This window comes from Microcaecilia unicolor, chromosome 1, assembly GCF_901765095.1.
Source record: "Microcaecilia unicolor chromosome 1, aMicUni1.1, whole genome shotgun sequence".
NCBI classification, from domain to species: Eukaryota; Metazoa; Chordata; class Amphibia; order Gymnophiona; family Siphonopidae; genus Microcaecilia; species Microcaecilia unicolor.
The window spans coordinates 134,522,001-134,810,358 of NC_044031.1; the positions used below are offsets into that span (position 1 = coordinate 134,522,001).

General features: G+C 43.8%; 2 protein-coding genes across 3 annotated transcripts; one reads left to right on the forward strand and one right to left on the reverse strand.

Annotated features, from left to right (window-relative positions):
• The first annotated feature begins 2,298 nt into the window (after positions 1-2,298).
• LOC115468677 (probable acyl-CoA dehydrogenase 6) lies at positions 2,299-230,830 on the forward strand. Of its 2 annotated transcripts, none has more exons than XM_030200584.1 (9): positions 2,299-2,511; positions 79,224-79,344; positions 157,542-157,671; positions 175,467-175,573; positions 185,662-185,829; positions 192,241-192,414; positions 209,205-209,366; positions 217,407-217,557; positions 217,795-217,867. In XM_030200584.1, exons 1-9 carry the CDS (start codon positions 2,344-2,346, stop codon positions 217,844-217,846), a joined length of 1,233 nt encoding a protein of 410 aa, XP_030056444.1. In that variant the 5' UTR covers positions 2,299-2,343; the 3' UTR covers positions 217,847-217,867. The 2 variants fall into 2 exon arrangements, with proteins under 2 accessions (XP_030056444.1, XP_030056434.1); XM_030200574.1 differs by lacking the exon at positions 217,795-217,867 and adding an exon at positions 230,535-230,830 and having other exon boundaries at positions 2,300-2,511.
• A 28,860-nt stretch (positions 230,831-259,690) lies between these two features.
• Positions 259,691-282,692, reverse strand: BET1 (Bet1 golgi vesicular membrane trafficking protein). Its single transcript, XM_030200596.1, has 3 exons — positions 282,411-282,692; positions 272,672-272,728; positions 259,691-261,997 (listed from the first exon to the last, which is right to left on the reverse strand). Exons 1-3 carry the CDS (start codon positions 282,531-282,533, stop codon positions 261,842-261,844), a joined length of 336 nt encoding a protein of 111 aa, XP_030056456.1. The 5' UTR covers positions 282,534-282,692; the 3' UTR covers positions 259,691-261,841.
• Between the last annotated feature and the right edge of the window lie 5,666 nt (positions 282,693-288,358).

Below are 288,358 nucleotides of genomic sequence, written 5' to 3' on the forward strand. Positions count from 1 at the left end.
CCAAACAAATCCCAGTAATCTGTGACTTACCCAGAAAGCCCATCATCTGCAAACAACCAAGACCCATTAACAGACACCTTTTAGAGAGCTCCGACACCTGTTCTCAGAGCTTAATGCCCTCAACTATCCATAGGCCGCACACCAAACCCAATACTCGACCCAAAACACGATCTCTTCTAACCTTGACCAAACAACTCTCATGACCAGACCACTTGACCCATCCTACTCCTACACCAGCAATCTAAATCAATGCAAGATCCGTGATGAACAAGGCCTTATTAATAAGAGATTTATTAGAATCGTCTGATCTAGGTTCTCATAAAAGTTGATTCTATTTTTATGCGATGCTGATTACTGCACGCTTAACCAAATAAGAGATAGCTGGCCATATAAACCCAGATATTCAGTACTGATGCCCGGACATGGCAGCACAATGAATATCTGGGAATAATGCTGGCGTTGGCTAAAAAAATGCTTAGTGCTGCGGGCTGAATACCCCTCAATTACTGTATGTTCCTCTTCCAAGTGTGATATTCTATTGAATGGTGTTATTATACTTTAATTTTTTCAAGTAAACCGATAGCTGCAGCATTCAGATGGCCATTCACAACTGATTATATTTCAAAGTCACATTTGAATCAACCCTGTCATGTCAACAGTAATCTGGATCCTGCTTATTCATTTCTGATTTGGGCATGGTCATGCCTGAACCATCTTTCAGATGGGCCCATCTACCATATCCACCTGTGAATATGGTGCTCCTCTAGAGTGCAAACTCATGGGGGTAATATTCAGTCTGCAGTAGTCATCATTTTTCAAAAGTTGGCCGCTACCAGTTTACACAGGTGTCAGGTTAAACCCAGATACTGGTGATAAATAATCCAAGCATACAGTGGCTGCTGGCACTTATCTGGGCTATCAATGATATTCAGACTGGTATGCAAATAACATACCCGGATAAAGTTTGGCCAGCATTTTGTTCTAAATAAACATCTGGAGCTACCAGTTACTGGACCGAATAGGGATTAACTCCTGGTCTTGCCTTAGGGCCACGGCGGTCAGTAGTAATTTTCAGAGGCATTATCTGGCCCCAGTAAGTAAGCCACTCCCACCTAGATAAGTGCTGCTGAATACTGACCTCCATATTATTACAAAATACTGCCCTTGCAATCTAATCGTACTCAATGTCCAATTTCAAGTTTCTATTTTGTTCTGTTCCTTTAGGGACAGCTCTACCTATTGACCAAGTGAGGCACTGGCGAAAAAGGGTGCCGCCGCCAAAATCTCAGTTCAGCCTCTCTCCCTCTTTTCTCCTCCCTGGATCGCAGGTGGGGCAGGGGGTGCGACAATGCAAAATTTGGCTCAGGGTGCTACAGACCCTTGAGCTAGCTCTGTGTTCCTTGTAAAATGACCCTGTTTTCTTTATTTTGTTTATTACTGCTGCAAAAGCTAACCCAGAAACAAAACTATTTCCTGAAGGATTGGTTAAATGTTAAAATTCTCTATATAAAAAGCATATGCAAATCCTGCTGTTGCTTTTCTAATTCTTGAAACAAAAGAAGGAGAAACATCAAACCGCACGGATGCAGGTAAAGCCAACAACCAAGGGCGAGGGGACATTATTACAGTACTTTGAAAGCAATTAAGTCTTAAATCATTTGATCTACCTTTGGCTTCCTCTTTTGTCCCCTCACCCTTGAGTGTTCTAACCTTTAACATCTCCGGCTCAGCCGTCATAAAATACCTGCACCACAAGAACATCCAAGCAGTAACTAGGGGATGGCAATGGCCACCAAATAAATAATTAATTTAGGCCCAAAGTCAGAGAAGGGAGATAGAGATGCAAATAGAAACGACTAAACAACAAAAACCAAGCAACCTGATAAACCTAACAATACTACTGTGCACATAAGAGCCAAGTTTTCAAAATTATTGGGGGTGCTAAGCCCAGTGGAAATAACCCCTCACTGGACATATACATGGAATTTTCTCAATATTGGGGGTGCTCAAGCACTCACAGCGTCGGCTCCTATGACTGTGCACTAGCTTGAACGTTTTGTATAGATCCTATTGCAACAAGTCCAAGAAACAGAATAACAAATATGTGTAAAAATTCATAATGTGACAAAGGTGACGTCCAACTGCAGCTGGCCAAGAACTGACAGGAACTGTGCTAAACTGCGGAACCATCTCTCGAACAACATTCACATGGCAGTCCGGGACTTCTTACTCTTTGAACCTGTCGGCCTTGCTCCCAGGCCCTCTAGGCAACTGGCCAGACGCAGCTCAGAGGCGCGCGTGCGCTGTAACACTACACTACCCAGGAAAAACAAAACCCGAATCATGGCAGTGTGGTGCGCTGTGCGCGCCGGGCTCCGGCCCTGGTCCTCGCGCCTGAGAAGATTTTCGCAAATTTCGTCCGCTAAGAGCAGAGACCTTCAGGCGCCCCTGGAGCCCGATTCGCTGCTCTTCAGCCAGGAGCACAAGGACCTGAAAGAGTCCCTGAGGAAGGTAAGGGAGGGTTGCACGCCTCTCTCCCCTGCAACTGGCCTCTTTCATAGGTTTCTAAATGGCTGTCTGACGATGCAGCAGCGTAGCGAGCGTCCTCTTTTTCTGTAGACCCTAAAGAGAAGAAACCAGAGAGTTATTTATGTGGGCAGTGAGTAAGCAGGCTGCTTATTGGCTGAAGTTTCAGGCTGTAAGAATGTGCCTTGAACGAGATGAGAACTCTTCCTGGAGTGGAGATGATCTGAATGTTTGTAAAGAAAGTGGTTCATAATAGAGGTCTGTAATTACAGATTGTGCCAGATTTGGTATGTGCTGCACACAATTTTAATTGTGTTTCAGAAGAGCACAATATTTAAAAACTAAAATAAGTGACCATTGAAAGTAACAAAATCTTAAGGATGTGCCAAACCTCAGAGAATTAGGAGCCAGCAATGTCAAATTATGCAGAGGGACGATGCAGAAAGCACTTTTGCTAAACTAAACCACAGTGATACAGTAAGCAATGAGCATGCACATTTCTGCTGCATTAAAAACGCAATATAATCCGTAGCTCATTGCCAAAATGCCACCCCCCCCCCCGGCCCCTTCCTGTCAGTATGTGTGTGGTGATTGGCTCACACATTGGACAGGAAGGGAGATTTAAAAAAAAAAGTTGATAGGTCTGTATCAACCGGTTTAAGAATCCCTGGTAATCTGGCAGATCTTCAATTTGACCCAATCTCTCACAAAAAATTCCAGTACTCCAATCCTCGCACCCCTCCCCCTCCCCATGAAATGACCTACACACCCTTCCATCCCATCATAAAATATATAGGTCTCTCACCTCCTGAACAAATATCCTTTGTGTTTAGCGGCACCTACCACCACATACCTTCAACATGCAGGAATGTCGCCTACTCATCCTGTTTCCATTGCTTCTTGAAAAATGGCAGAGTCTGACCCTGTATCTTGGGACACACTGTGTGGGTTCAGTCTGCCAAATAAGGGACTTTTTCCCTTATTTGGTAGAATCCGTTCACACTCCAAATAAGAAAAAAATTCCCTTATGTGGCAGAATGACCCCACATAGTGTGTGGCAGAATGACCCCACATAGTGTATCCCAGAATGCACAACGTGGGTCAGGCGTCACCATTTTTCAAGTTGGTGAACAGGCAGGAGGAGCAAGTAGGTATTGCTCCTGTCTCTTGAAGGTACAAGATGGAGGGCAGGTTTTGGGGGACCAGGGGGGTTATGGGGGGTGGGTGGGATGTGTTCTTTCTAGAAACTAGGGATGTTTGTTTGCGGTATATTATTTTTAGGGTGGGTGGAGGGGGTCATGTGGGGCTGGGGGGATTTGGGTGTTTTCAGGTGAAGTATAGTCTCGGAGATGAGAATGGGGTGCTGACAGTTTTGGGGGCTGGGTAGGGGGGCTATTAACTTTTCTGCCCTAGAAGGGCGAGCTAATGCTTCAATGTCATCTCAGATCTGGTGGCAAAATTCACATGTTATGCTTGCATTAAAATCATGGGGGAGGAATAGCTAATAGTTGATTTTAATATGCTCTGCGCTGTCTGCTGTGCGAGCTGACTCCTGTGTTGAACCTGGTTCTGCATTTTGTGACCTGTAACATGCACAGATACCTCACTTGAACTGTGTGCTTCTGCCCATGGTTGCTGTCCGCATCAGACTTCAGGTGTTGTAGTTCCCCCTCCACCAGGCATACTTCCGCTCCTCTTTTCTCCATATCCCACCACTTTCTCCCCCTCATGGCACCTTTTGGTTCCCTCCAGGATCTCTCCTTCTTTTCCCTTCCTCTCCCAGGAAGTCCAGCATCTCTCCCTCCCCTTTCCTCACCTCTATGTTCTACTACTACTACTACTTATCACTTCTATAGCGCCACAAGGCATATGCAGCGCTGTACATCAAACACGAAAAGAGAGTCCCTGCTCAATGAGCTCACAATCTAAATAAGACAGGTAAACAGATAGAACAACTAAGAGGTGAGGGAATTAAAGAGGTGGGGTACAGGGCAAGTGAGTAGAGGTTAGGAGTCAAAAGCAGTGTCAAAGAGGTGGGCTTTTAGCCTGGACTTTAAAACGACCAACGACGGAGCTAGACGAACAGGCTCAGGAAGTTTATTCCAGGCGTGAGGTGCAGCGAGATAAAAGGAACGGAGTCTGGAATTAGCAGTAGAGAAGAAGGGGACAGACAAGAGAGATTTATCTACAGAGCGGAGTATCCGAGGGGGGGGCTTAGGGAGAGACGAGTGGAGGGGTATTGGGGAGCGGCAGAGTGAGTGCACTTATAGGTCAGTAAGAAGTTTGAATTGAATGCGAAAACGGATAGGGAGCCAGTGAAGTGACTTGAGGAGAGGGCTAATATGAGCATAGTGACTTTGGCGGAAAATGAGTCACGCAGCAGAGTTTTGGACTGATTGAAGAGGAAGAGATGGCTAAGTGGGAGGCTGTTGAGAAGTGGGTTGTAGTAATCTAGGTGAGAGGTAATAAGAGTGTGGATAAGGGTTCTGGTAGAGTGCTCAGAGGTGAAGGGATGGATTTTGCTGATGTTATAGAGAAAGAAATGACAGGTTTGGGCAATCTGCTGAATGTGAGCAGAGAAGGAGAGAGAGAGGAGTCAAAGATGACCCCAAGGTTACGAGCTGAAGAGACAGGGAGAATGAGAGTGCTATCAACAGAAATAGAGAAAGGGGGGCGAGGAGAGGTGGGCTTAGGGGGAAAGATGAGAAGCTCGGTCTTGGCCATGTTAAGTTTCAGATGACGTTGAGACATCCAGGTAGCGATGTCAGACAGGCAGGCTGAAACCTTGGTCTGAATGCTGGTTGAGATTTTGGGGTTAGAGAGGTAGATCTGGGAGTCGTCAGCATAGAGATGGTATCGAAAGCCATGGGATGATATCAGAGAGCCAAGGGAAGAAGTGTAGATGGAGAACAGGAGAGGACCGAGAACAGAACCTTGAGGCACACCGATAGGCAGTGGGATAGAAGTGGAAGAGGATCCACCAGAGTGTACACTAAATGTGCGAAACAAGAGGTAGGAGGAGAACCAGGAAAGAACAGAGCCCTGGAATCCAAGTGAAGACAGAGTATCAAGGAGTAGGCTGTGATCAACGGTGTCAAAAGCGGCGGATAGATCGAGAAGGATGAGGATAGAATAGAGACCATTGGATTTGGCCAGAAACAGGTCATTGGTAACTTTTGTAAGTGCAGTTTCAGTTGAATGAAGAGGGCGAAAGCCAGATTGTTCTTCATCTCTCCTTTGGCTTCCACCCCACCAGATCCCAGCATCTCTCTCCCTCCTTGTCCTTCCTCACCAGGTCCAGCATCTCTTTCTCTTTCCCCCTCCAACCCAACACCCAACAGGTCCAGCATATCTTTCTCCTTCCTCCCCCCTCCAGGTCCAGCATCTTCCCTTCCCTCCATGTTCATCATTTCTCTTTCCTTCGGCTTCCATTCCGCCTGATCCAGCATCTCTCTCTCACTTCTTCTCCACTAGTTCCAGCATCTCACTCTCTCTTCTTTCTCCCTACCAGGTCCAGCATCTTTCTCCCCCCCCCCCCCCAACAAGTCCAGCATCTTTCTCCCTTTCCTTCCCTCCCCCCAGTAGGTCTAGCATCTTTCTCTCTTTCTTCACCTCCTGTTCCCCCTCTAAATCCAGCATCTTTCCTTCTCTCTTCCCTTCCATTCCTTCAGCTCCATATTCATCATCTCTTTCCTCTGGCTTCTACCCCACCTGATCCAGCATCTCTCTCACTTCCTCTCCTTCCTTCCCACTAAGTCCAGCATCTCTCTCACTCTCCTTTCTCCCCACCAGGTCCAGCATCTTCTTTTTCTCTCTCCTCTCCCCCTACAAAGTGCAGGATCTTTCTTTCCCTTCCTCCTTCCCCTTCCCCATCCAGGCCCTTCATTCCCTCTCTTTCCTCTCCTTCTGTCTATTAAGTTCAGCATCCCTCTCTTCCTCCCCATCACCCCACCAGGTTCATCATATTTTTCTCCTTCCCATTCTCTTTCCCATTCATCTACCAGGTTAGGTACAACATCTCTCTGCCCCCCCCCCTCTCCCCCACCAAGTCCAGCAACTTTCTTCCTCCCCGGCCCTGTCTGGACTTCCTGGCTCCCCACCAACCTCAAAATGATGGCTATAGAAGCAGGAGTGATTGGGTATCACTTCCACCTATAGAACAAAGAGCTGATGACTGTTCCTGGGGGAATAATTACACCTCTCCCTATCCCTGGGCTCACTCTATCTGCTGGCATTAAGAAAACTAAGATGACCATTTCAATGCTGCGTTTGTTACATCAATAAGTCACTATTTACAACTATAGGGAAGTAAGTACTGTTTCTCAGTAGTTATTCCATTACAAAATAGTATCTTCTTTCAAGTAAATAGGTTTTGTCTTAGATAAACAAATACCAAAGTTCCAAATTCTGAATCACACTTCTCAGACTGAAGGAACCTTAGCTATCTAACCCTGCACTGAGGAGGCTAAATTAGGCCACCATACAACCATACAACTTTTTGTGTCACAGTCTCTGGAAGGCTTTTGCACAGGGTAGCCGACCAATTCTGAGTTTTGTCCCAGGAAGCAGCAACTATTCCTTGGTGAGCCATTTATTCTTCTAAAACCCGCTCAAGCCTCCACGTGGTGAGCAGTATGTATGAATCCTAGCACAGGGCCACAGAAACAAAGGGTAGTTAATCAGGAAAATATAATGTCCTGGAAACATAAGAGTGGAAGGACACTGAGTACCAGGATGATGGCGGTTTAAATAGAGCATTACGAACAATGTTTTCAACATTAGTGCCACTCTGTTGCTTGTGAAGAATTTATAAGAAGAATCAGCAGTTTTCTCCTGATGAAGTCTGTTAAGCCGAAACATGGCCAGCGTTGAGGACACCTAGCTGGGACTGTGTCCTATCTGCCTTTAGATGTGGATGGAGCAGGTTGGGAAATCTGGGCAGGGTTAGAGGGTGTACTAAGGGGTTGGGGGGTTGTATGGTGGGAGGGCAGGAGTTTGGGCAGGGTCAGAAGGAGCTCTGGGGGGAGTTGGTTCTAGGGACACCGCGAGCCAGGGGTTGGAAGGTGTTCCAAGGGGTATAGGGGTGTCCGAGGGGTTTGGGGAAGTGCCTGGGGAAGTTTGGGGAGCTGAGAGATATCATGGGGGATGCTGGGCAGGGTATGGTAGTGTCTGGGGATGTGTGGTGGAGTTTAAAAAGGGGCTAGACGGTTTCCTAGGGGTTAGACGGTTTCCTAAAGGACAAGTCCATAAACCGCTACTAAATGGACTTGGGAAAAATCCACAATTCCAGGAATAACATGTATATAATGTTTGTACGTTCGGGAAGCTTGCCAGGTGCCTTTGGCCTGGATTGGCCGCTGTCGTGGACAGGATGCTGGGCTCGATGGACCCTTGGTCTTTTCCCAGTGTGGCATTACTTATATACAGTTATGTACACACATCAATTTTGCACACAGTTCACACAGGTGTGCATAATCATGTAATTCCTTATGGTACAATGTGTATTAATTCCTTTCATCCTTTGGAAAATAAGTAGTGTCACCATTTTGAAGTGATTGATATATTGAATCCATTCTTGACACTAATGCTGTAGTTTATACGCTGCATGTTCTAAAGTAGAAGCGGTGGTACCATTGGACGCCACTATATGTGGGGATCACGGATTAAAAGACGATTCAGAAGTGGACCACCAATTCACAAGCTAAGTGCCCATATTGTTTTAGAATTAATTATATTGATCTCCATCAATTAATTGTGCTATGGAAATACAGCATATCAATTGTTCAGAAGATTGGAGAAAGGAATAAATAACTACACGAGAGAAAATCTCCACAATATATGTTAGCTGTTCGTGTAGGTGCTATACATTGGACGGAGTGAATGAGAGAATTGATCTAGATATTTTAAAGCACGCCAGTCTATATTATTGTCGTTCTCTCATTTACTCCTTCCCTGTTAGACCCTGGTTCATTTTACCTTGTAGTTTACTAAGCAGCAGTTGTGGCTCTCCTTGCACTGGAGCATGGACAGTTCCTAGTGCTGTTTCTTAAACAGACCCTAAAAGTAATATTGGGCAGTTTGCATTGTTTTTTTTTGTTTGCTTGTTTTGGTTTTAAATCTTAGATTGTCTGTAAATGTTTTTGCTCTCTCTCTCAGTTGTATATCTTGCCTTGCAAGAACTAACTGCATTATAATTCTCCAAAGTATATTATAGTGGTGTGAAGATGACTAGAAGGATCTGATTCACCATCCAATATTCTTTTTCTCAGTGGCGTTCTGTGGTTCACTGCCACCCGGGGTGGATCGCTGCTGCGCGCACCCCCCCTCCCGGCTGCAGGGCAACACGGCACCCACCCCCCCCCCCCCCCCGTCGTAACACGGCACCCCCCGACCCAGCTCTGTTTACCTGGCGCCTCGCGCGACTCTGCACTGCTGTAAATGAAGAAAATCGCCTCATTGGCCCTTCCCGCACTGTGTCCCGCCCTCTGATGTAACGTCCTATTTCCTCGAGGGTGGGACAGAGTGAGGGAAGGGCCGACGAGGTGATTTTTACAGCAGCGCAGACGCAAGGCGCCGCACCACACAGCTGCTGGGTGGATGCAGCTGGTAGGGACTCGCCAGCAGAGCACCCTCCCCCACCTGTTGACACCCGGGGCGGACTACCCCACCGCCTCGCTCTTGATACACCACTGCTTTTTCTAAACTTTCCCTGGGAACTTTCTGTCTTGAACAGTTGGCAACTTTAGTAGCATCATATTGTAACCCTAAGGGGTTATAATGGAATTTGTTTTTAAATAAATAAAATTGCCTGAGTTGTCTCAGAGTTCCGTTGTGGCCAGCAGTGCAGTCCTTAGAATTTGCTGAGAGCTGAGACTCCATTGTCTGGGAAACGGCTTGCTGGTCAGCAGAGGAGAAGGGAGAAGCAGTTGAAGCAGAAGAGGGAGAGGTTTTGTGCTGCAGTGCGGCTGAGACTGACTGGCCCTTGTAAGGAGTATTTAAGTCACTAACTGACAGTAAGAGGAATTTGGAGTGAGCAAAAGGGGTTGTGATGAGTGTGAGTTGCAGTTCTCTGAGGGTTTGGGGTTATTATTTTTGTTTGGATTGAGAATTAGTAATATTAAGTTCTGCATGTCTGAGGAATGACAGAATAAGCATAATAGGAGGAATTGAATGTAAATTGGTGGGTAATTACCTTTATAACCCCTCTCCTCAAGTCACTTCACTGGCTTCCGATTAGGTACCGCATATAGTTCATGCTTCTCCTACTAACCTACAAATGCACTCAATCTGCAGCCCCTCCTTACCTCTCTACCCTCATCTCCCCTTACGTCCCTACCCGTAACCTCCGCTCCCAAGACAAATCCCTCCTTTCAGTACCCTTCTCCACCACCGCCAACTCCAGGCTCCGCCCTTTCTGCTTCGCCTCACTCCATGCTTGGAATAAACTCCCTGAGCCCATTCCCCAGGCCCCCTCCCTGCCCATCTTCAAATCCTTGCTCAAAGCCCACCTCTTCAATGTTGCCTTCGGCACCTAACCTCCATTCTATTCAGGAAATCTGAACTGCCCCTACTTGACGTTTCGCCCATTAGATTGTAAGCTCCTTGGAGCAGGGACTGTCCTTTTTTGTTAATCTGTACAGCGCTGCGTAACCCTAGTAGCGCTCTAGAAATGTTAAATAGTAGTAGTAGTGTATAGACCTAAAACTGGTCTCAGGTGTATTTAAAGGTTACACCAGGGCTGCTGTGTCTGTGCATGGGAAAAGTAGTGGGGACTGTTATAGAATGTTATGGGAGCAGGAATGTAGAGAGTGAATGCTGCAACAGAAAAAGCGTGAATGCGCTTCAGACCTGCTTCTGTAAGAACAGGGAAACAAAGTGAGATTAGGATCTATAAGCAAGGGTACTTAAATTGAAGTTCATTTTGATTAGCAAGTGGCCACAGTCTTGATAGAATAAAATTTAAAGTCACGCAATGAAGGACATTAACAAAAGGTTAGGGAGAGAGGGTATTGCCTCCCATTTATTTTATTAAGGGAAGGTTTAGGGAGAAGGATCCGAAGGAGCTGGCGGTTGAAGACAGTCTGGGCCCCCATGCAAGAAAGTTTTCTACTTACACCGACTGAGAGACTGAGTTCTTCACAGCTAAGTGACATCTGCCTCACCATTAAAGAGAAAAGAAAAAGAAGAAATACTTACCTGATATTTAACTGATATGTTAATAGTCACAGTGTTTATTCTGGAAAAGGTTAAGAGTTGTTAATAGAAACAAAATTGCATTAAGAAATGGAAACATAGTAGCTTAAGTGACTTTTACAATTTTAAGTATAGAGAACAAGTAGTGAAATACCATTTAGTGTATATGTTATAAATTATTGAAATGTTGGGTTAATAATTGTTCTAAATAATAAAAAAAAAACCCTTAAAATCAGCTCCATTTCTCTAGTTTTATTTGTATCTTCTCTCCCCTTCTGGGTAAGGTGTTCGTGGTACTCGGTCCCGACTACTTCAAACAAACTGAACCACAACACATTGGTACGTTCAGCTTAACCCAGGAGCGGGGGAGGGGCTTACAATATGATTTTTTTTTCCCCCTTGCCTGATTACACATACATATAGGACAATCCCAGCAGGATCCTGTAGCAACTGCTTGCATGAAATTTTCACACAGGAAAGGACAGAGCAGTTGATGTACCCTAAGGGCTAGGTCTAAGGGAAGGTGGTGCTTTGTGCAGGGGGGTGGGGGTCCCCTCTGAAGATGTCATCATGATCAGATTACCTGCTTCATTCAAACAGATTTCATTCCAGTGCAGCATTCAGCTATGCAGAGCATTGTGCTGGATTAGGCAAAGGTCACCTTCCTGTAGCTCTGGTCCTGAAGTACTGTGCTGCATACTGGAGTTTAAAAGAAGCTGGTAAAGTGTTTTGAATGGAAAAAAAATCGCATTAAAATAATGGGTTTTGGATTCATTTTTAAACACTGTGCAAACTGGCTTAGATTGAAAAGCTAATACAAGGAATACAGTAATGCGGGTGAAAATCTATGAACTTTATTAATAGCAATTTATAAAATGTGAAGAGCTCTGCATTAAGTTGCCATAATTTCGTGCTATTTAGAAAGTTTACTGCTCCTCTGACCACTGCAATGCAAATTATTCCAGCTTGATTTTAGTACTAATTTAATCAGCGCAATAAATAATGTCTGTGGCAAAATGGTGAATTTTCCAGCATGAGAATTATAAGAATATTTCATGAAGTGTATTTGTTTAGCTCCCCCTCCTCACCTTACCAGGAAGGTGCAATATTCAGAAGGCCAGTGAAGGCTAAATCTTCGGGGTGCTTCTCCCTGGATTACTTTATCCTGTGTCACAGGAAAAGATTAACTCCTCTTTTAGAAAGGAAAGATATAGTAATAAATTTAAAAATAGAAAGACCACCAATGTATTCTGCAAGGCAACAGCCAAATGTATTAATCAATAGATTGTAACACAGAAAGAGCACTAAATTCGCCAAACAAAAATGTTTTTAAAGCAGAAATACAGGAAGTTGTAAAAGCAATCAGCTGCAAGATGCTAGTCAGTCTGCCTCACAAGTTCATACCACCCAACTATTCTCTCCTACCTTTATACTCTACTAGTAAAAAAGGCCAGTTTCTCATACAAGTTCCGTCTGCTTCCCGCCACCCTGCTGGTTACGATGGCATTTGAGCAGCGCAAGAGTCTGGACATCAGCGGCCAGTTGTGGCGCGAGTTCCTGCCTCGCGGCCATTCTGAGTTTGACACGGCGCTCATTAACGCGTACGGTGTACGAGCTCTTGAGTTCCATACCCCCTCCCCTCCGAATTCCAGGGCCCCCTCTCCTTCCCTCCGAGTTGCAGGCCCCCCTCTCCTCTGAGTTCCATGCCCCCTCCCACCTCTCCTCCCCTCCCCTCTGAGTTCCAGGCCCCCCTCTCCTCTGAGTTCCAGGACCCCGCTTCCCTCCCTCTGTCTCTCTCCCTCTCCTCCGAGTGGCAGCCCAACCTGTGCTGCCTGCTCTCTTCTCCCAGTCCTCCGCCTGCCCCTCGCCTTTCTGCGTGCCGCCCAGAATTTAAAAGTTCTTACCTCGGGGTCCGGCGGCAGCAGTGAAAGGTGAGCAGGCTCGGCGCTTCAGCCTGCCTTCCCTTCTCTCTCAGCTCTGCCTCTTGTCCCGCCCTTGCGGAAACAGGAAATGAGGGCGGGACCACGCAGGAAGGTGAGGAGCAGGCAAAGGACTGGGAGAAGAGGTCGGGCTGGCTGGGAACTTCCGTTCCGGGACATCGGGCGGGTCAAATATTGGGGGTGCTGGAGCACCCACAACACCCATGGAGTCGGCACCTATGCCTCCATGGCCAGCAATTCTTCCCTCCCCTCCATGTCCAGCGATTCTCCTCTTCCCTGCCCTGCCATCCGTGTCCCGCGATTCCCTCCTCTACTGTCCTCCCTTCCCTCGTGATTCTCTCCTCCCCTCGATTTGTACCTGAACGTTCTCTGGCTGGCTGGCGCTGGCTTCCCTTCCTTCTCACTGTTCCACCCTCTGACGTCATTATGTTTTGACGCGAGGGCGGGGCAATGAGTGGTTATGGATGTTACGAACCCAGGCATCCAGATGTAGAACGTTGGAGGTGCAAATTATTATATAGGATATGGATATTCTGTCCTGTTTACGGGCAGAATCCTATAGCTGTATTGCTTCTAATTTACTCTTCTGCTTCTCACTTCTTGCTTTTCTCTTTTCCTGCTCTTAAATCCCCTTCCAAACTTTCAAGGCTAGCCATCTGTTTCCTGTATGCTTCTTTCACTACGCAACCCAGAATACCCCTGTGAAATTTATGCTTCTCTACAGAACACTCTGTGTTTGTGTTTTTTTCTGCTCTGCTCTCCCTATCAGGTTGCGCAATGCCCTAGAGACCTTTCTACTTGGTTCCATCTTCACTCTCTGTATTGTATCACAGTGGAATCCATTTTAGGACTCTCTGTTAGTGTACACTAAGCATTAAAATGGCCAGTTTCAGTGGCTAGTGTAACACCCAGTTTTCTACATACTTCTCTAATTTGGCCAGCAGGTGGTGCATGTTTATGTTTAAAGCTGTCACAGAAAATATGACTGTTCCTTCTTTAGTTTAACATCAAGAGGAAGTAACCTGCAGTGATGTGGCCAGCTACTTTTAAAAAAATGTTGTTCTGGGTTCTGATTGGCCCAGGAGCTCAAATTCAGTCAGGATGTACTGACTTTTTCCTCAGTCTCAGTTTGGAAGTAGAGAGAGAAAGATGTCTTTACTGAGACCCTGAGGGCATTTATATTCTGTAACCTGTGAGCAGTTATATTTCCTGTACTTCCCAGACACTGTCCAGGTAGAGATAAAATGTTTAGATAATTTTATAATTGATCCTTATTCAGTTACCTGTTATTTGCCTGCTATTTTCCATCTGTTTTTATAATTCACTGTTCAATATTTCTATGAAAATAAACATAATTGTTTATTGGCTTTGCTTGTCTGGACTGACTACGAATCCTGGTGGTTTGTGTGTTGGCTCTGTGAGTGCTTTCTAGGAACTGTGCGACCACTGAGAGTGTGGCCCCCAGTAACCTAGAAATCACTGGGGATAATTTGAGAGTGGGAAACTTGCCCAGAGGCGGTTGGGACCCAGTCGGTGGGAGGAGGGTGCTAGTGTAGAGCACAAGTGGGAGGTACACAAGGACCTGAGCTGTGCTGGGGATAGACCCTCTAAGTGGCCGCAGGGGTAGCCCCAGGTGGGTGCTTGCCGTTTTGTGACAATGTCTAATGGGATGTTTATTGCCATAGTTGAGTAACTGCTAGGGCTGTTTTGTCCTGTATATTAGTGCAGTACTTGATGTAACTCCTATACCAGGAGAAAGATCAAAGCTCTTAGAGACATTGTGTGCTCTATGAAAGGAGTCACATATCTTCCAAGGACCTTGTGGAGTTGGAATGTTTTGATAGGGAGAAGCTGAAGTAACTTGAGTGTATTTAAATGGAAAGCAGGCAAATATTCCAACTTATCCGAACCAGTTGCTCATAATAAAGTGTGTTGCAAGGGGGGAGCAAAAATAGATTTAGGCATCTATATGCAAATGCCAGAAGTCTAAAAGTCAGGATACAAGAGTTACTATGTATGAATCTAGTGACTGATATTTTTTTAAAGCTTGGTTCCTCATTCTGTACTTATAAGGGGAAATGCCTAGTAAGTCAGGACAGGATAACAAGGCACCAAATTATTGAAATCAGAGCAGATCTAACTGGTGGGGAGAGGTATGGGAATGGAAACTTTTCTCAGTACCTTGGCCAGAACCAAAATTCTGGGTGGGCCAGTGATGAATATGAGTAGCACTGCAGACATCTGACTTCTCTTCCTTCTCTCTCCCTGCACCCCCCCCCCCAATTAAAATTTACAGTACTTTGGTGGAGATCCCCAAGCCCCACCAGCTCTAGAAATCTAGAACCTCCCTGATCACTTAAAGGGCGGCTTTCAGTGGTTCCAAGTTCTACCACTGAGGATGGCACTATGAACATGCTTGTGCACGTACTGAGCATGCTCATTGTGCTAGAATCAGCACTAAGTCGCTGACAGCTGCACTTTAAGTGGTTGAGGGGGCTCTGGATTTCTTCAGCTAGTAGGGCTTAGGGATCCCTGTCAGCTACATAATTGGTACCTCCAGCTGCTGGGTGGGCCTGAGGCAAAAGTGGATGAGCTCAGGCCAGTTGAAGTCCACCTGTGCTATGCCCTTGCTTTTTCTACAAAAATCTTTTGTAAGGATCATTTCAAGACCCTCACTAGCCTACTGTGTTCCTGCATTCAGGACCATACCAAGTCAGAATAAAGAGGATGTGTACCTCATTTGGTTACAGCACCCCCCACATTGAGTGCCTGCTCTTAATGTAAGCCAGAAACTCCTAGAGCAGTGGTCTTCACTCAGGGCCCTGTTTACTAAGATGCGCTGTAGGCGCACAAACTTTTTATTGGAATATAATGGGTGTCTCTATCGTTAGTGCGCACTAAAAAGTTTGCTCGCCTACAGTGCAGCTTAGTAAACAGGACCCTAAATGTTAAGTTGGGGCCATTTTGGATCCAAATCAGTTTAAGGAGAGCCACCAAACATCTTCCCATGCATGGCTGTGACATGACATTCATCCCCACCAGCCTGCCTTAAAATATTTTATTGGAGGTATCCTCAAGAAGATGAGCATTTCTAATTGTCTTCCCCCTTTCTGTTTGTGAGCTTGAGTAGACAAGTGGAGAGCAGGAAAAAGAAAGAGGAAAAAGGATTGGGGCCACCTCAGAGGTCTCCAGGGGCCATGATTGACCCTTGGGCCTTACATTGAAGAACAGTGTCCTAGAGAGTATGTGATGGAATTGTGTGGATTTATTGAGAGAAGCACTGCGTGTTCACTGCACAGCTTTTGGACCTGTTTAATTTGTATCCAGTGTGAAGCCTCCTTTGATTTTTCAGGTTGTGTCTGGTGTGAAGTGAGTGTGAAAGACATAGGTTTTAATCACTCCTTTGCCTGTGTTTAACTGAGTGGAGCAACAGCTTGACCCTTAAGCTGATTGGACAAGTGGAGAGAGAAAGCCCTACCCGTGAGTTGGACTACCACAGGAAGTACTGTGCCCAAGATTATTCCCATTGGGAAGAATCTGAGTGGAGATGGATCTGAGAAAGCAAAGGAAATGTTTTCCTTGGTACACAGGAGACCCTTTATCCAAAAGGCTAATGATTATTGAAAGGGATCACAGTCAGATAAAGAAAGAGTGTGGAGCATAACAGCTTTTCTTCAATGCTGTTCTGCCCCAGGACAGAAAGACTACTTCAAGGCAGTATTATTTTGTATGTATCTTACTCCTTGGTGAATTCTTCAAAACGTTTTGAAAATTCGGTGCACAGTATTTTTAAAAGCGATTCAAAATTATGTAGTGTTTTTGCACAGAATTTCCACATCATAAGGCCTGAAATCCCCTCATGCCTTTTCCCTCCTGAGCTTCATCCTCCCTAGTTCCATCTGTCACTCCAACTGCAGTTGTCTCTTCCTCTATCAACCAGCAAGACCCCTAATTATGTCTGCCCCCAAAGTCTTCTCCCCCATGCAATACCCCCACCTCTCATTCTCCCCCCCCCCCCAGACATACACCTCTACCTCTTATTTTTTCTTCTCCCAGCTACGTCCACCCCACCTATCAATATTTTTCCTTCTCTCCCCAGTAATCATTACATCTCTCTGCCCTGTACTAGGCTGCACTATTTGGTTTGCTATTCGCTAAAACACAAATTCTATAAAATATTATAGAAAAAAATTACCCACCAGCACAGCATCAGACATCAGTTTCAAGTTATAACAAACTTATAAAATCTAACATCAGTACCTCTGGTAATTATAAGTAATTAGACTAATTATATGAAGAAGAGAGAAAAGTTTGTTCCTCATACAAAGGTCACAGAACAGAGAGAAAACAGAGAGAAGGCAGAGAAAGAAAGAATGAATGAAAGTTTAGAATAAAGGAAAGAAAGATTCTTAGATATAGAAAATTAGATTCTACGGGGGGGGGGGGGGGGGGGGGGAGCAAAACCCCTTTGGGAAAAACCATAGGCCATTGGAAAGATCTGAAACTCTCTCCAAGCCTAGTTTTTCAGAGTTCCTTTGTCTGCAGCATGGTTTTATATGCTGTGGTGAGCATCCACCTCTCCTCTACCCTGGACCAATTATAGGTGCTGCATATGTGCTGGAGACTTGTAATTGGGACTTTCATATGTGGTGGAAGCTTGCAATTGGTCCTTGCCATACCTTTTCTCCATAAATTATTTTCGTAACAGGATATACCAGGTATCTGAGTTGCCTTAGCAGTATGAGGCTCCATCAGAGCATGTGACCAGCCAGAAATTCCTTCATGTGGCTGATAGGAAAAGAGAGATGGGGGGATTGGAAATAGTGCAGTATTCCTGAAGTAAAACTTTATAGGACAGCCCACACCCACACCCACACCATAGCACAATCTCAGCTTTCTCTGTTGCTCCTAAACCCCATGAACATAAGAACATAAAAATAGCTATACTGGGTCAGATCAATGGTCCATCTAGCCCAGTATCCTGTTTCCAACGGTGGCCAATCCAGATCACAAGTACCTGGCAAAAACCCAAATACAGTAGAAGTGCAAAAGATTTTGACTACTCGGGGATTGGGCCAGTTTGGATTTTCTGGATTCTCAGGCAGACACATTTTAGTGTTTTTCCTCCCCATGTCTGTGTCTCCCTTCGCCTTCCGAGGTCTCTCCTCACAATGCAGCTTCTATGCTCCCCTTCCAGCGCTGTTCAAGCATCTCCAGTGTCCAAAGGAGGGCCCCCCATTGCTACGCCTCCCCGTCATTCCCCCCCCCCCCCCCCCCGCACAGTCAGGCATCTTTTTCCTGGCACCTGGCCCTGCCTGCTTGCTCTCAGAGGTCCCCCTCTGGTGACTTTGCCTCCTTCCTTCCTTCCCTGCTCGGTCAGGCATTTTTTCCTCACCCATCTCTGCCCGCTTGCTCTCACGCTAGGGTTACCATATTGCTCCAGAAAAAGGAGGACACATTGATCCAGTCCGGGTTTTGCTTCCATTGAAAGCAATGGAAGTAAAACCCAGACTGGCTCAATCTGTCCTCCTTTTTCTGGAGTCAAAAATGCCTGTACCCTCTGACCCATCCCTCGCCCTTCTGATGCAACGTTGTGGTTGTGACGTTTGGGTCTTGTACTCTTGTCTTCTCTTTGTTTGTTGGGGGATTATAGCTATCATTTCTACACACCACTGAAACAGTCAGTGTGCTCCTTATTATGATGTGTGAGTAATAATTTTGATTTTGTCACCATCCAGGTTCACATGAATTTTCATCTACTAAAGTGAGGTAGTCATCCCCAATCATACCATCTTATTTTCTATTTCTTTGACTTGCATAATTGTAATGGCTGTGTATTCTGCCTTTTCACGTTTTCTTTGAATGTATTTTTGTTTTACTCGAAAATAGAAATGTATATAAATGTGTGTGTGTGTGTGTGCGCGTGCGCGTGCGTGCGTGCGCCAGTTGCAGTGCTTGTTTGATTAGGGCAGCTGCGATACTGTTGGCTTCTGCCCTGGTGGAATCTGCTGCTTCAGACTAGGACAGCTTGTACTTTTCAGTATGAATCTGTTCATTACTGACAGGTACCATTGCTCCCCATGTCTCCTGTTTAATGATAATAGTGTACAATGTCAGATTTTGCCAGCTGTTGATCCCAAGCAGCTTTGAATATGCACTGTGTTGTAAAGACATTTGTGGCACTTGTACGCTTGTCAAGCATTAAGTATTTAATTAAGTCATGTCAACTCAGTTATAAAGCAAGATTGGTTCTGTGCACTGAAAACCTAATTTTTCTTGCTGGATGATTTTGACATTACTTGGTGCAGTCAGTTCCCTTAAATGTCAGTCAGCCAGCTGGATATTTGGTTGTGGGAAGAAATGTAAAACAAAAAAATAAAAAAAAGTATTCCAAATCACATTTCTAGTCCCAAGAATAGTTGAATCTGCTTAGTTCATCATACAATACTGCATCAAACCTCTATTAAAGACGCAAATCGAGTTGAGTCTGTTCTCTAAAAAATATGGTTGAAAGCTCCATACAATCCACAAAGGAGGCAGTACAATCAAAATATTTTATTTTCCAAAAGTGTTCCCCTCCCCACAAGCTCTAGCATACCAGCTATGATTTGATGTTTTAAACTGTATCTTGTGTCCTTTTCCTGTAATTTTCAGCATATTCTTTTCAGGATATCTTAAGCACAGGTCTCCTGGTAGTACTTTAATTGTCAATACTATTCAATAGGGACACATTAAAATTGCTGGAGATAACCAATATGTTAATTTCAAACTCACTCCAGCTTATTGTAACAACTATCTTTATTAAGAAAATGTGCTCTTGTTCTAAGCACTTATAATATTTAAAAACAATGATGACAATAATGCTACCCACTCACTCATTCCCCATTCATTCGTAATACCTGTCTACCAGCACTCCACATTTTCTTGTTGATGTGTACTGATAATGTTAATATATACAAATAATCATGTTACACTTAATTATGATATACTGAATTATTGTATTCTACCACAGCATCAGAGTACTACTAGTATCCTCTTAAATTTCTTATCCCGGCTTTCCACACGGGTACTTTATACATTACAACTCCAAAGTTCTCCCCAGGAAGTTGGTATAATAGTCTCTAACACAGTTCTCCGTTTAGGTAGAAAATCCTTCAATCATCCACAGGTACTCGATAAAGGAATGAGTTAATCACTCCTAGATTTGACGTCAGCTTGTTCCTTATGCAAATGTCGGTTCCCCAATGCAAGACCGCATTTCGCTCACTTCATCAGGAGGAACCACCGCATCATTTTAATCAATTCAGACCGGCTGCATGCCAGACTGGGACTAATGCAGGACCGCATTTCGCTCACTTCATCAGGAGGAACCACCGCATCATTTTAATCAATTCAGACCGGCTGCATGCCAGACTGGGACTTCTCAGCTCGGGAGCCAACTGCCGTATCACTGAGTACTTTAATTGTGACAGAGATGAAAAGACCTGTATTAGTAGTCTGCTCCACTCTTTATAGTCTTGGCCCCTTCTCTTTTTCCCTTCTGTGAGTAGTGCTAAGGATGAACCATTGTATTTAGATAACTTAGTAGTGGTCATATCAATTCATTTATAAGTAGAGGCAACAAGTAGCTTTCTGGGCTTGGGAAATATGGAGGGCAGTGTCTCTCAAGCCCCCAACTAGTTGTCAGGGCCCTGTCACAAGTTTCTTTTCCAGATGTCCTTAATGAATACTTCCATGGCGTCCCACAGATCAATCCAGAGACTTGTGGGTTGTGTCCTTTTACCAGCAGGTGGAGATAGAGAGAACCTCCGAGGTTTGCTATATGTGGACCTCAGTATTCTATCTAGCAGGTGGAGGGACATCTCTGTGCAGCTCTGGTCTGATCTGGCTACTGGTGTCCTTTGAGCCTAGTTTAGCACAGACAGGGGTTGAGTGCCTGTTTGCAGCTTGTGGTGTACACCTGGTGGTGCCAGGTCCTTCCCGGTCTCCCGCTACCTTTCCTCCGTCGCCCGGGGCTGTTGGCCTGATCCTGTGTTTCCTTTCTCTCCTGACTTAAAAAAAAAAAAAGGTATGAGACTTTGTTTTTGTTTAATCATACGGAGGAACTAGACATTCTGCCGAGTCAGTTTTGGGGCAGGCGTTTGTGGAGCATGTCAGTGCCTTCTGAGGTGAGTAAGCGCTGCTCCCGGTGTGGGGGCCGGAGAGCAGCATCGGGGGAGTTTGAGTCCTGCTGCCGTCAGCCCGCAACGGGGGTTCCCCTTAGGCGTCCAATGAGTCGGAAGCGCAGGGGATAGTTTTGGCGATTTTCTTGGGGCAGTTAGTGCATCGCGCATTGGCGGGCGCCATTTTTTCCTCTCAGGCGCAACCCACTCTGCACGTGGCGGTTGATAGACAAGAGGCACAGCTTCTGTGGTACAGGCTCTGATGGAGGGAAGCGATGTACAGGGAGCAGGGGAGTCCCTTGCAGTTCCTTTTTCCCCGGATTTTGTTTTATTAATGCACAATGCCTTTCTTTTGAAGAAGTCAGGAGCTTCTCTTCAGGCAGCCCTGTCTCTTCCTCGGCAAACTTCAGTTGCTGCAGCCTCTCAGTCTTTCCTGCCAAAACATCCCCAGGTGACACAGATGGCCCGGTTTTGTCTCCGGGCTCTCCCTCAGAATCTTTGGATTTGAGAGATGATGTCACCCTGCCCTCTGAGGAAGGGGATGATCCGACGGCTGCCTGCCTTTTTTTCGCAGGGAAGAGCTTTTTGGCCATTTCCCCCCTGAATTGTCAGGGTGAACAGGTTCGGTGCCCTATATTATGTCTGGCACCAAATGCCCACCTTGATCCTTTCATGTGCATGAGGCCATGAAGATTCTTATTTCAGCGCAGTGGGATACGTCGGACAGTGGGCCTTAGGCAGTGCTTTTTTTGTGCCGGTACGCAACGGTACGGCGTACCGGCACCTTTTTCTCTTCCTCCCCTCCCCTCCCATTATTTCCAGCGATTCTCCGCCTCTCTCCTGCCCTCCCATCGACGTGCAGCGATTTTTCCGTCCCTCCCCTGCCCTCACCTCTCCCATATCCAGCGATTCTTCGTCCCCCAGCGTCCTCCTTCACCGCCTGCCAGCCAGCGTCGGAGTCAGAAGCGAACGGTGCAGGCAGCGAAGCGATTGGCTGGCAGCGTCGTAGCTTCCCTCTGCAAGTCCCGCCTATGCGTAAACAGGAAGTTGTAGGCGGGACTTGCAGAGGGAAGCTACGACGCTGCCAGCCAATCGCTGCCTGCACCGTTCACTTAGGCATCCGACGCTGGCTGGCAGGCGGTGAAGGAGGACGCTGGGGGACGAAGAATCGCTGGATATGGGAGAGGTGAGGGCAGGGGAGGGACGGAAAAATCGCACGTCGATGGGAGGGCAGGGGAGAGGCAGAGAATCGCTGGAAATAATGGGAGGGAAGGGCAGGGGAGAGAGAATTGCTGGACATGGGATGAGAGGGAAGGGCAAGGGAGAGAGAATTGCTGGACATGGGAAGGGCAGGGGAGAGAGAATTGCTGGACATGGGATGGGAGGGAAGGGCAAGGGAGAGAGAAGTGCTGGACATGGGAAGGGCAGGGGAGAGAGAATTGCTGGACATGGGATGGGAGGGAAGGGCAAGGGAGAGAGAATTGCTGGACATGGGATGGGAGGGGAGGGAAGGGCAGGGGAGAGAGAATTGCTGGACATGGGATGGGATGGGAGGGAAGGGCAAGGGAGAGAGAATTGCTGGACATGGGAAGGGCAAGGGAGAGAGAATTGCTGGACATGGGATGAGAGGGAAGGGCAAGGGAGAGAGAATTGCTGGACATGGGAAGGGCAGGGGAGAGAGAATTGCTGGACATGGGATGGGAGGGAAGGGCAAGGGAGAGAGAAGTGCTGGACATGGGAAGGGCAGGGAGAGAGAATTGCTGGACATGGGATGGGAGGGAAGGGCAAGGGAGAGAGAATTGCTGGACATGGGATGGGAGGGGAGGGAAGGGCAGGGGAGAGAGAATTGCTGGACATGGGATGGGATGGGAGGGAAGGGCAAGGGAGAGAGAATTGCTGGACATGGGAAGGGCAAGGGAGAGAGAATTGCTGGACATGGGATGGGAGGGAAGGGCAAGGGAGAGAGAATTGCTGGACATGGGTTGGGAGGGAAGGGCAGGGGAGAGAGAATTGCTGGACATGGGATGGGATGGGAGGGAAGGGCAAGGGAGAGAGAATTGCTGGACATGGGAAGGGCAGGGGAGAGAGAATTGCTGGACATGGGAGGGAAGGGCAGGGGAGAGAGAATTGCTGGACATGGGAAGGGCAGGGGAGAGAGAATTGCTGGACATGGGATGGGAGGGAAGGGCAGGGGAGAGAGAATTGATGGGATGGGAGGGAAGGGCAAGAGAGAGAGAATTGCTGGACATGGGAGGGAAGGGCAGGGGAGAGAGAATTGCTGGACATGGGAAGGGCAGGGGAGAGAGAATTGCTGGACATGGGATGGGAGGGAAGGGCAAGGGAGAGAGAATTGCTGGACATGGGAGGGAAGGGCAGGGGAGAGAGAATTGCTGGACATGGGATGGGAGGGCAGGGAAGAGAGAATTGCTGGACATGGAGGGGAGAGAGGAGAATCGCTGGATGGGGAGGGGAGGACAGGGAAGAGAGAATTGCTGGACATGGAGGGGAGAGAGGAGAATCGCTGGACAGGGAGGGGAGGACAGGGAAGAGAGAATTGCTGGACATGGATGAGACGGGAGAGAGGAGAAATGCTAGAAATGGATGGAGAGCAGAGCAGGAGATAGAGGAGAATTGCTGGACATGGATGGATGGAGGAGTTGGCTAGGAGAGAGGAGAAATGCTGACTTGGATGGAGGAGAGGGGAGAGAGAATTATTGCTTTATATGGATACAGAGGAGGGAAGAGAGATGAGAAATGCTGGACATGGATAGAGGGGCGGAGAGAGAAGTGCTGGACATGGATGGATGGAGGAGTTGGCTAGGAGAGAGGAGAAATGCTGACTTGGATGGAGGAGAGGGGAGAGAGAATTATTGCTTTATATGGATACAGAGGAGGGAAGAGAGATGAGAAATGCTGGACATGGATAGAGGGGCGGAGAGAGGAGAAGTGCTGGACATGAATGGAGGGGAGGAAAGAAAAAAGAAGATGGACATGGATGGAGATGAGGGAAAGGGAAGAGGAGAAAAACTGCACATGGATGGAGAAAATAGGCAAAAGCTGGATCCATGTTATACCTCCTCCAGTCAATTCCATGGAGGAGGACCCAGCTTTTACTTATGGATGCAGGGCAACAAAAGAAGAAGAAAGGAAGAAAGTAAAGAAATAAATGGAAAGGAAGCCCTGGAAATGGAGTTAAGAGAACAGATAGCAGCAGAATCAGAGACTGGGACCAATATGGATAGAAAAACAAAGTCACCAGACAACAAAGGTAGAAAAAATCATTTTATTTTCATTTTAGTGTTTGGAATTTGTCTTATTTTGCATTGGGTATACTGGAGCTGTAACAGCTTACAGAAATTATTTATAATGAAAAGAAATCACATTTTTTCTCCTATACTAGTTTAATATTTTCAATGATGTCTGTTTATATGCGCCATGGCTGGTATAAGGGGTGTGACTAATGTGGGTGTGGCTATAATAGGGGCGGTGCCATGTGTGGTGACCCCGCCCACAATGAGTACCGGCACCTTTTTTTCTACAAAAAAAGCACTGGCCTTAGGTTGCTTAGAGCTATGTCGCGTCTTTACGCGCTACCTGCTCCTGACTTAGACTTGCTGAAGGTCTCTATGGTGGATTCCTTAATCACAGCGGTCACTAAGAAAACCATTCTTCCTGTGGAGGGGGACATGGCGCTCAAGGACCCTCAGGATCGTAAGTTGGAGACTTTCTTGAAGCTGTCCTTTGAAGTAGTGTCCCTTTCCCTGCAGGCCTCAGTTTGTGGCTCCTATGCGGCGTGGGCATGCTTATCGTGGGTACAGAAAGCCTCCTCTCCGGAAGATCTCGTGGCTGTTTTGCCAGCCTTGGAGTCCAGTTTAGCCTTCCTTGTGGATCTTCTTTATGATCTTTTGAGGGCTTCGGCGAAGGAGGTTTCCCTAGCGGTCATCGCACGTCGCTGGCTGTGGTTGCGGCATTGGGCTGCAGACGTGGCCTCTAGGTCACGTTTAGCAAGTCTTCCTTTTAGGGGAAAGCTTTTGTTTGGGACAGACTTAGAACAGATTGTGAAGGACCTCAGTGACTCTAAGGGCCAGCGCCTCCCGGAGGACAGGTCCAAGTTTGTACGACCGGTGGGACCTAGATCTAAGTTTAGGGATACACGGAGTTACCGTCCAGGTCACGGGGCCTCTTTTCAGAGAGCAAGGTCTTCTCAGAGGCCTCAGCCCTTTCGAGGTGACAGGCAGGCCTTCCTTTCCAGTAACAGAAACCAGCCCGCAGCCAGGTCCGCCCAATGATGGGGCCCTGGTCCATATCTAGCCAGTTATTGGGGGCAGACTGGCCCTATTCCTGGTGGAGTGGACCAGGGTAACATCTGACGAATGGGTATTGGAGGTTATCAGAGATGGCTACAAGTTAGAATTGGCTCGTCCGATTGTAGACTCTTTTCTGAAATCTCCTTGCAAATGTCCCACCAAGGTACGTGTTCGACACACCCTCCTCAAACAGCTGGGTGCTGTCCAGCCTGTACCCCCAGCAGAAAGAGGGTGCGGTCGATACTCCATTTATTTTGTGGTGCCAAAAAAGGGTGGTTCTTGGCGACCCGTCTTAGATCTCAAATGCGTCAACAGGTCCTTATGGGTTCGGCATTTCCGCACGGAAACCCTCCGATCGCAGCGGTACAGCCAGGGGAGTTTTTCACCTCTCTCGATCTCAAAGAGGCCTATTTACACATTCCATTCTGGCCTCCCCACAGGCGCTTCCTTTGCTTTGCAGTGATCAGTCGTAATTTTCAATTCAAAGCGATGTCACAGCGCCTCAGACCTTTTCCAAGGTCCTGGTAGTAGTGGCGGACTATCTCAGGAAGGAAGGTATTCAGGTTCATCCCTATCTAGACGACTGGCTTGTGCGGGCGTCTTCTTTCAAGGAGAGTCGGCAGGCAACCGACAAAGTGGTCGGGTTGCTTCAGTCGATTGGTTGGGTGATCAACTTCCCGAAATGCAGCCTAACGCCCTCCCAAACGCTGGAATACTTGGGGGATGTGCTTTGATACCCGAACAGAGATAGTTTCTCTTCCTTCAGTTCGAACACAGCAGTTACAAGCGCTGTTTCAAACTCCGAACCTGTGGCCTCCACCTTGGATGTGGTAAAGTGGGCGAGAGCTCACATGCGCCCCCTCCAGTGGCACCTTCTGAGCCGTTGGTCTCCGCTCTCGGAGGATTACAAGCCTCTCTCCTTACATCGAGAAGGTAAATCTTATCCCAGTTGTGCATGCCATGGTAACATCAAGACTGGATTACTGCAATGCACTATACAATGGTCTGATTACAAAGGGCCTGTACCAGCTCCAGTTGATTCAGAATGCAGCAGCAAGACTCGTAGAAGGTTGCAAGTGACGTGACCATATCACACCATTTTTGCAAAAACTTCATTGGCTACCAGTACGATACAGGGCTAAATTTAAAACTCTATGCCTGATCTTCAAGGCCCTGAAAGGAAATGGCCCCGAGTATCTGAGGAATAGGATGATCCTCCACACACCGCCAAGGACACTAAGGTCCTCCCAAGGACTTTCACTAACTACACCCTCTCCAAAAGACATTACACGATGTGATACCCGCAAGCGAACCTTCTCCAAGAGTAGCCCCCACACTCTGGAATGTATTGCCTGAAAGGCTCCGCTTAACACAAGACTACCTCTACTTCAGGAAGCAGGTGAAAGCTTGGCTCTTCAACCAAGCCTTTAATGGAAGAAGTAACTAACTTGTTAGTCTCACTCACGCACACTAAGATTGACTCGGGCTGCACATACTGCAGCGAGACATGTTTATCCACTCCTACCCTAGCTGAGATAATATTTAACCATCTCTCTGACCTCATGTGCAACTTTCTTCAAATCAATTACCTTACTTTCTAATTCTTCCTACTTTCTTACTCATCTATATGTTACAACTTTGCCTTACCCCTCACTACCAATTATAATGTTCTAGTACATATTATGTTGTCATTGCAAGTAGTATACCATGCCATACTTTGTATTGTTGTTCGAATATTTTTACTGCTCTAATTGCGTACTGCTCATGTTTGATCTATTCTTACTGTACACCACCTTGAGTGAATTCCTTCAAAAAGGTGGTAAATAAATTTTAATAAATAAAATAAATAAATAAATAAATAAATAAATAAATAAATAAATAAATAAATGTTCAGCCCGTCTTCACACAATCATGCACTGGTGGTTCATTCAAAAGAATCTGGTGTTGGGCATTTCTCTGGCAACCCCGGACTGGAAGATAGTGACCATGGATGTGTCACTGTCTGGCTGGGGGGCTCATTGCCTGCAACAGATGGCCCAGGGCGTTTGGACGTCGACAAAGGCGTCATGGTCCATCAACCACTTGGAGTTATGGGCGATTCATCTGGCCCTTCGAGAGTCTCTGTCTCTTCTCCGCGGTTGCCCAGTTGAAGTTCTTTCAGACAATGTGACGGCGGTCGCTCATGTAAACTGTCAGGGGAGCACCAGGAGTGCACCCCTAGCGCGCGAGGCAGCTCTGATCTGCCGTTGGGTAGAGACTCATCTCTCGTTCTTGACAGAGGCTCATATAGCGGGGTGACAGAATGTGCAAGCGGACTTTCTCAGTCGCCACCAGTTGGAGCTGGGGGAGTGGACACTCTCCCCTCTGGCCTTCAGTCAGATAACTGCCCGTTGGGGGATGCCAGAGATGGACTTAATGGCCACCGCATTCAATGCGAAGGTTCCCAGTTTCTTCAGCAGGGGAAGAGAGCTGGGCTCAGAAGGCATCGATGCCCTTCTTCAACCTTGGCCCAGGGGCCTGCTCTATGCCTTTCCCCCGTGGCCAGTGGTGGGCAGGTTACTGACTCGCACTGCCAGTCATCCCGGTCGAGTGATACTAGTGGCCCCGGATTGGCCTAGACGACCCTGGTACGCAGATGTGATCAGGCTTCTGTTCGAGCGCCCTTTTCTGCTACCGGCGCAGGATGGTCTCCTGCTGCAGGGGCCAGTCACAATGGAGGATCCTTCCCTCTTGGTTTTACGGCCTGGCCCTTGAAAGGGCGAGGTTGAGAAGAAAAGGGTATCCAGACGCGGTTATTGCTATGATGCTGTAGGCTTGGAAAAGATCCACCTCGATAGCTTATGCTAGGGTGTGGCGTACCTTCGATTCGTGGTGTGCGAGTTCGGGATTGTCAGCGGCTTCGGCTTCAGTATCGGTTATCCTCGTGTTTCTTCAGGAGGCTGTACAAAAATCACTCTCGATGAGTTCTCTTAAGGTGCAGGTGGCAGCTCTGGCATGTTTTAGAGGCCGGCTTCAGGGGCGTCCATCATCTCCCACCCAGATGTGGTTCGTTTCTTGAGGGGCGTAAATCGTTTGTGCCCGCCTCACATGACAGTTCTGCCATCCTGGAACCTTAATCTAGTTCTCAAAACGCTTTAGCGTCCTCCTTTCAAACCCTTATCGGGGATTATGATTAAGGATCTCACATTGATGGCGATTTTCCTAGTAGCCATTACTTCCGTTTGGAGAATTTCAGAGTTCCAGGCCCTTTCTTGCAGAGACCCCTTCCTGCGTTTTACGGAGGCGGGAGTATCGATTAGGACAGTTCCTTTATTTTTGCCCAAGGTGGTTTCTCATTTCCACTTGGGGCAGCCCCTGCATTTGCCGGCCTTCTGCCAGGAAGATTACCCTGAACGACTCCGGCCTCTTCGCTGCCTTGACATGACATGGGCTCTTGTCAGGTATAAATAAATATAGAAGTGGTGGAAGTATGTTGGGCAATTGTTCTGACAATGTCAGGAGAGTTTTCTATTGTTTCCATTCCACTGCTTTGGTATCATTCATACTGAGGTTCAGTTGGCTGCACAGGTCCACATATAGCAAACCTCGGAGGTTCTCTCTATCTCCACCTGCTGGTAGAGGGACACAACCCACAAGTCTCTGGATTGATCTATTGGGACTAATGGAAAGAAAATTATCAGGTAAGAATTAATTTTTCCTCATGATGTATATTTGCATAAATCAACACGCTCTTAGATCTGTGAGCATAATTTTATAATGCATCTTATGCATGTAGAGCATATTTTACACTCAAAGTGTTTTTATTAAATTGTGCAGCTGAATACGCATGTATAATTTGCCAACAGTATGATTTTAGGCATTCTTGGGGGCATAGTTTTGGTGGAGCAGGGAAGGAGTTGCAGTGCATGCATGTTTTATAAAATACACAAGGGGTTTGACTCCTACTGATCGGTCTGTGAACCTTTATTTTTATGGTGCCAGGAGGGAGCTGCTTTGCAGATTCTAGGCCTGGTGGGCCAAGTCTTTCGTGGTGGTGTGGTGTGGTGCTTCAAGTACATTACCAGGTGTGGTGGGTAGGGGCCCTTATGGTCTTACTTTTTTCCCTCTGTTCCATTCCTCTTCCTCCCCCTCTTCCCCTTTTTTTTTGTTTAGTTCCATTGCGCCTCCTGTGGCGTTCCTTTATTCTTTGAATCTGGCTGGGGTAAATTTTTTTTAATGATTTTTTTTTTTTTTTTTACAAAAGAGGAGGAACTGGTTGCAAGAGGTGGTTTGCAGCAGCAACCAGTTGAACCAGGCAGTTCTAGGGGAATCACTGGGAACAGCTGAGTAGGGATTCTGTTGGCTTTGGAGTGATTGTTGGAGAGGTACACATTGTGTCTGACCATGTTGGCTGGGTTCTGTTTTAATAAATTGTGGTTTTATATAACTACATTTTATCTGCTTTCATATTATTACACTGATTTTAAGTTCTGTCATGCAGGGACTGTCTCGTAATGTGTTTGGGTACAATGCTGCATATGTCTAGTAGTGCTATGGAAATGTTTAGTAGTAGTAATAATAATTTCCTTTCCTTGAATATTTCAAGCCTAGTCCAGGACCCACCCTCTGGGAAGAGAAAAACTCTTCAGGGATTCAGGCATATTGTTTTCCAATCATGTAGATGTTCTTTCCATGCATATTTGTTCTTAGATTTGAATCTATCAAGTTCTTCTTTGTCAATAGTATACTGTTAAGTTCCAGGGCTGTAGTCTCCTTATACTGTCGATGATATCACTGGAAATCAGTTTCCTCTGCCTCCCTTTGCTGGTTGGGAAGCACCAACCACTTGTCTGGGCTGGTCTAGCAGCATTCAAGAAAAGGAAATTAACAGGTAAGATAAATTTCACCTCGGTTCGCTATTGGTCATCAATTTATAAAGGTACATGGAGGGGCATTTTTGAAAGGGATGTCCAAGTTTTGATGAGGATGTCCTCGCAAAATGTCCCCATCCATGGGCGGAGAAACACGTATTTTCAAAATGAGATAGACGTCCATCTTTCGTTTCAATAATACGGTCAGGGATGCCCAAATCCTGAAATTTGGTCGTCCTTAGAGATGGTCGTCCCTAGACTTGATCGTTTCTGATTTTTGGCAATAATCGAAACCAAGGATGTCCATCTCAGAAACTACCAAATGCAAGCCATTTGGTCGTGGGAGAAGCCAGCATTTGTAGTGCACTGACATGCCAGGACAGCAACTGGGCACCCTAGGGGACACTGCAGTGGACTTCATAAATTGCTTCCAGGTACATAGCTCCCTTACCTTGTGTGCTGAGCCCCCCAACCCTCCCCCCTAAAACCCACTATCCACTACTGTACTCCACTACCATAGCTCTTACAGGTGAAGGGGGGGCACCTAGATGTGGGTACAGTGGGTTTGTGGTAGGTTTTGGAGGGCTCGCTTTTTCCTCCACAAACGTAACAGGTAGGGGGGGGTGGGCCTGGGTCTGCCTGCCTGAAGTGCACTGCACCCACTAAAACTGCTCCAGGACCTGCATACTGCTGTGATGGATCTGAGTATGACATCTGAGGCTGGCATAGAGGCTGGCAATCAATATTTTTAAAGATGTTTTTTTGAGGGTGGGAGGGGTTTAGTGACCACTGGGGGAGTAAGGGGAGGTCATCCCTGATTCTCTCCGGTGGTCATCTGGTCATTTCAGGCACGTTTTTGTGCCTTGGTCGTAAGAAAAACACAACCAGGTAAAGTTGTCCAAGTGTTTGTCAGGGATGTCCTTGTTTCTTTTGATTATGGGTCGAGGACGTCCTAGTGTTAGGCACGCCCAAGTCCCGCCTCCGATACGCCCCCTTGAACTTTGGCTGTCCCTGCGACGGAAAGCAGTTGAGGACGTCCAAAATCGGCTTTCGATTATACCGATTTGGACGACCCTGTGAGAAGGACGCCCATCTTCCGATTTATGTCGAAAGATGGTCGTCTTTCTCTTTCGAAAGTGAGCCCAATACTCATCACTTATCATTAAGGATAGCATGAAGATAGATTGGCTAAGAGGATTATAGGATTTGGTTTTGATAGCCACTGATTGAAGTGGAATCTGTGTTTGATGATACTTGTCTATTTAGGATATTCATGCTCACTTTAGCTATCTCTGTCTTAGGAAGAGCTGGCTGCTTTCTGTATGAAGTGTATGTCTGTTTTTACCACCACCACCACAGGTAAAATAATGATTGCAGCAGCAGGAATCAGATTGAAATCTGTTTTTCAATCCATCTCTATACATAACTGAACTAAGCAGAAATTCTAGTGCAACAAATATAAAGCCTTACTCCCCCCCCCCCCCCCCCCCCCCAACTAATATTTGTATTAGAAATGGAAAATTTCTGGTCACAAGGTTGGTAAAGATGACAGAAAATTCAAACTTGGAAAATAATTTACTGGTCCTGGTAATGCTGCTCCAATGTGAAATTTGTTATGAAAGTAGCAGGAAATGCTTCTCTCCATCATTGCTGTTCCCACGTTTTCCTTTATCCTTTTGGTCAGGAAAAGCATGCTGACAAATCAGTTAGCTCTGCAGGAAGACCGGTGCAGCAGTGTTTGCCTGAAATGTTTTTGCCTTCTTGTTATGCTTGTTTACAGTGGTTTGCACTATGACATTCTTCTCCTAATTTTTTGGTTAGTACATTTGAACCTATTTCTTGTCTTGAAAATGTGAATATTCTTGTTTAATTTTTTATGATTTTACAGGTGTATGTAAAAGACATCCATGGTCAAATCCTTAGGTGAGCGTAACATAGTAAATGACGGTAGATAAAGACCTGTACGATCCATCCAGTCTGCCATACAAGATAAATTCATTTTACATGGTATATGTTAGTAACATAGTAAATGACGGCAGAAAAAGACCTGCATGGTCCATCCAGTCTGCCCAACAAGACAAACTCATATGTGCTACTTTTTGTGTATACCCTACTTTGATTTGTACCTGTCCTCTTCAGGGCACAGACCGTATAAGTCTGTCCAGCACTATCCCCGCCTCCCAACCACCAGCCCCGCCTCCCACCACTGGCTCTGGCACAGACCGTATAAGTCTGCCCAGCATTATCCTCGCCTTCCACCACCGGCTGCTCTGCCACCCAATCTCGGCTAAGCTCCTTAGGATCCATTCCTTCTGAATAGGATTCCTTTATGTTTATCCCACGCGTGTTTGAATTCTGTTACCGTTTTCATTTCCACCACCTCCCGCGGGAGGGCATTCCAAGCATCCACTACTCTCTCCGTGAAAAAATACTTCCTGACATTTTTCTTGAGTCTGCCCCCTTCAATCTCATTTCATGTCCTCTGGTTCTACTGCCTTCGCACCTCCGGAAAAGGTTCGTTTGCGGATTAATACTTTTCAAATATTTGAACGTCTGTATCATATCACCCCTGTTTCTCCTTTCTTCCAGAGTATACATGTTCAGGTCATCAAGTCTCTCCTCATACGTCTTGTAACGCAAATCCCTTACCATTCTCGTAGCTTTTCTTTGCACCGCTTCAATTCTTTTTACATCCTTCGCAAGGTACGGCCTCCAAAACTGAACACAATACTCTAGGTGGGGCCTCACCAATGACTTATACAGGGGCATCAACACCTCCTTTCTTCTGCTGGTCACACCTCTCTCTATACAGCCTAACAACCTTCTAGCTACGGCCACCGCCTTGTCACACTGTTTCATCGCCTTCAGATCCTCAGATACTATCACCCCAAGATCCCTCTCCCCGTCCGTACCTATCAGATTCTCCCCGCCTAACACATACATCTCCCGAGGGTTTCTATTCCCTAAGTGCATCACTTTGCATTTCTTCGCATTGAATTTTAATTGCCAAACCTTAGACCATTCTTCTAGCTTCCTCAGATCCTTTTTCATGTTTTCCACTCCCTCGCGGGTGTCCACTCTGTTGCAGATCTTAGTATCATCCGCAAATAGTTTATATGTATACCCGAGTTTGATTTGTCCTTGCCATTTTTAGGACACAGACCGTAGAAGTCTGCCCAGCACTGTTCTTGTACTAAAAGTTCTGAAGCTAATGTCGAAGCCGCTTAAAATTTACACTCCAGCCCATCATATCTATTTAGTCATGATCAGGGCACAAACCGTAGAAGTCTGCCCAGCACTGGTTTTGCTTCCCAATTACCGGTGTTGCCATCCAATCTCTGCTAAGATTCCGTGGATCCATTCCTTCTAAACAGGATTCCTTTGTGTTTATCCCATGCATATTTGATTTCCATTACTGTTTTCATCTCCACCACCTCCTTCTGGAGGGCATTCCATGTATTCACCACCCTCTCCATGAAAAAATACATCCTGCCATTACTCCTGAGTCTGCCATCCCTTCAACCTCAATTCATGCCCTCTAGTTCTACCTCCTTCCCGTCTCCGGAAAAGGTTTGTTTGCGGATTAATACCTTTCAAATATCTGAATTGTCTGTATCATGTCATCCTTGTTTCTCCTTTTCTCCAAGGTATACATGTTCAGGTCGGCAAGTCTCTCATATGGTTTCCAACGGAAATCCCATACCATTTTTGTAGCTTTTCTTTGCACCGCTTCCAGTCTTTTTACATCTTTAGCAAGATACAGCCTGCAAAACTGAACACAATATTCCAGAAGCAGACATGTCAAGTTAATTGCAAGCTGGAGATTTTGGAACCTTCATGGATTTCTGACCACTCCATCCTGCAGTCTTATGGGGCTTCCAGAACTGATTTCAGTGGGCAGATTGGGTACTACAAATCCCACACTGCTTTGGGATGTAAGGTCAAAACCAGGATTGGCAAAAAAGTCTCTAGCCTGGAACTTGGCAACTTGGCATCTCTGATATGATAAAAAGCTAAACACAATATGAGGGCATTTCTATAAAGGGCCCTATTTGGATTGTATTTTATAAAGGAAAACAGGCACCTATTTTTAAAAATAGAACACTAGTGTAGCAAGGCAAATACATATCTGTATTTTAAGGTGTGACCACTACTCAGTCCATAGAGCTGATGTAAATGCCCATTCCTAGATTGATAAAAATATAGGCATAAATTATAGTATTCTATAATGTATAAGCATGAATGTATGACCTGACCACATTCTACCCAGACTCCATCCTTCTGTATGCTCACCTTCACATTATGTGCCATTTACAAGAATAGTGTGGTCAGAATATTGGCATTTACACACTCATGTGTGCACATATATACACTGGTATTCTGGTAATTTACGCACGTTCTTGATGTTTAAATGTTAGCGCCCTCCTTATAGAACTGCCCCAATGAGGGTAATATTGGGCCTATCATCAGCATTTTTTTAAATGCTGGCCACGGAGGGTTTTTAATACCTTGATATTTATTTCTGGTATCTGGATACAGGCTGGTGCTGAATATGCCAAGTATTGGTTGGCCATGACTACTTATCTGGGTATTGGCAATATTCGGACTGAATTCTTACTAGATAACCATATAAAATTAGGACAACTTTTTTTTTCTATCCTAACATTATCCTGGGAGTTACCAGTTTAGTAACTGAATACTATATCATTGCTAGCTGAGTAGTTCTGGTTCTGCCCCCAACCTGCATAGGCAGTACCTGGAATGTGCCAAAGTGGTCTGATAGGATATTCAGCAGCACTATCTATCTACCTGTTTATCTACTTATCATTTCTATAGCGCTACAAGGCATATGCAGCGCTGTACACCATACATAGAAGACAGTCCCTGCTCAAAGAGCTTACAATCTAGATAAGACAGGTAAACAGACAGAACAATTTAGGGGGTAAGGGAATAAAGAGGTGAGGATAAAGGACAGGGTAAGTGAGTTAGGTGTCAAAAGCAGATGGTAAAGAGGTGGGTTTTGAGTTTGGACTTGAAAACAGCTAAAGATGGGGCTAGACTTACAGGCTCGAGAAGTCTATTCCAGGCTTGAGGTGCAGCGAGACAAAAGGAACGGAGTCTTGAATTAGCAGTATAGGAGAAAGGGACGGATAAGAGAGATTTATCTACAGAACGGAGTACTCGAGGGGGAACGTAGGGGGAGACAAGAGTGGAGAGGTACTGGGGAGCGGCAGAGTGAATGCTCTTATAGGTCAATAGGAGATGTTTGAACTGAATACGGAAACGGATAGGGAGCCAGTGAAGTGACTTAAGGAGAGGGCTAATGTGGGCATAACGACTTTGGTGGAAAATGAGTCGCGCAGCAGATTTTTGGATTGATTGAAGAGGAGAGAGGTGGCTAAGAGGGAGGCCAGTGAGTAGTAGGTTACAATAATCAAGACGAGAGGTGATAAGAATGTGGATAAGGGTTTTGGTAGAGTGCTCAGAGATGAAGGGACGGATTTTGCTGATGTTATAGAGTAACGTAGGGTAAGGCTGCTGAAACTCTATTTGTGGACCCAGTAAGAATAATTTATCGAGGTGAGAGCTGTTCTTACACAGTTAAGTGCTGCTGAATATTGACTCCAGTATCTTTCAGCAGATTTTAATGCATGAAAGCTATTTCTTTGCAGCTTTTACAGATTAAAAATAAGAAAAAAATGACTATGGCATTTGCAAACATTTGGACACCACTCAGGCTATTACTTTTCAGTACCTCCTTTGACAGAAATAACAGCATGTAGATGTTTCCAGTAGCCACCTAAAAGTCCACCTATTCATGCTTTTGGTATTGTTTCCCACTGTTCCTTTTTGAACTCTTAGCTCAGAAATATTCTTGGATCTCCTTGCATGTGCTGGATATTTGAGGTCTCCCTACAGATTTTCAATAATAACCAAAGCTGGGGACTGTTAAAGCTCTTCCAAAACATTCATCTTTCTTTTCTTTCATTACTTCATGGTTGATTTCAAGATATGTTTTCGGACCATTGTCTTGCTGAAATATATATAACTTGCAGACAAAAACTGAGCTCTTCACTTTCATGTCTACGACAGTCTCCTTCCCCTCTACTGTTCATATTAGGGAGGAGAGTGGCTCCTGCTCTGCTCTTTCCAATCTAGCTTTCCCCTACATGTCTGACAGGGGAGTAGCTGGAGAAAGAAACAGAGGACTGTTCTTTGCAGTCTGAAATTTGGGGCACTGGTCAAAAGTGTGGGATGCAAATGTATGCTCATGCAACGGGCCCTGCTATATAGTGTCTAGAACAACTGTCTCATTCTGCCTATAGGTATAAGCAAATCCAAATGACCAGCCCAAAACACAGTGGACTGCATCAATGTAGTATATTTGTACCTCCTGACCATAGCTCCATTCTTAAATGCCTTTTTGACTCCTGAGGAAGGCTTTTAGCCGAAACATGGACCATGTAAGGTCCTAATAAACTTTGTTTTTGGTGCTCTTACTACTGTGTTTTGGGCTGGTCATTTGGATTTGGTTCACCTCCACCCCTGTGCACTTTGCTTTTGCTTTTTTTGTGGAAGATTTGGACCCACTTCTTGTGCTTTTATAGGTACAAGCAACCATATACACTGGTTGCATGACCCTGTTTACAGCCTATCCCCTCTACTGAAGATTGTACATCCCTTTCTCTTGTCCTGAGGATTCACAAATGCTTTAACCTAAAGCCAGTTAACCTGGCACATCCTTTCCCTCCACATTCCAGTATTTCCCTCTAGATTAGACACTAATAGATAAGGTCCCTGGCATCCAAAGCCTCTATTATAGCGTTAAAACTAGAACATTGGACCCAACTAACAGATAAACATTTCCACTCCATAGCAGCCTTTAACAAATCCAGTTTGATCAAGGTGAACAATCAGTATGTAAGACTCAATTCTGAACTAAAAAGATCTTAGTGACTTGTTTTGTAACCAACATTTAATAGGGAATTAGGCCTCTAACTAGTACATAACATGGCATCTTTCTGCTCATTAGGTATTGCTGAAATAATCACATTGTAAAACAAGGTTGGCAATTTACCAGTAATTAAAACATCATTAAAACCCTGGGGCAAAACAACTTATAGATTTATAAAGTTCCACTGGAAGAGGTTCTGCACTAACTGCCTTATAATTGTTTAGGTTTTAAAAAAGCTATATACTGTTTAACTTTTTGTACTTCCATTAAAGTGAAAGGTCGCCATATCTTTAAAAAAGATATAGCGGAATTAGAAAAGGTTCAAAGAAGAGTGACCAAAATGATAAAGGGGATGGAACTCCTGCCATATGAGGAAAGGCTAACTCTTCAGCTTGGAAAAGAGATGGCTGAGGTGGGATATGATTGAGGTCTACAAAATCCTGAGTGGTGTAGAACAAGTAAAAGTGAATTGATTTTTTCATTGTTTCAGAAAGTACAAAGACCAGAGAGGACACTCAATGAAATTATGTGGAAATACTTTTAAAACAGATGGGAGTATTGCGTTCAATTCTTGTCGCTGTATCTCAAGATATAGTGGAATAAGAAAAAGTTCAAAGAAGAGTGACCAAAAATGATAAAGGGGATGGAACTCCTTCCATATGAGAAATGGCTAAAGAGGTTAGGGCTCCTCAGCTTGGAAAATAGACAGCTGAGGGGGGGATATGATTGATGTCTGCAAAATCCTGAGTGGTATAGAACACGTTAAAGTGAATCAATATTTTACTCTTTCAAAAAGTACAAAGACCAAGGGACACTCAATGAAATTACATGGAAATACTTTAAAAATAAATAGGAGGAAACATTTTTTCACTCAAAGAATAGTTAAGCTCTGGATCTTGTTACCAGAGGATGTGGTATCAGCGGTTAGCGTATTTGGTTTTAAAAAAGATTATAAGCTAAAAATTGCTTCCACGTGATGAAAATGCAACTAAATACACTCTTTTATAAACTAGTGCATCTATCAAAGGAAAAAAGCCCTCACAGAGCTCCTACAATCTAATAGAGTTTAAACGGATTTTAAATAATCCTCTGTTCATCATTGGCCAGAAAAACCTTTGATCTTAATGTCTAGTTGCTGCTGTATCCTTCGGTGCTACGCAATTCTAATTGCTGCTGCTGCTGCATCAAATATTTCAACAACTATGTCTACGAAAAAATTAATTACTCAAAACTGAAAGGAAACTTATCTTTCAGTCGCACTTGCTACCGGCACTTATAACTTCTTTTGCTGGAGCTAGTTTCTTCTCCCCCTCACCACTAGCCGACGATGACCAGCGTTTCGTGCTACTGCTTCAGGGTCTTAGTGGCAGGGCTGCTTCTGCGAATGGAGAATAAAGGTGAAGTCACTCTCACGTAATAACGCGGTAGCAACCAATATCAAACAATCTGTGAACAACAGTACTTGGAACTGGCTCTAGTTGCTTCTTCCGTGCCTCTCTAAGCAAAAAAGTGATTTAACCATGGCCTCGTATATATACGGTTAGTGATGTAAGACGCTCTCATTATTGGATGAAAATTAAGGATGCCTGTAAGAATCTACGTCTTAGAAAAAATGGCACCATTTGCTCAGTGAATTCAGTCCATTCGGTTCCAGCCGAAGTGGATTTTCCAGTCAGAAAATCCACTTCTGTTCCTGCTGTAGAAGTGCCCTGCAATCATCTCCTCCTCTACTAGACCGGTGGACAGATTGTAAAATTATGCACTTAAAGTCATCAAAACTGTGGCGCTGTTGTTTACAATGCGCCACTAAAGGTGACCCAATCTTGTCCACATGTAGGGCACTCTTATGTTCAGTTAGACGGGTCATCAACTGTCTAGATGTATGACCAACATATATTTTATTGCAAGGGCATCTTAAACTGTAGATAACATGGTCCGAAGCACAAGTGGAATGGGTCTACAGTGTATACTTTCTATGGTCCACGGAGTTAATGAACTCAGATGTCTCTTCCATAATATGGCAGAACGTCACACACTCTTGACAGAGAGATTGTTGCAGCGGCACATTCGATGTGACACCTGTTTGACAAATTGACCGTGAGCTATTTGTTTTACCATTGGTTTGCACTAAAGGTCTATAGACCCCTGAGGCAGGCCCTTGTGGCCGAAACACGATTCGTGTTGGGTCATTTTATTTATTCTAATAAAGACCTTGTTTGGGAAACACCATTTGTGCGAGGACCCCTTTTGTTTTGGTTCCACTTGTTGTACATTTGACAGAAGGTACAGTTACCACATTTAAAGTGCCCTGGATTGATCTCTTGTTGGCTGAATGCTGTATCGCATACCATGGCGGGGCTTAAATGCTCTTTGAGATTTTTATTCTTACTATATGCAACCCGCATCTGTGAGTCTTTCAAAGCGGGAATAGTTTGAATCAACTCCCAGTGTTTTCTAATAATTTTAGTTACCTTTGATGAGCTTGAGTTTTATTGCATAACATAGGTTAATATATTGCTGTCAGCTTGTCTATCGATGTCTCTCGGTGATAGCAAAAGTTCACGATGGTTAAATTTTACCCACTGAAAGCTGTGCGTACCACATGTTTAGGGTATCCATGCCTTAATAACTTAGTCGATAGTTCTTTAGATTGACATTTAAAATCTTCATCTCTTGAACATATATGGTGGCGTCTTAAAAATTGAAAAAATGGCAGACTATTCTTTAAAGCAACGGGATGGCAACTGTTTTAGGATAGAAATGTATTTCTATCTGTGCTTTTATGGTAGACAGTTGTTATAAAGCCTGTTCCTGCATTTTCAATTAGTACATCTAAGAAAGAAATTTTATTTGGATCCGAATGTAAAACAAATTGAATCCGTGGGTGACACTTATTAAGGTCCCTCATGAACTGCTTCAAAGTTAAATCATCACCAGTCCACAGCAAAAAAAATATCATCAATATAGTGAACCCAGAGGCTTATTTTACAGTAAAAAGTGGATGTGTACACAAATTTCTGCTCAAATGCCCTCATATACAGATTGGCAATCGAGGGAGCCATCGTCGCTCCCATTGCTACACCTGAGATTTGCTTAGACAAGTTCCTGGAGGAAAAGTCCATAGTCTTCTATTGAGACAGACATGGGGAAGCCACTGCTTGCCCTGGGACTGGTAGCATGGAATGTTGCTACTAATTGGGTTTCTGCCAGGTATTTGTGACCTGGATTGGCTACTGTTGGAAACAGATACTGGGCTAGATGGACCATTGGTCTGACCCAGTATGGCTATTCTTATGTTCTTAAAAGGTCTGTCAATAATTGACTGGGCATCCTTGTGCAACTATTAACTACGAGAGAATATCCTGGGATGCTGAAAGCTGTAAAGTATATAGACCTAACAGTCAAATAATAGACTTTGTGAGAGCTCTCCAGTATATTAATTTCTCCTCTTAGCTTTATTAACTTGCAAAGGGTTTCGTCCGTTTTATAACACTTGCATTTCATCTCTAAGTGCACTGATTGGACTCTTAATAAAGCAAGTCTTTCTCCTGTCTTTGCTTTTTAAAGGCAGCAGAGAGAGAGAGGTAAACTGTCCCTGAAGAACTGCCTTGGCAGTGTCCCAAAATGTGAATAAACTGACCTCCTTGCCAAAAATTGAATTCACATATTCTTTCCAAGTGTCAGTAAGCTTGGCAATAAAATTGGGATCATTTAACAAATGCCTGTTCATTGACAATTGCTTAGGAGGGGAGTCATCTGACAATCCAGCCAGCAATAAGGTAACCTGAGCATGATCCAAGATCAGGATTGAGCTGATATCACAGTCAGTTCAAATAACAGCTCTGAGAAAGAAACAAACAAAACAAAAAAATCAAAAGGAGAATATGAATTATGCACAGTAGAGAAAAAAATAGTCCTGTGCCTCAGTATGTTTCTCAGCCATCAAGAAAATTAAATTCCCAAACTATGTTCTAAGAAGCTTAGTGACCCTTATATCCCCTTGTGAAATTTCAGATTGGTCTATGAGTGAAAACATATAACTGAAATCCTTGGCCAAGCAATTGGGCTTTTTATCGTGGAACCTCAATTTTTGAGGTGGGAAAAGGTCTAAATAACTCTGAAGGATTCAAGTTAGGAGCATACACATTTGCCAGAGTGAGAATTTGACCATTAATCTCCTCCATCAGGGTCATATATTTTTCATCTTTATCCAGAATTTACTTCTTAACTACCAAAGCACACTATTTTGAAACTCAGATTGCAACTCCTTTCTTTGTAAAGATATAGGAAATTGAGATTACCTGATTCACCCAAATTTTCCACAATTTCATGTGCTCTGATAGGGAAAGATTGGTTTCCTCCAGGGTCAGACCTCGATGTGTGTGTGTGTGTGTGTGGGGGGGGGGGGGGGGGGGGGGGGTCCAGAGCCCAAAGTGAGGGGGCTCATTTTGGCTTGCCTCCTTGCCGGTCCCCCCGGCAATGCCACATATTTTGGCTGGTGGGGTCCCCAGGCCCTGCCAGCTGAAGAGTTTCTCCAGCGATGCTCTCCTCACATTGCCTGCCCTGCTTCCCCTCATGTTGCACATGCTCGATTTTAATGACATTGAGCATGCACGAATTGTCGCACGTGCTCAGTTTCATTAAAACCAAAATTGCATGCGATGAGAGGGGAAGCAGGGCAGGCAATGTAAGGAGAGTAGTGCTGGAGAAATGCTTAAGCTGGCGGTAGGTGGGGACCCCCGCCAGCCAAACCAGGGGCCCTGGATCCATATTGGGGGGGGGGGCCAGGCCCCCTTGGCCCCCCCATAGCTATGCCACTGGTTTCCTCTAAGAAGGCAATCACAGCCTTGACTTTCTGTAAGAAGCAGAGAATCCTAGATGTATAAGGCGTGAAATGGAACAAATTTATCAATTGTAAAATCAATTCAAGTTGCAACCCAAACATCTGGAAGAGAATATTCACTGAGGATTTGCAGCAGGTGAACCAGTATAGTTTAGGAACATGTGGTCCATTTGGGAACCCCAGAACCAACCACACCCAACCCCAAAACGCAACAAAATAAAAAGGCAGGAGAACAAGCTCCGTACCAAAAAATGGATGCCAATGTATTGGAATCCATGGAGGACTCAGGCAATCACAAATTCTCCTCTGTTTATCAGTAGCAGTGCAAAAAAAAGAGAAAACAAGGGGCACCAACATGGCATTGTGAACAGAGAAAAAGAAGGGGGAGAGAGAAAGGGAGCAGAAAGAAAAATTGGAGGGGTGGGGGGCGGGGGAAACAGAATGTATAAAAGGTCCATAAGAGAATCTAGAAATCACTATTGAGATGAAGGTTCCATATCTTGTACTTGGTTTTTGGAAGTTGGTATAGTCAGTAGTTTATGACTTCTGGACATTTGGGGGTCACTGTCTATCATTCTGATTCTTGAGGAGAAAATTGCTCTTGCTTTGGCATTGTTTTGGAGATAAACTCTTGAGACAACTCTGTACAGGTCTCTTCTGTAATATGGTAATGCTCTCCATTATAAACAAGAAAAGAGTCCAAAGAGGAGTCCCCATCTGTATTGAACTTTTGTTGTTCCACAAAAATGGGTAAGAAGTTGAAAAGCTTTCTTTTTCTGCAGTGTAGCCTGGGATAGGTCAGGATAGATTTTGACCTCATCACCCTTAAAGAGGAGATGACCTTTGTTTATGTTCTGTTTGTTTATTTAAAATTTGCTGGGCCGCTATTTCTGATGCTCAGATTAAAGCAGTATACAAATAAAATCAATTAAAATAATGGAAAAGAACGTCATTAAATGATAGGAAAGTTTTCATTCATACAAAGAGAATAAAGAAGAGAGTTACAAAGTTCTGCTTATCTTGAAATTAGTGAAAACACATTATGATGATGCAGCTTCTCAGGGAACTGGGTCCAAAATGACTTTTCGGGGTCCTGTTACTAAGGCCGACTAATTAGCACACACTAAATGATAAGACGTCCATTATATTCCTATGGGAGGCTTATCATTTAGCGCACACTAGTCGTTAGTGCACCTTAGTAAAAGGACCCCTTAGTAACAATCGGATCCAAGTTTCCAAGTTTTATTCATATTTGATATACTGCACCAATGGAAAACCTGGGCAGTTTACAATATTTAAAATTTGAGTGCATGAGAAAGGAAATACAATATTAAATAGGACAGCCTAGGAAGAAGAGGATAGGGGGGAAACAGGTAATTGCAATTGCAAACTGGTCCCTTACCTTTAATGAATTTTTCTGTTATCTTTATTTTATTAATAAATAAAATACAACTGCAACATAATATGGGGGTCAAAGCTTGCAATATAGCCTGCAGGAAAACTGCTGTTGACAAGTTTACTTCTTTGTTACAGCAAAGTTCATGGACTCTATTATCTTTTATTATCTCTGTTGTTTTATACATTGCATATACAATTACTATCTTATTATTACATTGTTTAATTGTATTTTACTGAACTGTAGCCTGCACTACGGTATTGTGTAAGCCACATTGAGCCTACAACTAGTGGGAAAATGTGGGGTATAAATGTGTTAAATAAATAAATACTGTCCATTTGGGATGTTTCTCTTCTTTCTTGTGACTCAAATGGCTTGTAGGAAGCATAATGATCTAGCAGTAGTCAAGAAAATCTGATGCTCTCTGTCGAACCTTCTCTCTGTTAGCATATTCAGGCATTAGATTTTTTCATAGGTTGAAAAATATTGAGTGGAGGAGTAGCCTAGTGGTTAGTGCAGTGGACTTTGATCCTGGGGAACTGGGTTTGATTCACACTGTAGCTCCTTGTGACTCTGAGCAAGTCCCTTTGCCCTCCATTGCCCCAGGTAATAAGTACCTGTATATGCTATATAAACCGCTTTGAATGTAGTTGAAAAAAACACAGAAAGGCGGTATATAAAATCCCATTCCCTTTCTCTTTCTGATGCTTCCTTTCAGGGATCTACAGAAAGTGTACTTTATTTCAGCATTGTCTGTTCTCTAGATCTTCCTGTTAATTTCAATTTCTTTATTTTCTAATTTAAAGTCTTAATTCTCTTCTGAAAAACAAAATCATTCAGTTCCCTTATATTTCATTTTGGGCGACCAAAGCATGCAGGAACTTGAGTTCTTACTTGAACTCATTCACTGCTGAAGTCATATTCTTGCAAAGCATCTTGATTTGAGATGTGGAGGAAGATTTTAGACAGACTGTAGAAATTGGAATGGAGATGTCCAGGGCTAGGGCATGTCAAATTTCATTAGTATTTTAGAAAAGGCTCTGTTAATGTAGAGCATTTTTTCTAAAATAAATGCTGGAATGAACATGTGTGCAGGCTCTGTGCAGTGGAAGCAGCCAATTTAAAACCATCAAAAACATCAATACAGGCAGTACAGCAACATACCCATATAAGTGACAGCACTTAGACACATGTTTGTATTTCAGAACATAGGACTAGATTCTATATAGCATAGTAACATAGTAGATGACGGCAGAAAAAAGACCTGCATGGTCCATCCAGTCTGCTCAACAAGATAAAGTCACATGTGCCATTTTTTGTGTATACCTTACCTTGATTTGTACCTGTCTTTTTCAGGGCACAGACCGTATAAGTCTGCCCAGTACTATCCCCGCCCCCCAACCACCCGCCCCGCCTCCCACCACCGGCTGTGGCACAGACCGTATAAGTCTGCTCAGCACTATCCCCGCCTCCCAACCACCCGCCCCGCCTCCCACCACCGGCTCTGGCACAGACCGTATAAGTCTGCCCAGCACTATCCCCGCCTTCCAACCACCCGCCCCGCCTCCCACCACCGGCTCTGGCACAGACCGTATACGTCTGCCCACCACTATCCCCGCCTCCCAACCACCCGCCCCGCCTCTCACCACCGGCTCTGGCACAGACCGTATAAGTCAGCCCAGCACTATTCCCACCTCCCAACCACCAGCCCTGCCTCCCACCACCGGCTAAGCTTCTGGGGATCCCTTCCTTCTGAGCAGGATTCTTTTATGTTTATCCCACGCATGTTTGAATTCCGTTACCGTTTTCCTCTCCACCACCTCCCGCGGGAGGGCATTCCAAGCATCCACCACTCTCTCCGTGAAAAAATACTTCCTGACATTTTTCTTGAGTCTGCCCCCCTTCAATCTCATTTCATGTCCTCTAGTTCTACCGCCTTCCCATCTCCGGAAAAGGTTCTTTTGCGAATTAATACCTTTCAAATATTTGAACGTCTGTATCATATCACCCCTGTTTCTCCTTTCCTCCAGGGTATACATGTTCAGGTCAACAAGTCTCTCCTCATACGTTTTGCAACGCAAATCCCATACCATTCTTGTAGCTTTTCTTTGCACCGCTTCCATTTTTTTAACATCCTTCGCAAGATACGGCCTCCAAAATTGAACACAATACTCCTGGTGGGGCCTCACCAACGTCTTATACAGGGGCATTAAAACCTCTTTTCTTCTGCTGGTCTCACCTCTCTCTATACAGCCTAGCAATCTTCTAGCTACGGCCACTGCCTTGTTACACTGTTTCGTCGCCTTCAGGTCCTCAGATACTATCACCCCAAGATCCCTCTCCCCGTCCGTACCTATCAGACTCTCACCGCCTAACACATATGTCTCCCGTGGATTTCTACTCCCTAAGTGCATCACTTTGCATTTCTTCGCATTGAATTTTAATTGCCAAACCTTAGACCATTTTTCTAGCTTCCGCAGATCTTTTTTCATGCTTTCCACTCCCTCCGGGGTGTCCACTCTGTTGCAAATCTTGGTGTGATCCGCAAAAAGGCAAACTTTACCTTGTAAGCCTTTGGCAATGTCACTCACAAATATATTGAATAGAATCGGCCCCAGCACCGATCCCTGAGGCACTCCACTACTCACCTTTCCCTCCTCCGAGCGAACTCCATTTACCACCACCCTCTGGCGTCTGCCCGTCAACCAGTTCACCACTTCGGGTCCTATCTTCAGCCCGTCTAGTTTATTCAAGAGCCTCCTGTGGGGAACTGTGTCAAAAGCTTTGCTGAAATCTAAGTAGATTACGTCCATAGCACGTCCTTGATTTAATTCTCCGGTCACCCAGTCAAAGAATTCATTGAGATTCGTTTGGCACGATTTCCCTTTGGTAAAACCATGTTGTCTCGGATCTTGCAACTTATTGGCTTCCAGGAAATTCACTATCCTTTCCTTCAGCATGGCTTCCATTACTTTTCCAATAATTGAAGTGAGGCTTACCGGCCTGTAGTTTCCGGCTTCTTTCCTATCACCACTTTTGTGAAGAGGGACCACATCCGCCGTTCTCCAATCCCACGGAACCTCTCCCGTCTCCAAGGATTTATTAAACAAATCTTTAAGAGGACCTGCAAATTCAGTGCCAAAATGAAATTCGCCTAAGCGCATTCTATAAAGTATGACTTAATTTAGGCATACTTTATAGAATAGAATATGCCGAGCGCCAATCCGTACGACTAAATTTAGTTGTGAGCAGTTACGCCAAGTAAAACTGGTGTAAATGCCGATGCCTAAATTAGGCGTGGACCAGGCATATTCTATAACAGCATGCATAGATTTAGAAGTGCCCATGACCTGCCCATTCCACGCCCATGGCCACACCCCCTTTTCAACTATGCAACTTAAAATTTATGTGCAGCACATTATAGAATACCTAGACTTCTGTGTGTAAATTCTAATCAATGCCAATTTGGTGTTAATTGGCAATTATCAATGCTGATTGGTTTGTTATCCAATTAGGTTATGCGCATTATTATGGAATATGCTTTGATTTCCAAGCAGAAATCTCGGCACAATATGTAGAATCTGACAGATAACGTGTAAGTGCCGACAAATAAATGTTCATTCCTGCCTTTTTATAAATCTGCATATTTGATAGTGACTGACTAAACAAATACAAAACCTGTAATTATGTAGCACAAGCAATAATGAGGGGCAAAAAAAGCACTGGGGAATGAAGGGGGTGCCCTCACTTAATCTCTCTAGTAGAGCACTGCCCAAAACGAACACTTTTCCAAATTCTAGATGTTCCAGGGGGCATCTGTACATCTTGATACTGATCTTAGGGAGCATAGATGAACATTCTCCTTCTAGAAATGGGGAAAGGAGAATACACATGTATTTTTTGTCCATGCCCTAGCCTTGCCCAAAATATGTCCAGTCACACCCTTGCCATATACACATTTTGGCTTTTTAAAATTGTGTTTTCTACATGTATCTATGATAGATATATAATTGCCTGTATTTACACACACAAATTGCAAATAGGGCTTCTAAAATAACTACCATAGGGGCCCTTTTACTAAAGCTTAGTGTACATTGAGGCCATTAGTGCATGCTAAATGCTGCATGTCCTATTTTATACCTATGGGCCACATGACACGTAGCACACACTAATGTTTGTTAGCGAGTTGAGCTTTGGAAGAGGGGCCCTGTAGTCTCTTAAAGCTGATTTCTAAAATGTAAATTACAGTTGTCACTACTATTTCAGACTCTGAGACAGCTACCATGTTGGCAGTTGGGTAGAAGATGGATGCCTGCCAAATTTTGCCAGTACAGTGAAATAGTAGATTAAAAAACTCTATATAGGACCCAGAAAAGAAGAAAAAAGAAGAAAGCCCCCTTTCTCCTACTTAGAGCCAAATATTTTGCCCTGAAAGATCCAGGGAAGTGAAGGATGAGAAGTGAAAGGTGACTTGGACATGAGATGTTCTTTAGGAGCGCAGATAACCTTCAAAGACACAGAACACAGTTCAGCTTTTGAGCTTCAGAATAAACTGTTCTCAGGACATGTATTTTCACTTCAGTAAGATAATGGTAGGGCACCCAAGAAGACCACGTTAGGAGAAGCCCAGTACGTAACACAGGAAAAACAGATTCCACTAGGATGCTAAAATAGTATGCTAAGAAAATAATATGAGGTTAGGTACTGTGCCATCAGATTAAATTCAAAAAGCCAGCACTACTCAGAGCGTTTTGGTTAGCAATAAAATAAAGGCCTCTCAATTATTAATCAGAGCTTTCAAATAGATCACTCCCAACAGAATGCTACAGTATCTATTGTTTTAATGCATGCTTATTCTAACTTGGACATAGTAGCCCTATTGTAACTGGAGCAAAGACCCATAAGACTTTCAGGGCTAAGGATTCATGGAGACCTTGTACAAATCCATCAAATGTTGAGTAGACCACCAATCCCAATGGGCTTCTGGGACAAGAGTTGCACTGATGCAGCTTATGCAGTAGGGATACTGGGAGTAGCATCGGTTCTGCATGGCTCTGAGACTTAGCATCTAATGCAGTCTTCCTCCTGGCAAGGCTGCAATGACTGCTGCTGGGGACAGGGCACAGTTGTACCGCTTCTGATCCTGTAGCAAGAGAGTTGGCCATTAAAAAAAAAAAGTTTAAACTTGCAGCACAAGAGAGATTATGTAGAGGTAGGAAACCATTTCTCCTGATGGCTCTCTAGAGCCCCTGCACTCTGAGGATGTTTAAAAATGATTAATTAGCAAGGATGCATATGCGTATATTTTTGATAGTTTCACGGTAGTTCTACTATTAGGTTTCAATTTACTATTTTAAGTTTACCTCATTTATTGTATGTATGTTTATTCTTGGTTATTTTACTATTATGCTGTTAACAGAACAGTACCTGCTGTACACCACCTTGGGTGAATCTCTTCATAAAGGCAGTTAATAAAGCCCAATAAATAAATAAAAATAAGTAGTTATACTCTATTATTTTTGTTAGATCTTTCTCTGTTTGCAATGATATACACTAATTTATTTTTATTTTATTTTTGTTACATTTGTACCCCGTGCTTTCCCACTCATGGCAGGCTCAATGCGGCTTACATGGGGCAACGGAGGGTTAAGTGACTTGCCCAGAGTCACAAGGAGCTACCTGTGCCTGAAGTGGGAATCGAACTCAGTTCCTCAGTTCCCCAGGACCAAAGTCCACCACCCTAATGTATGCTTCTTCTGTATTTAATGTCATATTGTGTAAGGTTTTATAATCCACTAAACATTTTTCTTGTTGATCAGTGATTTTCCAGTTATGAACAGGATGAGGCTCCAGCAGCTTCGGGAAGCTATTTTTAGTAGTTGTATTGAAAGTCTGATGTGAGCTTCATTTTGAGCTGTTTCCTTTCTAACGTTTTAATGAGCCACCCTTCCTCTAGGAAATTTCAGAGAAGCTGAATCAAACAATGAACCTCTGCATGAAGCATAAACTCCACTATGTGAAGATTCTGCTCATTTCTGATGATTCTGTATCATTTTTGTGTTGGGTAGTGAAAGAAGAAAGCCAAACTATATTGGTACAAAAAAAAAATTCTTTTAAGTAAAATCTAAGTTTTTTCCCCCTTGTGAGTACTTTCATCTGGTTTATAGCATTAGTTCCTGAGTCTTGAAGGCAAAATGCAGAGCATTGCTAAATTTAAGGTTTCTGTAGGGGTATTCGCTGTTTGTTGGGAATATTCCTTCAGAACAGCAGTGCCAACACTAATTTCTAATCAAATATTTTCCCTTTTATTTTTTAAGTACAATTCATGGCATATGTTTATGAGAAATATAAAGGGTCAATATTGAGAGAACTACACAACATAAAGATAAAAAAAGACACTTATCCAGGGCTGTTGGGGGTCACATGAGTGGTGCTGACCGAGGACGTGCTGTTGTCCTTGGGGCTGCTAGAGTCTCATTTTGTGGCTGCTGGTGGGGGCCAAGAGCAGCAAAAGCCAATGTAAAGGAGTACCAGTATTGAAGAGAGGCAAAGTCGCGCTTTAGTTCTAAATCTGGAAGTGCTTATAGCTGTGGCAGTCTGGGTCCGTGGAAGAATCGGGCATGACTAACATGATTCGGATAGGTGCCCCAGGATATGTGGCCTGACACTCATTGGTACTGTAGGCAGGTGGGTCGGGTTGCAGGCAGCTGTTGAGCATTCAGGTGTGCTTAGCCATGAGTGGGAGAGAGCTGAACAGCAGAACAGCGCAGACAGCTCACAGCTTTGTACGGAGATCCTGACATGTTACAGAGAGGGCTGGGGGGATCTACTACTACTACTACTACTACTTAACATTTCTAAAGCGCTACTAGGGTTACGCAGCGCTGTACAATTTAACATAGAGGGACGGTCCCTGCTTAAGGAGCTTACAATCTAAGAGACAAGTGAACGGACAGTCCGATAGGGGCGATCAAATTGGGGCAGTCTGGATTTACTGAACGGTAAGAGTTAGGTGCCGAATGCAGCATTGAAGAGGTGGGTTTTAAGCAAAGACTTGAAGATGGGCAGGGAGGGGGCTTGGCGTAAGGGCTCAGGAAGGTTGTTCCAAGCATAGGGTGAGGCGAGGCAGAATGGGCGGAGCCTGGAGTTGGCGGTGTTGGAGAAGGGTACAGAGAGGAGGGATTTGTCCTGTGAACGGAGGTTACGGGCGGGAACATAAGGGGAGATGAGGGTAGAGAGGTAGTGAGGGGCAGCAGACTGAGTGCATTTGTAGGTAAGAAGGAGAAGCTTGAATTGAATGCGGTATCTGATTGGAAGCCAGTGAAGTGACCTGAGGAGAGGGGTGATATGAGTATATCGGTTCTGGCGGAATATGAGACGTGCAGCAGAGTTCTGAACAGATTGAAGGGGGGATAGATGGCTAAGTGGGAGGCCAGTGAGGAGTAAGTTGCAGTAGTCAAGGCGAGAGGTAATGAGAGCATGGACGAGAGTTCGGGTAGTGTGTTCAGAGAGGAAGGGGCGAATTTTGCTGATGTTAAAGAGGAAGAAGCGGCAGGTCTTGGCAATCTGCTGGATATGCGCAGAGAAGGAGAGGGAGGAGTCAAAGGTGACTCAGAGGTTGCGGGCAGATGAGACGGGGAGGATGAGGGTGTTATCAACTGAGATAGAAAATGGAGGAAGAGGAGACGTGGGTTTTGGTGGAAAGACGATGAGCTCTGTAAAAGCTGCAAGGAACAGCCAGACAGCAAAGTAGAATCAGGACCCTAGACTTCAAAGCCCTGGACGCAAGTCTGGGGTTTGTTTGGAAAAAGGTGAGAGGTGTTGGACAGTGCTGGGATCAGGTTTTGATGGTAGGCTGACTTTGGGCAGAATGGTGGCCGGTGCTGAGGAATGAGTGCATTATTGGGTTTGCCTTAAAGGGAGCATGAGCCAACAGTGGAACTTGTGCTATCATGGAAAGGCTGGGGATTGTGGCTGTAGGGAGAGTAGGGACAGTTAGAAGACGTTCCATTGTTGTCAGTTGGGATGGGAAGCTGAGGAGAGTAGATATGTGGTTGGGTGTGAGTGATGGGAGAATGAAATGTGAGAGACACTGTGGGGAAAAGTGGATTTAATGTATGTATAAGGCAATTTAGTTTAATAGTGAGAAATTATCTGAGAGCTTGGTTGAGACAGAGTAGAGAAACATGAGCCAATGCAGGTTTAATGACTCAAAATTATTGAAGTGAAAAAGGTGTATTTTAATGTTGTAATTCATGCTTTGTGGAAGTGTTTGGCAATGTTTTGGATTAGACAGTAGACGCTGACCACATCCTATATAATAATTCTCACCTCCAACGTTCTATGCGTCTTGCTGCCTGTGTCCGTGGCTTCTTCGGAGTTGGTCTGCTAGGCTCCGTAGCTCAGGCTGACGTCACCGTAGCCATTGTGGCCACACCCCTGGGGGTGGGGCTGTCCTGGGAATGGGTGGGGTGTGTGATGTGTCCTGTGTCCAGCCGGCTCGGTGCTCTGTGCAGCCTGGGAAACAGCAGGGCGGGTGGCAGCAGCCAGGCCGCGGTGATCAGGAGCAGGAGCCCCACCCCTCGGCGCATCAACCCCCCCATCTCGGCGCATCACCCAAGCCCCCCCATCTTGGCGCATCACCCAAGCCCCCCCCCCGAGTGCATTCTTGCCTGCCATGTGCACGCAGCTGGGGGGTGTCGGTTCCGCTGGTTCCCTGCTCCCTCTGCCCCGGAACAGGAAGTAACCTGTTCTAGGGCAGAGAGAGCAGGGAACCAGCAGAGCCAACACCCCCCCAGTGGCGGGAGATGCAGGTGTGTTAGAATTAGAAGGGCGGCGGGGAGGGAAGGAAGAAAGAAGGTGAGATGCTGGGCTTGCGAGGTGGCGGCGAGAGGGAGAGAGAGAGAGAGACATCAGGCCCCTCGGTGAGGGAGAGATGACGGGCTCGCAGGTGAGCCGGGGAAGAGAGATACTGCGCTCGCCCCTAAATCTGAGAGGGAGCACACCCTTTTTCTGCTAGCTATGATCCTACGACCCTGACACTCGGAGGGAGGGAGGGGACGAGACCCTGGAACTGGGAGGGAGGGAGGGGGGCCCTACCCTGGAACTGGGAGGGGGGCCCGTGGCACACACTATCATTCTCACTCTCACACACACTCTCTCTCTCTCTCTCTCTCTCACATACACACACTCACACCCAGTCTCACTCTCTCTGTCACACACGCACACACTCGTACATTCACTCTCTCTCTCTCTCACACAGTCACTCTCACACACACTCTCACAAACATACACAGTCCGAGGAAAACCTTGCTAGCGCCCATTTCATTTGTGTCAGAAACGGGCCTTTTTTACTAGTACATAAATATATGTGAGATAAGAGGTCAGTTGCTTAGTGTTGAGTCTGTGTGACTATTTGAATCTGAAATTGAGCAAGAGTTAAAATGATCTTGCTTTGAAAACTCTGAATCTTTACTGACTACCAGAGGAGTGCTTGGCAAGGGAATACTACTACTACTACTTATCATTTCTATAGCATTGAAAAGGTCAGTTAAGGGAGCAAATATAATTATTAAGATGTAATGAAACAAGACTGAGAAAAACATCAAAAATGGAGTGTAGATTATGAGGACAGAAGTAAATATATTGAGAAAAAAAACATTGAAAGCTCTGCTGATTTGGTCAGTTAATTGTGACCTTTTTCTGATTTCATATACATTTGAATCGAAAAAATTATTGGTATTTTGCAGTGCACTGTGACAGAATGTGGGGTGGTTTACTTAGGGTATGATAATTATTTTATGGGATAGATAGAACAGAAGTAGAAGTGTAAAGAAAGAATACACACATGTAGGAGATGCATTAGAAAGAGAGGTTCTCTTATTTATTAAAATTAGGTTAGTAGGTATAGAAGAAAGAAGAACCAAGAAGATTTACTTACCCAAGGAATCTTGGAGGTTGATGCTACCCAATGTAAGAGAGATTCTGAAAGAAAAGAGATAAGTGACTAAGGGCCCTGTTTACTAAGCTGCGCTGTAGGCATGCAAACTTTTTAGTTCATGCTAAAAATTAGCACGCGCTGATAGAGACACCCATTATATTCCTATGGGTGTCTCTCTAGCTTTAGCGTGCGCTAAAAGGTTTGCATGCCTACAGCGTGGCTTAGTAAACAGGGGCCTAAGGGATCCTTTTACAGAACTGTAGTAGAAAGTGGCCTTTGCATGCTCTTATATGGGTCTACTGCAGCTGGAGAATGGCCAACTTTCCATTTTCCAAATTAATGGACATGTGCTAATGTTAACTTGTTAACATGGCCATTAACAAAAATTAGTAACATACATTGTAACATAGTAGATGACGGCAGAAAAAGACCTGCATGGTCCATCCAGTCTGCCCAACAAGATAAACTCATATGTGTATACCTTACCTTGATGTGTACCTGCCTTTTTCAGGGCACAGACCGTACAAATCTGCCCAGCAGTATTTCCCGCCTCCCATCCATCAGTCCTGCCTCCCATCACTGGCTCTGGCAGACCGTATAAGTCTGCCCTCCACTATCCTCGCCTCCCAACCACCAACCCCTCTTCCCCCATCTGCTCCGCCACCCAATTTCGGCTAAGCTTCTGAGGATCCATTCCTACTACCCATTTTATAGGAATAAAGGCTAGAATCTATATATAACGCCAAAAAAGTCAGTGCCAAAAAAGCACTATTAATATGGTCATTTTCGAAACTGCAAAACGTCTATCTCTTTCTTTTTGAAAATAACATTTATAAAGGTGAGAGGTGTTGAACAGTGCTGGGATCAGTGCTCTGTTAGTTTATTTTTTCAGGCCGTTTTTGAAAAAAAAAATGTACAAGTGAAAAACATAGAAAATCAAGCCATTGGGATATAGGAGGGGCCAGAATTTTTAGCAGACTAGGCCCCCAGACATCCAAGGAGAGCAGTGGAGCACCCTATGAGACACTGCTGTGGACTTCATATAAATGCTCCCAGGTACACGTCTCACCGTTGCTCCCTTAGTATGCTGAGCCCTCCAAAACCCACTATCCTCACCTGTATACCACTACAACAGCCCTTATGGGTGAAGTGGACACCAATATGTGGATACAGAAGGTTTCTGGTGAGTTTTGGAGGGCTCACAGTTTCACCACAAGTGTAATAGGTAGGGGAAGGTATGGGATTGGGTCCTTCTGTCTACAGTGCACTGCACCTACTACTATTCCAGGGACCTGCATGCTGCTCTAATGGACTTGGCTATAGCATCTGAGGCTGTCATAGAGGCTGATGAGTACTGTTTTTATTTATATTTTTGGAGGGTGGGAGGGGGGTCACTGACCACTGGGGGTGAAAGGAGGGGTCATCCCTGAATCTCTCTAGTGGTTATCTGGTAATTTAGGGCACCTTTTTGTGTCTTATTCATTAGAAATAAGATGTTTTGGTTTTGTTCCATTATGGCTGTAAAATGTCCAAATGTTAGGCACACCCTAAGCCCGCCTTCAAAACACCCCAAACACACTCCCTTGTGATTTGGATGCATTGCAGATGAAATTCATAGATACACGTCTGTAAAATAGGTTTTCTAAATACCAATTTGGATGTTTTCAGAAGAAATCTGTCCAAATAATGCTTTATGACACTTTTTGGATGTTTTCTCTTTTGAAAATGAGCCCCATTGAAACGAATAAGAAAGAAAATAAAATAAAGGGATAGCGAAATACTAGCATTCTTTGTGTGTGCGTCTCTGGGCTTTGTGTGTGTGCTGGGTATATGTTGTGTTTGTGGGAGAGGCAGCTTGTGTTGGGTGGGTCACTTGTTTGAGGGGGAGGGGGTAGTTTGTACCATTTGGGGTAGTTGCAGAGGACTAGTTGTTTTGGGAGTGGAGCAATTTGGGTAGTGGCAGGACATTTGCAGTGGGGTTCTTTTGTGAGGTTGGGGCAGTTTGTGAGGTGTTTTGTCTGTACAAGTTGGGATAGTTTTGGGGTGTGGGGCAATTTAAGGAGGTAATATTTTAAGGTTGGGCAGTTTGCAGGGTGCAGAAGTAGTAGGGGATACATTTTTGGGGTGGGGTGTTTTTAATGGGTGCGGGGGCTGTTGGAGGTAATTGTTTGGAGTGGGGCAGTTTGCAGGAGGTAGTTTTAGAGGGTGGAGCAGTTTAGGGGTGGAGTGGTAGTTGTAGAGGATATTTATGGGGTGTTAGAGCAGTATAGGGGGTGGGGTGGCAGTTCCAGGGAGCAAGTTTTGGGGTTAAAGCAGTTTACAGGGTGATGGGGTAGTTGTTGGTACTTTTGGAATTGGACAGTTTGTGGAGTGCTGTGGCAGATATGAAGGAGTATTTTCTTGGGCTGTTGGGGTAGTGTGCGTGTGTGTGTTTGTGGGGGGGGGGGGGGGGTGGGGGGAGAGAATTTGAAAGAATAGGAAGTTCCACTTTTCCCTGCCTTGCCCTATTCTCTATCTGCTACATTTCACTCTATGTAAGTTGTTATGCTGTCGAAGCTGGAACTCTTTTTGCCATAGAAATGCATTAATAAATATTTTAGGGGGCTTCTTTTCTCTGGATCCCATTTTGCAGTTGGACCCATTTCTGAACATATTATTTCTTTTTTCTGCTTTTTCCCACGTGCCAAGTTTTATTCCATTCTGTTAATTACACTTTGCTATAGAAGCTGGAATTGCATCTTCCATAGAAATGCATAGGGTTATTTTGGTGAGGATTTATATGTCTGGAAACACCAGTCTATTTGGTCTATTTTTGAACTAATTCAGGCATATTTTCAAAGCACAGACTTACAAAGTTCCATAGTAACTTATGGAACTTTGTAAGTTTAATCGAAACAAGATGGGTGGCCATCTTTCGTTTCGATAATACGGTCGGGGACACCCAAATATCAACACTTAGGTTGACCTTAGAGAGAGTCGTTTTCGGCGATAATGGAAACCGAGGACGCCCATCTCAGAAACGACCAAATCCAAGTCCTTTGGTTGTGGGAGGAGCCAGCATTCGTAGTGCACTAGTCCCCCTGACATGCCAGGACACCAACCGGGCACCCTAGGGGGCACTGCAGTGAACTTCATAAATTTCTCCCAGGTGCATAGCTCCCTTACCTTGGGTGCTGAGCCCCCCAAAACCCACTACCCACAAATGTACACCACTACCATAGCCCTTACGAGTGAAGGGGGGCACCTACATGTGGGTACAGTGAGTTTCTGGTGGGTTTTGAAGGGCTCACATTTACCACCACAAGTGTAACAGATAGGGGGGATGGGCCTGGGTCCGCCTGCCTGAAGTGCACTGCACCCACTAAAACTGCTCCAGGGACCTGCATACTGCTGTCAGGGAGCTGGGTATGACATTTGAGGCTGGCAAAAAATATTTTTAAAGTTTTTTTTTTTTTTTAGGGTGGGAGGGGGTTAGTGACCACTGGGGGGGTAAGGGGAGGTCATCCCCGATTCCCTCCGGTGGTCATCAGGTATAATTCTTCCAAACTTTTATTGGGTTCGAAGAAAAGCTCTCTATACACAGTTTGTATCCATTTCTAAAACAAAAGACACCTATAATCTGATGCTTTCTCTTTGTCCTGTGATTCTTTTAGGACTCTAGTAAGGTACAGGCTGTCAAAGGGACCTACCTACCCCTTGGATTCCTTCTCCTTTTCTGAAATCTTATTTCACCTGGTAAGGGGGATGTAGTAGTTCAGTGTAATATCTTCTGTAGTAAAGTGTCCTCTGGGAAATTCAAAATCTCCTGTACATAACAACTAAACATACAGTATGTATACTGTAGATGACATTCTCCTAACTTGAGGAATTCAGAGAAGGTAAATATGTCAGACTTATGGAGCAATGATTTATCCTTAGAAAATCCTAATATTTTGGTCTTAGAATCTATTTTCCTTCTAAGACATTAATTTAAGTCTGTCAAAATCTTCATGGGCCTTAACTTTGGTTTCAACCACCATAACAGTTATATCAAAATTGCAGTGGAATATACATGTATTTCCCATTCATGCACAAAATATGCTCCTTTTAAATCTGCATCACGTGGAGGGGCATAATCGAAAGGGACGCCCAAGTTTTGCTCAGGACGGTGGAGGGGCGGGGAAACTTGTATTATCTAAACAAGATGGGCGTCTATCTTTTGTTTCGATAATACGGTCGGGGACGCCCAAATCTTGACATTTAGGTCGTCCTTAGAGATGGTCATCCCTAGACTTGGTCGATTCTGATTTTTGGTTATAATGGAAACTAAGGACACCCATTTTAGAAACGACCAAATCCAAGCCTTTTGGCCATGGGAGAAGCCAGCATTTGTAGTGCACTGGTCCCCCTGACATGCCAGGAGGACACCAACCGGGCACCCTAGGGGGCACTGCAGTGGACTTCAGAAATTGCTCCCAGGAATATAGTTCCCTTACCTTGTGTGCTGAGCCCCCCCCAAAAAAAAACCCACTATACACCACTGTACACCACTACCATAGCCCTTACGGGTGAAGGGGGGTACCTAGATGTGGGTACGGTGGGTTTTGGAGGGCTCACATTTACCACTTCTTCTGGCCAGTTCATGGGTCCTTGCTTCAGCCAGTCCCGCGTCCTCTGATTTTACTTCCTGTTTGAGATGGGCAGGACTGGAGGGAAGGCCCCATGGACTGGACTGAAGGGAGCCTGTTATGAGTGCGGACTCGGGAGGAAAGAGAAGGAATGACGGGACCGGTGGGAGAAAGAGGAAGAAGGATAGATACAGCACCTGCGGGAGGAGGAGGGGAAGGAGAGGGATTGGAAATGACAGTGAGAGGTGCATGGGAAGGAGCAAGAGGGAGAGATACTGGTCCTGTGGGAGGAGGAGGAAATGATGCCAGGACCTGTGGGGGAAGGAGGAAGAGGGAGAGTTACAGGTTCCTTTGGGAGTTTGGGGGGGGGGGGCAGGAGAGAGAAGGAAGATGGATACTTGTTGAATTCCCAGGGAGGGGGGCAGGAGGAAGAGAGGAGATACTGAACACTTGTGGGGGGGTATAGAGGGACAATGCTGGACATGTGGGGGGACAGAGATACAGAGGAGCAATGCTGAACATGTGGGGAATAGAGGTGGAGAGAGGCAATGCTGGACATGGGGGGAGGGATAGAGAGAGACAATGTTGGATACTTGGAGGGAGGGTTTAGATATACTGAATGGCAATGCTGGACACACGAGAAAGGAGATAGAGATACAGAGGGACCATGCTGGACACATGGGGGGAGGCATGGAGATACAGAGGAGGAATGCTGGAACACATGGGGACTAGAGATGCAGAGAGGTAATGCTGGACATGGGAGGATAGAGATAGACAATGCTGGAAACGTGGGGGGGGGGGGGGGGGGGATAGAGATACAGATGGGCAATGCTGGACACATGGGAGGAGGATAAACACAGAAGGATGATGCTGGATAGGGCAAGAATAGGGACATGGAGAAGGAGGATGCTCAACATGATGGGGAGAATAGGAGCAGGGGCACAGAGGAAATAGTGGACATGGTGATAGTGACAATTAGGGAAAATGGAGAGAGAAGAAATACCAAATGGGCAAAGAAACCCTGACAAGAGAGTTAAGAGAAGACAATAAAGCAAAAACCAGAGACTCGGACCAACGTGATTATAAAAATAAAATGACCAGACGACAAAGATAGAAAAAGGAATTGTTATTTTCTGTTTATTGATTATAGCATGTCAAGTTTTGGAATTACAACTGCCAGAATTGGTTCTAGACATTGCTGTGGTCCATGAGAAAAATTTCCAGCCATCTCCAGCATAGTGGTGGTTAATCTTTAATTTTGGGTTAGACCACCTTTTGGCATCTTTGCAGGTGGTGGGAGACAGAAGAGAAGGGAAGCCACGCTCCAAATTGGAAAAGCAGTTCTAACACCTGCAGCATACAAGGACTGATTCACAGTAAAATATCAAATAATGAAATGCATCTTTCAAACTGTCATCCCCTCTCTCATCTCATTTCCTGGTTACAGACACACAGAAAACCAACACAGATGGCAATACACACACACACACACTAATGTGCCTACTCAAACACATGCAAGCATACGTACGAACACATACAAATAAGTGGAGGAGTGGCCTAGTGGTTAGGGTGGTTGACTTTGGTCCTGGGGAACTGGGGAACTGAGTTCGATTCCCACTTCAGGCACAGGCAGCTCCTTGTGACTCTGGGCAAGTCACTTAGCCCTCTATTGCCCCAGGTACAAATAAGTACCTGTATATGTAAGCCGCATTGAGCCTGCCATGAGTGGGAAAGCGCGGGGTACAAATGTAACAAAAATAAATAAATAAAATATACTAACCCTCAAGCATAGACACACAAACACACATACAAAATACAGATACACATACAACCTAAATAAAAATAATATACATACAGGTTAAAGAATAAATAGAGATATAAACACACATGCCAAGGAGTTGGAAAGAATTCCATAACCATGCCCTGCATTCTTTCTGCACTTGTTTTAACTAACTGTTGAATGCCTGGTGACATTAGGTGTGGCGTCCTTTGAGTTTTCAAAAGATTTTTGAGCAAGAAGTACTTATAATGTTAAAAAAGGACAGAGGGAGCTGTAAGCATACTTAATACCCTACATCTGTTTTATTTTCCACCGTGCTGTGTGAGTCTTTGTATTGTCCCTTTGTTCGTAGAAAACCTGGCGGGATCTTCCTGCTAATCTAAGATTCAGGTCAGAGAGATTAAGCAGATTTGTAGTGTTTGGTCATCAAATTTTCCAGTAGACTTTATGGATTAAAGTTATCAGTATCGATTAAGCATAGGGGAGCATAGGTAATCAAGAGTTAGCAACAGCTCTGGAATTCAAGACTGGCCTTTTATATGAAGATAAATGCAAGAAGCACAGCAGGGAGGCCAGAGATGCAAATACAGAACATTGTTTTAAAAACATACCCATGTGTAAATAGCAACCTTAACCCCACATGTGAAAATCAGGAAAAAAAAAGACCTCTTACATAGTTTCAAAATACTTTGCGATTGTTTAAACATTTAATATGACATTTGAAAATACATTAGTATAATTTGTTTTCTTAAATTATATAATTTGAGTTCAAAGTGCCCTCCTCCAATCTTGACACATTCACAAAGTATTCAATGCCACTGAACTGTTGGCTCATTGAATTCTGGGGTTTCATTAATTTCTCCATGAACAAGCAGGATGAGTCAGCCTGTGAAGGTGACATCATCCTATGGTGCCATGGATGGACAATTGCTCTCTAGAGCTCAGGGAAACCTTTAGAAAATATTCTCCTGAGCATATGTGAGTCACTTCCTGCTTCAGTTCGTTCTATCCGCCAGACCCACTGGATGGCCTCTTCACCTCTCACACTTCTGAACATTGGAGAGGAATAGAAATGTCCATTTTAGCATGCATTTGCATTCTATTGGCATTCTGAGCCGGCATGCACATTGTTACATGTGCTCGCTGGCTCTGATGCAGGGGCACAGGAAAACGTGGACACTAGTCCTGTGCTAATGGCCTCTAGTGTCCACGATTGCTTTTGATTATTTGGGCCAAAGATTCTACTAGCTGTGTAGGATCACAAAAAGGGTAATTAATCCCACCAAAGATGACAAAGAGGCACATTTTCAAAGCACTTTGGGAGGCTAAGTTCTATAGGTTTCTATGGAACTTTGGGAGGCTAAGTGCTTTGAAAATGAGCCCGATAGCATCTGTATATACATTTTTTTGTTTTATTTTTAAACAAAAACATTACTTCCAGCAGAAGAATCCCTTGATTAAAAGATCAAATTCCTGGCTGGGATCAGTGTAAACATCTGCGAGGCTAATCTTTATGATGAGGAAATATGAGTTATGCCACTTCTGTGCCTGTTAACATAAGAACATAAGTGTTGCCATACCGGGACAGACTGAAGATTCATAAGGCCCTGCATCCTGTTCCCAACAGTGGCCAAGCCAGGTCACCAGTACCTGGCAAGATTCCAAAAGAGTAAAACAGATTTTATGCTGCTTATCCCAGGAATACTGTCAAAAAATCATTGGCAATATTCCACCTCTATATTGTAAATGGTACACAACTCACAGGTGATGGAATCTATCGTATTAAGTGCTGTCGGTTAGTGAAGGGGTCGTCTCATGCAGTCATTTAGGCAGTTTTTACCACCAAACCGGTGAGCCTGTATTTCATGACCATTTATAATCATCGACTGCATCCAGCCTCCCGTAGTGCACAATTAACAAACGAAAAGTGTTCAGTGCTATACCTTCAATCCAATAAATCTCTTTATCTTTTATATTTCAATTAATCACTTTTTTAATATTTTCTGTGTTTAATTTATCTCTACGGGTGATTTATCTCTAGCACTTATACTTAAATCTTATTCAATTGCAGGAACATTCCATGTCTTCAATTAGTATACCGCTACAGTCCTCACAGTATCAGGCGCATCTCCTTCAATCCTTTGCCTTACAGCAACTGCCTGACTTCTGGCTAAGTTAAATGGTGATAAGCATTGATAGTGGCCTTGAGAAATATTTAAAATTTAGCGAATGACAAATGATTTTTTTCCTCAGGCTTTTCATTTGAATTAAGGTTCCCAATTAAGAATGATGTTCCTGACAGGCCATAGTGATCTATGCAGCTAATTGTGTATTTTGTTTAAGAATTTGAAATTCTTATTTTTGTGTATTCTGCAATGTAAAAAAAAACAGGTTTATCTATCTTATTTGTATTGTTCATTATTATAGTTTTACAATTTTAGTATGTAATGTTGCATTAATTGAGGGCCCTAGAGTTGTATAGAAAAGTATTTTTTAATGTAAACTGCTACGATATCTTTGGGAACAGCACTATCAAATTAATAAAAGGAAAAGGAAATGGAAGCATTGATTAAATGACAAATGCACGAGCTACATATTCATCATTATACTCATATTAGAACTGTATGCCATAACCTCAGTCAACATGAGCCAGCCTCAGGCAGTGCATGAGGTATTTGACTGAGCTTGTGTCACTGGATGAGAAAGAATTGTTTAACTCTTTATGGTGCAAACATAAAAATCCTACTGATTAGTCACTAAGAATGCATAACAGACTTGGCACAGTTCATTCTGATTAAATTTGTTGTATTTTGAGCCACTCACGTTGCCATACCAGAAAACATGTTGCCACTCACAGAAAACAACATCATCCCCATACTACTCTATCCCCAAAGACTGACCAGGCAGACCTCGCCTCACCAAACCGATAACAACCAAAACAAAGGAACAACATCAACATTGCGGACAGGGCCGGTCTTAGCAAGTGCGGGGCCCTATGCAGACCAATTTGATGGGGCCCCACCCTAGCCCCGCCCCCTAGCTCCGCCCCTTCCCTAGCTCCAGGGCCGGCCACCCTTCCCTCCAAGCTCCCAGACTGCTCCCTCCGAGCTCCAAGGCCCCCAGCTCCAGGGCCTCCCTCCCTCCCAGCTCCAAGGCCCCCCTCCCTCCCTCCCAGTCATTTTTTAACATCCCCCTCCAAAATCCAGTACTAGGTATGCCGAGAATACAAAACACTCAGGACCTATAGAACAATTCTACCATACCATAAGCAGTCATTTCTACTAAATCACACAAAGAAAAGGAAAACATCTTAAAACACTACAGTGAGCACTAGAGCATCAATTCACCTATTGTAAAATGAAACCAGACAGAATAGTACAGATCGTCGTCGATCCTACACAGCCAATGCCAAGTGAAAGCCATGTCTTTTCACAAACACAGATACACCCTAATCCACGATAGAATAAGTAGTAATATTAAAACTTTCTATTTAGACAAAAATTAAACTGAACCCCCAAGATGCCAGACTCTGCATACAATGCAACACCACAGAAACAGAAAATGTCCCCTAGTACTGTGCAAAATATAAAGACAGCAGATGTAAATTTGAAAACAAAAAACTAACAAATACCAATCACCACTTTACAAATTAACAAATAGAAATAAAACAAATATAAAAAATAAAATAATACCATTTTATTGGACTAATAGATTTAGCTTTCAGAGGCCAAAACATCCTTCCTCAGGTCAATATAGTATAGTACTGTTACAGTATCCTATCCTGACCTGAGGAAGGGGGTTTTGTTCTCCGAAAGTTAGACAAAATGTATTAAAATGTATTAAAATTAGTCCAATCAAAAGATTACCTTGTTTACATGTTCTATATTATAAACATTTATTAACACATCTACAATACTACTTTATCCTAAAGCAAAAAAATAAAAAATATATATTTTATTTACAGTTTGTTGTCTCAGGTTTCTCCTTTCCTCATCTTCTTTTCACTGTCTTCCTTCCATCCAGCATCTGTCTTCGGTCTCTCTCTGCCATCCAGTGTCTGCCCTCTCTGCTGTCACCTCCATCCAATGTCTGCCCTCTCTCCCTGCCCCTTCCGTCCACATCTGCCCTCTATCTCTGCCCCTTCCATGATCCATTCACCATCTGCCCCTGTCTGCCCTCTCTCTCTCCCCCATCCATTCACTGTCTGCCCTTTCTATCCCTTCCATCCACTGTCTGCCCTTTCTCTCTGCTCCTTCAATCCACAATTTGCCCTCCCTCTGCCATCCATCCAGGGTTTGCCCTCCCTCTCGCTCCCCATCCAGGATATGCCCCTCTCTCCGCCCCTTTTTTTTCATCCCCCAGTTCCAGCCCCACTATCCCACCAGTCCCGAGCTTCAGCCCCCCAGCCACTTCTCCCTGTCTCCTTTTCAGCCCCCAGTTTCAGCCTCCAGTCCCAGTACTAGCCCCCTTATCCCACCTACCCTCCTTTTCAGCCCCCAGTTCCAGCCCCCTTCATCCACATGTCTTGTATTAGGGCCCCCTTTTCAGAACCATTCTCCCACCTGATCCACGCATGCCCCATTTTCCCACCAGCCCCAGGCCCCATATGGCCCCTTCTCAGACCCCAGTGACAGTCCCCTTCTCCCATCCAAGAAACCCAGTCCCCTCCCACCCGTCCCCTTCAACCATCCAAGAACCCCCTCCCTGCCCACTTCTCCCATCCCCATCCCCAGTCTCCTTCAACCATACAAGAACCCCCTCTCCACCCGTGAATACCCCTCCCACCTCAGTCCCCTTATCCCATCCAAGAACCCCAGTCCCCTCCCCACCCATCCCCTTCTCCCATCCGTGACCCCCTCCCCAACCCCAGTCCCCTTCAACCATCCAATAACCCCCTCCCCACCCCCCTTCTCCCATCCGTGAATACCCCTCCCACCTCAGTCCCCTTCTCCCATTCAAGAACCCCAGTCCCCTCCCCACCTGTCCCCTTCAACCATCCAATAACCCCCTCCCCACCCCCTTCTCCCATCCGTGAATACCCCTCCCACCTCAGTCCCCTTATCCCATTCAAGAACCCCAGTCCCCTCCCCACCTGTCCCCTTCAACCATCCAAGAACCCCCTCCCCACCCCTTCTCCCATCCTTGAACCCCCCTCTCCACCTCCCCATTTGAGAACCCCCACCCTACCCTTCCCCCACCTGAGAACACCCACCCCCACCCTTCTCCCATCTGAGTTCCTCCCCCTCCCGACCCACCTACAATCTGAGCTCCATTCTGCCGCCCACCACCCTCACTGCCTTTAAAAAAACAATTTGGAAGCATCGAAGAGACAGTGGCAGGCAGCGCCTCGCGTCTGCCCTGCTACTAAAAATCTCTTCGATGTTGTTCGGGCCTTCCCCACATTTAGTCCCGCCCGCCCTCGCGGTAATTGGAAGTTACCTCAGAGGAGGGCGGGACTCAATGTGGGAAGGCCCAATAACGTCGAACAGATTTTTGTAGCAGGGCGGGCAGACGCGAGGCGCTGCCTGTCACTGTCTTCGGCGCTTCCAAATTGCATTTTTAAAGGCAGGAGACAGGAGCAGCGACTCGGAGCACCCCCCCCCACACCCGCTGACATCGGGGGGGGCGGACCGCCCCCACCACGCCGCCGTCGCGCATCAGATTCGTTGGGAGGGAGGACGGAAGGACGGACTGGAGCTCGGGCAGGCGGGGCGACCTGAGGCGCGCGCGGGGCCCCACTGAGCGCGGGGCCCTATGCGGCCGCCTCGGTCGCCTCGCCTTAAGACCGGCCCTGATTGCGGACAACCCCATCAAAAGGGAAAGAACCCTCACAATAAACCCACAACAACAAAGAATCGACAACTAACAAAAATCCACATAACACCAAACATAACTGATCCATACCAAACAATTCAAATGGGCTGCATCAACGCCAGATCTGTAGTAAGCAAAACGACACTTATAACAGACTGGATCACGTCAGAAAACCTTGATCTACTCTTCATTAATGAAACCTGGATCCGTGACCAAAAGGACCCCATAATCCTAGATCTAAGCCCCCCAGGATATAAAATAGTTCAGTGGATCAGAAAGGAAAAGAGAGGCGGAGGCATAGCATTAATCTATCGATCCAAGTTTACCATCGAAACCATTGCCGAGTCCATAACACCCCTACTTGAAATTGCCTCAATCAGAATCCACAGCAAAACCCTGCTTGATCACCTGAACTCTGTCCTTTTTTTATAGACCACCAGGAAATTGGAACGAAGGCCAGACCTTCTTCACTGACTTCATTTCAAACACTTGTGTGACTAACTCCAACATACTAATACTAGAAGACATCAACCTTCACCTAGAAGACCCAAACTCCACCAACGTACAAGAATGAAAGGAATTCCTCCATTTATGGAGCCTCACATGGCCACAAATGCCGGCAACCCACCTCAAAGGGCATACACTGGACCTCATCTCACACAAACTTCCAACAGACCAGAACCTAATAATAAAAGAAATCAAATGGACAGAAACACCATGGACCGATCATTACAAACTAAACCTATCACTAAAATGGCGGAAGAAATGTTCACACCGCACACAAGATCTCACAACCTACAGCACCAGAGGCCAAATAGACCCGGAAACCTTCTGGGTACAAATATACAATAACGAATGGACAGCACAAACGGATTCCACACATTTTCTCACAGAATGGGACAAGAGATGCAGAAGCATACTAGACGAAATAGCACCCCTATGAACAAGAACCTCATGTAGGCATAACTCTATACCATGGTTCAACGATGATCTGAAAAATCTAAAAACACAATCCAGGAAACTTGAACGAGCATGGTAAAAAAATAAAAGATGAACACATACTTAATGCATGGAAACAGATACACAGAAAATACAAATATGCAATAAGACAAACCAAAAGGACATACTATAAAACTAAAATAGGTCCTGACTTCAAAGACACGAAGAAACTATACCAACTTGTGAGCAAATTACTAGACACTACAGCGGTCACTGCAATCAATACAGACATTCCATCTGCAGACAAACTCGCTAAATACTTCAATGAAAAAATCACAAACTTACGCAAAACACTACCTCAGGACAATGCTGATACCGAAAACTTCATCAATAGCTTGGACTCAAACCCTGGAGAATACCCAGCTGACCGAACTTGGTCAAACTTCATGCTCCTCACTGTCGAAACAGTCGCCCAGGCGATCAAAAGGTTCTCCAGCACCCATTGCAAACTGGATACCTGCCCCAGCCACCTGCTAAAATTCGCCCCTGACTGCTTCATAACAGACCTTACATCCCACCTAAACTACTTGCTCCAACAAGGCCTTTTCCCTGAGGAATATGGCAACATTCTCCTCACCCCAATCTCACAAGATCCCAAGAAAAAAAACAACCGAACTCGCCAACTACCGCCCAGTCGTATCTATCCCACTAGCAGTCAAACTGATGGAGAGCAAGGTGACCAAACAGATTACTGACTACATGAACAAGTTCTCATTATTACATGAATCACAATCGGGATTTCGCCCTCTCCATAGTACCAAAACTGTGTTAATCACTCTCATGGCCAAATTCAAGCAGGAAATAGCTACAGGCAAGAGCATACTTCTCCTCCAATTCGATATGTCGAGCGCATTCGACATGGTAAACCACAACATACTACTAAGACTCTTAGAGTACTTTGGGATTGGTGGAAATATACTTAGCTGGATCAAGGGCTTTTTTTGCCACCAGAACATACTGAGTGAAATCAAAATTAAACATATCACCTCCTTGGAAAGCAGACTGAGGAGTACCTCAAGGATCACCACTATCACCAACACTCTTCAACATAATGATGATGATCCCACTGGCCAAGGCCTTATCAAAGCAAGGCCTCAACCTGTTTATCTATGCAGATTATGTCACAATATACAGTGGTGGAAATAAGTATTTGATCCCTTGCTGATTTTGTAAGTTTGCCCACTGACAAAGACATGAGCAGCCCATAATTGAAGGGTAGGTTATTGGTAACAGTGAGAGATAGCACATCACAAATTAAATCCGGAAAATCACATTGTGGAAAGTATATGAATTTATTTGCATTCTGCAGAGGGAAATAAGTATTTGATCCCCCACCAACCAGTAAGAGATCTGGCCCCTACAGACCAGGTAGATGCTCCAAATCAACTCGTTACCTGCATGACAGACAGCTGTCGGCAATGGTCACCTGTATGAAAGACACCTGTCCACAGACTCAGTGAATCAGTCAGACTCTAACCTCTACAAAATGGCCAAGAGCAAGGAGCTGTCTAAGGATGTCAGGGACAAGATCATACACCTGCACAAGGCTGGAATGGGCTACAAAACCATCAGTAAGACGCTGGGCGAGAAGGAGACAACTGTTGGTGCCATAGTAAGAAAATGGAAGAAGTACAAAATGACTGTCAATCGACAAAGATCTGGGGCTCCACGCAAAATCTCACCTCGTGGGGTATCCTTGATCATGAGGAAGGTTAGAAATCAGCCTACAACTACAAGGGGGGAACCTGTCAATGATCTCAAGGCAGCTGGGACCACTGTCACCACGAAAACCATTGGTAACACATTACGACATAACGGATTGCAATCCTGCAGTGCCCGCAAGGTCCCCCTGCTCCGGAAGGCACATGTGACGGCCCGTCTGAAGTTTGCCAGTGAACACCTGGATGATGCCGAGAGTGATTGGGAGAAGGTGCTGTGGTCAGATGAGACAAAAATTGAGCTCTTTGGCATGAACTCAACTCGCCGTGTTTGGAGGAAGAGAAATGCTGCCTATGACCCAAAGAACACCGTCCCCACTGTCAAGCATGGAGGTGGAAATGTTATGTTTTGGGGGTGTTTCTCTGCTAAGGGCACAGGACTACTTCACCGCATCAATGGGAGAATGGATGGGGCCATGTACCGTACAATTCTGAGTGACAACCTCCTTCCCTCCGCCAGGGCCTTAAAAATGGGTCGTGGCTGGGTCTTCCAGCACGACAATGACCCAAAACATACAGCCAAGGCAACAAAGGAGTGGCTCAGGAAGAAGCACATTAGGGTCATGGAGTGGCCTAGCCAGTCACCAGACCTTAATCCCATTGAAAACTTATGGAGGGAGCTGAAGCTGCGAGTTGCCAAGCGACAGCCCAGAACTCTTAATGATTTAGAGATGATCTGCAAAGAGGAGTGGACCAAAATTCCTCCTGACATGTGTGCAAACCTCATCATCAACTACAGAAGACGTCTGACCGCTGTGCTTGCCAACAAGGGTTTTGCCACCAAGTATTAGGTCTTGTTTGCCAGAGGGATTAAATACTTATTTCCCTCTGCAGAATGCAAATAAATTCATATACTTTCCACAATGTGATTTTCCGGATTTAATTTGTGATGTGCTATCTCTCACTGTTACCAATAACCTACCCTTCAATTATGGGCTGCTCATGTCTTTGTCAGTGGGCAAACTTACAAAATCAGCAAGGGATCAAATACTTATTTCCACCACTGTACATTCCCTTCAGACATGACCTAACAGAAATCACCAATGAAATCAAACTCGGTTTGAACACCATGGGCTCCTGGGCAAATTCTTTTCAACTCAAACTGAACACTGAAAAAACACACTGTCTCATCCTCTCATCTCAACACAATACATACAAACCCACTACCTTAATCACCCAAGACCAAACCCTCCCTATATCAGACAGTCTGAAAATATTCAGCGTTACTATTGACCGCAACCTCACATTCGAGAGCCAAGTGAACTTTACAACTAAGAAAATGTTCCACTCAATGTGGAAACTCAAACGCATAAAGCCTTTCTTCCCGAGGGAAATATTTTGCACCTTGTACAATCATTGGTACTAAGCCATGCAGACTACTGCAATGGAATCTATGCGGGATGCAAAGAACAACTTACAAAGAAACTCCAGACCGCTCAAAACACAGCAGCTAGGCTGATAATTGTTAAACCACGATTCGAAAGTGCCAAACCCCTTCGAGAAAAAATGCACTGGCTTCCAATCAAAGAACGTATCACCTTCAAAATCTGCACCTTGGGCCATAAAATTATCTTCGGCCAAGTCCCAGGATGCATGACAAACCTTATCGACCTACCAATCAGAAACATAACCAATACATCTCAAAAATACCTAAACCTCCACTATCCAAGCTGCAAAGGACTCAAATACAAAGCAACCTACGCATCCAGCTTCTCCTATATAAGCACACAACTATGGAACGCATTGCCAAAAGTGGTGAAAACAACCTATGACCACCTAAACTTCAGGAAATCACTAAACCCCTATCTATTCAAACAGGCATACCCCACCGACCCTACATAAATACCTACACTTTGCAACACAGCAAAACCAAAGATCGAAATGGACACTATCCGCCTTATTTTTGAAAGAGAAAGACGCCCATATTTCGACCCAAATCGGGAGATGGGCGTCCGTTTCCTGTGGGCGCCCAAATCGGTATAATCGAAACCCAATTTTTTGGCGTCCTCAACTGCAGTCCGTCACGGAGATGAACAAAGATCAAGGGGGCGTGTCGGAGTCGTGGCGAAGGCGGGACTGGGGCGTGGTTATCAGCCGAGGAGAGATGGGCGTCTTTAGCTGATAATCGAAACAAGAAGGGCGTTTTTTACGAGAATTTGGTCCGCTTTATTTGGACCCTTTTTTTCAGGTCCAAGTCCCAAAAAAGTGCCCCAACTGACCAGATGACCACCGGAGGGAATCGGGGATGACCTCCCCTGACTTCCCCAGTGGTCACTAACCCCCTCCCACCCAAAAAAACCCCACTTTACAAACATTTTTTCCCAGCCTGTATGCCAGCCTCAAATGCCGTTCCCACCTCCATGACAGCAGAATGTGTTCTATCCTCTGACAGCCTTTCCCTGGTTCTGATGTGGCAATGCATTGTGGTGGGTGTAAGGTATTGGGCTCCGTGATTCCACTAGCTTGTGTTAAATGCTCACGATGTTGGTAGTTGGTAGGCTCTACTCCCATGGTGCTTTTCCCTCTGCTTACTGGGTCAGAGTGTGCCCTGTTTTGTTTCCGGTAGTCCATGAGGTAGTGGCCATTTGTGTAAGACACTTTTAGATCCCTTTCATGTGTTAGCCACGTTACAGCACTTAGTTCTTACCTTGAATGTTGGTGAAAGAGGGCATTGTACACCATTCTGCCAGCTCGGACCTACTGCTAATCTCAGTACCAGCGAGACTCGTTGCCAGTGGGGCACAATCTCTGATCTGCAGTTAACTGTGAGTAAAGGTGCTTATTCAAATAAAGGACGTTTTCAGCGAGATTAGTCTTCAGGTGTGAACTGCTGTGCCAAGGTTATACACCAGCAACAAGTCCTGTCCCTGGAGCACTTTTAGTGGGTACTGCAGTGCACTTCAGGCAGGCAGACCCAGGCCCATCCCCCCCCCCACCCGTAACACTTGTGGTGGTAAATGGGAGGCATCTAAAACCCACTGTACCCACATGTAGTTGCCCCCTTCACCCCTAGGAGCTATGGTAGTGTTGTACATTTGTCCCTCCCATGACCAAATGGCTTCGATTAGGACGTTTCTGAGCTGGGCGTTTTTAGTTTCCATTATTGCAAAAAAAAAAAAATGCCCATCTCAGAAGGGACCAAATCCATGGCATTTGGTCCGTCCAAACCGTATTTTCGAAACGAAAGATGGACGCCCATCTTTTTTGATAATACGGTCTGTCCCGCCTCTTCACAAACCCGTTTTCGGACATAGACACCCATGGAGATGGGCGTTCGCGTTCGATTGTGCCCCTCCACATAACCTTTCTTCCCCTCAACCCCCATTGTACCTGACACACATATACCTTGTTCAACCACAGTATCACCTTGTATTTGTTTCTGTTCCAGACTTGGTGAATGCCTAATTCGACCACAATATCACCTTGTATTTGTTTCTCTACCGGACTTGGCGAATGCCTTTACGGTACTATGTAAGCCACATTGAGCCTGCAAATATGTGGGAAAATGTGGAATACAAATGCAACAAATAAATAAATAACAGCTTCTTTTTATTTGCAAGAGAAATGTGTCCTGAAAAAAGGAAATGGTCATTCTAAAGAGTTGTAATGTGAGGGTCCCAATGAATGTTCGGAATAGGCACATACAGTGTGGAGAAGTTTATGAAGCCCCTAGGAGTGTCTACTTTAGCACAATTTATACTCAAACCATGATTAGATTCTAACGTAAACTCTGCTAAGAAAGATAACTACATATGTTTTGACTTCTTGTTGAACCTTTTTATTGAATACATTTCTTTGCATATAAAAGTATGTGTGTCCTTTATTCAATTCCTAGTAACACCTCGTTGAGCAGCAATAACTGAAACCAAACATTTCTTGTAACTGTTGATCATTTCTCACATCGCCCTTGAGAAATGTTGACCCATTTTTTCCCCCTACAGAACCGTTTCAATTGTGTGACATTTGAGACCTACCTTGGATGAACAGCACACTTCAGATTTTGCTACAGCACTTCAATGGGGTTTAGGTCAGAATTTTCATGTGGGCAGTACAAAACACAGATTGTTATCTTCAGCCAATAATTGGCAGGTACATACGTAAGCACTAGGCGCTATTATAAAGTCTACCAGATATTCAGCACTACTTTAACTGGTCAGGAGTTGTTCCTGGCTGGATAAATAGCCTTAAGGCAGCTAAGCACTAATATTAAAACGGCTATCTTGGCTTAATATTAGCGCTTACCCCTGGATTCCATAGAGTGCGCATAGATTTAGGCACCAAAATTGGTGTAGATTTTATAACCTCGTGTGTAACTTAATTGGCTTAACAAGCAATAATGAGCACTAATTGGCACTGATTAGGCGCACAACTCGCTAAGCTTATTCTGTAACAATGTGCGCCAAACTTCTAACGTGCAGAGACAAGAATGGGTGTGGTTATGGGCGGGGAAATGGGAGTTTCATGTGCGTTTCAAAAATTTAGGTGCCTAGTTATAGAATATGGTCCAGTGCACCTAAATCTATGCGCTGAGATTTACTCCAGGTTTTCATTAGCGTAAATGGATGTACGCAGATATCAGTGCTAAATAAGTAAGCATATTCTATAACTGGTTCCTAAATCTAGGTGCCGATTATAGAATACGCTTAGTCGGCACTGATTTCAGCACCGATTTTTTAGGCGCCATATATAGAATCTCCTTAGTGGCTAGCCCAGTCACTGGTTATGTCATGCGACATAGCTGGTTAGCGCCAATATTCATCAGCTGACCTGCTAAATTTAGCAGCCAGGTAGAGCTGCGTAAATAGCAGATCTTTGACTGCTATAACTTACCCGGTCAGCTGATGAATATCGGCTTGATCGGCTATGTGTATAGTGGTCCCCCAAAAAACAGAAATTCAATGCTGGTTGATGAATACGGCCCGGTATTGAATTTCCGGGTTCACTGCCGACAGTGGGAGGCAGCCTGGACAACTCTCACGGTCTGAATATCGGCCCCAGTGCACCTAGATTGGTTAGTGTGCAGCTGTTGGGGTGCGTACACATGGGTAGAGCATGGGCCTGTCATGAACGTGTTCCCAAATGACATGCACATCATAGAATACTGTCAGTTGTACGCATTGCATGGCACAGGTAGGCAGGGCCACTTACTCCAGCCATTGACCTAAGTGGGCGCACCTGCCTTTTGGTGCGCCGATGTTGCTTTCTACCTAACATTTATAGAATTGCCAGCACTCAGCTGTGGTGCTTTAGTGACTTATTGGCTGTACCTAAGCATTTGAATTCAGGAGGCAATATGACATCCTTTTTAAAGATCTACCTTTTAAGTCTTTTCTCCTATTTGGGGGATAATTACATAAGTACATAAGTAGTGCCATACTGGGAAAGACCAAAGGTCCATCTAGCCCAGCATCCTGTCACCGACAGTGGCCAATCCAGGTCAAGGGCACCTGGCACGCTCCCCAAACGTAAAAACATTCCAGACAAGTTATACCTAAAAATGCGGAATTTTTCCAAGTCCATTTAATAGCGGTCTATGGACTTGTCCTTTAGGAATCTATCTAACCCCTTTTTAAACTCCGTCAAGCTAACCGCCCGTGCCACGTTCTCCGGCAACGAATTCCAGAGTCTAATTACACGTTGGGTGAAGAAAAATTTTCTCCGATTCGTTTTAAATTTACCACACTGTAGCTTCAACTCATGCCCTCTAGTCCTAGTATTTTTGGATAGCGTGAACAGTCGCTTCACATCCACCCGATCCATTCCACTCATTATTTTATACACTTCTATCATATCTCCCCTCAGCCGTCTCTTCTCCAAGCTAAAAAGCCCTAGCCTTCTCAGCCTCTCTTCATAGGAAAGTCGTCCCATCCCCACTATCATTTTTGTCGCCCTTCGCTGTACCTTTTCCAATTCTACTATATCTTTTTTGAGATACGGAGACCAGTACTGAACACAATACTCCAGGTGCGGTCGCACCATGGAGCGATACAACGGCATTATAACATCCGCACACCTGGACTCCATACCCTTCCTAATAACACCCAACATTCTATTCGCTTTCCTAGCCGCAGCAGCACACTGAGCAGAAGGTTTCAGCGTATCATCGACGACGACACCCAGATCCCTTTCTTGATCCGTAACTCCTAACGCGGAACCTTGCAAGACGTAGCTATAATTCGGGTTCCTCTTACCCACATGCATCACTTTGCACTTGTCAACATTGAACTTCATCTGCCACTTGCACGCCCAATCTCCCAGTCTCGCAAGGTCCTCCTGTAATCGTTCACATTCCTCCTGCGACTTGACGACCCTGAATAATTTTGTGTCATCGGCGAATTTAATTACCTCACTAGTTATTCCCATCTCTAGGTCATTTATAAATACATTAAAAAGCAACGGACCCAGCACAGACCCCTGCGGGACCCCACTAACTACCCTCCTCCACTGAGAATACTGGCCACGCAATCCTACTCTCTGCTTCCTATCTTTCAACCAGTTCTTAATCCAAAATAATACCCTACCTCCGATTCCATGACTCTGCAGGTCTGTCAGGAATGTGTGTAAACAGTGGTTTTCTAGTCAGTTTTATGCATTAAGCAATCTCTTAATGGCACCTCAAAACATGGCACATACTATTCTGCTACTGACTAGCAGAATAGTATGTGCCATGTTTTGATGGTGTGCGCTTTGCCGGTGGGCATATAAATAGGTGGAGTTTGGATGCAGTGTGCAGATACGGGTATGTTATAGAATACTGTAATTTACATGCGTTCTGGCTAATGTCTAGGTGCAGGCATTTACACTAGCTGTTCTACGTGATTGCACCTTACATGTAAAAGCATATTTTCTGCCACTTGTGATAGTATTTTATAAAGTAGGTACCTACAGTTCTTTATAGAATAGGCTTGAAGTAGGCTGCTTACCCTCTTATTCTAGGCATTCTGTTTAGAATTAGTCTCCATGTGACTCTGGGGAAAAATATGAAATTTAGTATATCGTGCACTCAGGGCCCAAGTCAGAAAATGTCGCACGGGATGAGCGCTCTTAGCGTCGGACGCTGAATTTTGTGCCCGACTTTGAGTGCAAGGACTTAAAACCAAAGGAAAACAGGTGGAAGTTGGGGGCACATTCACAGTATTCTATAATACTGCATGCAATTTTCAGGGAAGCCCCTGACCTGCCTGTGCTCCTCCCATGGGAATGCCCCCTGTGTAGTTGCGTGCAGATACACTTAGGTGTAGCTGCTATCCTGTAACTGGACATGTAAATGTATTTCCAAACTGATTTGCCATTTCAACCCTGTTTCAGCAACTTGCATCTGTTAGAACGTGTTTCCTTGACAAAATTTGAACACGGAAATAACACCTAAATTTAGGCACCGTTTATAGAATTCCCTGGTTAGGGGGTAATTTTATAAGGTGGCACCTAGTTTTGGGCATGAACAACATGCACAAGTGGCGGTATCCTAATAATTTGAATGGATATGTGGCCTCTTATGTGTGGTATGCACTGTCACCGTGGATGTGCAAATTGAGCAAAGTTTAGGCAGAACATATTATCTATCACTTTTGTGCATTTGTGCTAATATCTAGGTGTGGGCATTTACCCCACAGCTAGGGCTGTTAAAACATTTTGTCTTATGAATAGGACTGTTTTACAGTTGTGCTAATCTGTTTTGACCTACTTTGTACATTTCTGATTGGTTCTGGCATATCCACTTTGTTATTTGTTGTAACTAGGGCTGCATGTTAATTGCAATTAATGTGTTAATTATGAATTGCAATTAAAACATTTAATCGTGATTAATGATAAACTGGCCTCCCTCCCATGGCCACATGCATGCATGCACAGTTGGCCTGGCATCTCTCCCTCCCTCCCTTCCTGAACTTCCTGCAGCTTTCTCTTCTCCCCTCCCTATATACTTTTTTTTTCTAGTAAATCTTCACCCTGCAGTGGTATTGAAACGCTGCCTGAGCCTGCACTGGACCTTTCCCTCTGACCCATCCTGCCCCCTTCTGATGCATCTTCCTGTTTTCAGAAGGTGTGGGATGGAAAGGCTCAGTGCAGGCCGAGGCAGTGTTTCAATACCACTATTGCTGCAGGGAGAAGATTTACTGAAAAAAAAAAGGTAACTGGGAGGTTAGGGAGAGAAGGCGGACCAACAGTTCAGGTGGGTGGGGGGAGGGTTTTGAGAGAGAACCATAGGAGGGAAGAGGAGGCACGGCACATGGGTGAAGGCACAGGAGATGGAGAGAATGAGTGAAGGCACAGGGGGCACATGAGACGGAGAGAGAGAATGGTTGAAGGCATAGGGGGAAATACGAGACGGAGAGAGAGAATGGGTGAAGGCACAGGGGGGCATACGAGATAGAGAGAATGGGTGAAGGCACAAGGGGATACACGAGACAGAGAGAGAGAATGGGTGAAGACACAGGAGAGCACAAGGAGGAAGGGGACTGCTTTGGCAGTGGATTTCTTCGACTTGCGGGACTTCGACGCGCCCAACAGCAAAGGTTTGATATCTAATGTGGGGGTGGGGAGGGAGAGGAAATGCATGCCTCTCCGTCCTCCATGGACTTCTGGCTATGTCCCTTCTTTAATCGCAGGATAAAATTTGTAATTGTGCGATTGATTGCGATTAAAAATGTTAATCGAGATGCAGTCCTAGTCCTAACTGCTGTTTTATTTGTACATAGAAAGGAAGTGGAACTGTGGAGAATGGGATCAGTGATGGGTGTGAATTCTCTCTTCAAACTCACATAAGGCACAAACACATTTCTATCAGCGCCCCCTCCCCCCCAAATTCCTGGTTATCCTCAAGGTCTCCCCTCCTGTATTCATTAATTTCTCCTGCCTGGAAGCTTTTACCAGCTTACCCTCCCCAAACAATTCTCCTCTGTTTCCTCCTTGGTCACTAAGGCACAGGTCTCCTTTGCGACTCTTTGTAAGTCTCCTTTGACCCACTTTTGAGACCCAGCTCACATTTTTTATTTTTCAAACAAGGGATTGATTCCTGTCATTTTGGTTGGGGTCCAGAAAACTGAGTAGTCCCCTTCTGGTCTATGTGGCAGTCTCTTCCAGGAGTAAGCCACCATGTTGTGTAACATCGCAGCTAGAAAATCACGTTGAGCTAATGATTCGGGTACTCCATGCAATCTGAGCTAAAAGCAAATTTGTAATTAATTTGAAAATTGTGCTCTGTGATTTAACCCAGTGCTTCTGTTCTGAACTGGGAATGCTTCGATCCCTGTTGACAAGATAACAATAGCCATACTGGGTCAGACCAATGGTCCATGCAGGCCAGGATCTTGTTTCCAACAGTGGCCAATTGAGGTCACAAGTATCTGGCAGAAACCGAAATAGCAGCAAGATTCATACTGCTGATCCCAGGGCAAGCAGTGGCTTCCCTCATGTCCATCTCAATAATAGACTATGGACTTTTCCTTCAGGAACTTGTCCAAACCTTTTTTTAAGCCCAGATACACTAACCACTGTAACAAGTTCCAGGGGTTAATTATTCATTGAGTGAAAAAAAATAGTTCCTCCTATTTGTTTTAAAAGTATTCCCTGGGCCCCATTTCTCCAGCACAAACATTCTTAGGGGCATATTTACTAAAATGTGTTAACAGCTAATGTACAGATTAGTACAGGTTAATGATGGTAACTGTTACCTTGCTGCAGGCATGACAGCGCGTGCTAATTTGTTTGTTAATTGCATGCTGTGTTAGGGGGCAGAGAATGGGCATGGACTTCATATTGCAGTTACTTAAAGTAGTTACCACGGGCTTTCACTTGTGCAGTGAATGTGGGTGCACTTACCACCTACTCGAGAGAAAAATCTGTGTTAATTGTGAATAGTCATAACTTTATTTTGTGTGGTAACAGCAGTTACTGCACAGCCTTTTCACATACTGCATGGTAAATTTTGCTGTTATGGTGTAAAGTACCCCTTATTTTTCATTAATGGAATTAAGAGCATTTAAGGCGCCCCTAAATGATGTCACCAGTTGCATGACAGTGTTTACAGAATACTGGCACTTATGTGTGGGATTGGCACCCTTAATTGCCAAATATGTGTGAATGGGTAAAGTGGTAGGAACTATTTTTTCCCCCTGCTAATCCTCTCGTACGTCTTTCCTGTTATAAACTGTAACTTCTTTTCATTTAAGTAATGCTATGAGTTTAAGTTGTTTTTAATATTTCCTTATTATTTTTTTAATACTACTACGTGATAGTTAACTTGTAGGTGGTATATGACATAAAATCAAAACATGAAACTTAAAACATGTTGTACATGTGGATTAGTGCGCAAATGCAAGTAGACTGTATGTGTGGGTGGAACGTGGGCATGCCATGGGTGTTCTGCCAGGTGACGCATGCAACTTATAGAACACTCTCTGCCCAATATTCAGCGCTATTTAACCGGCTTGGAATGGCTCCTGGCCAGTTAAATAGCCTTAAGCTGGCTAAGTACTAATACTTAGAGCGAGATAGCTTGTTATCTTGGCTGAATATTAGCGCTTAGGGGAGGATATGGCCCTAGAAAATCCGCATGGAAAATATTTCACGGCCTAAACCTCTCCTGATGTAAGGAAGTCGGCAGCATGCTTTCTAACCACTGACGCCGGCACTCCTCGCACATGCTCAGTTCATGCATGCAAACTGAGCATGCGCAAAGTTCCAGCATCTGCTGCTAGAAAGCATACTGCCAACTTACATCAGGGGAGGTTCAGGCTTCGGAGCTATTTGGCTGGCAGGGCTTGGGTATCCCTGCTATCCATTTAAGGTTCTACAGTTGGGCCAGCCCGAGCTCAGTGGAGGAGCCAGGCCCCCCCCATGCCACTGGGTCAGCTTGGCCCCCTTTAATGTTGGGCCAGGAGAATCTTGCCCCCTCCCCTCTTGGCAGACCTGTAGCACAGAGTGCCAGCTTCGGAACTATTTGGCTGGCGGGGCATGGGTATCCACGCTAGCCATTTAAGGTTCTGCAGTTGGGCTGGCCCAAGCCCAAAGTGGAGGGGCCCAGGTCCCCCGTGTCACTGGGTCAGCTGTGCCCCTCTTTGATGCCAGGCCTGGGGAATCTTGCCCCCCCCCCCCCCCCCCGGCAGGCCTGTAGCTGGCCTGTTAGTACTGGAAGTGCTTCAATTTGTATTCCATAATTCTAAAGGTCTTTTCTTCTTTTTGCTTTTTAAACAGATCATTGACAAGGAGATTAACCCTTATATTGACAAATGGGAGGAAGATGAACAATTTCCAGCACATAAAATATTTAAAATCCTTGGGCAGGCTGGCTTCCTTGGAGTGGATAAACCAACAGGTTGGTGAACTGGTGTTAGTAAATCTCAGTATTCACATTCTGGAGGAAATGTTTTCATTACTGTTACAATGGAGAAACAAATTCAAGATTCTTTATTTCAGCCACTTCACTTGTCTCTACAGGCATTGTTAGTCATCCTATATCCTACCGAAGTCATTGTACTGCTTTCTATGGTTTTATCCTTAGCCTAATTTAAGTAGAGTCCTAGTTTTTGCCAGGCATTCTATTAATGCTTACTCTGATTTTATTTCAATAAACTGTAGGACTCCTGTGGATAGGCTGCAGCTTTTTGGATATCATATGAGTCAGTATTATATATTACATAACTGAGATATTTCTTGGGGTGGGGGAGAATGGATTGAGTATTGAGATCCAATCTAATACATAAGAATGAGGATAACAGATTTCTAAACTAATTGCATTTAGGCATGTTTTTTCATTTGATGCTTGAAAACCAATCTTTTTTCTTTATTATGTACAAGAATGAATGCAAATGGAACTAAAATCTAGAAAAAACTGTTGAAAATCTGCATGATGCTGTAATGAATCTTTGAAAATTAAAATCTGTCAAACGTCTTGCTGTAACTCTAGTTCATGCCGACAGAGCAAAGTCAGGAAGGTATTAATTATCAGATCTGAAAAGTGCAGGCTTGCTCTGCCTGTCCTCAGCCTTGGCCACAGTAATTCAGTGTACAGTTTAAGTCCTCATTGGTCTCTAGAAAAACATACATTGAGGACTCAGTGGATTCCTTCTTGATTTGAGGTTTATCTATCTATCTATCTTGCACTGTAGCAGAACTTGCTTATCCACTCCTAATCTAGCTGAAATCTTTTTCCTGCACCTTTATGACTTTGTGCAACTTTTTTAAAGTAGTCCCCTTTTTTTCTAACTCCTATTAACTCAATCTTGTCTGTCTATGTGCTCGACCTCCATTTAACACCCTATGCCATCTGTTAAAATGTTTTACTTAGTAAAATAGTAACATAGTAGATGACAGCAGAAAAAGACCTGCACAGTCCATTCAGTCTGCCCAACATGATAAACTCATATGTGCTATTTTTTGTGTATACCCTACCTTGATTTGTACCTGTCCTCTTCAGGGCACAGACCGTATAAGTCTGCCCAGCACTATCCCTGCCTCCCAACCACCAGCCCCGCCTCCCACCACCGGCTCTGGCACAGACCGTATAAGTCTGCCCAGCACTATCCCCACCTCCCAATCACCAGCCCCGCCTCCCACACCGGCTCTGCCACCCAATCTCGGCTAAGCTCCTGAGGATCCATTCCTTCTGAACAGGATTCCTTTATGTTTATCCCACGCATGTTTGAATTCCGTTACCGTTTTCATTTCCACCACCTCCCATGGGAGGGCATTCCAAGCATCCACCACTCTCTCCATGAAGAAATACTTCCTGACATTTTTCTTGAGTCTGCCCCCCTTCAATCTCATTTCATGTCCTCTCGTTCTACCACCTTTCCCTCTCCGGAAAAGGTTCATTTGCGGATTAATACCTTTCAAATATTTGAACGTCTGTATCATATCACCCCTGTTTCTCCTTTCCTCCAGGGTATACATGTTCAGGTCAACAAGTCTCTCCTCATACGTCTTGTAACGCAAATCCCATACCATTCTTGTAGCGTTTCTTTGCACCGCTTCCATTTTTTAAACATCCTTAGCAAGGTATGGCCTCCAAAACTGAACACAATACTCCAGGTGGGGCCTCACCAACGTCTTATACAGGGGTATTAAAACCTCTTTTCTTCTGCTGGTCACACCTCTCTCTATACAGCCTAGCAATCTTCTAGCTATGGCCACCGCTTTGTCACACTGTTTTGTCGCCTTCAGATCCTCAGATACTATCACCCCAAGATCCCTCTCCCCGTCTGTACATATCAGACTCTCACCGCCTAACATATACGTCTCCTGTGGATTTCTACTCCCTAAGTGCATCACTTTGCATTTCTTCGCATTGAATTTTAATTGCCAAATGTTAAACCATTCTTCTAACTTCCACAGATCTTTTTTCATGTTTTCCACTCGCTCCCGGGTGTCCACTCTGTTGCAAATCTTGGTGTCATCCGCAAAAAGGCAAACTTTACCTTGTAACCATTCGGCAATGCCACTCACAAATATATTGAATAGAATCGGCCCCAGCACCGATCCCTGAGGCACTCCACTACTCACCTTTCCCTCCTCCGAGCGAACTCCATTTACCACCACCCTCTGGCGTCTGCCCATTAACCAGTTCCTAATCCAGTTCACCACTTCGGGTCCTATCTTTAGCCTGTCTAGTTTATTCAAGAGCCTCCTGTGGGGAACCGTGTCAAAAGCTTTGCTGAAATCTAAGTAGATTACGTCCATAGCATGTCCTTGATTTAATTCTCCGGTCACCCAGTCAAAGAATTTAATGAGATTCGTTTGGCACGATTTCCCTTTGGTAAAACCATGTTGTCTCGGATCTTGCAACTTATTGGCTTCTAGGAAATTCACTATCCTTTCCTTCAGCATTGCTTCCATTACTTTTCCAATAATCAAAGTGAGGCTTACTGGCCTGTAGTTTCCGGCTTCTTCCCTATCACCACTTTTGTGAAGAGGGACCACCTCCGCCGTTCTCCAATCCCACGGAACCTGTCCTGTCTCCAAGGATTTATTAAACAAATCTTTAAGAGGACCCGCCAGAACCCTTCTGAGCTCCCTCAATATCCTGGGGTGGATCCCATATGGTCCCACTGATTTGTCCACCTTTAGATTTTTAAGTTGTTCATACACACTCTCTTCCGTGAACGGTGCTATATCCACTCCATTCTCACATGTACTTTTGCCAGTCCATCGCGGTCCTGCTCCAGGATTTTCTTCTGTGAAAGCAGAACAAAAGTATCTATGTAGCAAATGTGCTTTTTCTTCATCATTATCTACATAGCGGTTTGCAGCATCTTTCAGTCTCACAATTCCCTTTTTAGTCTTTCTCCTTTCACTAATATACCTGAAGAAATTTTTGTCACCCCTCCTTACATTTCTAGCCATTTGTTCTTCCGCATGCGCTTTCGCCAGACGTATCTCTCTCTTGGCTTCTTTCAGTTTCATCCGGTATTCCTCCCCGTGTTTCTCTTCTTGAGTTTTTCTGTATTTCAGGAACGCCAACTCTTTAGCCTTTATTTTCCCAGCCACTTGTTTGGAGAACCATATCGGCTTCCTTTTTCTCTTGCTTTTATTTACTCTCCTTACATAAAAGTTCGTGGCCCTATTTATAGCTTCTTTCAGCTTGGACCACTGTCCTTCCACTTCTCGTTCATCCTCCCATCCCATCAGCTCCTTCCTCAGGTATTCCCCCATTTTACTAAAGTCAGAATGCTTGAAATCCAGGACTTTGATTTTTGAGTGGCCGCCCTCCACTTTAGCCGTCATATCAAGCCAAACCGTTTGATGGTCACTGTCGCCCAGGTGGGAACCCACTCGGACATTTGACACACTATCCCCATTTGTGAGCACCAGATCCAGCGTCGCTCCCTCCCTCGTGGGTTCCATCACCATTTATCTGAGCAGAGCACTTTGAAAAGCATCCACGATCTCTCTACTTCTTTCCGATTCCGCAGACGGAACTTTCCAATCTACATCCGGCAGATTGAAATCTCCCAGCAACAGCACCTCTCTCTTCTTTCCCAACTTATGGATATCTGTGACCAGATCTTTATGTAGATCATCCAATTGTGTCGGAGGTCTGTAGACAACACCCACGTGTACAGAGGTTTTATCATCTCTTTTTAAGGTGATTCATATCGCTTCTTCCTTTCCCTAGGTCCCTGACATTTCAATTGCCTCGATGTCATTTCTCACATAAAGAGCTACTCCTCCACCTTTTCGACCCTCTCTATCCTTCCTAAATAGATTATAGCCCGGTATATTTGCATCCCGTTCATGGGAACCATTTAGCCATGTCTCCGTGATTGCAACAACGTCTAAGTCTGCCTCCAACATCAGGGCTTGTTATGCATTATGGAGTGGAGGAGTGGCCAAGTGGTTAGAGCACCGGTCTTGCAATCCAGAGGTGGCTGGTTCAAATCCCACTGCTGTTTCTTATGATCTTGGGCAAGTCACTTAACCCTCCATTGCCTCAGGTACAAACTTAGATTGTGAGCCCTCCTGGGATAGAGAAATATCCAGTGTACCTGAATGTAACTCACCTTGAGCTACTACTGAAAAAGGTGTGAGCAAAATCTAAATAAATAAATAGATAATGTCGACATTGTAAGTAGCAAACTATGGTATAACTAGTAAAAAAGGCCCTTTTCTGACACAAATAAAACGGGCGCTAGCAAGGTTTTCCTCGGAGTGTGTATGTTTGAGAGAGTGTGTGTGAGAGTGACTTTGTGACAGAGAGAGAGTGAGACTGGGTGCAAGTGTGTCTGTGAGAGAGAGAGTGTGTGTGATTCTCCTCTCTCCCCTGCCCCCCCCTCCAGCCACCCAGCGATTCTTCTCTCTCCCCTGCCCCCCCTCCAGCCACCCAGCGATTCTCACCCAGCGATTCTTTTCACTCCCGTGATTACCTCCGTCAAAGCGGCTGCATCATTGAAAGCCTTGCCCGTCTCTAGCCTTCCCTTCCAGTTCGTTCCCTCAGAGTCCCGCCCTCGCGGAAAGAGGAAATGATGTCAGAAGGCGAGACTCTGAGGGAACGAACTCGAAGGAAAGGCTGGAGATGGGCAGGGCTTTCAATGACGCGGCCGCTTCAATGGAGGTAATCAGGGGAGTGAGGAGAATCGCTGGGTGGCTGGAGGGGGGGCAGGGGAGGGAGGAGAATCGCTGGGTGGCTGGAGGGGGCAGCAGGGGAGAGAGGAGAATCACTGAGTGGCTCAGGAGAGACCTTTGACGTGACGCATGCGCAGCGTTTCCCGCCTCCCTGCTTCGAATAGGAACATCACCAGACGTCAAGCAAGCAGGCTTCTACTGTGCAAGAGTGACCTCAGGAGATGGTTATGAACGCAGGCAGAGAGATTGGAACATTGCAAATTATTATATTACATATGTACTGTTTGAATATTTTTTTCTGTTGAAATTGTTCTTTTGCCTGTGTCTAGTTTTGGCTATACACTGTCTTGGTGAATTTCTTCAAAAAAGATAGTAAAAATCCTATTAAAAAAATGAATGTGGAAATACTGACTCCAATGTACTTTCCAAAGGCGACAAAATTTCATTGTTGAACAGCATAGACAGAAAAGCCCACATAGTAAATTTGAGCGAACATGGAGACATAGTTATAATAACAATGGCAAGTAGAATTTCTAAAAGTATAGCTCTGTTAAAAACACTTGTGTGTTTCTTTGCGAGTTATACGATTGCCCTGACATGTCTTTTCACATTCTCACTATAATAAACTTGGGTTCAAAATAATTTATCTATTTTATATATGCACTTTAAAATGCTATAAATATTATGAAGTGTTTCAAATGTGCTCAGACCATACCATTTACACCCATTATATCCCCAAGAGGAATATGTGGTGGTGTCACAGTGGAACCATCATTGCACATACGATGTTCCGCCTCCTAATATTTGTGTATGTACATACAGCTGAGCCCAAGTAGATCTTTATCACCAGCGTATGCATATATCTATAATAAATATGTATAGGTCATAAACTACTCACATTAAATACTGTTAGGCTTGAGCTCAAACCTCCGCCCATACATTATGGTGAATTCCATATTACCATCCGATACATTAACCATTATTTAACTGGATAGACCTACATATCTCCACCTCTTGCTTCTTAGAGGGAGCAACACAGAATAGACATTCATCTTTGGGCTCCGACTGATACTTTCAAGTAAATTCCTTTGGCCACTGTCAGACAGGAATTTGGGCTTGATAGACTATTTACACATATTACCACAACTACTTCTTACGATTTCTATAGTGCTACCAGATGTACACAGAACACATAAGAGACAGTCTCTGCTTGACAGATAGACAAAGAGGACAAATAAGGGATTAGAGAGTTATTTATTGTGGGAATGATTAATGTTCTTATGTCTCCTTGTGTACAGTTTATGTGCCTTGCAGTAAGAAACCTGTACTGTAACCAGCACAAAATTCTTTGGAATTTGGTAAACAGTGTTCCAGGGGGAAAAAGATTCTAATCTTTAGATGTAGAACTGTCTGGCCTACACTGTGAAATTGCCATTACCATAGTGTAGGAGTTTTCAGTGTGTTTATGCAGTTGACAAATGTTAAGCCTGACAAATCCCTTTTGGGTCCTCATGTCCTTTTGCTACAGTGTCATAAACCACTGAGAGGACTAAGAATAATAAGGATTAACATTCAAGGACAAATAGGATTACAGTGAAGGAGATGAATTACATGATAAATGAGGGTGTTTTTTTGTGTAGACCTTCAATCCCTGTCAAACAAATTTCTGAGCAGGGTTTCTATAAAGCACAGTGTCTTAATAGCTTTTAAGACAGTATGTATCATATTTGCTAGTATGCTCAGGCACAATCTTCCTGCATTTTACCCTATGATCAGAGATACTAGCATGCTTAAATTTGCATGCTATTATCTCTGATCATAGGGGCGATAAAGCCCGCGCTGTTCCAGCGCTATTTTTAGAACGCTGTTTGGAACAGTGTGGGGTTTTCGATCTCTGCCCATTAATCAACAAGGGAGGAGCAGTTTGCTAACTTGAGGTGCAAAATTCAATTTAGCAGCTGGCAGGCAGTACCTGACAAAGAGTTTTTTTGCAGCCTTTTGAGAGCTGGGATCTCTCCGCTAATAAGTCACCTAAAACCTATAACTTTCTGATACACTTTTATTTGTGGGAAAACTCCACAGTGTATGTACATCATTGTACTCTCATCCTCGCATCTCTTCAAACACCTGTCCATAACCATAGCAAAGCCATTGGAAAGGCTACTAGGTATCATGTATCACCTTATATTTATTCTAGAACAACCTATATAATAATTTGCACCTCCAACGTTCTACGTCTGGATGCCTGGGTTCGTAACACAATTCCCATTGGTCCGCCCTCACATCAGAACGTGATGACGTCAGAGGGCGGATCAATGAGAGGAAAGGGAAACCAGCACCAGCCATCAAAAGAACGTTGAAGGGGAGGATTCAGTAGACGGAGAATCGCCCCCCTCCCTACCCCCTGTCCTCCGAGTTCCAGGCCAGCTCCCTCCTTCCCCTGCGAGTTCCATGCCCCCTGTCTTCGGAGTTCCAGACCCCCACGCATCCCTCCCTCTCTCTCAGTGCCAGCCCGACCTGCGTTGGCCGCCCTCTTCTCGCAGTCCTGCGCCTGCCCCTCGCCTTCCTGCGTGCCGGCTGTAATTTAAAAGTTCATACCTCAGTGTATGCAGGCAGCAGTGAAAGTAGAGCAGGCACAGCGCTTCAGCCTGCCTTCCCTTCTGTCTCAGTTCTGCCTCTGGTCCCGCCCTTCCGGAAACAGGAAATGAGGACAGGACCAGAGGCACAGCTGAGACAGAAGGGAAGGCAGGCTGGAGCGCCGTGCCTGCTCGACTTACACTGCTGCCACCAGACCACGAGGTAACAACTTTTAAATTACAGCTGGCACGCAGGAAGGCGAGGGGTAGGCACAGGACTGTGAGAAGAGGGCGGCCAACACAGGTCGGGCTGCTACTGAGAGAGAGGGAGGGAGGGAGGTGCGGGGGGTCTGGAACTCCGAAGACAGGGGGGCATGGAACTCACAGGGAAGGGGGGCCTAGAACTCGGAGGGGAGGGAGGGAAGGAGGAGGGGGGCCTGGAACTCTGAGGGGAGGGAGGGAGGGTCATAGAACTCGGAGCCCGTACGTGATAATGAGCGCTAAGTCAAACTGAGAATGGCGCGAGGCAGCAACTCGCGCCACAACTATCCGTTGACGTTCCGAATACTGTGCCGCTCAAAATACATCGGGCAAGTGCTGATCTCGCAAGACAACTCGCTGCTGACGTCCCGATACAGCTGGCAGGGTTTACAAGACTAATATTGAACAGATGTCGACAGGCTGCAGTCATGTTCTGATATAGTTTCTCAGACTCTATCAACTGAAAAATAGGGGTCTCTCTCTCTCTCTCTCACACACACACACACACATACACACACTCTTTGTGTCACACATACACTCTCTCTCACAAACTTTCTCTATCAAACATACACACTCTCTAAAACATACACACTCTGTCTCTCACACTCTCTCTGTGTCTCACTGTACACACACACTCTATCTATAACACACTATCACACACACTCACTCTCTGTCTCTCACATACACTCTCTCTGACACACTCTCTCTCTGTCACACATACACTCTCTCTCTCACACACACACTATCTCTCACACAAACTTTTCCCTGTCAAACACACACTCTCTCACATACACACTCTCTAAAACATACACACTCTGTCTCTCACACTCTCTCTGTATCTCACTGTACACACACACTCTCTCTATATAACACACAGTGTCTCTCTCACACACACACACTCTCTTTCTCTCTCTCTGTCTCACACACACTCTCTCTGTCACAGACACACTATCACACACACTCACTCTCTGTCTCTCACATACACTCTCTCTGACACACTCTCTCTCTCTATCACACTCTATCTCTCTGTCACACATACACTCTCTCTCCCACACACACACACACTATCTCTCACACAAACTTTCTCTATCAAACACACACACTCTCTCTCACACTCTTTCTCTCACACTCTCTCTGTATCTCATCGTACACACACTCTCTCTAGCTATAACAAACACTGTCTCTCTCTCACACACTCTCTCTCTCTCTGTCTCACACTCTCTCTGTCATAGACACACTCTATCACACCCACTCACTATCTGTCTCTCACATACACTCTCTTTGACACACTCTCTATCACACTGTCTCTCTCTCTCACACACACACACACACACACAGTCTCCTATCTCTATCTCTCTCAGTCTCACACATACTCTCACTCTCACACATACATACATACACTCTGTCTCACACACTCTCTCTCACACAAACACACACACACTGTCTCTCTCTCACTCATTCTCTCTTTCACACACACACACTTCATGTCTCACACACATACGCTCTCTCTCTCTCAAACATACACACTCCGAGGAAAACCTTGCTAGCGTCTGTTTCATTTGTATGAGAAATGGGCCTTTTTTACTAGAAAGAAAATAAAAGTAGCTATTCTGGGTCAGACCAATGGTCCATCTAGCCAAGTATCCTGTTTTCCAAACAGTGGCCAAGCCAGGTCACAAGTAGCTGGCAGAAACCCAAATCGTGGCAACACTCCATACTACAAATCCCAGGGTAAGAAGTTGCTTCCCATTTCTGTCTCAATAGCAGACTATGGAATTTTCCTCCAGGAATTTGTCCAAACTTTTTTTTAAACCCAAATACACTAACCGCTGTTACCACATCCTCCATTTGTTCCCACTGCTTGTCCACATACAGGACCCCCAGTTCCTTTTCCCATTGGAGGCAGTTCATTCTCTGCAGGGTGCACCTCTCCCTCTGATACCTGTATAGGGAAGCTATTAACCCTTTATAGATCTGTTTGTTGAACAGAAGAACATAAGCATCACCATACTGGGACAGACTGAATGTCTATCAAGCCCAGTATCCTGTTTCCAACAGTGGTCAATCCAAGTCATAAGTACCTGGCAAGATCTCAGATTTTATGCTGCTTATCCTAGAAATAAGCAGTGGATTTTCTCAAGTCCATTTTAATGGATTATAGACTTTCCTTTCGGAAATTATCCAAACCGGTTTTAAACCCTGCTAAGCTAACTGCCGTTACCAGATTCTCTGGCAACAAATTCTAGAGCTTAATTACACATTGAATAAATATTTTCTCCATTTGTTTTAAATTTACTAGTAATTCACGTCTACCCATTCCACTCCTCTCAGTATTTTATAGACCTCTATCATGTCTCCCCTCAGCTGTCTCGTCTCCAAGCTGAAGAGCCCTAGACGCTTCAGCCTTTTTTCATAGGAAAGTCGTCCCATCACATTTATCATAAATTCCCCAGGGCTGTTTTCTCTATACCCTAGCCAAATGCACCAATTACATATATGTGCAGTAATGACTTGCTGACAGCTGGTATTTATTTTTAAGTAATTGAAAGGACCAAAGCCTCCCGACTTCATACATTTGACCCACATGCATCAAGCATGTGGGCACTTTCTTACCTGCATGTAACACCTTTGTCGCTATCTGGGGTTTGTTTTTGAAGGTAAAAATCATCATTGAAGTGCTACTATAACTCTCTTGGGGATTTCCACAGGAAGCACTTGAAACAGGTAGAGTAGCATAGGAAGGATATTCATTTTCAGTACTGCTATTCTACCTTGGCATAGGATTATCAAATTGGCCCACACCTGTAAGTCATGTTTTATCTGCCAGAGCATGGCTGGGAAATGTGCTGCATTCATACATAAGTACATAAGCATTGCCATGCTGGGACAGACCAAGGGTCAATCGAGCCCAGCACCCTGTCACCGACAGCGGCCAAAAGATCAAGCAATTTGTCCCGCCCATCCTAGAAATACTGGGGAGCTAGTCGGATTCACCCCAAAGTATCTCATCATTTAACAGTCCATTTAAATAAAAATCTTAACCTGAAGGCACTCACACAGTGCCTGTGGCTGGTTACATTGGGTGGTGGATATGTGGAATGCCCTCCCGCAGGAAGTGGTGGAGATGAAAATGGTAATGGAATTCAAACATGCGTGGGATAAACACAAAGGAATCCTGTTTAGAAGGAATGGTTCTGCGGAATCTTAGCGGAGATTGGGTGGCGCCGCCGGTAATTGGGAAACAAAATGGGTGCTGGGCAGACTTCTACGGTCTATGCCCTGATTGTGACTGAATAGATAGGGATGGGCTGGAGTGTAAATTTTAAGGGGCTTTGACATCAACTCCAGAACTTAGTACAAGAACAGTGCTGGGCAGACTTCTACGGTCTGTGCCCTGAGAAAGGCAAGGACAAATCAAACTCAGGTATACATATAAAGTATCTTGTTGGGCAGACTGGATGGACCGTACAGTTCTTTATCTGCCACCATTTACTATAATTATTTACATTAATCTTGAACCCTGAGACAGCCCCACATTAATCACAACTTTAAGAAGGTTTGGGAGAAATGTTAGGGGAAATGGTAGGGTCAATCGCACATTGGAGCGGAGCGGAGGAGCGGAGGAGTGGCCTAGTGGTTAGGGTGGTGGACTTTGGTCCTGGGGAACTGAGGAACTGAGTTCGATTCCCGGCACAGGCTGCTCCTTGTGACTCTGGGCAAGTCACTTAACCCTCCATTGCCCGCCGCATAGAGCCTGCCATGAGTGGGAAAGCGCGGGGTACAAATGTAACAAAAAAAAAAATTGTGTACAAATAGTGCTATCTTATGTTCACCTCCTGGTGACGTTACCCCCTTAATATTTGGATCCCCCTGCACCTTGTGAGCCAAAGGCTCCATCAGTAGGATGAAAAAAGGGGCCTTGGGATTTTCCTTCCAGTGGTGGTGCTGTTTTATTCTCCAGTGATGATTTGGGTTCTTCCTCTCAATATGGTTTGGGTTAGAAAGTGGTAAAAGGGAAGCTGCAAAGGTTAAATCAGGCGTTTAATATTACCTTCTGGGAAGCCAAGTGTAGATATATTCCATGTATTGAAAAAGGTGGAAGGAAGGAAGGCCAAGTGACAGTTGGCAAGGTTAAAAGCAAAGGGGAAAGAGGCTATTAGACCAAAAAGAACACCTTTCAAAAAAATGGTAGAAGGATCCTGCAGAAAACAGGAAGCAGAAATAAGCACTATCAAGTTAGTTGCAAAACATTTATAAAGAAGGCTAAAAGAGAATTTGAAAAGACATGGGGCAAAAGTTCATAGTAAAAACCTTTCAAGTACATTAAAAGCAGAAAGACTGTGAAGCCCGGATACTCAGAAGTAGATGTGGGTGCTAGAGGCCACTAGCGCTGGATTAGCGCTTGCATTTACCTGCACAGCATGCTTGGAAGCCCTCCGTACAGGAAACAGCACATTTCTTTTTAATAGAGTGCAAATTGTGTTCTAAGGCCTGCTACTCTTTTATAGGTAGGGTTGTTGCTATTTGAGTCCTGGGAACTTGTGCTCATTTGGTATGGAAAATTTGCTTTATAGGTTCTGAGTAACTTTTTTTTTTGCATGCTTTTTTCCTGCATTACAGAGTGCCTTAACAGTGGAAGGAACTTGTAGTACATTCAGAGGGACATAATTGGATGAGAACGACCATCTCTAAGGACGTCCTGTCGAAGGGGCGGGGAAACTTTCGTTTCGATAATACGGTCGGGGACGCCCAAATCTCAACATTTAGGTAGGTCAACCTTAGAGATGGTCGACCTAAATGTTGAGATGGTCGTCCCCGGTTTTTGGCGATAATGGAAACCGAGGACGCCTAGCTCAAAAACGACCAAATCTAAGGCATTTGGTCATGGGAGGAGCCAGCATTCGTAGTACACTGGTCCCCCTCACATGCCAGGACACCAACTGGGCACCCTAGGGGACACTGCAGTGGACTTCACAAATTGCTCCCAGGTGCATAGCTCCCTTACCTTGTGTGCTGAGCCCCCCCAAAACCCACTCCCCACAACTATACACCACTACCATAGCCCTTATGGGTGAAGGGGGGGCACCTAAATGTGGGTACAGTGGGTTTCGGGTGGGTTTTGAAGGGCTCACATTTACCACCACAAGTGTAAAGTGGGGGGGATGGGCCTAGGTCCGCCTGCCTGAAGTGCACTGCACCCCTAAAACTGCTCCAGGGACCTGCATACTGCTGTCATGGAGCTGGGTATGACATTTGAGGCTGGAAAAAAAAATAATTTTTTTTTTAGGGTGAGATGGGGTTGGTGACCACTGGGGGAGTAAGGGGCGGTCATCTCCGATTCCCTCCGGTGGTCATCTGCTCAGTTTGGGCACCTTTTTGAGGCTTGGTCGTGAAAACAAAATGGACCAAGTAAAGTCTACTACTACTACTACTACTATTTAGCATTTCTATAGCGCTACAAGGCGTATGCAGCGCTGCACAAACATAGAAGAGCTTAAAATCGACCAAATGCTCGCCAGGGACGCCCTTCTTTTTTCCATTATTGGCCAAGGACGCCCATCTCTTAAGCACGCCCCAGTCCCACCTTCACTACGCCTCCGCCATGCCCCCATGAACTTTGGTCATCCCCATGACGGACTGCAGTTGAGGGCGCCCAAAATCGGCTTTCAATTATGCCGATTTGGGCGACCCAGAGAGAAGGATGCCCATCTCTAGATTTGTGTCGGAACATGGGCGCCCTTCTCTTTTGTAAATGCCCCTGTCAGGGAAATGGCACCAAAGTTGAACATTTTGTTTTCTATGATCAGTTGGCACCCCATTGTTGCACTTTATGTGGATACAGGATGTGCTTACTAAACTTGACGCTCAGGGTTTATACTCCATGATACAAGATCCCACAATTCATTTCTAATATGTTCAGGGGAAAGTGAATATGGGGTATATGTGATGGCAGTGGCTAGGGGCAGCAAAAACCTAAAATTGTCATTGAGAGAGGGGTAGTAGGAAAGATTTCTGAAGGTAACACAAGTGAAGCTCTTATTTTTCTTTCGGGGGGGGGGGGGGGGGGGGGACAGTTATCCTGGAACTGGCCATGGGAATAAAAATGAAATGTTAACCACAGATGTTACTGCTGATAGGCTAAGCATGCTGTGCTGTTAGAGGATCACTGTTTGTTATTTTACCATAAAATTTGTACTAAAGTGAGAAATATTGGTAAAGCATTGAGGTTATGTTTCCACGTTCTTGGGAACCATTTGACTTTCAGATTTTTTTTCCATTAATGACTAGGTTTTTTTTTTTTTAAATGCCTTCTGAAAACAATAGCTTGTAGGTCATGCAGTAAGGTGAAAGATTTTAGGTTTACTTTGAAATTAAACTGAATTTTCCACTCTGCAGGGCTTTATTGCCATGTTGTCTGAATAGCGTTCAACAGAATGTCCAGGTTTACTGCCAAATTGCAATCTTTTCAAAAAGGAAAGAAAGGACAGATAATAACTTGCCATGCCTGGAAGTACAAGTCTATATTTCATATATGTATGATTTCGGATCAACCTTTTGTAGAGCAAAACCACAAAATACACTCATATACAGTGGGCAGTAATCAAACTGCCAGGGGAGCTTGCAGATCCACAGGTACTGCACTTTGTTACCCACTGAACTGCAAACTCAGTAGAATATTCCTTCCATTTAACCTTTGAAATGGTGATGATTTGCACTCTGTAGGTACAGAGTAGCCTTGGATTTTGCACTTGCTTTGAAGTAGATCAACATATTTCAGACTGTCACTGAAATACTTTGATGTTTCACTTATATATATGTTGTTACTTATCAAAATTTGCTTATTTCTGATCTGACGAAGAAGGGCTACCTAATTTAGCTAATCTAAAAATGTATTAAGTTAGTCCAATAAAAAAGGTATCATTTATTTTATTCTATTTCTGTTGATTACTTGTAATATCATGTATCTTGGCTGTCCCTCACTTTCGTATAAAAAAAACTTCAAACACTTGAGAACACTGCCATGAGACTTTTATGTCATGTCTGTCATTCTGACCATGTTTCGCCTCTTCTGCAAAGTCATCACTGTCTTCCGATGGAGCAATGTATGGTTTATATTGACGATGCTCACAGGTGGACAGTGGAATTAGGGCTCCCTCTTATGAGGGCTCAGTTACAAGACTTTGTAAAGGAGTATGGTAGCCGTGTTAGTCCACTCTTAAGGTTATCAATAGAAATCAAACAAAATAAAACATGGAAAAGAAAATAAGATGATACCTTTTTTATTGGACATAACTTAATACATTTCTTGATTAGCTTTCGAAGGTTGCCCTTCTTCGTCAGATCGGAAATAAGCAAATGTGCTAGCTGACAGTGTATATAAGTGAAAACATTCAAGCATTACTATGACAGTTTGACAGGGTGGGAGGATGGGGGTGGGTAGGAGGTATGCATGGGGACAACAAAGCATATTTTAACACCCAACAGAAAGGACTTAACAAGGATCTGGGGTTCCTAGCCCATTATAAACCATAAAGCTGTATGTCTCTGTTGATCACCCCACCCCTCACCTATCCACACCCATCCTGTTAGAATATCAATGATATGCTTTGATGTCCCCATGCATACCTCCTTCCCACCCCCATCCTCCCACTCTGTCAGACTGTCATAGTAATGCTTGAATGTTTTCACTTATATATACTGTCAGCTAGCACATTTGCTTATTTCCGATCTGACGAAGAAGGGCAACCTTCGAAAGCTAATCAAGAAATGTATTAAGTTATGTCCAATAAAAAAGGTATCATCTTATTTTCTTTTCCACGTTTTATTTTGTTTGATTTCTATTGATAAGACTTTGTAATAAATAGCGGGGCCTACTCTGACTGTGTGCTTCATACAGAAACTCTATGCGTTACGTTTGTACATATCACTGCATAGAGTGCACAGGGTTGGCTTTGCTTCTAAAGGACACTGTCCTAAGTGTTGGGGCCCCCAAAGCACACCTTGGGCATATGTTTTGGTCATGCCCTGTTATACAAGATTCTTGTGCAGCCTACTCAAGTACTTTATCAAGGTGTGGTCTTCTTTAGTGGCGTGTACCCCTCTGTTACTATTTGGAGCCTATTCACTGGGTTCTCCATCATGACAGGGGAGTCATCGTTTTGTTCGGAGATTGGTGTTTGTTTGCTGTTAAGTCCATTCTACGGACTTGGCGCTTGGAGGTGGATCTGACAGTGCAACAGTGGTGCATTTTGATGCTAAGAGATCTGCAGGTGGAGCGCCTTCAAATTAAGGATATTTCACAGGAACCTGGACCACTTTTTCAGGCCACTTGGGTCTCTTTTCTGGGATACTTTACCCCTGCGAGCGAGAAGCCGTTTGCTTAATTTGTGAAACTTCTTAGAGGTATTGTTTTCATTCTGACCCTGTTGCGGGGATGGAGTTGTTTTTTTTTTTTTTTTGGGGGGGGGGGAGGGTTTAGGGAGCTGTGGGGTTCTAAGGATGGTGTAAACATAAACCGGGGTAATTGGGGAGGGAAGGGAAGCTATTTTGGGGTACTGGGATTTTCTGTTCAAGAAAGTTGTATTACTTGTATTGTCATTTTGTGGTTTCCACTCAATAATCTTTTTGTTATGGTTCTTTTTTTCATGTTTTAAATACCAATAAAAATGATTTAAACATAAAACACTACTCCTCACTTTTAAGGCATTTCAGATAGGCTTACACGAATACTTATCTTCTTTAACGATCCCCCTATTCCCGTCTTTTGTTCCTCAGTCCCTAAATGATCATCGCCTGGTTCTCCCAGGCCCAAAACAGGCTACTCTGGAATCCACCAGGCTCACAGCTTTCTTTTTCGCTTCACCATTCCTGTTGAATACAGTTCCTCAAGCTTTACATGCAAAATCTTCACTGAGACAATTTAAAATTGCTTTGAAGACCTGTCTCTTTTACCCTTGCTTTAAGCTCTGCGTAGAGGGGTAGCATCCATCTGTCAGGGTTTGCTCTTTTCCCCTTGTTCCCCTTCTATTCCTTTCCTTTTCCTTGCATGACGACCTACTTACCTACCTACCTCCCTTTTTCCTCTTAGCTTGACTTTGACCGAGTGTGTGAGATTTCTTTCCTATCCAGAATTGTAGTTCTTTTAATATTGTTTATTTGTCTGCCAGTTAGGAAAGGTGGTATAGTAAGTGAAATAAATGAAATGAGATAGCGTGCATACTTTTATCTGTAGTAATGGAGGCAACATTCACCCCATATTTCCTTATCCTGCTAGAACAATCCAGACAAGTGGGCCTGTGTAGGCAGAGAACACTGACTTTCAGAGATACTACCTTAGTAAAAGGGTTGATGCAGCCTTGGAACCTGTGGACATACTCTGCCTTGTGCAGATGTTTGCAGTGTAGATTGGTGTAGTGGGATTTCTGTATGGCCTGGCTTCCTGAGGTGCAGGTTACAACCTGTGGCCTCAGCGGTGAGCTTCTGTGCCTTCACCTGGGCTCTTAAAGATCAGTTTATGGACTTTTACCCTAAATGAACTGGTGGAAAGCCCTGGTGCCAGGTTCCGATCCATGGGTTTCACTCTTGTGGGGCCAATTGAGCGAGTTGGTCTTGGCCCTATGGGAGCCACTGCCTAGGGTAATGGTAAGTAGGAGCTGGTGTATGTGGTTCCCAGTCATCCCTGCCCTTTCCTCATCATCCTCTTGTGTTTATATTGTTTCCCTGCCTAATCTGCGGTGTCCTGTATTAAGTCTTGTCTTGTCATAAAATTGTTAGGAAAAAAAAAGGAAAACTGAGTGTCAACAAAGAGACTGGAGAAAATGGAGAGTCTCGGACCCAGTGAAAGCAGTAGGCTACAGGAAGGCAGTGGGGATTCCATCACAGCAGGGCTGATGCCTAACAGAGTTTCCTGCACAGTATGCATGATGGAAAAGGTATGGGGCGCGTGTGACAGTGTGCCAATTTTATAGAATAGCACCTAGCACAGTCTTGCGTAAATGCTAGTTGGTGACATCATTCATTCACATAAGTGTGCCTGTTCTGTAAATTAGTGTGCCCAATTAGCATCTATATTTAGACATCCTTATTGTGCTATAGCTGTCACAGCCTATCTTTAAGTTCTTGAACCGATCTCCAGGTACCCTAAGCTAAAAATGAGCAAGCACATTCATCTGATTAGCTTTTATAAAATACTAGTAAACAAAGGCCCGTTTCTGAGAGCAATGAAACGGGCGCTAGCAAGAGTTTCATGGTAGTGTGTATGTTTGGGAGAGTGTGTGAGTGAGTGACTGTGTGTGAGAGAGAGAGAGACAGAGTGAATGCGGTAGTGTGTGTGGTTGTTTGACATAGCGTGAGTCTGTGTGTGTGTGAGAATGAGAGTGTGTGGCAGGGTTCCCCCTCCTTCCTTTTCCCCCCTGTGTTCCCTCCCCACCCCCGTCATCCCCCCCTTTCCTCCCCTCCCCCCTTCCCTGCCTGAGGGTGGTGAGTCCCATTCCCTCAGCCTTTCAGGGTCATCCGTCGCATTGTGTTGTTCAATCTGGCTCCCTCGCTGCTGCGACTGCCAGCATGATGCATGTGGCTCCCTCCCTTCTTCCCTTGCACCACGTTGAGGCTGGCTGGCTGGCTGGCTGGCTCCCTCAGAAGTTGAGGCTGGCTGCCTGCTTGCCTGCCTCCCTCCGACCTTTTGGATGTGTCCATTTCAGGGGGAAGATGTGTTTGTTTTTTGCAGGAGCGGGGTCATGTTGTTTGTGAGTGTCGTGTGTGGCAGGGGGAGGGGGCAGGACCGTCATCCGCGCCGCTGTTGTTCCTTGGGGGGGGGCCCGACTTGGTTCTGGCGGCGGGTGGCTCATTTCTTGTGAGGAGCAGGAGCAACACGGTTTGTTAGGCCTGCATGGCTCATCGCGGTTTTACCTGGTTCGTGCGCCGGTTGTTTCCGTTGTCGTAGCTCTGTGTGGGTGGCGGTTTTCGTGCCCCGCCCTCGACGTCATCGTGTTTTGACGCGAGGGCGGAGCAGAGCTACAGTGTGTGTGTGAGAAATTCGGAGTTTGTGGCCTGAGTAGAATGTTGGAGGTGAGAATCTGCTCCGCCCTCAACGTCATAACGTTTGACACGAGGGCGGGGCCCAGAGACTGTGATTTTCGTGGCTTCAGAGCTTCAAACTTACGAGCCTTGGCTTCAGTGACGTCAGACAATAGAACGTTGAGGGTGAGTTTTATATATATAGATAAGCTATACATCATATATTAACGAATGACTGCATACAGTGATGTGAAAGTGTTCCACCCCTCCTGATTTCTCCTATTATTGTATATATGTCACATTGAATAGTTTCTGATCTTTAAACAAAATGTAATATTAGACAAAGGGAACCTGAGTAAACACATAACACAGTTTATACATTAAAAGTCCAAAATAAAAAGTCCTTGTTCAGTCTTTAGATGTTGAAAAAAACATCCCTTTAGGTACAATCGTGAGCTAGACAACCCAGACTCCTTTCAGAAGACTCCATAAGATACACTCAAAGAGTACCACTCTTCCAGAGATGGGTTTGTTACTTTTTAAAAGTACTTAAGTAAAAAGTAAAAGTACTGGTTTCAAAAGTAGTGTAGTAAAAGTAGAAAGTCTTATCCAAAAATAAGAACTCAAGTAAAAGTAATAAAGTACAGCCCTCAAAACTACTTTTTTACTACAAAGTAAAAAACATTCTTAACAAGTTGGACCACAGAATCTAGTATGTTTACAATGTAACCAGGTGGTTATTTTTTTAATTGTACCTGGGGTCCGGGGTCCTTTCCCTGGATCCGGGGATCTCCTGGCCCAGGCGGGGTCATTGGTGGCCGGTTCCGGGGCTCTGGTGCCCTTCGAGGTCTCCTGGGGGGAGTTGTGCAGTTTGCGACCTTCCCTGATGCTGCCTAGCCAAAATGTGAGCTCTCCCGGCCAGGCACAAGTAGAAAAATGGCCAGTGTCTAGGCTCTGGGCATTTGCTTCTTTTCGCGCAGGCGTGCCAGCACTCCAGAATGGCACTAGGCCCGAAATAAAGCTGGGGCTTCTATTTTTGAGGTGCCCCGGCAGCAGTTCCACAGCATTTCAGGGGTTAATTTTTGAGGGATTCTAATGGTAGCTTTGGGTCCCTGAGAACCTCTTTAAGTGGCCTAGTGTTAAAAATAGCCCCCAGATAGCCTGAGAACCTATACAAAGGTAGGACTCATAAAATCAGATTGATGAACCAAAGCGTAATTAAGCACTATATTATTCAAAAATCAAAATTCATCCTTGCAAGAATGAGGTGTGTTCCAGCAGCTCTGAACTGGGAGCTTGCTCACATACACACAGATTTATATAAGATTCCACAGATTTTATAGTTACATTTAAGTGTCTGCCCCTAAGTTTTTCTCATTGAACAATGGGTCACCTGCCTGTCAGTGTTCTGCTTAACAGCTAGTAGGCGCAGCTGAGACTACTCACTCTCTTCCCCCCTAACTTCCCCGTCCCTTTTGCTTTCTTTGTTTCACTGTTATGTCAGGCCTAGTGTGGCCTTGAGCTGGTAAGCTTGTCTGCCAGCAGTGTGGGGGCTTCTTGCCCCTCCTCTCTCTCCCAGCATTTTTATCACTTTGCACACATTACTTTAAACCAGGAGCGTAGCCAGACTTCGGCGGGAGGGGGGTCCAGAGCCTAAGGTGAGGGGGCACATTTTAGCCCCCCCCGGCGCCGCCGACCCCCTCGCCATTGCCGACCCCCCCCCCCCCCCGCTGTCGCCGACCCTCTCGACCCCCCTCCCGCCGCCAACCCGCCGTCGCCTACCTTTGCTGGGGGGGGGGGGACCCCAACCCCGCACAAGGCTTCGTTCTAGACTGACGTCCTGCTTTTGCAGCTGCCTGCTTGTGTTGCCTTCCTCTTCCAACAGCTCCAGAGCAGCCATAAAATTAGCTCATTAGAGCTAGGCGCTCTGGAGCTGTGCATCGCCCAGAATGCTCATTAAAATACTAATGAGCTCATTTGCATCGGGTTCTCGATGGCTGCTAATTGCACACATTAGAGCCACAGAAAACCCCTTTGAACATTGCTCACTAAATAACGTTTGCTTTAGACTGAGTAGAACTAGTCTAAATCAAATGTTAATAGCTTGGTAAGCTTGATACATTGGGCCCCCAGTCTGGCAATTCTTATGTTCTTTTTTGAGTGAGAATAACTTGAAAAGGGCTTTGGCATTCTTAAATTGCATAATAAGTCATATTTCAATCTAACTTGGGGGTCTTTTAACTAAAGCTTAGTGTGGACTAATTGACATTAGTATGTGACAAGTGCCAAGTGGCCCATAAGTTTAAAATAGGACGTGCAGCATTTATCCAGTTCTAAGCTTTAGTAAAAGGGCCCCTTAGCAATTAATATAAAATTGCTTATTTTTTCTTTTTAAGAAAGTTTGTATCTGGACATCATTAGAAGTAAACATACATAGTTCAGTAGTTGACTGGTTCGTGCCCTTGTCAGAACACATTATTACTTTTGGTTTGGCTTAGTTAGACACTAGGAAACATCTGTTTGAGCACTGACAGTGAGATAGTTATCTAATGGAAAGTTGCTTCCTTTAAAAACACATGCTATCAGTTTAGAACAATAAGCTTTTACAATAAGACAATGAAACGATATGAGTGAATATAACAGGTTATACTTTTTGTATATATTAAATGTACACAAAAATTAAATGTTAATGGTATTTTCATATTTAATTCTCCTTATTAAATTTTTCATTTTACATTCACATATTCTGAAAATGTCAGAAAACTTACATATTATTTTACAATTTTCAAAAACAAAATGGGAAATTGTCTAATTTTTAACCACATTATTGTTGGATCCAAGAACAAGGTAATGTTTACATAAGATAATATAAAATTAAGGAGACCAATAATACGTTTCCCTTAGGAGCCCGGTTGGTGTCCTGGCATGCCAGGTGGATCAGTGCATTACGAATGCTGTTCCTCCCATGACCAAATGAGTTGGATTTGGTTGTTTTTGAGATGGGCATCCTCGGTTTCCATTATTGCTGAAAACCAGGAACGACCATCTCTAAGGTCGACCTAAATGTGGAGATTTGGGCGTCCCCGACTGTATTTTCGAAACGAAAGATGAACACCCATCTTGTTTTCATAATACGGGGTTCCCCGCCCCTTTGCGTGGACGTCCTGCGAGGACGCCCTCAGAAAAACTTGGGTGCCCCGTTCGATTATGCCCCTCTAGGTGTCCCTATCTGTCAGTTTTCAGTGGCACTATCCAGTCAGTGCTACTGAAAATTATTACAAACTGCCTGGTAGAATCCAGATAACGCTAGGATGGAATGAAGGTAGGGTGTGTGCATTCAGCCTAGCTATATGGAGAACAATAATGCTATGCTATGAATGTCTTATATACTGCAGTATCTTCCAATAGAATTCATCATGGCTTACATTATAAGAAACAGCCACATACAGGTGGAATTACAAGTATGCCAAAACTGATAATTCTTCTTTCCCAAAACAGTGGAGATATAAAGTTCAACCTTTCATACAAATGTCAAAATATTTTTAAAAAGGAGGAAAAAGCAACAAGCTCCCATTCAGATCTGTAAAAATAATATCTAGGAACTTATTTTGTCATCATCGGCACAAAAAATCTCCTTTAATTAAACCACACAGTAAAAAAATAAAGAAAAGCACTTAACTGATGCTGTATTGATGGCCAGCATTTCACTATGCTGCTTCAGGGCATGTGGGCAACACTGTAAAATTAGAAACAGAGAGAAGAGTCAAAGCACAAATAACTACTAAAAAAATATGTTAAAACAAAACTTTGCAAATACCCACTGAAGGGGGTTCCTGCTCTATAGTTGCTCCTTCACTGGCACTACACAGTCTCAAAATGGCTCCCTCTTATATAAGCTGACATCAGATGCTGAAGATTTAATCAACCAATCAGAGAACTGAAGCTCCCAGTTTACTGTAAACTTAATAAAAACAGCTCCATTTCAATTCTGGAATTCAAACCTAAAGGCTGTAGCATTCTTTATAGAAAAATCAATTTCTGGAGCTTCCCATGACAATCTCCTCCCCTCTGGGACTCTATAACCCACTGTAATGTCATACATCACAGTGATTCAAAGGCAAGCCCAGCTTCAACACAATATTTTGTGCAATTTGACAAATTGAAGAGTAGCAAAATGCCTGGACCAGATGGTATTCATCCCAGACTACTGATAGAATTGGAAAATGAACTTGCAGAACTATTGTTAGTAATATGTAATTTATCTTTAAAATCAAGCATGGTACCAGGAGATTGGAGGGTGGCCATTGTAATGCTGATTTTTAAAAAAAGGTTCCCGAGGTGATCTGGGAAATTATAGACCGGTGAGCCTGACGTCAGTGCTGGGCAAAATGGTAGAAACTATTATAAAGAACAAAATTACAGAGCATATTTAAAAGCATGGATTAATGAGACAAAGCCAACACAGATTTAGTGATGGGAAATCTTGCCTCATCAATCTATTACATTTCTTTGAAGGGGTGAACAAACATGTGGGTAAAGGTGAGCTGGTCAATACTGTGTGTCTGGATTTTCAAAAGGCATTTGACAAAGTACTTCCTGAAAGACTCCAGAGAAAATTTGAGTGTCCTGGGTTAGGAGTTAGTGTTTTATTGTGGATTAAAAACTGGTTAAAAGATAGAAAAGAAAACAGAGAGTAGGGTTAAATGGTCAGTATTCTCAATGGAGAAGGGTAGATAGTAGGGTGTAAATAAGGACATCCTTATTTTTAGACATGGACGTTTCTTCACTTTTGTTAATTGCTGTTGGACGTCCAGATTTCAGGCCCAGAGCACACATATATGCTATTTAGATACACTACCATGTTGGACATCCCTGTTCTGCCTTTGCAAAATTGGAATTTGGGCATTTGAAACACATGGCTATCTATTTCAACCTTTTGAGACATCCATATGTTTCGAAAATGAGCGCCTTAAGTGCTTAACTGTCAGTTAATGGCGCCTTTGACGTGCCTAAGTGGCACATACCTCTAGGCGCTAGCTTACAGAATTGGCCTGTTTTTACTCCTCCTTTATTGTTTGTCTTAATGAGATTAAAAACCTCATATTGTTGAATTGTATTTACCATACTGTCTGAAATGTCCATCATAAATGTAGTTACTGCACTCTTGACTCTGCCTTCCTGCTGCTGGACTCTCACTGTGAGTTGCTGTGGCTATCAGTATGGCTCCCGCTTCCCCCACAGTCCCCTGGCTCAATGCTATTCTTCCAGCAGTGCTTTATGCAACCGAAACATCATGATTTAAGTTGCTTTCAAGACCCAACACAGACCGGATCACTTCCGCCCACTAACACCAAGGGCTCCCCCCCCCCCCCCCAAGTACTATCAGCGCTATCCTGGGGCCTTTTCAGAGTTGGACCCTAGTGGCAAAGGCTTCTGAGGCGGTGTGTGGCCTCTAGTGCTGTGAAGGCCTGACTCAGAAAACAAAAGTTATTGGTGTCCACCATAGGCGTAGTTTGACTGTTTCATTTGGGGGGGGCAAAGAATGGGCGGAGCATATTAGCATATCATTTGCATATATACATATGCAAATGAATATGCTAATATGGAGGAAGGAAATGAAATTTACAGGCAAAATATCACAGATGCACATTTCAAAAAGCTGACACATTTCAATTAATAAATTATGAATAAAATACTTTTATTTACCTTTATTGTCTGATCATTTAGTTTTTCTATTCGCTTTGATCCCAGTATCTTCTGTTTTATGCAGTGTCTTCTTTCCAGTAGGCTTCCCTCTGCTCCCCACCCCTCCCAGTCCCATCCATCTTCTGTTCCTTCCCTCTGCTCACCATCCCTCCGTCCCATCCATCTTCTGCTCCTTCCCTCTGCTGTGCCTGACCTCTCCCAATCCCATCCATCTCCTGGTCCATCCCTCTGCTCCCCACCCCTCGCAGTCCCATCCATCTCTTGCTCCTTCCCTCTGCTCCCCACCCCTCCCAGTCCCAACCATCTCTTGCTCCTTCCCTCTGCTCCCCACCCCTCCCAGTCCCATCCATCTTCTGTTCCTTCCCTCTGCTCACCATCCCTCCGTCCCATCCATCTTCCCTCTGCTCCCCACCCCCCCGCGAGGTCCAAGATGGTGACTCCGTTTACCCCCTCTCTTCCTCCCTCCCTCCGGCGCAGGCAGCAGTCTTTTCCAGCGTTCCTGGCAGCGGTAGCGATGTACACGCTGCCTTCGGTCTGCCCTGGAAGCCTTCTCTTCAAGTTCCTGTTCCCACCTATGCGGGAACAGGAACTTGAAGAGAAGGCTTCGGGGCAGAGCCAAAGGCAGCGTGTACAACGCTACCGCTGCCAGGAACGCTGGAAAAGACTGCTGCCTGCACCGGAGGGAGGGAGGAAGAGAGAGGGGTAGACGGACACGCTCCTCTCCGTCCGCTTGGCTTCCCTGCCCTCTCTGTCTGCGTCCTGCCCGAAAGGAAATGACGTCAGAGGAAGGCGGGACGCAGATAGAGAGGGCAGGGAAGCCAAGCGGATGGAGAGTAGTGCGTGCCTGCATGTGTTTTTTTTTTTTTAAACTAATGGCGCGGCAGCGCCTCGCGTCGTTTGGGGGGGCATTGCCCCCCCCAGTCTACGCCTATGGTGTCCACATAGGGAGTATTAGAGTTTGAGCGGGTGGTGCTGTGGGAAGCTATGATCTATGAATTGAGTAACACCACAGCTCAGTGATGGGCAGGACTACGATTTTATTCTCTTAAATCTGCGCCTGCTAGGGAGGCAGAGCTAGCATTATGTCATGCTGTGGGGCAGGGGGGACTCCATGCTATTTTTAAGGAAAAGTGTATGGCAGAGAGAAATTGGCTTTTACTGTATAGGATTCATATGAGCAAGCTTTCAAGGATTCATAAATGTTCATCATGGCATTTAATAATGGAAGACATTAATTCTTGTGTTAGTGTTCATTCAAGTCTGAGTTTGTAAATCTCATTTGCAAGGGAGTGTTTTGTAGTAGTGGAAATAATTTCTGAGAAGGAGCCTGGCATTCTGACATTTAAGTATGTCAAAATTCAAGGTCAAGTAAACAGCAGACTGAAATCTTCAGCAAGGTGCCAATAAACAAGGCATTTTTAGGGGAGCTCATTTTCAAAGGGTACTATGTAACTTTGTATGTCTAAGTGCTTTGAAAATACGGTCATTACTTGATCTCAGAGAGGCAGATACCGAGTCTTACTGTTGAAAATGAGGCGTTAACATGATTACTATTTATTTATTTAGATTTTGTTTACACCTTTTTCAGTAGGAGCTCAAGGTGAGTTACATTCAGGTACACTGGATATTTCTCTGTCCCAGGAGGGCTCACAATCCTGAGGCAATGGAGGGTTAAGTGACTTGCCCAAGATCACAAGGAGCTGCAGTGGGATTTGAACTGGCCACCTCTGGATTGCAAGGCCACTCCTCCACACCTGCTTAGAATAATGGAACAGCTGTTTGAAAACTGTGGCTTGTCTTTGTAAAGACAGATATAGATAATGCATTTTCTTTCTGTATATCACAGTACCAGGTTATTATGGCTTTTGTTTAGTTTAAAATATTTTATTTTAAAGTTGCACATAACGAAAGCCTAATGTGGTGGGTTCATTATAAATATACTAAATAAATAGGCGGTATGTTTATTAGAGGGTATCAGGATTTGGACTTACCATGGATTTTTAGCGTGTGTTAGCTGCAAATCTAATGCTTTTCTTTTTGAAGGTGTACTTTAGTAGATTGTGTGCTAATGTAGTAATTAGCTCACAGTAACCACTAGGATTTAATGCTGGATCACGTGGAGGGGTATAATCGAAAGGGGCGCCCAAGTTTTCCTGAAGACATCCTCGCAGGACGTCCTGGCGAAGGGGCAGGGAAACACGTATTATCAAAACAAGATGGGCATCCATCTTTCATTTCGATAATACAGTCAGGGACGCCCAAATCGTGAAATTTAGGTCGACCTTAGAGATGGTGGTCCCCAATTTTCGGCAATAATGGAAACCGAGGACGCCCATCTCAGAAACGACCAAATGCAAGCCCTTTGGTCATGGGAGGAGCCAGCATTTGTAGTGCACTGGTCCCCCTGACATGCCAGGACACCAACTGGGCACCCTAGGGGGCACTGCAGTGGACTTCACAAATTGCTCCCAGATGCATAGCTCCCTTACGTTTTGTGCTGAGCCCCCCAAAACCCACTCCCCACAACTGTCCACCACTACCATAGCCCTTACTGGTAAGGGGGGCACCTACATGTGGGTACAGTGGGTTTCTGGTGGGTTTTGAAGGGCTCACATTTACCACCACAAGTGTAACAGGTAGGGGGGGATGGGCCTGGGTCCGCCTGCCTGAAGTGCACTGCACCCACTAAAACTGCTCCAGGGACCTGCATACTGCTGTCATGGAGCTGGGTATGACATTTGAGGCTGGCAAAAAATATTTAAAAAGTTTTTTTTTAGGGTGGGAGGGGGTTGGTGACCACTGGGGGAATAAGGGGAGGTCATCCCCAATTCCCTCCGGTGGTCATCTGGTCAATTTAGGCACTTTTTTGTGCCTTGGTCGTAACAAGAAATAGACCAAGTAAAGTCGCCCAAGTGCTCGTCAGGGACGCCCTTCTTTTTTCCATTATTGGTCGAGGACGCCCATGTGTTAGGCATGTCCCAGTCCCGCCTTCACTACACTTCCAACACTCCCCCGTGAACTTTGGTCATCCCCGCGACGGAAAGCAGTTGAGGATGCCCAAAATCGGCTTTTGATTATGCCGATTTGGGTGACCCTGGGAGAAGAATGCCCATCTCCTGATTTGTGTCAAAAGATGGGCGCCCTTCTCTTTCGAAAATAAGCCTGTTAGTGACTCCTATGTTGGAGGCACTAAGTGATCCAGGGTTATCTCAGATGTTATCCAGTTAGCTATCAGGATAATGTTTCCGTTTCCATGCCATGCCTTCTCCCAGAAAAATTCCCTAATGCGCACATTAACAGGTATATTTCTGCAGAAAGCTTTAGCGCCATCATGTGTTACTCCTGTAAGTGCCCGTTAAGGGCTGAGCACCCTTTCGTAAACATACTCTTATGTAAGGTAATATCTTTTTATTGGACTAATATATTTATTGACTAGCTTTCAAGACTTCTGTACTCCATCAGTTCAAAGTAAAATGAGCCTCAAGTAGAACAAAAATATTAAACTTTGATTAATGACTTATATGTAGACTAAGGGTTCAAATTAATGTTTGTTTTAGTGTGCAAATAATCAAAATGCTAATTATTTCAAATATTTATATTTTTTGGGGGGTAAAATCCACATTGATCCGTATTCATACAGACATGTTTTTCTAAATTCAGCAATGGTAGAAAATTCCTATGGCTAACAGCTTTCATTCCATGCAAAGAAACCATTGATGTGACTTGTACATTGCTAAGTCCAGGCTGAAAGTGTGTGTGTATATTTATGGGAGGGGGCAGCATGGGGCACCATAAGGTTACACCGGGCAGTTCTTGCATCCTGCCAGCAGGAGCCACTGTGAGCCTCCAGGACTAGCTGTTAGTCTCTCTAAATTGACCCATACTTTACTGGCAGCTACCTTGCTTCCTGCCTGGTCAAGTCAATGCTGTAGCACCGGTGGGGCAGTACCTGTGTAAGCTCTGTCGAGCAGGGACTGTCTCTTCACGTTCAAGTGTACAGCGCTGTGTACGTCTAGTAGCGCTATAGAAATGATAAGTAGTAGTAGTACTGGTCAAGGCAAGGGTGTCTGTAGTAAGTCTCTTCCAATACAGTCTGTACTATGTAGCTGCAGTAAAATTATCCACGCAGAGGTGAAGCTGTCGTGCTTCAGTTGCAATTTACCTGTGCCAGGTCTTTCTTGCAGCACCTTTTGCAACCTTCCAGCCAAGTGGTTGGCACCATTTGAATAACTGTTTTGGTAATTGTAATGCCTCCATTCTTCAGATACATCTAAACAAGTAGAGGTGCGATTGTCTTTTCTTTTTTTCCACTGTAGGTTTTGTGCAAATTTTTCACATGGTTTCATTGCTCTAGTAGTTGAGCAATGAGATGCTGAGAATTGTATGCATTTCATCTGGAACTCTTCCAGGTTGCACAAGAACTCATCTAGCAATGTCTATTCGTCTGCTTGGCATGACTGCAGTATTAAAAATTCTCATCTTGGCTGCATGTGGGACAGGGGCAAGATGGCAGCACATTATGAAGCACAGTTTCAAGCTCCGCTTAGTGTTTAACATTTTCTAGCCAGTTTTGCTCAGAAAATCGCTTGCCTCATGCCCAAAACAAAGGTGAAGATTTCGGTGTCTGCACACCTGACTCGTGCACCCTCTACTTGCCAACTTGCCCGACTTCATGCAGGGTGCTCCACATGGCGTTCTGACTGGCTAAAGCATGTGGAAAGCTGGAACCTCGGAGACAATGTTTTGCATAGCTCCACGGGCCCAAATGTTCTTCCAAGCCAACAGGGAGCAATGGCAGTTGGGTTGCATACTGTTAAGCAAACAGCATTGGGGAATGCAGCCATAGGTGGTCTTCTGCCACCAACTTCCCTGGCTGAAGAAGAGAGTATCATGGCACAGTTGTTAACTGCATTGCTGTTGAAGACACGAAAAGAAGACCAAGGAGGGGAAGTTAGTTAAATCTGCACAAGTGTCCTTGACTGTATATGGCAGGCTTTGGAGTCCCTATATAGAGTGTATTCTGAAATAGTTTCTACTATGCAGAAGAATTAATCTAGATTGCAAACTTTGGAAGAAGGCATTACAGCGACAAATGTGAAAACAGAAGACCTGGGACCTCAAGTTCAATAAGTGAAGCAACTCTGCTCCTCTTTCTTCCAAGAGAAGATGATATTTCACAGAAAGCCAGAAAACTTTGATGACTTCATCAGGCAATTGAACTTGAGGCTTTTAAATTTTCCTCAGATATTAAACTGTGTCACCTAAGGATTTATTTTATAGATTTTTAAAGAAATAATTCATTTTTTCTGATGCTGCTTTCCCTCCCCTTCAAAAGATTTATTTTATTCCTATTGTTGCTATGTCACAGCCAGATGCTTCAGGTGACACTTCAGCTGCAGATATTTCATCAGATCCCTTGAACGTGACTGAAATATTAGAATGTTCAGTTGATGAAGTAATGACCAGAACTACTCTTAGTATCATTTTTTTTTCAAGACAGAGATTTCCTGTTCTGTTTATTTTTTCGTATGAAGGAATGTAACTTTTTGAGAGGAAAGATATATTTTTCTAATTTTCTTGATGTTTCGAGATCTACTCAAGTCAGAAGAAAGAAGTTTCTTTCTTTTCATCAACAATTACATACTATGGGAGCTAAGTTTCAACTTCGATAGGCATGTAAATGTATTGTTTCCTTTGAGGGTAATTCTTATGTGTTGTATGATCCATCCCAGCTACAAGCCTTTATTCAGGGTAAAGGGGTCTCCATTAGGGCCATTGGAGTGATGATTTGTTATTTTGTCATTATTTAAGCCTTTTGATTGAATTAGCTTGCACTGTTATTTCTTTTTTTCTTTACCTTTCTATTCCATTTTCCTATGGAATTATCCCTTGCTCCCTCTCTCAATAATGTGGACTAAAAAAGTGGATTTGGAATTTATTCTCATTTCCTTTTATATTTGTAACTTTTTTTCTTTCTGTACTTCAAGTTTAATCTTTGATAGCAATTTGAAGTCATTATAAATAAACAAAAAATTCTCATCTTGATCCGCAGCGTAACACTGTTCTTCTTCCATTTTAGACTAGTAAAGGCTGCTTGAGTTCCACGAATTCTGACTGCAATTTCAGCAACTTTTGACACTGTAATCACTGATCCTAGATCAGGGATGTAGAAGTTCAGACCTTAAGTGCCACAAACAGGCCAGGTTTTCAGGATATACATAATGAATATACATGAGATAGATCTCCATGGATACCATTGAATCTCTATCATATGTAAATCTGTCTCATGCATATTCATTAGAGATCCTGAAAACGTGGCCTATTTGCTGCACCTGAGACCTGAACTCCCACAACCCTATCCTAAATATTTAAATTCTTTTACCTGGTCTGTTGGCTTGCCACAGACTAGGAGACCTACTTTCAAATCATCTGATGTCATGCACTTGTTTTTGTCTGTATGGGACCCTGGGTGAGGGTTTTGGGGTAGCCATGGGAATAACTCAGCCAGACAAGGTATATAACTGTGGAAAAATATATGTTTTATTGACCTGTGCCCTGAGACCTGTTACTTCACAGGCCAGGAACCTCAGATGCAACAATTTCTCTGGTTTAGTAACAGTCTCGAATAGGCCTCTGGCTAGCAAGCCAAGCAGTCTGTGACTGGTGGGGCTGCCCTGTCCCAAACACAACCATAAGTTCTCAGGTCTGGCTCCAGCCAGTCCTCAGCAAAGCTTGCAGGTCTTAACAGAAAGCAAAGTTGGCTTATCTCAGCCAAGTCAGAGCAGCTAGACGTATTCAGTAAGGGTATAAACTTGGGTTTCAAATCTTCCTTCCCTTGGCCTCTAACCTGAGCTTGGCCATGTCTTTTATTTCAATTCTAAAACGTATCCTGGCTTGATTCTCCCAACTATACAGCGCTCTATCTCACTGATGCACACAAACTCCGCCCCTCCTGGCTCACTTCCTCCCAAGGCAGGACCAGTGCTCTTAAGGTGGCCCAAGTTAGAGAGGGACTTTTCTTAAGGGCGAGGGGCAGTGTTTTGTAAACCTCCTCACAGATCTGTGACCCCATCTCTCATATTCTTTCTGTGATTATATTTAGCAGCTCTTGGGCCTTGCATTCTGGTTCTTCCATGAAAACAATATCAGCGACGAATCTGTATTGGTAAATATTAGGCCATCTCAATCATATTCCATGCCCACATTCCCAGCCAAGCTTTGCTTCATGACCTAATTAATAACCACATTGAATAGCAGTGGCAGCAAAATACAGTCTTGTCTTACACCCATTTGGTTAAGGAAGTAGTTGGATTTTTTTGCCATGTGCCTTTACTCTGCAGAGTGTACTATCAAAGAAGGCAGAAATAATTCAGACTAATTTCTGTGGGACTTCAGTCACCTGAGGTGCTTTCCACACAGATGTCATATGGACACTCTTGACGGTGCTTTTAAAGAAAATGAATATTGCAATGATTCTTATGTGCAGTAGTTCTTTTTCTACATCTTATTTTCTATGAAAAGATTTGTTTAATAGAAAAGATTTCATCTGTACAGCCCCCAGCCTGATCTGAAACCACATTTTTCCTCTTGGGTGATGACTTCTCATATTGTCTGTAGGCGGTCTTTGATTTTTTTTCAGTACGCACTTTCCCAATAACTGATAGGAGGCCGATTCTCCTATGTTTCTCACACTTGGTCTTATTGCCTTGTTTAAGGATGAGTACTATATTAGCGAGTTTCCAGGGGAAACATGTTCTATAATCCATACATCAGAGAATAGTCTTCGTAGGTTGTCAACAACTATACTGCCTCCTGCTTTTAAAGCTTCCACACAGACTTGACCTGGCCCAGCTGCTTTGCCATTTTTGAACTAGGCACCACAAGGTAGATGCCTAGATGCAGTACAATGAGTGCTAATTCTATAACAGTATTCGAGCGCCAAGATTCAGTCGTAGAATACCAGAGTAAGTCGGCATCTACACACTTAGGTATGCCACTTATATAAATAGTAAAAAAAATGCCCACAATTTAGTATATATTTTTTAACAGCAATTAATAAAGCTTAAAGCTCACACTAAAGATCTACTGCTGCTATACTGAATCAAAACGTCATTCACAGACGAATGTATCTACGGACCATCAGAGGCGATACTCCACTACAGTAGTAATTTCCACCTTTTCTCATCATCGGTCCATTTTTTTTAAAGAAACATATTTGACAGCACTTCAGAAATTCTTGAAATTCCAAGATATATGTACTTATCTTAAACAGTGGTTTCAGGGGACTTAAAATCCACATTCACTTCTTATGGGACAATACAGTGACACGTGTTTCGCTTCTGCTTTTTCAAGGCAAGCCCCTTTTAATCTCAAAACAGAGTACTTAGTTCTTCACCCTTTACACCAACATCATGTATACATGGGGCAGTTTAGCACATAACATGCAGTATTCTTTAAGTTACACATGTAAATGTCCTTTCCATGCTCCTTCCCTGTGGACACCTCCCTTGCATTATGTGCTAAGCAAGTTGTGCACATCATTGATAGAATAACGCTGAGCACTCATCTAGCACTTGCACACGTAAGTGTACTCTTACCCACATAAGTGCTGCTTGTCTATAATTTAAGTGCTCAAATGGCATTTAAATTTAGGTGCTAGCTTATAGAATGAGGAGGTTGAAGGGTTGAGCAATCTAGGTTTTAGTTGGTTTCTCATCGTTCACATTACCAGGGGTGGCTTCCTCATTTTCTAGATCATTGTCAAGTGTAATAGACAGGTCACAATTTAGCAGTGATTCAAAGTGCCTCTCCCAGCACTGGAGTGCTTCAGCAGTCGTTTTAGTAATTCTTCTTCTTGTGTTGCATATGGGTGCTTTTAGCATCAAAAAATGTTCTTTGGTCACCTTATCCAGCAGCAGCTTTCATATCTCTGACAACTTTCTTCCTAAAATCTTCCTTGTCACTTTTCAACTTCTTTCTCATTTCTTTTGTTAATTCTTTTGTTTTTGTTGGATTCATAAATTTTGTGGCATACTCTGTTCTACGAGTAATGGTCTTCACTGAAATCCATTTCTGTTGCTGCTTTTTCTAAGTCTTGGGGCAGACTGCAATCATGGTCTCAGTTAATATATTTTTAGCTCTTGCTCATTGTTCCTGAATATCATCAAAAATTTGGAAGGTCTCAAAGTGATTGCGGAGTTCAATTTGGAATTGCTTGTATGATGAACAAAGTGATAGAATAAGATACAAACCAGAGTACTAACTTGAAGAGAAATATGAGGAGACTGACTTAGAAGAATATAAACCAAGTGTCCAAAATGTGGATCTTTAAGAAAAAAAAATTTTGTAATTGAAGGAGAGATTCTCAGAGTGTTAACTCACCCAGATGGAGCAGCACCAAAAGGAAATATCTGCTCCTAAGTGTGGACAAGTTTCTTGATCATCGAATGTCTCCAAAATTTTTTAAATATAATGTGAGCAAACAAAACCAGTGCTCCCAAATTCGTCATGATAAAAAAAAAAATCATCTAAATAAATTTTTCACAATGTTAACTTCAAAGTCTATCCACTCATATTACTACTACTACTACTATTTAGCATTTCTATAGCGCTACAAGGCATACGCAGCGCTGCACAAACATAGAAGAAAGACAGTCCCTGCTCAAAGAGCTTACAATCTAATAGACAAAAAATAAATAAAGTAAGCAAATCAAATCAATTAATGTGAACGGGAAGGAAGAGAGGAGGGTAGGTGGAGGCGAGTGGTTACAAGTGGTTACGAGTCAAAAGCAATGTTAAAGAGGTGGGCTTTCAGTCTAGATTTAAAGGTGGCCAAGGATGGGGCAAGACGTAGGGGCTCAGGAAGTTTATTCCAGGCGTAGGGTGCAGCGAGACAGAAGGCGCGAAGTCTGGAGTTGGCAGTAGTGGAGAAGGGAACAGATAAGAAGGATTTATCCATGGAGCGGAGTGCACGGGAAGGGGTGTAGGGAAGGACGAGTGTGGAGAGATACTGGGGAGCAGCAGAGGTTTATAGGTTTATATTCTCAATAAACCTTATTCTCAATACTCACGGGGATATATCCCCTCTAACATTTATCACTCACGTCCTATCAGAAGTTCTAGAAGTATATTTCAAAATTAAATTCTCCACTGTGCTTGAAAGTCAGCCTTCCGCTGTGCTAAAACTGTTATTTTTTATATATTTATGCACGTATACACAGTGATATGATAGTTGTTTCTGTGTACTAGTATGTATCAGTTGTACACCTCTCTATGTACATCTATAAACCTTCATAAACACGTGTACATTCTTATCTTCATACAGATAAATTTCCTCAAAGATTTATCACATAGATATGCACTAATTCCATAATATGATATACTTTCCCAAACTGTGATATAACATTCTAAATGTTCTTAATAAACATTACTTGAAGTAATAAAGGCGCACTTACCTCAATGCCGCCAGGTGTGTGCACCGCACCCAGCAGCTTGAACTTCTCTCAGCGTCTCTCAATTTTTCAGTAATGGTCTGTAATCACCAGCTATCCCAAACTCTCCTTTATAGCTGGTTTCATAACGAGTTCTACACTGCAGAGTTTCAAAGAATCTTCATCAGGAACTCGAAATGCAATGTTCTGAAAGCCAAAATACAAAAAAGCGCCACGATTCTGATGATAAATGGCTCACTAAAGCCAAAGGTTTTTAATGCTCTCTAGGCAGGAAATGAGGAAGCTTCGCTGGAGTCAAGGGTGGAGCTTGCATCTCGATGCCATTCCAGACAGGGATCAAGTTCCTCATACTTGAGGCAGGTTCGTCTCAGCCGTCCCGTGAAGAGTTCTTTGACACCGATATGGAGCACTAATGAAGATCCAAGGTACTTCTCAGAGGAGGAGTCCTATGGTATCTCATCAGACCCCTCTCCACCAGAGGAGAGACAGAAGTCTGCACCCGAGAGCCTCTCCTTCCCAGCTTTTGTGAGAGAAATGGTGGTGCCGTTTTCATTCATTTGGAGACGGAAGACGAACCCAGGGCTGAAATATTCGAGATCATAGACTATGACTGATCTCCTCCTATAGAGGCCGTGACTGTCCCGCTTCACAAGATCTTCATGGTGATCAGGTGAAGAACTGGGAGTCTCCTCTGTCAGTTCCTGTCCTCCCTAAGAAAATTGATACCGTGTATCAGATCCAGAGTTCCCCTGGGTTTGATAAGCAGCAGTTACCTCATCATTCCCCTGGTGGTTGAATCCACGCTCAAACAAACCAGAAGTTCCAGAGATTTGCTTTGGTGCCCCCAGGCAGGGAAGCTGAAACTCTGGACTCCTTTGGGTGCAAGATGTATTCAATTCTCTTTTCCCTTATACAGTCATATCAGCTCTACATGAGCCTCTACTCACGGAACCTGTTGAGCAGTATGACTGGTTTGGTGGATTTTCTCCCTCCGGAGCAGAACAAATCACTTCGCCAGCTGGCCAAACAGCAGAAAGCATGTCATAAATTTGTGACCAGGGCACTTATGATACTTTTGATGTGACATTCAGGATTTCTGCCCAGAGTATAGCAATGTGTAGACTCTCATGGCTGCGTGTGGCTTCCAGGAAAGATTCCACCAAGAGGTGTAATTTTTTCAAATGGAGGAGGTTTGCCATCTGGTGTGAGAGCATGGCCCTAGATCCTCTTTCTTGCCCTACACAGACCCTGCTCAAATACCTTCTACACCCTTCTGAGTCTGGTCTTAAGACAAACTGCAGTAAGCATTAGTGCTTAGATAGCAACTCTGCAGTAAGTGTTGCTTAGATGGCAATTCTGGCTACATCAACTAAGGCTGTTGCTGGGCTGGCTTGTATAGTCTGAGTCCCATATATATAGTAATCCGGCTTAGGATGGGCTGTAGAGAGCTTCGACAGAAACTCCAGTAATTTGGAACGTGAGGATAGTGCCAGGCAGATTTTTACGGTCTATGTCCTGCAAATGACGAGATGGATTCGAATAGGCTTTGATGGCAGCTCCTGTAGTTGGAACAAAAGAATAGAGCTGGACGGACTTCTACGGTCTATTTCCCTGAAACAACAAAGAAAGACCATGATCAACTATATAATATCACTTTCATTGTTGATTCAGTCTAGAATTGAGAATGAATGAGACTGTTGGGCAAACTGGATGGATCGTTCAGATCTTTATCTGCCGTCACTTACTGTGTTCCTATGATTGAATGAGAGGAACCAGACCATCTTTAGAAATATTAATCCAGGAAAGAGGGATTGCATCTAAACACCAATGAGTCTTTCGAAGAGATGAAATAGTTTTGGTGATCTTAGCATCGAAGGGAGATTAAACTATGACCAGGACGAAGTTAGAACCACATTCGAGGCAGGTGGACAAGAAGAAAGGACTGAAAAGAGAAAACCAGTAGCAGAGAGAGGATGGTATGGGAGAGAAAGCTGTGTTATCAGAAGAACAAGAGGGAAGAGATGTGCAAATAGCTATTTTTAGCACGTGGGTTTCCTGCAAATTGAGGCCACTATTAATGCAACTGTAAAATGGCCGAAATTTTTGTTTTTCCATTAATGGCCACATGCTAATTTCCCATTTACTGCGTGGCCATTACCACCACATATTTTGTAGGCAGTAAGGGCTCACATGCTAATCAGCAGCACACAGTGATTAGCGCAAGGCATGCCTACTTTCTGCCCCCAAACATGCCCCCTGCACTAATGCATGTTCACCACATGCTAAAAGGCACTAGTGCGGGACATGCTCAGGTGTTCCATGTTAGTCCTTGGATTTTTTACACGGGATTGGTGCGTGCTGATCCCAGAACTAACACAGAATGCTTGAGCATGTCCCACAGTAGTGCCTTTTAGCGTGTAGTAAGCACGCATTAGTGCTTACTTCCACGTAATGAAAGGGCCCCATAGTTTCTTAGCCATGTGCTGACCAATGGTGCTGACAGTCACTTTGCTTGCGGACACTATGTTTCCAGCTGGCCTCTACTCCAGATGCTAGAGACATCTAGGTTGGCCCAGCAAGTATTGCTCCTGAAGTTGAATGCTTTGATAACATGGCCCTGCAATGTTAATAATCTCCATCCTTTGGGATGCAACTGGCATGTTGGCACATGATCAGTTGTGGATCTCTGTAACTGTAGAGGAGCCAGGCCTTGAATAGCCTTGAACAATAAAGTGAAAACTTGCACAAAATGTACTGTTGAGTAGGCAGCCCTTATAAAAGGTATCAAGAGAAATATGGTAAAAATGCTGGCACCCTGTCGAAGTATGTGCCACTAAAGTGCTCTAATTCTAGATCCCAGTAGACCCAGCTACAAGGGGAAAGGGAAATGGGACTTGATATACCACCTTTCTGTGGTATTTTGCAACTACATTCAAAGCGGTTTACATATATACAGGTACTTATTTTGTACCTGGGGCAATGGAGGGTTAAGAGGCATATTTTCAAAGCACTTTGGGAGGCTAAGTTCCATAGGTTTCTATGGAATTTTGGGAGGCTAAGTGCTTTGAAAATGAGCTTGTAAGTGACTTGCCCACAGTCACAAGGAGCTGCAGTGGGAATCGAACCCAGTTCCCCATGAATCAAAGTCCGCTGCACTAACCACTAGGCTAGAAGGCATTACAAGATGTGCTAAATGAAAACACAGAGGGCCCTGTTTACTAAGCTGTGCTGTAGGCGCGCAAACTTTTTAGGGCATGTTAATGCTAGAGACACCTATAGGAATATGTGGGTGTCTCTAGCATTAGCGTGCGCTAAAAAGTTAGCACACCTACAATGAAGTTTAGTAAACAGGGCCCGTGGTGGTTTTCTAGAAAAGTGGATGCTTTTTTCATGGTAGACTCACAGAAATATTTGTTGAAGTTCCACGGATTTCTGCTTTAAGGAAAAATCAGTGAACATAATTCAATTTTACAGTTTTATATTTTCTTGCTTTTCTTCACAACTTTTTTGATCCTTATGTTTGGTTTGATATTCATGAAATATAAAAAGCATACATTAAAAAAATATATACATGTTTGTTGTACTGCAGTGTTATTTGTAGGTATGTGTGTGTTTTTTTTTTTTTTTTAATTATATTGGGCTGCTGACTTCCAGGGATTGTGTCATATAGGAAGAGGGATTTGTATAATCTTTTGTTTTACAATGTCTGTGCTGGTGACTTTAGTATTACAGGATCCTGAAAAAATATGAAAGGAAAATCTAATCTGCAGCCAAGTATTAGCTGGTCCTTTCTTCATTTTACTCATGTTTTTCATGCTCTAAATGTTTTTGAAAGCACTCTCACCTAGATAGCCTTCTCTGTTGTAATAATGTTTTGTTTTTCTGATTCTGATAACATGGGTAGGACTTAAAATGTTTCATTATCTTATCTTTGTCTTCATGTCCTGTTGAATTTATTCTGTTCAAATGATGCATTGTGAGAACTATTATTTTTTTCTAACTGAATTATTAGTATACTACATGAAGCTATATTCTGAATACAACATGTAGAAGTTTGCAAGGTACTAAAACACTTTGACTATTGAGTGTAAATCCCTTTATTATTTTCTGTATATAAGTGAAAGGAGCTCCCAAACAGTCATTGCAAAACAAAATAAAACAGAGTTTAATCCCTTCTGCCTGATTGTCAGTGGTAAGAGGAGACACTCATTTGGAGGGAAACTAAGGAACTATAAATACGAAACTTAAGAGTAGCTTTGGCTTTTTGTTCCCCTGTATGTGCTCACATACATATTGCACAAAGTGGGCTCTATTTTTTTTTTTCTTTGAGGTGACTGGTGTTTTTCTAACCTTGATGTTACTTGATCTGGGGAAAATGGGAAAGCAGAGTCTAAGAGCCACTTAGCTTCATCAGTAATCCAAGGTGACAACTGATGATTTTGCGCTCTGTTATTAACATTTTCGTAGGCCATCTCAATGTTGGATTTAGTGAGGAAGCAGCCACTCCACTGGACTGCTAGGTTTCCGTCGGCCCACCATGCCAATCAGTATGCAGAACTGTTTATTGGATGGATTGTCATTGAGTACTGATGATAATCTAGTCTAGTATTACCTCTCTGAATCTGTAGCCTATATTATACCTCCATAATACAGCAAACATTGCTAAAAGAACCCATGTTATGTGGCAGCGTTGGCTACCGCAACTATTGAAGAGCCTAGATTGCTGGTGATAGGAGATGTAGTACACAAAGAGCGATATAACAAATGTATTGAAAATAAAAAAATTGTAAAAAAATAAATGGTAATGTTGTGGAATCAGGTAGCGGCAACAACTCTTGGAAAAACGTTTTCAGATACAGTGGTAGCAGAAAACCTGTGAGGGAGTCAATGAGACTGTTAAATCATCAAGGAGTAAAAGGAGCACTCGGGGAGGAGAAGGCCATATTGGAAAGATTAAATTAATTCTTTGCTTTGGTCTTTACTGAAGAAGACGTAAGGGAGCTAGCTGCCTGTATCAGAAATGTGATGATATGGAAGAATTGAAAGAAATTTCAGTGAACCAAAAAGTGTAATAAGCCAATTTGACACGTTGAAGACTAGCAAATCTCCTGGACCAGGTGGTATACACCCCAGGGTACTGAATTTGCTCAAAAATGAAATTGCGGGTCTCCTATTGGTAATCTGTAACTTGTCAATAAAATCGTCCATAGTACCTGATTTTTAAGGTAGTGTATTATACTGTCAGTACTTATTTTTGGGAAAGCTAGGTCAAGAAGGCTTGGCTTGTCTTTTTGATAAGCAAGGCCTGAATAAAAGAAATCAAATTGACTGTCTGACCCTAAAAAGGAGAAGTTTCTGTGACACTTGTTTTTGACAGTTGACAGCTAGCTGGCAGATGCCGAAATCAAACTCTAACGAAAATAACTTAAATAAACAGCAGGTGCAAGTTAAAATGAGAACTTTGTGGTTACGTGACCGGTAAGAGCATCGGGAAGTCCAGGTGTAAAAAAGCAGAAGGGGCGAGGGGCGTTACAAGATGGCTGCCTGAGCACTGCCAGAGGGAACGAATGGTCGCTGAAAATTTTTTCCTTCAACAATATGCCACATACCAAGAGAAAAGGGGCGATGAAAAGCGTGATGCCGAAGGCTATGGCGTCGACCCCAGTGCAGCAATCGCTCGATAGACTCTGGCAGAATGTTCCACCAGTGACCGGCATGGCGAGCCCGCTGTTGAGCCCTGACGGAGGAGCATCGGCGTTCCTGGGCTGCGAGGTTTCTCTCACGCCGCCGGAGTTGGTCCCGCCTCCTTGCCCTGTTTCGTCTCGAGGGCCTGAAACCCCGCTGGATGCAGAAGGCGCTGCTGGTGGGATTTCGGTCGGCAAGGCACCTCGAAGATTGGACAGGGAGGACTTAGGGTCCCAGGAAGAACTAGGAGAGATTACCCTGATGGCGGTCTGGAAGGCAGTACAGGCACTGACGTTAGCTGTTTCAAACTCAACAAAAGAGTTTGCTGCAATAGTGAGTAAAATTGAAAAATTTGATCAATCTTTGGAAAAAATTAAGAACGATGTGGATGCCCAAACACAAAAGACACATGAGGAAATGACCGGTTTAAAATCCTCAGTGACGGCTTTAATTAAGGACAAACAAATAATTCATAGGAAAATTGAGTCAATGGAGAATTATAATAGACGTTTGAATTTGAGACTTTTGAACTTTCCCATTTCTTCTTTATTGAAAGCGAGTGAGCTATTTTCAATGTATTTGAAGGATATCCTGCAGTTACCAGATTCAACTTTACCTCCTTATACAAAAATATATTATTTACCCCAAAAGAAAGTTTCATCTGTGGACTCTGTAGGATTGTTACAAGGGGAGGCTCAGAAACCTCAAAATTGAACTGCATTTCTTGAGGACTCAAACTTTGAGATTACAGACCGAGGAACATTGTTAGTTCAATTTGTATTTGAGAAAGATTTGAATCATGTGTTTAAGTTATATTTCTAGAATTCTGTTAAATTGTTTTATGGACAAAAAATCTGGATCTACCCTGATGTTGCGAAGGCAACTCAGGAGAGAAGGAGACAATTCTTGGATTTAAGAAAGAATGTTAAAGCTTTGGGAGCATCGTTCTTGTTAGCTTATCCCTGTAAGTGCAGAGTTAACTTCCAGGGAAATAAGTATGTTTTTTCTGAACCATATCAGCTAAAAGTTTTTGTGGAAGCTAAGAAGATTCAGACCCCCACGGTATAACAACATCAGACCAATTAAGATAGTATGTGGAATAAAGGCTAGCCGATTTATTCAACTAATAGTTATGTTTAAAAAAATTGCTCCTCAACGTTTCTTAACTGCCCCTCTCTCCCACATTTGAGGTCTAAGGAAGAATGAAAATTGTCATATTTTAGACAAGGAAATGTATTGTAATTGATTCTTGAAATTATTGCCTTCTGTGTTTCCTATGCAAGTTTGTTGTACTTGTGAATTTGAACATCAATAAAGAAATTTAAATATAAAAAAAAAAGCAGAAGGGGCTTTTTTGGGGCGGGTTGGTGCAAATCTGCGGTTTTGGGATGTAACAAAGGTCAGTAACGGTCAAATTAGATGGAAATAATGTTGGCCAAAAAGAATATTTAAGAACTGACGGCTCATATGCAAACAGAGACCATCATGGATGTATCAGGCCTCCCGGCCACTCCGGCCGATGAACTCCCATAAGAATATGGCTATATTCTTATAATTGACTGCTTGCTTTGGGTGAGTTAATAAACTATTCATATTTAACCTATCTCTTGTTCTCTTCTCTCATTTTTTATATTGAGAATTGTCTGCATTCTATACCAGTGGTGAAAAGTGCACTTCTCCACTGTATGGAGTCAGTAAGGTAATAGTAAAGCAGCCTTAGGACTTTCCTGTATTCGGAATACCTTCAGCTGGTCTGAGGTGTCTTGAAGAGTGGAAATAACCCAGAATTTTATACAGTAGCCAACATAATGCCAGTTTTTAAAAAGGGCTCCAGGGGTGCTCCAGAAAATTACAGAAAGGTAAGCCTGATTCTAGTGCCGGGCTAAATGTTGGAAGCTATTATAAAGAACAAAGTTACTGAATACATAGACAAACGTGGTTTAATGCGAGAGAGTCAACATGGATTCAGTCAAGGGAAATCACCAATTTGCTACATTTTTTTGAAGACATGAATAAACGTGGATAAAAAGTAGCTGATTGATGTAGTGCATCTAGTTTTTCAGAAAGCTTTTGATGAAGTCCTTTATGAGAGACTCCTGAGAAAATTAAAAAGCCATGGGATAGGAGTTGGTGTTCTGTTGTGGGTTAGGAACTAGCTAAAAGAGAGAAAATAAAGTAGGGTTAAATGGCCAGTTCTCGCAATGGAGGAAGGTGGCTAGTGGAGTTCCACAAGGATCTGTACTGGGGCTGGTGCTTTTTACATATTTATAAATGACCAGGAAATGGAAACGACTAGTGAGGTGATCAAATTTGTAGATGACACAAAACTATTCAAAGTTGTGAAATTGCAGGAGGATCATGGGAGGCTACAAAACTAGGCATCCAAATGGTAGATTAAATTTGATGTGGACAAGTGCAAAGTGTTGCATATAGGGAAATATAACCCAAATTATAGCTACATGATGCTAGGTTCCACATTAGGAGTCACCACTAAGAAGAAGAATTTAGGGGTTATCGTAGACAATGTGTTTAAAATCTTCTTTTCTGTATGCAGCGGCAGCCAAAAAAAGCAAACAGAATGCTAGGTATCGTTAGGAAAGGAATAGAGAATAAATCAAAGAATATCATAATGCCTGTGTGTTGCTCAATGGTGAGGTTACACTTTTGAGTATTGAGTGCAATTTGGTCACCACATCTCAAAAAAGATATAGTGGAATTGGAAAAGGTACAGAAAGGGTGACCAACTTGATTAAGGGGATGGAAGGACTCTCATATCAGGAAAGGCTAATGAGGTTAGGGCTCTTCAGCTTGGAGAAGAGACAGCTGAGGGGAGATATGATAGATATCTGTAAAATCCAGTGTAGAAAGGAACAGGTAAACATGAATCAATTGTTTACTCTTTCAAAAGTGCAAACACTAGGGGCACTCCATGAAGTTACGTGAAGGGGCATAATCGAACGGGGCGCCCAAGTTTTCCTGGGGCCATCCTCGCAGGACGGCTCCATAAAGGGGTGGGGAAACCCGTATTATCGAAACAAGATGGGCGTCCATCTTTCGTTTCAATAATACGGTCGGGGATGCCCAAATCTCAACATTTAGGTCGACCTTAGAGATGGTCGTCCTTAGAGATGGTCGTCCCGGGTTTTCGGCGATAATGGAAACCGAGGACACCCGTCCCAGAAATGACCAAATCCAAGCCATTTGGTTGTGGGAGAAGCCAGCATTCGTAGTGCACTGGTCCCCCTCACATGCCAGGACACCAACCGGGCACCCTAGGGGGCACTGCAGTGGACTTCACAAATTGCTCCCAGGTGCATAGCTCCCTTACCTTGTGTGCTGAGACCCACAAACCCCCCAGAAACCCACTCCCCACAACTGTACACCCACTACCATAGCCCTAAGGGGTGAAGGGGGGCACCTACATGTGGGTACAGTGGGTTTCTGGTGGGTTTTGAAGGGCTCACATTTACCACCACAATTGTAACAGGTAGGGGGGGATGGGCCTGGGTCCGCCTGCCTGAAGTGCACTGCAGTACCCACTAAAACTCCTCCAGGGACCTGCATACTGCTGTGATGGAGCTGGGTATGACATTTGAGGCTGGCATAGAGGCTGGCAAAAAAAAAATAAGTTTTTTTAGGGGGGGGGGGGGTTAGTGACCACTGGGGGAGAGTAAGGGAAGGTCATCCCCAATTCCCTCTGGTGGTCATCTGGTCAGTTCGGGCACCTTTTGAGGCTTGGTCGCAAGAAAAAATGGACCAAGTAAAGTTGGCCAAGTGCTCGTCAGGGATGCCTTTATTTTTTCCATTATCGGCCGAGGATGCCCATCTCTTAAACACTCCCCAGTCCTGCCTTCGCTACGCTGCTGACACCCCCCCGTGAACTTTTTGTCGTCCCCGCGACGGAAAGCAGTTGAGGGCACCCAAAATCGGCTTTCAATTATGCCGATTTGGGCGACCCTGAGAGAAGGGCGCCCATCTCCCAATTTGTGTCGGAAGATGGGCGCCCTTCTCTTTCGAAAATAAGCCTGATAGTGGCACATTTAAAACAAATAAGAGAAAATATTTTTTCACTCAGTGTAGTTTTAAGGTCTTGAACTCTTTGTTGGAGCAAGTGGTAAAAGCAATTAATGTAGCTGGGTTTAAAAAAGGTTTGAAAAAATTCATTGAGGTATTATCCAGTGTTTGAGACTTGCTTCTATTTTTTGATATATTGTTGGAAAAGTCCATAAATCATTATTAAGTTAGACCTGGGGAAACCCTACTACTACTACTACTACTACTACTACTACTACTATTTAGCATTTCTATAGTGCTACAAGGCGTACGCAGCGCTGCACAAACATAGAAGAAAGACAGTCCCTGCTCAAAGAGCTTACAATCTAATAGACAAAAAATAAATAAAGTAAGCAAATCAAATCAATTAATGTGAACGGGAAGGAAGAGAGGAGGGTAGGTGGAGGCAAGTGGTTACGAGTCAAAAGCAATGTTAAAGAGGTGGGCTTTCAGTCTAGATTTAAAGGTGGCCAAGGATGGGGCAAGACGTAGGGGCTCAGGAAGTTTATTCCAGGCGTAGGGTGCAGCGAGACAGAAGGCGCGAAGTCTGGAGTTGGCAGTAGTGGAGAAGGGAACAGATAAGAAGGATTTATCCATGGAGCGGAGTGCACGGGAAGGGGTGTAGGGAAGGACGAGTGTGGAGAGATACTGGGGAGCAGCAGAGTGAGTACATTTATAGGTTAGTAGAAGAAGTTTGAACAGGATGCGAAAACGGATAGGGAGCCAGTGAAGAGTCTTGAGGAGAGGGGTAGTATGAGTAAAGCGACCCTGGCGGAAGACGAGACGGGCAGCAGAGTTTTGAACCGACTGGAGAGGGGAGAGGTGACTAAGTGGGAGGCCCACTGCTTATCCTTGGGATTAAGTTGCATGGAATCTTGCTACTTTTGGGGATTCTGCCAGGTGTTTGTAACTTGGACTGGCCACTGTGAAATCGGGGTACTGGGCTAGATGACCTGACCCTGTAGGACAACTCTTAGGTTCTGTTATGCTTGTTATTGCTTTGCCACACCACTTCCCAACTAATTACTCCCAAACCTTCCTAAGCACAGTAGGTTCCCAATATTTGTGTGCTCAAAAGATTTGTAGTTTTCCACATTCGCAGACATATATATGTAACCAACCAATCGCCTATCATGCTGCATTCCTGGCTATTCACAGACATGTGCATCTTAAAGCAAGTTCTTTCTTTTGTTTTTCCTTTTCCTTTTGCTTTGCTCGCGTGTATACCAGAATTGAAAGGAGTGGAGTAACTGGTGGCACTAGTTTGCTGGGAAGTGGTCATCCTTGCTACTGGCATATATATATCAGAACTGAAAATGGTACCTAAATGTCCTGCCAAGTGAGTCTCAAGTTAGCTTTCATAAGCACAAGAAATCTGTGATGTGCCTTTGTGATGAAATACGTGTGTTAGATAAGCTTCATTCTGGCATGTCTGTTACTGCTGTTGCAAACAAAAGCAGATCAATCAAGGTATGGTATACAACTTTATTCTAAAAAAAATGCCTGACACAGGCTGTGTTTCGCCCACTAGGGCTGCGTCAGGGGCTTGAAAACGAAAGCAGGTTCACAACGAAGCAAAAAAAAAAAAAAAAACCCAGCAAAATGCGTTCCTCCAAAGCTAACTCAATCCATGCACCCGGTGAATTGATGTGGTCACATGGTGCCCGTTCACCGGGTGCATGGATTGAGTTAGCTTTGGAGGAACGCATTTTGATGTTTTTTTTATTTATTTTTTTTTTTTTGCTTCGTTGTGAACCTGCTTTCGTTTTCAAGCCCCTGATGCAGCCCTAGTGGGCGAAACACAGCCTGTGTCGGGTGTTTTTTTTAGAATAAAGTTGTATACCATACCTTGATTGATCTGCTTTTGTTTGCTTCCACGTTGGATTTTGCGGATCGTCTGCCTTCTTGTTTTCTTGTTACTGCTGTTGGCCATGAGTTTAGTGTTAACGACAGGGGCATAGCTAGGTGGGGGCATGGGCCCCCACAGATTTAGTCCTGGCCCCCTCTACTTTTGATTTCCCCCCCTGCTGCTGCCGCCACCGCAAGGTACCTTTGTTGGCAGAGGTCCCCAACCCCTGCCAGCCTTAGTCTTCTTCAGCGCCGGTTTCCGGTGTGTTCACTGATCTTTGCTGTGAGTCCTGACGTCCAGCACATCCTGCACGTTCCTTTAACTGAAACTGAGCATGCTCAGTCTCATTAACGGAATGTGCAGGATGTCAGGACTCAGCACAGATCAGCGAACGCGCCGGAGACCAGCGCTGAAGAAGACTTCAGCTGGCGGGGGTTGGGGACCCTTGCCAGCAATGGTACTTTGCGGCTGCGATGGTCAAAAGTGGAGGGGAGGGTTGGCGGCGGGGAGGGGGCTCAAATGTACTCCCCCCACCTTGGGCTCTGGACCCCCCTCCCGCCGAGGTCTGGCTACGGCCATGGTTAATGAATCAACAATTCGATACATCGCCTTGTAGCGCTATAGAAATGCTAAATAGTAGTAGTAGTAGTAATCTAGCTAAATGATGACGACGAAGAGGAAGATCGGACTCTTACAGTGGCAAAAATTGCAGAGTGGGTGTCAACGTTGGATACAATATTCAGCGAAATGGAGGAATATGATCACATGCTGTTATTGAGATCAACATGGGGGAAGCCACTGCTTGCCCTGGGATTGGTAGCATGGAATGGTGCTACTAATTGGGTTTTCTGCCATGTACTTGTGACTTAGATTGGCCACTGCTGGAAGCAGTATAGTGGGCTAGATGAACTATTGGTCTGATCCAGTATGTCAAAAACATTTAATGCTAAAGCGCAGTCTAAAATTTTAAGCGTCTTGCAAACTCTGCATTTTTCCCTTACACTGAGATGCTTAAGGACTTGAGGAGGAAAGCCAAACAGACCAGGCTTGCACAGTTCTTCCAGTCAGCGAGTCGCGAGAGCCAGGCTATAGAGCAGTGGCGTAGCTATGTGGGGCCTGAGAGGGCCTGGCCCCCGTAGATTTGGCCCTGGCCCCCTCCCGACGAGCCCCTTGAACCCCCCTCCCACCACCAACCCTCCCCCGCCGTCCGCCCCGCCGCTTCAAATACCTTGTTGTTTGCTGACCCCACCAGCCGAGAATCTAGTTCTTCGGCACCGGAGTGGCGCCTTCATTCAATGCAGTTCCTGGCGTGATCAGCTGTTTCTGACGCTGTATGTCACGTACGGCATCAGAAACAGCTGATCACGCCAGGAACTGCATTGAATGAAGGTGCTACTCCGGCGCCGAAGAACTAGATTCTCGGCTGGCGGGGCCAGCAAACAACAAGGTATTTGAAGCGGCGGGGCGGGTGGCGACGGCGGGGGAGGATTTGTGGCGGGAGGGGGGGTCAAGGGGATCGTTGGGGGGGGGGTTAATGTGGCGGCGGCAGGAGGGGGGGCTAAACAGTGCCCCTCCACCTAGGGCTGTGGCCCCCGCTCCCAGCGAGGTCTGGCTACACCTCTGCTATAGAGGTTGATCTGCCAGCTTCGCCATCTTCACTGTCTCTTTCTTTGCAGGAGGCGCAATCCTCTCCCTCTTATGCAGTTGTTGATGTATAATACTGTTTTCTGTGCATGTTTCTTTTAGTACTGTAGTTCTTACTTCTTTAATGTTACTATGCAGGAGGTGCAAACCTCTCCCTTTCCTGTAGTTGTTGATGTATCATATTGTTTTATTTTCCTGCACTATTTTCTGTGCATGTTTCTTTTAGTACTGTAACTGCTTTAATATTACGGCAAATAAATAATTTGTATTCAGTATACAGTATTTGGCTCAGTATGCAGTTTTTTGGTTTTTAATTGCTTGACAAAAAATGCAAGCTGGACCCTAACCCTGAATTTCCTATAGTAGCAGTGCTTCACTTTTCATGTATTTGCAAAACCAGAGATTGTCAGGAACCTAACCTTGTATTTCCCATAGGAACAATGCATCGCTTTTTGTGGTTTTGCAGTTCGCGCAGTTTTTTGGAACCATATCTGCGAGAATCCACTGTAGAAATTTTAAATCTCTGCCCTGAGGGGCCCTTTTACTAAGCTGCATAGGTGCTTATGCATGCCCAACGCGCACAGATTTGGAGTTACCACCCAGCTACTGCGTAGCCCTTGTGGTAATTTTATTTTTGACACGTGTCCGCTACACATGTCTGAAAAATAATTTTTATTTTCTGACGCACGTCGAGTGACATTGTACGCGCATAGGTCATTACTGCCCGGTTAATGCGTGAGACCTTATTGCAAAGTCAATGGCTGGCGGTAAGGTCTCACCCAAAATGGAGGCGCACCAATTTTGATTTTGCCGCACATCCACTTTCGGCAAAAAGTTTTAAAAATGCATTTTTTACGGGCAGGCTGAAAAATGGATCTGCGTGCGCCCAGAACCCGCGCCTACACTGCCGCAGGCCATTTTTCAGAGCACCTTAGTGAAAGAACCCTTCAGTCTCTTCTTTCCCCCAAATTTTATATTACTACATTCAGCCATTTGCAAGTTAAAAAAGGGAGAGACACCCTGAAACCGGAAACACAACACACAAAGATATTGATATGATCTCAGTAACCTCTCTTTGGATAAAACTAAGGTTTTAAAAAATCACATTATTGCTCTGGAAAGCCACAAGGTCATTATGTATAAGTATGCCAGCTGAAAGGGAATTACAAATACTCTGTGAAGATTGCTATGGAATTAAAATATCTTCATGTTAGTCATTTTCTTCTTTCTTCTAAATTATTTTTCTAGGGTGATAATTGTTTTTCTTTTCCACAGTCTAGCAAGTGCCTGCCATTTGGCTTTCACCATTTTCCTGTCAAAGCACAGCCTTCTTTTCAAGGGCATATTGAAATTCATTTTCCCACCCTTTTTGAGGAGCTTGCCCCTGGTGGGTTAGTGAATTCATGCACACACACACACACACTTCTCAGCCTGACATCTCACCCTCTTGCTCATATATTACATAAGCATATATCTCTAGAGTTTGCAGTGTTTTGAAATGTTGAGTGTTGACTTCCATGATGTGCTTGTGTGTTTCAGCTGAGTCATGATCACATGAACTGCTTCTCTTTTTCTCCCATTGTAGCAATTCAGGGTGTGAAGAGGTCATCCCAGTATAGTAGAAAAAAAAGTGATTCATGGATGGTTTCCTTTGGAAAGGAGGATCACTACCTGATGTAATACAGAGAATATAGTCACAGGGTTACAACCACAAGAATAAATGTATTAGGAATTGTCTGCACCATGTACCACTTATCACAACCCTCCCCCCCCCCCCCCCCCAAAAAAAAAAAAAGTTTTAACTTTTCTATCTCAAATAATTACAAATATATTTTAAAGTTATTGGCCCTGATGCTCACCTGAGCAACCACTGTGTAAAGTGCAACTAGAAAAGGTTCAGAGAAGGGTGGAAAACTTGAGAAAATGGATGGAACACCTCCCTTATGAAGAGCGGTCGAACAGGTTAGGGCTTTTCACCTTGGAGAAAATAGTCTGGGAGAGGATATGATAGTTTATAAAATTAGGAGTGAATGGCTGTTTTACAGATAACACAAAATCAAGAGGACACTCCATGAATCTAATGGCCTGCATATTGAAAGCAAATTGTTGAAAGATTTTTTATCACTCAACATGAAAATAAGCTGTGGAATCTGTTGCTGGAGAATGTAGTCAGTGAGCAACTTAGCAGGATTGAAAAGAGGATTTGAGAAGGTCCTGGCTGGAAAGTCCATAAAAAACATAGTTAACCAGGTAGACTTAGGAGAACTATTGTTCATCCCTGAAAATTAACTATGCAACCATAACAAGGGTGAAATTACTTTACAAATAGTCTCATATATATCAATATTCAAAACATGCAGGACTATTAGTATCATCAATCTACTTCATTACTTAATACAATATACACAGCATCTCATAAATGCCAGTTATTTGAATATTTATTATTTACCACAACATACACAACAAACATTCAAAACTGGGGGTCAGCATTGAAATCAGACAGTTTCACAAAACAATTGAACATGAGTAATGAATTATTCTTATCTTTCAAAGTGTAGACCTCTTGACTCTGTCCACAAAAAAGGTCAACAACACAATGATCATTCAATCTGTTCATTCAATGTTCAGTTGAAACTCCAATCGTGAATTTTATTAGCCACAGTATCAATCCTTAATCACTTTAACTGATTAGAAAACCAATATCCAGAAGTTGAAGGTGTTGAAATTTTTCCACGATATTAATACTTAATCACTCTAACTACTTAGAGAGATTCGGATATCCCAAAGTTGACATGTGTAACGTTGAAATCCTTCGTCTACGTCATCAATTATATATGGCAAAAGAAACCAAATCTTCATTCAGTGAACCTCCAACTAAAACATGTCCACTTGTACCACTTTCATTCAAAAATCAAACAGGTCTCTACACAGGCCGTGTTTCTTATTACTTCGTCAGGAGACCTTACAAAAACAATACAAAGAATGTTTTAAACTTACATACACACACTTCTATATTTTAATTATGATAGTTATTTTGAATACTACCTTAGCAGCCACATTAGAGCACTGGGCACACCCTGGTCTATCGCAGCTTCCAACTTGATGACATCACGGTAGGCTTGAATGATTCCTCCTTATACACGCCACTATTTTATACTGACATCAGCAATGGCCAATCTCTTTATTGAGACCGTATGGTTGCACAGTTCCCCAATTAAATATCAATCGCTGTTGTCAACGAATTAGTTCACGATCAACATTTCCCTCACCTCCTTGCATACTTATTAAAACCACAAACTTGAGATCATCTACTGAATGTCGCAACTGTAACCAGTGACTAACTAAAGGGGTTTCAACCTTATACAGTCTAATATTACTCAAATGTTGAGCAATCCGCATTTTAACCCTACGCGTTATTTCTCCTATGTACCAAAGTTGGCACGAACAACATATAGCATATACCACATTCTGCGTGTTACAGTTGGTCATAGATCTTAAATAATAATATTTATTAATGGAATTAACCCAAATATGGTCTGTGCACAGTACATTCTAGTACACACATGCATCATACTTTGTGTGACCAGATAATTCTGGACAATCTATCTGTGCATGCAATCTTTTTCGGGAAAGAATTTCCTCCATATTCTTATCTCTAATACAGGAGAAACGAGGTCGATCATTTAACCCTTGATGTAGTGACAAAAGTGACCAATGCTTGAGTATGATATCTTGTATATTTTATTTATTTTATTGCATTTGTATCCCACATTTTCCCACCTCTTTGCAGGCTCAATGTGGCTTACAATACATCATGAATGGTTGAAGTGTGTAGAGAATTGACATATGGTATTACAGAAGGATCTTGGGTTACATGATAATGATAAAACATGATAGTAACATAACAAATAAACATTGTAAGACATGATAGTTGTATAGCAAGTAAACATTGTAAGACAGTTCTGGTTACACGTGGGAGGAGTTCACATGTGTTGATCTTTGTGGAATGTCTTGTTAAAGAGATGGGTCTTCAATAATTTCCGGAAGTTAGTTAGTTCATATATCGTTTTTAAGTTGCGCGGAATTGCATTCCAGAAATGTGTGCTCAGGTAGGAAAAGGTTGACGCGTGCATTAGTTTGTATTTTAGACCTTTACAGTTGGGGAAGTGAAGATTAAGGAATGTGCGAGATGATTATTTAGCACTCCTGGGTGGTAAGTCTATCAGGTCTGTCATGTAGGCTGGGGCATCACCATGAATGATTTTGTGAACTAGGGTACATATTTTGAACGTGATGCGTTCTTTGAGTGGGAGCCAATGTAGCTTTTCTCATAGAGGTTTAGCACGTTCATATTTTGATTTTCCGAATATGAGTCTAGTTGCAGTGTTCTGGGCTGTCTGAAGTTTTTTGATTATTTGCTCTTTGCAGCCAGCGTAGAGTGCATTACAATAGTCTAGATGACTGAGTACCATTGATTGTACCAGGTTACGGAAGACGGTTCTTGGGAAGAATGGTCTTACTCTTTTTAATTTCCACATTGAGTGGAACATTTTTTTGGTTGTGTTTTTCACATGACTCTCAAGTGTTAGGTGTCGGTCAATGGTATCTCCGAGGATTTTTAGGGTGTCCGAGATTGGTAGGTTCAGTTTAGGTGTGTTGATGGTGGTGAATTTGTTCGTGTTATGTTGAGAGGTGAGTATTAGGCATTGGGTTTTTTCTGCATTAAGTTTCAGCTGGAACGCATCTGCCCACGTATGCATGATATGTAGACTCTGGTTGATGTCATTGGAGATTTCCTTTAAATCTTGTTTAAATGGGATGTAGATCGTTACGTCGTATGTGTATGGGTTGAGGTTTTGATTTGATAGTAGTTTAGCCAAGGGTATCATCATTAAGTTGAATAAAGTCGGTGAGAGGGGAGATCCCTGTGGAACTCCGCATTCAGGTGTCCATGTGGCTGATGTAGTCAAATTAGATGTCACTTGGTATGAGCGTGTGGTTAGGAACCCCTTGAACCAGTTGAGAACGTTGCCTCCAATTCCGAAGTACTCGAGGATATGTAGTAGAATTCCATGATCGACCATGTCAAAGGCGCTAGACATGTCAAATTGTAGAAGTAGTATGTTCTTGCCGGTTGCAATCATTTGTTTGAATTTAGTCATAAGAGTAACTAGTACTGTTTCAGTACTGTGGTTAGACCTAATTTCCTGATTGGGAGTCTTGTAGTATTGAGAACTTGTTTAAGTAGTTTGTGAGTTGTTTAGTTACCATCCATTCCGTAAGTTTGGTTATTAAAGTGCAGTGACTTCCCAAATTAATAGTAACATAGTAAATGACGGCAGATAAAGGCCTCATGGTCCATCCAGTCTGCCAACATTTTTTTTTTGTTACATTTGTACCCCGCGCTTTCCCACTCATGGCAGGCTCAATGCGGCAGGCAATGGAGGGTTAAGTGACTTGCCCAGAGTCACAAGGAGCTGCCTGTGCCGGGAATCAAACTCAGTTCCTCAGTTCCCCAGGACCAAAGTCCACCACCCTAACCACTAGGCCACTCCTCCAACAATATTATTAACATTTTACTTGCTAAGTTCCACTTTATTTATTTATTTATTTATTGCATTTGTATCCCACATTTTCCAACCTAGTGGAAGGTTCAATATGTCTTACATTTAACTTAAGAGAAAGAACCAGGCACACCCATTAAAAGGGGGCCGACCACAACCGGGCTGAAGGCCAGCGAAGACAGAAGTGTGGGGGAGGGTACAGGGAGGGCCAGCTAGAGAGCAGAGGTAGTAGTGAGAGGGAAACAAGGGGTAGCAAGGGGAGGGGGCAGGAAAGAAGGGGAGGAGCAAGGGAGGAGGAGAGAGGAATTTGAACTGCACAGGAAGTCCTTTTGAATTTGTAGGCAGGAGAAGAGCAACCCTAGGCAGCAGCTCCTGAAATTTTTACAGGCACATGTTTTGTGTCTGCCCTGGGCAGAGCTTGGGCAGAGTACAGCCAAAGAAGCTCTTACAGCAGAGCACGATATTCCAGCGAATTGAGAACAATTTTTACGGTATGTGGACATTTAAAACTTTGTGTGGCTGCAAGGCATTTTAGCTTTCTTCTGCCGACCCCCGTTTAGCTTTTCCAGGATGGCCGGCCATCTGGTGTTAGCTGCCTATCTCACGGGATTACGTGCACTAGGCTAGAGTCCCACATACACTGCCCATAGCGCATGGCAGATGGGTTTGCCACAGCGCGGTTGCTGTTTTTGGCCGGCCACGCACTGCTCACAATCCGCAGTGCATAGCACGGCACTGAGGCACGACTCGGAAGACCTTGTGCACAGCACTGAACCGAGGCACAAACGATCTCAGGGAGACGAAAACACCTTTAATGGTACGTCATTTTTGCTCTTCTCCTGCCTCAGCGGCACACCGCACGTTAAGATGCGGTGATGGCCGGCCAATAATACTTGGCCGACAGTTACGCGCTATACAGCAACGGACCTTCGAGCCCCATTGTGGCCGGCCACGCCGTGTTATCTAATTCGGAAAATTAATGCGTTATAAGCTGTCCATGCCAATATGGCGATGGACCTTAAAACCCGTTATGACCGTTGATTGTTCTACAGGCACACGTGTCTAGGCCCATTTCGGTTGATCTGGCAGACCTAGTGCATAGCACGGCACTGAGGCATGACTCGGAAGACCTTGTGCACTGCACTGAACCGAAACGCAAACAATCTCAGGGAGACGAAAACACCTTTAACGGTACATCATTTTTGCTCTTCTCCTGCCTCAGCGGCACACCGCATGTTAAGATGCGGTGATGGCCGGCCAATAATACTTGGCCGACAGTTACGCGCCATACGGCAACGGACCTTTGAGCCCCGTTGTGGCTGGCCACACCGTGTTATCAAATTCGATAAATTAATGCGGTATAAGCCGTCCATGCCATTATGGCGATGGACCTTAAGCCCCGTTATGGCCGGCCACATCGGATTTTCGATGTAATGCGGCAAAAATGAGTGCGGTATAAGTCGCCCATGCTGTATAAGCCGCCCAGGCCACGCAGAGCTATACAAGCCTCATTGTGGTCGGCCACGCCATGTTATCTAATTCGGTAAAATTTAGTGCAGTATAAGTCGCCCTTGTTGTATAAGCCGCCCATGTCACGCAGCACTATGGCCATTCCATGTTTTCTACTCTGTCGACTACGCTTCATCCTAAACGTTACTTACCGGTGCCATGTCTGTATGATTGGCCTGCCATGCGAATTTTGAGATGCGGGTTTTTGCAGAAACATCCACATTGCGATCCTCGCTAGTCAGGTTCTTCTCTTGCGGGCCACTTAGGGGGAGTCCCAAATTGGCAGGACATGCACTTCGCTACACGTTGAAATTGCCCGCCCATACAGTCGGCCATTAACCTAAAGAGGCACATATGGCAGTGGTAAATTTCGATAAGGCGGCCATTTGCATGAGTGCCGATTGTAAAAACGGCGGCCACTTTCAATACACCGCCCATTTCGACTAGCAGTAAAACTTGGAAAAGGCGGCCAGTTTTATGGCGCTAAAATTCACTAGAACGGACATTCCAAATACAAATTTAACTGCAGCGGCCACCTTGGATATCGCACGCATGTGTCTTTGACACACTGCATAGGCCGTAACAATTGATATCATATCGTTGGTGCCAGCATAGCGGGACACAGTACTTAGGGGCATCGGACAAACATATCGGTTACAGTATGCTACTCTCAGCTGCCGTTAGGACCAGGTCCACGGGGGGAAGGGTTGGTACAACAGTGTTAGTCCTAGAGGGCCATGTCCTCTTAGCGGCCATTTTGACTAGAGCAGCCACGTGGACTAAAGCAGCTAATTTGAAAACGGTGGCCATTTTGATATAAGGACCACCGGTCTTACTGATTTATCTGCTGGGTTTACAGGGGCCCGGCCATTTTAATTTTAGCAGCCCATTTTGCATACGGCGGCCGTTTTGACTACCAGGCCAAATTTGAATGTAACGGCCATCGCCCGTGGGGCTTTAGGCCAGCCATTTAAGGAAGGGCGCACTGCGCAGACAGCACGCAGCCGGATATGTAGCTGTGAGCAAGGAGGGTACAGTTTACACAGGCGCCATAGGATGCACGCAGCGATTGGGGAAGCCGGCGTCACCACAATCAGTTATTATGAGGTCATTTTGCTATAAATTGTCTATTCTTTTAGTCTCTCCATTGCAGTAATATCATTGTAGTGTGCGAAGGAGACATATGCACCAGCAAAGCCAGCTAAGCGGCCCAACAAAACTCCGCCAGCTAAGACGCGGAGTACTGCGGCCCCAGACCTTAGAAGTCACAGTGGACCTACACCACAAGCACAGACGGTGCGGGGGCCTTGCAAGGGAGGTAGCAGCACCGCAGACTCCACCTCCATAGTTGCGGGGCTACCGCCAATACTGGCAAGGGGTAAGTCTAATGACAGCACCACACTCCTTCCAGCGCAGACGCATGACATAACTAGATATGCAGTACGGGATGATGAGAATGGGTAACGGAGCCCAATATGGCAGGACAGAATGCGGTTGTGGCACCAGTCGGTGCAAGGGGAACCAGTCAGGTTATGGGAGTACTTAATCACAGGAGTGATGCATTAGGTACCGTTCTCACAATACAGGTGGATCGATATCTTCTCCCTCCTTGTGTGGGAGTTGCATGAGGAGGGTACCGTAGGCAGGGATAGCGTAACAGATAAGAAGCCCAAAATATTCGGGTCCTTCATGGACAGGTCGTAGGCTGTTCACATACTCAGGACACTCAGCTGTTCACATACTCAGGACACTCACTATAGTGAAGGAAACGGAAAGGGGCCCGGACTTGGTGTGGGATATGGAATATAATTTTAAAAGCGCATGAGATATTTAGGGGACGGGCATGGCTTAACTAAGATATTAAATTTACAAGAAAGCAGTGCAGACAATCCATTCATATCGGGTCAGCACCAGTGGTAGTCCGTTCAGGCAATGCCGTCAGGACAAAGGCAGGACGGAGGCAGCGGACATTGCACCTAGCACCCGTCACGCCCGCGCGGGCAGGCATGCTGCAGGGCAAGGCAGGCTTCCCAGAGACAGGGAACAGCAATCTAGTAACAAGGGACAGGGTACTGAGGGAGCTAGCGCTCCCCCCATCAAGCTTAAGAGACAGGAGACAGCAACCTATTAACTCAGGACAGGGTCCGGAAGCCATCAAGCTTCAAGGTTAGTTCGTTACCCTGACAGAATGGGTGCATCACCACAGGTTTCCAATCAGGTTGCATGATTCCATATTAGAGGCCAACACCACAGTGACAACACTACCCCAACAATGCATCCTCGATTCACATGCATACCCCAATAATGCATCCTCGACTCACAGGCATCGACAGATAGCTGCAGGCAAGATTACCAAAGAACTATTGCTAGGCTGCATAGCGGGGCTGTTTGAGGACCCGCCCTTCAAGGCAACAACAGTGTGTGCGCTAGGCATAATACCAAGGAAGAAGCTGGGGAAAGATAGGCCCAGTCGTAACTTGTCCCGCCACATAGGAACATCAGTAAATGACTACATTGATCATAGCAACTGTACAGTACAATATGCATCGGTAGACAACGCCATTCAAATAATTCGGCAGCAAGGCAACTAGGCACATTGGATAAGGTGGACGGAGATTCAGCTTTTCGCCCCTTGCCTTTACACCCACAGCCCTTTCCCTTGTTAGGTGTCAGGTTCCAGGAGAGGTTTTATTGCGATAAATGTGTGGCCACATCTAGTGCGCATACTTCAAACAGCTTAGCATGTTTGTGCAAGGGGTAGTGGAGCAATTAGCCCCCGCTAGGTCTCTGGTCCTCTATCTGGAGGACTTCCTGTTCAAAGGCCGGGAATCACAAGAGTGGACGGACGTGTTACAGGTCTTTATCCACTTGGCACAGAAATTGGACATCCCATTAGCCGTCGAAAAAACAGTAGGCCCAAGGCGAATCCTTACGTTGTAGGTATTGAATTGGAACTAGATGTTCCAGACTGCCAGCTGACAAAATTGATAAGCTTGCCAGAGCGGCGAATACGAGGTGGCACTGTAAAAAAGCAAGGCTGAAGCAGGTACAGGAACTCCTGGGTCCAGTAGGCTTTGCAATAAGGGTGATTCCCAATAGCTTTAGCAACATCGGGACCAAACAAAGCGCATTTTCTTCTCAGACGTACACAGGACATCAAGCGAGATTTAGCAGGTTCTTGGCCCATGGGATTTCATTCTGGCACGATTCACCCACTCTCACGGAAGCCCTGCATTTTCTTTACAGATGAGGCAGATTTACTTCCCGGGAGCGTGGTGCGCAGCAAGCTCGGGTTCCAGCAGGGACCACGTAGGATATCATGTTTCCTGGGGGGACCTGGCATATCTAACAAGTCAATTGTAATTCCCTCAGACAATATGGCAGTAGTTGTCCGCCATGCACTTCCCACAAGTTATGTGCGCAGACAGATAGTTCCGCAGTGATTACAGCTAAACATATACCAGGCAGGGAGAATGGTTATAGTGGATGCTCTTTCTTGTTTTTAGAGCGTAGACCCGGAAATGGGACCTGATGCTGCGATAGTTAACAGACACCTCGCGGACAAGATACACAACCGCACATATAGTCAACACTTAGAAGAGAAGGGTGGTACTGATATATTCCCGGCCCCCGGCATGTATGAAGGGAATTAGCAGAAACCAGGTCTCAATCATGTTCGCAGCCATCAGTTTTCTCGCCAAAGCGGTGGCTGTCCAAAATCCATCTAGGTCATTTGTTGTCACGAGTCTGATGAGAGGATGGGGCAGGCCGGGAGTACCCTACCCAGGTAAAAGAAAACCTAGTACCGGCAGGGAAATGGGCCGTCTCTTCGCATCATTAGAGGAGATAAGTGACACTGAGTTTGAGGGCCGTCGAGTCAAATGCGCATTCTCATTAGCTTTGCCTGGTGCTCTGCGAGTCAGTGAGTTGGTGGCTACGTACAAGCATGCCCACCAGGGCATGTCCCTCTTAATACGTGACGTGGCCATTACAGCCGCGGCAACTGACCTACTTATTCGCAAATCAAAAATGGATCAGAACGGACATGCCCTGTCCTGAACCTTCAAGCCGACTTAAAACAAAAACCAGCCTGCTGATTCATACACTATGTACAGTACCCACTCATTTAGGATTGGGGCAGCTACGGCAGTGGCAGCGCTAGGAGTGTCCATAGAGGCCATCAAAAGACTGGGCCGATGGCGACCTAATGTATACAAGCGCTACATCAGACCCGTCTAGTGTATACAAGCGGTACATTGGACCCATTAAGGCATCCACAGCAAGGTGATAATGGTTGCTTGCACTGTGCTAACATGTCGCTTCCCATTATATTCTATTACAGGTATCCATATCCAGAATGAGCTGCAGCAGATTTGGATATGCGGTCACTCATCACTCGTATGTACATTGGGCACAGGGAAAGGCGGTGGGTGCATAGAAGGGCAGCAGTGAGACCGAACAGTGAGAGCCTGGGTTGCCAGGGCGATAGAGGAGCCAGGGTGATAGAGTAGCCATAACAGGGTACAGGTAAGGGAGGGATGCTTCAGGCATTCATGTGTACATTAAAAGCCATACGATCCCACATGACTTGCGAATAGATACAAGCCATAGTGTTAGGGCATGACCGCAGCCAGGAGGGGTGGGGGACCACGGCAAACGAGGTGTCGTTGCCGTGGCCTGTGGCATTAGACTACAATGTTTACGCACAGCCAGCAATGGGTACACAGCAGCTTGACACATAACAGTTACAAGTTTGGGGTAACTACTGCTGCAGAAAGAGTTGTGTGGAAAGTTATCAAGTTGATGCAAATGGTAGGCTTGCATGTGAGCAGCCTTGTTATAAGGAAACAACGTGTATACAGCTTGTCTCCTGGCTTCGACAGCCGGGAGGCCTAGAACGTCATTTTGTAAATGTGGTAGGTGCCTCCTTCAACGGGAAACAACGTGTATACAGCTTGTCTCCTGGCTTCGGCGGCCGGGAGGCCTAGAACGTCATTTTGTAAATGTGGTAGGTGCCTCTTTCAACGGGAGACACCAAGTGACGTCGGGTGCTTGGAAAACAGCACAGGGGGCCACAGGGGCTTGGTACGGCTTAGCCTGTGGCCCAGAATATGCAACTCCGTGTAGAAGCTGTGTACCCGGGTAGAAATGCATGCTGGCATAATGATTATTAGAAGATGTAATGTAATTTGTTTAAGTTGTAACAATTTTGATGTTCCTGGCTGCGGCCAAAATAAATCCAATTCTATCGAAGATACGGCTTGTAGTGTGGTATTGAAGGGGGCGGGGGTTGATACGTCTGAGTGTGTGCCGAATGCCCGAGTTGAACAGGTTACATATTAAAAGCCATGTGGTGCGACAGTATTAGGTTTGGAACAATTCAAGTTAAGATCAGTCTTTAAGATGTCTTCCCCTCCCCTACTGAGATATACAGGACCTGCACTCATAGCACATGATATGAATGTGGTATAAAATCTGCATATTTGATCCTGATCCATCCTTGCCATTTTCAGTACACTCCTCTCATAAGGTCCATCAAGCCCAGCATCCTGTTTCTAACAGTGACCAACGCAGGTGACAAATACCTGGCAAGATCCCCAAAAAGTACAAAATAATTTATTCTGCTTATCCCAGAAATAAGCAGTGAATTTTCCCTCTCCCCTTGTCTACTTCCTCCTCTTCCAGCTTACCAAAGCATGTGGTCAACAGTAGTGGCAACAGTAGCAGCAGTCAGCACAGGGTCATCCTGTGTGTCAGTGTATATTCTTTGATTACAATGCTCTGTGTGGATTTCCAGTCTAAGAGGAAGCCCATACAGAGGAAGGGGCAGGGCTTGCGAATGTTCACGGATTTACAGATTACATGCTGACTGCCTCTACTGGGCATCACAGTGGAGCTCCAGAAGGTGGAAGGCAGCCACTTTCTCTGACCCCGTCCACAGTTTGGGGAGCCACTGTGGTTGTGGCTTACCACTATTGCTCTGGCAGTATCTTGTTGTCAGAGCATCAATAGATACCAGGAGCACACAAGCTTAGAATCCTCCTGGTGGGATCTATAATTACTCTGTCAGCAACACCTGACAAATTGTTGCTGGATCCCAGGTAAACCTCTACCATCTCCACTTTCTCTTTGAAGTTTATTGCAGGTTTGGTTGGGGGAGAGGGGTGTCAGAGACTGGATGAGAGTGAGTTGCAGAAGGTGGCCTGAAGTCACTTGTTTTTTTTTTTAGATATCATGAAGGGGAGGGGGAAGGAGATCTGGAGACAATACCTTGGGAGAATTTTTTTCACAAGTCTGATTGGGGAGGAAGGAAATAGCACTTCTCTTTAGTTAGCCCTAAGACAAGAAGGTGTGCTGGAGGCTATCAGCTTTCTCATTCCCCATGTAAACTTTTTTATGTTTGCAGCAGTATGGGCACTCTTGTGGAGGAACCTGCACATCAGATTTAGGACTGTCTTTTATGAAAATCATTGCATAAGAGGCTTGAATGCTGTAAACCAGGGCTTCCCAAATCTATCCAGCCAGTAAGGTTTTCAGGATATCTGCAAGCCATAAACCCTGTGATCATTTCTGTACATTAGAGATCTAGCATGTTCAAATTGATCTTGTGCTTATTTATTGTAGGAAACCCTGCTGTAGGGCCCTACAATGCTTTTTACATTGCATTAATGCATTATGAAACAGTTTTCAAATGTTATGTTTGGGGTTTTTTTTACCCATATTAGGACCAAGTTCAATAAATGATGCTGAAAAAGCACTAAGCACATATAGAGGCATATTTTCAAAGCATTTAGCCTTCCAAAGTTCCATAGAAACCTATGGAACTTTGGAAGGCTAAGTGCTTTGAAAATATGCCTCATAGTAACATAGTAGATGACGGCAGAAAAAGACCTGCACGGTCCATCCAGTCTGCCCAACAAGATAAACTCACATGTGCTACTTTTTGTGTATACCTTACCTTGATTTGTACCTGTCCTTTTCAGGGCACAGACCATATAAGTCTGCCCAGCACTATCCCCGCCTCCCAACCACCAGTCCCGCCTCCCACCACCGGCTCTGGCACAGACCGTATAAGTCTGCCCAGCACCATCCCCGCCACCGCTCTGCCACCCAATCTCGGCTAAGCTCCTTAGGATCCATTCCTTCTGAACAGGATTCCTTTATGTTTATCCCCCACATGTTTGAATTCACTAAGCACTATTCTATAAATGGTGCTCAAAGTTAGGCTACGTTTATAGCACTGTTCCTTCTGAGCTATATCCAATGCTTGTTAATAATCTGTTTTCTTTTATTATGTATGTTGATTTGTGATCCTCCTGGTTGAAGGCGGACTAGAAATTTTTAAAATAAGTAAAATAAAATATGCTGAGCAGGAGTCCTCCACCTATAATATTGCCAGTAGCGGGAGCTGTTTCTCTATCGCATTTTCAATAGTGAGAGACTGGCAAGCTCTGCAGGACTCCAGGGAGCCTGCCCGTCCCTAGTGATGGAAGACACAATATTGAAGCACTGCCCCCCACTGGCAGCAATGCAGTTGAAGGACTCCCGTCCAGCATAGAGGGAATAGTGGTTTATAGAATAGCCCTTAGCGCCGGGATTTACGACTAAACTGTAGCTGCGAGAATTTACACCACCTGAACACTGGTCTAAATTCTCATGCGTAAATTAAGCGTGGATCCCCCTTATTCTGCAACAGCGCGCATAGATTGCAGGAATGCCCCTGATCCGTCCATGAAGCTCCCATGGCTTCGCCCCCTTTCTGGGATCCTGATGCGTAAATAAGCACACATAAATTAATTCCAGTTAGCACCAATAATTGATTATTCGGGCCCAGCTATTGGTGCTAATTTGCTCATTCAATTAAATTGTGCATTCAAATTGGGCACGTGCCCAAATTTGAGTACACAATTCTGAGCATCATATATAGAATTCAGGGATAATGCCTATTTGACATGCAGAAAAACACTGTTATAAATCTGCAGTCTTATACACATTTAAAAAATACATGCACAGAAAATACTAGCACTTGCGTTACATGATTGGTGCCAATGATAGCAAGTTACGTGCCTAAATGCTAGACGCTATTCTATAACCATCATTTGTATATCACTTAGGGGCCCTTCTACCAAGCTGCGGGAAAAATTGACCTTAGCGCACTCTTCTGTGGATTTTCCCACACGCTAAGGCCAGTTTCCACACAGCTGGAAAATGACCAAGTTTCTTTTTTCCCAATTAATTGCCGTAGGCTAATGTTGCCATTAACTCATGGCCATTAACAGAAATTAGTGCATGAGCCCTAGGTAAGGGCTCACGTGCTAGTCCTGTGCTAATCAGCACAGATTGGGAATTTACCACAGGACACCTCGGTGCATCCCATGTTAAGCTCTTTTAAGCAAATTTACACATGTAAAATTGCACACTGTCCTGTCATGCGCACACAACTAAATTGACTAACGAATCAATTAGCACAAATAATTGGATGCTAAGAATCAATTGTTGGTATTGGCAACAATTTGGATTTCTATGCGCATCTTGCTAAACACCATTCTATAAAGATTCACACGCATATCTTATAGTACGCAACTCAAAAGGCCAGGGGAAGGGCACAGGCAGGTCAGTGGCATTCTCTAAAGATGCATGCAGTATTACTGAATACCAGGGAACCATTCCTAACTTACACTCCAGGATTTACAGCAGGTTTCAGTTGGTGTTAATCCTCACACCCAAAGTTTCGTGTGAAAATCAGCTGTAAGTGCTCTTCTATAAACAGCATGTATCAATATGCATGTTGCATGGCGCACGTAGGCATGTCATAAGTGGGGGCCTAACTTTAGCAGCTTTGAGCTAGTATTCTATAATGGCTTAATGTGCCCAGTAGCCGCTAAGGAGGAGATTCTGTATATGGCGCCTAAAAAAAATCAGCGTTGAAATCAGTGCCGACTATAGTATTCTATAATTGGCATCTAGATTTAGGTGCCGATTATAGAATGCGCTTAGTTGATATTTCAGCGTCTAAATCTGCGCGCATCCAATCATATTAACTAAAACGTGGCGTATATCCCAGCACATAGATTTAGGTACACTGGGCCATATTCTATAAGTAGGTGCCTAAATTTCAGAATGCCCATGAAATGCCCATTTCCCCACCCACAACCATTCCCCTTTTTGCCTGCACGCATTAGAAGTTCGGCACACATCGTTAAAGAATATGCTTAGCAAGTTGTGTGCCTAAATTCTACTCTGTGCCATTTAGAGGGGCATAATCGAAAGGGACACCCAAGTTTTGCTGAGGATGTCCTTGCAAAACGTCCCGATGGAGCGGCGGGGAAACCCGTATTATCAAAACAAGATGGACGTCCACCTTTCGTTTCAATAATACAGTCAAGGGACGCCCAAATCTTGAAATTTAGGTCGTCCTTAGAGATGGTCGTCCCTAGACTTGGTCGTTTCTGATTTTCGGCGATAATGGAAATGCAAGCCCTTTGGTCGTGGGAGGAGCCAGCATTTGTAGTGCACTGGTCCCCCTGACATGCCAGGACACCAACCGGGCACCCTAGGTGGCCCTGCAGTGGACTTCATGAATTGCTCCCTTACCTTGTGTGCTGAACCCCTCAAACCCCACCTAAAACCCACTACCCACAACTGTACACCACTACCATAGCCCTTACGGGTGAAGGGGGCACCTAGAAGTGGGTACAGTGGGTTTTGGAGGGCTCACATTTACCACCACAAGTGTAAGAGGTATGGGGTGATGGGCCTGGGTCCGCCTACTTGAAGTGCACTGCACCCACTAAAACTGCTCCAGGGACCTGCATACTGCTGTGATGGACCCGAGTATGACATTTGAGGCTGGCACAAAATATTTTTAAAGATTTTTTTTGAGGGTGGGAGGTGGTTAGTGACCACTGGGGGATTAAGGGGAGGTCATCCCCGATTCTCTCAGGTGGTCATCTGGTCAGTTTGGGCACCTTTTTGTGCCTTGGTCATAAGGAAAACAGGACCAGATAAAGTCGTCCAAGTGCTCGTCAGGGACACCCTTTTTTTTCCATTATGGGTCGAGGACGTCCATGTGTTAGGCATACCCAAGTCCCGCCTTCAGTACGCCTCCGACACGCCCCCATGAACTTTGGCTGTCCCTGCGACGGAAAGCAGTTGTGGACGTCCAAAATTGGCTTTTGATTATACCGATTTGGACAACCCTGTGAGAAGGACGCCCATCTTCCGATTTGTGTCGAAAGATGGGCGTCCTTCTCTTTCGAAAATGAGCCCATTAGTGTTCATTATTGCTTGTTAAGTGCTGATATAGAAACCGTGCCGATTTTGGCACCTAAATCAAAGCACACTATATAGAATCCGGTGGTAAGCGCACTCCATTGTGACGCCTAACTCTTGGCATCAATGTATAGAATTACCCCCAAAGTGTGCATCTGCTTTAATGGGATCTGTATTTAGGCTTAGGAAGTTTGTTACTGAATGTGCCTACTGTTTTAATTCTGTTAGTTGTAAACTGTTGTGATTGACTTTTACTCAAATTCATAATATAGGCATTTTAATAAATTAAATTAAATATTGTATAAAATCATATAGATGCTCATATTGTCTTCATCAATATGATTAAAATAGCCACCTTTGTGTACTTCTCACATAGGTATCCTATTATAAAATTTCCTCCTTAAAAATCATGCCAAGTCATTTGAAGCAACATGTTCCAAATGACAGTTCAGTACTTAATTATAAACACCAAACTTGTGGTTAGGTTTATCTCTTCTTAATGACAAAGCTACAAATTTAATGGAATCCTTGTTGGTAAGGAATGTAAAATAATTGCTTACAAGTCAAAGACTGTTTATTGCAATTTGTTATAATGGCTTTGCTTGAAAGATGTCACTCTTCTGAACTCCTTTTTTCTTTTATTTCATGTGAAAGCTTTCATGTCTCAGTTGGTTTGCTTTCATATTTTCAAAGCACTTAGCCTTCCAAAGTTCCATAGAAACCTATAGAACTTTGGAAGGCTAAATGCTTTGAAAATATGCCTATTTATGTTTCTTGAATAGTATACTTTGATATTATTGGAAGGACAGCTTTAAAACATCCAAGGAGCAGCAACAAGATTTGTTTTTAAAGAGAAAACTGTAAGAGTGGGATAATTTATAACTGTGCTTTTTATATTTTAATTAAGAAACCACAGTGCCTTCTGTTAACATTCATTATAGACTATCTTTATGGCAGATTGACAAGACATGAGTGTTTCATCTAAAATCTATTTTTAAATCTTGTGTTTTAGAAACAAATGAATATATCCCATAAAAAATGTTCCTTTCTTCTTAAACAAAACAACTAGATATGAAAGGATGTTTTGTTCTTCTTAATTATCCTATCCCACAATCCTCCCCACTTTAATGGAGAATGGTGTAAATTGAATCATGACAAGACTAAATATAGCAACATAGTAGATGATGGTAGATAAAGACCTATACAGTCCATCCAGCCTGTCCAACAAGATAAACTCATAGCCTATGGTATTAATAAGAAAATAAATTTTTCCTTTCATCACAATAGCACCATGACTAAGATTTTTTCTTTCATTATTCATTGATATTTAAATTCAATGCGAAGAAATGCAAAGTGATGCACTTAGGGAGTAGAAATCCATGGGAGACATATGTGTTAGGCACTGAGAGTCTGATATGTACGGACGGGGAGAGGGATCTTGGGGTGATAGTATCTGAGATCTGAAGGTGACGAAACAGTGTGACAAGGCGGTGGCCATAGCTAGAAGGTTGCTAGGCTGTATAGAGAGAGGTGTGACCAGAAAAAAAGAGGTTTTAATGCCCCGTATAAGTCCTTGGTGAGGCCCCACCTGGAATATTGTGTTCAGTTTTAGAGGCCGTATCTTGCTAAGGATGTAAAAAGAATTGAAGTGGTGCAAAGAAAAGCTACAAGAATGGTATGAGATTTGCGTTACAAGACGTACGAGGAGAGACTTGCTGACCTGAACATCTAAACCCTGGAGGAAAGGAGAAACAGGGGTGATATGATACAGACGTTCAAATATTTGAAAGGTATTAATCCGCAAACGAACCTTTTCCATAGATGGGAAGGCGATAGAACTAGAGGACATGAAATGAGATTGAAGGGGGGCAGACTCAAGAAAAATGTCAGGAAGTATTTTTTCACGGAGAGAGTGGTGGATACTTGGAATGCCCTGCCGCGGGAAGTGGTGGAAATTAAAACGGTAACGGAATTCAAAATGCGTGGGATAAACATAAAGGAATCCTGTTCAGAAGGAATGGATCCTCAGAAGCTTAGCCGAGATTGGGTAGCAGAGCCGGTGTTGGGAGGCGGGGCTAGTGCTGGGCAAACTGCTACCGTCTGTGCCCTGAAAATGGCAGATACAAATCAAGGTCAGGTATACACAAAAAGTAGCACATATGAGTTTATCTTGTTGGGCAGACTGGATGGATCATGCAGGTCTTTTTCTGCCGTCATCTATTATGTTACTATCCTGCTTATTTTCGAAGGAGATCGCCGGCCATCTTCCAACACAAATCAGGAGATGGCTAGCCATCTCCTGAACCCGGCCAAATCTGTATAATCGAAAGCCGATTTGGCCGGCGCCAACTGCTTTCCTTCGCAGGACCCGCCAAACTTCAAGGGGGCGTTTCCGCAGGGTACAGAAGGCGGGATGGGGGTGTGGTTACGAGAAGGCCGGCTTCGCCCAATAATGGAAAAAACAAAGCTGGCTCTGACGAGCATTTTGCCAGCTTCACTTGGTCCCTTTTTTTTCAGGACCAAGCTTCATAAAGGTGCCCCAATTGACCAGATGACCACTGGAGGGAATCGGGGATCACCTCCCCTTACTCCCCCAGTGGTCACCAACCCCCTCTCATCCAAAAAAAAAAAAAATTAAAAAAATATTTTTTTGCCAGCCTCTATGCCAGCCTGAAATGTCATACCCAGCTCCCTGACAGCAGTATGCAGGACCCTGGAGCAGTTTTTTGTGGGTGCAGTGCACTTCAGGCAGGTGGCCCCAGGCCCATCCCCCCCTAACTGTTACACTTGTGGTGGTAAATGGGAGCCCTGCAACCCCCCCCCCCAAAACCCACTGTACCCACATCTAGGTGCCCCCCTTCACCCCTTACGGCTATGGTAGTAGTGTAGAGTTGTGGAGAGTGGGTTTTGGGGGGGGATTTGGGGGGCTCAGCACCCAAGGTAAGGGAGCTATGCACCTGGGAGCAATTTTTGAAGTCCACTACAGTGCCCCCTAGGGTGCCCGGTTGGTGTCCTGGCATGTCAGGGGGACCAGTGCACTACAAATGCTGGCTCCTCCCTTGGATTTGGCCGGGTTTGAGATCGCCGGCATTAGTTTCCATTATCACCGGAAACCAATGCTGGCCATCTCTAAAGCCGGCCCAAATGCTGAGATTTGGCCAGTTCCAACCGTATTATGGAAACGAAAGATAGCTGGCTATCTTATTTCGATAATACGGTTTGGGTGCTGCTTTATGGCGCCGTTCGATTATGCCCCTCCGCATTACAATTAAATTTACTCATTGTTTTTACTTGACAATTCAGAAACATGTACATAATTATTGTTTCCCTTATTCACAAGAAGTGCATTAATGTTAAATCCTGGTATGTGGAATATATGTTGTAGAAAAAAATTCTTTGACTGATACTTTTGTAGAATGAAGAAAGGCCTTCAGAAAATGGAAGAAAGAACCGACTGAAAATAATAAGAAACAGTATAAGAAATGGCAAGTCAAATGCAAAGTGCTGATAAGGAAGACCAAGAGGGACTTTGAAAAAAAATTGCGTTGGAGGCAAAAACACATAGTAAAAACTTTTTTAGGTATATTAAAAGCAAGAAGCCGACAAAAGAATCAGTTGGACTACCAGATGGCCGAGGGGTAAAAGGGGTACTCTGAGAAGACAAAGCCTTAGTGGAGAGATTAAATTAATTCTTTGCTTTAGTCTTCACCGAGGAAGATTTGGGAGAGATACCAGTGCCAGAAATGGTATTCAAAGCTGATAAGTCAGAGAAACTGAATGAAATCTCAATAAACCTGGAAGATGTAATGGGCAATTTGACAAACTGAAGAGTAGCAAATCACCTGGACTGGATGGTATTCATCCCAGAGTATTGATAGAATTGAAAAATTAACTTGCAGAACTTTTATTAGTAATATATAATTTAGCTTTAAAATCAAGCATGGTACCAGAAGATTGGAGGGTGGCCAATGTAACTCGGATTTTTAAAAAGAGTTCCAGAGGTGATCCGGAAAATTATAGACTGATGAGCCTGATGTTGGTGCCAGGCAAAATGGTAGAGACTATTATAAAGAACAAAATTACAGAGCATATTCAGAAGCATGGATTAATGAGACAAAGCCAACATGGAAAGGAAATCTTGCCTCACTAATCTACTACATTACTTTGAAGGGGTAAACCAACATGTGAATAAAGGTGAACCAGTTGATATTGTGTATCTGGATTTTCAAAAGGCATTTGACAAAGTACCTCATGAAAGACTCCAGAGGAAATTGAAGAGTCATGGGATAGGAGGTAGTGTTCTATTGTGGATTAAATACTGGTTAAAAGATAGAAAACAGAGAGTAGGGTTAAATGGTCAGTATTCTCAATGGAGAAGGGTGGATAGTGGGGTTCTCCAGGGGTCTGTGCTAGGACTGCTGCTTTTCAACATATTTATAAATGATCTAGAGATGGGAGTAATTAGTGAGGTAATTAAATTTGCTGACGATACAAAGTTATTTAAAGTTGTTAAATCATAAGAGGATTGTGAACAATTACAAAAGGAACTTATGAGACTGGGAGACTGAGCATCCAAATGACAGATGACGTTTAATGTGAGCAAGTGCAAAGTGATGCATGTGGGAAAGAGGAACCTGAACTATAGTTACGTGATGCAAGGTTCCACATTATGAGACACCGACAGGGAAAGGGATATAGGTGCTATCGCTGATGATACATTGAAACCCTCTGCTCAGTATGCGGTGGCGGCTAAGAAGCAAATAGAATGTTAGGTATTATTAGGAATGGAAAACAAAAATTAGGACATTATAATGCCTTTGTATCGCTCAGTGATGCAACCGTACCTTGAATACTGTGTGCAATTCTGGTCTCTGCATCTCAAAAAAGATATAGTGGAACTAGAAAAGGTACAGAGAAGAGCAACGAAAATGATAAATGGGATGGGACGACTTCCCTTTGAGGAAAGGATAAAGCAGCTAGGGCTCTTCAGCTTGGAGAAAAGATGGCTGAGAGGTGATATGACTGAGGTATATAAAATAATGAGTGGACTGGAACGGGTAGACATGAATCACTTGTTTACTGTTTCCAAAAATACTAGGACTGGGGGCATGCAATGAAGCTACAAAGTAGTAGATTTAAAACAAATTTGAGAAAATATTTCTTCACTCAACATGTAATTAAACTCTGGAATTCGTTGCCAGATAATGTGGTAAAAGCAGTTAGCTTAGCGGGGTTTTAAAAAGGTTTGGATAGCGTCGTAAAAGAAAAGTCCATAAGCCATTATTAAGATGGACTTGGGGAGAATCCACTGCTTTATTTCTAGGATAAGCAACATAAAATGTATTGTACTGTTTTGGGATCTTGCCAGGTAGTTGTAGCCTTGTTTGCTAGGGTGGTTACTCCGATGTTAAATAAATCTTGCCGACTGGACCCTGACGCAGTTTTTATGAAACGCTGGCCACCGTTGGCCCAGGGGCAAGTTTACAACATTGTTTGACCCCATTGAAGTAGCGTTCAAGTTAAGTGGTTTTTTGTATGCTATATTACGCACATTTTTAAACACTTTCAATACTGTATTTATGCACTTCATTAGGTGTATTGGAAGGTTTTTTGCCTATGATGAGGTCAAGTTTATATTGATACACTTCGCTCTTTACAACTGTCAAAGGTTAGAGCTACTTTGAGGCTTTTTTCCTTCCTTTTCATATATGCACTTCTTTATGGGCTTATAAATTTCTCCTGTGGATTATTTTTGTGTTGCTGTAGCGTTGGCCACTGTTGAAAACAGGATGCTGGGCACGATGGACCTTCAGTCTGTCCCAATATGATAGCACTTATGTACTTGTGTGTTTTTTACTGTGTGATATTGGCCATTTTGGCGTTTGTCTTGGATTTTGCTTTAGAATTTCTGTAGTGTTTGTTGTTATATTTTCGGGGGGAGGGGGGTATTGACAGTTAATAGGTTTTCTTTTTTAGGGGGTTATGTTGTGGGTAGATATTATTCTTACTTCCAATGTATGGTTGTTGTGCTATTGTGTGTTCACTTCTGTACAAAAGTTATAAAAATAAAGTTAAAAAACTATACTAAGCATTCTGTTTAGTTCTCTAAACACTCTATTTAATTCTCCACCATTATAGATTAAAAATGTTAAATTCTTGCTCAAAATTCCTCCATTAAGAGGGCTGGCTTCTTCCCCCAAGGCATGAAATGTCCCTACCGCCACCACCGCAGCAGTCTCCCTGGTCAGGTTCCACCTTCCCCATTTCTCTTTTAGCTTGTCTCCTCCCCTCCCCTTCCTTCTACTATCCTGGTAAGTTCAGCCCCCAGGTGAATACCTCCCATTTTCTCCCTCTCCCTACCCTTTTGTGTTCACCTATTCTCTGCCCTCTAGTTCTTCTCTCTTCCCACCCCTGAGCCTTCTCTGTGTTTTCTATTCTCTGTCTCCAGCCCCATGACATATACCTCGTCCCCTTTCTCCAGCTTTCCTCATGGCATACCCCAACCTCTCCACCATTTTCAGCCCCCCCCCCTTCCGTCATTGCAGACACCTACCTCTTTTACTTTTCTCCAGCCTTCTGTGGCACACACCACACCATCCACTTTTCTTCTGTCACTCTCCCCCTCCCCAATGACAGCTCTTGAAGAGCTGCACAGCTGCATATTGGGCCTCTTCCTTTGCTGTCCTGGTTCCTACTATTCTTTTGAGCCACGTGGGACTCCATACATAGCCATGCAGCTTAAAGGAACAGTTGGGACCAAGGTGACAGAGGAGGAGGAAGCAGCCAATATGCAGCCCTGCATCTCCTTCTCTTGATCTTGGCAGCAAATGAAGCTGAGTTGTGCCACACCACCAAGCTGTTGGAGCTGTCTGCACAGAATTCTGCGTGGGAAATGTGGAATTCTCCCCAGGAGTAATAGATTAAGCTGATTGGACTGTCGTTTCACTTACTGCTTCTTTTATAGTGAAGGACTACAACTTTTCATCTCCAGTTACATACAACTATTCCTGTCTCATGTATCATTCAAAATGCTTTTCAATGGTGTATTACATTCTCTCTTTCTCTAAGCCAAACTTCATATGCAGGGTGCATTCCAACCTGCCCCATCAATTTCTCTAAGTTTTGTTACTTCTACCCAGACTTCTTGTTCTGTAAATGAACTGGGATCCACCTGCTTTCTGTTTATGTTCCATTGTTAAGTACATCAGTTTTTTTTATCGTCCTATTCACTGATCCTTGGACAGCCTTATCCTTTTATCCCAGTTCTGTATTTTCACTTTTCACTAAAGGGGACCATACAAGCATTCACCTTGGAACTTCGGACAGAATTCTATAGATCTGCAAATTCTGCTGCACAGTTTATTACTGTATAATGTGACACAACTATGGGTCTCTGTCAGGGATGGCACTAACTGTTATTATCAACAATTGAAGTTGATAATACAGGAAGAAAAAAATAATCTTTCACTTCCCAAATATCTCCTGGTGACTCTGTAGCCAGTTGGGTTTCCTGGATAGCTGCAATGAATATGCATGAGTTAAACGTGCATACATTGAAAACAAAGAGGGGCATTTTCGATATGACGTCCAAATGGCAAAATAAAACTTTATCAGAAAACGTTTAAGTGCCTAATGGAAGAAAAACATTTTCCGATATTCAAAAATACACTAAAAAATGTTTTAAAATAGGACACACGGAAAATTTCCTAGCTGTCCAGAAATAAACATTTCTGTCAATTGAAAATACACCACGCAAAACATGCAACGGCGGTATTGATCCTCACGTCCCAAAAAAATGTCCATGTGAACAGCAGGACGTTCTCTCCACATGCAAAACGTACATATGTACCTCTTCACTTGGAGGAACGTTCCTTAGAGTGCCCAGCTATGTCTCTGCGAAGGGAACCACATTTCTCTGTAGAGGAGACAGAGCTACTGGTCCTCTTGTGCCTCAGGCACAGGAGGCAGATACTCAAGCACCACCACCACCTCCAACCCCACAATGGGGTTGGAGGTGATGAGGGCATGGAGATCTATATGGAGCAGGCCAGAAAGATGAGTGTGAAGCAGTGTCCCTCAGGATCACAGCACCACTCATGTGCAAGCTATACATAGGCAGGGCCACATAAACTGAGGTCCCATTGTTGTTGCAATACATGTTATTGCTTTTTCATAAGAAAGAAAATAAAACCATTGCTGAAATCAGAGTGTACAGAATATCCTATGACAACTAATTATGAGGGCCCCCCTCCTCTTACCATGCAATGCTAAAATGAGGGGCGGCACATATCTGGACCCCCCCCCCCCCAACCTTCCCCCTTGCTTCCTGGCCCAAACCTACATTCTGATGGGAACGTTGGCAGCAGCTCACTAAAGTACATTAAGCCGCTTAAGCACACCCACTGCCCCATCCCCACCTCCTACCAACAGTGTAAATGCTCCACAGAAAGGCCACCATGCCACCCTCTGTCCTCATGGCTATCTCAGCTCACACAGCACCTGTGCTTGTATAATGCATACCCACCCTCTCAGCCCTCCCTCCGATCTGCCTGTTGCCATCAGTTACAGGTTATGTGAGAAGCATTGCACAGCATGTTGTCAAAAATAAGAATGTATGTGATGCCAACAAGGCCCATCACTTGAACCCTGTCTACACCAACTTCTGTTTTGCAGATGCTGTGGAATTCACCAGACTCTTGAGTCGCTCTGGCGCCAGTACTAGCACATCCGGCACATGTGAGAGTGTGGGAGGGGCCTAATCACAATTACCTGGCCCCAGGTAGAGAGCGGGCAATGAGGGAAGGTAAAAAGATGACAGAAAGTAGAAATTTAGCACTCTGGAATGGGTGGATCACCAACCTCCCTCTTACAGATCCAAATTCTTAGTCCACGATAACACTGAAAGAATAGGACACAAGGCTCAGATATTATAAGAAAAATAGAAACGCTGGTTTATTAGAAAAATTGGCAGCAGTAAGCTTCTTATCTTGCAGCAGTAAAACAGTGTCAGTCAGAGACAGTGCACTTATGCAGAACTACCCAAAATGATGGTAATGCACTGAGTTTTAAGTACCTGACAAGGTGGAGTAAAGATAACACACACTTGCACCTCCTGAGTTATTAGGACACCCAGCCTAGGCACTATAAAACAAAAAAGGAAAGTGCAAACCCAGTAATGGAAAAGGCTCCCCCACACTCACGAACTTTGGAACTGAAGTCAGTCAGGGAGTTAATGAAGGAAGCAGGCAGCAAAGCTGGGATGGCAGACACTCTCTCCGGATGGTTGGTCAGCAGCAGGTGGTCCTAGTCGGTCAGCAGTAAGCTGGCCCAACCGAGCAAGAGCATGCAAGCAGGTGATGCCACAGATTAACAAATCTTCATCATGTGGCTGGCTCGGACCAGCTGATAGCAGCTCTCATTTGAACTGTCCAAGATAACAGTCAGCTAGCTATTATGCATATGGAAGAGGTTCTTATACCCTTTCCTCTGGTTTGGTGCCAAGCTGACTAGAATAACAAAGTCTGATGTTTTCCAGTATTGTGTCTTTGGGGACCAAACAACTGTTTTCTTCTGACCATGAAGTCCCCCAGCTTTGTAAACAGGGTTGTTATTGAAAGTTACTTTGCCTTGCTCAGGCCTTGGTGTGTCAGCAATGTGCCTGAGGTCTACGAACAAACCTTTGCATAGGAACTGACACTGTCCTAAGCCTCTTACAAGAAAGTCAGGTTTATAGTACTACATGCAGGACCTGTTTTGTCCCTACAGGAGCAACTCAAGGCCCGACATAAGTACCACAGTCATAGCATCCCTTTAACAGCTCTGTCTCTGATCAAGGCCTGAGTGTGCAGCTACCCTCCTTACAGTGTGCCCACAACCTCCATATCTACTAGAATGAGTTGCAGCCCTTGTGAGATGACATGGAAATGAAGGGGGGAAGGAAGCCCTTTGGATAGCATCCTCCAGTGACCAATATAAAAGTGCCCAGTGTGTCACACGCACACCTACATAGCGCATTGCAGCCACCATGGCAGGGGAAATAAATCAGTAACCCTAAACACCCGCACTGGGAGTCAAACCCACATCCCCTACATTCAGGACACACAGTCCTAACCCCTATGCCAAACACATATCTGACAAAGGAGCGTTCAAGAGGGCAGTACACTGACCACAGAGGACCATCACACCATCGGTTGCTCCCCCAAATGGATGTTCTCTCATGCCTCTTAACCCACACTCATTGGATCTACTATCGTCTGCTCCAAAGGTCCAAAGGTTCTACTATGGAACTTAGTAAGTCTAAGTGCTTTGACATTATACCTCATAGTCTATCATCAGGAGGATCAGGAAATGTGAGACACAGCCTTGCCATACACCCGATATGACATCAAAGAATTCTGTAATGCTGTCCACTATTCTAATACAGCATTGGGATCTGTCATACATATTTTTGAAGATACTTATGCAACACCATGGGATGCCATATATCAATATTTTCCACATTGATTCTCGGTGGACACTGTCAAATGCCTTCTTGAAATCAACAAAATTTATTAACACTGGTGTTTGGAATTCTATGCTTTGTTTAACGGTATTAAACAGTGTGAAGATTTATTCAATACCTGATAATCCTTTGTGGAACCTAGCTTGTTCTTCCTGCAGAATTTCATCAACTTCATCTGTCTGGTGATGGACTAATATTGTGCCAAAAACTTTCCCTGGGACAGATAAAAAGCACAGTGCCCCTCCAGTTATTGCATTCAGCGGTGTCTCCCTTTTATGACAGTCTAATTATCTCCATGTTTCCAGTCTTTGGGGACACATTCCTTTTCCCAGCAGATGTTTAACAATGATGATGTTAGTTGCTGCACCATGTCATCACCACCATATTTCAACTTTCAGCTTTATTTTTTTTAGAGTTGTTATTGCCTGTGTGACTTCCTCTTCTGTGATATTGCTATGGTTTATTTCTAAGTTTTTGATATGGGTGGAAGAATTGAGATCAAGGTTCCCGGTCAGGCTTGACTGGTTTAGTGTTTCCTTAAAATGTTCAGTCAAGAAATATCAAGACAACTATCATCCAGATATTTGCACCAACTGAAGATGCAGAAGAAACCATGAAAGATCTTTTCAATGAACAATTATAGGACATCATTCATGAGGTGCCTAAGCATACATGCAAACTACCAAACAGTATAGGCATCATGAGGGAATATTTTATGGTTTATTTTTTGTAGCTGCTACATGAGATTTTTATGTAGCAGTGATTCAAAAACAAATTTGAGTACAAGAGAATGAAACAGCATTTTTTTTCTAACTTTTTTGTCTTTTTATTTCTGTTCCTTCTCTTTTTATATTTTCTTGTTAAACTACTGATTTTTTTTCTTTGTTTTATTCTCTCTCTCGCACTCCTTTTACTCTACTTTTCATAAACTATCACTTCCTTCTGTTCGTAATTCTCTTCCTTCTGTTCACTAGTCTTTTCCTTCTGTTCTTTTCTCTCCAGTCTTCTCACCCTTGCTTCCTTCAATACTTCTAGCACAATGCTCACTCCATGTCTGTCTCCACTTCTGCCCTTTTCCTCTCCCTCTAACCCTCACACATCTCTCTCTCTCTCTCTCTCTCTCTCTCTCTCTCTCTGCCTCCTTTTTTCTTCCTTCCCCTGCCTATCCCAGTTTCCTCCTCTTTCTCTCCCACCACATCCCTCCACCCTTCTCTCATGTCTCCATGTGCTGTTTTAGAAGTCTACCTGACAAGGCCAGCTCTACCAGTTCTGTCATCCCTGCTTTTGGAGCCATGTTTTCCCACTTACTGCTGGATTCTATATATCACACCTTGTGTTCGGCGCTAAGCATATTCCATATCAACATGTGTAACTTTATTGGCTTGACAAGCTAATCAGCATTTATAACAGCACCTAGCAAACAATAATGAGCAATAATTGGCAATAATTAGAATTAACGCGCATAACTTGCTAAACATATTCTGTAACGAACTGTGTCTAAATTCTAATGTGCACAGTTCAAAAGGGGTATGGTTATAGGCGGGTATGTTTCTTGTGCGTAGTTATAGAATATGGCCCAGTGCATGTAAATCTACATGCAGGGATTTGCGCCACATTTTCGTTGGTGTAAATGGAAGCGCATAGATTTAGGTGCTGAGGTAACAACTAAGCTTATTCTATATACCGCACCTAAATCTAGGTGCCACTTATAGAATACGCTTAGCTGGAAATGTTTACCGCATGGATTTTCTAGGCACCTTATATAGACTCTTTCCCTTAATGCCTCAGTTCCTGTTTCTGTTGCTGTGCCCTTCACACTGGCTGCAGCACCTGTTCCATATCACTGTTCAGGCCCTGCTCTTCTTTTCTGTCTCTGGACAAATTTCAGATAGCAAGATGTAATTTATATGTAGCAATAGCCACTTATACAGTGATATACCTGAAATTTGTCCAGATCTGTATATAACTTCAGAACATCTCACTTCTATAATTTTGACCATTTTTGTGCCATTTTGTAGATCTTGTTGTTTACATTTAAGTAACACTTTGTTTCATTGTAACATTTATTTGAGGGTGTTTGAGAATTTGTCCAGGAAGGCTCCAGCTAGATAGATAGATAGATCTGGTATAATGCACTTCTGAAGCATCTGAACCCCTCTATCATGGAGAATGTTTTATGCAAGGTTATTCCAGGTCATGAATTTGACTATCTTCATATCTTAATGGGAAAGGGCCAACATATACAGTATTTAAAAAGAGCTTAGTAGATATATGAAAAGTTATTCTTTCTGAACTGTTTAATATTCAAATCAATGTAGAAGGCAAAAATTAAATGCAATATTAATCACATTTTTTATGTTATTAGAATATGGAGGAATGGGCTTGGATTTCTCATACAGCATTGTAGTAGCAGAAGAACTTGGAAATATTAATGCAGGGGGGGTTCCCATGGCCATTGGAGTTCAGTCAAACATGGCTACACCAGCTCTATGCAGGTACCTCTTTCATGATTGTTTTTGTCATCATTCTGTGATCATGTTTTTCTGATTAAGCTATTTCCTGATATTATAGAACAACAATGGATTTTAATACTGTGTGAACTTGCAACAGATGAGCAAAGCACTATTACTGATATTTCATGAGTGATGATTAAGTGTCATTTTACAAATAATCACTTCAATCATCAGACAAGCTCTATGAATGAGAATAATTGCTTAGTTCTGGAAGATTCTTTTTTGCGGGGGTTATCCGTCTTTTTCTTTGACATATAAACAGCATTCTTCCATGAAATGTAGATTGATATGAAATGCTTCTTTTCTTTCCATTGTTTTTGATTTCTCACTTTTATACTCTTTATCTAAGGTCGACCTAAATGTTGAGATTTGGGCGTCCACGACCGTATTTTAGATAGTGCTAGGGAGGAGTCTGCTGTCTTGGTACATGTGGGTACCAATGACATAGGAAAATGTGGGAGAGAGGTTCTGGAAGCCAAATTTAGGCTCTTAGGTAGAAAGCTCAAATCCAGATCCTCTAGGGTAGCATTTTCTGAAATGCTACCTGTTCCACGTGCAGGGCCCAAGAGACAGGCAGAGCTCCAGAGTCTCAATGCGTGGATGAGACGATGGTGCAGGGAGGAGGGTTTTAGATTTGTTAGGAACTGGGCAACATTCTAGGGAAGGGGGAGCCTATTCCGAAAGGATGGGCTCCACCTTAACCAGGGTGGGACCAGGCTGCTGGCGTCGGCATTTAAAAAGGAGATAGAGCAGCTTTTAAACTAGAAATGGGGGGAAGGCCGACAGTCGCTCAGAAGCGCATGGTTCGGGAAAAGGTATCTTGCAAAGATACCTCACAAACATGGAAGATAGGGTTTCTGGATAGTGAGGTTGCACAACAGACCGTGGTAGGCCAGGTGCCCTTAAATACAACTAAAGATCAGACAAAAGATGTCAAATCAATAGTGTCAGGTACTAAGCATCATGCAAATAAGAACAACAAACATACTCTGAAATGTCTATATGCAAATGCTAGGAGTCTAAGAAATAAGATGGGAGAGTTGGAATATATTGCACTAAATGAAAAATTGGATATAATAGGCATTACTGAGACCTGGTGGAAGGAGGATAACCAGTGGGACACTGTCATACCGGGGTACAAAGTATATCGTAGTGATAGGGTGGACCGGACTGGTGGAGGGGTAGCATTGTATATTAACGAGAGCCTTGACTCAGATAGATTACAAATTCAGCAGGACACAAATCACACCTTTGAATCACTGTGGGTTGAAATTCCATGTATAAAAGGGAAAAAAATGGTGATAGGAGTGTACTACCGTCCGCCTCGCCAGGATGAGCAGGTAGACACAGAAATGATAAAAGAAATCAGAGACGCAAACAAAATGGGCAATGTGATAATAATGGGTGACTTCAATTATCCAAATATAGACTGGGTAAATGTAACATCGGGACACGCTACAGAGATACAATTCCTTGATGAAATCAAGGACAGCTTTATGGAGCAACTGGTGCAGGAGCCGACGAGAGAAGGAAAAATTCTAGACTTGGTCCTTAGTGGAGCGCATGATCTGGTGAGGGACGTTATGGAACTGGGGCCGCTTGATAACAGTGACCATAATATGATCAGTTTTGACATCGACCTTGAAGTAACTGTACACAGAAAGTCAAATACGTTAGCGTTTAACTTTAAAAAACGAGACTATGATAAAATGAGAAGAACGGTAAAAAAAAAACTTAGGGGGGCAACTGAGAGAGTAAAAACTGTACAACAGGCGTGGACGCTGTTCAAAAATACCATCCTGGAGGCACAGGCCATACATATTCCGCGAATTAGAAAAGAAAGACGGAAGTCCAAAAGACACCCGGCCTGGTTGAAAAGTGAGGTGAAGGAAGCTATTAGGGCTAAAAGAAACGCCTTCAGAAAATGGAAGAAGGAACCGTCTGAAAATAACAAGAAAGAGCATAAGGAGTGTCAAAGCAAATGCAAGGCGCAGATTAAGAAGGCCAAGAGGGAGTATGAAAAAAAGATAGCATTAGAGGCAAGAAAACATAGTAAAAAAAAATTTCGGTATATTAAAAGCAGGAAGCCGGCAAAAGAATCGGTTGGGCCGCTGGATGACCGAGGGGTAAAAGGGGTGATCAAGGAAGACAAAGACGTAGCGGAGAGATTGAATGAATTCTTTGCTTCGGTCTTCACCGAGGAAGATTTGGGTGGGATACCGGTGTCGGAAATGGTATTTCAAGCGGACGAGTCGGAGAAACTTACTGACTTCACGGTAAACCTGGAGGACGTAATGGGGCAGTTCGGCAAACTGAAGAGTAGCAAATCTCCTGGACCGGATGGTATTCATCCTAGAGTACTGATAGAACTGAAAAACGAGCTTGCGGAGCTACTGCTAGTGATATGCAACTTATCCTTAAAATCGAGCGTGGTACCGGAAGATTGGAGGGTGGCCAATGTAACGCCCATTTTTAAAAAAGGCTCCAGGGGAGATCCGGGAAATTATAGACCGGTGAGTCTGACGTCGGTGCCTGGGAAAATGGTAGAGGCTATTATTAAAAACAAAATTACAGAACACATCCGAGGACATGGATTACTGAGACCAAGTCAGCATGGCTTTTGTGTGGGGAAATCTTGCCTGACCAATTTACTTCAATTCTTTGAAGGAGTGAACAAACATGTGGACAAAGGGGAGTCGGTTGATATTGTGTATCTGGATTTTCAAAAGGCGTTTGACAAGGTACCTCATGAAAGGCTACAGAGAAAATTGGAGGGTCATGGGATAGGAGGAAATGTCCTATTGTGGATTAAAAACTGGTTGAAGGAGAGGAAACAGAGAGTGGGGTTAAATGGGCAGTATTCACAATGGAGAAGGGTAGTTAGTGGGGTTCCTCAGGGGTCCATGCTAGGACCGCTGCTTTTTAATATATTTATAAATGATTTAGAGATGGGAGTAACTAGCGAGGTAATTAAATTTGCTGATGACACAAAGTTATTCAAAGTCGTTAGATCGCGACAGGATTGTGAAAAATTACAAGAGGACCTTACGAGACTGGGAGACTGGGCGGCTAAATGGCAGATGATGTTTAATGTGAGCAAGTGCAAGGTGATGCATGTGGGAAAAAAGAACCCGAATTATAGCTACGTCATGCAAGGTTCCACGTTAGGAGTTACGGACCAAGAAAGGGATCTGGGTGTCGTCGTCGATAACACACTGAAACCTTCTGCTCAGTGTGCTGCTGCGGCTAAGAAAGCAAATAGAATGTTGGGTATTATTAGGAAAGGTATGGAAAACAGGTGTGAGGATGTTATAATGCCGTTGTATCGCTCCATGGTGCGACAGCACCTTGAGTATTGTGTTCAATTCTGGTCGCCGCATCTCAAGAAAGATATAGTAGAATTGGAAAAGGTGCAGCGAAGGGCGACTAAAATGATAGCGGGGATGGGACGACTTCCCTATGAAGAAAGACTAAGGAGGCTAGGGCTATACAGCTTGGAGAAGAGACGGCTGAGGGGAGACATGATAGAGGTATATAAAATAATGAGTGGAGTGGAACAGGTGGATGTGAAGCGTCTGTTCACGCTTTCCAAAAATACTAGGACTAGGGGGCATGCGATGAAACTACAGTGTAGTAAATTTAAAACAAATCGGAGAAAATCTTTCTTCACCCAACGTGTAATTAAACTCTGGAATTCGTTGCCAGAGAAAGTGGTGAAGGCGGTTAGCTTAGCAGAGTTTAAAAAGGGGTTGGGTGGTTTCCTAAAGGACAAGTCCATAAACCGCTACTAAACGGACTTGGAAAAATCCAAAATTCCAGGAATAACATGTATAGAATGTTTGTACGTTTGGGAAGCTTGCCAGGTGCCCTTGGCCTGGATTGGCCGCTGTCGTGGACAGGATGCTGGGCTCGATGGACCCTTGGTCTTTTCCCAGTATGGCATTACTTATCTACTTATATGTACTTATATCGAAACGAAAGATGGACGCCCATCTTGTTTCGATAATATGGGTTTCCCCGTCCTGCGAGGACGCCCTCATGAAAACTTGGGTGCCCCGTTCAATTATGCCCCTCTTGGTGGAAGCAAAGATCTGCACTAGATGGGTCAAAGAAAAGGGGGGTGGCTATATTGCTCCATTCTTCACTACAGTTTCAGGTGGTGAGAGTAAAGCGGGACAGGGAAGGGTGATTTTTGCTATTAAGTGTGCTATTGGGTGAGGTGGCGGTAACACTGGCCTCGATTTATGGTCCAAATGAAGCACAGAAGGGATTCCTGACCAAGTTAGCGGGATATTTACTCACCTATCCACAGGGGAAATTTATAGTGGTGGAGGGGGGGGGGGGGGAACTTTAATGCTACAATGCATCCGGCGTTGGATAGGTCCGGTTTGCCCCATGCAGTGGATGTTTTGCTTTCCCAATCCCTAAGTTTAGAGACCTTGGTATAACTGATGTGTGGAGGGTTTCTCACCCGGGGGTTCGGGATTACTCGTTTTATTCCCACTCCCATGATACTTATTCCTGTATTGATTATATTTTTGTAGATGTACCTTTGACACTTACGGGATGGTCATCAGATATGGGAACTCCGACCTTGTCGGATCATGCACCGATTTGGGTTGGTCTTCCTTCGCTTGGTGGGGAGGAAAGGGAGATAAGATGGTCCTTAAATACTACTTTACTAAAAGAGGAAGAAATCTTAGCAGGGTACAGAAAGGTTCTTAAAGAGTACTTAGAGCTCAATGTCGACTCAGGACCCTCATTGGGGGTTGTCTGGGATGCACTAAAGGCAGTATCGAGGGGTTTCTTCCTTCAAAAAGCTAGTTTTAGGGCTAGGAAGCAAAGGGCTGAGGTTGCTCAGTGTTTAACACAATTGAATCTCTTATCAGAAAAACCATAAATCTACTCATTCTGTCTCGCAGTTGAAGGAAATGCAGGCGCTTTGTTTGAAGTTAGACCAGATCTGTTCTGACCAGTTGAAGTTCCTTCAAGAGCAGCAGAGATATTCACACTTTGTTTTCAGTAACAAACCGAATAGGGCCTTGGCTGTTAAATTGAAGCAGGTTAGGGTTGATAGGACTATTCTTAAATTAAGAGATGGGAAGGATGGGTTGGTTACTAGTTCAAAGAAGATACGGGAGAAGTTTCAGTCTTTTTACCAGTCTCTATATACTTCGGATATCCACTCTGATCCAGAAGCAACATCTCAATTTCTGTCGGCATGCTCTTTCCCTGCTCTCACAACGGCCCAGAGAGAAGCGTTAGAGGGGCCTGTAACAGTGGAAGAGGTTGTGGGGGTGATTAAGGCCCTCCCAATTGGGAAGTCACCGGGTTTGGATGGGTTACCTAATGACTTTTATAAGACATTTCGGGGGGAATTGGCTCCCATTTTGGCAGAGATTATTAACGAGATCTTAGGGGGAGGTGAGTTCTCTTCTTCCATGATGGAAGCTTGGATAGCAGTTGTACCCAAACCAGGTAAGGATACGACTGAATGTGCATCTTATCGTCCCATTTCGATATTAAATTCAGATATTAAAATTTTGGCAAAGGTTTTGACTAATGGTCTCGCAAAAGTTATGCCTCAGTTGATACATCCAGACCAGACGGGTTTTATTCCTCATAGGCAAGCGATGGACAACATTCGCCAAATGGTTAACTTGATTCATATTTCAAAGAAATGGAACCTGCCAGTTTGTCTACTGGGATTAGATGCTGAAAAGGCATTTGACAGAGTTCATTGGCCTTTTATGTTTCAAGTGTTGGATCGTTTTGGAATTGGATTGGGTTTTTGTAAATGGATAAAGGCTGTATATACAGCACCAAGGGCCTGTGTTCGGGTAAATGTGAGTAATTCAGCGATGTTTTCTCTGTCCCAAGACACTCGACAGGGTTGCCCTTTATCGCCTTTGTTGTTTGCCTTGGTTATGGAGCCTCTTGCAATGTACATTAGGTCGGATCCGGACATAACAGGAATTCAGGTTGGTAACAGGGAATATAAGCTAGCGCTTTTTGCGGATGATGTGCTTCTATCTTTGACAAAGTCATTAATTTCATTACCTAACCTGATGAAAGGCCTGTCGTTATACTCAGCAATCTCAGGTTTCAATTTGAATGGTAGTAAGTCAGAGGCTCTAGCGATTGGCATTACCCGCCCGGTCTTGGATTCACTTCTATCTTTCTCTTTTAAATGGGTAACGAAGGGCATAGCCTATTTAGGGGTCACAATTACCCATAATATTTCTGAGTTGTTTTTAGCTAATTATCCACCACTTCTGAGGGCTATCTATAGGGATTTAGAGAAGTGGGATATGGCTGACTTGTCTTGGTTGGGTAGAATTGCGGTTTTGAGGATGAATGTAATGCCGTGTTTGATGTATCTCTTTCAAGTTCTGCCAGTAAGAGTATCTAGGGGCTTCCTGAAGGGTGTGCAAGATAAATTGGTTCGATTTGTCAGGGCTAATAAGAGTCCTAGGTTGCCAAGAGCTTTACTATATAAGGACAGGAGGAAGGGGGGGGGGTCTTGGGTTTCCGAATGTTGTGTGGTACTATAGGGCGGCCCAAGCGCGGGTGGCTTTTGAGTGATATCATGATCTTCCGCATAAGTTATGGGTGAAGTTGGAGCAAGCTGTGGTCGGCTATTGTCTACTTTGGGCTAGGATGTGGCTTCCACCTAAGCATAGGTCGTTGGATGTGGGTTTGTGTTCGTCAATCTATTCTACATTTTTCTATTGGGATGGGCTGTTTGATAGGCCGGAGGCGGTGTTATCTAAGTTGTTGCCGATAGCAAACAATCCCCTCTTTCTTCCAGGTGCCTCCCTGGGGCCTTTCTATCAGTGGGAGTCTTTGGGCTTGGTTTCTTGGGGTCAACTGTTCGACGAGGGTCGCATGATCTCATTCGATTCATTGCAGGAACAATTTCCTATATTGTCTAATGAGTTGTTTGCATACTCTGTTGAGGCACTTTCTTACCTCAAGGGAGATTAGGGCTACTATGTTGCGGGAGAATATGTTCCTGGAAGATTTGTGTGAAGATTCCAAAATTACCAAGGGTCTTGTAACATGTTTGTATTCCTTTTTGCGTGGCCAATTGGGTCCTAATCATGAACATAGAGACAGGTGGCACCAAGAACTGGGGGTGGTTATTGATGAGGGGGATTGGTCCCTTTTTGAGAACAATTGGTCTAAGATCTCTATTTTTGTTCCTTTTCAGGAGAATGTGATAAAAGTGCTGTACCGGTGGTATTTGACTCCGGTTAGGCTTCATCATATGTTCCCTGGAGTTTCACCAATATGTTGGCATGGATGTGGTCGAAGGGGTACGATAGAGCACATTTGGTGGGTCTGCATTAAAATCAGGGCATTTTGGAAAGCAATACAATGTAGGTTGCAACACTGGATCCAACAACCTATTAAGTGGTCCCCTGAGTTTTTTATATTTACTAAGAAACCTCCAGGCCTTACTGAGTCGCAGGAGTTGCTAGTCAGGCAAGCAATGGTGGCGGCGAGAGTTGTGATTGCTGGGCATTGGAAATCCAGGGAGGTCCCTCCTTTGACGAAATGGCTCAATAAACTCTGGTTCATCTGTGAAATGGAGAAGCTTCGGGTCGTTCGAGGCCACACGGAGGCGAAATGGGAAGCAATATGGGAGCCCTTCCTGAAACACTGCACATGCTGGGAGAGGGAAGGTTAGGGGAGGTAGTTTGGGTAGGGGGAGCGGGGGAGATGGGCATTGGTTTCACAAAATCTTACAAAGTTGGGGTCGAGCCTTGAGCTCTCATTGGAATCTTAATTCCTGTTGTTACGGTGTTTAGATGTACTTACATGGAGTATGTGCAGAGGCTTTTTTGTTAGATTTCTTATGCAAACAGTATGCTGTTATTGAACGAGTAGTATCTTTTGTACAGGAGTTTTCTTGTGACTAATAAAGACTTCATATAAATTTAAAAAAAAACATAAAGTAACTACTATTTTCTTCAACACCACGCCAGAGGACCAAGGGTTCTTGGACCAGCTTAACCAGGATAATGTAGAGCCCAGTAACGACTGAGCCTCCTAGGTACAGAACATTGCCTTGCACAGTCTGCAGAACTTTTGACGGGGACACAAACATTTTGGTTAGCCTTTTGCTTGTAGGGGACAGTGTGTGTATGACAGTCTTTTAATTATATACAGTGCACTCCATTTAATTGCACGTCGAATAAGCGCATGCTCTGTTTAACTGCATGCCATTCTTCGGTCCCGTTTTTGGCGCCATCAATTTCTATGGGGACAAACTTCAGTTTAGCGCACCACAGCGGAGAGATTAAGTAAATTCTTTGCTTCAGTCTTCACCGAGGAAGATTTGGGTGAGATACCAGTGCCAGAAATGGTATTCGAAGCTGACGAGTCAGAGAAACTGAATGAATTCTATATAAACCTGGAGAATGTAATGGGGCAGTTCTACAAATTGAGTAGCAAATCTCCTGGACCAGATGGTATTCATCCCAGAGTACTGATAGAACTGAAAAATGAACTTAAGGAGCTATTGTTAGTAATATGTAATTTACCCTTAAAATCGAGAGTGGTACCAGAAGATTGGAGGGTGGCCAATGTAACGCCGATTTTTTAAAAAGGTTCCAGAGGAGATCTGGGAAATTATAGACCGGTGAGTCTTACGTCAGTGCTGGGCAAAATGGTAGAGACTATTATAAAGAACAAAATTACAGAACATATTCAAAAGCATGGATTAATAAGACAAAGTCAACATGGATTTAGTGAAGGGAAATCTTGCCTCACCAATCTACTACATTTCTTTGAAGGGGTGAATAAACATGTGGATAAAGGTGACCCGGTTGATGTGGAGGGGCATAATCGAACGAAAACGTCTATCTCCATGGGCGTTTATCTCCGAGAACGGGTCCATGAAGGGGCGGACCGAACCGTATTTTTTTCGAAAAAAATAGACGTCTATGTTTTATTCGACAATTTGTGAGCTGGGCGTTTTTGTTTTTCAGTGATAATGGAAAATGAAAGCGCCCAGCTCAAAAACGAATAAATCCAAGGCATTTGTTCGTGGGAGGGGCCAGGAGTCGTAGTGCACTGGTCCCCCTCACATGCCAGGACACCAACCGGGCACCCTAGGGGGCACTTTTACAAACACCAAAAAAAAAAGATAAAAGAGCTCCCAGGTGCATAGCACCCTTCCCTTGTGTGTTGAGCCCCCCAAATCCCCCTCAAAACCCACTGCCCACAAGTCTACACCATTACTGTAGCCCTGAGGGGTGAAGGGGGGCACCTACATGTGGGTACAGTGGATTTGGGGGGGTTGGACGACTAAGCGTTAAGCAGCACAATTGTAACAGGTGGGGGGGGTTGGGCCTGGGTCCACCTGCCTGAAGTCCACTGCACCCCCTAACAACTGCTCCAGGGAGGTGGGTATGACATTTGAGGGTGAAAATAAAAAGTTGTGAAACATCATGTTTTGTGGTGGGAGGGGGTTAGTGATCACTGGGGGAGTCAGGGGAGGTCATCCCCGATTCCCTCTGGTGGTAATCTGGTCATTTAGGGCACTTTTTGGGGCCTTATTCGTGAAAAAACAGGGTCCAGGAAAAGTGCCCTAAATTCTAGCTACAAACGTATACTTTTTTTCCATTATCGGCGAAAGGCGCCCATCTCTCCTCGGCCGATAACCACGCCCCAGTTCCACCTTCGCCACGCCTCCGACACGCCTCCGTCAACTTTGTACGCTTCCGCGATGGAGTGCAGTTGAAAACGTCCAAAATCGGCTTTCCATTATACCGATTTATTCGTTTTTGTGAGATAAACGTCTATCTCCCGATTTGGGTCGAAATCTAGGCGTTTTTCTCTTTCAATTATAAGGTGGATAGTGTATCTGGATTTTCAGAAGGTGTTTGACAAAGTACCTCATGAAAGACTCCAGAGGAAATTGGAGAGTCATGGGATAGGAGGTAGTGTTCTATTGTGGATTAAAAACTGATTAAAAGATAGAAAACTGAGAGTAGGGTTAAATGGTCAGTATTCTCAGTGGAGAAGAGTAGTTAGTGGGGTTCCCCAGGGGTCTGTGCTGGGACAGCTGCTTTTTAACATATTTATAAATGACCTAGAGATGGGAGTAACTAGTGAGGTAATTAAATTTGCTAATTACCCAGAGTGGAGGAGTGGCCTAGTGGTTAGGGTGGTGGACTTTGGTCCTGGGGAACTGAGGAACTGAGTTCGATTTCCGGCACAGGCAGCTCCTTGTGACTCTGGGCAAGTCACTTAACCCTCCATTGCCCCATGTAAGCCACATTGAGCCTGCCATGAGTGGGAAAGCGCGGGGTACAAATGTAACAAAAAAAAGTCATTAAATCACGGGAGGATTGTGAACAATTACAAGAGGACCTTACGAGACTGGAAGACTAGGCGTCTAAATGGCAGATGACGTTTAATGTGAGCAAGTGCAAAGTGATGCATGTGGGAAAGAGGAACCTGAAATTTAGCTACGTCATGCAAGGTTCCACGTTAGGAGTCACAGACCAAGAAAGGGATCTAGGTGTCGTCGTTGATGATACATTGAAACCTTCTGCGCAGTGTGCTGTTGCGGCTAAGAAAGCAAATAGAATGTTAGGTATTATTAAGAAAGGAATGGAAAACAAAAATGAGGACATTATAATGCCTTTGTATAGCTCCATGGTGCGACCACACCTCAAATATTGTGTTCAATTCCAGTTGCCACATCTCAAAAAAGATATAGTGGAATTAGAAAACGTGTAGAGAAGGGCGACAAAAATGATAAAGGGGATGGGACGACTTCCCTATGAGGAAAGGCTAAAGCGGCTAGGGCTCTTCAGCTTGGAGAAAAGGCGGCTGAGGGGAGATATGATACAGGTCTATAAAATAATGAGTGGAGTTGAATGGATAGATATGAAGCGTCTGTTTATGCTTTCCAAAAATACTAGGACTAGGGGGCATGTGATGAAGCTACAATGTAGTATATCTAAAATGAATCAGAGAAAATATTTCTTCACTCTACGTGTAATTAAACTCTGGAATTTGTTGCCAGAGAATGTGATAAAGGCGGTTAGCTTAGCGGAGTTTAAAAAAGGTGTGGACAGCTTCCTAAACGAAAAGACCATAGACCCTTATTAAATGGACTTGGGGAAAATCCACTATATCTGGGATAAGCAGTATAAAATGTTTTGTACTTTTTGGGGATCTTGCCAGGTATTTGTGACCTGGATTGGCCACTGTTGGAAACAGGATGATGGGCTTGATGGACCTTTGGTCTGTCCCAGTATGGCAATAGTTATGTACTTATGAGGACTCTTACCAGCTCAATGCTCTAAATGCCACCTTGGGAAAGGTTCCTCCTTTCATTTTATGTAGGAGTGCTCACAACTATTTAATTTTTGGTCCGCAATGGGGCAATTTATTGTCTCCCCTTTACATTTTATGGTGCCTTTGACTCCTCAGCCTATTGGTTGGGTAGAGTGACTTCTGAGGCCTTGGGGGGGGGGGGGGTCGAGTGAGGAGCCTTCTGGGGTCAAGGTAAGGGGTCTGGTGGCCCAAAATTTAACTTGGTTTTCTTTAAAATTGCGTTTTTAGGACCCAATTCGTTGGGAGCTAAAGGGTTAGCTTTTTTGTGAAAATATTTGGTAGTTATGGGTTTCTGAGAACCGCTTGAGGTGGGTGAGTGTAAATAAATTTTTGGGAAAATTATTTTGGAGAGTTAAAAGTGAAGGTTTAGTTTTAGGGCAGGTTTGAGGGTTTTTAATAATTTGTTTGAGCTGAGGTCGCTCGAGGTCCTGCGTGGAGTGATGATTATATTTTTTAGAGGGGATGTCAGTGGTTCCTTGGGGATTTTAGAGGTATTTTGGGGCAAAATCCTAGGAATGTCTTTATTTGAGAGGCAAAATTAGTGAGAACATTATAGCACATGACGGCTTTTAGAGGTTGTGGTTATTTTAAATGAATTTTGTGATAATTTTGATAAAATGTTATTGAAAACTTTGTTTCACATTATTTCCTATGGGAAAATTTTTCTCAAAATGGAGACACTGATTTAAAACAAAAAAAAAAGGTTCTGTAAAGCTTTAATAAAAACCTAGAGTTCCGTGTACGAGGCGTGATTGGTTAATTCTAGTCAGGTGACTAAGCTAGAGCTGGGTTGCCAAGGGAACAGCTCCAAAACCAGTAGGCCCTGGTGAAACTGTGCTCATTCTCCGGAGACTCCACTAGGCCAAGACTGACCATTTTCCTAGCACTCCCAGCCCCAAGAAGCTCATTTCTTGGCTGGGAAGTACTGCGGATGTTCATTCCTGACGCGACCTCCCTCCACGGACCCCGAAATTCCTCCAGAGCGCCACAGAACTGCCAGCACTGGCCACCAATGGAAGAGAGGACCCACCGGAATTCCAGAAACAGCCCTAAAACCCCTGGACCCCCTGACCCAGGTACCTTTCCTATTTGAACCTACTAGTTACATTAACTTGCCTCAGACTTTTTGTTGAGGCATACTTAGTTTCAAATTTCAAATTTATTTCACGTTGATCTAACTCCAGAGGCAGTACTGTCATGGTGGTTTACAAAACAATATTAACAGTAACATAGTAAATGACGGCAGATAAAGACCTGTACGGTCCATCAAGTCTGCCCAACAAGATAAACTTTAAAGATCTTTTTGCTCAGTGTGCTGCGGCAGCTAAGAAAGAGCACAGAATGTTGAGTATTATTAGGAAAGGGATGGAAAACAAACACGAGGATGTTATAATGCCGTTGTATCGCTCCATGGTGCGACCGCACCTCAAGTATTGTGTCCAATTCTGGTCGCCGCATCTCAAAAACGATATAAAGGAATTAGAGAAGGTGCAGAGAAGGACGATGAAATTGATAAAGGGAATGGAACGACTTTCCTATGAGGAAAGGCTGAGAAGGTTAGGGCTCTTCAGCTTGGAGAAAAAGTGGCTGAGGGGTGATATGATAGAAGTCTACAAGATAATGAGCGGATTAAAGCGGACAGGTGTGAAGCGTTTGTTTACACTTTCAAACAACAACAATACCAGGGGACACAAGATGAAGCTAGAATATGGTAGATTTAAAACAAATAGGAGAAAGTTTTTCTTTACTCAGCGTGTGGTTAGACTCTGGAACTCGTTGCCGGAGAATGTAGTGACAGCAGCTGGCCTTACGGAATTTAAATGGGGTTTGAACAGATTCCTGAGGGAAAAGTCCATTGAACATTATTAAATTTTTTTTTTGGGGGGGGGGGGCAGTTTGCCGGGTTCTTGAAGCCTGGGTTGGCCGCTGTCAGAGACAGGATGCTGGGCTTGATGGACCCTTGGTCTTTTTCCAGTATGGCGGTGCTTATGTACTTATGTACATCTAAATCATGAAAAGTAAGACATAACAACTAAAATTCAACCTCAGTTTCATTGGAGGCTTATGCAGTTCAGCCAATATGACCTGATTGTCTCAAATTCTTTACAAGATGAGCCACTGTATTTTGGACCAACTGTAATCTAGGAAGTTGATATTTAGTGAGACCACAACAAATAATAATGCAGTAAGCCAATGCTGAAGTCACCTAGGCATAGATGAACACCTCTAAATCCTTACAGTTTAAAAAGGGATTGGATAACAATAATAATTATTATGTGTTGTGCTGTGATGATAAAATATATTTAGTTAAATGCACAACATAGAGGGGCATAATCGAACAGAAACGCCTATCTCCTTGGCGTTTATCTCCAAGAACGGGTCCGTGAAGGGGCGGGCTGAACCGTATTTTCAAAAAAATGGACGTTTATGAGCTGGGCGTTTGTTTTTTTTAGCGATAATGGAAACTAAAAACGCCCAGCTTAAAAACGTCCTAATCTGAGCCATTTGGTCGTGGGAGGGGCCACGATTCGTAGTACACTCGCCCCCTGATATGCCAGGACACCAACTGGGCACCCTACGTCAGTGCGGTGGACTTCAGAAAAAGCTCCCACATGCATAGCTCCCTTACCAAGGGTGCTGAACACCCAACCCCCCTCCCTCAAAACCCACAAATGTACAACACTACCATAGCTCTTAGGGGTGAAGGGGGCACCTACATATGGGTACAGTGGGTTTTGGAGGCCTCCCATTTACCAGCACAAGTGTTACAGGTGGAGGGGATGGGCCTGGGGCCACCTGGCTGAAGCGCACTGCGGTACCCACTAAAAGTGCTCTAGGGACCTGCATACACGCAGGCCTCTAGGACTGGTTGCTGCTATATAACCTTGGCACACCAGTTGACACCTGAAGACTAATCTCTACGAAAACGTCCTTTATTGGAATTACCGCCTTTACTCAGTTAACTGCAGATCAGAGGTTGTGCCCCACTGGCAATGAGTCTCCCTGGTACTGAGATGAGCAGTGGGTCAGAACTGGCAGAATGCTGTACAATGCCCTCATTCAGCTACATTCAAGGGAAGAACTAAGTTGTCTAACGTGGCTAACACAGGAAAGGGAACTAAAACTGGCTTACAAAAATGGCCACTACCGCATGGACTACAACAGGAAACACAACAGGGCACACTCTGACCTAGTAGGCAGGGGGAAAAGCACCATGGGAGAAGAGCCTACCAACTACCAACATTGTGAGACTGTAACACAAGCTAATGAAATCACGGAGCCCAATACCCTACACCCACCATAAATGCAATGCTGATGTGACCCTGTACTGCACTCGAGAGCTACATCTGACCCAGGGAAAGGCTGTGACAGGATCGAACACATTCTGCTGTCATGGAAGTGGGTACGGCATTTGAGGCTGGCTTACAGGCTGGGGAAAAAAGTTTTTAAAGTGGGTTTTTTTTTTTGGTTAGTGACCACTGGGGGAGTCAGGGGAAGTCATCCCCGATTCCCTCCAGTGGTCATCTGGGCAACTGGGGCACTTTTTTGGGACTTCATGAATAAAAAGGGTCCAAAAAAAGTGACCCAAAATCACGGTAAAAATGCCTTTTTTTCGATTATCAGCTAAAGACGCCCATCTCTCCTCAGCTGATAACCACGCCCCAGTTCCTCCTCCACCACGCCTCCGACACGCCCCCGCCAACTTTATTCGTTTCCGCGATGGAGTGCAGTTGGAAACGCCCAAAATCGGCTTTCGATTATACCAATTTGGGCACCTTTGCGAGACAAACGTCTATCTCCCGATTTAGGTCGCACTACAGGCGTTTTTCTCTTTCAAAAATAAGCTGGATAGCATGGCAGTGAAACAGCGCAAGAAAAGTTGAATTTTAGGTTCATGATTTTACATAATCCACCATACCTCACAATAGTAGTATCAGCAGCACAGATCTGATAGGTGTTAAAAGAATCTAATTAACATACTCAGGAATCCAAAGAGATCAAACAGGCTTAAACACAAACAGGTTTATTTTCTTGCAAGGAGACAAGTTCGGCATAAACTTAGGAAGTTGTCTGACTTATACAATTCCTTCTGTCTTTATATACCTTTTTTACATTTTCTACGTGCAGCTATGCATGAAGCAGTGAGCATGTTACAATTTTAGATTGTTAGGAGGTTTTCACTAGCTGGGCAGAACTTTATCTAAAACATTCAGTACTCACAAGGTCAGAAGCTGTTTCTTTTCTACACTAGCTAAGTTATATGTTGAAATGATTAACCCCATAATTCCTCTACAATAGGTCTGTATCCCAAGAAGTGGTAGAGATGCAGAAAATAAAGGATGGATGAATGAATGGGTGAGCGTTCCTGAAGTGCCCTGTAGCCAGTCGCATCTTCAGGATATCCTCCTGGAATACGCATGAGAGAGATTTGCATGCAGTAGAGGCAGTGCCTTCAAATCTACATGCATACTCATGATGGATATCATGAAAACCTGACTGAGTACAGGGCACTCCAGGAATGGTTTAAGAAACATACAGTGGTGGAAATAAGTATTTGATCCCTTGCTGATTTTGTAAGTTTGCCCACTGACAAAGACATGAGCAGCCCATAATTGAAGGGTAGGTTATTGGTAACAGTGAGAGATAGCACATCACAAATTAAATCCGGAAAATCACATTGTGGAAAGTATATGAATTTATTTGCATTCTGCAGAGGGAAATAAGTATTTAATCCCTCTGGCAAACAAGACCTAATACTTGGTGGCAAAACCCTTGTTGGCAAGCACAGCGGTCAGACGTCTTCTGTAGTTGATGATGAGGTTTGCACACATGTCAGGAGGAATTTTGGTCCACTCCTCTTTGCAGATCATCTCTAAATCATTAAGAGTTCTGGGCTGTCGCTTGGCAACTCGCAGCTTCAGCTCCCTCCATAAGTTTTCAATGGGATTAAGGTCTGGTGACTGGCTAGGCCACTCCATGACCCTAATGTGCTTCTTCCTGAGCCACTCCTTTGTTGCCTTGGCTGTATGTTTTGGGTCATTGTCGTGCTGGAAGACCCAGCCACGACCCATTTTTAAGGCCCTGGCGGAGGGAAGGAGGTTGTCACTCAGAATTGTACGGTACATGGCCCCATCCATTCTCCCATTGATGCGGTGAAGTAGTCCTGTGCCCTTAGCAGAGAAACACCCCCAAAACATAACATTTCCACCTCCATGCTTGACAGTGGGGACGGTGTTCTTTGGGTCATAGGCAGCATTTCTCTTCCTCCAAACACGGCGAGTTGAGTTCATGCCAAAGAGCTCAATTTTTGTCTCATCTGACCACAGCACCTTCTCCCAATCACTCTCGGCATCATCCAGGTGTTCACTGGCAAACTTCAGACGGGCCGTCACATGTGCCTTCCGGAGCAGGGGGACCTTGCGGGCACTGCAGGATTGCAATCCGTTATGTCGTAATGTGTTACCAATGGTTTTCGTGGTGACAGTGGTCCCAGCTGCCTTGAGATCATTGACAAGTTCCCCCCTTGTAGTTGTAGGCTGATTTCTAACCTTCCTCATGATCAAGGATACCCCACGAGGTGAGATTTTGCGTGGAGCCCCAGATCTTTGTCGATTGACCGTCATTTTGTACTTCTTCCATTTTCTTACTATGGCACCAACAGTTGTCTCCTTCTCGCCCAGCGTCTTACTGATGGTTTTGTAGCCCATTCCAGCCTTGTGCAGGTGTATGATCTTGTCCCTGACATCCTTAGACAGCTCCTTGCTCTTGGCCATTTTGTAGAGGTTAGAGTCTGACTGATTCACTGAGTCTGTGGACAGGTGTCTTTCATACAGGTGACCATTGCCGACAGCTGTCTGTCATGCAGGTAACGAGTTGATTTGGAGCATCTACCTGGTCTGTAGGGGCCAGATCTCTTACTGGTTGGTGGGGGATCAAATACTTATTTCCCTCTGCAGAATGCAAATAAATTCATATACTTTCCACAATGTGATTTTCCGGATTTAATTTGTGATGTGCTATCTCTCACTGTTACCAATAACCTACCCTTCAATTATGGGCTGCTCATGTCTTTGTCAGTGGGCAAACTTACAAAATCAGCAAGGGATCAAATACTTATTTCCACCACTGTAACTGTATTTGTGGGTTGAAGGTGAAGGTACAATTTAATCGGTTAAGGGGGAATGGTATATAGGAGGATGTGTGTGTCAGGTAAATGGGCCAACTAAATGAAATGACATGAGAGAGAATTTTTGTCCAATAATTTTTGCAGATCAAATGAAAACGGTATAAAATTTTCTTCTTTAAAAATTCAAAACACACAAAAGTGTAATACCTGTTAAAAGTCCCCCTTGAATTCATAGAAATTTTGTGGTGCTTTTCTTGTAAAACAAATTCCAGAATATGCTTTCTCATTCTAGGTTTGGCTCCAGTGAGCTAAAAAAACAGTTCCTTGTACCAACTATCGCTGGAGATTCCGTGGCTTGTTTGGGAGTTAGTGAAGCTGGAGCAGGATCAGATGTTGCAAGTAATTAAATTATATATAAGAAAGATAAAATTTGAGGAAGTTACAATAACTCATCTGGATAGGAAAGATAGAACTCTGAAATGTTTCAGTCTGTGAATACCTAAATAAAAAAAAAATTATTGTTTAGAATTATTATTGAATGGATCGACAGCTTCCATGATACATCTAGGCCCATACCCTCCCCCCTACCTGTTAACACTTGTGGTGGAAACTGTGAGCACTCCAAAACTCACTAAAAACCCACTGTACCCACATATAGGTTCCCCCTTTACCCATAAGGGCTATTGTAGTGGTGTACAGTAGGGAGTGGTGTGTTTTGGAGGGCTCAGCAGACAAGATAAGGGAGCAACAGTGAGATGTGTACCTGGGAGAATTTTGTATGACGTCCACAGCAGTGCCCCATTGCTCTCCTGAGATATCAGGGAGACCTTTCTACATTCCAATGGCTTGATTTTCTACGTTTTTAACTTGTACTTTTTTTTTTTTAATGGCCTGAAAAGATAAACGCACAGAGCACAAATCCTTGTTACAAATGGTATTTTTGAAACAAAAAAAAAGACATTTTCTGGTTTTGAAAATAGTCTTGTTTTCTATTTGGATTTTGGACGTTTACCCCTGAAGTCTATATAGAGCGCCTAGAGATCGGTGCCGAAATCGGCGCGGATTCTTTAAAAATGTGCGTAATTTAACAAGCTAATGAGCACTGATAACAGCACTTAAGCAATAATGAGCACTAATTGGCACTGATTAGAATTTAGGCACACAACTCACTAAGCATATTCTGTATTGAAGTGTGCCAAACTTCTAACACGCGCAGGGAAAAAGGGGCATAGTTATAGGCATGGAAAAGGGCGTTTCGTGTGCGTTCTGAAATTTATGTGCCTAGTTATAGAATATGGCCAAGAGTGTGTTAAATGTACACACTGGTATTTACGCCATGTTTTCATTGGTGTAAATTGATGCATGTATTTTTAGGTGCTGAGATATCAACTAAGCGTATTCTACAGTCGGCGCCTAAATCTAGCACTGATTTCAGCACCAATTTTATTTTTAGGCGCCATAAATAGAATCTTTCCCTTACTGCAAAACATCCAAAGTCCAACTTAGACATCATATCAAAAATGCCCCTCCATGTGTCTTAAGCTTGTTATCCCTTATAAATTTACCCTCTTAGGAGATAATTCTAAAAAATAGGTGCTAGCATTTACGTGCCAATTACACATGTAAATATTTAGAATACTAGCATATATGCATGTATGTGTGCACATATTGGATAAATGCCAAAAATGCACTCATGCGCTATTCTGTCAATATGTGCATATCTTTCATAGTCCATATTTTACAGGTAGGTGTACTCATAAAATGGAGTCTGGGTGGTACTCACACTTATCCATATAACTTATAGAATGGTATAAGGTATGTGCCTATCTCTGGCATGTTCTATGGCTGACGCAATTGCTTGAGCATAATTGCATGCATGCATATATATACCCAGTTATGCTAGTATTCTAAAAAGGAAAGTAAGCACCTAATTCCCTTTATAGATTAGACACCACATTGACAATGTCCAGGAGTCTAAATATAGGTTCACTGTTTTAGAATTACACCCTGAATTTCCCGATGGCAATATTAGAAAGGTTTTATTTCTGGGGATGACCCAGACTACTGATATTTCATGCTGAATGTACACCTTTGCTGCAGGGATTTTCTTGATATTTTCTTCTATAGAGCGCACTTCAGCTTTCCAGTACCAGCTTAAAAATGCAGCATTTTTATTCTTGAGCGATGGAAAATATGATTGTGAACACACCTTCATTAATTCTTGATCTTGCATCCAGTTCCTGTTCCTTCTCTAGCTCCTCTGTGTTTACCTTCTTAACAGAGGAAGCACATGATTTCAGGAGTCCTTGTCTCCTTGACATCTCCCTTGGGTTCATATTTTTCACTTCTGCTGCTATACTCTACTGTGTTTCTCCAACTGGTGTATAGTGGGTCACACTGGGACTTTCTTCTGAACTATCTGGCATGTATTTTCTGCATCTGTCCCTTCTACAACAACCATCAGTCCTTCTTTCCTTTCTGTACCTACGCTGTAATTGTCTTCCTTCTTTTTATCTCCACTCTTCCCCTCACACTATAATCCCTTCCCCTTTCCTCCCTTTTATACCTATCCAGACTGTCACCTCATGCTCCTTCCATACCCATAAGTACATAAGTATTGTCATACTGGGAAAGACCAAAGATCCATCAAGCCCAGCATTCTGTTTCTAACAGTGGCCAATCCAGGTCACAAATACCTGGCAAGATCCCAAAAAAGTACAAAACATTCTATACTGCTTATCCCAGAAATAGTAGATTTTCCCCAAGTCCATTTAATAGTGATCTATGGACTTTTTCTTTAGGAAGCCGTCTGAACCTTTTTAAAACTACGTTAGCTAACCGCTTTACCACATTCTCTGGCAACGAATTCCAGAGTTTAATTACAAGTTGAGTGAAGAAACATTTTCTCCGATTCGTTTTAAATTTACTACATTGCAGCTTCATCCCATGCCCCCTAGTCCTAGTATTTTTGGAAAGCGTAAACAGACGTTTCACATCTACCTGTTCAACTCCACTCATTATTTTATAGACCTGTATCATATCTCCCCTCAGCCGCCTTTTCTCCAAGCTAAAGAGCCCTAGCCGCTTTAGCCTTTCCTCATAGGGAAGTAGTCCCATCCCCTTTTTCATTTTTGTCGCCCTTCTCTGCACCTTTTCTAATTCCACTATATCTTTTTTGAGATGTGGCAACTGGAATTGAACACAATATTTGAGGTGTGGTCGCACCATGGAATTATACAAAGGCATTATAATGTCCTCGTTTTTGTTTTCCATTCCTTTCCTAATAATACCTAACATTCTATTTGCTTTCTTAGCCGCAGCAGCACGCTGAGAAGAAGGTTTCAATGTATCATCAACGACGACACCTAGATCCCTTTCTTGGTCTGTGACTCCTAACGTGGAACTTTGCATGACATATCTATAATTTGGGTTCCTCTTTCCCACATGCATCACTTTGCACTTGCTGACATTAAACGTCATCTGCCATTTAGCCGCCCAGTCTCCCAGTCTCGTAAGGTCCTTCTGTAATTTTTCACAATCCTGTCGCGAGTTAACGACTTTGAATAACTTTGTGTCATCAGCAAATTTAATTACCTCGCTAGTTACTCCCATCTCTAAATCATTTATAAATATATTAAAAAGCAGCGGTCCTAGCACAGACCCCTGAGGAACCCCACTAGCTACCCTTCTCCATTGTGAATACTGCCCATTTAATCCCACTTTCTGTTTCCTATCCTTCAGCCAGTTTTTAATCCACAAAAGGACATTTCCTCCTATCCCATGACCCTCCAATTTCCTCTGCAGCCTTTCATGAGGTACCTTGTCAAACACCTTTTGATAATCCAGATACACAATAACAATCGGCTCCCCTTTGTCCACATGTTTGTTTACTCTTTCAAAGAATTGAAGTAAATTGGTCAGACAAGATTTCCCCACACAAAAGCCGTGCTGACTTGGTCTCAGTAATCCATTTCCTTGGATGTAATTCTGTAATTTTGTTTTTAATAATAGCCTCTACCATTTTCCCCGGCACCGACGTCAGACTCACTGGTCTATAATTTCCCAGATCTCCCCTGGAACCTTTTTTGAAAATTGGCGTTACATTGGCCACCCTCCAATCTTCCGGTACCACGCTCGATTTTAAGGATAAATTGCATATCACCAACAGTAGCTCTGCAAGCTCATTTTTCAGTTCTCCAGTCGAGGAGATTTGCTACTCTTCAGTTTGCTGAACTGCCCCATTACGTCCTCCAGGTTTACCGTGAAATCAGTAAGTTTCTCCGACTCGTCCGCTTGAAATACCATTTCCGACACCGGTATCCCACCCAAATCTTCCTCGGTGAAGACCGAAGCAAAGAATTCATTCAATCTCTCCGCTACGTCTTTGTCTTCCTTGATCGCCCCTTTTACCCCTCGGTCATCCAGCGGCCCAACCAATTCTTTTGCCGGCTTCCTGCTTTTAATATACCGAAAAAAATTTTTTACTATGTTTTTTGCCTCTAATGCTATCTTTTTTTCGTAATCCCTCTTGGCCTTCTTTATCTGCACCTTGCATTTGCTTTGACACTCCTTATGCTTCTTCTTGTTATTTTCAGACGGTTCCTTCTTCCATTTTCTGAAGGCGTTTCTTTTAGCCCTAATAGCTTCCTTCACCTCACTTTTCAACCACGCCGGCTGTCTATTAGACTTCCGTCTTTCTTTTCTAATTCGCGGAATATGTTTGGCCTGGGCCTCCAGGATGGTATTTTTGAACATTGTCCATGTCTGTTGTACAGTTTTTACCCTCTCAGTTGCCCCCATAAGTTTTTTTTTTTTTCACCGTTCTCATTTTATCATAGTCTCCTTTTTTAAAGTTAAACGCTAACGTGTTTGACTTCCTATATATAGTTACTTCAAGGTTGATATCAAAACTGATCATATTAAGATCACTGTTATCAAGCGGCCCCAGTACCATAACGTCCCTCACCAGATCATGCGCTCCACTAAGGACCAAGTCTAGAATTTTTCCTTCTCTCGTCGGCTCCTGCACCAGCTGCTCCATAAAGCTGTCCTTGATTTCATCAAGGAATTGTACCTCTCTAGCGTGTCCCGATGTTACATTTACCCAGTCTATATTTGGATAATTGAAGTCACCCATTATTATCACATTGCCCATTTTGTTTGCGTTTCTGATTTCTTTGATCATTTCTGCGTCTACCTGCTCATCCTGGCGAGGCGGACGGTAGTACACTCCTATCACCGTCCTTTTCCTTTTTATACATGGAATTTCAATCCACAATGATTCAAAGGTGTGATTTGTGTCCTGCTGAATTTGTAATCTATCTGAGTCAAGGCTCTCGTTAATATACAATGCTACCCCTCCACCAGACCGGTCCACCGTATCACTATGATATACTTTGTACCCCGGTATGACAGTGTCCCACTGGTTATCCTCCTTCCACCAGGTCTCAGTAATGCCTATTATATCCAATTTTTCATTAACTGCAATATATTCCAACTCTCCCATCTTATTTCTTAGACTCCTAGCATTTGCATATAGACATTTCAGAGTATGTTTGTTGTTCCTATTTGCATGATGCTTAGTACTTGACACTATTGATTTGCCATCTTTTGTCTGATCTTTAGTTGTATTTAAGGGCACCTGACCTACCACGGTCTGTTGTGCAACCTCACTATTCAGAAACCCTATCTTCCCTGTTTGTGAGGTATCCTTGCAAGATACCTTATCCCAAACCATGCGCTTTTGAGCGACTGTCGGCCTTCCCCCCCATTTCTAGTTTAAAAGCTGCTCTATCTCCTTTTTAAATGCCAATGCCAGCAGCCTGGTCCCACACTGGTTAAGGTGGAGCCCATCCTTTCGGAATAGGCTCCCCCTTCCCCAGAATGTTGCCCAGTTCCTAACAAATCTAAAACCCTCCTCCCTGCACCATCGTCTCATCCACGCATTGAGACTCCGGAGCTCTGCCTGTCTCTTGGGCCCTGCACATGGAACAGATAGCATTTCAGAAAATGCTACCCTAGAGGATCTGGATTTGAGCTTTCTACCTAAGAGCCTAAATTTGGCTTCCAGAGCCTCTCTCCCACATTTTCCTATGTCATTGGTACCCACATGTACCAAGACAGCCGACTCCTCCCCAGCACTATCTAAAATCCTATCTAGGTGACGTGTGAGGTCCACTACCTTTGCACCAGGCAGGCAAGTCACCAGGCGATCCTCATGTCCACCAGCCACCCAGCTATCTATATGCCTAATGATCGAATCACCAACTACAACAGCTGTCCTAACCTTTCCCTCCTGGGCAACACTTGGAGACATATCCTCGGTGTGAGAGGATAGAACATCCCATGGTGGGCAGGTCCTGGGTACAGGAGTACTTCCTACTTCACCAGGGTGATGCTCTCCTTCTAGGAGACCTCCCTCCTCCACGGTAGCACAAGGGCTACCAGACTGGAGGTGGGACTTCTCTACAACATCCCTGTAGGTCTTCTCTATGTACCTCTCTGTCTCCCTCACCAAGTCTGCTACTCTAGCCTCAAGAGAACGGACATGTTCTCTCAGAGCTAGGAGCTCTTTGCATCGGGCACACACATATGACATCTCACCAACTGGGAGATAGTCATACATGTGACTCTCAATGCAAAAGACTGGATACCACCCCTCTCGCTGCTGGACTGCTGACTCCATCTTAGTTTTTTTGAGTTTTTCAATAATTTAAAACTTGCTACAGTATTAAGGATATTAGCCTAATATAAAATTGTCTTTTAGTTTATATAGTAACTGGGAGAAAAATTAAAGTAAAGAGAAAAATGCCTGTGCACCGTCAGGCGCGCGGCACCTAGAGCTGAGGCCCTGAGTGGATCGGAATGGACCTGGGAGTTACCCCGGAGAAGGCAGGGTATGCAAATGAGCTGCAAGTCCTCCACAGCACCTGAAAGGCAGCTGGTGGTAGAGCTGGGCACCTCTCAGCTGAGGAAAGGCTTACCAGGGGTTAGGCCGAAGCCAGCATTCCTCCCCCTGAGGGTCACCTGATCCTAGCCAAAAAGCACCTGGAAACCCTGGGCACTTGGAGCGATAGCCCTGGGAAGATCGGGGTGGACCTGGGAGTCACCCCGGATACAGCTGCGAGGAAATGCAGAAGGGCTTCAAGTCCTCCACAGCACCTGGTGGGAGCGCTGGGCACCTAGAGCTGAGGCCCTGAGTGGATCGGAGTGGACCTGGGAGTCACCCCGGAGAAGGCAGGATATGCAGATGAGCTGCAAGTCCTCCACAGCACCTGAAAGGCAACCAGTGGTAGAGTTGGGCACCTCTCAGCTGAGGAAAGGCTTACCAGGGGTTAGACCGAAGCCAGCATTCCTCCCCCTGAGGGTCACCTGATCCTAGCCAAAAAGCAGATAAGGTGCATAAGAATATCATGGCAATCATATTAGCGGAATAATAATTTCAGAATTGTTGCAAATAAAGGTGCATAAGTGTATCAAGTAGGATTGGAAGTGGATAAATAGATAAAACATAATATATGTTTTCCTTGGCTTTCCTTCTTTCGTGATCCTTCTTCCCCCCCCCCCCCCCCCCCCCCACGCCACCCCCTCCCTCATCCTTGGCGACTTTAACATTCATACTAATGATCCCTCCAACTCTTACGTCTCCCAGTTCCTTGCCTTAACATCCTCCTTCAATCTGCAACTATGCTCCACTTCCCCTACTCACCAAAATGGTCACTGTCTTGATCTTATCTTCTCCTATAACTGCTCTCCCTCCAATTCCGTTACCTCAGATCTTCCCCTCTCTGACCATCATCTAATAACCTTCACACTTAAACTTACTTCTGCCCAATCCCGTCCAATCTTAACCAATTTATCTAGGAATCTCTAGGCCATTGACTCTACTACCCTATCTTCCAATGTCTTGAACCTCTTCTCTACCACTGCACCATCCAAATCTGTCAATGATGCCGTCTCTTCCTACAATACTATTCTATCCTCTGCCTTAGACACTCTTGCACCTCTCATGCCCCGTCCTATAAAACGTATCAAACCCCAGCCCTGGCTGACCTCTAAAATCCGCTACCTACGTTCCTGTACCCGTTCCGCCGAACTCCTCTGGCTGAAATCTCGTGCCCTTGCTGATTTCACACACTTCAAGTTCATGTTGACCTCCTTCCAATCTGCTCTTTTGCTTGCCAAACAGGACTCCTACGTCCAGCTGACTAATTCTCTCGGCTCAAACCCTCGACTTCTCTTCACCACACTAAACTCTCTCCTCAAGGTGCCTCCTCCTCCAGCTCCCCCCTCACTATCTTCCCAGACCCTAGCTGAGTTCTTCCATGACAAGATTCAAAAGATAAACCTCGAATTCTCTTCCAAACCACCCCCACCTCTCCCTCCCCTTGTCCGTTCCCCTATGTCCCCAACCCCTCCGTCCTTTTCCTCCTTTCCTGAAGTCACTGATGAAGAAACATCACATCTCTCCTCCTCTAAACGAACTACCTGTTCCTCTGATCCCATTCCTACCCACCTTCTTAACACCATCTCTCCTACTGTCACCCCTTTCATCTGTCATATCCTCAATCTTTCACTTTCCACTGCGACCGTTCCTGATGCCTTCAAACATGCTGTGATTACACCACTCCTGAAGAAGCCTTCTCTTGACCCTACCTGTCCTTCCAACTATTGACCCATCTCCCTCCTCCCCTTCCTTTCCAAGTTACTTGAACATGCCGTTCACTGCCGCTGTCTTGACTTTCTTTCATCTCAAGCTGTTCTTGACCCACTCCAATCTGGCTTTCGCCCTCTTCATTCAACTGAAACTGTACTCACTGTTTCCAAACCTGTTCCTAGCCAAATCCAAAGGTCTCTATTCTATCCTCATCCTTCTCGATCTATCCGCTGCTTTTGACACTGTTGATCACAACCTACTCCTTGATACACTGTCTTCACTTGGTTTCCAGGGCTCTGTTCTTTCCTGGTTCTCCTCCTACCTCTTGCTTCGCACCTTTAGTGTACACTCTGGTGAGTCCTCTTTCACTTTTATCCCTCTACCAATCGGTGTACCTCAGGGTTCTGTTCTCGGTCCTCTCCTATTCTCCATCTACACTTCTTCCCTTGGCTCTCTGATATCATCCCATGGCTTTCAATACCATCTCTATGCTGATGACTCCCAGATCTACCTCTCTACCCCCGAAATCTCAACCAGCATCCAGACCAATGTTTCAGCCTGCCTATCTGATATCGCTGCCTGGATGTCTCAACGTCATCTGAAACTTAACATGGCCAAAACCGAGCTTCTCATCTTTCCCCCTAAACCTACCTCTCCTCTCCCTCCTGTCTCTATTTCTGTGGATGGCACTCTCATTCTCCCTGTCTCATCATCTCGCAACCTTGGGATCATCTTTGACTCCTCTCTCTCCTTCTCTGCTCACATTCAGCAGATTGCCAAAACCTATCGTTTCTTTCTCTATAGCATCAGCTAAATCCGTCCCTTCATCTCTGAACACTCAACTAGAACCCTTATCCACACTCTTATCACCTCTCGCCTTGATTATTGCAACCTGCTTCTCACCGGCCTCCCACTTAGCCATCTCTCTCCTCTTCAATCAGTCCAAAACTCTACTGCGCGACTCATTTTCTGCCAAAGTCGCTATGCTCACATTAGCCCTCTCCTTAAGTCACTTCACTGGCTCCCTATCCGTTTCTGCATTCAATTCAAACTTCTCTTATTGACCTATAAGTGCATTCACTCTGCCGCTCTCCAGTACCTCTCCACTCTTGTCTCTCCCTACACCCCCCCTCGGGTACTCCGTTCTGTTGATAAATCTCTCTTATCTGTCCCCTTCTCCTCTACTGCTAATTCCAGACTCCGTTCCTTTTATCTTGCTGCACCTCACGCCTGGAATAGACTTCCCGAGCCTGTACGTCTAGCCCCGTCTTTGGCTGTTTTCAAGTCCAGACTAAAAGCTCACCTCTTTGCCACTGCTTTTGACTCCTAACCATGTCCTTTTATCCCCACCTCTTTATTCCCTTGCCTCTTAGTTGTGCTGTCTGTTTACCTGTCTTATTTTGATTGTAAGCTCTTTGAGCAGGGACTGTCTTTTTGTGTATGGTGTACAGCACTGCGTATGCCTTGTAGCGCTATAGAAATGATAAGTAGTAGTAGTAGTAGTCTGGTTACGCCCCTGCTTTGGATGTCTGGTGTGCTGTGTTCAATTACATTTCTAAATTCATTTATGTAAAACCTTATGAAATGGAAAATCTGACTTTCAGTCAAGTGTTGTTTATAATAAACACACTCAATTTTGAACTGCTTTACAGTACTTGAAGCATGCCCAATTATTGACAGGTATTATGTACTGGATGTTTGCTCCCATTTTCTGTCTATGATACAATGCTTACTAAAGAGGGCCTTAATTTTTATATCACTTTGTATAATCATTTCATTGTTCCTAATTTTAAATTCAAAGCCCCATAAAATTATATATTCATACCCATAGGTATTCATACAACAGCGGTAAGGAAGGGTGATGACTACGTCATAAATGGAGGCAAGATGTGGATTACGAATGGATGTCAAGCTGATTGGATGTGCCTCTTGGCTAACACAAGTGATGCACCTCCTCACAGAAACAAGTCTCTGATATGTCTTCCAATGAAACTGCCTGGTGAGAACTGAGATCGTCTAATAGTACTAAGCAGAAAAATGCAGCTGAAGAACAGAGTTACATATTTAGGGATTAATTCTATAGGGAGACCACTTAGTTTTAGGCAGCAGTCTGGTGCGTAAGTGGCAGCATTTTAGTCATTCACACTCATAAATGGTCACATACATGCATAGATGACCTCTTATAGAATACCAACTAACAGAAAATTACGTGCTATGATTTCACAGCCTGTACTTTGCTGTTGGGACATACCTGGGTGGGGTATGCCTATAAATTACAGAAGACTATAATTTTGTATGTTTTCTAGCTTACAACTAGGCGTGGGCATTTATATTAGCTTTAGGGCTGGTATAAGTGATCACGCCTTAAATGTAAGACTGTTTTCAGCCACTTCCACTAGTAATCTATAAAGAAAAATAGGCACCTACTGCTCTGTATAGAAAAGCTTAAAATGGTGCCATAGCCAGTGCCTTTAGCAGGTGCCCTGTTGTAGAATTATACTCTTTACAGCTATTGGGGCAGCTATAGCTGAAATATTTTCAGTTTCTTGATGCTGCTGTTATATGTTTTAGTATTTGCATTTAATATCCTCAAATAAACAATATTGTTTAACTGCTGGTGTGTAGAGAACTATAAATTTCAGTTGGTCTTTTTTTTTTTACCAATTATTTTTCCTGCTTAGGCCCTGTTCGATCTCTTTTACTTTCCCTGCATACCTTAACAGTGGGGAGAAGGGGATTTGAGTCAAAAGTACTGTGGGATAGAGAAAGATGCAGTTTTAAATAAGTGTCCACTGAATACATGAGATATCCAATAATTATATTCCAAGTAGACAGCAGAAATGGGAACATGTGTGCTGATTTCAACCTCAACATACATTTAAAGGTTATTTTTGCCTTGGAGCAGGTGTAACTTACTCTGGGAGATTTGGGTTAGTCAATTTTGTAAGGGTGTAAATGCTAGCTTTTATAAAATAGGCACATTCCTTGTAATCTGGCTGCACAGTTCTGAACAAATGGATGTTATCCCCTCCTACCAGCAGATGGAGGTAGAGAAAATCTAGTCTTTTCCAGTTAACTCACCATTATACCTGCTGGTGCTCAGTGGAAATGTCCAGTTTTTTTTCTCTACCTCTAGCAGATGGTAGGTTGCCTGGTGCTCTTGGTCCCCGGCCTAGGACCTCACTCTGCTGGCTGAGGTCACACAGCGAGGTTGAGCCCAGAGCTGCCAAGGGGTCCCAATTTTTGAGAGGGAGATTTTAGTACACACCCCCAGCCCTGCCCCATTCGGCTTTGACTCCATCCACTTTACATGACTCCGACTCCGGCACACCTCAATCCCACGGCCATTTAAGAAAATATTTTATTCAGTATCCTAATACCCTTTTCAATTTGCTTTCAGAGGCCAAAACCTCCTGCCTCAGGTCAGGACAGGACAGTATAATGCTGTTATGGCATCCTCTCCTGACCTAAGGAAAGAAGTGCTGGTCTCTGAAGCATAATCAAAAATGTTTTAAAAATCAGTGAAGGTATCACCTTATTTTTTATTTTTGTGTTTTATTTGCATTTATTAACCTTTATTAACACAGCTACCACAATACTTTATCCTAAATTAAAAATAAATTTATTTTCTATAACTTTGTTGTCTGGCCATTTACTTTTTCTAATTGTGTTGCTCCCAGTCTCTTGATTTTGCTTTCCTTTGTCTTCTCTTAACTCTCTTGCCAGGGTTTCCTGTCCATTTGTCATTTTTCTCTCCTTTTTCTTTGTTTTATTTTTTAATTTATTTTTCTGCCTCTCTCTGTGTCCAGATTTAATTCATTTTTACTATCCATTTTTTAATTTCCCTCTTTTTACTTCATTTCTTTGGTATATATGGCTGCCGACAAGAAGATCACGGAGCTGCTGCTCCAGCGACCGGCGACCTCGGTCGGAGTGCGGCCGTGGTTTGGAGCACGGAGAGTACCGCTGGCAATGGACACCTCGGGGATATCCCACAGGCTCCTGTGACCGTCGACCGTTGACCTCGGTCAGAGTGTGGCTGTGCTTGGAGCCGCATGGTAACAGGCCACACACGGATAGTGCCGTTAGCGCCAGACACCTCGGGGACATCCCACCGACCCCTGGACGAGTGCTTCGGCGTTGAGGCACTGAGGCGCGGCTCCCAACTGCCTCATGGCCGTGGTGCTGCCCACCCAGACCAGAACCCACCACTCCCAAATAGAGGGCTCATCGGCGAGTCGAGGGACGAGAAGCCGCGGACTTCTTCCACCGATCCTTCCCAGACGGGCGAGTGTCTGAGACGGCACCCATCAAGCCCGGAGTTGCAGTGCGGCCCTGGAGGACAGCACCTCCTCTGACCTGGCATCAGGAGTGGGAGGAAGCTCTCCCGTGCGTGCTCAGAGATGAAGGAGCACCAAACAACTGACCACCTGCCAGGACTGTACAGAGCGGCCGTCTCTGACATCCCTGCCCTGACCAAAGTTAAAGATCTCAGATTCAAGGAATCTCAACGACCTGGAGCACAATTACTTTGCACTGACCGTGAGTAAATTATTTGAATGTAATCAACCAAGATCCTTATCCCCAGCCAGTGAAAAAGCTCTCAGAAATAACGAGTCTCAGCGTTCTGGGTAAAACTCTTCACCTAAAGTGAACCGATACCAAAATGAACACCGCTAAATTAATCCGAGCAATCTACACCTTATCTTTGATCCATCTAACCCTAACCACCCCACTAGCACAGAATAACTTTTCATATCCATACCACACAATCACCAAAGACCGATCGGGCATATCCCATCTCACCAAACTGAAAACAACCAAAATAAATGGAAAACACCAACAAGCGGACATCATCAACAAAAGGGTAAGAAAGGCCATAACAAACTCACACCACCAAAGAACAGACAATTAATAAAAATGCAGACTAAATCAAACACAGAAGACCACTACCAAAAAATCAAAGTGGGTTACATCAACGCCAGATCCGTAGTTAATAAAACAACAGCAATCACCGACTGGATCACGTCAGATAACCTCGACCTACTTTTCATTACCGAAACTTGGATCCATGACCTAAAGGACCCCATAATCCTATACCTATGCTCCCCTGGATACAAAATCACTCATTGGACCAGGAAAGGAAAAAGAGGCGGAGGCTTAGCACTAATCCACCGATCCCACTTTACAACCGAAACCACTAGTGAGTCCATACAAACCGGACTTGAAATTGCCTCAATTAGAATCCACAACAAAACCCTGGTCGACTACCTGACCTATGTCCTGTTTTATAGACCACTAGGTAATTGGAATGAAACCCAGTCACACTTCATGGACTTCATTTCTAACGTCTGTGTAACTAACTCCAACATACTAGTACTAGGAGATATTAACCTTCACCTTGAAGACCCAAATCCTACCAATGCACGCGAATGTAGGGAATTCCTCCACCTATGGGACCTCAAATGGCCAAACCCACAAGCAAGCCACATCAAAGGACACACATGACCTCTTTGCACATAAATTATCCACAGACCTGAATCTAACAATAAAAGATACCACATGGACAGATACACCATGGTCAGACCATTACAAACTAAACCTATCTCTAAAATGGCTGAAGAAGGGCTCCCACCGTATTCAAGAACACACAACCTACAGCACCAGAGGCCAAATTAACCCGAAAATATTCTGGCAACAGATATAATGGACAGCACAAACGGACTCCATACACTACCTCTCAGAATGGGATAAAAGATGCAGCAACATACTTGACGAAATAGCACCCTTACATACAAGAACCTCACGAAGACACAACTCAATACCGTGGTTCAATGAGGAATTGAAAAAGCTAAAGACACAATCCAGGAAACTGGAACGAGCATGAAAAAAAAATCAAAAAACGAACACTCACTCAACGACTGGAAACAACTACAAAGAAAATATAAATACGCAATGAGACAGACTAAAAGGTCATACTATAAAACTAAAATAGGGCCAAATTACAAAGACGTGAAGAAATTATACAAACTCGTGACCAAATTACTAGACACTACCTTGGTCACCACAACTAACACAGACATCCCATCGGCAGATAAACGTGCCAAATACTTCTATGAAAAAATTGCAAAACTACGCAACACACTACCTCAGAACACCACTAATATCGAATACTTCATCAATGGCTTGGATCCAACCCCAGGAGAATACCCAGCGGACCGAACCTGGTCCAATTTCGTCCTCCTCACTGCTGAAACAGTTACTCAGGCAATTAAAAGATTCTCCGACACTCACTGTCGATTGGATACTTCCCCCAGTTACCTATTAAAATCCGCACCCGAACGCTTCACAGTTGATCTCACATCACATCTAAACCACATGCTCTTCCCCAAAGAAAACGGCAATATCCTACTCACCCCAATACCAAAAGACACCAAGAAGAAAACAAACAACATCTCAAACTACCACCCAGTAGCATCTATCCCATTGGTAGTTAAACTGATGGAAAGTATGGTAACCAAACAACTCTTTGATTATATAAACAAATTCTCAATACTACATGAGTCGCAGTCAGGATTTCGCCCCCACCACAGCACTGAAACAGTATTAATTACTCTCCTAGCCAAATTCAAGCAGGAAATAGCAACAGGAAAAAGCATATTCCTCCTCCAATTCGACATGTCTAGTGCATTCGACATGGTGGACCACAATATATTGATAGGACTTCTCGATTACTTCGGGATCAGCGGAAACATAATAAACTGGGTCAAAGGTTTCCTAATCACCAGAACCTATCAAGTGAAATCAAATACAGATGTATCTTCACCATGGAAACCAGACTGCAGAGTACCTCAAGGATCTCCATTATCACCGATCCTCTTCAACTTAATGATGACGCCACTAGCCAAATCCGTAGCCAACCAAGGCCTCAACCCTTTCATCTATGCCGACGATGTCACAATATACATTCCTTACACACACTTCTAGACATATGGAAAGTGGTAACTAGAATGGAAAGCTTATTACATGGTACAGTTTCTCAATTTTGTGACTTTATTTCAGATACTGTGAGGTAATCAATAGAAATAAAACAAAATAAAACATGGAAAAGAAAATAAGATGATACTTTTTTATTGTACATAACTTAATACATTTCTTGATTAGCTTTTGAAGGTTGCCCTTCTTCGTCAGATCGGAAATAAGCAAATGTGGTAGATGACAGTATATATAAGTGAAACATCAAAGCATAACAGTGACAGTCTACCAGGGTGGGGTTGGATAGGAGATATGCATAGGAACATGAAAGCATTTCAGTGATAGTCTAACAGGATGGGGGTGGATAGGTGAGAGGAGGGTGACAAACAGAGCAATACAACTTTATGGTTTATAATGGGCTAGAAAACCCAGATCCTTGTTAAGTCCAGGATCAGTATATCCAGCGCAACAGTCAGTTCGGACAAGCAGTTCTACAGAATTTGTTTGGTGTCTAGAATCCAACTCCACCCTCCTAGGCCCTATTTTAGTCTGTTCCAGGATGCACCTACACAGCTAGTATGCATATATTTTCAGGTTGATTGCACTTTTAATCTCAACGTTTTAAGACTCAGTTTTCCTAGCTTTCTTGTTTTCAGTGAGCCTGGTAGATAGAGAAGCCGGTTTGTCCTCTGAGTAGGCAAAGATACTTATCTGTAGCTGGTGTTCTCCGAGGACAGCAGGCTGATTATTCTCGCATACTCTCCCACCTCCCCTAGGAGTTGAATTTAGTTGTAGGCATTTTGCTTTTTCACCTAACTGGAGGAACCATGCTCGTGAGTCATGCAGGAAGGCACCAGTGCATCCATGGTGAGATGCTGGGATCACACTGGGATCCATTGGATGACATCACCCAGATATGAGAATAATCAGCCTGCTGTCCTTGGAGAACACCAGCTACAGGTAAGTATCTTTACTTTGTCAGTGGCAAGTGAACATATAACTTTTGTATCCTTGTATTTAAAAAATTATACCAATAGTAGGGCTGAAAATCAGACTGAATGGCCTCGTACTGTATATTAAGGCACAAAGTGATATTCGGTCACTGTCCAGATAACTCATTTGTTTTGGGTCTACTGCATAGCAGGCTTAAACCAAACAATAGTGTTGGCATGATGACTGTATTATTCTTATACCACTCCCTATACAGATAGTGGCACTGAATTAATGTAGTAATTTAAACGCCATTGCTTAAATTAATATAGTCATTATGCCAGATGATAATCCAGCTCATGATTTTTATTCAGCCAGATGTAGGCGTCCTGTTCTCTTACCTAAGTTTAACAACTTTATATGGTAGGAAGGTATAACTGGCATCAGTCTTTATATTTTTTTATGTTGTTTTGCAATAACATTGTGAACAAAATTTTATTTGTAGGTGTTCACATTAATAAAAAAATAGACAAGATGGGTATGAAATCATCAGATACAGCTCAGATCTTTTTTGAAGATGTCAGAGTACCCTGCAGATTCCTGATTGGGGAAGAAGGAATGGGTTTTACTTATCAAATGATGCAGTTCCAAGAGGAGCGCCTGTGGGGAACAGCCTCTGGTAAGCCATTTGACCTTCCTCTTTTTTATTAATCATGTCTACCATGAACAAGAAATGAAGTACAAAGGGGGGTTTTTTTTTTTTGTTTTTTTTTATTTCATACTGCAGCATTCTTGCATGGTAAATGCATTTTTAATAACTGTATGTCAGAAACAATAAATATAATTTTTGCATAGGCAAAGTACAACAAAAACGATAGAGGTGGTTAAAAAAAAAGTGAAGTATTGAATCCATCTGGCAGAGATGTAGAACTGTTGTGTTCATGTATCTGTGAGTGGAAATGAAACAGAAAATAAAAAGCAAGCCAGCACTATTTTCAAATTTCTATTACTTTAATGTCAAATGTGAATCATTGTGCTTAATAATCAATCATGGGATGGTTTCATTCTTATTTGTTTGCTCTTTACAAGTGCGAGTTTGTAGTACTCTTTTTGAACAACTTCCAGTCAGACGGGGGAGTTCCACTGGGGTCAACCCTTTCTGCTTTGCTTTTTAATTTATATTTAACATCTTTAAGCATGGTGTTTCGAGAATTGAATATCTCTTTTTGAATGTATATAGATGACGTTCATTTCTTTTTTCCTCTTCAGTAAGATGGGTCAGATGAAAACTTGAAATTAGCTCATTGCTTGGATGAAGTTAATCAGTGGATGGTTGAGCATAAGCGCTCATTAAATTTGACAAACTGAGATTATGTATATTGGGAGGGTCTTAGATCCCTCTCTGCCCTCAGTGTTGATGTACCAGGGAGTTACATTTGTTATGAAATCAAGTCTATGTAATCGTGGAGTTATGTTTGATGCAAACCTCACAATGCAAAACCAGATTGATCATGTGGTTTCTGCTTGCTTTTTCTAGATGCATATACTGAGTAGAGTGAAGAACTTAGTGCCTGCTTCTGATTTTTGGACAATTGTGTTGAGCATGGTGTTGTCTAGGATTCATTTTTTTGCAATTCTTTATATTTTATTTGCCCGTTTCTAGGCTCTGCAGACTGTCCAAAATGCTGCTGCTCGGTTGATAACTGGAGTAGTCCAACCTGCACATATTAAGCCTGTACTGAAAAGATTACATTGGTTGCCAATCATGCACAGAGTATATTTTAGATTATCCATGTGGCTCACCAACAAGATTATATCTGAAGCAAAATTATTTACTACCACCGTTAGGTCCTGGCGTGCCTTCCAGATGATGTTCAATGTAACTTCCACGGGAGCCAAAAACTCCAAGCTGATAGCTCTTACGGGTTTAGGAGTGGCACCGCCGACACGGGTTCAGCTGTAAACAACTTCTGTTTCAGCATAGACTCCTAATTCCTTTGGACATGGTGGTTAAATGATTTGAGAGCGATGAAGTTGTTTCCAGGTTCAAGAGCATCGATGCTCCTTCGCCGGTGCTAATCAAAGGACTCATCAACCCAATCATCTGTGGGTAGCTCGTCGCGCAGCGGTCCCACACTTGCTGCACAGGGGACAAAACGCTGGCCATCGGCGGCTGACCCCCCATTGTCCCCTTCCTCTCAGTTAAGGCAAATGCAAAGAGGAAACTTCAAGTAAACAAAGACAGAACTTCAGAGGGCAGCTGGGCCGTTGAGCGTACGAGCATCAGGTCACCATCTTTCCACTCTCCCTAGTTTGAGACACTCTTTGTCTGGTTTCTCCTCAGAGGCCTGTCTGATATGGGTAACCCTTCAGCATAGCCCCCTGAGTCATTGAAACACGGAAGCCCCTCCACCCCTACAAGGTGGTGTCCCTTCGGAGGGGCAGAGTATATTTTAAGATTCCCTTGCTAGTTTTTAAATGTTTGTATCTGGAAATACCTAGGTACTTCATTGATGTGTGGAAATTATATATTCTGAAGCATGTGTTGTGCTCAGAGTCTGCCAAGTATTTGTGTGGTCCGTCAGTTAAAGTGTGCTACTATGTAGAGACTCAGAATTGCACTTCTTCTATGGCTGCTCCTGTTCTATGGAATGGGCTTCTTAGTTATTTATGGTGTTGTGAAAGTGTACAGCAGTTTATAAAATTATTAAAAATCCATTGCTTTGTTAAGGCCTTTTTGAAGAATACATTTCTGTATTATTTTACGTTTTGCTTGTGCCTCTCTGGACAGATGAGGTATTGGGGGTGTGATGATTTTAAACTTGTTTTTGATTGTGTATATTGTTTATGAATGTTTAAAATAATGTTGTTCCATCACACAACTATTTACTGTTTTGTTTTGTTTTTTTAATATTTTGCTGTTTAAACATGTTGTGGAAGCAGTGTTCATACAGTGTATTTTTTGGGAAACCATTCATGGGTACTTCTTGAGTAAAAGTTTCAAGCGTTTTCCATCTGTAAAAAAAAAAAAAAAAAAACAGCCCATTGAAAACTGCCCAGTCCAGCCAAGCCCTCTCTGTCGCTAAAAAATATCCATGCTGGTGACGGCATGGGTAATTTTACCCACTGTTAAAAACAAATGAGGTAGAGGAAGGAGAGAAGAGGAAAGCCCCATGTATTCTCTTTGTGGGTTCATTATAGTCACTGTTTGTAGTCTCGAAAGAGAAACTCCTTCTATAGTTTCTAGAAGATGTTAAAATTATAGACATTGCAAGCAAGTGAAAGACTGGTGGAAGATGAATGGGTTCCACTCCCCCACTTTGGGCTCAGGCCCCCTCCAGAACTGCAGTATCCCTTTGGTGGACATTCCGAAGCCCCATCAGTCAAATAACTACAATTCTGTGGCTCCCCTCACGCGTATGTGAGAAGTCCTGGCATTGGCGGCTGAAGGCATCCGCCAACTTCTGCCTTAAGGAAGCAGCACATGGAAGAGGGGAGCCATGGCACTGTATTTATTTGACTGGCAGGCCCTTAGCATCCTAGCCAGCAAGAGTATGTTAGGTGGGCACCCACGGGGCGGGGAAAGAGAGAGGAAGAGGGCTCCCCTAACTGGGACTTAGAGATTTGCCTCCGACCCATTCTTTAAAACATGGTTATGCAAATCTCTTTCATGCATAAACATTGTGGATATCCTGAAAACCTGACTGGCAAGGGGTACTCCAGGACAAGACTTGGGAAGCACTGACAAGTGGTTCCTTGTTATTTGACCGTAAGACTATAAATACTTCATGCCTCTGTTTGCCTGTTATAAAAAAGACTGGAGACAGATTTAAAAACAAATTTCTTCATTATATAAGTTTCCCACCCCAATTATAGCCATCTAACAATTTACTGGGGGGGGGGGTCACCTGTTAAAAATGATCCTCCCAATGGAGATTATGCAAATGCACCTTCTGTGTCATCCTCCTCTGCCCCTCCATACCCTTTTATTATAATTTAATTATATATGTTATCAAAATATCAGTATCATCTACAAAGCTTATATCTGATGTGGAACATGGATAACTTTCTCAGTGCTGTGGCAACACTTATTGTAAAACGCTAAGTGAATCATTAGACAGTGAAAGCTGGTGTACTCATAGTTGCTTCTCTTACCTATTTCCTGTTTGACCTATGAGGTTATAGTGTAGCATCTCTGTTTTCACTTAAACACGTACTGTACAATGGAATTTTATGAGTCAGGAATGCTAAAGTACCTCTTACTGGCTTAACATTATTTTTGTTGTACCATAAAATACCAGTGTTTGATCCTTGCATTTATCATAGTGACTAAGCAAATGTTTTTATAATACCTTATTAATCATTGTAATGTATTTGGGGGGGGGGGGGGATTCTGGAAGGGGGGAAGTTATCATTGATTTGCATAAATTCTCCATTCTGCCAGATTCCATGGCTTGTTGCAGCCCTACTGAATTTACTCCAGAGCTCTTTACTAACTGGAAAATCTTTCACATGGAGGAGCTCAATAAAACACAAAAGCTTCTTCCTGGTATCTAATGCAGTATTTTCTAGGAAAGAAAAAAACAAAACAAAAACAAATTCATGCCCAAAGCCATGGACAGGAGTCTGACTTAAAGAAATTCTCACTTTACTACTTGATTTTGAGTTGAAACATAAGGAAAACCAATAATTTTGTGACTGTGGAAAACAACATTCCAAAATCCAAAAAATATATATTTCTAGGACAATATTCCCCATAGTCTGTAAATGGAGGAGTGGCCTAGTGGTTAGGGTGGTGGACCTTGGGCCTGGGGAACTGAGGAACTGAGTTCGATTCCCACTGCAGGCACAGGCAGCTCCTTGTGACTCTGGGCAAGTCACTTAACCCTCCATTGCCCCAGGTACAAATAAGTACCTGTATACAATATGTAAGCCACATTGAACCTGCTATGAGTGGGAAAGCGCGGGGTACAAATGTAACAAAAAAAAAAAAAAGAGACAGTCAAAATAGTTCTATTTGTTAATTCTTCAACAGAAATCTTAATTCTATCAAATCCAATTTTTCTTGAAACACAAGTTGATTAATCACAGCCACCTCCTTTCTGTTTCTGGTGCATAGTACACCTATGAGATGTCAGGGAAAGAGTCGGAGGAAATTTCTAGAACCTCTCTAAGGTAATGTTTTTAACATTTTAAATGGAGAGATTAGCCTACCAAGAGGGCAAGTAAATAAATACTAATAAATAAATACTAACAGCTTCAAGTTTTTGTATTGTACCAGTTTTCCAAGGTACTCAAATTTATTCTGCAAAGTAGTAATCCTCTTAATAAGTGTTACATTGGAGGTTTTGGGGCCACAACTCTTTGATCCTGAGAGCCAGTGCTACATTTATAAGTACATAAGTAATGCCACACTGGGAAAAGACCAAAGGTCCATCAAGCCCAGCATCCTGTCCACAACAGCAGCCAATCCAGGCCAAGGGCACCTGGGGAGCTTCCCAAACGTACAAACATTCTATACATGTTATTCCTGGAATTGTGGATTTTTCCCAAGTCCATTTAGTAGTGGTTTATGGACTTGTCCTTTAGGAAACCATCTAGCCCCTTTTTAAACTCTCTTAAGCTAACCGCCTTCATGTTTGGCAGTGCTACTATCTAGAGATGTAAATGTTGACACATCCTGTCCAGAAAATTTACAGAGCTGGATCAGGCATCCGGACAGCCTCCTTTCCATTGCAGAGATCAGGCTCTAAAGTTGTAAAGTAGGAACATATCTTGGAGTACTGGGAATACTCACCACATAGTCTGCCAGAAAAAATATACAGGCTGAAGAGGTTTGGACAGATTCACCAAGGGAGCACAGGCTAAAGAAGAAATCTCCTCTTTTACCCTATCTCCTTCCCAATTAAGGGGTCCTTTTACAAAGCTGCAGCAAAAGGGTGCTTGTGCTGGCATGTATTTTTGATGCACGCCATCGCCCCCTTTTACCGCAGTAAAAGGCAGGGTTTTTTAAAAAAGAAATGGACATGTTGCAAGTGAAGCACTTGTCGTGCACCCATTTCAGGTGGGAGCCCTTACCTCCACTCTTGTGCTACCCTGGCGGTAACCGGAAATGGCATGCGCTGGGGGTGGGTACTAACACCGGGCTGCTGTGGTAGCCTGACGGTACTTCCCTTTTAGCAAGAGGTAAGCCATCGTGCTTAACCGCCGCTCTTTTAAAAGGGTCCCTAACTAATTAAAACTTTCTTGTCTTAGGAACATTCCAATATAAAACCCCATTATTGATGCTGAACACCTTAGAGGACTGTTTCTCTCCTTCTAGTAACAAAAGCCCAGAAAGAAACAGAATCCGATCATAATACTTCTTAGAGGCAAGGGACATGAGTGGGAAAAGGACTCAGTGAAGTTTCCAGCTAATTCCAGGCCATTCATATTAGACCCAGAGGGGGTAATATGTCCTTCTCCCACTTGTTTATCCTCCCTCAATCATATAAGCCTCTCTGTAGCTATAAGCTGGCATCTTTTTTTTCATGATTAAACCTCTACTTACATTTCACTATTACCACCTTGACGTAAATTCTCAGACAAGATAATTAGGATGCTAATTACTAATAATAGGAGTGGAGGAGTGGCCTAGTGGTTAGGGTGGTGGACTTTGGTCCTGGGGAACTGAGGAACTGAGTTTGATTCCCGGCACAGGCAGCTCCTTGTGACTCTGGGCAAGTCACTTAACCCTCCATTTCCTGCCGCATTGAGCCTGCCATGAGTGGGAAAGCGTGGGGTACAAATGTAATAAAAAAATATATATATATGCACCATTAGCACATTATATTAAAAATTTGTTGTGTTGCATGTTCCTTATGCATTTTTAGTTACTTATTTAAATATTTAATTTATTAATCTATTCGTTGTACTTTGCTTGTTAAATAGTCAGGACCCCTGAAGAAGGCCTGTTTCCGAAATACGGCCCGTCGTGAGTCAGAATTGTCAGCGCATCCTGCATTGTATAATTTGGAGAATAAACCTTTTATGTTTTTGAAGAGATTGGATGTCTGAATTTCTTGGAAGTTTGCCTTGGAGTCTTCCACCCCTAGTTGGTTTGACTGTTGTGAAATCACTGCTTTCTCCTTAGTTGTTTGTTTTGAGAACTTTCTTGAAGCAATACATGCTAGGCAGTGTCTGCACTGGGTTCTGCCGGATGACGTCACACCACATGTGAGAATACAACTGGCCTGCTTGTTCTTAGAGAATCAGTTTTAGCTGTGCAAAGTGAAACTGTACCCTACAAACGCATCCAGAGCCACTTCTATTTAGCTAGTAAGCAAAGGAAGCTTTCAAATGAAGGACTCTGCCTGGCTAACTCAAGTTAGCAGAACAAACCCTTTGAATACTGACCCCAAAGTACCTTCCTAAAAAATAAAGATCACATGAGCCTTTTGAATACTGACCCCAAAGTACCTTCCTAAAAAATAAACATCACATGAAACTTTTCATGATAATAAAGGTAGATAAAATCCAAATAAGTGAAGGACGGGAGGCTTATACACACACCGAAGCCTAAGGTGTGATGGCTGGTGCCAGTGCTGTCCCAGGCAACTTACTTTTACTAAGGAAGGGGTGCTCTATGAATTGACTTGGCCCCTCTCGCTCATGTTAAAGAAGCCCGCTGGTGGCCTTAGTAAGCAGGATATGTATGGTGTATGACTACAGGCATGTCTCTTCATATGTGTGCTTCAAGGGGCATGCCCAAACAGTAGCATCCATTTTGGAGGCCCCTTTGAAAGGCTTTCAGAAGTTTTGGGAGGTTTTAAAGACAGGTCACTAAAGGGAATAGTTATTAATCTGTTTTAAGGGAATAATGTATGATATTTGCCTCAATGTGAGTTACAAGGTAAATTTATCTGTTATGTTACTGTACCACTAAGTCAATGCAGGCTACATAATAAGATGCCACCTTATTCTTATTCAAACTGATAATACTGCTTGCATTGAGCTGACGTTATTTTCGTGACCAGGAACATTAACATGATGCTTCCAGAAAGCCTTCTTATAGGGGCTAGTGTAGTATTAATAGTAAGAGTGGACCCCTCCACCACTGTCCTGCTAAAGGCCAAGAGGTATCATTTTGAACCCAGAACCACAGGGGGTAGGAGCGACTAGAAACAGGAATAATAAGTGAAGTGATCACATTTGCTGATAACACAAAGTTATTCAAAGTTGTTAAATAATAAGGATTGTGCAAAATTGCAAGAGGACCTGGCTTGTTCCACTAGATACCAAGGATTGGTGAGGAAGGCCGGGGGCAGGTCTAGGCTAGTGAGAACAGGGGGGAGGGGTCTGCTCTATTAATACTCCTCTGGCCCTTTTAAGAAGGTTCCCTAGAAGCATCGGGTTGTGTGTTAGCAGCCTGGTACTCCCAGGGTACGGAGCAGAATATTGCTACTTGCGAGGTTGATCAAAAGTTGCACTTTTCATATACCAGAAAAGTTACTAACCTGCAGTACTGAGTTACCACAGATTAGCATCTCCTGTTTAAAACTAACCTGTGGTAAATTGCTATATTTTATTGCAAGTATAAAACATTAATATAAAAATATACCAAAAATTTAATATCACATAAAGATGCCAGGTGTCATGAAGGGGATAGTGAATAATTAACACAAAAACAGCTGATATCTCTATCCGAGTGGCTGAAACTGAAGCAGCTGTGCATGGAGTCTAATAAAAATAACCAGACTGAATAACTCTATAAGCATAAATGAGTCTGTTGAAGCTTAATGTGAATCATGCTATGATGGTGTCGGGGTAAAAAGTTTAAAACCACCTGGTTAAAAAGCAGCCATATTATGAAGCAGAAGTGCCGCTAGTAGCACGAAAATGTAATAAGGGTTAAAGATTAAATTACTGAAGCATTTAAACTTTCACTCCACCACTTAAAGGGCAGACATACTGCCAGCACTAAAAAAGACCAAAAATATCTACTCTGCAATGTGATAAAACCTTTCCACAAAAAAACAGTGACTAGAAACACCAATGTTAAAACATTAATGAAATGATAATCAAGAAATGTAAGAGATGCCTTCACTGAAACACTGAAAAAACTGTCTTAAGTAGAAAAAATGTGGATTGAGTTAACTAAAAGCCACTCAAATTAGATAAAACACATACCTTAAAACAAATTGCAGCACTGAGTCTCAGCAGCAAAGTAGCGTCTAAATCTTGTAGATTAAAAATGGTGCCAAACTCAACCGCCATTTATTTATTTGTAGCATTTGTATCCCACATTTTCCCACCTATTTGCAGGCTCAATGTGGCTTACATTTGCCGTAATGGCGATTGCCATTCCGGACTACAAATATGCACATGGTTTTACAATCAAGTGCGTACAAACATGGTGAAAGAATACATTGTGATCCTGCGTACATATTAGTACATGGTTTTACAATCAAGTGCGTACATACATGGTAGAAGAATACATTGTGATCTTGTGTAGGTGTCGGCATTGTGTAGTTGCTCAGGTGAAGACATTAGGGTGAGAGTATTAGTGTATGGCGGTAAGGTTAGTCAGCATTTTGTGGTTGCTTATTAGTCGATATTAGATTAGAAGTGGTATTATTTGTTCATTAAGGTTTGTTCATTAAGCAGTTGTGCATGGTATGTAAGCATAAATATGAATGAGATGCGAAAAGAGCGCACTCATCCATATTTAAACAGAAGCTGTCATTCACTGTGCTGTTTAGTGGCAATGAGTAAGAAAGAATAATAATGAACTTCTCCATGGACAAGCAGGCTCCTTGTTCTCACTGACGGGTGACGTCCACGGCAGCACCCGAGATCGGAAATCTTCCTAGCAACAAAATTTGCTAGAGCCTTCGATCGCGTGCAGGCGCGGCCATCAACTTCCCGCCCATCGCGCGAGAGTCCCGTCAGTTTTTTCTTTTTCCACGGTAGAGAGCGGTTGTGTTAGCCGTCTCTCTCTGTGTGCCCTGAGAAAAAGCCTTCGGTTTTCTAGCGAGCTTTCGCGCCTTTTTCCCTTATTTTTTTAGAGTTGGGCCCTCTTAAGTTTTTGTTCGCTGTTGTCACGGCCCCTTTTGGGCTGTGCGTTCGCGTTCTCTTTTTTTGTGCCCTTTTTTCCCGGCCATCGCGAATTTTGACTTCGCCGCCACTATTTTTCCATCCATGACATCGTGGATTCCCAGCGGCTTCAAGAAGTGCGGTCGGTGCAGCCGGGCAATCTCCGGTACTGATCCCCATTCGTAGTGTATCCAGTGCCTTGGGCCCGACCATCACCCAGACGCGTGTAAGTTGTGTCTTAGCCTTAAAAAGCGGACACAGGCGTCGAGACAGGCTCAGCGGGAATGTCTGTTTGGAGCCTTGCCCGGCCCTTCAGCGTCGACGTCGACAGAGGTACCGAGGTCAGCGGCGTCGACATCGGGAGACCAGGTAATACCTGTCCGGAGAACAGAGCTAAGAGAGAAAGAAGAGCCGAGCCTGCACGCCTTTTTCCGCTGCTATCGGTCGCCGTAAACCCGACTTCGTAAGTGAAGATGACTTAATTTGGAGGTAGGGGGCCTGGAACTGGAAGGGAGGGACAATGACACCCTCATGCGTGTGACGTTGCGTTCCGAGGGGGGGATCCTGGAACTGGGAGGGAGGGGGAACCTGAAACTCGGAGGGAGGGGGGAACCTGAAACTTGGTCCCCTGGAACTCGGAGGGAGGCAGGGGACGACCCTGGAACTCGGAGGGAGGGGACGACCCTGGAACTCGAAGGGACGACCCTGGAACTTGGAGGGAGGGAGGGGGGACGATGACCCTGGAACTCGGATGGAGGGAGGGGGGACGACCCTGGAACTCGGAGGGAGGACACCCTGGAACTCGGAGAGAGGGAGGGGGGGACAACCCTGGAACTCGGAGGGAGGGAGGGGGGACACTAGAACTGGGAGGAAGGGAGGGAGAGAGGCAGGGGGGCCCATGGCACACACTCTCATTCTCACACACACACTCTCTCTCTCTCTCTCACAGACACACTCGCACCCAGTCTCACTCTCTCTCTGTCACACACACACACTCGCACATTCACTCTCTCTCTCTCTCTCTCTCTCTCTCTCACAGTCATTCTCACACACACTCTCTCTCAAACATACACACTCCGAGGAAAACCTTGCTAGCTCCCATTTCATTGGTTTCAGAAACGGGCCTTTTTTCCTAGTATATGTATATTTTTTCAATTTGTGTGCACATGATAATGTTACCAGTGTATCAAATCTTCGCTAGCATCGCTGCTCTCTTGCGTTGGGTACCTTGGTCTTCTCCACATCCATGTCTCCTCAGTTGGCGAGGTCAGCTCACTGGCTCAGGAACTCCAGGATACCTACTTCTCTTTCTCAAAGAACTCAAAAAATGAAAATCCTGACTCCCTGTGCTCGGTAGGTGTGATAACCTCAATCAGTATTTCCTTTGGCAAGGGACCTTGTGAGCTAACTAAATTCAAATAAAAAGATAAGCACGGGAAATTCCTATCTAGCCCTCCCAAAACATGACCCCTTTTCTTTTATTTTGTTATACATCCACTACTGAAACTGATGGATAGCTAAACTAAACCTCCTAAAGGCAGGCCCTTAACTGCAGGCACTCACAGGACTCGAGGCTTAGGCTGGGCAGCTCCTTCCCCAGGGCAGGCTCGCTTAGGTGTGGACACTCGAACCAGCAGGCTTCTGTGCTGGATCCTCCTGAGGCAGACACTCATAAGTACATAAGTACATAAGTAGTGCCATACTGGGAAAGACCAAAGGTCCATCTAGCCCAGCATCCTGTCACCGACAGTGGCCAATCCAGGTCAAGGGCACCTGGCACGCTCCCCAAACGTAAAAACATTCCAGACAAGTTATACCTAAAAATGCGGAATTTTTCCAAGTCCATTTAATAGCGGTCTATGGACTTGTCCTTTAGGAATCTATCTAACCCCTTTTTAAACTCCGTCAAGCTAACCGCCCGTACCACGTTCTCCGGCAACGAATTCCAGAGTCTAATTACACGTTGGGTGAAGAAAAATTTTCTCCGATTCGTTTTAAATTTACCACACTGTAGCTTCAACTCATGCCCTCTAGTCCTAGTATTTTTGGATAGCGTGAACAGTCGCTTCACATCCACCCGATCCATTCCACTCATTATTTTATACACTTCTATCATATCTCCCCTCAGCCGTCTCTTCTCCAAGCTGAAAAGCCCTAGCCTTCTCAGCCTCTCTTCATAGGAAAGTCGTCCCATCCCCACTATCATTTTCGTCGCCCTTCGCTGTACCTTTTCCAATTCTACTATATCTTTTTTGAGATACGGAGACCAGTACTGAACACAATACTCCAGGTGCGGTCGCACCATGGAGCGATACAACGGCATTATAACATCCGCACACCTGGACTCCATACCCTTCCTAATAACACCCAACATTCTATTCGCTTTCCTAGCCGCAGCAGCACACTGAGCAGAAGGTTTCAGCGTATCATCGACGACGACACCCAGATCCCTTTCTTGATCCGTAACTCCTAACGTGGAACCTTGCAAGACGTAGCTATAATTCGGGTTCCTCTTACCCACATGCATCACTTTGCACTTGTCAACATTGAACTTCATCTGCCACTTGCGCGCCCATTCTCCCAGTCTCGCAAGGTCCTCCTGTAATCGTTCACATTCCTCCTGCGACTTGACGACCCTGAATAATTTTGTGTCATCGGCGAATTTAATTACCTCACTAGTTATTCCCATCTCTAGGTCATTTATAAATACATTAAAAAGCAACGGACCCAGCACAGACCCCTGCGGGACCCCACTAACTACCCTCCTCCACTGAGAATACTGGCCACGCAATCCTACTCTCTGCTTCCTATCTTTCAACCAGTTCTTAATCCATAATAATACCCTACCTCCGATTCCATGACTCTGCAATTTCTTCAGGAGTCTTTCGTGCGGCACTTTGTCAAACGCCTTCTGAAAATCCAGATATACAATATCAACCGGCTCCCCATTGTCCACATGTTTGCTTACCCCCTCAAAAAAATGCATTAGATTGGTGAGGCAAGACTTCCCTTCACTAAATCCGTGCTGACTTTGTCTCATCAGTCCATGTTTTTGTATATGCTCTGCAATTTTATTCTTAATAATAGCCTCCACCATCTTGCCCGGCACCGACGTCAGACTCACCGGTCTATAATTTCCCGGATCTCCTCTGTAACCCTTCTTAAAAATCGGAGTAACATTGGCTACCCTCCAGTCTTCCGGTACTACACTCGATTTTAGGGACAGATTGCATATTTCTAACAGTAGCTCCGCAAGTTCATTTTTTAGTTCTATTAATACTCTGGGATGAATACCATCAGGTCCCGGTGATTTACTACTCTTCAGCTTGCTGAACTGACCCATTACATCCTCCAAGGTTACAGAGAATTTGTTTAGTTTCTCCGACTCCCCCGCTTCAAATATTCTTTCCGGCACCGGTGTCCCCCCCAAATCCTCCTCGGTGAAGACCGAAGCAAAGAATTCATTTAATTTCTCCGCTACGGCTTTGTCCTCCTTGATCGCCCCTTTAACACCATTTTCGTCCAGCGGCCCAACCGACTCTTTGGCCGGTTTCCTGCTTTTAATGTATCTAAAAAAAAAAATTTTTACTATGTATTTTTGCTTCCAACGCTAATTTCTTCTCAAAGTCCTTTTTTGCCCTCCTTATCTCCGCTTTGCATTTGGCTTGGCATTCCTTATGATCTATCCTGTTACTTTCAGTTGGTTCTCTTCTCCACTTTCTGAAGGATTGTTTTTTGGCTCTAATGATTTCCTTTATCTTACTGTTTAGCCACGCCGGCTGACGTTTAGTCTTTTTTCCCTTTTTTCTAATACGTGGAATATATTTGTCCTGAACCTCCAGGATGGTGTTTTTAAACAGCATCCACGCCTGATGCAAGTTTTTTACTCTGCGAGCTGCTCCTTTCAGTCTTTTTTTCACCATTTTTCTCATTTTGTCGTAATCACCTTTTCTATAGTTAAACGCTAACGTACTTGATTTCCTAGTTTCACTTCCTTCAATGCCAATATCAAAACCGATCATATTATGATCACTGTTATCAAGCGGCCCTCGTATCGTTACCCCCTGTACTAGATCATGAGCACCACTAAGGACTAAGTCTAGTATTTTTCCTTCTCTTGTCGGCTCCTGAACTAGCTGTTCCATGAAGCTGCCCTTGATTTCATCAAGAAATCTTATGTCCCTTGCGTGTACAGATGTTACATTAACCCAGTCTATATGCGGGTAATTGAAATCCCCCATTATTATTGTGTTGCCCAGTTTGTTTGCGTCCCTGATTTCCTTTAACACTCACGCTGGCAGACACTCTAAAAAAGTTCCTTTGGAGTCTGGGCACTCAGTGTGTGTACATAAGTACATAAGTAATGCCATACTGGGAAAAGACCAAAGGTCCATCGAGCCCAGCATCCCGTCCCTGACAGCGGCCAATCCAGGTCAAGGGCACCTGGCAAGCTACCCAAACGTACAAACATTTTACGTGTGTGTGTAGGGGGGGGGGTGTCTCTCTGTCTCTCTCTTTGTGGGGCTTCTTCCCTTTCCGGATAGGCCTCTTCTTTACAGGACAGGCAGTCACACAGCCGGCTTTCTCCTCTCTGGACAGGCAAGCACACACACAGAGAGATGCGCTGGGTGGACTTCTCTGGGATTCAGGGCCCTTGCCACGCTGCTCTCTATTCAGCTCCGCACTGCTCCCAACATGTCTCAGCTCCCCAGTGTGGTCCCTCTTCCTCCTGTGCTTCTCTGCCTGAAGAATGGCCTCTGTGGCTGCTGCTACAGCTCCACTTCTTGGCCCCAGCTCACCTGTTCCCCTGTAGCTTGGCTCCTCTTTTGCCCCCGGCTCGCTCTAAACCCCCTTCTCCTCCTCCTCTGTTCCTGTCTGCTTTGATACCTGGCCCCTTACAAGACTCATATACTAATATGAAGCTGAATGGAGTTTAGAACAACCTAAATGTTGAAATGTAAGTAGTATCAGTTTAAAGGCTTTTTTTCTGTTTATAGTGGAGAAAAAGACCTCAATAGTCATCACATGGCAATAAAACAGTAAATGTGATCAATGCCAGCATTTCATTGACTCCATTATTATCGCTGGTCATAACAAACTCCACTTGTATGTAAATGTGGGCTAAGAATGAAATAACCCATCAAGGATAGTCAGAATCGTGATGATTAACAGTTGCTTAAACAAATAATGTTACTTAATTGCAATTTTGCCCAACGGGGCTCTCCGTTTCACTCTGCAATCTAGCTTCATCAGGGGGCCAAGTAACTAATGGCAAATTACGATACCTACAACCCAAAGTGATACCACAGAATAATCACTTGAATATTTCTAGTGAAAACACTAAATGTAAAGTGAAATATATGAAAATAAATGGAAATAAAGAACCACAGACAAACCTTAAGCAATGGCGTCCTTTGCTTATGTGACACCGGTAGTGAAAAGCACCTACCGGAAGGAGTACTGGAGTATTTAAACCGTAAAAATAATTAACAACACATGCGCTTGATTAAAGATGTAAATACCTGATATAAAGAAATTAGAAAAACACAGACCATTCTATTTGTAAATATAAACCTCGTGGTTCAAGGGATTGTAGAGAATAAATCCATTTCTGTTCCTTTCTGATCAAAATCTTGTTTCTGTCCCCCCTATGGATGTTATGAGGGACATGATCAATGGCAAAGCATCTGAGAGAGTCAAAATCATGGCCCTTGTCCTGGCAATGAGCCACTAATGGAGCACCTCTCTTTACCAATTTGATGCAGGACCGATGTTCTGTGATCCGATGGTGCAAACGGCGCTTCATTTTACCGACGTAAAATCTCTGACAGGGACATGCAAGGATGTAGATAACATGTGTAGTCTGACAATCTGTGTCATGTCGTAATTTATACAGGACTCACCATTTCTCTCTCTTCATCTGGGGCTTGTCAGTGGGTCCTTCTCTTCCAGCCTGCAGCTCACTCCTGCTTGGGTTTAATCTTCTTCTCCAGCCTGCAGCTGCCTCTACTTGCCTGAACTTGCCCTTCTCTGCCCCTGTTTCCAGCACACTCCTGCCTGGATCTGATCTTCTCCTCTCAGAGCATGCTTTCAACCTTCTCTCTTTGCCAAGGCTTGCCTTTCTCCTTCCCAGGTTGCCTCTGAGCTTGCTAATCTTTTTCTGCTGTTCCACCCCTCCTGTTCCCTGGATTGGCTTGAAATTCGTGCCAATCTATGGGTCAGGCTGCCTTCTGCCAACTCATTGGTTCAAATTCATGCCCTTTAGCGGATTCTGGCTCCTATTAGCCACCTTCCACACTGCCCCACCAGGCTTGCCTCACATGCCCCTCAGGCTCCCAACTCCCCCTGGGTCCTCAGACAGCTAATCAGGAGCCTTGTAACAGACTTCACTGCACATCAGGGGCGTAGCTACGTGGGGCCACGTGGGCATGGGCCCCCACAGATTACGCCCTGGCCCCCTCTACATTTAACCATCGCTGCCTGCCCCACCACCGCATCAGGTTCCTTGTTTGCTGGCAAGGGTCCCCAAACCCTGTCAGCCAAAGAGTTTTCTTCGCACCGGTCGACTCCAGCGCCTTCGTTGTGGGATCATCTGTTTCTGACGCCTTACATCCTGCCCGGGGCTAAATGTAGACATTGCTCCCCTGGGATGTACGGGGAACCAGTCTGGTAAAAATGCTGACACCTCCTACATCCCAATGGCTTGATTTTCTAAGTTTTTCATGTGTGTGTGTATATATATATATATATATATATATATATATATATATATATGTTTTTTGTTTTTGTTTTTTTTTTTCGAAAATGGTCTGAAAAGATAAATGCACAGAGCACAAAATCTTGTTACAAATGGTATTTTCAAAAACAAAAAAAAGAAAAGATAGACGTTTTGCGGTTTCGAAAATGGCCATATTTCCTATTTGGATTTGGGATGTTTAGTGCAAAACGTCCAAAGTCCAACTTAGACGTCATATCGAAAATGCTCCTCTATATTTATACATGGATGTGTTTCTAAAATAATAGCTTAAATTTAGTATTTTAAGAATATTAGAAAGGTAGAAATAAGATGGAGTAGAATTTAGTGTTTACCACAGATTACTATAGTCAAATAAATAGAAATTATTCAACCAGAAATTTTAGTTTTATTTTTCATATGCTTCTGTGGCAAAAGTAACTTTTCAAAGCTTGCCATCTTAATTGCATCAACATTTCTTTCCCATAACCTCCAAAGGTAATGTTATTCTCAGTGTTTGGCTACAATCAGTCTTTCCACCTTCATGGATAATGTTTTTCTTGATATAAAATATAAGTTTCTGCAATTGTTGACCTGTTTATTGCTTAAAAAAAAATACTTTTCATTCCAATTTGATTTTGTTCCATCTCTGATTATTTCAGTCTTGAAGCAACTGGAAAATGTGGTACAGGAGACAATTGACTATACTCGCCAGCGAAAAATCTTCAACCAGCCTGTTCTCTATAACCAAACAGTGCATTTTCGTCTGGCAGAATTAACAACTGAGATAGAACTTCTCCGCGCTCTCCTTTATCGTTCAGTTGGTAAGTTTCCAAATCTCTGTATATTTATTTTTGTGCAATATCTCAAGGTCATCTCTTGTTTTAACTCCTGCTGTTGTTACAGCAGTTTTTTGTTTAACTTATATGTAGGGAGTCTTTGAACTTTGAGTTATGGCATTCTAAACTTGCATCATTTAAGAATTTACACTATTTTTCTATGTATGGGGGGACGTTACTGAGTTCCAGTAAAATCTCAAAATTTTATCTGCAGCTTGGTTTACTACAAGAGTCACTAACCTGCAATAACTTAATACTGCAGGTTAGTAACTTCCATCGTAAAGGAGTAACACAACTTCAATCAACCTTGCAAGCTGCACTATTCTGCTGCTCGGATTTTTCTTAAAATAAAAATGTGGTCCAAGGGTATCCATCCCCTCCCATGAAAACACATTCCATGCCTGCATTCCAAGCCCCTTTGAACTTGTAGTCTAAGACACCCCTCCCCCCTCCAAATATGGCCCACCTCAGTCAATCCCTGGTAGTCTAGGAAGTGTGAAGCAGGAGAGCTGGAGTGATCCCTAGATGCTCCTGCATCTGTTGGTACCGATTCAACATGGTACCCGTGTCTCTTAGCTGTAATCTCGTAGTACTACTACTAGAGATCAAACTGCCATATGAGGCTTTTGAGCTGGCATTATTATTCTGGGATAACACAGCTCACAAAGTTTAACACAAGCTGCATTATTCGTTGCATACTTTGCATGTCATTATGTATCCCACAGTAGTTTAAACTGATGCATGTAACAGTAATATAACACACATTATTGCCATTAAATGTGTGTTATGAGGCAAATATTGTGCATTACTCCTTTAAAGCTGTGAAAAAGGTCCACTGCTTCCCAGCAAGGTGGAGCCATCCACCAGCCATTTTCCAGATCTCACCACAATTGCAGACAGTGGCTAGGTCAAACAATTTTTATTATCAAACCAATAACAGCTGTCACAAACTTCAGTACATAGGTTATCCCCAAACAAACAGGTTCCAACCACATAGGTTTCCAGTAAAGCAGGTAAATAAAGCAGGCTTCCAAATAAATCAGGCTTCCAGTAAAGCAGGTGAATAAAACAGGCTTCCCAATGAAGCAGGTAAAAGAAGTAGGTTTCCAAATACATCAGGCTTTCAATAAAGCAGGTTTCCAAATACATCAGGCTTCCAATAAAGCAGGTGAATAAATCAGGCTTCCAATAAAGCAGGTGAATAAAGCAGGCTTCCAAATACATCAGGCTTTCAATAAAGCAGGTTTCCAAATACACCAAGCTTCCAATAAAGCAGGTTACTCTCACCTCCAACACCCTTCCAAACCCTCAGGAGCTGGCCATCCCTGCCTTGGAACTCTCCCACTCCATAGAGGCTTCTCCCCCCCCCCCTGGGATTCCTCTCCCCCCTGATCTACCCCTCCTTCCATATAATCTATCCAATCATCTTCCCTCTCCATGGGCCCCTCTCTATTCCAGCTGGGCCGCATGGTATATTGATTGTGAATCCAGGGAAACTGAGCTTCTTCCCTCCGCCTCCACCTAGTGGGGGACAAAATTATAGACTCAGCCTGGCTATCCCCCTGGCTACCTCTGCTGGAGCTGGGAATCCATTCCCTTGTTTCCAGATTACTCTCTGCCTCCCTCCTTGCAATGGCTTCTGGTACTTGTATTTCAGGGTCTAAATGCTTCATCCTAGCCACCCTGGCAGTAGACTTGTCACAATGCACATCATTAACTACCCCTCTATATGAAAGACTTTTTACTTTCCAATTCTACTTTGGGGGATCAAGATGGCAGTAGCTGGGTGCTAACAGGACAATTCCAAACCCAGGGTCCTTTATTAAAGGTGCGCTGAAAAATGGCTTGCAGTAGTGTAGGCGTGGGTTTTGGGTGCACGCTGATCCATTTTTCAGCACGCCTTTAAAAAAGGGCTTTTTAAATTTTTTGACAAAACATGGACGTGCTGCAAAATCAAAATTGCCGCGCGTCCATTTTGGGTCTGCGACCTTACCGCCAGCCATTGACCTAGTGGTAAAGTTTCACGCGGTAACCAGGCGGTAATGACCTACGCACACCAAATGCCACTTGGCATGCGTCTGATACGTGTGTCTGAAAAATAAAAATTATTTTTGGCCGCGTGTATCAGACACGCCCCAAAAATGAAATTACCACAAGAGCCACGTGGTAGCCGAGTGGTAACTCCATTTTGGTGCTTAGTAAAAGGATCTCCCAATGAAAGATAATGATGCAATCAGTTTCGGCAAGATACCTGTCTCAGGAGTCTAGGATGAAAGAGTTAATAGTATGGCTTTAAAATACTCTTCTCTTATTACAAAATACAAATAAAGTACAGAATATAAAAGACAAATCCATAGATAAGAAACAAAATAATGGTATGTTTATGTTGTGGAATAAACACGTATACAACTTTCAAAATGAGTAAATAACTATAAGTAGCATATATAAATGTGTATATGTGTGTAAAATAGTTACATGAACGTCCACACTAATGCAAAAAACGTGAAAATAATCATACAGTCCTTAAAAGTATCACAAAAAGGTATATGAACCAGTAACATATGCTGAGAATCTAGTAGACTGTAAAGAAGTAATAAAGGGATAACTCAAAAGATATACATTTAGGGTGACAGTGCATAGATGGCAGAGTCTGATAAGATATATATATTTGGCCGCGGTAAAGGACACAGAGTCTATAAAAGTGCCGCATATATGAAAAAATTAAGCAACATGCAAAAAATTAACAGTAAAGTGTAGACAAACAGAAAAAGACCTCATATATATAACCGCTATTGATACAAAGTCAAAAATGATGAAAGAGAAATAAGGCGATAGGAATGGGAATGCCAGTGGATAAAGAGATGAGAAGGAACGCTAGTGAATAAGACAGTATCAGTACATCAGGTTTCAGGTTTATCTAATATATTGCTTATCAAACCAATATCTAAACAGATTTACAAAGTAGCAGTTACATACAGGAAACACAGAGCATGGATGTCAGTGTATCCAGGAGCCACCCTCCATTGTTCATTGTGCAAGAGGGTGCCAGGATCAGCACCTATTTAGGCTTGCTCAATGAATATCTGTCGGAGTTGGACTCAGGAATAATGTTTCAGTGGTGCAGTGCCCAAAACACAAGAAGACTGGAGCGCAGTAGCTGACTATTGGGAAAAAATCCATCAACCAGTTAACACATATTCAAAATTTTAAAATGGAACCCCAAAATTATAAAACCTCAATAAGGGGCCCTTATACTAAGCCACGTGTCTACACGTGCCAAAATGGAGTTACCACCCAACTACCACATGGCTCTTGGGGTAATTTCATTTTTGGCGCAAATCCGATTCGTGCGTCTGAAAAATATTTTTTATTTTCAGGTGCGTGTAACAGATGCGCGCCAAGTGGCATTTGACACACACAGGTCATTACCACTCAGATTCTTTACTACTAGGTCCAATGGCTGGTGGGTAAGGTCTCAGACCCAAAATGGACACACGGCAATTTTGATTTTGTCGCACGTCCATTTTCGGCAAAAAAGGCCTTTTTTACAGGCGCGCTAAAAAATGGATCGGTGTGCGCCCAAAACCCACGCCTACACTACCGCAAGCCATTTTTCAGCACACATACCTCTAACAGAAGAAAAGTGAAGCAAAACACAATCTAAAGAATGAGTAAGATCAGATTTAATGGGAAGGCGGTAGAACTAGAGGGCACGATACGAGATTGAAGGGGGGCAAACTCAAGAAAAATGTCAGGAAGTATTTTTTCACGGAGAGAGTGGTGGATGCTTGGAATGCTGTCCCGCGGGAGGTGGTGGAGAGGAAAACGGTAACGGAATTCAAACATGCGTGGGATAAACATAAAGGAATCTTGTTCCGAGGGAATGGATCCTCAGAAGCTTAGCTGAGATTAGGTGGCAGAGCCGGTGTTGGGAGGCGGTGAGGGTGGTTGGGAGGCAAGGATTGCTAGGCAGACTTATACGGTCTATGCCCTGAAAATGACAGATACAAATCAAGGTAAGGTATACACAAAAAGTAGCACATATGAGTTTATCTTGTTGGGCAGACTGGATGGACCGTGCAGGTCTTTTTCTGCCGTCATCTACTATGTTACTATGTTAATAGGTCAACAAAATTACATAGAAATTCCATAGTATCACCATGTAAAATTTTAAATATCAAACGACAAACTTTAACATGAATACGAGATCTCACTGGCAACCAATGCAACTGTATAAACACGAGCAAAAAAAGGAAGGGAACAGAACCCCTACAAGCAAGCAGAACCAAAGGTGTCTGGGTGGACCAGAAAGCAACCCTCCAGCCAAACAAGGTTGAGAAAAGGTTATTAAGCACCACTGCTGTAAACTGACTCGGCATGGGGCTGTGTTTCGGTGGGTGTACCACCTGCCTGAGGGCTCACACAACTAAAATGAAACAAAAGAGCAACTTTGAGTGCACATCACATAAAAATCAAACAATTTATAAGGATGAATATATAAAACATGCATCATGGAAAATCAAATTTCATGTGAACAAAAACAGTAATAGCAAATACAACAATTATAAACACAATGAAAACAGTAATACAATAAAGGTGATATAAAGATAATTGTCCATAATACTCATGTAAATAATTTTAAAACTGCTCACAAAAATAAATATGGACCATCATAAAAAATTAAAACAATGCAGCAGACATATAGGTGGTCAAATCGGTATAATTATCATGATAGCACCAATATCACATGGCCACAAAAGTCCAATATTTATCAAAAGCAACAGTCTAAAGCAGGTAAACATTAAAGAGAATATATAGTTAACAGAACATGTCTAAATTTACATTTAAAAAAAACATCTTATAAGCCAAAGGAAAAAAACACAACACACAAAGAACTTCACTGTTGCACTGTCAAGGGAGAAATGTGAAGAATCTAACCTGTATTACAGTGCAAGTAGTACTCTCAAGATGGTGCCGGTTCAAATGAAACTCGCACAGGGAAATAATACCATATCAGTATAAGCACCAAAATAGTCCTGAAAACAGAATGGCAGGGACAGCAATGTGTGTAAAAGTAAAGCAAGGACACCATACTTAGAGCTGCTGTATTTCATTGTATACTATTTGTTTCTGATGCTTCCTCCATAATTATACATGCAGCACACATGCAGCTTGATGAAGTATAGGTTTCATACCCGGGATTCCAACGACAAGTCCCAGGATCCTAGGGGCTGGGAAGCCACGCCCCCACTGAGGCATACGTTTCCCAAGAGCCAGAGAATGGAGGAGGACTACAGTTTCCAAGAACCCCTGCAAAGCCCTGGGGGCAAGCAAAGGGAGCAGCAAGGGAACTACAAGTCCCACGATCCCGAGGGAGAGGAGGGGGATTGGCAGAGGAGGAATAATCAGGAGGGAGAGGACTAGTTGGGGACCATAAAGGGAGAGGAGCCCATGGAATGGGAGGTGGAGAAAGAGGTCAGAAAGGAGATCCAAGCCCAAGATGACTGGGGAAGTGAGCCCATGGAGATTGCTGCTCTAGCTCAGGTACAAGGGATGAAGTTGAAAGGCTTCATAACAAACCTTCTTCAAGGCTGGGGAAAGCTTGGAGGAAAAGTTAAGCAGCTGTTCCACTCAAGGGGGAGAGAGGTGCCATGCTGTAAAGCAGTGAATGATTTCAGCTGTGGCCAGAAGTCAGATCCGGCTGGAGAAACAGGTAGTGACTTGAACTGTGTCCAGGAACCTGGCCATGCTGGGGAAGCAGTGAGTGATTTGAACTATGTCCCGAAGTCATGCCATGCTGGGGAGGCAGTGAGTGATTTAAACTGTGTCCAGAAGTCATACCATGCCGGGGAAGCAGTGAGTGATTTGCACTGTGTCCAGAAGTCATGCCATGCTGGGGAAGCAGTGAGTGATTTGAGCTGTGTCTAGAAGTCATGTCATGTTGGGGAAGCAGTGAGTGATTTGAATTGTGTCCAGAAGTCATGCCATGCTGGGGAAGCAGTGAGAGATTTGAACTGTGTCCAGAAGTGGTGCCATGCTGGGGAAACAGTGATTGACTTGAACAGTGTTCAGAACACTGCCATACTGGTGAAACAGTGAGTGATTTAAAACTGTGTCCGGGAATCAGGCCATGCTGGGGAAACAGTGAATGATTTAAACTGTATCCAGAAACTGTGGCCGGTGGGGGGGAAGGAACAAGGGGTGATATGTGCTGTAACCAAGGACTGTGTCTGGAAGAGGAAATGTCTTGGCCTTGCTGATGGAATAAAGTGGTTTTAAGCATATTTTTGGAGTCTGCTTCTGGGCGTGCTGTGTCCAGGGAAGGGCCCTTCCAGGATCAGCCGAGTTCATACCTGCAGGAAGGCCTGAAGGTGGGGGCCTGCTGACAATATATATATATATATATAGATATAGATATATAGATATATATATACACATACACTATTACTTTCTATCTATATATATATATTTAGATACTCTTGATTTGTTTATTTTATACTCATTTTACAAGTAATTCATTGCTTTTTTTATTTTCAGTATATTTTTGGTAATACTTTTTACAATGACAAGGTGGGGTTTTTTTAAAGTCTGACATCACCTTTTTTTTTGTATATGCATCCCGCACATTGTTTTTAATGTAGCACACAGCTGCGATGCACTCTCTTTACTCTGCATTTGACGCACAGTATACTCTGAAGAGATCGACTCTATATAAATTCTTTGATTTTTTTTTTTTAACATTTGTTTTTAGATGTGTTTTCTCCACATTGCAAGTAGCCATCATTTTTAAATGTTAGTGGTAACTCTGTTTACTAAGCAAGTTTGAGCACATCGATTTGCTAAGTTCATGATTCTGTCCTGAGACAGAACAGCCTTTCAAACCCCTTTCTGTGTGATTTCTTGCATGCCCATATGATTCATACATGCAAGCACATTTTACATATAATTGTTATTATTGAATTTCGGGTTTTCTCTAAGTATGGTGTCATTGCTTTACTTTTACACACATTGCTGTCCCTGCCATTCTCTTTTCAGGACTATTTTGGTGCTTATACCGATATAGTATTATTTCCTTGTGCGAGTTTTGTTTGATCCGGCACCATCTTGAGAGTACTACTTGCACTGTAATACAGGTTAGATTCTCCATATTTCTCCCTTGATGGTGCAATAATAATGTTCTTTGTGTGTTGTGTTTTTTCCTTTGGCTTATTGGTGCTGTTTTTTTTAGTATATTTCACCCTCTTTCATTTATAAAATTATGATAATTGTACCAATTTGACCACCTATATGTCTGCATTGTTTTGATTTTTTATGATGGTTCATATTTATTTTTCTGAGCAGTTTTAAAATTATGTACACGAGTATTATGGTCAGTAATCTTTATTATACCACTTTCATTGTATTCCTGTTGTTTTCATTGTATTTATAATTGTTGTATTTACTATTACTATTTTTGTTCACATGAAATTTGATTTTCCATGATGCATGTTTTATATATTCATCCTTGCAAATTGATTTTTATGTGGCATGCACTCAAAGTTACTCTTGTGTTTTATTTTGGTTTTGTGACTCCTGAGGCAGGTGGTATACCTGCCGAAACACAGCCCTGTGTTGGGTCAGTTTACAGCAGTGGTGCTTAATAAAAACATTTTCTCAACCTTGTTTGGCTGGAGGGTTGTTTTCTAGTCCACCCTAACACCTTTGTTTGGTTATAACCAATGCAACTGTATCAGAAAAGGGGTAATGCTAACATACTTTCTCACACCAAAAATCATCCTAAGAGCTGTATTCTGCAATGTTAACTCCAGCTATCCCTTAGGTGATTGTTCCTGCTGATTATACTGCATCTTGCACCACTTCTAAAACAAATTATGATAATTAATTAAGCTTATGCAGCAGTAAGGATCACTGATTCTTACCTTTGGCTAAAGCAGTCCTCAAAGACATGGGCTATATAAAAAAGAAGCTGGTTTGTGGTTATATTGATTAATAGATTCTTGATTTATCTTTATTTGTTTTATTTAGCTCTATACATAAAAGGAAATGATGTGACCAAATTTGCTTCCATGTGTAAACTGAAGGCAGGTCGTCTAGCACGTGAGGCGACTGATAGTTGTCTCCAGTTTTGGGGAGGAATGGGCTTTACCAATGAAGTACTAGTGAGCCGGTTGTACAGGTAAGCTTTCACTCTGGGTTGATGTGATGGAGGTCAATTATAAACAAAGCTGAGTATGACTAGATCACTTGGTTAATTGGCTCTTGGAACCTTTACCAGGGGAGTTACTTCCTTTATTTCAGCTGCGCAGTGACCCAAGTGAAATGGGTCGGCATTTTCAGGTTTGTTATCAGAATACAGATATCTAAATGCCTGTAATAGCAATTGCTACAATTATCACTCTTTGCTTCTTTCAAGAACATTCACAAAAGAGGCAATGTCTTGGATGATGCTGAATCACCCTTGCTGACCTTGAAGGTAGAGAGTTGAGGCAAACAAGTTCCCTCTCAAACAAGTTAAACGAGAAAAAGGGAAGGAAGAAAGAAAAGCTTTTTAATATGTCCCAACATGAATTAACACTAGATGATTTTCTTGTTATTTATTTGGTTCCTAGATGAAGGCAGAATATTCTGGATATGTGCCATTCCTGAACCCAATGTTATGTACTTTGAACCAGTGGTGTGCCGGAGTCGGCTTGCACCAGCTCGCAAGAGCTGGTTGTTAAATATTTTTAGCATTTTGCGAGCCGGTTGTTCTGGCAAGGTGAGCCGGTTTGCCTCTCCTCCTCCCCGAGATGCAGGGTTCCAGCGCATACCTGAAGGCAGCCACCCTGGTGGTCTAGTGGATACTTCGGGGCAGGAAAGATCCCCAGTCTTTCCTACCTGCTGCTGGTGCTGACCCTTGTGCAGCTGCATCGCTCTTGAAAAATGGCTGCCGAGACTTCCAGGGGCGGCCTCGCAAGACTTCCAGTGAAGTCTTGCAAGGCTGTCCTTGTAAGTCTCGGCAGCCATTTTAAAGAAGATGCGGCAGGAGGAGGGTCAGCGCCGGCAGTGGGCAGGAAAGACTGGGGATCTTTCCTGCTCCGAAGTATCCACTAGACCACCAAGGTGGCTGCCTTCAGGTATGCGCTGGGACCCTGCGGCTCAGGGGACTGTGAGGAGGTCTGTAATAGGGGGGTGGGGTGGGGTGGGGAGGATACTGTAAAAAAAATTTTTAAACATGCCACCGGCTTGTGCTTAGGGATGTACACAGAGGAAGTATAATAAGGGAATAACTTTTTTCTAGGTAGAGTAGTAATTTGTTATAAATCGTAATCAGTGTGTCATTTGGAGGGGCTGGTTATAGGGACACCCTAACCCCATTATTGGTACAGAATTTTTTTTTCTCCTGGTAAAGGGCTTCTAAAACAGCATGTTATGAGAATCAGGTGCTCAACATTCAGAGTTTCTGTCTATTTATTTACTTATTTATGGCATTTTATCCCACTTTCAACATGAATTAGATTGGAACCTGGGAGCATTAAAAAAAAAAATTCCCAAAGAGAGGAATGCATTGTCCCCCCTAGACTCTATCCCCAGATATAGCCAGCTCTGCAATTGGGGGGGGGGATGCAGAGGTGAACAGGGGGGGGGGGGGCGCAGAGGTGGACCAAGGAGAAAGCGTTTTGTTAAAAATTTACCAGCACACCACTGCTTTGAACCCGAGAAGCTGTATTACACAGGCAGGGAAATTTGACTGGTGATGAATTACATTGACCTTTTTTCTTTACATGTACATGGAATCAGTAGAGAATCATTTTGGAGTCATTGACTAACAGTGGTTGGTGCTTGCTATTTAATAACAATGTTAGTGTATACTATCTGCTACAGGGCCCAGTAGGACCTGCATATTAACCATTAGTTAAATGACCCACATTATTAGGTTAAATATTTACAAATAAGATGAAGAGGTTACAGAGTGTTCTGTAATGTTTGTTTTTATTTCAGATTGAAAGAGCATACCTTTGTGGTCTCTGCCAATGTTAGCGTTATCATTTGATAAGGGTTTTAACATTTTTTTACTGCAACCAGACACTCATTCACACCTTCATGAGTAGCAGTCAATACCATCTACTTCTGGATGTCAGTATTATAGGAAAATATTACAATAGTTTTTTTGAGTATTGGGTGTGTGAGGTTAGTATGAAATATGGTGCCCTTCTTCAAGTTTATTTGTGGTAATGATATCAGTACAAATAGATCCTGCAAAATTAAAACCTTAGATTAATTGGACACCTCAGTTTTGGCTGTCATTTGCCCTTCTTTGTTCATGTGTAACATACAAAAAAAACATAATTGCTTTTCTTAAAGTGAAACCAGCTTTTAAAGCAGTTGTTCATAATGGATGTGGCTGCTAACTTCTTCTGTCTTTCAGTTAACCTTTTATCTTTTATATTATCTGCCTTTATAGTGATTAAAAATGCTTTTCCAAACCAAATTTTATATAATCATGACAGCAGATAAGGGCCGTATGGCCCATCCTCAGTAACCGCTAACTCCTTTTCCTAAGAAATCCCACATCTGTCCTACGCCTTCTTAAACTCTGACACAGTGTTCGTTTCCACGACCTCCACCAGAAGGCCATGTCATGCATGCACCACTCTTTCCTTGAGAGTATTTCCTCAGATTCGTCCTAAGCCTATTTCCTCTTAATTTTATGCCCTCTCATTCCAGAGGTTTCCTTCATTTGAAAAAGGCTAACCTCCTGTACATTAATGTCACTGAGGTATTTAAATGTCTCTATCATATCCCTTCTCTCCCGCCTGTCTTCTAGCATATACATGATCCTGTCTCTATATGTTTTATAACCGAGACCGCTGACCAGTTTTGTGGCAGCCCTCTAGACCGACTCCATCCTGTTTATATCTTTCCGTAAGTACAGTCTCCTGAACTGCACACAGTATTCTAAATGGGGCCTCACCAGAGATTTGTACAAGGGCACTATCACTTCTTTTTTACTGGTCATCCCTCTCCTTATACACCTGAGCATCCTTCTGGCTTTGAGTGTCGCTTTTTCTTCCTGTTTGACCACCTTAAGGTGTAGTTTTTCTTAATGAAAGCTGTATGTGTATCTATATAAATAAAATCCCCCTCAGACATTCTGAATCCCCCTCAGACGTTCTGAAGCTCACCTCTCTCCAACTGTGGCTCCTGACCTAGGCTATTCGGACTCCTGTACTCAGCCACGCCCATCTGCGCCCTAGGCCACGCCCCATCTGGACATAAAAAGCACTCTCAACGTTCCATTGATCACTGACGTCAATGAAGCCAGTTCGTTTGTTCGAAGCTCTGTAGCAGCAGATGTGGGCCCCGCCCTCGCGTCAAACGTAATGACGTTGAGGGCGGAGCACATTCAAGGAGCCAATCAGTAGCCGAAAGCAGGAGAGAGGCCAGGTTCACACTCTCGCACAGGACGAAGAGGGAGGGCGGCAACACGGCGAGCAAATGGCTGCGGCGAGTGTCCAATGTGCAGGAGGCGGGTGAGGGCTCAGGGTCGAGGACCACTGGCGACTCGGAAGCGGGGGGGGGGGGGGGGAGGAAACAGAACTGGCTACGATTCCAGCGCAGCCGTCATCCCATTCACTGAAAACAACAGAAGCAAACCTATGACATGCTTCAGGACGTTTAATACACAGGAGTGGAAGTGACCCAAGCAAGTGTACGGTAAGGAAGGAAGCCCATTGGTTAATCTCTGTTTCAACTCCCCCACGCAGCCGTCATTGCTATACACTCACAAACAAGCAAACCTAGGAGCTGCTGCTTCACATTGTCGTTTTTAAATTGAGGACAAAAGGAGAGGGGACACAGACAGACCCTGCAACTGGGAGGGGGGACCCTGCAACTGGGAAAAAGGGACGGGGGGAACCCCCCGGAACTGGGAGGGAGGGGGGAATCCCCCCTGCAACTGCAACTGGGAGACAGACCCGGGGGGGGGGAGACCCTGGCACATACTCTCATTCTCACACACACACTCGCACCCAGTCTCACTCTCCCTCTGTCACACACACACACGCGCGCGCACATTCACTCTCTCTCACACACTCACTCTCTCAAACATACACACTCCGAGGAAAACTTTGCTAGCGCCCGTTTCATTTCTGTACGAAACGGGCCTTTTTTACTAGTATATTATAAAATACACTAATTTACATGTGTACTTTAATCTAGGCCAGAACATTCACCACCTACTGTCAAGCAGGTTTGACTGCATCTGTAAAGTAGGTGTGATTTGTGCATCTTACACTAATATTTTATAAAGACACAGTTGTCTTTATAAAATAATGCCATGTTCTAAAATTGCCATTTCATATACGTAGCTATGGATCAGAGGCCTTATGGGTTTTCGGAAGCGTCATATAACCCCCCCCCCACACACACACACTCTTTTTGCATGTCTTTTAGATTGGCTCCCTGCTGCAATTTGCCTTAGCCTTCTATCTGGAGTGGACTAAAGAGACAGTCAACCCAGCTTTTTGTTTCTTTTGACCCAAACAGGATGGGGTCAACCATCAGCAAATGCACACTTTCAGATTGGATAGCAGATTGCATCTCCTTTACAGGTCTTCCACTAAGCCATCTCTTTCTCCTTCAATCTGTTCAAAATTCCACTGTACGACTTATATTCCGCCAGTGTCACTATGCTCATATTAGCCCTCTCCTCAAGTCACTTCATTGGCTCCCTATCTGTTTCTGAATACAGTTCATACTCCTTTTATTGACTTACAAGTGAATTCACTCTGCAGCTCCTTAGTACCTCTCCACTTTTCTCTCCCTACACTCCTCCCCAGAAACTCCGTTCATTGGGTAAATCTCTCTTATCTGTACCTTTTCTCCTCCACTGCCAACTCCAGACTCTGTTCCTTTTATCTCGCTGCACCATATGCCTGGACTAGACTTCCTGAGTCAATACATCAAGCTCCATCTCTGGCTGTCTTCAAATCTAGGCTAAAAGCCCACCTTTTTGAGGTAGCTTTTAACTCCTAAACCTTACTCACTTGTTCTGTACCCATGTGTGTTTTATCCTTAATTCCCTTATCCCTTATTTGTCCTGTTTGATTTAAACTGTCCTGATTAGATTGTAAACTCTATCGAGCAGGGACTGTCTCTTACGTGTTCAAGTGTACAGTGCTGAGTACATGTAGTAGCGCTATAGAAATAAGTAGTAGTAATAGTAGTAGTAGAAAACAGGTGTTCTCCGAGGACAGCAGGCTGATTCTCACATACCCTCCCACCTCCCCTAGGAGTTGAATTTAGTTGTACTCTTTTTGCTTTTTCACCTGACTGGAGTACCCGTGCTCACACATTGGGTGGGATGGCACCCACACATGAGCAGTGGGACGCTTCTAGAAATTAGTGCCAGTAATTGAGATTTTAAGAAGCAATTATTGGTGCTAATTGAATTTAATTAAAATTAAAAGTAAATTTAGGTGTGGATCCAAAAAGGGGATGCAGCCATGGGAAGGTCATAGGTGGATCAGGGGTGTTCATTTCATTTATACACGTTGTTATAGAATAAAAGGGGTTCCGCACCTAATTTAGGGCAGAGATTTACACCAAGGTTTCGTTGGTATAGATGGTCACGCCTAAATGTAGTCACAGTTCCCGGCTCTAAGCGCTATTCTGTAAACAACGTGCTGATTTTTTAGAATTCAGTCCAAAGTATCCACCCCCAGCCTTAACACAGGCCTTCAGTCCCTTTGGGAAGTTCTTATCAGCCTTGTTGATCGGTCCCTGTGACAGGCTGTCCCAGATCATCTGCAGCACTTCTTTCAGTTTGGCGATTGTTTGCAGCATTGGGTGGAGCTTCTGATAGGCCTCAAACATTGCTCCCCAGACACAGATCTACTGTGATGTCATTAACATTAACTGGTACCCCCCCTGTTTTTTTTTTTTTTTTTTTTTTTCAAGTAATGCTAGTTTTATAGCGCAAACATTTTTGAACACGTGAAAATCGCTGGGTGGTCACGCTAAAAAGTCTGTAAGTTTGCCATGTTTACCACAGCTTAATAGAGTTTACCACAGGATGTGATCAGGCATCCAGTGGTAAGTTCCCAATCGGTGCACACTGCCTGCACTAAAACATATTTTTTAATTATTTTTAGTGCAGAGGGGGCACGTCCACATTAACGTGCACTAACTGATTAGTGCAGGGATTACCACAGGAGCCCTTAACACTTACAAGATAGGTGTCAGTAAATGCTCCCATGATAATTTTTTTTAATGGCCGCATGGCCATTTTACTGCTGTGGTAAAAATGGCCTTAGTGCATGGGAAAACCCATATAAGGGTTCGCTAAGGACACTTTCTACCGCAGCTTAGTAAAAGATCCCCAGAGTGATTGACCCCTATTGCTCTCACCACGTCTGACTGCCTGCATTTATTAGTACATAAGTATTGCCATACTGGGACAGACCAAAGGTCCATCAAGCCCAGCATCCTGTTTCCAAATACCTGGCAAGATCCCCAAAAAGTACAAAATATTTTATACTGCTTATCCCAGAAATAGTGGATTTTCCCCAAGTCCAATTTAATAATGGTCTATGGACTTTTCCTTTAGGAAGCCGTCCAAACCATTTTAAAATTCTGCTAAGCTAATCACCTGCCACCCTATTTCCAGCAGTGTTCATAAGAAAATAAGCATTGCCGTACTGGGACAAACCGAAGGTCCATCAATCCTGTTTCCAACAGTGGCCAATCCAGGTCACAAGTACTTGGCAAGATCCAAGAACAGTAAAACAGATTTTATGCTGCTTATCCGAGAAATAAACAGAGGATTTTCCCAAGTCCATCTTAAAAATGACTTATAGACTTTTCTTTTAGGAAATTATCTAAGCCTTTTTTTAAACCCTGCTAAGCTAACTGCTTTTACCACATTCTCTGGTAATGAATTCCAGATTTTAGTTACATATTGAGTGAAGAAGTATTTTCTACATATTGAGTTAAGAAGTATTTTCTACAGTTTGTTTTCAATTTACTACTTAATAGCTTCATTGCATACTCCCTAGTCCTGGTAATTTTGGAAAGAGTAAACAAGAAATTCACCTTTACCCGTTCCACTCCATGCAGTATTTTATAGACCTCTGTCATATCTCCCCTCAGCTGTCTCTTCTCCCAAGCTGAAGAGCCCTAGCTGTTTTAGCCTTTCCTCATAGGGAAGTCGTCCCATACCCTTCTGTATTGGGAGGAATTATGCAGTTTAGCGCAGTTATGTGAAAATTTCTGTGCTTATTTTAATTGCATGGCTCCTGGGATGTGTCTGACTTTATATATGGTTTCTTTTGTCTATTACAAGAGTACTCTTGCCTACCTTTCCCAAAAGGAACATCTGTAGACAGCCCACCAGCAGCCATCCCCTACACAATGAGTTTAATAATATCTTAGCTTCTCCAGCATGCCTTCATGATACCTGTGACCTAATTATTGAATCATACTGTTGAAATTGGGTTTGGTCAGTATTACAAAAAGTGAACTATTTGGTGTTACCCCCAAAGTGGGAAAGCCTTCTTCTGCGATTATTGCAGTGGTAATCAGACTCTGTCATACCTCAGCTTTTGCACTTTCATGCAGGCTGAGTAAGAACAGCAGTTCAGAATGAATTGTGTAGCTGCTTACGTTATGCAGATTCTTCCCTATTGGTGCAAGCAGGGTGTGTTACCGTTGTGCATGCATCAGTCACATGTATAATGATAACTAAGTGGTGTGCTCCTTCATCCCTGCCGTAAGAAGTATTTCTCAGACTTAAACCCATTCAGAGTTTCCAAGAAACTGCTGCTGCCTGATAGGCTTCTCACTGATTCCTTTAATACGTTTCCAGTACCTTGGTTTCCAGCTAAATCCAGATTGCGCCCACTCAGCTTGACATGCTTGACTTCAGTGGATGCCTGCAAACCCAGTGACCTTTTAATTTTTTTTCCCCTTAAACTATAGACTTCTTTTTTTGGTTTGTTTGGCACACTCTAAAGCACATTGTGCAAATGGAATTTTTTGAAGCAAACAAGATTACATTTCATAAAATAAATAAGTAAACATGGTTAATCTCTCTAGTATCTGCTTTCCTATAATGTTTTGCATAGCATCTCATCATGGTTCATAATGACTTCATGTAAAAGCTTTCTTTATGGACCATAAAAATGAAAGCTTGAAGCTTATACATTTTTTTATTTCATGCACAACCCTCCCCCACCCCAGGACAGCCTATACATAATATAAGCTTATATTACTAATTTATCTGACAAGGTATTACCAATGTACTTAGCTTGACTAAAATGTATTGGTTTTTAATGGGGAGCTATCACAACTCGGAAGGTGAGCCTTTAGGCTGTAGTCGAGTTTATGCTACCTACTCAGTTCAAAGGCTGTGCAAGCCCCAACTGGTGGCAGGTGAGTCTCACCCAAGCGGAGGCAAGGCCAAAGCCCTTGGGGAAGCCTGGCCTGACAAAGTCAGGTCCAGGGAACAGTCCGTAAGAGGACCCTTGGGGAGCCTATCCTGACAAAGTCAAGGCCATGGAATGGCTGAAACCAGAAGGCCTGAGGCCCAGGAATAACAGAGGACACAACTGGATTCAGATGGGAACTCAACGGAGGACCCAGACTGGGTCGGGGCAAGGTCAGGGCCAGAACAAGGTGGGAGACACAAGCCAGGGGCTTAGGCAGGTCCATTTTTTTAGGAAGGAGGACTGGAGAGTCATGCATTTCCTCTTATTTCTTCTCCCTCCACCCACCAGTAGTGTTAAATCCTACCCTTTGTTGGTGAGGATGCCCAAGCCCCACCAGCCGAAGTGGTCTGTTGCCTGAGCCCCCTCCTGTGCTACCTGAGCAGCGAAAAATTCAGCGGACTGCTTAAGCTCCTGACACCAGCATTCACATGTATGCTCAGTTCATGCTGCTGAATTGAGCATGCGCAGGAGTACCAGCAGCAGCGGCTGAAGCACACCGCCAAGTTCTGCTCAGGCAGCACTTTTTGACAAAGAAAAACCCAATACCTGCCCTGCTTCATGCCCCGCATCTACCCCTCCCTTGTAGCGTATCTACCCCTCCCTTGTAGTGAAAGGCAAGCAGGCATGGTGCTTCAGCCTGCCTTCCCTTGTCTCTCAGCTCTGCACCATGCCTGCTTGCCTTTCACTGCTGCCGCCGGACCCCGAGGTAAGAACTTTTAAATTCTGGGCGGCACGCAGGAAGGCGAGGAGCAGGCAAAGGACTGGGAGAAGAGGGCGGGCAGCGCAGGTCGGGCTAGCTCTCAGAGGAGAGAGAGGGAGGGGGGCCTGGACCTCGGAGGAGAGGGGGGGAGGAGAGGAGGGCCTGGAACTCGGAGGATAGAGAGGGGAGACTGGAATTTGGAGGAGAGAGAGGGGGGCCTGGAACTCGGAGGAGAGAGAGGGGGGCCTGGAACTCGGAGGAGAGAGAGGGGAGCCTGGAACTCGGATGAGGGAGGGAGGGGGCCAGGCTGGAACTCGGAGGAGAGGGGGGCTGGAACTCAGAGGAGAGGGAGGGTGGGGGCCTGGAACTCGGAGGAGAGAGAGGGGAGCCTGGAACTCGGAGGAGAGAGAGAGAGGGGCCTGGAACTCGGAGGAGAGGGAGGGGGCCTGGAACTCGGATGAGTGTGGGAGGGAGGGAGCCAGGCTGGAACTCAGATGAGAGGGGGGCCAGGAACTCGGAGGGAGAGGGGGAGGGAGGGAGGGTGGCCTTGAACTCGGAGGAGAGAGAGGGAGGAAGGGAGGCCTGGAACTCGGAGGAGAGAGAGGGAGGGAGGGAGACCTGGAACTTGGATGAGAGATGGGGAGGGGGCCAAGCTGGAACTGGGAGGATAACCTTGCTAGCGCCCGTTTCATTTGTGTGAGAAACGGGCCTTTTTTACTAGTATCATAATAAGGGGAAGATGGGTTACTGCATAGTTTTCTGTAAAAGTCAGTGAATCTCAGGGAGCCTCACAATTAAAAGATTTTTGCCACCCACTGGCCTACACGGTCATTTCCCTAAATTAATGTACAACAGTAATACTGAAAGTAGTTTTATAACAGCAGTGAAATGACTTCAGGCATAGGAATGTCCTCAGCATGGTTACCAGCAGAATGCTTCTGCCACAGAGTTTTACATCTCATATGAAAGGACGTAACCCTTCACAGTTGGTTAGATTCAGCCAAATTCAAGCTTATACATTTTTCCAGGCCAAAGTAATTTGCTGTATTTAGAGAATAAAAGTAATCACATTCTTTGAAGTGACCTTGTACTTTTTTCAACAGTTAAAGAGGCCAAGCAAGGAAATCAAGAAACACACGTCACAGACCATTTGATATGTGTTTAATTGATAAGCTTGACTGAGATTTTCCAAGTAGCATTCAGGTCTTAGTCATTCAAATAATTCAACTCTATGCTTTCTTTTTTTTAATTCTGGAAACTCATTCTTATCTCCTAGTTATAATGCGGTTAACCAATCAATATGTTGTTAAATAAATGGTAACCTTTAGTATAAAATCAGCATACTGCAGCTGAATCAGATATTAGCCATTAGGAATTCTTCCTGTGAGCGATTGAAGCTTCTAAGGGTCAAATTATTTTTCTTAAAGTTAATTCCCGCTCTGTTTTCTTTTTACATATTTGCAAAGTATTTAGCCATGCAAATAATAATTTTTCCTTTTAGTTTTTTTTTCTTTTTGTTCTTTTTCTGATTAATAACATTGAAAGGACAATTCTGTAACCAGGTGCTTACATTTACACACCAACTGTGTGCCTAAATGTTCAGAATACTGATATTTAGAGGTACACTTACCCACAAAAAAAGTCATTTGGGCACCTAAGTGGTATTTCAGAAATTGGTGCTCCAGTGGCATTGCACATATTTGTAAGGGGGTGTTCAGCTGGGTGGAACATGGGTCAGCCGTAGGTGCAGAATACTGCAAGTTTCCCACATGCCTGCTACATTTAAGTGACCCCATTTACGCTAGGTCTAAGGCAGATATAAATGGGGGCGCCCAAACGTACGCTAATATTCTATATGGACACTTTGGCATCTGAGTGTTCATACAGAGTAGGCTCTCACGCCACATTACCTGGGCACCTCAATGGAGACACCCTGTTCTAGAATTGACCCTAAATTCATATCAGATGCAATTAACGACAGTTTTAAAGATGCAACTAAAATAGCGTATGAGTGTCATGTTCATCCATTTGAATGCACGGAAAGAAAGAAAGGCTACCAAATAGGAACAAAAAAGAATATAAGGTGAAAATATTTCCTAAGTTCAAATAAAAAGAAAAGAAGATGGCATTACCTTTATGTTTGTTCAGTTTGGTGCTGAGAAAACAAATGACTCTTAGAACCCAGTCAAGAAACAATTTTAGTGGACAAATTTTTAGTCCACTAAAATATTATCATCTTATAATGTTTTTTGGCTGCTAACTTTATTTTTATGCTAAGGTATAAAAATCTAAATACAATTTTTTTTTTCAAACATTTTTCACTCAAGCACAAAATAGGAGGAAGTATTTAATAAATCAAATCCAAAGTGCATTAGGGGATAAGTTTACTAAGGTACGCTATAGGCACGTTAGAGTTTTTAATGCGCTTTGATGGTGGATGCACTTTAAATGCTAATGCACCCATAGGAATGTATAGGTGCATTTAGCGTTTAACACGCCTTAACTGTAAAGGCAAATTAAAAACGCTAACATGCCTTAGTAAACATAACCCTAGGTGTCACAACTGAAAATGTGTGCATATGAAGTAATAGGACTACAGCAATTCATTCTTCTTTTTTAATGAAAGACAGTAAGGGCCCTGTTTACTAATCTGTGCTAAGGGTGCGCTAGCATTTTAGTGCGTGCCAAACGTTAAAGACATCCATATATTCCTATGGGTGTCTCTAGCGTTTAGCACGCCTTACTAAACAGGGCCCTAAATGTTGTATTATAACAAAACACAGTCATTATCCACTAAGCTTTTGGAAGATCTATTGGAATCCAAAGTTTCATGGGGTACCTCTACAATTTAATCACCTAGTATTAGGTTGCTTCTTGATAACCCTTAATGCTTTATTAAGAGTATTCCAATGGAAGAAATCCAGAAAAAGATGTATACCTTCTGCTAATCCTTCCTACGAACTCCTCATGTTGTTATTGCCCATAAGGAAGGAGAGAGGAGGAAATCTTGACACTGGGCAATTCATACTAAACCTTTTGACACCACCACCACCACCCTTTTTTGCTTTAGGTCCTCCATTAAATTTGGGTGCCAGACTTACACCTGCTGAAATTTGATGTAAATGCTGGTTCCCAATTTGGGTGCACTGACACATTATTATATAACTACACACGCAACTTTTCAGAACGCCCCAGACATGTCCATGCCCCTCCCATGGCCACGCCCCTTTTGAGTTGCACGCTGTGGGATTTAGGTGCTTTGTGTTACAGAATAGCGAGCAGCCAGATGCATGCACAAATCCTAACTGGTGCCAATTAACATCAATTATTGATTTTTAGCATCCAATTATTGCTTGTTAATGGCTTGTTAGCTAATTAAGTTGCGCACGCATCTTGGAAGCATTCTCAAATTTGGGTGCCGTATATAGAATCTGGGGGGAAATGACTTACATATTGAGATACATGAGATTTCCCTGCCCAAATTGGCTTAGTCTAGTGGCTTTTCTGGTTCTAAAGGAGTAGCCTAGTGGTTAGTATGGTGGGTTTTGATCCTGGTGAACTGGGTTCGATTCCCACTGCAGCTCCTTGTGACTCTGGGCAAGTCACTTAACCCTCCATTGCCCCAGGTACAAAGTAAGTAGCTGTATATAAAACATAAACCACTTTGTAACCACAGAAAGGCAGTTTATCAAATCCCCTTTTCCCTAACCAGTATGCTTCTCCCCCCGCCCCCCTTTATTTTCTCTCTGCATCTTTCTTGTCAGCCATTGAAGTTGGGAGCATTGATTCAAACTAGAGATTGACCATTGTCTGAGTTAAGGGGCTCAAATTGAATTTACACTCACATTATATGAAACCTGTTGAATTTTTAGAGACGTAATTGGTATTTCACCTCTATTGTTCCTGAAAATGTGGTATAATTATGTATGCTGCAAGCAAAATACCAAAACAAAACACTGACATATGCTATTTCTCTTCCTACAGAGACATGAGATTAGTATCAATAGGAGGTGGAGCAGATGAAGTCATGCTCTCTGTAATATGCAAATACATGGACATTCTTCCAAAAAAAATGTGACAACTTTAAAAATGATGAAACTGCAAAAGAAACATCTGCCTGCATTTTATAATGCCTCAAAATTTATGTGACAAGAATAAAATTATATTCAAAAGGCAGTGATGTAGCTAAATAGAACAACAAAGTAATGATATTGCATTTATAGGAGTTTCATATTTTTAATCATAAGATTGAAATGGAAATAAATTTTGTGAATTACTAAGTAATTGTCTGAAATGTTTATTTTTTTTCATGCCAGTGTTTCTTTTCAAGTGCCACAGGTTCTAACTCTAATATCTGTTACTTAGTCTATTTGTTCATAAGCCACATTGTGAACCTTTTATATTGTATCTTACTTACCCTTACAAAATTACTCCATACTCCTCCTTACTGAAGCTCCTGTCATTCCCTTCTGCATATTGAGAAAGAATTAGTCTTATCCTGAAGGAGTAAATAAAATGAACTGCACCACCTGGTGGGGAATTTAGACTTGTGAGAGTATTGGCTTGCTTGGAAATTATATATTAAAACCTTAGAGAGAATGGACAGTATTGCTTAAATTGATTGATTCTCTATTTAGAAGGGAGTTTAGTTCAAAATGTCATGTCCTTGCGTAGAAGCTTAGATTAAAAGTATCTAGAGCTGATGCAGGAAGTCGTACGATAGTGTTCTCTATTAAAGCTCAGCACAGGGTCTCCTAACACATGAGTTAAAACAAAAATGTGCTTCTGGATGCAATAAGCACAACAATAGGCTGTGTGCAAAAACATGCACTAACATGGGAGAGTGCACATGGGTCTGCATTAGCAGCAACCATATTTAGTGCACAAAAAAATTGTATTAGCACCCAGAGTTGCATGCCTATGTCTGCACATGGTGGAAATCCATTCTGCATAAACGATAGTATTGCAAAAACTGTTGTATGCATAGAGTGGCATTGCATCCTGTGTGCAGATGTGGGTGCATGCAGCTCTTCAGTGGCGTAGCCATGGGTGGGCTCAGGCCCACCCAGTTGCAGCAGCAGCATACCTACGATATGGCTGACAGGAATCCCCAAGCTCCACCTGCTGAAAACTCCCAACACCTCCCCCCCTTCCCCATGTATAACTTTTAAATAGCAGATCTTGACCAGCAACAAGCAACTGATACACACTGCTCCTGCCGGCCCCCACAGCCTTCTCTCTAAAATAACTTCATGTTTCTGCTCAGGCAGGAGTACGTCACAGGAAAGGCTGTGGGGGCTTGTGCTAACAGTGTGTATCAGTCACTGCTCACTTCTGGTGAAGATCTGCTGTTTAAAAGTTACAGGGGGTGGGGAAGAGCTGGTATGAGAGACCGCATAAGGTTCTTCTGCCTGGGAGAGGAACAAACCACATTGACTGGGAATGGGGAGCGCAGAGTTCTTCTGCCCATCCACCTTGCTCTGGGTGCTGATGCACAACAATTCCTCCTCATCTGCTCCTCTTCAAGAAAGACAAAAAATTGCTTTCATATGCTTGCAGTAAAAAAAATGAAACAGGCATAAAATCCTCACTAGTGCTAACTGCAGAATAATGAGCTAACTCTTTTACTACTCCTCAGACCTTGCGCTAAAATCCCTGTGCTAAGCTGTTTGGTGTTCTGTGTGTCTGCTGTGCACAAATGTCTACCTGAGGATTTGCACACAGATAATGCACAAAACTTGTTTCTATTTAGAGAGAACCAAAAATTGTGCACTAAAACCTAGCTAACCTGTGCACAAAGCCTTGCTTACTTTACTGCATCATCTCCCTTGGGTGTAAAATGACAAACTGCATGCTGGGTAAATTACAGATTTTGCAAAGGGTTCTTGCTGAGTACAAGTGAGAGAAAACTCATATTGATTTGAATAGGTGTTGAAGGACTAAGAGGGAGAAATGGAAAATAGTTGAACCCTCACTGACATGCTCCAGCCCAACACTAATGCAGGGTGCTATGCTGCTTGTTGAAGTGCAGAACCCACCATTGCTCAAAGAGGAGGGCAGAGGAGAAGGAGTTTTCCTAGTTTGTGTAGTTGATGTTCATGGTCAAGCGACAAGAGCAGCAGAAGCAACCTTTGCTGAGGTCCCGGCAAGAAAAAAGTATCTGTTGGACTGAGTCTGGGAGTGAGTGATTGCAGACCTTTGGGGTCCCTCGGAAATAGAGGAGCTCTGGCTCCCTTGATTGGTCAGGCCACTGGTTGTCACCTTAGATTCTATTTGGTCTGCCTTAGTCCATTTGGAGAAATCTGTGTCTACATGTTCTGGTGAAATTGGGTACTTAGCTGCTGGGCTGGATTTAACTTTAAGCCAACAGGAGGAAAGCTTAGCGTGCATGATTCAGAGAATAGTTGCAGTGGAACAACATTTAGACCAGCAAGATTTGGTGGCTGAATCTGTTTCAAGATAGACTGATTTCCTATCGTAAAATGAAAGTAATAGAAAATAAATTGAGATCTTTTATTAACTTTCTCAAAGTTTCCCTGGAACTACTGAGGGACACTTTGAAGAAATATTTTGGAGAGCTGTTAAAGATCTCCAGTGAAGCTTTCCCCACTGTGGCTAAATGTTATTTTTTGCCAGTGAGATCAGGGTTTGGATTGTGTAATAATCGCAGTCTTCAGAAGACCAATCTGGATATATCTGCCATATTGGACAGCTTGTTGATAGAAGAAGAAACTAATATAACTTACTTTGTTAATAGCTTTTGCTTTTAAGCAGGGTAAAGAGAGGATTTTTAACTTGTTTTGTAGAAATCATTCTTTATTTTTGGGACAAAAATACTTGTATTTTTTTCAGATTTATGCAAGACGAAACACCTCTAGGTGTTTGTTAGAGTTCCTTGTAAATGTGTGCAGCACCATTTTAGGAAAGTTGTGGAAGTCTTACTATAGATATTTTTGTCACAACATCTAGAGCATGTGACATATTTTACAAATGTAGGGCTGAATGTATGTGTATTGTAAAATTGACATATATCTCCTCTGCCCCAGACTAAGACAGTGAAAAGCGCATCAGAAACATATGGCAAATGAACATCAATGTGTCAAAATATTGCAATGTGAAACGTAAATACACAACTGTATCCAAGGGTGCCCATGAATCTGAAACTGCCCACACAAGTTCACACCATCATGCTCTGCCCCCAGAGGTCAAGTACATAACATCTTCAAGGTCCCTGTGGCATCCCTGGTGTCCATTCAGTGGCTGCGGGGGAAAATGTCTAGCATCACCTCTGGCAATGGTACAAAACGTGTAATGTGCACAAAACATTTAGCACTGCAAAATGCTTACTTATTTGGATTTTACTCAAGATGAGTTACATTCAGCTGTACTAGGTATTTCCCTATCCCTAGAGGGCTCACAGTTTAATTTTGTACCTAGGGTTAAATGACTTGCCCAAGATCACAAGCAGCAGCACTGGGACCCTGGCTGTCAAGCCCAGTGCTCTAACCCAGTGGTTGCCAAACTTGGTCCTGGAGGCACCCCAGCCAGTCAGGTTTTCAGGATACCAACAATAAATATTCATGAGAGATTTGCGTGCACTGCCTCCACTGCATGCAAATCTATCTCAAGAATATTCATTGTGGATATACTGAAAACCTGACTGCCTAGGGTTGCCTCCATGTCCATGTTTGGGAACCACTGTTCTAACCACTAAGCTAATCCTCCACTCCATGTTGAGGTGTAAAACATTTAGCAGCTGTTTAAAAAAAAAAAAAAAAAAACTTTAATCAGTACTGCACAGAAACAGAGCAAGGTACATAAACCATTAACAAATGCAATATAAAGGCATCAAATCACAAAAAGCAAACAAAATAAAAATAATGTTGTACCACCCAAATCTATAAACAACTCTGGCTCAAGTTTCAACAGTTTTATTTCCCGATGGCAGACACAGATACTGAGCCAAATAAGCAGCCGGCTTTGTAAAATGACAGGCAGAGCCGTTTTGCAGCCCTAAATGTTTAGAGCTGCTGGCAATTTCAGAAAAAGACATATCAAATAGCAACATTTACAGCCCTCCCACCTAGACTTTAAGGGATATTTAAACGTCATGCTTGCCATCTTACATTCTCTGGCAGAAGATACATGAGAAAATTTGTACTGGCTCCAAAGTAGAGGTTCTTGTTCCGCAAGGGAAAAATGTCATTTCAGAGGATGTGAACATGTGTGGGGGGAATGCTGAGACACTACAAACATCTTTTTATTGTGGCAGGGCAAAGGCTTAGCACCTACACCACACAAAAGGCATGGGCTGTGATCTTGCATGGTGACAGAGGACTGTTCCAGTGCCTCAGATGGCACAAGAGGCTGTGGGAAGAAGGATGAACGTGCTGAGAATCAGACAATCACAGAAGGGACTTGCTGTACCCCAGAGGGAGAAGGGGAAAGGGACAGGTGAGGGGCAAAAGGTACTTGGCATGGTATTGGAAGGGTGGGGGAGGTAGCAAATGTGGAGACACAGTTGTTTTAGACAACAGACCTGGGTGGACAGAAACGGCAATCGGGGTCCAAACTGTCAGTTCTCTTACAGTCAGCACCAATACAAATAGTCTCAAGAATATACTGTGGCAGCATTTATTTATGATTTAAAGGAGGTTTAAGTCCCGACATAGATCTTGTGTTGCCTGTATGTCAATGTGCTATCCAGAATTGGGGATGGACATAGAAAAAGCCACACTGCCTTTGACAAGCCTCCAACCCGCCCCAACATACCTCCGCTGACCCTAAACATTTTAGTGGCTTGTATATTTTGTCCTGCCCTTTTGTTAAAATACTGGCTTATATGTTTTGAACACAGAAACTTAGAAATACCAAGCCTGGGACATTTAAAGCGTGAATAGAGCTTGTAAAATGACCACCTTAGGTTCTTAAGTCTAATTTGTTAGCACTCATGGTGCTAACAACAAAATTACAGAGCATATTCAAAGGCATGGATTAATGAGACAAAGCCAACATGGATTTAGTGAAGGGAAATCTTGCCTCACCAATCTATTACATTTCGTTGAAGGGGTGAACAAACATGAATAAAAGCGAACCGGTTGATATTGTGTATCTGTATTTTCAAAGGGTGTTTGACAAAGTACCTCATGAAAGACTCCAGAGGAAATTGGAGAGTCATGGGATAGGAAGTAGTGTCCTATTGTGGATTAAAAACTGGTTAAAAGATAGTAAACAGAGAGTAGGGTTAAATGGTCAGTATTCTCAATGGAGAAAGGTAGATAGTGGGATTCCCCAGGGGTCTGTGCTAGGACCGCTGTTTTTTAACATATTTATAAATGACCTAGAGATGGGAGTAACTAGTGAGGTAATTAAATTTGCTGACGACACAAAGTTATTCAAAGTTGTTAAATCACAAGAGGATTGTGAAAAATTACAAGAGGACCTTACAAGACTGGGAGACTGGGTGTCTAAATGGCAGATGACGTTTAATGTGAGCAAGTGCAACGCGATGCATGTGGGAAAGAGGAACCCAAATTATAGCTACGTCATGCAAGGTTCCACGTTAGGAGTCACCGACCAAGAAAGGGATCTAGGTGTCATCGTTGATGATACATTGAAACCTTCTGCTCAGTGTGCTGCTGTGGCTAAGAAAGCAAATAGAATGTTAGGAAAGGAATGGAAAACAAAAATGCCTTTCTATCACTCCATAATGCTACTTCACCTCGAATATTGTGTTCAATTCTGGTCACCACATATCAAAAAAGATATAGTGGAATTAGAAATGTTGCAGAGATTGTAAGCTCTTTGAGCAGGGACTGTCTTTCTTCTATGTTTGTGCAGCGCTGCGTATGCCTTGTAGCGCTATAGAAATGCTAAATAGTAGTAGTAGTAGTAGTAGTAGAAGGGCGACGAAAATGATAACGGGGATGGGACGACTTCCCTATGAGGAAAGGCTAAAGCAGCTAGGGCTCTTCAGCTTGGAGAAAAGGCAGCTGAGGAGAGATATGATAGAGGTCTATAAAATAATGAGTGGAGTGGAACGGGTAGATGTGAAGCGTCTGTTTACGCTTTCCAAAAATACTAGGACTAGGGGGCATGCAATGAAACTACAAAGTAGTAAATTTAAAATGAATCGGAGAAAATGTTTCTTCACTCAACGTGTAATTAAACTCTGGAATTCATTGCCAGAGAATGTGGTAAAGGCGGTTAGCTTAGTGGGGTTTTAAAAATGTTTGTATGGCTTCCTAAAGGAAAAGTCCATAGACTGTTATTAAAATGGACTTGGGTAAAATCCACTGTTTATTTCTGGGATAAGCAGCATAAAATGTTTTGTACTTTTTGGGGATCTTGCCAGGTATTTGTGACCTGGATTGGCCACTATTGGAAACAAGATGCTGGGCTTGATGGACTTTTGGTCTGTCCCAGTATGGCAATACTTATGCACTTATGACTCTAACATCATTTTGATAATCCCTTGGACTGCCTCTATTCTATTTATAATATTTTGAAAATAAGCCTCCACCACCACCATAACTAGATATCCTTCTTCAGAGCCCTCCACTTCTCTTTCATTCTACTGTTCTTCCAGCTTTTGTCACTGCATTGTTACACTGCTTTATTATTTTGAAATCAGTAGCTATGTTCACCCTGGATTCTCTCACCTAATTAGTTCATATCATTACCTCCTTCTCTGATTTCTGTACCCCAGTTCTTTGCAGTACAGCTCATATGTAAGAATGACTCCTAGTAGCAGCATAAAATATATTGTACTGTTTTGGGATCTTGCCAGGTACTTGCAACCTGGATTGGCCACTGGGCTTGATGGGCTTGATGGCCTTGATGGACCTTTGGTCTGTCCCGAAGTGGCAATACTTATGTTCTTCTGTACTAGCAGTATTGTGAGACCCTAAGTCAAATGGGGCAGGAGTGGAGGGGGACCATATGTACCCCATGCTGCTAGGAGAAGTTGGACTAAGCCAATGGAAGAAGTCTGCTTGGGGGGGGGGGGTCTGCTCAGCTCTGCTGCTGAGGAGGTCTACTCAAGGTGGTTGAGCGTGAGCGAGTTAAATTGTGGGGGGTGGCATTGTCCATGGGGAAATTGTCTGGGGGAGGGTGCTGATTGGGGGGACCATAAGGGAGGAGTACTGGGGCAGATTGCATGGTGGGGGGAGTGACAGGGGGAATGACTAGGAGGGTGCTGAACTGCTGCCACATCTGTCATTTTTTGTGGGTGTCTGCTGTGTGCATTAAGTGTAGGGCAAATGCTGGGCATGTCCTTTGTGTTTAACGCACAGAATTTGCACTTAAAGTGCAGTAAATACTAAGACTTACCACACTTTACAAAAAGGACCCCTTATTTACCCAATGTTGATTACTCTTTTAGCCTTCATAGATTACTTCTCATTACATTTTACATTATCTGTAATTTCCATCTTTATTACAGATCTTTGAATCATATGACAAGACAGACACTTTGTCTTCTATAATATTAATTAAGATACAGTGAACAAACTGAATCCAGAACTGATCCCTGAATTGCCTTTACCACTACCTTCTGCTGATTACTTGACCAATTTTGCATTCAGTTTACTATCCGACTACCTTCTCTGCTTCATTAAAAGTAACTTAGCAAGGAAGAAAAGATCATTTTGCTGTATGGCACTTCAAATCAAGTTTTATTTGTATATTAAAACATTTATCTATTGCTTGAAATAGATCATCAACTTAACAGAAGCATTTATTAATGTACTGATTAAATAGACTCTAATGGACCTTATTTTTAATTATAAAATCTTAAATCAATCCTGTTCAATGATTTTATAGCATTAAAAAATCATTTGGCACAATACCAAGAACAGCTACTTTCTTAATAAGACTGCATCATTAGTAGTGGTGTTATCACTAAACATTACAAGATTATATATTAATAGGTGTCGCAAGTGGTGGAGATGTTATGTAAGCTGTAATCTCGTGATTGCTGGTCAACTGAAAACAGAAATAAAATATGACTTGCAAGGGTGTAAAAGCTGTGGATAATACATTGAAGCCTCTATTTCACATCTATCAAGGAAACACAAAAGTGGCAAAACACTGCTGCAGCCCCCATAAGACCACAGAGTTGGAATGTATGTGAAGGGCAACTCTAACAGAGCACCTGCTAGAAACATATTTTATAAACCAGTGGTCTTCATTAATTTTTAAGACGGGGCCACTTTGGATTCTAATGATCTAAAGGAGAGCCGCCACTACACTGCAGGGCAGTGTGTGAATGACATCCCATCCCCACCAGCCCACCTTCAAACTTCATTGGTGGTGGTGGGGGGGGGGGGGGTATCCACAAGGTTGTGAGCATTTCCAAATGCATCCTCTTTTGTCTATTGAGAAATGCCTTGTCCTTCAAGCATGCAGCCCTTTCCCCTTTCTGTCCTGAGCCTGGGTAGAAGGGCAAAGTAGTTGCTCAGGAGACCACCATTGGCCCCTAGGCCTTGCATATATGCACCTAGGGGTCCTTTTTTTACTAAGGTGCACTGAAAAATGACCTGCGCTGGTGTAGACGCGTGCATTGGATGCATGCAGGTCCATATTTCAGCACACCTGCAAAAAATACCTTTTTTTGCCGAAAATGGACATGCGGCAAAATAAAAATCAGCCCGCGTCATAAGTACATAAGCACCACCATACTGGGGAAGACCAAGGGTCCATCAAGCCCAGGATCCTGTCTCCGACAGCAGCCAATCCAGGCTGCAAAATCCCAGCAACCCCCCCCCCCCCCCCAAAAAAAAAAAAAATTTAATAATGTTCAATGGATTTTTCCCTCTGGAATCTGTTCAAACCCCCTTTAAATTCCGTAAGGCCAGCTGCTGTCACTACATTTTCCGGCAACAAGTTCCAGAGTCTAACTACACGCTGAGTAAAGAAAAACTTTCTCCTATTTGTTTTAAATCTACCATATTCTAGCTTCATCTTGTGTCCCCTGGTTTTGTTGTTGTTTGAAAGGCCTAAGACCTTACCGCCACCCATTGACTTAGCGGTAAGGTCTCACACGTGAACTGGGCAGTAATCGTCAGCACGCGTACACTGCCGATTACCGCCCGGTTAGTGCCACACAGCAGAAAATAGAAATTATTTTCTGCCGTGCGTATTGGACGCATGTAGAAATTAGAATTACCGCCAGAGGCACACGGTAGCTGGGTGGTACTTCTAACTTTACATGCATTGTATGCGCGTAGGTGCCTACAATTCTTAATAAAAGGGCCCCCTATTAATTAGGCACAAGCACTTATGCCAGCCCTAGAGCTGGTATAACTATAGATGCCTAAATGCTGAAGATGTGTGCATACTTCATAGTATTCTATAAGGCAGGGGTTCTCAACCTAGTCCTCAGGACACAGTTAGCCAATCAGGTTTTCTGGAAACCCACAATGAATATGCATGAGATAAATTTGTATACCATGGAGATTGAATATACCTGAGAGAGGGCAAACAAACCTGTCTCCATGGTATGCAAATTTATCTCATGCATATTCATTGTGCGTTTCCTGAAAACCCGACTGGCTAGGTGTGTCCCTTGGACTGGGTTGAGAATCCCTGCTTCAAGGTATGCACATAAGTGTGCATCCTGCCTGTGTGCTGCACATGTGTATGCCCCTTTGCAAATAGTGCTATGTAAGATACACACTTATTTATGCGCTTAGGCTGAATTTTGCAGATATATGCCTATGTGAACATATATACGTATATATGGAGAAGAGTGGATGCAGTTCCTCTTCATAAAACTGGTGACAGAAGAAGCTGGAAACTACAGGCCAGTAAACCTCACTTCAGTTACTGGAAAAGTAATGGAAGCAATGCTGAAGGAAAAGATAGTGAATTTCCTGGAATCCAATAGGTTACAAGGTCTGAGACCCCTAAATCCCTTACTTCTCAAATTGACTGGCTTAGGTGAGAAACTACCTGATATTTTGTCCTAAATTTTTAAGGATTGTTGCTTAATCAATTTAATTAGCACTGGGAAACCTCTCTTTCTGTCTTTCTTGCTTTCTTTCTGTTCCTGCCAAGCTCTGATAAAGGGGAGGGGCATTTTTACATAGCTGAAACTGCTAGAATTATTGGCAATATCTAGATTTATTCAAAAGGAAAGTTATTAATATCTAGGGTAGTTTTAAAAGTTTAATAAACTGTAAGGTCCTTGATCAGACACTACCATTTGGGTCCATTAAGCTAGAGAATTCCCTTGATAGCAGCACTTCGCTGACACTTTGGGACTTAAGCACCCCCACAGCTGGGGGCAAGCAGGGTTGCCCTCAAACTAAAGGACATACTACTTTTACTTCTATCTTCCAGGTGCTGGGACTACTGAACCAAGCTCCTGCAAAAAGGACAGGTTTATTCTGACCCCTAAATCCCTTACTTCTCAAATTGACTGGCTTAGGTGAGAAACTACCTGATATTTTGTCCTAAATTTTTAAGGATTGTTGCTTAATCAATTTAATTAGCACTGGGAAACCTCTCTTTCTGTCTTTCTTGCTTTCTTTCTGTTCCTGCCAAGCTCTGATAAAGGGGAGGGGCATTTTTACATAGCTGAAACTGCTAGAATTATTGGCAATATCTAGATTTATTCAAAAGGAAAGTTATTAATATCTAGGGTAGTTTTAAAAGTTTAATAAACTGTAAGGTCCTTGATCAGACACTACCATTTGGGTCCATTAAGCTAGAGAATTCCCTTGATAGCAGCACTTCGCTGACACTTTGGGACTTATAATCCCACCCACCCCAGGGTTTTCCACACATTTATAGACAAACCAAACCTCATTAACTTTACTCCTCAGTCATACACAGGCAGTCTTGCAGGCTGATACTCCAACATAGTACACCTGTTCATACCCATTTCAACCAATCAGAATGACTTTTATTCTCTGCAATAATTGTGCTGCTTTAGTTTCAAGGCAAATCATCTGGAAACTTAAAGCTTGTCCTATCTGTCTTCAGCTATCTACTTTAAAACAAGAGCTCTATAAAGTAATGCAAGAATTAGATACAATTAAACCAACTTATAGGACTGTGCAGAATCATAACTTCTCACCACTGCCTCAGAGAATAAAACCACAAAGGAACAGATGGCTCACAGTAGGCTCAGGCAGAATTCGTCATGTGACACAGAAGCATCCACCCGCACAAGTGTTGCCACTACAAAATTCTTTTGCTCCACTACAGCACTGTGATGTTCCTGAAACTAAAATTGAAGCAGAAAAAAAAGAAAAAGCAAGGAAGAGGGAACAAAAAGAGGAGAAGGTACCCAAAGACAAAAGACACTCACAAATCACTAAACCCAAAAACCATAGTAGGAAATGTAGTTGGAAAGCAATGACCACAAATGCTCACAGTCTAAGCAATAAAATTCATGACCTTCAAGCCCTGATGTTGGAGACTGACTTGGACATAGTTGCAGTCACAGAGACATGGCTCCATGGTTCACATGAATGGGATGTAAACATACCAGGCTATAATCTTTTTAGGAAGGATAGAGAGGGACGTAAAGGTGGAGGAGTAGCTCTGTATGTGAGAGATGATATCGCAGCAACTGAAATGACACTGAAGTGGGGAAAGGAAGAAGCAATATGGATCACCTTAAAAAGAGAGGATAGAACCTTGGTCCACGTGGGTGTTGTCTATAGACCCCCGACACAATTGGAAGAACTAGATAAAGATCTGATCGCTGATATTCAAAAGTTGGGGAAGAAAAGAGAGGTGCTGCTGTTGGGAGATTTTAATCTGCCGGATGTAGATTGGAAGGTTCCGTCTGCAAAATCGGAAAGAAGTAGAGAGATTGTGGATGCTTTCCAAAGTGCTCTGCTCAGACAAATGGTGAACGAACCCACGAGGGAGGGAGCTACGTTGGATCTGGTGCTCACGAATGGGGATAGTGTGTCAAATGTCCGAGTGGCTGCACACCTGGGAAACAGTGACCATCAAACGGTTTGTTTTGATGTAACAGCTCATGTGGATGGCGGCCACTCTAAACTCAAAGTCCTGGATTTCAAGCGAGCTGACTTTAACAAAATGGAAGAATACCTGAGGAAGGAGCTGATGGGCTGGGAGGACATACGAGAAGTGGAAGGACAGTGGTCCAGGCTAAAAGAAGTAATAAACAGGACCACAGACCTTTATGTAAGGAGGATAAATAAAAGCAAGAGAAAAAGGAAACCGATATGGTTTTCAAAGCAAGTGGCTGAGAAAATAAAGGCTAAAGAGTTAGCGTTCCAGAAATACAAAAAATCTCAAGTAGAGGAACACGGGGAGGAATACCGGATGAAACTGAAAGAAGCCAAGAGAGAGGTACGTCTGGCGAAGGCGCAAGCGGAAGAACAAATGGCTAGAAATGTACGGAGGGGAGACAAAAACTTCTTCAGGTATATTAGTGAAAGGAGAAAGACTAAAAAGGGGATTGTGAGACTAAAAGATACAGCAAAACGCTATGTAGAAAATGATGAAGAAAAAGCCAATTTGCTAAATAGATACTTTTGTTCTGTTTTTACTGAAGAAAATCCTGGGGAAGGACCGAGAGGGACTGGCAAAAGTACACCTGAAAACGAAGTGGATAGAGCACCGTTCACGGAAGAGAGTGTATATGAACAACTTGGAAAGCTAAAGGTGGACAAAGCCATGGGGCCGGACGGGATCCACCCCAGAATACTGAGGGAACTCAGAGAGGTTCTGGCGGGTCCTCTTAAAGATTTGTTTAATAAATCCTTGGAGACAGGAGAGGTTCCGAGGGATTGGAGAATGGCGGAGGTGGTCCCTCTTCACAAAAGTGGGGATAGGGAAGAAGCTGGAAACTACAGGCCGGTAAGCCTCACTTCGGTTATTGGGAAAGTAATGGAAGCCATGCTGAAGGAAAGGATAGTGAATTTCCTGGAAGCCAATAAGTTGCAAGACCCGAGACAACATGGTTTCACCAAAGGGAAGTCGTGCCAAACGAATCTCATTGAATTCTTTGACTGGGTGACGGGAGAATTAAATCAAGGACGTGCTATGGACGTCATCTACTTAGATTTCAGCAAGGCTTTTGACACGGTTCCCCACAGGAGGCTCTTGAATAAACTAGAAGGGCTGAAGATAGGACCCAAAGTTGTGAACTGGATTAGGAACTGGTTGACGGGCAGACGCCAGAGGGTGGTAGTGAATGGAGTTCGCTCGGAGGAGGGAAAGGTGAGTAGTGGAGTGCCTCAGGGATCGGAGCTGGGGCCCATTCTGTTCAATATATTTGTGAGTGACATTGCCGAAGGGTTACAAGGTAAAGTTTGCCTTTTTGCGGATGACACCAAGATTTGCAACAGAGTGGACACCCCGGAGGGAGTGGAAAACATGAAAAAAGATCTGAAGAAGCTGGAAAAATGGTCTAACGTTTGGCAATTAAAATTCAATGCGAAGAAATGCAAAGTGATGCACTTAGGGAATAGAAATCCAAGGGAGGCCTATGTGTTAGGTGGGGAGAGCCTGATAGACACGGACGGGGAGAGGGATCTTGGGGTGATAGTATCTGAGGACCTAAAGGCGATGAAACAGTGTGACAAGGCGGTGGCCGTAGCGAGAAGGTTGCTAGGCTGTATAGAGAGAGGTGTGACCAGCAGAAAAAAGGAGGTTTTAATGCCCCTGTATAAGACGTTGGTGAGGCCCCACCTGGAGTATTGTGTTCAGTTTTGGAGGCCGTACCTTGCGAAGGATGTTAAAAAAATGGAAGCGGTACAAAGAAAAGCTACGAGGATGGTATGGGAGTTGCATTCCAAGACGTATGAAGAGAGACTTGCTGACCTGAACATGTATACTCTGGAGGAAAGGAGGAACAGGGGTGATATGATACAGACATTCAAATATTTGAAAGGTATTAATCCGCAAACGAATCTTTTCCGGAGATGGGAAGGCGGTAGAACGAGAGGACATGAAATGAGATTGAAGGGGGGCAGACTCAGGAAAGATGTCAGGAAGTATTTCTTCACGGAGAGGGTGGTGAATGCTTGGAATGCCCTCCCGCGGGAGGTGGTGGAGATGAAAACAGTAACGGAATTCAAGCATGCGTGGGACAGGCATAAAGGAATCCTGTGCAGAAGGAATGGATCAACAGAAGCTTAGCTGAAATTGGGTGGCAGGGGGAAGAGGGGTTGGTGGTTGAGAGGCTAGGATGGGGGAAGGCAGACTTATACGGGGTCTGTGCCGGAGCCGGTGATGGGAGGCGGGACTGGTGGTTGGGAGGCGGGAAATACTGCTGCACAGACTTATACGGTCTGTGCCCTGAAAAAGACAGGTACAAATCAAGGTAAGGTATACACATATGAGTTTATCGTGGGCAGACTAGATGGACCGTGCAGGTCTTTTTCTGCCGTCATCTACTATGTTACAACATGTTTTTACCAAAGATAAATCATGCCAAAGAAATCTGATTAAATTCTTTGACTGGGTAACCAAAGAACTGGATCGAGGGCGTGTGCTAGATTTAATCTACTTACATTTCACCAAACCCTTTGACATGGTTCCTCATAGGAGGCTCTTGAATAAACTGGACAGGCTGAATTTAGGATCGAGAGTGATGAACTGGATTAGAAACTGGTTGACAGACAGACGCCAGAGGGTGGTGGTTCATTGAATTCACTCGGAGGAAGGAAAGGTGAGTAGTGGAGTGGCTCAAGAATCGGTGCTGGGGCCAATTCTGTTCAATATATTTGTGAGTGACATTACCGAATGGTTAAAAGGTAAGGTTTGCCTTTTTGTAGATGAAATCAAGATTTGTAACAGAGTGGACACCCCGGAGGGACTGGAAAACATGAAAAAGGATCTGCAAAATTAGAAGAATGGTGTAATGTTGGCAATTAAAATTCAATGCAAAGAAGTGCAGAGTGATGCACTTAGGGAGTACAAATCCAAGGGAAATGTATGTGTTGGGTGGTGAGAGGCTGATATGCACAGACAGGGAGAGGGACCTTGGGGTGATAGTATCTGAGGATCTGAAGGCAATGAAACAGTGTGACAAGATGGTGGCTGTATTCAGAAGGATGCTAGGCTGTATAGAGAAAGGTGAAACCAGCAGAAGAAAGGAAGTGTTTGATGCCCCTGTACAAGTCATTGGTAAGGCCCCACCTGGAGTACTGTGTTCAGTTTTGGAGGCCATATCTTGCTAAAGATGTAAGAAGACTTGAAGTGACCCAGAGGAAGGCAATAAAAATGATATGGGGCTTGCGTCAAAAGATATATGAGAAGAGACTAGAAGACCTGGATATGTATACCCTAAAGGAGAAGAGGGACAGAGGAGATATGATACAGACATTTAGGGGTCTGTTTACTAAGCTACACGGCATTGCCGGCAGCCTGTTCAAAGTGAATGGGCTGTGTCGGCACTAGTGCACAGCCAGCTGCACTACCAGCTTAGTAAACCCCAGCGTTAAATACTTGAAAGGTATTAATATAGAAACAAATATTTTCCAGAAAAGGGAAAATGGTAAAACTAGAGGACATGACTTGAAGTTGCAGGATGATAGAATTAAGAGTAATGTCAAAAAAATATTTTTCACGGAGAGAGTGGTTGATGCCTGCAATGCCCTTCCGAGGGAAATGGTGGAGTGTGGCAGAATTGATAAAAGGCGTGGGACGAATACAGAGGATCTCTAATTAGAAAATGAATGGTATAAGAAAACAAAACTTAAAGGGTTGCATATGTATTTGCATGTCAAGTGGTGCTTAGATGGCAACTCTGGCTGTATCAACCAAGGCCGGTGCTGGGCTGGTTTGTATGGTCTGAGTCCCGCATATAGCAATCTGGTTTAGGAAGGACTGTAGAGAGCTTTGACAGAAACTCCAGTAAATTGGAATGTGATGACAGTGCCAGGCAGATTTATATGGTCTGTGTCCCGCGAATGACAAGACAGATTTGGATAAGCTGGAGTGGGCTTTGACGGCAACTCCAGTAGTTGGAACATAAGAACAGCGCGAGGCAGACTTCTATGGTCTTTGTCCCAGAAACAACAAAAAAAGACCATAATCAAGTATATAATATCACATTCATTGTTGATTTAATCTTGAATTGAGATTGAATGTGACTGTAGGGCAGATTAGATAGACCATTCACATCTTTATCTGCCATCACTTACTATTCTAAATTACTAGTGTTCTAAACATTTACGCATGTGACTTGCATTCAACTGTTGGCACTTATTTTATACAGTTGTCTCCTTAGTGGCCCAAACTACTACTACTACTTATCATTTCTATAGCACTACTAGATTGTTTGAAACCATACCAGCTATAAGAAGGCTTACGCAAGCACCACTGTGCTTCATGGGAGTTTTTGGAAGCAATGCCTCTTCTATGGAGATTAATTTCATTTTGGTGTCCCTTTCTGTTGCAGAGGTTTAGATGGAGACCTTTGCTTATGGCTGGCTTCTACAAAGTAACATAGCAGCTGATAACAGATAAAGATCAATTAGATCTTGTCTTCATCTCTGGTTCTCTACTACTTTGAGTAAATACATGAAATCTCCTGCTGAAACTAGTATTCAAGATCATGTGCATAGTTACAGAATAGCACTTCAGCAGAATACTGGAAAATACGTGCATATGCGCACACACGTGTATATAATCAACATTTACATTTATAACTGGTGTGTAATTGTTACATAAATACATAAGTATTGCCACACTGGGACAGACCAAAGGTCCATAAAGCCCAGTATCCTGTTTCCAACAGTGGCCAATCCAGGTCACAAATACCTGGCAAGATCCCAGAAAAGCTCAATACATTTTATGATGCTTATCCTAGAAATAAGCAGTGCATTTTCCCAAGTCTATTTAATAACAGTCTATGGACTTTTCCTTTAGGTGCCTACTATTGTAGAATTATCCCCAAAATGCTGATTTATGTGCATTCATGGTCTCTTATATAATTTGTTCATGAGTAAAAGTATGTGCAGTGCAAATTGACTTGTGCTTGTAGAATAGGCATGCGCAGGGGAGAGGTCTGAGGGGAGTCACAATTTACATGGTTATTTTATAAAATGCATGCTAACAGTTATGCCTGCCCATGAGCAGGCATAATATTCATGCATTCAATCTAGGGGTATTTTCTGCAGGGTTTTGCTAATATTCTATACAGGCACACATGTGTTATTACAAATATAACTGTTTTCTCCACCTCCAAACCTGGGCCCTCTGTTATAAAATGACCCTCCTCACGTATAATGGATTTTATCATTCCAAAAGCATGATGTTACTTAATATTGCAGCTCATGGCCAAAGGCTCTGACCATACTTACAGTTGTTTTGATTCTCTTCTCATTGTTTTCACTATCTCCTTGTCTCTACTCTCAGATTTTTGTTTCATCTACAAACATTTTCCCTCCAGTTACTCAGCAATATTGCTGATCAAAAATATTGAAAAGAACTAGTGCTAGTACTGAGTCCTTAGGCACCCCACTGGTTACTTTTCCTTCACCAGAGTTGATTCCACTGATGTGACAACCACAACTTTCAATCTCACAGAGACCGTATAATTTGAAACATCTAACCAGGGCTGGCTCAAAGGGTCATGGCGCACTGAGCCAACTTTTGCTTTTGCGCTCCCATCTTTGGGCCAGTCTTGCAGTGTACGCCCCAGAGACAGGGACAAATTTTCCTTCAGCCATATCTCCAGCGTAAATCAAATGCTGGTGCCAACATTTAAGTTAATCCACATATTCAGTGTCACTTTCCGTATAGGTAATTGCACCAAATAAATGGGTGGTGCGGTGATTGTGCTGGCACTTTCTATTTAGTTTAGCCCTCTTTATCACTGCCGCCTGTTGGTTTTCACTTAAGTCCTTTTCCAGGATCTCCTTTCCATTTTCTGTTTCTTCCCTTTTCCCTTACATCTAATATTGATCCTTCTGTCTTATCTATTTTCTCTTCTCCTTCCGTATTTACAAATTTCAGCTCCTTATCGGCTTTCTATTTCCTATGCTTACTTCCCTAGTCCTCCCATTCCCCACCTGTCTCATTCTTTTCCCAGCCTCATATTCTTTGTCATTAACCCTCTTTTAGTCCCCCATTTCATCCCTTCCTCAACCTCATCTACCATCTTCTGCCTCCCACCCCACAGTAGCCCCAGGTCCTTCCCTGTCATTCCTCTCCACTTCTAGTCCCTTTCTTATGTCTTGCAACTATGCTATTCCATCTTTTACTTCCCCCATTTCTCACTTCCTTCAAAGGCCTGTCACATTCCTTTGACCCCCCCCCCCCCCCCCATAGTCTTTTGTCCCTTTCAACTCCCTCCCAAACCATCTAGATGCTTCAGACCATCTCCTTTCTCCATATTTCTGTAGTGTCACAATCCTACTCATCCCACTCACCCGATCAGCTAGTCTCCATTGTCCTCCTAATTCCTGCTTAATTTCAGTCTCTGCTATTCCTCCAGCTAATTTATAAATCACTCTTCCACCCTACTGAATCCTCATTTACAATCCCAGCCAAGCCTTGAGCCTCCAGATACACTCTCAATATCCAACCATTCTTAAGAGTATCTTCTGTCCTCACTTCCAATCCTACAGTTTCTTCCAAAGTCTGAGTCCTTGCTGTCTCATATCCCCCATGTCTCCAGTGTCTCTGCCCTCTTGTCTCTTTCTCCCCCTTCCCTGCATCTGTAGCTTCTGCCACTTCCCCATACCACCTCCTCCCTTCTCCAGCATCTACCACCTATTTCCATCTCCTATACTAATTTACTCCAGTATCCATTCCTTTGCCCCTCTAACTTCCCCTGCATAGGACCTTACTTCTCTTACCCACAGCATGTTTTCTCATTCTCTCACCATCAACCCCTTTTCTATCTGTATCCCAGCATCTGACAGTGAGTTCATGCTCCTAACCCCACCTTCAGCCCCTTCTCAGCATCACAGCTTCAATGTCATCCCCTCCCCCCACCTTCATCAATTTCAGTCTCTTCTCTCAGCATCAGCTTCAGCCTCACTCCTTTCCTGTTGGAGAAGTTCCCTACTGTTGTTAGCAGTGGGAACTTGTGCTTTTCACGCAGGCTACTCTGCAATCTTCATCTGGCTCTGCCAGCACTGCAGGAGGTTCAAAGCACAATAATAGACACTTCCAGCTTCTCACAAGAAACAGAAAGTGTCTGTTCTCATGTTTTAAACTCTCCTGTGGTGCCAGCAGGTTTTCAGAGCCTCATGCTTGGATACCACAAGACAGTACCTCACTGGCTTGCCCCTTAAGCCATCTAACTTACAAATCTTATTTATATTCAGTGGTACTATCCATTTTGGTGGTATCACTGAATATTCACTGTAGAACTTGAAATGCCCAAATTGGATGTATCAAGTTATACCTGTTATTTGCGCAGGCCACTTTTGCATGTAACTTATACATTTAGGGATAATTCTATAATTACTCACCTCCATTTAGGCAACTTTAAGTCATGTAGTAGGAGCCTAATCTATAATTGAACCTAGGCACCCAGGTTCCATTACAGAATACACTCAAGTCACTGCACTGGCTTCCGATTAGGTACCGCATACAGTTCAAGCTTCTCCTATTAACCTACAAATGCACTCGATCTGCAGCCCCTCATTACCTCTCTACCCTCATCTCCCCCTACATTCCTACCCGTAACCTCCGCTCTCAAGACAAATCCCTCCTTTCAGTACCCTTCTCCACCACCGCCAACTCCAGGCTCCGCCCTTACTGCCTCGCCTCACCCCATGCTTAGAATAAACTCCCTGAGCCCATTCGCCAGGCCCCCTCCCTGCCCATCTTCAAATCCTTGCTCAAAGCCCACCTCTTCAATGTCGCCTTCAGCACCTTACCACCATACCTCTATTCAGGAAATCTAGACTGCCCCAACTTGACATTTCGTCCTTTAGATTGTAAGCTCCATTGAGCAGGGACTGTCTTTCTTTGTTAAACTGTACAGCGCTGTGTAACCCTAGTAGCGCTCTAGAAATGTTAAGTAGTAGTAATGCAAGCGTAACCCAGTATCAGCATATCCTCAGTATGCCAGCCATAGAGCTAGTGTAAGTGCATGTACCTAAGTGTGGCAGAGATGCATGTAAGATACTTGCATAAGTGGGAGGCATGACTGTAACCCACCTATCCTCCTGCCATGTCTATGCCCCCCCCCCCCCCGCCACCACCACACACCTTGCAATTGCTGCTATATAAGTTAAGCAGGTATTTGTAGAATATCACTTAGGGCTCCTTTTACTAAGCAGTGGTATTTTACCACTCGCTGTAAAGGAAGTACCACCGGGCTACCGCAGCAGCCCAGTAGTACTTTTCACCCCTAGTGCGCTGTCATTTCCAGGACTACTAAAATTCATTTATTTTTGTAGTGCCAGAGTGTACCTGATGGTAATCGGTTACCACTGAGAAAACATGGGAGTCCATACCACCACCTCAATGGGTGGCAGTAAGGGCTCCCCCCCCCCCCCCGAAATGGCCGCACAGCAAGTGATGTACTTGCTGCCTGGCCATTTCCTGTCAGAAAGTGAGACTTCCCTTTTACCAGCTGTGGTAAAAGGGGGCCTCGGCGTGCATGTAAAACACCTGCCAACACCAGTGCCGGCCCCTTTTGCTACAGCTTGGTAAAAGGGGCCCTTAGGCTGAAAATTGCCATTACATGGGTATGTGCCCACATAGACGTTTAATAGTAATGTGCATATAACACACACGAAAATGTGAGCACCTATTTTATAGAATTGCCCTTTTAGGGGCTAATCCAGCATCCTTTCATTAAAGCCATACTGTACAATATATATAGGATGGTGTCTGCAAGCCATTGGAAACGATTAGCTGGTAAGCGTGACTGTTTTCACAGCTACATTTCTTATGCTCTATTTTTGGAAAGGCTGAAAGCTTTAATACCAAATTCAATCACAGTAAAATAAGATTAAATAGAATAGGGGATGCTAAGCACAAGAACCAAAAAACAATTGCATTCAATAAAGAATAGGGAGACTTTATTTGTAATCTCTGCTGTCCCCTATTGCCCAGTCAGAAACCTGAAGGGTACAATATGTGCTCATTGTTCAAAAAGATTTGTGACCTGATCCCTCATGCAATTCATCCCATCTACTGGAAAAAAAATAATTAACTTGGTTTCCTGGGCACAATTTATCTCCTATATGCCTGCTGTCAGAGTAGCTTCTTCAGGGAACCTTGAATACAGTGTCCAACTTTTTGAAAAGCAATGCTGCTGTTAAAATGTTATGCATTAATCACAGAACATCATGGAGAGTCTTCACTGACACCATTAAAGCCCAAGCAAAATTTTCCATGAATGAGGAATTCAGAACCAACCTGGCCACAATGCCAATTTCATCAATAATATCAGTTTCATCTGCCGAAATTATTTTTAATTTGAAGTGTTAGTGCTTCATAGCAGGGGTTTAGAGGGGTTACTAATGAAGATGGATAAGGTTGATACATTAGCTGTTTGTGTGGTGCATTGTGTCCTGGACATACCTGGCTCTCTTTTGTTAGACTTTGTGGAACTGGTTCCCTCTTGGCTTCTTGATTGCCCTAAATTGTTGTTGGTATTTTTAGATGGTTTTTAACACACATGCAGAGCTTTTTATGCTTGGGAAGTTCAAATTGTATCTACCTTATCAGTCCTTGGGACCTTATAGATTGCTTCAGAATGCGGACATAATCCTGGAATATATTTTGTCCAGACTATGATGATATTTGTGTGTCTACCTTTGAGAAGACCTGATGCTAGGGTCCACCTTGGGGGTCAGCACTCAAGAAAAAGATCTGGATGTCGTTGTAGATAATACACTGAAATATTCTGCTCAATGTGTGGAGGCGGCCAAAAAAGCAAACAGGATGCTAGGAATTATTAGGAAAGGGATGGTGAATAAGACAGAAAATACTATAATGCCCTTGTATCGCTCCATGGTATTACATTCAGTTCTGGTCACCATATGTCAAAAAAGATATAGGGGAATTAGAAAAGGTTCAAAGAAGAGTGACTGATAAAGGGGATGGAACTCCTCTAGTATGAGGAAAGGCTAAAGAGGTTAGGGCTCTTCAGCTCGAAAAAAGAGATGGATGAGGGGAGATATGATTGAGGTCTACAAAATCCTGAGTGGAGTAGAAGTAAATCAAATTTTTACTCCTTCCAAGAGTACAAAGACTAGGGGACACTCGAGGAAGTTACAAGGAAATACTATAAAAATAAATAGGAGGAAACATTTTTTTCAATCAACGAATAGTTAAGCTGTGGAACTCTTTGCTGGAGGAGATGGTAACAGAGGTTAGCGTATCTGGGTTTTAAAAAGGTTTGGACAAATTCCTGGAGGAAAAGTCCATAGTCTGCTATTGAGACAGACAAACTGCTTGCCCTGGAATTTATAGTATGGAGTGTTACCATAATTTGGGTTTCTGCCAGGTACTTGTGACCTGGCTTGGCCACTGTTTGGAAAACAGGATATTGGGCTAGATGGACCATTGGTCTGACCCAGTATAGCTACTCTTATATTCTTATGTAGTGATAGGTGAGAGGGCCAGCTGCCTACAGTATAAAGCCCCATGGGAGCAGAAACATGACTGAGAGGCAACAGATTAAAACAACAACAAAAAAACAAACCCATTTCTGGGTGAGAAAGAGAAAGAAAAGAGAGAGGCTCATTGGAAATAAGAGGGAGTACAAATCAGGCATCAGTTTGCTGCAGCCATTTTCTACTGGGATCCAGTAGGAGCAGGAACCAATAGAGTTTGCTTCTACCAACCTGAACAACTCACTGGACCACCAGGGAGCTAGAAGTAGGCCCGGGGGGGGGGGGGGGGGGTTGCACACTTGTTTGATGTTCGGGGGGAGGTCTAGCATCAGAAAGGAGGAGGTGCACTAGATGAGATCAGAATCAGGTGGGGAGGGGAAGAAAAGGACTGATCCTTTTATGCAGGTCCCAGTTGATATTTATTTTTATTTGCTGCATTTGTATCCCACATTTTCCCACCTATTTGCAGGCTCAATGTGGCTTACATTATGTCGCAAAGGCAGATACCATTAACAGAATACAAAATATTGTTGCAAATAAGGTACAAAGAATAACAAGTAAATTAGAAGTAATAAGTAAGTAATTCAGAATATGTGAGTGGGAGTAAGACAAGGTATAATGTTCAGTAATGATAGTGTGGATTAAAGTGTCTAAATTAAGAGAGTTCAATATTGGCTAGTACTGATGTAGATTAGTCAAGACATTGTGGAGGATTCTCTTTTTCCACATTCTATGGTTTTCTTCCCTTCCCTACCCGTTCTGCTCTGGTGGTGATCACATGTACATTGAGAGCCAACTTTCAGTGCCGGTGCCCAGCATTGAATATCTGGGGCTAATTTAGCCATTGACTATATTAAAAAAATAAATAAAAATAAAAAACAATTCACTGACCACCAGTTGAATATTGTCTGGAATGTGAGCAGCCAGATAGCAGACTCAAGGAAGATATTAAAAACAGTTCCATAATAAAAGGTATAAAGCTTTTTTTTCACCAAAAAATATATGAAACACACTAGACAAGAAAAAACTCAAAAGAAAAGTTAGTAATGCCAAGTTGACATTTTCAGATTTAATATTGCTTGAATTTTATATTTGCAGTGTCGATAAATACTGCTCATGGCTGTTCATGCTACAAAAGGTAATTTGACCAAGTACCGAGTCAAGGCATGTGAAGACTTACACAATCAATATTTTGTTTGTTTGTTAATCTGAATTGCCTTTGGAATATTTCCGTAATTGTTGTTTGATATTGAAAGTGTAGAGTGTGTTAGACAGATCAGTAAAATAAACTCCTACTTCCATGCATCTTGAATTGTATTTTTTTTAGTCAGGAAATTATAAAAAATGCACAAGAGTAAGAAGACTTTTAGAAGGCAGTTTACATAAAGAAATAAAGTATAAAATGTAATTATTTTCTGACATTTTCTACAACTGGCAACTAGGTTAAGGTTACAATAAAAATTATAAAGATTGTATCAGAGAAACATTGAACCATTGATCTAAATAACTTTAGACACACACGACTGTTATTTGAGATTGAGAAGTATTTTGAGAGAAGCAACCCGAGTGATATTGGATAGTAATAATTGATGGAGTTTTTTTAAGTTAAATGATGGTGCGCCGAGCCTACGCCTTGTAGCCTGCAGTGTCGGGCTGGCTGGGTGACGATACTGAAGCTTTTTTTCTCCATCATTATTTGAAGTATGTGAGATAAGGTTGATAACAGGGTGAGTGTTTAATACTTTATATAAATAGCTAGTGTGAGGCTGTTTAGATTTTCAGTTATTATTTAGGCTCGAGTGGACTATTAGTTAAAATTGAATGCCAAGAAGTGCAGAGTGATGCACTTGGGGTGCAGAAACCCAAAAGAGAGATACCATATAGGAGGGGAGAGATTAGTAAGCTCGACTCAGGAGAGAGACCTTGGGGTGTTGGTGTCTGAGGATCTGAAGGTTAAGAAACTGTGACAAGGTGGCAGCTGTGGCCAGAAGGATGCTAGGCTGCATAGAGAGGGGTATAACCAGCAGAAGAAAGGAGGTGTTGATGCCCCTCTACAAGTCATTGGTGAGGCTGTATCTTGCTAAAGACGTAAAAAGACTGGAAGTGGTGCAAAGAAAAGCTACAAAAATGGGATGGGATTTGCGTTGCAAACCATACAAGAGACTTGCCAACCTGAACATGTATACCTTGGAAGAAAGGAGAAACAGCATGATAGATGCTCAAGTATTTGAAAGGTATTAATCCGCCCACAAACCTTTTCTGAAGATAGGAAGGCGGTAGAACTAGAGGACATGAATTGAGGTTGAAGGGGGGCAGACTCAGGAGTAATAGGAAGTATTTTTTCACAGCAAGGGTGGTGGATACATGGAATGCACTCCCACAGGAGTGGGTGATGAAAACAGTAATGGAATTCAAACATGCATGGGATAAACAAAAGGAATCCTGTTTGGAAGGAATGGATCTATGGAATCTTTGTGGAGATTTGGTGGTAATTGGGAAGCAAAACCAGTGCTGGGCAGACTTCTACAGTCTGTGCCCTGATCATGACTAAATAGATATGGATGGGTTGGATTGTAAATTTTAAGGGGATTCACCATTAGCTTCAGAACTTTTAGTATAAGAACAGTGCTGGCCAGACTTCTACTGTCTGTGCCCTGAGAATGGCAAAGACAAATCAAACTCAGGTATACATATAAAGTATCGCCTACCATGTAAAATGAGGTTATCTTGTTGGGCAGACTGGATGGACCGTACAGGTCTTTATCTGCCATCATTTACTATGTTACTATGTACCAAGCTGAGAGAAGTAGGTTCTGAGGCAAGAGCCGGTGATTGCCATAAGACAGAGAGAAATGGGTAAAATTTGGGGGAGGGGGGAAATGAGAAAAACAGACTGGGTAAAGGCTAGAGGGGCACAAGAGAAACTAGGTGAAGGCTGACAAAGGGGCACAAGACTGGGTAAAGACTAGTATGAGACAGACAGACTGGGTGAAGGCTGAGAAAGGTGGTATGAAAAAGAAGCTGATGGTGACCCAGCCTATGGTGATAGGTGAACCAAAGAGGTATTTGCCTCTTTGATTCACCTATCTAGACTAGAGGGTAGTATCACACAGCTGACAGCATGCTTTGGAAGGAAGATTTATTGCCTTCTGCAATGATTAGCAGAGGCACCTTAAGGAACTGATTTACGAAAGTTTCTTTGCCCACAGACATGGGGCGGGGGTCTAAGTAAGTCAAAGCTACTGCTAAACTGGGAGGGGATTCAACCCCCCCCCCAAAAAAAAAAAAACAGGTACACACTAAATGGGTATGGGTACATTAAAGTTTAATGATTAAACATATTGAAATGAGTAGATTGTACAGAGTTTTAGAACCGCAACTGAAATAATTCAGTCTGACGTGTTATATTTAAGAGATGAGACCAATTTCTTGTTCCATTTATTTTTTAATAGCCTATTGTGTTAAAAACATAAAAAATTACAGCCATGGTATATACAATTAAGTCTATTTACAGTAATAGGGAAGTTAAAAAGTAAAACTCATTCTCATTGTTAACTTCAGACTGTATTCTTGCTGCGCCATATACCTGGAATAGACTTGAGTCAGTGTGACACACTTCCTCTCTGGCCTCATTCCGATCCATTTTCTCTTGGTCATACATTTTTTCTTTCTTTTTACAGTGTTCTATATAATAAAGGAAAACTCCCCAAGTCTCATACATGCCCTGATTGACTGTGTTGAATACTCTGCAAGCTCCGTAAAGCAGGGATTTTCTTAACACTCAGGTACAAACTTAGGGATCATTTACTAACGGTTAGCATGTTACCTGCCACAGACCCATTTTATTCCTATGGGCCCTACTACAGATAATATTTGCTAATCTTTAGTAAAAGACCTCCTTAGATTGAAAGCCCTCTGAAGACAGGAAAATACCTATTGTAGCTTAATGTAACTCACCTTGAGCTACAAACAAAAAAGGCAAGAGCTAAATCCAAATCACTTCCCGTATGTGTAAATGTACAGAACTGAATATGTACAGTAGAGCTACAGCAATCAGTAGTAATATGAAGAATTTTTAAGCAAACTGTAAGGGTGCAAGGCCCCTGCCATCATGCCACAGAGTTTGACTGGGTTACACCTGTGGGGTACTTGAAAGAAATCAACAAACTTGCAGTGCTTGACTTTACAATCCAGAGACCCTTGCTACTCCTTTTGCTACATGCCTGAACATACTTTTTAGGAGTTTAGTGGTGAGAAAGGCATAGTTCTATAGAACTCTGGTTTGGAGGCTTTCTTAGAAGCCTATGTCCTAACCACATGTTCAGGCAATATATGTTCTATCTGATATATTTGTATGAAATGCTGTATAATCTGATATTATTTTGTTATAATATGCATATGTTAGAATGCTGAGATACTGAATTAAAAAAAAAAAACTTCTGACAGGATAATAAAGTTTTGATAGTATTATAGTTGTTTTGATATTATGGTATTAAGGCTAATACAGCTATATTGAGATTGATTTACCCAGTAGAAATAGGTATTGAATAATGTCAAAAGACATTTCTGTGGGTTCTCAAGCCAATCACCTGCTGAAATGCTATCAGAGCATCAGGCATTACTGAGAAAGCACTAGCTTCAAGAAGACAAACCCTGCTTCTTCAGTCATCCCCAAAAGACACTCAAGTCTTTGTACAGTCAAACTTTGTAATTGCTTGTGGGTGTCACATCAGGCAGTTGCTGAAAGAGGAGCGTGTATTTGTACTAATTTTTGATAAGTGTGAGTTTTCTTTTCAAAGTGTGTTATTTCTGAACATTTCTTATAGTCATTATTTCATTCTTGTAAATAGTCATTTGTTATTATTATTATAAATAAACTCTGCTTTTACTATAGCTATTTGTTCTTATGGAGATAATATTAGCAGTCTGAACTCAGATTAGTTCATTACGAGACACAAAATAATTAAAGATCCACAGCATATAATATAATTTTCACTTGCATGACTCTATTCTACCACACCTAGTGGTGATTATATCACTCCTACTGTAAGAGGGAAATGGGAGCTATAGGAGAAACAACGCTAGTTCTGCCACTTTTCTCTCTTATTTCATCAGAGAAAATAAGCATAGAAAACTGGATGCAACTAAAGGTTTCCCAAGTAGAAGGCACTGGGATTTGGTTAAGACACGGGGTGGCGGGGAATCCAGAATGAGGAAGAAAGGTCCAGAAAGACCCTATGGTAACGCCCAGTGTGGGAAGAGGCTGCCTGGGAAACAGAAGAGCTACATAAAGCCTCAGGCTAAGCTAGGGGAGGGGGAGGAAACAAGCCAGCCCACGGAAGTGGAGGAATACCCCAGAGCTGAGGAGCCCATGAGTTATGAGGAAGTGGCACTTATGCTCCCAGATTCAGATGAGGAGATGGAAATCCAGTATAGGTAGCAGCAGCATATAAAGGTATTGCAAGTAATGCTTCAGTAAAGGAACTCTTGAGATTAAAAATGTGAAGAGATAATTTACCTTTTTGTTCTTTCTGTTTTCTGGCAGAAATGGAGAGGGTAACACAATGAAGCTTAAGCCTGCTTAATTGTGATTGAAGGGTTTTGGATCTGCCACTACTTTCAGCCCTAGGCTTATTAAAAGAGGGCTCAAACTTCCATTTGGGAAGTATTTTTTGTTTTTGCTTTAAGTACTTGGACTTCTGGCATATCTTCTTCTTAAGATATAAGGTGGGGGAGCCAAGCTTATTTATGAGAAAAGTCAAGAGGAGATTATCCTAAATGCTGAAAGACTGTGTTAAGACTGCTTAGAACCATGAGATGAGATACTGGACAAATCTTGGGTGGAGAGAGCCGTTGAACATGATTTGCATAAAGTTCTCCCAATCTTGATGGTTATTTCTGTTTTTTTCTTTTTCTCAAGAGAAAAGAGAATGATATGAACTGAGAGTTAACAGATCTATTTTATGCCTAGAGGTGAGGGGGGGGGGGGGGGGGCAGGACTATTCCAGGACAGCTCACCTTGATAAAGAAGGGAGTCCTCAAACTAGACTCCGATAGCAAAAGGAAGCAAGAAAACCTCCCTATGGGAGTAGTTCTGGTTCCTTAAGCACCTCCTGTTGGAAAGGAGGAGCCCCAAATGTCACTTCTGAGTGGAAGAATAGGCTGTCAAACTACATACCACTGTTTCTATATAAAGCTGACAATCAATTTATATGCAATATTAAAGTAGCTATAAAGGATCTGGATTTCTCTCACACCTTTTTCAGTAGTAGCTGAAGGAGAGTTACATTTAGTACTATATTTCTCTGAAACTAGACAGCTTAGAATCTAAGAGGCCCTTTTACAAACCTGCGTTACCGCAGGTTAAAATGCACTACCACGGGGACGCTCAGGTTAAAATGCACTACCATGGGGACGCTCAGGAGTTTTTTTGCATGTGTGCATGTTACCCACATGCTAAAAACTAAAATAGTGTGTGGCCATTGCCACATGCTGATTAGCACGTGAGCCCTTCCTGCCTACAAAATAAGTGTCAGTAAGTGCTCACATTGTAATGGCCACATGCTAATGGAAAAATTAATACATGGCCATTTACCGGCAGCACTAAAAGTGGCCTTAGTGTGCAGGAAAGATCCGTGCAGGCCACTTTTTAGCACTGTTTAGTAAAAGGGCCCCCTAAGTTTTTACTGAGTTAAGAGGGTTAGATAACTTGCACAACATCACAAGCAAGAAATGTATTTAAACCAATTCTCAAACTGCTGTTCTAACCATTAAGCTACTCTTCAATTTCACTATAGAGTAGGGGACCGAAGATCAATGGCAACATTCCCTTCAAGATAAACTATCACATAAGTGCTATCCCTATGTCTATGCAGTCTGCCTGTCACTCTTGTGGCTATGCTTACTCAGATGATGATATCTACTACCACAAATTATATAGTACTCTCAGCTGCTGATTCAAAATACTGCAATTTTTTTTCTTTCATGGATGGAAAAATGGTCTACTAAAAATAACTTTCTATTATTGTTTTTAAAAACTAGTGCTAAGACACCAAAATGGTTTTATTTATCAGATGAGAAAATGTAGCCTCATTTTACAATTCCATATAGCACAGAATGATGCCAAAATAGATACAGCACAGGCAGTGATGATTCAGCTATACTGACAATAAATTGTAGGGAACGATTTAAACAATTACTTTCAGAGGGACAAAGAGAGGATATTTGTAAAGGCATTTCTAGGAAGTACAGTGTGTGCTTTAGGAACAGAAATATAGTCTGTTACAAATCTGGCCTTCCAACATGCAGGTAAGCTTATGTGCGCACATCCTGTACTTTACCCACAGTTTGAGGTGGGGCTTTAGATCATGGGTTGCATTTGTGTGTTTACATTTGAAAACTGCATAATATGTAAGTACTTTAACCCAGATAAGGTTTGCTCTCTGAACAGCAAGTACAAATCTAAGTGCACAGGTTTGTTGGGAGTAATATTCAAAGATGAAGCATAGGCATACAGTCACTCTGAAAATCTGGCAAAGTTTTCACAGAGAAAAGTATGCATGCACTTTCTACCAGTGCTTGCAGTTACAAATGTATCTGCACACTAATGTCTTTCAGACACTAACAAACTACAAGTGAAATGTGCAGGAAAGCGTCTGCATCCCTCAAAGTTGCATACAAATATTATAGACTGTCACAGAACAAACATTAATTTGTAAACCTCAATAAAATACTAAATTCACAGATTGTAAAAAGTCTTCCTTTTTGCGGAACAGCTATTATTTTATGTAGAGCTGTAACATTTAACTGCTATGAGTTCTTAAAACCTGTTAACTACAAAAAGCTGTTTTCTGAACAAATGCAAGTTTTTATTTGCAAGAATTTTATTCAACATAAGAAAACATTTTTTATTGAATATACCTTATTAATAAATGCCTTTTAGTGCACCTTTCACAAATCCAATGGCTGTTTCCGGTATGATCTTTTTATTTTTTCCAAAATAGTACGGATTTGGAACTCATCGCTTCAATTACAAACATATAATATGGAACAGCTCCAAATGAAGGCAACAAATTCAGCTGTCCTGGGATTAGTACAGCAACTTCAATTTTACAGAAAAATTAAAATTAATTTTAGTTATGAGTTGGTTAGCACTTTTATGAAGTTCAAATTGCATTTCATCCTATTTCAGATGATATAAGGTTGGCAAAATTATAGTTCCATATTTTCCATTACATTGTTGTATTTAATTGGCTTATGCATACCGAAGCATAATGCTTGGATAACTTCATGTTGAATAAAAAAAAAACTATAAAGAACTAATAGTTAACATTTACTATATTATTGCGTATATATCCTGTGAGGAATATACGATTTTATATTTTGCTGTAAGAGGAGCAGGGTATGCACAAGTTTGAGCAATGTATGATTTTACCTTCAAAATAACAATGAAGAAACCCTAACCAACCAAGTGTACAGAATCAAACGTTGGAACTTATTGGAATTGCAGGTAATACACGGCCACAGGGTAGACAAAGATGCGAGCTACCTACAGTTTTACCTATAAAACCAGTGCTGCCCAGCGGGTTATGCAAGAGTGTGGGGTATATATGCAAAAATATGATACTTCATATGTACTGACATTTATAATTGTACTCAACATTTAAGATCTTCCACAATGAAGACTTCTGGAAATTACTATTTTTTGGTTGTTAAATTAGGATACTGACATGGTATAAACAGTTTAAAAAATTGACTAAATATTCATCACCTCAGTTTAATAATCCAGTAAGTTATAAAGAATACAAATAATGCAAAAAGCATCATGTAGCAAAGAAGTTTTGCTTGACTTCCTCTGGATAGTGTTTTCAGTCTACCAACTGTTGCACCAAGGATACCACCTGTTGAATCAAAGTCTGAATCCTGTAAAAGGGAAAAAGACAGAAAATGTTAAGAAAATATTTTGCAGGGGACTAGGAGAACCACAAACCAGTTATTAAAAATCTGTGCAATAAGATTACAATATTGAAGAAATGGAGAATATTGAAATGAAAATTACTACATATACACAAGACAATAATTTAGCACATAATTTCCTATTGGTAAGATGGACACCTACTCATGTAAGACTAGTGGATAAATCAGTTGTACAGCCAAATTATGCAAAATTACTTCTGTGATATAAAGACCTGCAGACATGATGTACAAAGTCCAACTACAGTCCGTATTCTCAGGCTATTTCCACCGTTTTCTCATAACATTCTTTTGTACCAGATATGTATCATTCTCAAAATAACCACTATACTAGTGGAAATAGTAAATAAGTTACAGAACCTCAGAGGTGATACTTCAAACTCTCAGTGAAATGTCATCGAGCTTTAATTCACCACTCGTCATCGGCTCTTCAGCCAATAATTTTATATTTTTAATCTTAATTTTGTATTATATGTATCTATCTATCTATATCTATATCTATATATCACAGACGTGTGTTTGTAGTTTATGTCCAAACTCCTCCGGCCAGAAACCCTGCTTACAGACTCTACCCGCCACTGCCAAGGTTACTGTGCAGTTTAAGTGATTTGGTTCACGGGGGCACTGAGGGGAGGGGGAGCAATACCTCCATCCGTTAAATGAATAGGCTGCAGGCCAGAAAGTTCTTTCTTGCTGTTGATAAGCGACAAACTGTTTGGGTCAGGGTAAGCAAAGTAGCCATGTACACGGGATAACTGCTGAATTGGCCGGTTTCCCATGAGCCCCCACAGGAAAAATTCAAAAGCCGCGGGTAGCGTTTTTTTGGGCTGTTTTTCCTGCGGGGGGCCCACAGGTTGGTACATTTTTCCCCTCGCCATTCTACTGGTTGAATTTAACCAATAGGATGGCAAGAAAGTTGGTATCTAGCAAGCTTTTAAATGATGGTGCCACGTGCACCCCACCCCCTTGTTTGCTTTTTGATGTGGTGTCCTGTTGAGACTCTATGAGACACTCTGGCTTTTTCAGCACCGTTTTGTCTTACCATTCCCTGAGAGCAGCGTCCGTCTACATTTATATATGGTACTCACTCCAGGTTATTTGAATGTACTGATTTCCAACATCCATCAGTGTCTCTACGACCCCTGAGGCAGGTGGGTTTGCCCCGCAGAAACACGGTCCCATGTCGGGTCCATACTGGTGCAAATAAAGGTTTTCTCCTGGACAATTACCTGTGTGGGATTTTTTTTCACATATACTCCCAGAGCTGCTACTTTGTTTTATTGTCTTTGTGTTCCCATAGAGGTGGTTTCCTGTTCTCCTTGCGTCGTTTAAACACTGCCCTTGAGGACGGAGAAGACCGGATGGCAAGAGGAGGAGAGAGACCAACCATATTCCTTAGGAGAAGGACCGAGGAGTCGAGACGAGGACAGCAGCACCAGCTGGGCTCAGCTGGCCTCTAGACTCGAACAGGACAGGGCAGCAGATTTTGTATGCTGGACTGGAGCCATCTGAGAGGTGGAAGTGTAACGGAGCTGCCTGTGCTGTGATGAGTGTGTGGCTGTAAAAAAATAAAATTCGGTCAGCCGGGCTGGGGGTGGAACGTTAGGGAGCTGGTGGGAGCCTGTGCCTTAGGGTTGTCAGGGTGGAGGTGGAGTTGCACGTTTTCACCCAGGTCTCTCTCTGTCTCAACTCAAGTTCAACATGTGCAGATTTGCTCAAGTTGTGAGTCTTCCAGGCACTGCTAGACCTCAGTATCCACAGAAGAGAACTACACAGAGGTGAGCTCAGCTGACTACTTTTATTTTTTATATATGTATAAGCAGTTTATTTCTCTCATGGTGGGAACTAGCTGTTTGTGAGCTGTTTTACTGCAGCTAAAGCATTAGCATACCCACTTGTTTCTTTTGTTGAGGGCATTGTGCTGTTTGGGTGACCAACAATTCTCTCTATTTTAGTGTGGAAAAAACTCAGTTTGTTTTATGTATTTATTGATTCAGTATATTAATGAGTGAAGAAATATTTTCTCTGATTCATTTTAAATGTATTACTCTGCATTGTGTGCCCCCTGTCCATTCCACTCAGTACTTTATACTTCCTTTTTTTATGGGGACGAGCGGGGATGGAGGAGCTCACTCACGGGGACGGGTCGCATTTTTGTCCCCCTGCAACTCTCTAGTGCACTACTAAAGTAGTTCCTTGAAGTGCATTACCACCACATTTCTAGGAATATTAGCGCTTAAGACTGGTACCGCAGAAGGAATATTCAGTGCCATTACCAATTTTCTTGAAACAAATTGTCTTGTAATAGACAAATGCTAGACTTAGCAACCGATGGCTGTAGTACCATGTGTGGCAGAAATAATTCAGTAATATCAAGGTTTCATGAAGTGTGTCCTAACATTGTACACATAAAGTGTATTTATCATTCTATTCAGCTAAATTCTTCACATGCGCGGATGGTGATGCCATGCAACATTGAATTCATGGTTGCTGAGACCTATAATTGGTTCTGCCTTAGTACTGTTCGCCAGCAGAAATACAAAACAATTATATGAATGCAATAATGTTGGTGAAGAACCACTAATGATCCTAAAGTTGTCAGACACTCGCTGGCTGTCCATAGCTGCTTGTGTTTAGCACGTGCTTGAACAATATGACGAACTAAAGCTTCACTTCCAGATAGCAAAGGATGAGGTGTGCAGCTACACTGCTGACCAGCTGTATCAGATGTACAACACACCAGAAAACAAGGTAAAATTATGTATCATACCTGATAATTTTCTTTCCATTAATCATAGCTGATCAATCCATAGACTGGTGGGTTGTGTCCATCTACCAGCAGGTGGAGATAGAGAGCAAACTTTGCCTCCCTGTATGTGGTCATGTGCTGCCGGAAACTCCTCAGTATGTCGATATCAAAGCTCCATCCGCAGGACTCAGCACTTAGAGAATTACACCCACAAAGGGACACTCTGCCCAGCTCACCACCGCCGAAACGGGGGAGGGGAATTAACCCAGCTCATCCCCACACAAGTGGGGGAGGGGAATCCGTCCAGCTCATCCCCGCGGAGCGGGGGAGGGACACCACCCCGCCGATGCGGGGGGATCTGGCTTATCTTGCAACCGCAACCGCGGGAGGAGCTGACTGACCCTAACACCGCCGAAGCGGGAGGGGTACAAAGCTGCCCTACAGCCGCACGAAGCGGGAGGGAGTGCCGGCAGAATTTAAGTCTCAATCCAGCCCCGTAAAACAGAGGGGAGAGGAATGCAGCAGCTCACTGTAACACAAACTCGTCTCAACTCTTGAAGAATCCAAGCGAAAAAACTTGAACACGAAGTCCTCCTGAAGTAACTGAAGACTAAACTTGAACCTAAAATTCAACCAGAATATAAACAGTACAGATATCTGGGAGGGGCTATGGATTGATCAGCTATGATTAATGGAAAGAAAATTATCAGGTATGATACATAATTTTACCTTCCATATCATCATGCTGATCAATCCATAGACTGGTGGGATGTACCGAAGCAGTACTCACCCAGGGCGGGACATTGAAATCCCTGAACTCAACACTGAAGCTCCAAACCGGGCCTCCGCCCGAGCAGCCACAGTCAAGCGGTAATGTCTGGAGAAGGTATGGGCCGACGCCCAAGTTGCCGCCTTGCAAATCTCTTCCAAGGAGATGGACCCGGCCTCTGCCATCGAGGCCGCCTGAGCTCTAGTGGAGTGGGCCTTCAACTGAATAGGCGGCACCTTCCCCGCGGCCACATAAGCCGCTGCAATGGCTTCCTTGACCCATCTTGCCACTGTAGGCTTAGCAGCCTGCAGACCCTTACGAGGACCTGCAAACAGGACAAACAGATGATCCGACTTCCGGAAATCATTAGTCACTTCCAAGTATCTGATGATGACCCGTCTCACATCCAGATATTTGAGAGCAGAATACTCTACTGGGTAGTCCTCCCTACGAAAGGAAGGGAGACAGAGCTGCTGACTCACATGGAAGCGAGAAACAATCTTGGGTAGGAAGGAAGGCACTGTGCGAATAGTCACTCCTGCCTCAGTGAACTGCAGAAAAAAGCTCTCGACAAGAGAGTGCCTGGAGCTCGGAAACTCTTCTGGCTGAAGTGATAGCCACCAAAAAGACTGCTTTCAACGTCAGATCTTTCAGAGATGCCCTCGACAAGGGTTCAAAAGGCGGCTTTGTAAGGCTCTTAGCACCAGGTTGAGATTCCACGCAGGCACCACTGAGTGCAGAGGAGGGCGCAGGTGATTAACTCCCTTTAGGAAACGCACCACATCTGGCTGCAAAGCCAGGGAAGCACCCTTCAGGCGGCCCCTGAAGCAAGCCAGGGCCGCTACCTGGACTTTCAGGGAACTGAGCGACAGGCCTTTCTCCAGACCTTCTTGCAGGAACGCCAGCACTGAAGAAATTGGAGCAGTAAATGGAGAAAGTGAACCTGCTTCACACCACGCTGCAAAGGTACGCCAAACCCTGGCGTAAGCAGTAGAAGTAGAGCGCTTCCTCGCTCTCAGCAGAGTGGCGATGACCTTGTCTGAGAAGCCCTTCTTCCTCAGACTCTGCCGCTCAATAGCCAGGCCGTAAGACCAAAGGGGGAGGGATCCTCCATCACCACGGGACCCTGATGTAACAGGCCCTGCTCCACTGGCAGTCGCAGAGGTTCGTCCACTGAGAGCCTGATCAAGTCCGCATACCAGGGACGTCTGGGCCAATCCGGACCCACCAGGATTATCCGGCCCGGATGCTTTGCCACCCGGTCTAGCACCCTGCCCAACATGGGCCAGGGCGGGAACACATAGAAGCTCTTGTGTCGGCCACTGTTGGAGAAGAGCATCTACTCCCAGGGATCGAGGGTCCCGTCCTCTGCTGAAAAAGCGCGGCACTTGGCAATTGGCCGATGACGCCATCAGATCTAGGCTCGGCTGGCCCCAGCACTTCGTGATGTCCAAGAACGCCTGAACAGATAGCTGCCACTCTCCGGGCTCCAAGGTTGGCGACTGAGAAAGTCCGCCTTGACATTCATGACTCCGGCAATGTGGGCCGCTGACAGCTGTTCCAGGTTCGCTTCCGCCCACTGGCATAGATTCATGGCCTCCTTGGCTAGAGGGGCGCTCTTGGTACCTCCCTGGCAGTTGACATAGGCCACAGCCGTGGCATTGTCCGACAGGACCCGTACAGGCTTCAACGCCAGTACCGGGATGAACTCCAAAAGCGCCAACCGAATGGCTCTGAGTTCTAGGAGGTTGATAGACCACTTTACCTCTGCAGGAGACCAGAGCCCCTGCGCTGTCCTTCCCAAGCAGTGGGCTCCCCAGCCCGACAAAGAGGCGTCCGTCGTGACGACAATCCACTCCAGGGTCACCAGAGGCATTCCTGCAGACAACTTGTCTGTCTGCGTCCACCAGCTCAGCGCCTTGCGCACTGCTGGGTCCAAGGGAAGGCGCACAGCATAATCCTCCGACATCGGAGTCCAGCGCTGCAGCAGAGAGTGTTGTAGTGGTCTCATATGAGCCCTGGCCCAGGGCACTACTTCCATCGTGGCCGTCATAGAGCCCAACAGCTGCACATAGTCCCAAGCCCGAAGAGGAGAGGCTACTAGGAACTGGTCCATCTGAGCCTGAAGCTTGACAATCCGATTGTCTGGCAGGAACACTCTGCCCACTTGGGTGTCGAATCGAACTCCCAGATACTCCAGGGACTGAGTTGGGCGCAGCTGGCTTTCCTCCCAGTTGATGATCCACCCCAGGGAGCTCAAAAGAGCAACCACCCGGTTCACAGCTTTGCCACACTCTGCATAAGAGGGGGCTCGGATCAACCAGTCGTCCAGATAAGGATGGACTTGTACTCCTTCCTTCCTCAGGAAGGCCGCGATGACCACCATTACTTTGGAGAAGGTCCGCGGAGCAGTAGCCAACCCGAACGGGAGGGCTCTGAACTGGAAGTGTCGGCCCAGTACTGCAAAACGCAGAAAGCGTTGATGAGGAGGCCAGATGGGAATATGCAAGTACGCTTCCTTGATGTCCAAGGATGCCAGGAACTCTCCTGCCTGCACTGCCGCTATAACAGAGCGGAGGGTCTCCATGTGAAAGAGCCTGATTGACCCCTTGAGGTCGAGGATAGGCCGTACAGAACCTCCTTTCTTTGGTACCACAAAGTAAATGGAGTAACGTCCCTTGCCAAGCTGATTTTCTGGCACCGGAACGACCGCACCCAGGCGGATCAGATTGTCCAAGGTCTGCTGCACTGCCACAGCTTTGACCGGAGACTTGCAGGGAGAGAGTACAAACCCGTCTCTTAAGGGTCGGCAGAACTCTAGCTTGTAGCCGTCTCTGATGACTTCCAGCACTCAAGCGTCTGAAGTTATTGTGATCCACTCGCCCAGAAACGAGGACAGCCGTCCTCCAATCTGCACTGGGGCGTGGACCAAGGCCCCGTCATTGGGTACGAGACCCTAGGGGAGGACCGGAGGGAGCACCTCCGGGACGGCGGTCTCTGCGAAAGGAATGCTGCTTGGGGGAGAATTTCCTCTTGAAGGAAGAGGGGGCAGAGGAGCCTGACCTGCCCGGGCGGTACCGACGGGCTTCCTGAAACCGTCCTCTGGAGGTACCGGGGCGAGCACTAGCCCAAGCCATGACCTCTGGTAACCTCTTGCCCTTAGACGTGCCGAGATCGATCACGATTTTGTCCAGCTCGACCCCAAAGAGCAGCTTGCCTTTAAAAGGCAATCTAGCCAGGCGGGATTTAGAGGCGTGGTCAGCAGACCTATGCTTCAGCCAAAGCCACCGCCGCACAGAGATTGTCTGAGCCATGCCTTTAGCTGAGGCCCTCAAGACATCATACAGCAAGTCTGCCAAATAGGCTAAGCCCGATTCCAGGGCCGGCCAATCAGCCCTCAAGGAATGATCCGAGGGGGAAGCCCGCTGCACCATAGTCAGGCACGCCCTGGCCACATAGGAACCGCAAACTGAGGCCTGCAAACTTAAAGCAGCCGCCTCAAAGGACGACCTTAAGGCCGCCTCCAATCTTCTGTCTTGGGCATCCTATAGGGCCGTGCCACCTTCCACCGGCAACGCCGTTTTCTTAGTCACCGCAGTGATTAAAGAAACCACGGTAGGCCACAGATAGGCCTCACGTTCACTTTCAGGCAAAGGATAGAGGCGGGACATAGCCCTAACCACTTTAAGGCTCGCTTCCGGGACATCCCACTGAGCCGAAATTAAGGTGTGCATGGCATCATGCACGTGGAAGGTTCTATGCGGGCGCTTCGTCCCCAGCATAATGGCAGAGCCAACAGGGGCTGAGGGAGAGACGTCCTCCGGAGAGGAAATCTTCAAAATGCCCATGGCCTGCATTAACAGGTTGGGCAAATCCTCTGAGCTAAAGAGCCGCGCTGCAGAGGGGTCATCCGCTCCATCCGAGCGGGGATCCGTCTCCTCCAAGGAATCCGCAAAGGAACGTTGGGAGAACTCAGATACGCTGCCCTCATCTACATCGTCGGAGACAAAGTCCTCCAAGGCCTGGGAATCAACCCGAGGGCGTTTACCTCCGGGGGCCTCAACCTCTTTACCAGACGAGGGAGCAGGGGCAGCGTTTTGCATAAGGAAGGCCTGATGCAGCAGCAAAACAAACTCGGGGGAGAAACCCCGCATACTGTGCACTTCCGCAGCCTGGGCTACAGCCCTAGACGCACCCTCAACCGGCGCTCGCAAGAGAGACATGCTGCGCATCCAAGATGGCGTCCGGCGCGACACTCCGCGAAGGAGCCGCGCGGGAAGAACGGCGCTTAACTTTATCCGCTTGTGCCGTCGCCCAAATTAAGGGCGTTCATGGCATCAATGTCTCCCACCTCAAGGGCGGCCCAAGAAGAAGCCGTCCGAGCCGCGTGGCCGGCCAATATGGCGGAGGCGAGCCGCAGGGGATGGGCGTTTATGGCGGGAAAAACCGCCACACCGGAGGAAGGACCGGGACACTCATCGGTCACGAAACTGTCACCCAACAAGGGCGAATCAGACTTTAAGACCCCCGCATCCCCTCTGGAAGCGCACACGCGATCCGGGGAGCGACTCTTTGCGCCCTCGCCCTCCGACGCCAAAGGCCACGTGGAGACCAATCGGGGAACCCCCTGCCCGCTATAAAAGGTAAAAATTACCTGTTGTCCGCTCCGAGCTGTAACGACCTGGTGTCCCAGTGAGTAGCTGCAATAAACGTTTAAATAAACGTCGAAATAAATGCCTTTAAGGACGTTCAAAATTTTTTTTTTTTTTTTTAAACGGAGCCAGCGGGAGGGGGGAGAAAAGGAGGGACCTGGCGCCACCAGGTTTGCACTTGCTCAAGAAGAGCCCTCAACCCCAGGCACTCAACAAAACCTAAAAATTAGGCTTGGAGGCCTAGCCAGAGCTGCTGCTGTGTGTGACCACCACCTGCTGAGATAGAGAACATACTGAGGAGTTTCCGGCAGCACATGACCACATATAGGGAGGCAAAGTTTGCTCTCTATCTCCACCTGCTGGTAGATGGACACAACCCACCAGTCTACGGATTGATCAGCATGATGATATGGAAGTTATACTTTTATTTTTGAGGCCCATACTACAGGAACTCAACCAAGCTATTCATGTCTGATAAAGCAAGCCCTGTCCGTCTGCTCACTGAACTGATAACATTGTATCGCACCATGCTGCTGCGACTTGTGAGACCAACCACATTCACATCGTGGGGAGCAACTCTGATGTATGATTTGGAAGACAGGTCTCTGCATCTACCATTGCCAGCTATTAACCTTGGTATCAAATTCCAGGTGTTGTTGCATGAGTCTCGAATTGAACATGCATCTGCAAAGCACATAAAAGAGTGCTGTAGAGATTACCTATTTGAACTTCTGAAGGAAATGCGTCAGCAGCTATCGGAAAATGTATAGCGGCTAGAGTCTCTGGCAGATCTTTCTCCATCTGTTCTCCTTGGAGCCCAGAAACCACTACTGTCAAAGTTATCATTTTTACCTCTCTATAAGGAGATCTGGAGCGACAGTGGATGCGGGTCAGCACATTCTTGTGGCCAACCTACAGTGATGAGGTCAAGCAGTTTTGGGTGACTGTAGCAAATCACACAGATGCTTCAGGAGATCATGACTTCCTTCAGCTGGGACATTTTGCCCTATGTATGTTGGCTTTACCTTTCAGCAATGCAGCTGTGGAAAGAACCTTTTCTCAGATGAACTTTATCAAGACAAAACTGAGAAACAGGATGTGACAGGGAACTCTGGAAGCCTTGTTGCATATTCGTAGCTACATGAGGCACAAAGGCATATGCTGCTACCAGTTTATTGCTACAGCCACGATGCTGAGTAGATTCAACTCTGATATTTATGCGAGCACAAGTGAGGACGACTCGATACCTGATAAATATTTTGCACCTTCCTGAAACAGATGCTGGGATTCCATCACATTTGAAAAGTGACAGTATAATGCATTACTGTTTGCACGCACTGACTCAGTGTTCCTGTGCTATAACATCTAAGGCTGTTAAGGCTGTCATAACCTGTTGAGTACTCGGAGCTGGCGTAGGGTTTGCCGCAGCCAGCAACCCAATCTTTGGCGTGCTGGTCGCTGATCATTGGGGATGAATATGTTTAGCGCATTGTTTCACGCGCTTGGGGACTCTGATCATGGGGCGGTAGCAAACACTGGCACTAGTACGGCGCTAACAGCCTCTAGCGCCGGTGTTTGCTTCTGATCATCCCTATGTCAGCGTGCCATTAATCAGTAGTGCTGCTTTGTGCCCTTAGTGACTCAGGCCCAATATTACTACTACTACTACTACAAATCATTTCTATAGTGCTACCAGTCATACACAGCGCTTCACAACTGAACATGAAGAAAAGACAGTCCCTGCTCAAAAGAGCTTACAATCTAAATCAAGACAGACAGACAGGACAATAAGGGATAAGGGACTATTGAAGAGAGAAAGACATAAATAAAAATCATGCAATCAGTCTTCCCAGGTTTGTACTTCATCATCAATATAATACAATGGCCAAATTTCTGCTGACTCTTCCTTCCTCACCCTTTGCTTTCCACATAAAGATCCTCCTCAAAGATTAAACAGGGTCTTGGAGCCAGCATCTTATTCTCCTCTCCTGCAAGGTTAAACCCCTGTGAATACCAGGACCACTGATTCAAAATGCTGCAAAACACTAAGGGGCCCTGTTACTGAAGTGTGCTGAGCAGCTAACATGTGAACTAGTGTGCACTGCTAGTGCTCAAGCGCGATAACTTAAATTCACTCCATCAGGCACTGTAACTGATGCAGATAGCACAGCTGCATTTACTGCCTCCAAAATAGTCCACCTAGGCTGTGAACACATTTAACTTGTGGTAAACAACTTTGTTGAGTTTAATTTGTTATGTTTGATATACTCCTGTGCTGTAACTTATGAAACCGTGCTGGGAACACCCCCAGGAGACAGCACACAAGCTTTACATTTATCATATGGTTAAGTGCTATACTTTACTGCACTTCAGTAAAGGAGCCCCTGGATTAACATAATACGTTTCATAAAATTCTCAACAAGTTATTTTGAAGATACTTCTCATGAACTTACCATGTCTTCTAACACTTTATTGTGATATTTTACTTCTGTCCCCATATCGATACTAAGCTACAAAACAAAAACAAACAAAATATGTAAGTGGCACCATGTGGTTGAAGAGGAAATAATGGGAGAAGGAAAGGGTGAAATGGTGAAGGGAAGGTGGGGGGGCGAGGGGGAAGAGAGAGAGAGAGAGAGACAGAAAGAGAGAAGGATCTAAGGGCACTGTATAGCTTTAATGAGGAAAAGCTGAGGCTTGATGCAGATGGGGTAATATGAGCAGAAGCAGGCCAGAGGCAAGTGAGCTATATCTGGTACACCACTCTCGGCTATAGTCCCTTAACAGGCAGATGATCAATTTCCCGGCGCTGTCCTGAACAGCACTTTAAAATTACTGCAAGAACAGTGTGGGAAAATAACGTCCCTATGATCAACGGTAATAAGATGCAAACTCATGCGCGTTATTAGCGTTGATCATGGGGTGACTTCTGCAGGATTATGCCTGGGCATATATACGTTCAAAGCACAATCCAAGAGGTCTGACAGGTCTGGGCTGAACACCAGTCATGGGGACAAACTTTTGTGAGCTGCATTAAAAATACATAAAATTAAAACTAAAAACCATTAATACTGAATCAATATACTTGGTGATCTATGAATAACGACCCAGTTATGTTGTGGATTCTGATGTCGGTGTTTGCTTTTCAGATTCAGCAGTATAGCATAGTTGCTACGACATATGGACTTCCTTGATAAAGCCCGACAAAAGTGATGGGTGAAACGGGACCCCGTCAGACAACAGAATAAAGAGTGGATGATAAAATCATGAGTAGATACAATTTTTTTAAGATAAGTGTCTTTCTGCAACTTTATTAATAGTTTGAGGATATATGCTATACTCAATAGATTTAATGACAAAAATTAAATATTTTGAATGTCAAACGCGTATAAGTTATTGAATTGAAAACTATTAAAGAGAAATAAGAAAGTAACAAAGGGTTTTTGGCCAATGAAGGACTGTCATGCGAGTCTGTTCATGCAAAAATATTCAGACCGCTGACGTACAGAGGCTTTTTCCCTCGTTTGATACTCTGTTTCTTTGAGTTAATGGTCTTGAAATTATAAGACATTAACACATTTATATTGTGACCACAATATTGTAATAACCACATAGAGGTTTTGACGCCTGTCATAGGTGCCACAAAACACGGGTTTAATTTTATACTCTTGCTAATCTTAGAAGGAACAAATCTGGACAGTGAATTATTTTGGTTAGCACAGTTCGACCCTGTGACTGTTTGCAGACCCCCTTTCGAATGTGGAAACAAGCAGAGTGCTATGTAGGAATAACCTAATGGTTAGAGCAACAAGCTGAGAACTAGACAAACCAGAGTTCAAATCCTGTTTTTCCAACCAACACTCTGATCCTGGACAATAGACTTCAACCTCCACTGCCTAAAGCACAGCTTGGATTGGGAAGGAACCTAACTGAACCTAAATAAGTAACTCTCCTTGAACCCTATTTGGAAAAGGGGAGTAATTAAATCTAAAATCCAAATTCAAAGCAATTTATGGAAAGTGTTGTTGAAGCCTTCTTCTTCATTTTAGCCTTGTGTAGCTGAATGTTGGGATATCACCAGGGGGGCTCTGAGATCTTTTTCATAAAATGACTACACCATTTTTCTTTTTTAACAGCTTCTGAAGATTTTTTTGCTAGGGCTGCATGTTAAATTGCAGTTAACGCATTAATTATTCACCACAATTGCATCACTGCCCCCCCCCCCCCCCCACACACCACTGCAGTACCTTTTTAAATGGACATCTTCGGCCCTGTAGGCCAGCAGCAGCCATACTGAAAGGCTACCTGCCCCGGGTCCTTCCCTCTGACTCGGCCCAACCCTTCTGTAAACAGGAAGTTACATCAGAAGGGGCAGGCCGAGTCAGAGGGAAGGCCCTGGGCAGGCCGCAGGCAGCCTTTCAGTACAGCTGCTGCTGCTGGCCTGCAGATGCGGGTGAACTGCAGTCAGGTCCAGGAGACGAGAGAGGCTGAAGACTTGTTTGCGCTTTGTATAGTGACTGTGGGTGAGGGGGGGGGAGCAAGCTGCAGACAGGTACAAGTGGGAGGGGAGCAGGGAGAGGTGCTGGACCTTGGGGGAGGGAATGGGGGAATTGAGAGACAACTGCAGACAGGGCTAAAAGGGGAGGAAGAGATTGTGGAATGTGCAGAGGGGAAGTGGGAAATAGGGAAACTGAATTGAGGTACAGAAGGATGGAGGGAGAACAGTGGAGGGAGAAGAGAGAGGGAGAGGTGTTGGGCTCAGAGGGCGAGAGTGAGAAAGATAATTGACCTGTGGTGGAGGGAAGGATGGAGGAAGTACGAAAAAGAGAAAAGTGTTTGTCGGGGAGGAGTTTGGGACAGAGAGAAGAGAGAGAGAGAATGTACCTGAGGGCACTGGAGGGAGAAGAGAGAGGGAGAGTTGGGCTCAGAGGGAGAGAAAGGGATGAGAGATAATGGACCTGGGGTGGTGGAGTAGCTGAAGCCCCACCAGCCAAAAAAAAAATCCACTGCCTGTCACTCCCTTCTTCCTCGTACTGCCTGAAGAACGAGGAAGTCAGTGGGGTGCCTCTAGCCACCGATGGCTTGTACTCCCCAAATTCATGTATGAACTGAGCATGCTAGGGGAGTGGTAGCTGGAGGCACTCCACTGACTTCCTCGCTCCTGAGTCAGTACGAGGAAGAAGGGGGTGACAGGCAGTGGATTTCTTCAACTGGCAGGGCTTTGGCATTCCCACCAGCAAAGGTATGATATCTAATGGAGGAGGAGGAGGAGAAAATGTATGCCCCCCTCCATCCACGCCTGTGCTCGCCCAATGGACTGCTGGCTATGCCACACCTTTAATCTCGATTAAAAATGTTAATCAGACTGCAGCCCTAGTTTCCCTGTGCCTAAATTAGGTGCAGATCCCCTTTATTCTATAACAGTGCACACAGATTGTGAAAGCGCCCCCCCCCCCCCCCAATCCACCTATGGTCATGCCCCCTCTTTGGATCCAGTTGCTTAAATTTATGCACTTAAATTTCATTAATAACAATTAGCACTGAAAATTGATAGGGCCCAATTATCAGCACTAACTGGATAATTATTCAATTAAATTGGCACGCACAATTTTTATAGAATTTGGGGTGGGTGGATGGGGATTAATGTTCAAAGAAATGACTTTCCATGTCCTTGCCATCTGTGATAATATTTATAGGAACACAGATGAAAAGCAGAGGTGAAAGCAAACAAGAGGGAGATGTTAGCATGAAGGATAACACAACATGATTTTTATTTCCATAATGAGACTTGTGTTTCTTGTATATTTATATATGCTGATTACAGAAATGACACCAAAGTTTGTTAGGTGACAATTTTTCAAGATGGCAGAGCTGAGGCAGGAGTGAATGGGCATTGCTCCTCCCTCTCTCTTCAAGATATGACGAGGAGATAGCTTGCAGGGCCAGGGAGAGGGATTAGGTGATGAGGGTGCCAATAGACCCCAGGGTTTTTTTTATTTTTTAATGTTGTATGCAGGTGGGATGATAAAGCTACAAGGGAGGGAGGGGCACTAAACATTTTACATACCCGGGTGGCTTCTTTTTTTTATGACCCCATTCCTATCACTGCATGAGCACACTGCTCACACAGTAAGGGGGACTTTTTGCAATGAGCTATGGATTACTGCAGTAAATTTAAGGAAGCAGTAATTTGCATGCTCAGTGAATACTGCATCCCTCGAGTAATTATTTATGAAAAGATTGCATCGAAATTGTGCAGTCAGCAGCTCTAATGCAGGGCTTTCTGCATCAATCCATGTGTTGAAGCACAGCACACTGTTCTACCACATGCTTTATTACATCGGCTTCCAAGCCCTTAAAATAATGAGACCTTGCTCTTCTGGTGCTGGAGAATTTGTGCATCTTAAATTCAGGCAGATCCCGAGAAATATTTATTCTTATAATTAAGCACATTCCTTGAATGGCCCGGGGAACAGTAGCAGCCCCCATTGGCTCTAGGTGTGGCACCCAGCTCTCTTCTCACAATACATAATTTCCTCCACCTCGTCCAGAGGTTTGCTGCTGGCACTGTTTTTTTCTTCAAGTCTGTATGGTTCTCAGTGAGTTGAGTTGTACAGCATACAAACTTCCATGCTATTCTTGTGAGACTGCATGAACAGTGAAGTTTTGGACACTACACAGAACAAGCTCACAGACTCACATGATGTGGGAAGAAACAGAATAGTCTCAGAGGCAGTGCCTGCAAGAAAACTCCAGGAAAGTTCAGAGGCATTAACAAATCAGGAGTCCCAGTATGGAGAGACTGGGGACAGGATGAGTAGCCTTGTGGCTCGAATCCCACACTCCTTGTGGCCTTGGGCAAGTCATTGTTTTGGGTACAAGCTCAGAGCCGTAAACCCACCGGGGACAGGGAAATACCTACTGTACCTTGAAATACCAGTGGAAAAGTGTGAGCTAAATGATGGCAGTTAACTGGGAGGAGAGGCTGGTGAAGTTGAGAATGATTGGGACGGAGCTGGGGGAGAAGTGTGAATTGGGGGAAGAGTCTGGGGAGAAATGTGGGCTAGGAGAGACAAGAGAGACGCTGGAGAATTGAACTTCATTATATTTACACACTGCTCCAAGTGTGCCAGCACAACTGGACCAACTACATCATTAGAAAGCGACCCACCCCCTCTATTGCCCAGGGCATTATCCAGCGCTCATACTCTCAGGTTGAAGTTCAGGGCTAGCTCAAGGGACTGTGGCATCCTGAGTCAGCTTGCCCCTGCTTCAATGCTGTCTTCCCCCCCCCTCCCCCCATGGGTCCAGCATCTCTCCCCCTTCGGTCCAGTGCCTCTCCTCTTCCTCCTTCCCTCCTTTCCTGATATCTCTCTCTCTTCTCCCACCCCACAGTCTTGCAAACTGTGTGCGAGTTGCTGGAAGTAGTAGCCTTGAGACAGGCTTAGAGGCCGATCAAAACTGAACCAGTAACTGAAATTTGCAGTTCGGTTTCAGCTGATATCGAACCCCCACCCCTCCTCACAATAACTCTCCTTTATGCTGCTTCCAAACCCAAGATGGCTGCCGGGAACTCCTTTGGCAATCTTGTCAGGCTGCTGGTGTCCCAGCAGCCATTTTGGCTGCAGAGCCCACTAGGACAAGGACAACTAGGGATTTCTCTTGCCCTGAAGACCCACTAGACCATCAAGAGATTTAAAGATAGGTCCGGGGAAGGCCCTCAGATAGTGGGAGGCAATGGGTGGACAGCGATCATGGGGATGGGGAGAGGGGGTTTGGTTAGGCTCTAGACAGGCTGCCTTTCACCAAATCCTAGGTCTTCCCTCTGCCGCAATTTCCTGTTGATGGGACGTGGCAGAAAGACCCAAGGCCTGGGAGAAGGCGGCCTGTCTTCAGACTACTGCTGCCAATAATTCATACACACTTTACAGGATCACAGGTAGTGGGGAGGGGGGGAAGGGAGAGAGAAGGAGGGACACTGGACCCACAGGGAGGAGGGGAAGAGAGGGCTTAACCATTAGATCAGGTGACATCAGCACCTAGGGTTTTTGGTTTCCTTTATCTCCAGCACCCTGAGCAGGTGCATCACTTGATCCAATGGTAAGCCAAGTATTTTTCCCAGTGTGGCCCCTGCTCATGTGTGTAGGTTGACTGTTTCATTGGGGGGGGGGGGGGGGGGGGGGCAAAAATGTGGAGCTTGGTGTATTAACATATTCATTTGCATACAGACATCTGATACATATTCATTATGGTTATTCCAAAGGGGAAAAAAATGAAACAGCTAAGACTGAATACGAAGCCAGTATATGAATAATGATGGCAGCATATCATAATAGTAAAGCTTTTTTTTTCAAACAAATGAGCCAGCACCATGGAAACTTTCTCTCATAAAGCCCCCTCTTGCTAACATGTGTTAGCAAGGAGAGAGCACACTTTCCCTCTCCCAAGGCTCAACACCAACACCCTCCTCTTTTCTCCTCAAAAGCCCAACTCTTTCTCCATCCCTCCTTAGCAGCACTTCACCATTTTCCCCATACCATGCCAAATGGATAGAAGCCCCCCCCCCCCCCCCCCCATATCATCACCATAAGACAGCACTTTTTTCTGGGGCCATCCACAGGCAGCACCTTATCCTATCCCCACCACTACAGGCGGTATTGTTTTCCCCAGCCCTCCTCCCCCAGAGGCAGCACTTACCCCAGGCACAACTTTTCCTCCAGGCCTCCTCTACTGACAACTGAAAGCACTTACCCTCAAGGGTGGCTCAAGGCAGTCAGCTTCTTGATGGGATGGGGTGCCACCTCATCCCTCTCAAGGCACCCAAAGAGAAGGCCTCCTGAAAAGTCTGCTTTGGAAGGTGTGTGAAGAGGTCCCCTTACTCTGAACACTAGTTAGGCAGTTGTTTCAAGAAAAAAAAATTAATGCAATTTATATTCCCAAGCTTTACTAAAATAAACTCGGACAATAAAAATTGAGTTAAATTATGTTGCCTGGAACTCTAATATAAAAAAATACAGACCCCTGGCTCTGCATTGTCACAGTGTTAAATGCAAACATATATTCTGCATCCACAGAAGTCTCTCTCATATGCAACGTGTGCAGAGCAGAACTAGGACATGTTTTTCTATCTGTTTTTTGTCTGGTGATTTTATTTTTCTAATCATATTAGTCCTAGTTTCTGCTTCTTCTTTCCTCTATCCCTTTAGTGTGCTGTCCAGGGCCTCCTGTCTATTTGCCATTTCTTTTCTACCTTCACTTCCTCATTGATTTTCCAACGCAGCTTTCTCCAAATTATTTTCTGCCGCTCAAATTTTATGTCTCCTTCTCATCCTCTGGCCTTCAAGCTCCCTCTTTTTTATTGTTTCTGTCTGGCTCTCCATCTCTCCCCCACCCTTGTCAAACATCTCTCCTCTCTTTCCTTCTTCTCCATCCATATCTCTCCTTTCTTCCCTTCCCTCATGTCCAGTTGTCTCTCCATGATCTTCCCTGTCGCCTTCCTCCATTTTCAGTACATCCTCCCATCTGCCTTTAAACTATGTCCAGCACGCCCCCTCCCCCTGATCTTCCTTTCTACCTGCCTTCCTGTCCAGAGTGCCCCCCTGATTTCCCATCTTCCTCTATTCCAGCATGTCCCCCGATCTTCCTTTCCACATTCCTCTATATCCAATACATCCTCCCATCTACTTTTTCCACCAAGTCCAGAGTCTCACCTTCCATCCGGCCTCCTCTCCAGCGTCTTCCACCAATCTCTCCTTCAACCTACCTCCTTCTAGCGTCTTTCCCTGATCTCTCCTTTCACATGCCCTCCTCTCCACAGTCTGGTAGAAATCAAAAATTGTAGCACGAAGCCTGGGAGCTTCAGCGCACGCTCAACTTCTTTTGGTCCTGCATCCTCTAATGCAACTTCTTAAGTCAGAGGGGGTGGCATCAGGAGACCACTCAGGAGGCGCATAAGTCCCAAGGCCCGTGGTGGGATGGGGGAGGGAAGGTACTAGTTGCTTGTGTCCCAGATTTGGGGGGGAGGAACACAGTGGGGTAATCCAGTGAGGTAAGCTTTCGGTGCCCCTACACTTGGCCGCTCTGAGCCCATGTCTCGCTGGCCCTGGTTTCCCTATTCTTTTCTCCCCAGTGTCCAGCATATCTCCTCTCCCAACCCAAAAATGGACTGCCATTTTTCATCTCCCCCCTTCCTTCTTCATCCAACATAGACCCTTCTTGCCCCCCACCCCCCACCATCTGCCTCCTCTCCTCAAATCTGCCCTTTGTCTCCCTATTACCTTCTTCCCGGTGTCCAACATATCTACTCTCTCAACCCAAAACAGTCTGCCAATTTCTTCTCCCTCCCCTTCCCCACGTGTTCTTCAATTTCCCGCCCCCTCCCCGTGGTCTATCTCCCTACTCCCTTCTTCCCAGAGTCCAGCATATCCCCTCTTCCAACCCAAAACAGTCTGCCATTTTTCTTCTCCCTCCTCTTCCCCATGTGTTCCTCTATTTCCTCCCCTCTCTCACTTCCTTTCCCATCCAACAATATCCTTTCTTGCCCCTCCCCCTCACGGTCTACCTCCTCCCCCCTTCTTCCAAGTGTCCAACATATCCCCTCTCCAAATCCAAACTGTTTGCCATCTTTCTTCTCCCTCCCTTACTCCACACCTTCCAGCATCTCCGTCTCTCTTTCTCCACCTTTCTCGTCCAGCTTTGTCCATTCTTGCCTCCACCCCCTCCGATCTGCTCCCTACCCTCAAGCCTGTTCTCGTTCCATAACTCTTTCCCAGTTCAGAATGGTGAGCAAGAACTAGAAACGGCAGGCACAGAGCCTCATGCTGAGCGCTTCCAGCCAGGTTCTACTTCTACTGGAACCGCCCCCAAAGCAGCAGGAAGTGCATTGGAGGGGGCGATCCAGCAGAGCCCGGATGGAAGCACTGGAGTACAGGACTCTGCACCAGCTGGTTTCAGTTCCTGCTCATTGCAACTGCAGTGGGAAGGAGCCACGGGACTAGTATGGGTTTGGGGGGGGGGGGGGGGGCAAGAAGGGACAGAGCAGAACGGGGAAGGAATTGAGAGATACTGACCATGTAGGGGACGGGAGTGGCACTCAGCCCAGCATGTTTTTTTTTTTGGGGGGGGGGGGCATTACAGCATGATGCTGATTATCCGGATAATCCTCAGCAGAGCATAGTCCAGATAATCATAAATTTGGATGATTGGACAAACTTAAGAAATATTAAAATTGCTCGCCAGAAGGATACGGCACCATCTGGAGTTGGATAGAATGAAGGCCCCATGAAGATCCGCTGAGTTGCACATTCCTATTGATGCACATGCACGTAAATGTAACTACACATGCCATGCAGGCACTTGCGATACAGTGAAGCTTCACAGGGCCTTCTTTCTATCCACCTCTGGACAGTTCCACTTCCTTCTGGTGCGCAATTTTAATTTTTCAACTATCTGTGGGAAATGGAGACCTGGGGGGGGGGGGGGGGTTGATGCCAGTCCAGACAATTGGACATCTGGATGAGTGGCATTCAGATAATCTGCATCGCACTGTAAGCCCATGCTCCACAAATAGTGACGATCACTCTATTAGATGATCCATGCATCTTATTTAAACCACCTGACAACATAGCCCAGACACGACAGGGCTGTGGTGACTTTTCTGACAGTGACACAATCTAATCAAGTCTGAACTGAAGGCTCATCCTACAGGTGCAAGCTCTGTACCTGTAATGGGTGCCTTCACAGCCTCAACATTAAACAGGCTCCTTTCATTGTGCACAGGAACAGGTTACCTGTGTTGAGTTCAGCATCACAACCATCGTCTGCTATATCCACAATGGGCAACACTGCCCTAAATTGTGCAATGCATACTACTGTGATGCCCAAAAGATGGGGGAGGAAACAGCTGCTAGAACTCACTAGCAAATCCAAGAGAACCATGACCATAAAGCTGTCTGTAGAGGAAGGGAACGAACCAATGACGAAAAAAAAAGGAGTTGACAGCTTAAGCCTTACGAATAGAAGACTGCAAAGAGGGAGCGAGGAGAAGGGTGAATGAAAAGTGATTACTTAGCAAAACACGAGAGAGGACCACCATAAATCTAGAGTCTCCCCTTGCTAAATTATTGGGGGGGGGGGGGGGGGTCTACGGCGTTGGCTAGTTAGGGTTAGGGGGTTCCAGGTGAACACACTCACGGATTTCAGCGCTTTAGCTTTGAGACGCAGGCTTTCAGTCAGCCTCTCATTTTCCTCCTCGTAAACGCTGTAGCCACCGTCCGTGAATACCTCCCGGCTCTTCACTCTCCCGGGTCGCTCCATGCTCTCGCCCGAATGAATGCAGCGCTCAGACTGAGACTCGCACGCCACCTGCACTGACCACCTCGCGCTTTGCAGGTGACGTGTACAAACACAGGGATCACGGAAGTCTGCCGAAACCGAAACCGGCTACGGAGCACCACGCGGGACACACAGCTAAAGGGGCGGAGGTCAAGCACGTAGCGTCTGCCTAAGGCCGTGAAGTGTTCAGGGCAGGGAGGTTAGATGAAAACGAGGCAGCATGACGTCAAAACGCTGAAGCCACTTGGGTTAATCTCTATTTCCCCTTCCCCGCGCAGCCGTCATCCCTTCACACTCAAAACAAAGCAAACAAACCTTTGAGCTGCTGCATCCACGTTGTCGTTCTTTATTGTTGGTAGTATTTTTATTTAATCTCACTTATATTTTCATACATTACATCTTCTGCTGCATAAGGATGTACGCAGAGGAAGTATAATAACGGAATAACTTTTCATAGGTAGAATAGTAATTATAAATCGTAATCAGTGCGTTTCAGTTGGAGGGGTTGGTTATAGGGACACCGTAGCAGGTGTTATATTCGTGCACAGATTTTTTTTTCTACTGGTAAAGGGCCACTAAAACAGACATCTTATAATAAGAATCAGGTGCTCAACATTCAGAGTTTCTATCCATTTATTTATTTACTTATTTATATCCCATATCAAACGAGAATTAGGTTGAAAACTGGAAGCATTTAAAATCTTTTTTTTCCTGTGCCTAGATCAAAAGAAAAAGATGGCATGTGGGAACTTGTGTCTTTTGTGCTGTGGATTGCAGTGGTATATTATAAAACACGCAATATTTTTTATTACTACTATTTAAAAGACATTGAATAATGAGGGCACAGCTACCTGCATGCAGAAATCCAGTCAGTAAAAATGTCCTAAAATTGTCCAGTTCAGCACACTATTAGCCGCCAAATTCATACAAAGTTAATTATGTTCAGTGGAAAATAAATCTGTTGGCTAAGGCTGCTTCCTATGAATATTCTATCACTGTTTCAGTATTGCTACCAAGTATTACATATTGCTTTAAACTTTGCTTTAATACGTTTATCCAGTCCTTAAATTCACATGGTTTTGCTTTCTAAACCCAAAGGTGAATTCTAAGGGTGGTGGATCAATTAGGTAAACAAAACAAGAGGAGGAGAAAGACCTCACGAAACCTTGAGAAACAAAACAAACCAGTGAGCTAAGTCCCAGGAGGATAAATAAGATACTTTATTGGGTCGTTTTTACCTTTTGCAATAAAGTGTCTTATTTATCCTCCTGGGACTTACCTCACTGGTTTGTTTTGGATCAGTTAGGTATAAACTGTGTTGTTTTTCACTTGTTTTGGACTGCTTTGGATCCTGCTGATCTGTACATCTGTGGTCTGGAATTTTGGAAGATGGAAATGAGAAAATAAAAATTAAGTTTTGGGTGTACTCTGTAGAAGATTTTGTTTACGTTTGCAATGTGTGTACAGATGCCTGTTCTGATGTATGCATGTCATAATATTTAAATAACTGTCTATATTTATGGCTATGATTTCTAAACATTTAAAAGTGCCCAGTCCATCTTCCAGCCAGATGGTGATGGCAAAAGGAAACCAAGTTTGGTCCAGTGAAAACTAACTCAAAATTACCTGTTCCTTAGCTAGGCCCTAGTATTACCATATTGAAAATGTGACCATACCATTCCTCTGTGGTTATATTCCACTAATAAGTTAAATGATTAACTGGCTTTTTTTGAAAGGATTATATAACCTTCGGATGCATGACTAGGAACAAAAGCATATACTTAAACTTTTAAATCAGCCACTTGATCCTGATCCTGATGACTGTTATTCCTTTAGACTATATGTCATTCAAAACAGAAAATGTGAAGAAAGGTGCTATGTTGAAGTGATGGATTTAAACTGGCACTACATCAGACACCAGAACACAAACCCAGATGACACTTCTATGTGTGAGCAATTTTTGGGACCAGGCACTGCATAAGTGATCTTATGGTGAGAATACTGATGGAATTTTAAAACAATCCAGGAATATAAGACTTTTGAAGTTAAAATGACAACATATGACCTGAAGTTCTTGGCCTCCTATCACATTATACACCATAAAATTATACTGCTTTATCACCTTCTGCCCTATCCCCCCCCCCCCCCCCCCCCAACATCTTTTCCCATCTTTGATATTGACATTCTAGCTCATTTTCGAAAGTGATCACCGGCCATCTTCCGACACAAATCGGAAGATGGCCGGCAATCTCCTGAAACCGGCCAAATCGGTATAATCGAAAGCCGATTTTGGCCGGCTTCAACTGCTTTCCGTTGCAGAGCCGGTGAAATTTCAAGGGGGCGTGTCAGTAGGGTAGTGAAGGCGGGGCGGGGGCGTGCTCACGAGATGGCCGGCTCCGCCCGATAATGGAAAAAAAAAGCCAGGCTTGACAAGTATTTTGCCGGCTTTACTTGGTCCCTTTTTTTTCATGACCAAATGTCAGAAAGGAGCCCCAACTGACCATCTGAGGGAATTGGGGATGACCTCCCCTTACTCCCCCAGTGGTCACCAATCCCCTCCCACCTCCACCCCCCAAAATCCAAGTGCTCATCAGAGACGTCCTAAATCAAAACTATTTTTGCTCAGCTTTTTCAGTAGTACCAGTGGGATTTGAACTGGCCACCTCAGGATTTGGAGTGCCAGTACTCTAACCACTTGGCCACAGCTCCACTTACTTGGCTATTCCTCCCTTTTAATTATGCCCCTTCAGGTCTCTCTCAGCCAATCACAAACAGGGGTCTCTCTCAGCCAATCACAGCGCATTTAGCTGTCTATGAGTGGCTGAGAGAGACCCCTGTCTGTGATTGGCTGAGAGAGACCTGAAGGGGCATAATCAAAAGGGAGGGACATCCAAGTAGGTGGAGCTGTGGCTGAGTGGTTAGAGCACCAGTCTTGTAATCCAGAGGTGGCTGTCCAAAAAAGTGCATGTCAGGGATGTCCTTTCACTAAAAAAAAAAAAAAAAAGGACATCCCTGACAAGCATTTGGATTTTTTTTTTTCCACTTTTTTAAAGCCAACCATCTCTAAACCCGGCAGTCTCAACATTTGACCTAAATGTTGAGATTTAGCCGGCCCCAACCGTATTATCTAAACGAAAGATGGCCAGCCATCTTTTTCGATAATACAGTTGGCACCGCCCCTTTGCTGAGCCGGCCCCAAAGATGGCCGGCCATATAGATGTCCGGCACCGTTCTATTATGCCCCTCATTGTCATCTTTTGTTTACACTGTCCTGACCTGAGGAAGAAGGTCTGGGTTTTGAAAGCTAGTAAAAAAATATATTTTAGCCCAATAAAAGAGGTATTATTATTTTTAAATATCTATTTATTAAAGTGGACAAATACTGCAACTACCCTCCTTTAATCACAGCTGGATACCGGGACTACTGTTTTGGTGGGGGTGAGAGAGTAGGAGGGTTAAGAAAATCATCTGCTTAGAAAAAGATGATATTTGATAATGTTTTAGTGTGACTATCAAGCTCATTTTCAAAAGAGATAGACGTCCAAAAAGTGACATCAGTCAGCATTTGGACGTTTATCTCACAGAAATGTCCAAATCAGTATTATCAAAACCTCTTTTTGGACGTCTTTCTCTGAAGTCCATCAGAAGGACGTCCAAATCTTAAGGGGGCATGCCAGGGGCGTTCAAGGCGGAACTTGGGTGTTCCTAAGACATGGATGTCTTTCAGCCATAATGGAACAAAATAAAGATGTCCAAGACTAAAACTTAGACATTTTGAGCTAGACCTGTTTTTATAGTGAATGGCTGTAGTGTGAATTGAAACCATTTCCCCAGAATCAAAGTCTGCGGCACTAACCACTAGGCTACTCCTCTACTCCACACAAGAGGTGCCCCCTCCACACAAGAGGTGCCCCAAATAACAAGATGACTACTGGAGGGACTCGGGGATCACCTCTCCTTACTCCCCCAAATCACAAAACATTTTTCCAAACAGCACTTTCAAAAGGAAAAGATAGACTTTTTTGTAGAAAATGACCTTTCCTTTTCTGATTTTGGACGTTTTACAAAAAATGTACAAATTCAGACTTGGAGGTCATATCCAAAAATGCCACTTATGCATTTGACTTGCCCAAAGTCACAAGGAGCAGCAGTGAGAATTAAACCCATGTTGCCAGGATCAAAGCCTGCCGCACTAATCATTAAGCCACTCCTCCTCTGTTTTGGATGTCTTGCATTTGAATGTCTTTTGTTCAAAAATGGACCAAAAAAAGAAGGTCCAAATCACAAGACGTCCATAGTATTTTCGAACACAAAAGATAGACGTCCATCTTTTTTGAAAATTACCTTCTTTCCTGTTCGGAATTTGGATGTCTTTGTAAAACATCCAAATTCTGATTTAGACATTACTTTTGAAAATGCCCCTCCACATGAAATTCAATTCAGTCTCTAGTAGTTCACAGAGAGTTAACAGTTGTGTAATTGCTCCTATTCCATGTTTTTTTATATCTTAAGTAAGTGTTTTTATATCTTAAGTGAGTGTTGTAGCTAGGGGAAATTATTTTAAACACTTCAAAATAATTTCCCCTAGCTACAACACTCACTGCCGTGCTGTACAGAATAATGTATTGCTGGAAGGTCTAATTAAATGAAATACATTACCTATTCTCTATAATATTCTGGGAAACAAACCACAGCTAAATTAAAGAAGATGATTGTGATTTTGAAAAAAGTATGCACAATAAGAGGAACCTAATTCAAGGTCATATCCTAACTTGATATAATAGCCTCAGTTTGGCTAAAGCATGAGTAGAAAATGATGACAGAACTCATCTTGTTCCATTTTGATTCTTGTTATGTTTGTGTTCGTGATAGTTGCATCTGACAAAGCTGTGGGAATAACATATACTATTGAAAGCAGACTGGAGAAAGCAACACAAAAGGCTGATGAAGTCTATCTGCCAGGCACACTACATTGCTCCCTTTTCTGGTGATAACATAGCACATTATCATCACATAAACACACACATCTAGTAGGGAGGCAATTCCATAAACTGGCATCTCCAGTTCGGTGTGCCGACGCCATGTGCTGGACACCAATTCTATAACGATATCTGTGCACCATGCTTCCATTACAGAATACTAGCATAAGTCAGTATGAACTCGCCTCAGTGTAGGTATGATCATTTACATCATGTCAATGGCAGGGGTAGACGGGTGCGCCTACTGTACATCCGCCAAGTAACGTGCTTAACTGATATTATTCTATAAGTTCCACACGATACTTGAAGACATGACCAATGCCTGCCCATGCCCTACCTTCATATACACCCCTTTGCAGTTCCACTGTGTAGCACTTGGGCGCTACTTTATAGAATAGTGCCTAGTGCACATTTGCACATAACCATCAATTATTGATGCCTGTGATGTGCGTAAGTGGTGCATATGTTTATGCACCTGAAAACTCCCCAAAACAAACCAGTAAGGAGGCTCCCAGACTTCGGCACACCTCAACATCTGCACCTCCCATTCCTACATACTTACAGCTGATTTCTAAACTGCTGTTATTATACTGTTATGTTGAAGCTGTAGCACAAGTTCTCTATCTCACAATTCCTAAGCCTGGCCTTTACGGTCTTATTTTCATGGTTTCATCAACTGGTTCATAGATACAGGTGAAATGGATAGGTTTAGTGATCATATAACTTTAAAAGTGCATTAGTCTGTCTCTCCTTCTCATGCCCTTGGCAAGATCATCGGACCAATAATCCCTTTCTGACATAATATATGAGATATGGCAGCAATGTTCT

Coding starts and splice junctions, on each gene's coding strand:
- BET1 (XM_030200596.1), bottom strand. CDS start 282,533: ATGGAGCGACCCGGGAGAGTGAAGAGCCGGGAGGTATTCACGGACGGT. Junction 272,729..282,410: donor AAGCTAAAGCGCTGAAATCC/GTGAGTGTGTTC, acceptor TTTGTTTTGTAG/CTTAGTATCGATATGGGGAC. Junction 261,998..272,671: donor ATAAAGTGTTAGAAGACATG/GTAAGTTCATGA, acceptor TCCCTTTTACAG/GATTCAGACTTTGATTCAAC.
- LOC115468677 (XM_030200574.1), top strand. CDS start 2,344: ATGGCAGTGTGGTGCGCTGTGCGCGCCGGGCTCCGGCCCTGGTCCTCG. Junction 2,512..79,223: donor TGAAAGAGTCCCTGAGGAAG/GTAAGGGAGGGT, acceptor CTTTTTAAACAG/ATCATTGACAAGGAGATTAA. Junction 209,367..217,406: donor TCTCCTTTATCGTTCAGTTG/GTAAGTTTCCAA, acceptor TGTTTTATTTAG/CTCTATACATAAAAGGAAAT.